The 221,824-nt window shown below is 40.3% G+C and overlaps 2 protein-coding genes across 5 annotated transcripts; both read left to right on the plus strand.

The window, feature by feature from the left end:
- Window positions 1–59,025: 59,025 nt before the first annotated feature.
- Window positions 59,026–155,101, plus strand: PIK3AP1 (phosphoinositide-3-kinase adaptor protein 1). Of its 3 annotated transcripts, XM_081074538.1 has the most exons (18): window positions 59,057–59,206; window positions 62,215–62,446; window positions 65,128–65,544; window positions 105,500–105,645; window positions 108,284–108,428; window positions 110,442–110,584; window positions 110,714–110,846; window positions 113,039–113,235; window positions 116,073–116,262; window positions 125,866–125,961; window positions 128,260–128,454; window positions 131,763–131,828; window positions 133,232–133,437; window positions 134,795–134,867; window positions 141,481–141,636; window positions 144,666–144,736; window positions 146,073–146,191; window positions 152,083–155,101. In XM_081074538.1, exons 3-18 carry the CDS (start codon window positions 65,406–65,408, stop codon window positions 152,138–152,140), a joined length of 2,133 nt encoding a protein of 710 aa, XP_080930664.1. In that variant the 5' UTR covers window positions 59,057–59,206; window positions 62,215–62,446; window positions 65,128–65,405; the 3' UTR covers window positions 152,141–155,101. The 3 variants fall into 3 exon arrangements, with proteins under 3 accessions (XP_080930662.1, XP_080930664.1, XP_080930663.1); XM_081074536.1 differs by lacking the exon at window positions 62,215–62,446 and having other exon boundaries at window positions 59,026–59,206; window positions 152,083–155,089; XM_081074537.1 differs by lacking the exons at window positions 62,215–62,446; window positions 141,481–141,636 and having other exon boundaries at window positions 59,062–59,206; window positions 152,083–155,086.
- Window positions 155,102–159,325: 4,224 nt separating this feature from the next.
- TM9SF3 (transmembrane 9 superfamily member 3) lies at window positions 159,326–214,726 on the plus strand. Of its 2 annotated transcripts, none has more exons than XM_081075063.1 (15): window positions 159,326–159,597; window positions 168,756–168,951; window positions 177,267–177,389; window positions 181,035–181,195; window positions 182,206–182,283; window positions 186,894–187,025; window positions 188,597–188,763; window positions 192,675–192,769; window positions 194,281–194,411; window positions 203,259–203,398; window positions 206,071–206,139; window positions 208,867–209,013; window positions 209,558–209,641; window positions 209,759–209,835; window positions 213,386–214,726. In XM_081075063.1, the coding sequence occupies exons 1-15, from the start codon at window positions 159,502–159,504 to the stop codon at window positions 213,451–213,453; spliced, it is 1,764 nt and encodes a 587-aa protein (XP_080931189.1). In that variant the 5' UTR covers window positions 159,326–159,501; the 3' UTR covers window positions 213,454–214,726. The 2 variants fall into 2 exon arrangements, with proteins under 2 accessions (XP_080931189.1, XP_080931190.1); XM_081075064.1 differs by lacking the exon at window positions 159,326–159,597 and adding an exon at window positions 160,072–160,435.
- The last annotated feature ends 7,098 nt before the right edge of the window (window positions 214,727–221,824 follow it).

Consider the following 221,824-nt stretch of genomic DNA (forward strand, 5'->3'; position numbering starts at 1 on the left):
AAAAACTCCAGGACACAAAGATAAAAATATTTTAAAAGCAACTTAAGAGAAAAAAGTTCTCTATAAATGAATGACAATTTGACTGATTACAGACTTCACAACAAAGGTTAAAAAATATACATATATTGATAATATCTTCAAAGTGCTGAAAGAACATAACTGTCAACCTGAAATTTAAAAAATAATTGTCCACCTCAAATTATGTACTTAGCCAATTGTCTTTCAAGAATGAGGGCAGAATAAAGCTAGCTATTTTGAAATCAGTATTTGAGAGAATCTGCCACAGCAGACCTTCACCAAAAGAACTTCTACAGATGACTTATTTTAGAAGAAAAATGATCTCAGAACAAAGACCTGAGATCCAACAAGTAACAGTGAGCAGAGAAATTGGTAAACCTGTAGATAACATTAAATAAGCATTAACTATAGGAAGTAAAAAGGGTTATAATGTCCAATTTGTGTGTTTATTAAAGGACTAAATGAAAATACTGGATAGCAATTTATGAGTAGTAGATTATTTAGAGGTATTCTAAAGACTTTGTATTATTCAGCAGAGGAGCAGATGTGAACTATAGAATTGTTGATATAAGTAGGCATATTAAACTTTTCAAGAATAACTTGTAAAAGAATGGAAATAGAATGTAGACCTTAAAAATTTGTAGAGAGGTAAAGTGAAATGAAACAAAAAAATAAACGAAAACTTTAATGTTTTTAAAGGAAAAATCAGGAAATTATGTAAAAGCAAAACATATATACAGTGAAATACTAGACAATAGAAACAAATTCAGATGTACCAATAAGCATAATAAATGTAATTAGACTAAAATTCCAGTGAAATTCAGAGATTGTCAGATTACTATAAAAGAAAAAAACAGAATGTCCAGGCTTTCCAGGTCTGTCCACAATGGAGTAATTTGTATTAGACTTACTCTCTCACCATATACAGCTATAAAATTGGCAAAATATAAGAAGCAACTGTTTTTAGGAATTGAGTGACAGTGCTTATCTGTGTTCTTTGACAAAATAGAAATACAGGAAGTGAGCTCCATATTCAACACAACTTTCTGCGCGGGCCCTCTTTCCAAACCATGGTGCAGAGAAGTGGAACCTAAGGAGAGCTTAGTTTGCTGAGCTGAGGAGGCAGAGATGAGAGTTCCAGACTACTGTAGTGGCTGTAATTTGTGAGACAGCGTAGAGGAGAGGAGAGATATGCCCAAAAAACTAGCTCAGAAAATATACAAAAGAGTCGCTTAATGGAAATTGAGTCTTTAGCGAAATGCTACCTTGCATGTGCACAGGAAAACATCCACAGGGCCTTGGAGAAGACAGCTACTTGTGGGTTGTAAGAACAGAGATCCATGGAGTCACAAAGTACTGGGAGGTATTAGAATTCTGACCAGAAAAAGTTGAGAGACCTTGATGTTTACTCTGAGGCTTGAGTTTGGATCCCAAAACTTGCATGCCTTAGGAACACGGCTATTTCAATTATCGAATAAGGGAACTCTGGACCAGCTCTGAAAAAATAAAAAAAACAAAGCTCTGACAAAATCAAGCTAATCCAAATTAAATTAATTGACTTCCAGGGAAAGAAAATAATAAGTCTAACATTTTTTAAAGGAAGACAACAAAATCCAGATGCTCTACAATGTAGTATCCACAATGTACAACATTCAATAAAAATTACTGGATGTGAGAAGAAGGAGAATGTGATAAATCACTAGCAGGGCAAGACAAAAATGAGAAACATATCCAGAGATAGCAGAGATCTTTAAAGAACCTCACAATAGGTTTATAAATATGCGAACTCCTTGAAGGTTAAAAACCATGCCTTTTCCCAAGGAAGCAGTATAAGGTAATGACTATGAGTATAGGCTCTGGTGTTAAGTATATACCTGGGTTCAAATCTCAGATCTGATATTTGTTAATTATATAAAATTTAGAAAGGTATTTGTTTGAACCCTGGTTTACTTAACCTTAAAATGGAAAAAAAGAATATCTTCCCCAAAGAATTGTCTTAGGATTAAGTGAGATAACGTACAAGGAGTAAGCATGTAACACATAAGAGCTCTGTGTTATTTCTTGTAACACAGCACAGACTGGCTTATTATAAGTGTCCAATATTTTGAATGAGGAAAGGAATGAATGACTCCAGGGGCCATTATCAAGCCCGGTGGTACTCATGTCTGATTTGAATGCTGTCAACCAGCTGGGGTGAGATTAGTGAGCATTATATTGTCAATCCACTCAAGGCATCCAGCAACTGGCCAAATGGAGAAGGGGAGAGCAACACCTGTGGTCTAGCTTCTTGGGATGAGAAGACAGCCAAGAGCACAAGCTGAATTGAGTCCTGACAATTCAGGTGCCACTTTAGGAAGGACTGTGCCCAGCCCAGCTGGAAGCACCTTGTTTATCTGTTGCTCTCCATTACTGATTAACAGTAGGCACCCATCTTGCCACACCCTCTTGCTCAAACAAAATTAAATTTAAAAATAACATGACTTCAGGAAGAACTGTACAAAGTGCAGGTAACCTGGTCTGTGGGTAGGAGTCGATGGGGTGTAGGCAGCAATGATAGTTGGGAATCAGAAAACACTTTGTACCTGTTTACTTTGACAAATAATCAGATCCACGTCCTCCCTGGAGTGGAAGAAGACAGGGAGCCTTTAGAGTTGAGTGTGGAAATCTGATGTGGGATCAAACCCTGCTCACATGGAATCTGAACTTTTTATGTTACAAACTCTGACCCTCATGGAACCTTCTTCAGCCATGCTCAGGAAATGTCTGAAACTCAGAGGCTTAGTAAGTTTGTGCGAAGAGCACTACGGGGAGGTAGGGGCCTTCAGTTTTAGTTTGGGCTTTACCGTTAGCGCCTTCTGTACGTTCCTGATCCTCTGGGCCTCACAGGTAGACCAGCTAGATCAGCATTTCCCAGTGTCTCCCCAGGATGTTGACAGGTGTTGTGGAAAAAAAGGGTTCTGGTAACCAGTATTTTCCAGACTGTCATATGTGTTAGATGAGATGACTTTAGGAAGTTATTGGGTGAACTTAACATTTTTTTCATTCTAATTGATTTTGGCAAATGATCCTAATTTTCCATTATAGTAGTGATATCAAATGCCATTTAGAATGTTTCTTTCAAAAGGTGAATGGATTTAAAGGAAAATATGAAGTCAATAATAGTACAGATTGTCTGCAAATATGGCAAAAGACATGAAGGTGGTACACAAATGAATGAAATTTGAGAGAAGTTCTATTAAACCAAATTATACTGGCTTATTTGTTCCAGAACTTCTCAGAGATGTTGTCATGTTGATGGACATTTTGCCTCTTCAGGAAGGGATTTGGCTTCTAGCTTTTCTTTAACTAGTTTGACTACAGGACCCCTCTTTAAAATAACGGGGTATCTTGTTAGATTCTTACTCTGGAGATTTCACTTCAGGAAATACTGATGAGAAATGGGGAGGTGGCTTTTAGAGCTGATCTTCTTAGGATCTTGGTTTCTTCTCCCCTATGTTTGATGTAGTCTTAGAAAAAAGTACAGGGATTGAGCTGGAAATGGCCTTTTACGGAGGTTTATATAATGGTTAAAAGCACATTAGTCCCTAAATGCAATGTGGTATACTGGATTGGATCATGGAACAGAAAAAGGACATTAATTGGAAAAAAAAAACTAATAAAATCTAATCTGGAGTTTAGTTAATACTAGTTAAAACTAATGACATATGTCTGGAGTTTAATTAGTAATAATGTGCCAAGGTTGCTTTCGTAGTTTTGGCAACGTCCCATGGTAATGTCAGATGTTAACAGCAGGGAAAACTAGGCGCTGGGGTCAGGAGTTGTATCTGCAGGCAGTAGACGAAGCTGAGAGGTCCTGCAGGCAAATCCACCAAGCCTGGCGACATTCTCTACTCACACCTTTGCCTGGTCTTGCAGTTCTCAGCATGAGAGGCCAAGGGCTAAGCTGAACTCGGGTATCCTTGCGTACGCCCTTCCACGTGCCTTTGTTGGTACCAAATTTGGCCCAGGAAGGAGGCCCTGAAAACAGTCTGGGTGGGGGGGTATTTTTTACCCTCCTCTCTCACATTCTGTTCTGGTTACTCAGCTCTCCCAATCACAGCTTAGCCCCTACAACATTCCACACCTTCAAATTAAATTTAGGGCCAAAGTCCCCTTGGGGCCAGAGAGTAAAATTCTCCAGACCAAGGACCTGACCGTGCTCACCCACCTGAATGCAGAGCTGCAGGCAGTCAGATTGTGGCCATAAAATCCTCAGCGGGTGTTGGTGGACAAGACAGATAGATTGGGGGTGGGGGGTTCTGGCTGGGAGAGGCTATGGTTCTGTAACTCTGCTAACCTTCCCCAGAGCCTGTGTCTGGGTAATAAATGGGTGGAGAAGAGAAAGAAGTAACTACTTACTCCTTCCATGTGCAGACTGGCATTTATTGCAGGCTTATCACAAAAGTCTACAAGTTATTATATTTCACAACAGTTATTGGAGAGACGGAAGATAAGTGAGACCTAAGAGAAACTGAAAGGGAGATAAGCATCAACAAAAACAACACAACAATCATTTTATGAAGGGCTTCTCTTAAATGCACTTCTCAGAGAATTCTGGTCCACCCAAAATGTTAACACAGAATTTTCGAGGTAAAATTTACTCTCAGCAATACTAATTACCATGAATATGTAATGCATGAGAGTGTCCTCAGGGTAGTATCAATTGGGCTGAAGGAGACAGTGGTGGAAAGGAAGGAGAAGGACAGTGGGGAGACCTGGTTTGGACAATGAACTTGACTGGGAGGTAAAGGCTAAATGTATTTAGAATCACATGTAGGCAAAGTTTCACTATCTTTTCCAACTAAGTAGAGAAATACTATTGCTTCTTTATATATTAATGTGTGTCCAGCAACTTTACCAAATCCATGCATTAATTTCAATACTTTTAACCAGTTCTTTTTGTTTTCTAGCGCTAAAACTACATTATCTACAGATAATGATTTTTGTTTCTTTTTTCGATGTTCATTCATTTCTATTTAATATCTCACTGCATTAGGAAGAATTTTCAAAACAGTAGATGAAATATTAATAGTGTACATCATTATTTTGAAAGGAATGCCTCTCATGTTTCTCCTTTAATTGTATTTAGATTAATTGCTTTTTATCATATCATACCATTTTCCCTCATACTGACTGATACCTTCTCTGCCAATTTAACTCCTACCCATTCTACAAAGATCATCTGAAGTCCCTTTACTCTCACTGTGTCTATACAAAAGCCTGTGTAAATAAGCACCCAGCTAACCTAAATGTAGGTTTTTACAGTTTACAAAGGACTTTCATATACAGATTCTCATTTGATGCTCTTGACCCACTATGGAGTAGGTATTGTTAGGATTTTCATTTTAGATATAAAAAAATTCAGTCTTTATGTGGCTGAGCAACTAGCCGTAAGACATATAGTTAAATTGACTACAGTTTTGTATTTTAGGGAAAACATTTTTATATTCCAAGGAATTGCAAGAGTTAAGACAGTCTAAAATGTCATATCCAACTCGTAAAATAAGATATTGAAAAGCATTTCAGGCTCAGTAAAAGTCATTAGCTCCACCCGAAATTCTGCCAAGTCACCAAATCAGGAACTTTTATGTAAAGTTAGCAGCAGGAAATACGCTTCTAGGTTATTGCTGCTCACAGTGCCATCCATTCATTCTTGTTCAGAAATGTAAAGATCTGAAAAAAGATCTCACTAGTCATTTGCAAGGTTGAACATTGGTGGCTAGTTATTAGTTATTGATTTTGGGCTAGACTCCTCATCTATCAGATGGGTGAACGATGGGGTGACGGAGGGGTGGTAATATTCCCACTCTTGCCAACCCCACAGGACTATAATTGAGCAGGAATAAAAATGTATCAGAGACCTTCCTTCCAAGCTATAGTGGGTTGAAAAGGATTATTTTAACATTCTAATATATGGATTATCTTCCACTTAGAGCAGTTAGATTATGAGCTTTTTGAACTTGTGTATCTGTCTTGTTTCCTTACCTACCTGCTTAGCCAAGCACCTACCACATTGTTGAGAACACTGTTTTGGTAAAGATTTGTACACTATTTTTATTGTGATAAAACATGCATAAAATTTACCATTTGAACCATTTTTAAGTGCACTGTTCAGTGGCATTAAGTATATTCACACTGTTGTGTATCTACCACTATTCATCTTCACAAATTTTTCATCATTCCAAACTGAAACTTTGCACACATTGAACAAAAACTCCCTATCCCCTGTCCTCCCATTCCCTAACAACACCATTCTACTTTCTGCCTCTACGAATTTGGCTATTCTAGGTACCACATAGAAGGGAAACAATTTTGTGTCTGGCTTATTTCACTTAGCATAATGCCTTCATGGTATATCTGTGTTGTATATTTTTCAAATAAATAAACTCTTTGCATTCCATACCTTCCAATTTTTACCAGAAATGCAGAATAGAATGAAAGTTCCAAGGAGGAAAACAAAGCTTCAGAGGTTTCAGGGAAGGAGAATAGAGAGATACATGAGATCTAGTTCTTTCCAGACCAGGAAAGAGTGGATCAAGGTTGTGGACAGGTGTTGGCAGTGAGTGGGTGATGGAGAGGAAGGGAAAAATCCAGAGGAAGAAAGCTGTGTCCCCCGGCTTTTCACCAGGAAGGCCCCCTGGATCTACTTCCAAAGCTTCAATTAGATCAGGGGTTCTTGCTCTGGGGTCTGTAAGCCCCTAGGATGTCCATAGGTGGACTTTCAAGGTATACATTCCAAGATTATATGTATTAGTTTGAGCATGTGGGCATTTGGGTGACAAGGTCCATAGCTTTAACCAAATACTTTCTTGGAGATCCATAATCCATTACAGATAGATAGATAGATAGATAGATAGATAGATAGATAGATAGATAGATAAAATCCACTGTATAGTATATATGATTTACTTTGGAGAAATGGATATGATTTGGAACTAGATAGGGATGGTGGTTGCATAACATTGTGAATGTATTAAATGCCAATTTTATGTTATGTGAATTACACCTCCATGATTTACAAAAAGAGTACGGGTTGACACCGATGACACCCATCTAAATCTCTATTCTGAGCTTCAGTCTCTCACATGGAATTACTTGTGGGCGGCTGCACTGAGATGGCCCTGACTGGCACCCCAAACTCCAGAATTCAGTTTTTCACTCTCCCTTTTCACACCTGTTCTTCCTCCCCCTTTCTCTGTTTCAGTAACCAGCACCACTACCATCAGTGACCCAAGCTGGAAACCTGGGAGTAATCCTTGACATCACCTGTTCCCTCTTCCCTCCTCTCCTTCCACATCCAATCTTTGTATCCTGTTGATACTACCTCCTAAATATGTCTCATGTCTTTGCACTGTCTCTATTCTCATTACCACTGTCCTAATTTGCTCTACCATCACCCCTCACCTCGGGGTGCAATAGCCTCTTAATCAGTCTGTTCAATTAGGAATTCTTGCAGCAGCAAGTAACAGAATCCCAACTTAAAATTGGGTTGATTTTCCCCCACATTACAAGAAATCGAGAGGTAGTCATGGCTTTGCTTCCACCATCTCTGTGAGAGCTCTCATCTCTGCATTAATCTTGGCTTTTTGCTCAGGCTTATCTCGTGGGATAAAGCATCACATCTGTGTTCAAGGCAGGAAGAAGGTGGGAAAGGGGGTTATCACTTTGTGAGGGATGAAACATCTATCGCATTGTTTTGAACACCTGAAACTAAGAAAAAAAAAATAAGTAGGAAGAAGGCATGAAGGTAGTGCCTGATCTTTTCATTAGGAAAGCAAAAGTTTTTCCAGCAGTTCTTTGGGAGACTTTCCCTTATTTTTCATTAGCCAGAACTGGGTCCCCATCGCTCCACCCAGCTGCAAGGGGTAGCTGAGAAATTGGGAAACAAGATAGCTACAGTTAGCTCAGAGCAGTGGCAAGCTTTCGCCCTTGAGCTAAGAATGGGTTTTACATTTTTAGAGGGTTGTTAAAAAACGAAAATGAATATTCAACAGAGACTATGTGACCCATGGAGCATAAAGGATTTATTATCTAATTCTTTACAGGAAAACTTTGCTTACCCCTGGATTAGATCAAATATAATTTCCTAAAATGCAGGCCTCATCTTACCAGTTTAAAATCCTTTAGGGCATCTCAAGGATAGAGTGGACTTTAGCCACCGCCGGAACAAGCCCTAGGAAGTTTTGCCTGGTTTTGCTGACCTTTCCAATCTCTTTTCTACCTTACACTGTGTGGTTCAGTCATACTGGACTACTTTCTTGTAGGCTCCTGTATTAGTTTCCTATTGGTTTGGTAACAAATGGCCACAAGCTTAGTGGCTTAAAACAACACAAATATATTATCTTACAGTCCTGGAGGTCAGAAGTTCGAAATGAGTTTTTTTGGACTAAAATCAAGGGGTAAGCAAGGCTAAGTTTCTTGTGGGGGTTCTAGGGAAGAATCCTGAGAAAGTTCCCTTGCCCATTTCAGCTTCTAGAGGCTGCCTGCATTCCTTGGTCCATCCCCTGTTCCTCCATTTACAAAGCCAGCATTGAAGTATTTGCAAATCTCTCTCTGGGTCTGTCCCACCACCACCTCCCTCTTTCACGTAAAAGCACCCTGTGATTACATTGGACCACCCGGATAACCCAGGATAAACTTTTTATCTCAAGATCCTTAATTTAATCACATCTGCAAAGCTTCTTTTGCTATGGAAGGTGACATATTCACAGATTCTGGGGATTAGGATGTGAACCTCTTTGGTGGGGGGTGTTATTCTGCCTACCACAGTGCTTCACTCTGTCCAGTTGGGTCTTTACTGTTACTGTTCTTTGTTCCTGAGAGAGATTTTTCCTTGACCTGGCTAAACCCAGTTTATCCTTTAGCTTTAGCCTAGGTGACGTTTCCTCTAGGAAGTTCTCCTGGATCTCATCAATGTGTTTCTTTAGCACTCAGTACTTCTCTGTCTTAGCAATGATCACACTGTATGAAATGACTTGATTATGTGTCAGTCGCCAACAACAACACATGAGGGCAAAACCATGTTTGTTGTCTCAGCTTGGTGTGTGGTACATAATAGGCACTCAACACATATTTGTTGAGTGAATGAATGCATGAATGAACGAAAAAACTAATGAACTGGAAGAAAACGGATTCTGGAACACAAATGCTGTAGCTTTGCTTTCAGAGCCAGTAAGACAGCATATGACCAAAGGAATGACCTGGTCCTCTGAATTTCTTCTTGGCCCCTAGTAACAAGGTCAGGTAGCAAGATTAACAGCAAAGCTGTAGAATTCTCCAACTGGTGTATACAATCAGACCTCAGCCACCAAATGACCTCAGAAGTTTGGGTCATCACTAGTTTACAACCCAGCCTCATTTACCGACATAGCTTTTCCACACTCTCCTTTCCACCAACACCACGACTCAACTTGAGTAGAGCTTGTTACCTTCCCCTAGATAACTAGATTAACCCTGGAAGCTACAATTGTCACCTGAAGGGCCATTAAGTGTCTCTGCTATTTCCCTATTTGCTCTTTCCTGAAGGAGTTAGAGAGGCAGACTTTAAATTTAGAACTTTGGCTCTGTACATTACTTGCCACGCCTCTGCTCTTCATATTTCAGAGTCTTTATCAAATGCCTGCTTGTGTATTGACCGGATTAAGAGACAGTCTTGGATGGCTACTTATGACAGACTGACCAATGAGTCTCAACCCTGTGTGTTCATAAGAATCAACTGGGATACTTTAAACAATGCCAATACTTAGGTTCCACGCGAAACATCTAAATCAGAATCTCCGGAGAAGGATCTAGGCCCAGTTGTTGTTGTTGTTTTTAAGCCTCCCAGGTAGGGCTGATCAACTGTTCCAGTTTTCCCAGCGCTAAAGAGTTTCCCTGGAAAAGAGACATCAGAGCTAAAACCAGGATGGCCCCAGGCAGTTCAAGTTGGTCACACTTTCAGGGGATTCTAATGTGCATTTGGGCTGAGAACCACTCATACTGTTTTTGTTGGTCAAGAAGGTGGATTTCCCTACATGGAAGGTATTATAGTTGCTCTATGGTTTTCCCCATGCCATATCGTGATGGTAAGGCTAATGAACAAAGAAGATTTGAGTCCTTGCTTTGTACTTTATTAAGAACACTCGAACAATAAATCTCTCTGAAATTGATTTCTTCAACTGCAAAATGGTAATGATAAGACCTAGTACCTCACCCAAACTAGTTGAGGGTCTGAATTGTAAACAGATACTACTTCTAGTTAACTTAATCAGAAAAGGAATGTATTGGAAGGAATTGGATAGTTCTGTGGGCAGAAAAGGGGATCTATGTAAAGTAACCTCACAGGATGATCTGATCATAAATTCCTAACTGGGCAGGTCATGGTGGGTACTCACGCCCCAGGCCTATAACTTCTTTAGTGAAAAGGTTTTAAGCCAGCCCTGTCCATTGTTCTTGTGCATCTAGGTTAACATACCTTTGAAATGCCAGAAGAAATTCCTCGCGAAGGCAGAACCACCCTTAAGAAAGCACCATAGTCTTTTAATCCAATTCCAGCCTTGTTTTCTCCCACCTTCCTGTCATCTTCTTTACATTCCCTCCTAAATTTCAAATGCAGAAAAGAAACTGCAAAACTGTTTTTCTCCAGAGCATTTGAGACCTTGCTCCTTGGCATTTGTTGCCATGTGGCTCAAATGAACTCTTAGGAAAATTCTCTCCAGGTTTGGATGTTCTTATGCAGATATTTCACAGACTCAGTGGGAAAGCTGGAAAAGCTCGCTCTGGTTGGTCAGGATCTAAGAGAGAAGACGTACAGCCAAGATACTTCTCTCTCCCCTAACACACACACACACACACACACACACACACACACACACACGAAAGTTCTGTTTAGGACACCATCAGGTGCTGCAGCCCTTAACCCTCGACTTTGCCGCAATTTCATGAATAATTTCTAATTGGCTCTGAGATGTTGCAGTCATTCTCTCAAGAGTCTGTTCCAGGATGAACATATAATTGGTTGCATGAAGTTATACTGCAAACTCTTAACTGCTTGAGGTTAGGAAGAAGGGCCATTCTACACACTTTTGAGAAAGCACTTTTAAAAGGGTAAAACCTATTCTGGCTGCACCATAGGATTGCCTGGGGAGCTTTTAAAAGATCAGAATCTCAGGGGTTGGGAAAGGGAAATCTTTTTGAATATACAAAATGATCCTTAAACTCATTGAAATTTGAGAACTATTGGACCAGAGGTCCTTCTCTACAGTGAAAAAGGTTGGGGGAGGTCAGAAAAACCCTTTCATTTTACTGTTCCTGAGACAAGGTGAGAGTGGTTTTTTGAAAAGCAGTTTTATTAAAAATATAGCAAACATACAATATTATATTACTTTTGGGTGTATAGCATACTTATTCCACATTTATATACCTAAAGAAGTAATCACCATAAGCCCAGCAACCACTGACACCACACCATGCTATCACAGTACTACTGACTACGTTCCCTGTGCTGTATGTTACATCCCCAAGACTTATTTACTACCAGAAAATTTGGAACTCTTATTCCCCTTCACCTTCCCTCCATTCTAAATTCTTCAATTATAGTTGACATTCAATGTTATTTTATATTAATTTTTGTGTACAGCATAGTTGTGAGACATTTATATAATTTAACAAGTGATCCCCCAACTAGTCTAGTATCCACCTGGCACGATACATAGTTATTGACTGCATTCTCTATGCTTTACTTTACATCCACATGATGTAACTATTTTGTAACTACCAATATGTACTTCTTATCTCTTTATTCTTTCCACCCTGCCCCAAACTCCCTTCCCATCTATCATCCCAACAAATCTAGTACCCATTTGACACCATACAGAGTTACCACAATATTATTGACTGTATTCCTTATGCTATAACCTATATCCACATGACTACTGTGTAACAAGCAATCTGTACTTCTTAATCTCTTTCTCTTTTTTCACCCACACCTTTAACCCCCCTCTTATCTGGCAACCATCATAATGTTGTCTGTATCTATGAGTTTGTTTCTGTTTTGTTTGTTTTATTCTTTAGATTCCACATATAAGCAAAAATCACATTGTAGCTGTCTTTCTCTGTCTGACACTCCACTCAGCACAATACCCTCCAGGTCCATCCCTGTCGCCACAGGTGGCGAGAACCCATTCCCATCCATGGCTGAGCAATATTCCATTGTATATATGTACCACCTCCTCTTTATCCATTCATCCATCAACAGACACCCAGGCTGCCTCCACATCTTGGCAAAAGTAAACAATGCTGCAATGAACAAATGGATGCATGCATCCCCCGAAAAGAGCATTTTGGGTTTCTTCAGATAAATACCCAGAAGTGGGATTGCTGTGCCCTTCTTTGTTTCTTGTTACATAGCCTTTGTTTTCAAGTCATTTTATCCGGTCTATCACTACTTCAGCTTTTGTTTGTATGTTTCCATTTTCATAAAATATCTTTTTCTATCCCTTTACTTTCAGTCTGTGTGTGTCTTTCAATCTGAAGTGAGTCTCTTGTAGGCAGCACATGTCAGGGTTTTGTTTTCTTATCCATTCAGCAACTCTAGGTCTTTTAATTGAGACATTTAATTAATTTACATTGAAAGTAATTGTTGATAGATATGTAGCTATTGCCATTCTATTATTCATATTTTTGACCTTTTTATTTTCATCTTAAAGAAGTCCCTCTAACCTTCCATATAATACTGATTTGGTGGTGATGAACTCCTTTAGCTTTTTCCTGTCTGGGACGCTCTATCTGTCCTTCGATTTTAAATGATGACCTTGTTGGGTAGAGTACTCTTGTTTGTGGGCCCTTGTTTTTCGTCATTTTGAATGTTTTCTGCCAATCTCTTTTAGCCTGCAAAGTTTCTGTTGAGAAATCAGCTGATAATCTTTTGGGAGCTCCCTTATAAGTTACTAGTTGCCTTTCTTTTGCTGCTTTTAGGATTCCCTTTTTGTCTTTCACCTTTGCTATTTTAACTGTTATGTGTCAGCCATTTAGGTTCATCTTGTTTGGGACTCTCTATGTTCCTGGGCTTGTATGTCTATTTCCTTCTCCAGGTTAGGAAAGTTTTCAGTTATTATTTCTTAGGTTCTCAATCCCTTGCTTTTTCTCTTCAATTTCTGATTCCCCTTGAGGTGACTCTTGTTATGCTTGATGTTGTCCCAGAGGTCTCTTAAACTATCCTCGTTTTTTAAAATTCTTTTTTCTTTTTGCTGTTCCAATTGGGTGTTTTCTACTATCCTGTTTCCCCGAAAATCAGACAATCAGCAATAATGCGTCTTTTGGAGCAAAAATTAATATAAGACCCAGTATTGTATTATATTGCATTGCATTGCATTGCATTACATTACATTACATTATACTAGGTCTTATGTTACACTAAAATAAGATTAGACCCGGTCTTATATTATACTAAAATAAGACCGGGTCTTATATTAATTTTTGCTCCAAAAAACACATTAGAGCTGATTATCTGACTAGGTCTTATTTTGGGGGAAACAGGGTAATACAAGAAAATATAAAAGCAGAAAATGACAATGCTTTTAATTATGACCACTGGTGCTTACTGAAGCTAGACAAATAGCCATTAGGATGGTTCCTGTGACAGAGGGGAGGCTGTCTTGAATTATGTATTGTGTAAAGCAATGTTTCAAAACTTTTGCATCAGAATCACCTGAAAGACTTATGGAAATACAGTTTGTGCCCCCCCCCCCCCAAATGATCTAATTCAGGAGATCTTAGGTAGGGCCTGATAATTTGCATTTCTAACAAGTTACTGTGGGATGCTAATGCTGAAGGCCTAAGGGCCACAACAGGAAAACCATTGCTTCAAGGTGTCAGGTTTATAGAACTTGATGCAGTTCTCTCACAGACCCCTCACCACCCTCTTCATCAGCGGCAGCCCATAGCTCCTGCATCTCCTCTGAAAGCTGTGCTCCAGCTCTCTGGTCAGATGTCTCTGGGTGCTGAACTGGTACGGAGGACGCTAGTCTTGGGAGAGTGATGCAGTCACGTAAGCTGCTTTTTCGTACTCACATAGTCATCATCAAAATTGTTCAGGATGGACATTCAGTCCAGGTCGATATCTATAATAGCTTCTAGAAACCCTTGGTGAGCACACCTGGCTGGAGGTCCAGGATGCCCTGAGGTAACACTGGGCCTCTGTTAGGGATAGAGGGTAGCAGAACCTTCCAGTTCTTTCACATTCTGGAATTTCTCAGGTTGGACAACAGGCTGCTGAAAGACGTGCCCGAGAATTCAGTGACTTCAGAGATGCCAACCTGTGGGATATGATGCTCTCTGTGGCATCACAGTCCAGCCCGCCCTTCTCCACTAGGTCCCCAAGCTACCTTTCCTGCTCCTGCCAAAAGTACCTCACTTCCAAGAGCTAATTCTCCTGGCGAAAAGAGCATTTCCTCGGGGTAATTTCCATGTCTTGGAACCCCGGGGTGCCTGGGGTTCTCTGTTTCTTATCCTGGTCTTCACTTCCCAGCTGGGAAGACCAGTTTGCAGGAAGCTACCGTTGCCAATGACACCACTGTCGATGCCTCCCCCAGGGAAGCTGGATGGGAGGTGATGGTGCTGACCTGCTGGACATGATGGGATTCCCAGCTGAGGGCTCCTCGGAGCCTGGGCGGTTCAGGATGAAGGGGTCAAAACCCACCTTCTGACGACTTAGTTGATGTTTACAGTCTCAAAGACGTACCTCTGGTGGGTTATGTCTGGAGATTTTACTTCTTCCAGCTGCAGCTCCTTGCTTTCTTGCCAAACTGTTCATGAGCAACAGGGTCAGCAAGGGCTGAGATGTTTGAGATGGTCTTTAGGGAGATATTTTTTTCTTGGGTCACATGAAGCATTTCCATGCACTCAACACACTACATACTTATCCTCTAGCTGCATGGTTCACAGCTTGCCTGCCACTGGACACCTTGAGAAGCCCGTAGAGGTGGACGAGCTTTATGGTAACAAATTAGGAAGGGACTAATTCCAGAAAATATTTAAGGTGGAAGGCCCTTTCAATCCACAAACCAAAATTCTTTCTGATAACAATGAGATGGCTCTGGGCAGCCGGTTGGCTCAGTGCTTAGAGCACAGTGCTCAGAACACCCAAGGTCCCCGATTCGATTCCCACGTGGGCCAGTGAGCTGCGCCCTTCTCAACTAGATTGGAAAAAACAACGACGACATGGAGCTGATGGGTCCTGGAAAAAACACACTGTTCCCCAATATTCCCCAATAAAAAACAAAGAGAGATGGCTTTGAACATTGTTGAATTTCTGGAGTATGGAGGAGAATTATGATTTAGCATGCCTGAAAAGGATCTGTCCGCAGAAACTGAAGCCCTTTCGCTGGGCGGGGGCTATTATACCAGGAGAACTAACCCAGCGGTGCACAGTGCCACCTAGTGGTTAGCCTGCACCCAAAGGTCTCCTTTCTGAAAAGCTGTGCGGACAGAGGCGGGTCTGGACTGCAAGCAGATAAAACCCCCTGCAGAATGATCTATAACAAAGGCCAGACAGAGACAACTGCTACACATTTACACCCTCCCTGTTTTTTGAGATCTTACCTCTCTTAGCTTACAGTTTCCTCTGCTGAACAATAAGGGCAACCAGGTGAACTGGAGGTTCCCTTTCTGGACTGCGTTTCTTTATATGGATCAAAATCCCCTCCTGAAGCTTCCGCTGATACTTCCTCTTTCTCCACCTGCAAGTAAAAAAGAAAATAAAACCAAAGGCTTTATTTTGAAATGAGAATTTTGTTCTTAGTTAATCCATGCTGTTGGAGAGTGGTTAGGCATCAGATTCATTTGGCAGAAGAGTCAGTTGCATATGGACTCCATAATGAGGTTCCAAAACAAGAAGTACACTTAGGAAACAATATGAGCACGTTAATTTTTTTCCCTGCTAATATTATCCCCCTCAATTGTAAAAAGCACGTTTCAGAATATTTGGAAAGTGGGGACAGGAGCATCACTTCTGTCACCCCGCATTGTGAGCAGACTTTCACAAGCTACAGCGTCTGATTTGTGTTGTTTCACACCTCATTCAGGTGTTATCTTCTGCAGCTGGTGATAAAATATCATTTGCTTGGAAATGCAATAAATCGGACAAAAGAAGTAAGGTATGAAAATACAATTGACTAATTGATTACTTAAAATGGTTCCTTTGCTAGAGTGAACAAGAATACCCATTACTCAACAGCATTAGATATTAGCAATATTTTCCATTATTGCCCATCTCATGGGCAATAATGATAACTAGTTGTTTGATTGTGCATTTCTTGTACTACCTCTGAGGATGACCATTTCATAAGTTAATTGGCTGCTTATACTTCTCTTTCTATGAATTTTTGTTCCTATCCTTTGCCCATTTTTATATTAGCTTATTTATATATTTCTTTCTTTTTAATTTGAAGGAGTTTTTACATATTAGTAATATTACACTGTCATATCTTGCAAATTTCTTTCCAAGTACTCATATATTCATTTATCTTTGGCATATAAACATTTTAAATGTTTATATGGTTGAATCTATCAATTTTCCCGTTATGGCTTCTAAGTTTCCAGTCTTTTTTAAAGGGCCAACCCCATCCTGAGGTTCAACATGTTATCTTTTATTTTCTCCTATTTTCATAGTTCCTTTTTTGTATTTGTGTTTTTAATCTCTGTGAAATGTATTGTTGTTTATAGTGTGAGGCAAGAGGTCGATAACTAGTATGAAGATCAAATCAGTAATTAAAATCCTCCCAACAAAGAAAAGTCCATTACCAGATGGCTTCATTGGTGAAATTTACCAAACATTTAAAGAAAAATTAATGCCAATACTTCTCAAACTCCTATAAAAAATAGAAGAGGAGGGAACACTTCTAAACTCATTTTACCCTGCTACCAAAACCAAACAAAGGCACCACAAGAAAAGAAAACTGTAGACCAATACTCCTGAGGAATATAGACGTAAAAATCCTCAACAAAATACTGGCAAACTGATTCCGACAACACATTAAAAGGACCATACACTATGACCAAGTGGGATTTATCCCTGAGATGCGAGGATAGTTCAACACACGAAAATCAATTAATAGAACACAAGATAAAAATTATACGTTCATCTCACTAGATGCAGAAAAAGCATTTGACAAAATTCAACACCCTTTCATGATAAAAACTCTCAACAAACTAGGAATGGAAGTAAAGTACTTCAATAATAAAGGCCATATATTAAAAGCCCTTTTCAATTATAGCAGCATTAATGTGCCATGTAAATTTTGAAATATTTGTAATAAGGTTTGAAATAATGTGGAATGTGTCCTCCCAATTTGTTCGTTTTTATTTCAAGATTGGGGAAAAAGGGGGGGAGTGGTCTCTTGAAATTTCATTTGGATTTTCACATTAGCTTATCAAGTTCTGTGAAGAAACCCACTATGTAGTCATGGATAGGTATTGGGTTGGATCTGCTGGCCAATTTGGAGGTTCTCGCCACCTTCACAATACTAATTGTTCTCATCCATGAACATGAGATGCCTTTTCATTTACTTAGGTCTTTAATTTCTTTTAGCAATTTTTTATATTCCTAAGTTTTTATTCTTTTTCTATAGTTTATTGTCCATTTAAGCTTTTACTTTAAATAGTCATGACTATTTTTATGGTTCTTCGGTTTCCTGCCATATTTAAGAAAAGGCCCTCCTTTACTCCAAGGTTACACAAGGTCTCCTGAATTTTGTTCTAATGGTTTTTTCCCCCCAACTTTTCTATTATTGGTAATTTGGAATTCATTTGTTTTACAGAGCAATAAGGAGTCTATTTTGTTTTCTTTCAGATGAAGAGCCAATTATGCCAACCATGTAAGTCACACTTTCTTTACTGAATTAAAATACCAACTTTGTCACTAAGTTTTGAATATACACTTAGGTTTGTTTCTCACGGCGCTGTATCATTTATTCATTGATTAGGGGGGATGTATTCAGAAGTTTGTATGGAAGAAACAAAGTCTGAGAAATCAGAGAATGGCCAAGAAATTCATGAAAAAAAGAACTGTGAGTAGAGATATACTAGATGCTAAAAATTTCTATAAAGATGTTCTGATCAAAAGAGTATAGGATTGTCCCAGGAATAGATGAATAACTTGATACAAATTGAATTTGAAAACTTTCTTCAGTCATTTTTCACTCATGTAACATAACAGTTATTTTCAGTTTTTTATTTCATCTTCCAGTCTTTATCTATATAGCACAAAAGTCAGTCTCCTGGAAATCCCAAGTTTGCTTGTTTTCTGGGCCCACTTTTTTTTTCTTTCCTGTCTCTCCCTAGCTCCCTCCTGCATTTCTGCCTCATGGTTTTTCCTATAATATTTTCATGGGTCATTTCTTTTCCTACAGTCTCCAGCCTCCTATCCTTTTGTCCACCTTTCTTTCTCTGATCTCACTGTTCATCTGCACTACCTTCTCCTCATTCCTCACCCACCCCCCTTCACTTGACCCAGGAAATTAAAAATTTGTCTTTCTTTATTTTGATGAGCAAAGCTGTATTACTTGTCTCACTAATCCAGGCTAGCCTTAAGCTCTAGATTGCTACAACCATGAGGACCTTAAAGTACAATAGTCCCTCCTTATTTGCGTTTTTTCTTTGTGATTTCAGTGACCACAGTCAACCTCGGTCTGAAAATATTAAATGAAAAATTCCAGAAATAAACAATTCATAAGTTTTAAATTGCATGCTGTTCTGAGTAGTGGGATGAAATCTCCTGCCTAGGACACGAATCACTTTGTCCAGCGCAACCAGCTGTATACACTACCTGCCTGTTAGTCACTTAGTAGCCCTCAGGGTTATCAGATTGGTTATGAGAGAGACAGACAGACAGACAGAGAGACAGAGAGAGAGAGACCACAGTCACATAACTCTTGTTACAGTATATTGTCATAATTGTTCTAGTTTATGATTGTTAATCTCTTACTGTGCCTAATTCATAAATCAAACTTGATTAGAGACATGTATGTATAGGAAAAAACATAGTATATACAGGGTTTGATACTATGGGTAATTTCAGGCATCCACTGGGGACCTTGGAATTTACCCCCCTCGTATAAGGGGTGGGACTACTGTATTTGGCAAAGTGAAGGTATCTAACTTTCTGAGGATTTCTGCCTCAAGCTTTTCAAAGAAATGACGTTTTCTCCCTGCTCCATATGCATAGTTTTCACAGAGTTGCAATCACAGTTTATGTGCATACAGATTTGTGTTCTACTTGCATTTGATGTTATTTCATCAAATGTACATACATATAAATTTGTGTTCCACTCTTTTTCATTTGATGTTGTTTTGTTAGTAGTTTCCTTATCATGAGTCTTATTTTTTAAAAGTGTATATAATTCCATCATGTAGAAATGATATAATTGACAATCATTTCTCTAGTGCTGAACATTTAAGGCATTTCCACTTTTCTGCTGTGTGAAATTTGCTATAAAATATTTTTAAACAATTAGAGCTCTCTGTCTATCAAATATTTTCTGGAAGTAAACTTCTGGGAATATGTGGCATGAGGGAAGAAGAGTTTAAATTTCTATTACTCTTGATATTAACCTTTTTTATTTGTTTGTTTTTTGCCTGGGAGAAAATTATTACACATTTTAAAATAAAGCTCTCTTTCTCTCAAATTATTTTTTGAAAATATATTTCCCAAGAGACTATAATAAAGGAAGAGGAGTTTACATTTTGTTGCCCTGACATATATTGTTAAATTTTACACAATGTGATTCTGGTAATATTAATCTGATTTGAAGACTTATTATAAAGTTACAGTAAATAAGACAATGTGGCATTGGCTTAAAGATAGACATACAAATGAATTAACAGGATAGAGAGTCTAGAAATAGACTTCCACATACACAGACAATTGATTTTTCATAAAGGTACAAAAACAATTCACTGGAGAAAGAATATATAGTCTTTTCAACAAAAATGTTAGAACAACTTGGCCATATACATGAAAAAAAACGAACTTCAAACATTTCACACCATATAAAAAATTATCTCAAAATATATCATAGATCAAATTGTAAAACCTATAGCTATTGGACTTTTAGAAAAAAAATAAAGAGAAATATTTGTGACCTTGGAGTTAGGCAAAGATTTCTTAGACTTGACACCAAAAGCACAAGCCATAAAAGAACAAATTGATAAATTGAACTATATCAAAATGTAAAATCTCTGCTTTTAGTAAGAGTCGGTTAAGAGAATGAAAACATAAGCCACAGATTAGGAGGAAATACTTTTAAATCAAATATCTGATGAAGGACTTGTGCCCGAACATTATCAAGAACTCTCAAGACTTAAGAAAATGAACAACTCATTTTCAAAAAAGAGTAAAAGATACTTCACCAAAGAAGATGTACAGATGACAAATAAAACATGAAAAGATGAGCATCATTTCTCATTAGGGACATGCAACTTATAATTACAATAAGATACTGCTATACCCCCATTAGAGTGGCCAAAATTAAAAAGACTGACCAGACCAAGTGCTGTTGAGGATACTGAGCAACTAGAACTCCATTATACCTGTTAGGAGTCACCAGATTTACCCAAGCAGATGAGAGCATATGTTTGTACAAAGGCTTGTGCCTCAGTGTTGATACAGCTTTATATGAAAGAGCCAAGATTTGGGAACAACTTGAATGTCTATCAATAGGTAAACAGATAAGGAACCTGCAGCACAGCCATTTAGTGAAATACTACTCAGCAATAAAAAACGAACAATTAATATATACTAAAACATGGATGAATCTTAAAATAATTATGCCAAGTGAAAGAATCCAGACAAAAAGCAGTACATACTGTATGATTCCATTTACATAAAATTGTAGGACATGCAAACTAATGCTTAGTGACAGAAAGCAGATCAGTGGTTGCCTGGGGATTGGGGTAGGATCATGCTTGGAGGGAAGGGAGGGAGGGAGTACAAAGAAACTCTTAGGGGTGATGAATATGTTCATTATCTGGATTATGGTGATGATGTCACAGGTGTATCTATGTCAAACTTCTCAAATTGTAGGGCAGCTGGTTGGCTCAGTTGGTTGGAGCACAGTGCTCATAACACCTAGGTGGCCGGTTCGATTCCCAATGGGCCAGTGAGCTGTGCCCTCCACAACTAGAGTGAAAAACAACGACTTGACTTGGAGCTGATGGGTCCCGGTGAAACGCGCTGTTCCCCAATAAAATTTGTTTAAAAAAAACTTATCAAACTGTATCCTTTAAATAAAGTTATTTTTAAACACTATCTTTCTACTTTTCTACTACCTCTTTGTAAAAATAAGTGTTACATGTATTTAAACATTACTAATTATTTCTAATGTGTTTGAGAAACAGCATCAACAAGGACAAAAAACTTCCCTCTTGGCTTCAATATCTCTGGAAATTTACATTCCTGGGCAGCTTAAACTTTTAGTACTTGCTCTTCAAAGCCTGGATTTGAGCACTGGTACTACTTAATAGCTATATTGTTTTTATTTATTTATTTATTTATTTATTTATTTATTAGTTTCAGGTGTACAAGACAAGGTAATACTTAGACGTTCATCATTTATATCCCTCACACTGTGAACCCCCCTCCCCCCATCCACTATCCCTCCGACCTCACACTGAACCATCACATTATATATATAAAATTATGGTTGGCATTCATTAATGTTTAGCTTCTGGTGTACAATGCCATGATCAGGTATCCACAGTATCCCTGAGGTGGTCTCCCAAATAGGACGCATGTCCATCGGATACCCAACAAAATCTTTACAACATTATTGAATACCTTCCCCAAATTAATTTTCAAAAAAACCCTGAGGCCATCTTGTGGTAATAGCTGTATTGTTGATACAGTTATGTACCTTTAGTGTGACTCAATTTCCTCATCTGTATTATGAGGATAACGGAGTCTGCCTCTTAGGATTAGTTTGAGCATAAAGACAATAATGTGAGGCCTGACAATTAAGTTCACGAACTCATCCTAGAAAAAGTGCTACGTACCTCAATGCTGAATGTCACTACAGTCACCTTCGAAGTCCTCCCCTTGGGAAGCTACGCATTGACCCCAGCACCTAGTCCACCCTTCAAAGCAATCTTGGAACTCTTTTTCTGGAATGGCCTTCAGAGCGGTCGTCGTGTTACCCTTATGTCCTGAATGTCATCCAAATGTCTTTCTTTCAGTATTTCCTTTATCTTCAGGTAAAGAAAGAAGTCATTGGGGGCCAGATCAGGTGAGTAGGGAGGGTGTTCCAATACAGTTATTTGTTTACTGGCTAAAAACTCCCTGACAGACAGTGCTGTGTGAGCTGGTACATTGTTGTGATGCAAAAGCCATGTTGGTGAAAAATTCAGGTCTTCTAACTTTTTCACGCAGCCTTTTCAGTACTTCCAAATAGTAAATGTGGTTAACTGTTTGTCCAGTTGGTACAAATTCATAATGAATAATCCCTTTGATATCAAAAAAGTTTAGCAACAGCGTTGCAACAGGTTCGTGAACTTAATTGTCAGACATTTTGTACTCAAAACTGTTTTACATCCTGTTGATGGGAAATAACATGTAAAGTTTTTATAAGCATCATCACCAGATGACCTAGTTCACACCTTGGGCCTTCAGAGATTAGATCAGAATGAAGATAATTCCTTTTTCACTTTTTAAGTTTGCAGGGAAGCCAGGGCACAGATGCTAGACTGAGGCGAGATTTCAATGCCTGTGATGCCCATCACACTCATAAACTGCTGGTTCCAGCAACCTAGTTTCACATATTTAAATATGACCTCAACATCCTCTTAACTTCTGTTGGAATCTACCTCCTCCCCTAGCACCCTTGATGACCACTAGCCCCAAAGAAAAACCCTATACATAACCTTGGTTTCTTTTCCAGGCCAGAGCTAAATTTTGAGCCCCTTTTGTTCTTGGATAAAGCCGAATTTTTGTCCATTTTGTAGTTAGCTGAATAGCCAGTATTTCCACATCTTTGTAATACCGTCAGTGTGTGGTTTCCCAGCAGTCTCAGCATCAACTGAGAACTTGTTAGACATTCAAATTCTCACATCCCATCCTAGACTTAGGAGAATCCAAAAATGAGGATAGGGCCCATCAGCTAATGGTTTAACGATCTTTCGAAGTGATTCTGATAGAACCACTGCTATAATATATACTGTTAAATTGTATCCATCGGCTGTCAATTAACTAGTTAGAGGTAAGTTAAATAGCCTTTCTTTAAAAAATTTTTTTGTTATTTTTTAAAAAATATTTTTCAGTTGCAGTTAACATCCAGTATTTATCAGTTTCAGGTCCACAACATAGTGATTAGACACATACATCTTATGAAGTGATCATCCCAATAAGTCATGTACCCATCTGACACTGTATATAGTTATTACAATATTATTGACTATATTCCCTATATTATACTTTACATCCCTGTGACTATTTTTATAAATAGCTTTTATCTGATGGCCTTTTCTGGACACATTTCCAGAAGTATTTTCTAGTTTGCAGGAAGATTGAATTACTTTTAAATTCTACGTATGGGGTAGGTTATGAGTTATTGGACACACCTGGCATAGAATTTTGTCATCAAAGTATGTCGGCATTTGGGGAGTTCCTTTGACTTTAGTATAGTGGGGTCATTTTGGGCAATCAAAGTGGTAATTTACAAAATAGTATCCTATTCTAGGGAACTTGAACCGTTCCAAAAATTTTCAGAGTCCTTATACTTAGGAAGCTGTGGTTTGCTTTTTGCAAATTGGCACCATAAACTTGTAGTACTTAACAGCCATTGTGTTAAGACAATTAAGATAGCCTCTATGTGAATTAAAGCTAAGGACAAATTATCAAGTTCAATGTGCCCTTTTCACCTGTTTTCTGTTACCTAGGGCATCATTTGTTCATTTACCAAACACAGTAAACCAGACTGAAGAACAGAATTCCATCTGGAATCTGTTTGGTTTAGATAGAAGGAACCAAGTTTTTAGCATCTGCCCCAGTGGCTCCTTTGTACCAAGGGCTCATCCAAAACGACAAACAGGGATGGACTTCCACAGCTTTAACTCTCAATTGTACACCAGGATTCTGTAAAACTATGTCTATGGAGTAAACACTGGGTTTATGAGTCTCTACTTTTCCCTCATCACATTCCAGGTGAGCTCAGAAGTGTGGAAATGAGGCCGTTACTGAGACCTGTACTTCCCACTGGGGCACTCTCTTCTTAGAGTCTAATATTTGTGTGTGTATTTGTGTGTGTGTGTGTGTGTGTGTGTGTGTGTGTACACATGAATGTGGGCCTGATTTTGTTTTCATGTTCTCTGCATTCTTTGTATCCCAAAATCTAGGTCACTGATTCTCAGACTTTGGGATTTCACAGACCAGTATATTAAAAAAAACACATTTTTAAAAATTGGAGAACTCTCATAAATGTAGTCATTTCAAGTTTGCTAAGGATTAATAAAAAACTAACCTTTAACACCATGATCATTTTACTTTTAAAAAGGACCTTTAACAACAATCAAAAAAAGTACAAAGGACATGTTAGAATAAAGGACTGTCCTTTTAAAGAAAGACCAATGGAGAGACAACCAAGATGGCGCAGAAGGTAAACGCTGTGTTTACCTTCTCTCATAACCACATCAAAATTACAACTAATCTACAAAACAACCATTATTGAGAATCGCCTAAAATCAAGCTGAACTGAAGCCTTTCAACTAAGGACGTGCAGAAGAAGCCACCTCCAGACTAGTAGGAGGGGCAGAGACACAGACCAGGCTGCTCCCACACCTGTGTGTGACCATTAAAGATTGGGAAGGCTACTTCAGCTGTGGGAGTCCCCTCATTCCCTAAAGGGGTGAGAGATACCAGCTCTACCTCAGCCCAGGGTTCCAGTGCCAGGGAGAGAAGTCCCCATAATTTTTGGTTGTGAAAACCAGCAGAGAGTGTGACTGGGTGAGACAGTGGGACTGCACTCACAGGTTCTCCTTTTAAAGGGACTGTGTGCAGACTTACCCACCAATGGAATCACTTGTTCTAAGCTCTAGCGCTGGGGCAGCAGCTGGAAAGGTGTCAGGGACAAATGGTGGAGAATTGCGTTTTCTGGCTTGGGACAGGGTCTGGAGAGGCTGTTTTCTCCTGGATGGAGGAACTGGCTGGAGGAAGCCATTGTTTCTTTGTTGAGCCCTCCCCCTTCCTGGTGCACGAACACAGGTGGCCACCATTTCTGAGTCTCCACTGTTCATTTGCCCCTTCCTGGTGATTTGGGACAAGACCCTGCCCAACCTTAGGAACACCCAGGCTGCTTTCAGTGGCTTTCTCATGCAGACCACTGCCTTGGCTCAAGTTGTACTTTCCTAGGGTCTCTCAAAGGTTTGCAGAACCCAGACAAACAGCATCTGGCCTGAGTGAGTTCTGTATCTCTGGCTAAGCAGCCCTAAGCTGGCACTAGTGGCAGCCAGCCTTGGTTGGCAGCTTGGCCTCTCAAAGATGCTTCCAAGCACAGCATGGGTGGCAGACATCTGCGGATTTCTGTCTCCTGCTAGGTGGCCCTGGATGGGGCCCGGGCTGTGGCTGAAGTAGACCTATAGAGGATCCCCTCCAAGGTGGTCCTGGGGTTGGAGCCCCCACTGGCCATCTTCAAAATGAGCTGGAGCATCACCTAGCCATCTCCAAGTACGACACACCCAAGGGGCAGACTGGGCAGACACCAGAGTCCTGCTGAGGCAGACCCTGCTCCGTAGGATCAGCCCCTGCACAACAACTCTTCCACTGTCGGCAAGGCCAGTCCTCACAACCAGTGAGCCCAAGGGTCAGCCCCTCCCATTGATGTGCAATTACCAACCAAGGCTCAACTACAAGAGGAGGGCACACACAACACACACAAGGGTCACACCTGGAGTGCATGGCTCAGGGGACCAGAAAGACTGTGCCACTGAGCCCCACAGCACACCTACCACATAAGGCCACTCTCCTAAGACCGGAAGACATAGCAGCCCTACCTAATCATAGAAACAAACACAGGGAGGCAGCCAAAATGGGGAGACAAAGAAACATTTCCCAAATGACAGAACAGAACAAAACTCCAGAAAAAGAAATAAGTGAAATGGAGATAAGCAATCTATCAGATAAAGAGTTCCAAACACTGGTAATAAATATGCTCGATGATCTCATAAAAATGGAGATGGAAACCGTGAAAAAAGAACCAGTCAGAAATAAAGGATACGATAATGGAAACAAAAAATATATTGCAGGGAATCAATAGTAGATTAGATGAAGCAGAGGACCCAACCAGCAATGTAGAATATAAGGCAGCAGAAAACACTCAACTAGAATAGCATAAAGAAAAACGAATCCAAAAAATTAAGGAGAGTTCAAGGGGCCTCCAGGATAATAGCAAGTGTACCAACATTCACATTATAGGGGTACCAGAAAGAGAAGAGAGAGAGCAAGGAATTGAAAACCTATTTGAAGAAAAAATGACAGAAAATTTCCCTAACCTGGTGAAGGAAATGGACATACAAACCCAGGAAGCACAGAGAGTCCCAAACAAGATAAACTCCAAGACACATTGTAATTAAAATGCCACAGGTTAAGTACAAAGAGAGAATCTTAAAAGCAGCAAGAGAAAAGCAGTTACGTAGTTACCTACAAGGGAGCCCCCATAAGACTGTCAGCTGATTTCTCAACAGAAACTTTGCAAGCAAGAAGGGAGTGGCAGGAAACATTCCAAGTAATGAAAGCAACATCATACAACCAAGATTGCTCTACCCAGGAAGTCTGTCATTTAGAATTGAAGGACAGATAAGGAGCTTCCCAGACAAGAAAAAGCTGAACAAATTCATCACCACCAAACCTGTATTACAGGGACTCTTAGAGGGACTTCTTTAAGATAGGAGGGGGTTTAAGGGTGGGTGGAAGGGGAAGGATTAAGAAGAACAAATTGGGTGTTATACAGTAGTCATAGGAATGTAGGTTATAGCATAAGGAATATAGTCAACAATATTGTAATAACTAGGTATGGTACCAGATAGATAGATCTGGTAAAAAGGTGAAGAAAAAGGTGAAGGCATTAAGAAATATAAACTGATAGTTAATGCAGTATGGGGAACAATCAACAATGTTGTAAAGATCATGTAAGGTACCAGATGAGCACTGGATTTATCAGTGGGATAAGGTGTAGATGCCTGACCAATGTGCTATACACATGAAGAGCTGAAGTAGAATAATATTGAATGTCAACTATAACTAAATACATATGTATGTGTAGTCACAGGATATAGAGTATAACATAGGGAAGATAGTCTGATGGTATTGTAACAGCTATATAAGATGTCAGAGGGGTAGTAGCTTGGGGGGGGGTTATCACTTTATGAGGGGTTTAAATGCCTAACTATTATGTTGCTTTGTACACCTGAAACTAATAAAAAATAAAAACAAAGAAATACCAATGGTAGCCTAACACCAACAATACCTTTTTAAGAGGCAGCTGAAACACAGCAGATAAACAAGAAAGCAGGTTCTGGGCTCTGTGCTACCTGGGTTGAAATCCTTGTCCTACTACCTGCCAGCCACCTGTGTGATGTTGGGAAAATTACTTGCTCTCCCTGAACCTTAGTTTCCTCAACTGTAAAATGGACTTAGCAGTAGTGCTCAGTTTAGTTTTTCATTTAGTTTTTTTGATTAATCCATTTATTGTTATTCTCAGTGTGACATTTGGTCTTGTTAAAAAAAGAAACAACAGGCCAAAATCCAGTCACTTTTGCTAAGTCACATCACCGAACCAAAACTTAATAACTAACCTAAAAGCAATTTCAGCCTCTCCCAGGAGTGGAATTTTAAAACCAATCAGTCTGGAATTTCCCGATCTCTACCAGTGAGGTAATCTGTATGAGAAAACCCCCGCCATTCCCTCCCCCATAAAAGTAGAGGACCTGGCCTAAAAAATAATCCTTCCTTTTCTTTTGCTAATAACTCCCTTGCCACACCCTTCTGTCTATGGAAACTTCCATTTTGCACAATCCTCTCGGAGCACCCTTCTAGTTGCTAGATGGGGTGCTGTAGCTTCAATATTCAATGGATCATCACACTCCAAAAGATCAGAAAATAGTTTAATCTCACCTTTCTTGGTGATGTTGGGGTGCCAGATCCTGGTCAAGCATTCACTTTGAGGGATACCATGTTGTACACAGTGGGAAATGCAGGTTTAAACTGAAAATTTCTAACCCTGGTAGTAACCCCCATCTGGGGTTACAGTTAGCTGAAAGCAATGAAACTTGTTTTGATCAAGAAAACATACTTTACAAGTACAAGCTTCAAGTTCTGCAACTTCTTTCACAAGCAGGTTGTCTTTCACAGAAACTCTCTGAGGGGAGTCAGACTGAAGTCTGGGACCCGTGGAGACTGGGATCCCACTTCAAGTTGCTTGCCAGTATTAGCATTACTGCTAATCCGGGGCGCCCAGACACAGGCAAGGTGGGCCTGGAAACCAACACCATACTGGGCCTGGCAAGAGATGTGGCCCCTCACAGTGGCATTGAAGTCCTGTAGCCTCTTTTTATTAGCCTTCCTCTCCTTTGGGCCAAGGAGACTTTCCATTCTCCTATTGTGGGCCTGTTTCAAGATTGAAGAGACAGAGGAGACAGAGAGAGAGAGAGAGAGGGAGAGAGAGAAACTTGATAATCCCAGAGGAAGGAGGAGGTAAAGCCCCTCTTTAAGGGGATTCCCAGACCCTGGTGTGTTAGGGGGTGATTCTGAATCTTGGGAGGGGGCTGTGGTAGAATGTTAAAAATGGTCCCCAATGCATCACACTCGATATTGTCACAACCTTTGGCAGTTGACTTTGCCACTCCTCCCTTCAAGAAACAGAGTCTATTTCCCTGACTTATGAATCTAGGCTGGACTTGCTTTAACCAATAGAATGCAGCGGAAGGAACTTCTGAGCATAGGTCTTAAGAAGTCTTAGAGTTTTGGCTTTTGCGTAGAGATCCCAGCCACCCTGTAAAGAGGTCTGGGCCATCCCGCTAGAGAGAGTGTCCATGTGGAGGGAATCAAGGTAAATTTGTCTCTCAGCTGACATGGGCAGGAGGCCTTCTTGGATCTCCAAGTTCAGCCCAGCCGCAAGCTGACTGTAGCCACAGGGGTGAGCCCAGCGTCTACCATGAGGAATAGAGATGTCTTCATCTCACTTAATTGTGTTCAAATTCCTGGCCCACAGGAACATGTTCTAAGCCATGACCTGTCGAGGTGGTTTGTTCTGTAGCAATAGATAACTTATATGGTAGCCATGTGGTTGCCTGGGCACCCCAGCTTAGGGAACCACAGTAAGTTTAGCTGGAAGAGAATGGCCATCACCAATGAAATTGTCTGGATTAGGAGCCATGATACGGTAGGGAAATGTCTTTGGTGGTGCCTGTAACCCCCCTGGGCTCTTGAGGGTAGAGAGGATTCCCGAAATGATGGAGGGTGAATTTCTATCAACCGTGGGAGAGATTGAGGGGTTGAGCTAGTTTAATTTGATCCAAAAAAAATAATAAAGAAATGTGGTATTTCTTACACCCAAGTGTTATGGAGCAAATTCAAACACCCTTATGTAAACCTGTGTATATATACAATGTTTACATTATTCTCTTTAATTCTTTTTGCCACAAAACTTGGGAAAATATACTTTTAAGTAGGACTAGCTGACAAACAAAAGAAACCTCCACTGTGGCAGAAATGTCACAGTTGGGTTTCTTCGTCTCTCTGTTACATGAAGGTTTGGTTTTGGTTTTGGTTTTGGTTCTCTCCATGTGCAGTGAGATGTATATTGAAATTGAAACTTCTTAACAGCAAACCAGGTCAGGGGAGAAGAAGAGGCACTGAATGGAATTGCATTGTTTTCCTTTCCCCTATTCATCGTGCTTCTGAATTTTGAATATGAAGCATGGAGAGTAGGCTGGTCATTAAGTAGGATCTCATGATAAATTCACCAGTCTTCTAGATTCACTCAATATTCTAACAATGTATCTGGTGCTTGTAATAACTACTTCCTTTAAAAATTTTCAAAGTAAATAAAATCAATAAAAGAATCAAGTAAATAAAATGTAGTACTTCTCTATAGAACCCTTCAAAAGCTTCCTACTTAGAGTAAAATCCGAAGTTCTTTCCATGACGTGGTAAGAAGAATAATAAGGTTCCCAAAGATGTCCACATCCTAATCCCCAGCAACTGTGAATATGTTACTTACATGGCCAAAGAGACTTTGCAGATGTGATTAAGAATCTTGAGATAAGATAATCCTAGATTGTCCAGAGGCCCAATGTAATCACAAGTGTCTTTAAGAGAATGAGGTGGGAGAATCAGAGAAAAAAAATGTCACAATAGAAGCAATGATACACACACACACACACACACACACACACACACACACACACTCCTAGGTAACATTTTGGAGTCCCAATCCCAAAACAAAGGGAGAAGGTGCTCCAATGTCTTGCTTGCCTTCCACTCCAATTTTCCATCACGCAACATCAAAAGACTGTCCAAAAGTACAGCTCCATTTCTCAAAACCTTAAGGCATCTCTCTCTTAAATTGACAGTGTCACCCAGGGGAAAAATGGCTCTGGGCTTTCTTCTCTGGAGTTTCATCTTCTCTCAGATCTTGGCCTCATAATTCTTTATTGCCTTGCTAGGTCTCTTATTACTTTTAATATTTTACCCAACCTTTTTTGGTCATTCTTAATGGATGTGGTCTCAAATTACCTAGTCCTCTACCCTTCCCTTTATAAATAGTACCCAGTTCATTAGGAGTGTGCCACACCAGCCACAGTTAAAAGGAACATAGGGACGTGATTAGCACTCACTGCCAGGGTGATATCTAAAATATTTACCACTGGTTTGACTGATGTACTGAGCACCGAGAACAGATGGTGTTGTAGCGCTGGAGTGGAGTGCTGGCAGCTCCCTGTTCTGCCAGACTTGACTTCTTTAGGTGGAGAATCACAGAGAAATCCAGGGGGTGCTGAGAAAGAGATGACAAAGGCCCTTGGATAGATTGGGCAGCGATTATTGACCAACAGTAAGTAAAGGTGTTTCGACTTTAAAGCAGCACATGCTGTCTTAGTTCCCCTAGAAAGAAAAGCCAGAAACAAGGTGTAGGTGGTTTACTGTGGAGGATGATCTAAGAAAGCAAGAGTGAGGCAGTAGGGAGGCTGGCCAGGGAAGGAAGGAGAACCAAACCAGTCACCCGGTCACTGCTGTGGGCAATGGGGCTTTGATGCCCACAGGAACTTCTGAGTAGCTGTAGAGAATGTCCCTCAAACTGACCAGCTGAGGGATGGAAGGGAGAAGTGTTTATAAATCTTCACTTATCCACTCCCATCTCGCATTGGCAGAGGGTTGCCCCAAAGGGTTGTAAAATCCTTGCACCTCGGGGTTGCCCATAAGCGAGTGCCAAGTGTGCTGATACAGGCAGCCCGCAGCACCACATCAGAGGAGCCCTGAGCGGCTCAGGGGCGAGGCATGGCCGTAGGAGGCCGCTGAAGCCTGTGTGGAATTATGTCCCCGAATAATGGCCAGATTCATAGCTATGACCTAGGGGACATGAGGCCGTGCACACTGGGGCTCAACACTTACACATTCCTGAAAAACTTTGTATTCTGCAAAATCAAGCGGTACAAATACTAGGGCTTATGGGGAAAAGAGGGTTAGAGGCAGATCACTCCAAATCTATGCAAATCTGTAACCAAAATGCTAATAAAAATAGTAGCTTGCACATAGGAGATAACTTGGACTGCTCAAAGAGGCATCTCAGTGTGGCTGGAGGCTGTCACAATTGATAGTTAAAATGTACAATATGGTAGTGTGAGAAAATGCTGGCAATGCTTTAATTAGAGCTGTCCTGGCAGGTGCTGACACAGTGCTAATGGCAGTAAGCTCTGAGTGCTGCTCAGGTGGGTCCAGGAGGCAGTGCAACTTGGCCTGGAGCTGAAAAAAAGGGCTGGGTATGCTTATTTGTTTTTAATTTGTCTAAAATATAGCTGAAAGGGCTCAGGCAATCAGGGTAGCTGTTGAGCTGAAGGCTTCTTGCTTTCCTGATGTTGGTTATAATTTTCCTCCTGTAATGAGCCGACTCCCTTGCAGAAACGCACTTTCTAGCACAATGATCGTGTTTTAGTATCTCACTGCATGGCCACTGTGGTGCATACTGGCTAAATATTGGCCCATTTCACTGCGCCTGTGATTTCAGCTTGCTCCATGTTGATGCTACATTTCCTCATTCTGTCCCTTAGACTCTGAGCTATTGTCCACTTAGGTTTACAAATGCATTACCTCTGTGGCTCCTCACCTGCCATTTTGATTCCTGTTTATTGGCAGGTGTTAATTTGGACAAGTTATTAACTAACCTCTCTGGCTTAATGTATAAGTCTTTCTTCTCTCATGAGAATGCTCTCTGTTCCCCTCATGACTGCCCCGGTGAGAAACCCTGTTAGATGTGGCCTGGGGCTTGGACTCTATCTCCCTCTCTGACTTCTCAATCACCCATTATACATACATCAAAATAAGTTATATGTATGGGTCATTGAGATTAAAAATAAAACTGACTAACGAGTTAGTCATTTATCACAGTTATGGTGAAACAATCATTTTTCTAATTATTGAAGGAATAAAAGAATGATAATAACATCAATGAACCATCTTTATCAATTGCTATGCACCAGGTACATTTTATACATTATCTCATTTAATTCTCCTAAGACCCTGTGACCTCAGTGACATTGCCAGTGATGCCAGGCCCTTATAGATGGGAAGAGGGTTTCGGGAACTACAAGTATGTAATCTGCTCAGTCACTGAGAGTGACAGAGCAAGAATAGGAATGGTGGAATTTTAATTCACACACTCTTAACTATCTTCTACTACCTTCTCACATAAATCAATAAATAATAAGGAAAAAGTTGTCGAACTTCTAGGACATAGTAAAAATAATGAATACCTACATACAAAATTTATAAAGGATGAAAAGAAGAGATTGGGGGAAATAGTTATAGCAGATATGATAAAGCATTAATATCTGCCCTCTATGAAGTGTGTAAGAGCATCAAGAAGTCAATTACAAATAGACAAGGACACAGACAATATACAGAAAAAAAAATACACATTTTAAATAAATATCCCCCAGGGTTTACTTTCAGAAAATATTTCATAGAAAGAAAGCTTTAATTGTTTAAAAATATTTTATAACAAATTTCACCCAGCAAAAGAGTAGAAATGTCTCAAATGTTCAACCCTAGAGAAAAGATTGTCAATTTTGTCATTTCTACATGATGGAACCACACCGTTCTTAAAGACAAGACTAATGATGCAAAAAAAACACATGAAACAACAGCAAATGAGAAAGTAGAACACAAATTTATATGTATGTACGTTTGATGAAATAACATCAAATGCAAGTAGAACACAAATCTGTATGCCCATACACAAATCTGTGATTGCAACTCTGTGAAAACTATGCATTTGGAGCAGGGAGAAAAACTCGTTTCTTTAACAAACTCTAGGCAGGAATCCTCAGAAAGTGAGCTACCTTTGCTTTGCCAAGGTAGACCCCCACTGTTGTAGCAACTTAGATCTTAGGGCTGGCCTGGGTTAAAGCAAGATAAATGTTTAATTTCCTGGAGCAAGCAAAGGTGGGCAGGCATGGGAGAAACTTGTGAAGATAAGAGTGAGATCAGAGAAAGAAAGGGAGGCAAAATGATGGGAGGCTGGAGACTTCAGGAGAAGAAACGACCCATGAAAACGTTGTAGGAACAACCATGAGACAGAAGTGTAAGAGGGAGCTAGGGAAAGGTAACAAAACAAAAACAAAAATGTCTCTAGAAAGTTGATGAATTTGGGATCATTAGAAGGCTGACCTTTGAGTTATACCGATAAAGGGGAAGATACAATAAAGAACTAAAAATAGCTATCATGTAGACTAGAAGAATATAACTGAAAGTTTTCCAATTTAATTTGTATACATTTATTTGTCTTTTCTTGGGACAAAACCATACTCTTTTGATTAGAGCAGTGTTATAGAAAATTTTTAGCATCTAGTATGTCTAGTCTCTGCTCAAAAATTTTTTCAAGAATTTCTTAGCAATTCTCTCTCACTTCTCAGACTTTGATCCATCTTTACAGATTTTTAAATGCTTTCATTTCATATTACCCAACATACCATCCACTTAAGCCAGTGCATGGGTGGGTGGTACAGCAAGCTCAGAAATAAGTATATTTTCCAAACTTATATGATAAAATTATTTTATTTCAGTGGACAAAGCATGGTTTATATGGTTGGCATAATTGACTCTTCATCTGGAAGAAAACAAAGCAAGACTCTTTACTGAATACTCTATAAAAAAATAAAATAGAAAGGGGTCAAAAGATGCAAAAATTTAAAAAGAACACTTTTGAAGATAGTATAGGAAAGTACTTGTCAAAACTTGAAGGTGAAGGTGAAGATTGTCTTCAGCAATACAGAATAATCCAAAACCATAAAAATGGTTTATATGGAAAAATAAACTTTACACCAGAGTCAATAGGCAGTGATGGACTGAGGAAGTCATTTACCCACATATTAGAGACAAAGGATTATTATCCTTAGTGTTTGATGAGTTCTCACCAATTGATAGGGGAAAAATCACACACCCAATAGAAAAAGAGGTAAAGGATACTGGGCTTGTTTTCCTGTTTGTTCCCTAGATCTATTCTCTACGCCCTGCCTGCATCTGGGCCCTGGGAGGTAGCCCTGTGGATTGCATCACCTGGGATTCTTGCCAATGGGCTTGCCCATTGGGTTTGGCCAATGGGAAGAACCAACAGGAGACTGGAGGGCTGAAGGAAAGGTTGGGATGTTTCCATCTCAACAGCTCCTACTGGACAGCTTTTCCTCCATGGTTCACTACTCACTGGGTAACACTAGTTCCCTATCTTGTCCCTTTAGCCCTAGGAGGCAGCAACAGGTTCTTGCTTTTTCATTATTGGGTATCCTCACCAGCTTCTCTTATTTACTCCCTTAGTCCTGCCCCCAGTTCTGTGAGTAATGCCTTTATTACCATCCCTTCAATTGAACCATCTGGGATGAATTTTGTTTCCTGCTGGAATCCTAATGGATACAGATACAGATCAGCAATAAACAAAGAGGAAAAGCATATCATCAATAAAGATGACAATATACTCAACCTTAGTTGTATCCAGAGAAATGAAAATTTGAGTAACAATGAGATAGAATTTCTTACCTATTCACAAGGGCAAAAAATAAGAACATTAATGATAATATGAGGAAAAATGGGGTCTCTCATTCATTGCTAGTGAAAGTATAACATCATTATAGCCTTTAGGAAAATAATTTGGCAATATATATATATAAACTAAAAATGTACATTTTAAAAACTCATTTTGGGCAATTTTTTCTACAGAAACAAGAGCTCTAGGAAGCAAGAATCTATGAACAAGTATGTTTATTGAAGAAACTTTATGGGTATACAAAGGACTTAACCTGAATGTCCACCAATATAGGACTAGTTGAATACATTATAACTATACAAGGAGATATTAGGCAGCTGTTAAACCACATTGGCTCTGTAGTTATTGGTTTGGAAGGATATTATGAAATAAGCAAATTACAGAGCCCTTTGTATCATCTGTGTGGCAGAGATTGCTACATGTCCCCCAAGATCCATTCTCCCACTTCTCCTTTCTTTTTTTCCCCAAGTACCTCCAAATTTTAACCAGGCACATGACTGGCTAGCTAAAGACTATTTCTAAGCTTTCTTTGCAATGAGTTGTGTGCGTGGTTCTAAATCATGGCCAAGGGGAAATGATTAGATGTAACCTGCTCTTAAAAAGGAAAGAATGCCCTCCCTGTCCCCACCCTTTCCCCTTCTGTTGATTGGAGTATAGACTTGGTATGAACCACTTTGGAAAATGTGGTTGAAGGAACCCAAGGATGGTGGGGTTGCAAGATAGAAGGAGCTTGGGTTCCAAGATGACCTCAGAGAACAGAACCACCTTGCCAGCTTTGAACCACTCACCTCAGGACTGTTTATGCAAGAGAGAAGTAAACTTCCAACTTATTTAAGCCTATTACAGGAACAGAATCTGAATCCTAACTCAGAACAATTTAATTTTTGTAAAAGAAATAGTAAAAACCCATGCATATGTATGTATGTAGAGCTTGGAGAAAGATAATGGGAAGAAACAGACCAATCTGTTAATCTTGGTGCCGAGCGGGGTGGCCTGTGGGGTTTCAGCTCCCGCCCCACACATAAGAACGCAGGACATGGTGAGGCCAAACAGGAACACCCACGGAGCCATAGATGGGGGAGTCATACCATTATACTCTTGCTGGAGGCATCCTCCTCTCTGCAATCCGCTCTTGCTAGGCCTCCATTCTTCTGCTAGCGTAGCCACGGCAGTTATATTAGTGCCCAATGGCTCACTGGTTATAGCTGACGGCCAACTAGCCACAGCTGATGGCCATCCAATCACAGATGATGGCCATTTGCTACCTGAGCCAGCACCTTTCCACGTGACGCCGAGAGCCTGGAAACTACACTCCTGGCTGTCCCCACACTTGGTTACCCAGAGGGTGGGTTGGAAAGGAGTTGAGGCTAACGAAGTTTATCTCCATTGGAGGACATAATATTCTTTCAATTATATTTTAGGAACTCTTCTTACATTGCAAGGAGACTAACTCAAGTTAAGTCAAATGAGGGACAATTTCCTATAAGGACACAGGAAGATCACATGGACCCTAAAACCAGGAACCCAAATACAGCTGGGCTCAGGGGAACTGGAAAGTAGTCAGGAACCACGGCTGGTTTCTGCTTCCTTCTGTGGTCTTCTCCTTCCTTCTCCTTTCTGCATATCCACTGTTTGCTCATGGTCTAGAAATAGTACCTTGGCAATGTCTTGATCAGTGGTTCTCAAAATGTGGTCCCTGGGCCAGGAGTATCAGGATTATCCGGGAGTTCGTTAGAAATGCAAATTATTGAGCCACAGCCCAGACCTACCAAATCAGAAACTCTGGTGGGGCCCAGCAATCTCTATTTTAACAAGCCCTTAGGTGATTTTCATGCACATTAGAGAACCACTGGTGTAGATGGTATTCCAGCTCTCATACCTACACTCAATTGACAATGGGTATTGTTTGTTTAAGAGAGAGCGACTCTAATAGGCTCAGTTTGTCTTTTTTTTGCTGGGCCACAAAAATGATAGGTCACTGGCCAGCTAATGGATTGGGTCAAGACTCCATCCTCATTCCAAAGGGGCAGGCTCACAATTTAACTTTTTCCCTGTTGCTGTGCATTTAGGAAGCCATTTATTTTTTGCCATTATAAATGTTAGTATAATGAATATCACACTCTCATTTATAGAATCAAAAAGAATGTACAATTTTATAGTCTTGTATCATTTTCCACTTCTATTAGTGTGTCATGCAGGGTCTCAGCTCTTGCTCCCCACACAAGAACACAGGATATGGTGAGGCCAAAAAGGAACACCCACGGAGCCATAGATAGGGGAGTCATACCACTATATTCTTGCTGGCAGCTGGGTTGGAGACACAGGAAGCAGGAGCCACATGATCCGCAACCTGCCGTCTGCTTCTCTGCCAACCAACCAACCCCTTATTAACTGCAATCTGCTCTTGCTAGCTCAGCCACGGCAGTTATATCAGTGGCCAATGGCTAACTGGTTACAGCTGACAGCCAACTAGCCACAGCTGACGGCCATCTACTACCCGAGCCAGCACCTTTCTACGTGAAGCTGAGAGCCTGGAAACTACTCTCTGGGACTCTGTCCCCACACTGTCATAAGATTGTATCCGAGCATAAGCTGGATATCAAATATTATAATGAAATCATTTTTGCTTTTTGGCTAATTTACAGCCTCACTTTAAAAACACTACAATGAATACCTTTTTTTCTTTTTTTTTTTAAATAAGAGGAATGGGAAATATGTGGCAAGAGTCAAATTAGAGGCTTGAAGACTCAGTTTCTGAGAGAGGCACTGCCCATGTTAGGAAAGGCAAATTTGTGGGCAACACAAAACTTGAAGAAGGAGAAGGGGAAATGAAGGGAACAATGTGGAGCAGGGACAGTGCAAAGGTCTTGGGAAGAACTCCAGGCAGGGGCTGGGAATCAGAGAAAGCTGTGTATTGGGAGATGTCTCTCCCATCAGAACCACTTAACAGGACTGCTAAATGATGCCTGAAGGAATCGTGAGACACCTGGCAGCTGATAGATTACAAAGCCCATTTATGTATGCTTTAGAGGTTTATAACTTGCTTATGTAAAAAAAGAACTGGAGGCAGTGTGTTTTTACCCATGTTGGGTAAAGTAAGCAGCTTGCTAACTTTTTTTTCCCCCCACAAAAGATCTGGAGCATGAAGGTGGGAAAAAATAATAAAATGGGAGATGATTTTAACCTTGTGTAACTCATGAGGTTATTGTATTTGAGTACTAATGCAGCTCTGTGCAAGTGAGAGAAGGGGAAGCTAGGCCTATTTGCAGGACCAACTAAGTAAGGGGCCAGAATCTAAGGCAACCATGTAGGTTAATAAGTAGTGCCTGCATTCAGAATGCAGTTGCTGTGATTTGCATTTCTTTGATTATTATCAATTATGAGCCTTTTTAATATATGTGTGTTTCCTATTAGCTCCCCAGTGAAAATTGTCTGGTAATTTCTTTATCTTTTTATCAACGGGGTTCTATTTTCTTTTCATAGCTAGAATGAGACTGTCATGCGGGGCAGCCTGCGGGGTCTCTGCTCCCGCTCTTCACATAAGAACGCAGGACATGGTGAGGCCAAAAAGGAACACCCACAGAGCCATAAGTAGGGGAGTCATATCACTATATTCTCACCGGCGGCATCCGCCTCTCTGCAATCCGCTCTTGCTAGGCCCCATTTTTTTCTGCTAGCGTAGGCACAGCAGTTATATTAGGGGCCAATGGCTTACGGGTTACAGCTGACGGCCAATTAGCCACAGCTGATGGCCATCTGATCACAGTTGATGGCCATTTACTACCCGAGCCAGCACCTTTCTATGTGAGGCCGAGAGCCTGGCAACTGCTTTTTGGGGCTTTGTCCCCACAGAGACCTTTCTATTAATCCTTTGTCTTTTGTTAATAAATATATTTTAATCTGATGGCATTTTATTTTAATTTTGTTTAATTGTCAAGGTGTAGAAATAAAAAATTTAATGGTTTTGAAGTTTAGCTTTAGTGATACGTTTCTGCTGCATTTAGAATTAAGAAAGCTAGCAATCTTCTGTAGCTCTAGTAAATATTTCATTCTCATTTCTTTTTTATTATATTTAATATGATTTTTACATTCAACACTTCAATCAATCAGGAGTATCTTTTTGCAATATGTTGTAAGATATGGATCAAATTTTTCTCCCCAAATTACCGTCTAATTATTCCAACACCATTCATCAAAGAAAGTGTTCTCACCACAGAGCTTTAAAAAGCTTACAATATCATACATAATGAGTTAATACTTAGCCGAGTCTATTTCCAGATTCTCCATTTTGTTCACTGCTGTGTGTTGTTTTTCTTTTTGCCAATACTACATTGTATTCCCTTCTGCTTTTGTTATATTGCCTACCCATTTATAAGAGTAATTATCCCAGGAGACTCAAAGCAGAATCCTATTATAATAGTTTGGGTATTTTGGGGGCAAATCTTTAATATATAGCAAATATATATGGTAATATGTACATGTAACAGATAAGATCACTAATTTTTTAATTACTATAAAACTAATACATGCAGAAGGGGTGAGAGGGAGAATCTAAACCATGTCCTCTTCTACTTACCAGACCCTCTCTGCACCTCTGTAGGAAATTGCCATGCAGAGTGCAATCATTATGTGTAGCAAAAGAAGGATTCATGGGCAAAGCTTAGTCCTCGTCGCCTCTCTCTCTCTACTCCATCCCTGCTAGTGGGTTAGGATGGGGAGTAGGGCTTGCAATGCAAAGTTGATATTTATCAAGAAAAATAAAACCATTGCATGTTGATATCACCATCAAACAGGACTTTTATAGTTATTTTATAACTTCTATCATAGTAATCTGTTACCAATTCTCATGGATTTTAGTTGAAGCTCTTGAGTTTTTTAAGAATACAATTACAATTACAATGTTCACTCCTGGTTTCTGATGGATAATCTCCATCAGGTGAAGGGAGTTTTCTATTACTAGTTTCTGTCTATATTTTTTGTTTGTTTCTGAAATGTGAGTCTTAACTTTTATTAAATACCTTCTTTGGACATATGATCTTGGAGTTATATTCCTTTATTAATAGAATGCTTTATATTAGCAGCTTTTCTAATATTTATCAAATAGTTTTAACATAAATTACTATAAACTAAGAGAGTTGGGAAATCAAAACTCCTGGTTTCATTTATTTTCTCATTTTTCTTTAATACTATTGCCTATGTATTTTATTTTTTATTCACCTTTTTATTTTTGAGGAATACTGTGCATATAATGAAACCCACTCATTTAAAGTATACATTTCAATAAATTTTGACAATTTTATATAACCATGTAATCATCACCATAGTTTAGACATGGAATATTTCCATCAGTCCCCTAATGACCTTTTATAGTCAATTCCCCTCTACCTTTAGCCCCAGGCAACTATGGATCTGCTTTTTGTCACTATAGTTTAAATTGATTTTCTTAGAATTTCATATAAGTGGGATCATACAGTATGTATTCTTGTGTCTGACTTCTTTCATTCAGCATATTTTTGTGTATATCAATAGTTTATTCCTTTTTACAGTGGAATACATTTTATACAATGGAATAGTATAGTCCATTGTAAGAATATATCACAAGATTTTTACCTAATGGACATTTGGGTTGTCTCCAGCTTGACCAATTATGAATAAAGCTGCTATAAGCATTCATGTACAATTAATTGTGTGAATATGGGTTTTAATTTACTAGAAGTGGAATGACTGGCTTCTGTGGTATTTGTTTCACTTTATAAGAAACCTCCAAACTGTTTTTCAGAATGGTTTGAAATGGTACATACCCACTGGTAATATTAATTAAAGCCTAATTTCTTGCTTTCCAGCAGGTGTCCACCACAGGATGGAGCCTGGTCTACCCCCTCCCAATATTTGCCTTTCTATTGATGAGTGGATGCCTAAGTTTGAGGGATGAGGGAGGAGAGGGGAGAAAAAGGCAGGGGACGAGTGGGGCCACTCCTTGAGTATGCTGAATTACACGGCAGCCCCCTTTGGGGGCGTTGCCTGGACAGGGCAGTGGTATCTGTCTTTTCAGACCACGGGGTGATGCCCCCAAATTCTCACCTTGGGATTTTATTCAGCAAGTGCTGAACAAAATACAAAATACTAAAAGACCATGGAAAGGGGAAGTGATAGGAAAGGCCCATTGTTAGGTTGTGAATGACCTTTTGTGCTTGTCTTTTATAGGATGGGAATCCTCATCCACTTTCTGTTTTCATTATTTGTCAGAGAAATGTATCTTGAGACTTAATCACATCCAGCCAAAGAGGAACCTGAAGTTCTGTTATCCAAAGGGGAAGATAAGGTGATGGTGACTGTCCCCAGATAATAAAAACCCACATAAAACTAACCTAAAGTTAACACAGTCCCATACAGCCAGGCAGACTCACTGGGTCTACAGGGTTTGGGTCTTCGAGCTGTTAGACAAGTAGGCCATGGCATTTGATTACCATCATTTCATCGCAGTGCTCATGTGGCGTTTGTGGGCAGCTCTGTGCTCTGTCTTACCGTCTGCCAATGTTACTGAGTGCACACCAGTCCTTCTGGAACCTGTGCAGAAGGACTTGCTCAGCAGCTGTCATCTCCTTCAGAGATGGCCTCCTCTGCAGAGAGCTGCCTTGTCCAAGGCTATGCCCTTCCCAGGCTGGCCCACTGAGGGCAGTGGGGATGCAAAGGCCCAGGCCTTTGGCTCTCACATGGCCCAGGACAAGTCTGACGGTTCATTCTACTCTGGAGCTCTGAGGGGTTGGCCAAGGCTGTCCAAGCATCTTGACTTTTCCCCTGCTCACTCCTGCTCCTACCCTCCCTTCCACAGATGTTACTCCCAATAGCCTCCATAGCAAGTATTCTGCACACTGAAGTCCATTTCAGAGTATGCTTCTGGGGGAACACAACTGGGACAATGATTGAGTGAAAAAACCAAGCTGGCAACTTGTATGAGCCTATTTGTGTGACGAATGAATAGATACTTCCAAATGCATAGAAAATCTGTGGGACTATATAGAAGATACAGTTAATAATAGCTACACCCAGGGACTAATTCTGGGATCTTTGGGGAGACAGGAGGTGTTACTTTATACTTTTTACCATAAGGATGATTATCTTTTCTTTTATAATTAAAAAAAAAACCTCTAGTTTTAAAGAGAGATTGGGTCGTAATATAAATAGTTGTCATAGCTACTATTTGTGGAACATTTTCTACATGCCATATACTTTAGCATGCATACTTTTATTCTCACACCAATACAGAGGTGGGTGTCATAATCATCCCATTTTACAGATGAGAAAGCTGAGCTTCAGAGGTGCCAAATGACGGTCCAGGAGCATCTGTTACCAATTAGGGGAGCTGGAAGAGACTCAGGCCAGCTCCGAAGTTCAGACTTTTTCTGAGCTCAGCCAGGGTGTGTGTCTTTCTGTCAGCTCAAATGACACCCTATGTCCTGAGTATAAAGTGTGGAAGTTCATTGAACTGGCAGTTGAGACTGAGCTTCTTGTCCTGTTTCTATTATTAGCGACCTGAGTCTTTTATTATCTCTGTGCTACACTTGTCTCATCTACAGAAATCTGCGAGGCAGTTTGGTGTAGAGGCAAGATTAAAATGTTGTGAGGTTTGACTGAGCTGGATCTGCTCATTACTGTGTGACTTTTAACAAGTTGCTTAACCTCTCGAAACCTTCATATTCTCTGAAGTAGAGAAAATGGACTGTAAGACTCAGGGTTGTTATAAGAGTTAAATGAGACAATATAACACCACTTAATATATTCTAGGCACTTCCGAAATAATTTCTTCTTCCTTGGGATGTAACCTTTGGTCCTTGGGGTAAAGAAAAACTGTTCATATTTTCAGCATAAGAACAATGCTTAATTTGTTGAAGAAAATATATTTAATGTATGTGAAAGGACTGGTTTGGGATTCTTTTATGGATCAGCAGAAGAAAGAAACCGTTTTTCTCATGACCGTTGTTTAACCTCCATGCACACACTGGGACTGAAAGATTTCTGAGGGTGTTGAGCTATCCTGGAATGAAGTGGGACAGCAAGCAATTCTACCTGGAAAGTGTGAAAGGAAAAAAAAAAGTCAATCCCTAGACTTGGGGGGAGTGGTGTAGTGGATTCAGTGGTGGCCCCCCAAAAGGTATGTCCATGTCTTAATTCCTGGAACCTATGAATGTGACCTAAATTAAGAAAAAGGTGTCTGTAGTTATAATGTCAGGATGAGATTATCCTGGATTATCTGAGTGCACCCTGAATCCAATGATAAGTGTCTTCATAAGAGACCTGGAGGAGAGACATGGAGAGAAGAGGAGAAGGCCATGTGAAGACAGAGACAGAGATTTGCTTATGCAGCCAACAAGGAAGGCCTGGAACCACCAGAAGCTGGAAGAGCCAGAGAGGATCTCCCTGAGGCCTTCAGGGAGCGTGGCTCTGCCATCACCTCCATTCAGACCCTGCCCACATCTTGATATTAGAGTTTTGGCCTCCTGAACTGTGAAAGAATAAATTTCTGTTGTTTTAAGTCACCAAGTTTATGGTAATTTGTCACAATAGCCACAGGAAACTAATACAAGTGCCACGAGACTACTTCAGTGGCAACTCTGGGAAAAGAATCAAGATTAAAAAACATCAATAAAGGACCCATTTGATGAAATATTTAGCGTCAGGCAATAAGAATACAGTCCTCACGTACACATAGATGACATGCTAACCTTCTGAAGAAAAATCACACAAAGAGGGCAGTAGGTCAGTAAAACCAACAGGAGTTAAGGGCAGGAAACAAAAGAGGCCGTGTTGCGTGAAGTGAGATACCTGCCATTTCAGATCCTGCCCACAAAATGGCAAAATGGATTTCTCAAAAGCTGGGAAATTGGACATATAAAAGATAAGCACATTTCTGTTAGAGTAACAAAAAATATAAAAACATATAAAAGGAGATGGTCCAGAGGCAGAAAGGGCTTCCTTTCAAGGAGCCAATGAATGCTGGGATGTGCTGTCTTCTTAGAGTCTTCTTAGAGGTTGAGAGGGACAACTGACAGGCCTCTCCTGAAGAATTTTGTGAGAAACGCATCAAAAGGAAAGGGTGTGAAAATTGAAGTGTCCAACACCAGAGAACTGGTTTATGTGATAACACAGTCACAAACTAGGACATAATGCAATCACTAAAGATAGGACTGTAGATTACTACTCACCGAAATGAAAGATGTTCAAGACATACCATGAAGTGCAGAACACAGGCAGTAAAACAGTGGGTACAATATAATCCCCTTCCTCATGGGTAAAATGGAAATGAAGATAATAGTACCTACCTTGTGGGGGCGTTACAAGGATTTAATTCATTAACATAAGCAAAGTGCTTAGCAATATCTGGAGCGTGCAGTTGCTATTACAGCATCATCATTTTTATTATCATCACTTTTTTTTAAGTATTCGGGTCCACAGATCTGACCCCTTGGTGTCAGATGTACTTTGACACTCAGAATTTTTCCGATCTTACAAAGGTGCAGAACTACAGAAAACCCTTAGTGTGTCTGAGACAGCAACTCCCAATCAAACCCATTAAAATTCCTGTAGCAAAACATGAATATTTACACTAAGTGAGAAACTAAAAACTGTATAAATAACGTCACATTAGTTTGGATCAGGTTGTGCTGCCAAATAAATTTTCTGCAAACTTAGAAAAGAAAAGCAAAAAACACAACAACCTTGTGTTTCCCGAGGTTTTTACTTTCTGGAATTGCAGACAAAGGCCTGTGGCCTGGGTTCCGTGTCACCATCGAGAAAGCCTGAAATCATGGCATTGTTGCAGTGCTAGTCCGTTCTGATGAGATTGCAACTCATTTTCATTTTTGCCTTTTGACTTTGTTATATTTTAATTTTTCTGCAATGAGTACTCATTAATATTTTTTGGCCTGTAGTTCCCTGAATTTCAGTCTATTTGGATAAATTGAACACGGGGAATATTGCCTTGTTCTATGGACCTCAAAAGGATCTTAGTCGGCACCAGGGTCACACTTCTCATTTTTGTCCTTAAGAAAATATTTTTCGTGGGAAGAGGGGAACAACTAAGGAGATGGAGTGTTTATTTCGAGTCCTTTTCTCGTGTCCTGTAGCCAAACCAAGCCAACAGTCAATATCCAGGAAGATCAAGCCTCCAGAACTTCAGCGGAGGCTTACGCTACCTACTCTGTCCTGATAATATGTATTAGTTTTATGTTAAAAAAGTAAAACAACAATAACAACAACTGGAAAAGAAATAGTGAGAGGGTGGGGAAAAGTGAGGGGAGCCTGTGTGGACAAGCCAATGGAATGAAAGAGGAAGAAACAGGTGAGGCAGAGTTTGCATCTGACCCCCAGGCCCTGTCAGGTGAGGAAGAGAGTGGGAGGAGGTTCCGGAGAGAAAAGAAGCAGGTTGAGGGACAGCAAGTGAGAAGCAGAAAAGATGACTTTTTCGAGAGTCAGGAAGGAGCTGTCCTTGAGCAAAGCTGTGGTCAAGTGAACCCGCAAGAGGCATCTGCTGGGGCCTCACTTTGCAGTTCAATGAGGCACAGGGCCCCAGAGGGGAAGTGTCCATGTCAAAACATCTGCAGACACTCCTCTGAGTTCTATAGGCAGTGAAACTAGGGGCCCTTCTCTGCTCAGCTCCTTGGGCGCTTGAACAATTCGAGGAGGGAAATTGTGAATTGAGGAGGAAATTTCAATATATGTCTGTATAATTTTCTAGTGGCTGAGGATTTCTGAGAATGAACAACTAGTCATGTTAAAAAGGATATATGTACCGTGTTTCCCGAAAATAAGACCTAACTGGAAAATTTCCCCTAGCATGATTTTTCAGGATGAACATAAGCCCTAATGCATCTTTTGGAGCAAACCTTAATATAAGACCGGGTCTTATTTTCGGGGAAACATGGTATATATGATTTTAAGCAATATATATCGTTTATGTATTTTATATAATATTATGTTATAATGTTGGATTGGCTGATTGTTGAGGGACTTCTGCCAGAAGGTTGGCTAAACTTGGAAAGGGAGGTGGTTCTGAGCCAATTGAAATCACAGAAGAAGAGAGGGGGGAAGGACTTAAGAAAACCTAAATAGAAAGGGAGCTTTTCATTAGGTGAGTCACGGTGTGGACTTCAAGGACATTGAAAGGTAGCAAGTGCCAGGTGTGGAGGTCATCATATACCTACAAAACTAACAACCCCAACCTAATTGCCCTGAGCCTTGCTCTCAGGACCCAAATCCAACCGCTAGTAGAGGGAGGCTAAGGAGCAAGTGTCAGAGGAAGAAAACCCTCTCCCAGAGAAAACACCAATAGGTAACAGCTCCCTCATAACTCACAGACGACCCCCAACTCCAATTCCCAGCGAAGTCTGCAGACTGCCCAGTGGAGGAAGCTCCGATTTCTTACCCAGTTACCAAGGTTAGCGTGGCTCACTGCCCAGGTGACACGCCACTTGGGGCCTAGGACAGCCTGAGGGACAAGCCTGAGTAAAGAAGGTCAGAACAGCCTAAAAGGGCTGCTGAGCATGTCTGCTAGGTGCAAGACAGGGCAGTGGTTTTCAAATTAGGCCTTGAGGAACTCTGGGCCTTGATGGTCTACAGCTAAAACAAGTCTTTTCTGCATCTATGGATAGAACGAGCTCTCTTTTTAAAAACATTATTTATTTCTCATGATAAAATTCATATATTTTTCATTAGAAAAATTAAGTCATCCATAATCTCATCTCCACATATTTATGTATATTTCCTTCCAGACTCCTTTTCAGTGGATAGATTGAGCAATAATATATTATAAAACATAATTAGATTGATTTATGAATAATAGTTAATTACTAATAATTTAACAATATATTAATAACAATAGTTAACTATTCTTATTGTTTAATTAATATTTCTTGACTGCTAACCGGGGCCAAACCACTGTTCTAAACTGTCTGTTTAGTGTCCTTTACAGACACTAAAGCATGCAATTTTTCATAATAATTCTATGAGGCAGAAACATTATTATCCTTATTCAAAAATAAAAGAAATTGAGGAACAGAGGAGGAAGGAAATTTATCCAATGCCACACAGTAGTAAGTAGGGAGCTGGAATTCAAATCTAGATCTGACCGTGGAGCCTACACTTTTAGCCAGTTTATACACTGTGTCACATATGGCTTTATGTTAAGGTTTTTCATTAAATATTATATTGCATGTATTTCCCAAATCATAAAATGAATTTACTTACCATTAAGTTTTTAATCTCATAACTTTTCATAGTTTTTTGGTCCCTGCCACCGTTTGTTTATCCAAAATTAAGTAGAAAAAATATTTAGTTTAAACTTAAATGTTTCTTTAATGCATCTGTATATAAACTATATGTTTATTTAATACATCAATATTTCAGAGTGTTAAAAAAGAAACCGTGCTGCCCTGGTTGATGATTCTCTCCATGACTAAAAGCAAACACTGTCATTTTTTCAAATTCTGCCTCTTTCCTCCCTCTGTTCATGACCTTCAGGCACCTATTCACTTATTTTCTGAGCACCTATGAGGTGCCAGGTAGTGGGGGTGCAATGGTGCACAAGACACAGTCAGGACCCCCTGAGAGGTCTGTTTCATAAGGGAGACAGACAGTAGAAGCCACCACAAAGTTCTACAAGCTGGAGCAGCAAGGAGTGGGGCAGGGGAAATTGAGGGAGAGAAGCTGGGAAAGTGACCCAGAGAGAAGCTCTCTGAGCTGAGTCCTGAGGAAGGGAGCGAGGGAGGCCAGTCCTAGCACAGGGAGCACATTGTTCAGAGTATGGACGTGTGAAAGTGAAACAACAAGACCCATTCAAGGGAACTGTAAATATGTTTCAATCAGAGGGTGGGTGTTCGTTGGGAGCAGGAAGTAGAGAGAGAAGATGGTGAGGAAAGGAAGGAAAATAACACAGATAGTTAGGGATTAAAACCTACTATAAAGATTCATTGAGGGGCTTTAAACAGGCAAAGGGCATGCTGACTAGTGCTGTGGAAAGATCATTCTGGTGGAGAATAAATAGATTGGAGGGATAAAAACTTCGGTCAGGAAGACCAATTAGGAGGCTGATCCAGGGATCCAGAGAAGAGATGATGGGGCTTGAATTAGGTCATGGGTCAGTGGGGATGGGGAGAAGAGAATGCAATCAAAGAAGCAAGAAAGCATATGTATTAAACATGGGAACTTGATCTGGGTGGTGAAGGAGAGAGAGGAAGAGAGGAGACCCAGGCTATTCGCTTAAGCCATTGGGTGGATGGTGGGTGCTTGGTGGTGGTGCCGTACACCGAGATGGAGACTATCAGAACTGTTTTACGGATTTCAGTTTTAGAAATACTGAATTTTAATTATCTAGCCAGCAGTTGGAGATATGTCTCAGGAACTTAGGAAAGAAAAACTGAATTCTATAGCATATGTAATTATGTACAGTATGTAATACTTGATAATGATGATACATGACTGTATTACCGGTTTCTGTATTTAAAACAATACATTTTATTGTTATTTTAGAGTGTGTTCTTTCTATTTATAAAAGAAAAGTTTGCTGGAAAACAGTATGCCATGTTATACCAGCAGCAGCCTCAGACATCTTTTGTTTACCATATCTCTTGCTTGATGGCATCATTTTCTCGTGTGCTTGGTTTAATTTCATGTTGTTTTGTACAGTAATGTGCTGTACAGGCTTGTAGTCTAGAAACAATAGGCTACACCACACAGCCTATATGTGTAATAAGCTATACCATCTAGGTTTGTGTAAGCGTACTCTATGATGTTTGCACAATGGCAAAAAGAAAAAGGAAAAAAATAGTGGCTAATATAGACTGGGCATTTCTGTGAAAAAAAGGAAATACATTCAAGGACATTTATTGCAGCATGGCTTTGTAGGAGCAAAAAATTCACTTAATCTGTAGAAAAACAAGAACTTAACATGAAATTCCAACAGTAAAGGAAAGTTGATATATTTTGGTATTATGGAGTATTAAGCAACTTTTAGAAAGAATGAGTTAGATATGTGTGAATTGACCTAGAATCATGTCTGGATCAATGGACATTTTCATAAGTGTCCACTTGAGGGGTGGCTGGTTAGCTCAGTTGGTTAGAGCGTAGTGCTAATAACACCAAGGTAACTGGTTCGATCCATATATGGGCCACTATGAGCTGCACCCTCCTTAAAGAAAAAAAAAATCCACTTGAGGGCTACATTTACTTAAGCAACTGAAGAAACAATTTGCATTTCATCTTTTACAAAGGAGTAACCTGTGGAAACTTGAGTTAATTGGCATCATATTTCTGATTTATTCGTGTTTATGTTTTAGCATTCTTTATGGAGTGGCACCTCAAGCAACCGTCCAGCTGATCTATCTCATATTTGGGCTTGACATGCTGGTGGGTTTTAGATTCAGACCATAGAAGAGTAGCTCCTATTGGACCAACCCTCCCGCAGGTAGCATCATAAATTCTGAACAAAACAAATGGAAACCGCCAGTACCTAAAAGCACTAGAGAGCGACAAAAAGCAGGCAGACACTGAAAAGGAGTCAACATTTAGCTAAAGGGAACAATACTGAGTTTCTCAGTTTTATAGCTTTTGGCCAGACAGCAGGCCCCAGTTTGTGCCTTGTGAGGCAGCTAATTTACAGTCCAACTGTCTTGAAGGATCAGAGCATATAGCAGCTGGAAAGTGAGGAGGGTTATCTCAGAAAAGAGAGAGCAAGAGAGGAGAGCTCCAAACTCTGCCCAAACCTCTGCTGACTTTTTTAAAATTTAATTTAGCCAATGCTCTTAATTACAATCAGAGGACACCTCTGATACTATGAAATACTTACTAAAATGATATTAGTTAGTTCAAGAGATGATTTTAGACAGTAGATGGACATGACACATGAAATGACAATTACATAATGAGACAATTATTACCTTCAATTCCTTCAATTCTTCCTGTTCCTGTGTTTAAACCAAACAGAAAGTTTCATTCTGGTGTTAGTGTGACTTGAATCCCCAACACCTACTAAACTCTCTTTTCACAGAGTTAGCAGCCTTCTAATATTTGTGTTATCTTGATTTTATGGCAAGGAATACTGGTTTTCCTTTTATGGTATTCATATAAGGCTTTCATTTAAAAATAAACTTATTTAAGTAAACAAATGGCTCAATTTAAATAAAGCGCTATAATAAATAATAACACATGTGAAACATAGCTATGACAACATTAGTCAAGATGTTTTCATGTGATTGAAATTTGAAAAACAGTGTCCTGATTCTTCTGTTTTGAAATTCATTTTACAGCAATGGTTTTGGCAAACATTGAGATTCCTTGAGCTTTCATCACAAACATTCACAAATTCCTTCCCTGGGTTGGGGACACAATCTGGGATGGAGTTTTCACCAGGTCATATAACAGGGAAGAAAAAAAATACTATAATGTGGTAGATATTTAATAACACCACACATATTCAGTTTAAAGTACATCTTTTTTTCTAAAAACATAAATGACTGTTTTCTCTTTTAATTACTTTAAAACAACATGTTCAAAAAAACGTTTGATGCAAAAATTATGACATTGTCTTGTGGATGTTCATATTACAAACATATAGATGTTATATATACAACTTTGACACAAAGTGAGGGTGTGGGGGAAGAATAAATGGTTCTAAATAGTGGCAAATTTCTTATATTTCATGAGAAGCAGTAAAATATTAACTCTAGATAGACTAAAAAATTAAGAATGTATATTTTAATCCCTAGAACAACCACCAAAAGTTAAAAGGTGTGGCTAAATAGTCAATATATAAGTTAAAATGGAGTTTTTAAGTATATGCAATTAATGCAAATAGTCAAGAAAGGAGCAATAGAAGAGCAAAATACAGACGGGACAAAAAACAAATAAATAGTAAAATGATAGACATAAATCTGTCCGTATTAAGAATCACATTAAATGTAAAGAGACTAAATACCCCAATTGAAAGGCAGAGATTGTTAGAACTGATTAAAAAAGAAGATCTATGTTCTGTCTACTTTGGAGATATAAGTGAAGTATTATATTAAGATGCAGATAGAGGGTGGCCAGTTAGCTCAGTTGGTTAGAGCATGGTGCTGATAACACCGAGGTTGCCAGTGCAATCCCCACATGGGCCGCTGTGAGCTGTGCCCTCCTTAAAAAAATAAAAATAAAAAAATAAGATGCAGGTAAGTTGAAGATAAATGGATGCAAAACTATGTCATGTAAACAGTAAAGATAAGAATGATACAATAGCTATATTAGCTTCAGATAAAGGAGATGTGAAGACAAAGAGAACTACCATAAATAAAGAGATAAAAGTATTGTAAAATATTTACCAAAGATAAAAGGCTCATTTCATCAGAAAGACATAACAATCTAAATATGTATATACCTAATAATGTCTAGTCACAGATTCATGAAAGAAAAATTGAAAGAAAAATTGAAAGATTCATGAAAGAAAAATTAACAGAATTAAAGGGAGAATTAGAAAATTCCACAATCACAGTTGGAGATTTGTACATACATATCTCAGCAATTAATAGAACTAGACAAAAATGAGTAAAGACACAGATTATCAGAATAACACTATCAGTCATCTTGAGCTAATTGACAGTAGACCCAACAACTGTAGAACATATATTCTTTTCAAATGTATATTGCGCATGCACCAAGATAGGTTAGAAATTGGACCATAAGCAAACCTCAATAAATTACAAAAGTTGAAATCATTCAGAGTCTGCTTTCTGACTGTATTGGAACTAAATTAGGAATAAATAACAAAATGATGTCTTAGAAAAAACCAGAATATTTGAAAATTAACTCACTTTTAAATAACCTATAGCTAAAAGAAAAAATCACAGAGTACATTAGAAAATATTTTGAACTAAATTATGAAAATGCAACATATCAAAATTTGGGACATGCAGCTAAAGTATTGAATTGGGGGAAATTTATACCTTTAAGTGTTAATATTAGAAAAAAAGAAAGGAATAAAATTAGTCACCAAAGTTTCAACCTTAGGGAGCTAGACAAGAGCAAACTGAACCCAAAGTAAACAGAAAGAAGGAAATAATGAAAAGCCTGAACCAACAATAGAAAAATTAACAAAACCTAAAGCAGTTTCTTTGGAGAGATCAATAAAATTGATAAACTTCTACCTAGACTGAGAGAAAGAGGAGAGAGAGTGAGAGAGACAAATTGCCAGTAACAAAAATAAAAGGGGCTTTCATTACAAATTGTATAGACATTAAAAGTATAATAAGGAAAGATTATAAATGATTTCATATCAATACACTTTTAAAACAAATGAACAAGCTCTATGAAAAATACATTTTACCAATACTGGCACAAGATGAAATATAAAATTGGAATGGCCCTATATCTATTGAGGAAATTGAAATTTCTAGCAAAACCTTCTCAAAGAAAAATTTAGGTCTGGGTAGTTTTAATGGTTAACTCTAACAAATATTTAAGGAAGAAATAACACTGGCAGTTCTCTATTAGAAAACAGAGGGGAAAGGAATACTTCTAAACTTGTTTCATGAGGCTAGATTAACCCTGATACCAAAAACTAACAAAATACATTAAAGATAGAAAATTATAGACCAATATCCCCCATGAACACAGATCCTTAACAAAATATGAGTAAATTGGCAACATGTAAAAAGAATAATACATCATGATCAGGTGGGGCTGACTTATCCTAGGCATTCAAGTTTGATTTAACCCTCTAGAAACTTCAGGTAGATTTATGGGAAAGAACTGCAAAGTTAAAGCATCAGATTGAGGAAAGAATTTTCTATAGTTGCTCTTTTTCACTGGTAGCAGGGAAAAATCGGTGGTCAGGTGTAGCTAAAAAACACACCAGACTAGGAATCAGGACCAGGTTTCTAATCATGGTTCTGCCTTCGACTCAATATATGATGTCAGAAAGGACAGTTTGCCTCTCTTGACCTTAGTTTCCATATGTGTTGTCACGCAGCGGACCCTGCTCGCTGCGCCATTTGTCGTGCAGGGTCTCAGCTCCCGCTCCCCACACAAGAACGCAGGACACGGTAAGGCCAAAAAGGAACACCCATGGAGCCATAAGTAGGGGAGTCAAACCAATATATTCTCGCTGGCGGCTGGGCTGGAGACACAGGAAGCAGGATCTACATAATCTGCCTAACAGCAGTCCGCTCTTGCCAGCCACCATCTTCTTGCTAGCCCCCATTCCTTTTTTTCTAGCGTAGCCACAGCAGTTATATTAGTGGCCAATGGCCTACGGGTTACAGCTGACGGCCAATTAGCCACAGCTGCTGGCATCTGATCACAGTTGATGGCCATTTACTACCCGAGCCAGCACCTTTCTATGTGAGGCCGAGAGCCTGGAAACTGTTTTTTGGGGTTTTGTCCCCACAGTGTCCACTAATGACCTCTTAGGGTTTGTTCTGACATTGACATTCTAAGAGTGTATAAGGCCAAGTCCTAAAATTTTTTATCACAGCTGCCTAGACTTTCTGCTTCAGCACCTCAGAAGGCAGAAGTAGAAAATCTGCAAGATATGCTTTCATGCACAGATGAAGGCACCATCTGCACACAACTTGAGATACTGAGGACTCAATTGTGATCTCCCACTTGAGAGCACCCACGTGTCCTCAGAAACTACTTTTAATTAACTCTCTGAAGTCACCCAATATGTCACTGTGCTATGGAAAGGCTATGAACTCTGGGCTCAGACTGAGCTGGGTTTGAATCCCAGCTCTGCTACCGGCTGAATGACCCTGGAAAAATTATCTAACATTTGTGAATCTCAGTTTCTTCACCTGTGAAGTGGAGATAATACCTATGAAGTGGAGATAATACCTAGTATTATTGTGAGGATTAACTGAGATAGCATAAGAAAGTTCATGGATTACAGTTGGTGCGCAATAAATGTTAGCTTTCATTCTCATATAAGTAAAGAATTAGGTTTGGTTACATATAGCAGAGCATATAAATAATCATGGCTCAAATAAGACAGAGATGTATTTATTTCTCTTTGATGTAAAAGAATTGAGAGGTGGGAAACCTGGAGCTTGACCTGGTATCCATGGTCAGTAGGGAAACAGACTGCCCACCTTCCTGGTCTACTGTTATATTTTAGTGTGTGTCTTCCATTCACCAGTCACCTTGTAATGTAGGAGGGCTGTTGGATCTCCAGCCATTTCATTCACATTCCAGGCAGGAACAGGAAGAGAGGGAAAGAGGGAGGGAGGAAGAGAGGGAGGGAGGTAAAGAGAGAGAGGGAGGGGAGAGAAAGAGAAAGAGAGAGAGAGAGAGAGAGAGAGAGAGAGAGAGAGAGAGAGAGAGGCAAAAAGGGTATCTGCCAGCAGTTAAGAATCCTATAAAGAACTTTTCTGGGTGCTCAAGCAATGACTTCAATTTACATTTTATCAGCGTCCTCTAAGTTGCAAGACAGGCTGGGAAATGGAGTCTTTTAGCTGGGCATATTGCTGCCCCCAAATAAAACTGAGATTTTGTTCTTCAGAAACATGGGGACAGTAGATATTGGGTGTGTAACCACTAATCTCTGTAACACCTCTCTTTCTTGTTACAAAAGTAACAAAAGTTACTTTTGGTTTGGGGATCATGGATCGAGCACAGAATAGCCGGTTTGGCTTCTGAGTAACAACACGCGACAAGAAGACAGCTCTCGTGTAACAAATAGATTTGAATTCAAAATCTAGCTTTGACTTCAAATCCAGGTGGCTATGGGTCAGATGGATTACCTTACTGGAGCCTCAGTTTACCTGTAAAATAGGATGATAATAATATGCCTACCTTACAGGTTTGAGGTAAAGATTCATGAAACCTGAATAAGTGACAGCACGTTGAGCAGTTGGCCACATAGTGGACGCCCAACAACATTTGTTTCTCTGAACTTGATCCAGAGAGCTATTGCTCTGCCCACCTGCAATGGGAGGTAATGCCAATACATGCCAGTGGTGACTTGCGTGGCCCTTCCGATTATAGCAGGCCCTGCTTCAAGTGTTTTCCACTTGCTCTAGTGGGCAGAAGCATGAATTCTGGAGCCAGACCATCTGGGTTGAAAACTCAGCTTTGTAATTTACTAGCTATGTGCCCTTGGGCAAGTTATTTACCTTTCTTATCTGTAAAATGGGTATACTATTAGTATCTCCCTCATAGGATAATTAAGAGAATTAAGATGAATTAAGAGCATCTACTGTGGCATGCTCCCCTACTTCCACCTTTTGCCCTAGCAAGTGTGATCTTGAGAACCAGGGAAAAGGCCTGGTCCCCAGGCTTGAGAAATTATGAAATAACACCTTGAATATGTAAAAAACAGGGATTTCTTCCCCCTTCCTCAACCCTCTGTTCCTTTGATGACACACGGTCACCTCTCTGGCCCTTCCTGTTTGCCAAGCCAACAAGACTGTAGGGTGGCAGCCACGTCCGGGTTCTCCATCCTGCTTAGTACCCATCCTGGGCTGTTTGGGGCTGCAGAGCCTGCCCCAAGAGTCAGTGCTCGGGGACAGAGCATGGCCCTTTGAAGGGGCAACTGCCCTCCCCTTCACGTTCTGCAAAAACCATCGAGTGGAGATGCAGAAACTAACAGATACCACTTCCCCAACCCCACCCCACCTGCTCTACAAAGAAACCGGTGGAATTGCCAGGGTCAGGAACTAGTCATCTCCCCAAGGGAATATGGCCTCTGAGTCCCCTTCTGGGCCAAATTCCACAGGTCAGGGCTGTGCAGCAGTGGGAATGTTCAGATTTTGAACAGCTGACCTTACCCAAAACCTTCCCAAGACTGGCAAATACCTTCTAACAGTTGTAACAAGTATGTTGCATAGAATGAATAGAAGTATCCTTTTGTTCAAAGCTGTCCAGATTCTCCTGGTTCAGAAGCAGAAAGCAGCCTTCTCTCCCTAACACAAGGAGCTGGAAGGAGGAGCATGCATTTGGATGGTGAGATGGAGGGAGTGGTCAGGGCACATGACCTCAAATGGATGAATACACCCTCAGAAGAAATGAGTCTGACAAGGAATATGGACCACCCAGGTCCACATGCTTGTGAAGAGTGAGGGAGGATGCAGGAGAGGGTAGAGTCTAGAAGACCAGCGTTCAAGCAGTGTTCTTCAAATAGGGTATTGCGCAGAACACAGAACCTTAGTGTTTTCTAAGCTGGAATGCCCTCCTTGTACACATGAGGAAACAGAGGACTTTTGGAGATTATAGCTTGCCCAAGGCCCATAGTGGGCTTGGAGAGAATTTAGAGGGCTGAAATAAGAATTTGGGGCCCCTGTCTGTAGTCCAGATCTCTGTCCCGTTCCAGCTGCCTTCCTCACCACCCACTCCCTCACCTCATCGTCCAGCAGTCCAGGTTCTGCTATTCAGGGTTCCACTTCTAGATGTGACTGTTATTTTTACAGCAGACTTCATTCTTCCAGAACTCTCATCGTGATTCACACTGTTGACAACCTTCTCCTCAAAACCCTCCTTCCTTGGCTTCCTGGTTTTTCTGGTCTGCCTCTTCTCCCACATTTCTGGTTAATCTGCTCTCCTTTGCAGACCCTCTTTCTGTGGTCTCTGAGCCTGGCCCTTCCCCATGGCTCTTCCCGTGAGGCCTAGTTCTTGCTCTCCATTTCCTCTCCCCTATCCACTCATGCAGCTGCAGTTCCAAGGGTGACATCTGGCCATGTCGTAAGCCCCATCTTTCTCTTCTGAAATGAATACACCCTCAGAAGAAATAAGTCTGATAAGTGCCCAGGACAACCCATGGGCACCTCAAACTGAACATTTCCAAACTTTTGCTCACCATTTTCCTTACTCTGATGGCTTTTATTATATACAACCTATTTTTCACATCTGATATTGCCCTCCTCCAAGCTTAGGGTTCCAAGATTTTCACTGCAAGATTTTCTATCTTTCTCAAATTTAAGGATTTCCTGATCACATTCATTCATTCACTCATTCAAATGCTTTCTGAGCATATTCTCTGTGCCACAGTTGGCTCCAAGTGCTGGAGGTTCTATGGTGAATAAGGTAGACTTGGATCCTGCCTCTAAGGGGCTTAGGTTGAATGGAGGAGACACAAGTTAAAATAAGTAATTGCACAAAAATATCTATGTAAGTTTTACTAAATTACACGGCTACAACAGGGCATGATGGGTGGTGTGTGTGTGTGTGTGTGTGTCTAACCTCGTCTGGAGGGCAGAGAAGTCATAAACATGGGGAATAGGTATACGGTATAGCAGGTAGCAACTTCATCTCCTTTTTGGAATTACAGGCTTGTGGTAGGCAGAGTAATGACATCCTACGATCCCCCCAACCCTCAAAGATGTCCACGTCCTAATCTCTAGAGCCTGTGAATATATTATGTTATATGGCAAAAGAAAATTAAAGTTGTAGATGGTAATTTGCTAGTCAGCTGACCTTAAAATAGGGAGATTTTCCTGGATTGTCTGGGTGGGATCAATGCAATCTCTAGAGTTCTTAAAAGTGGAAGAGGGAGGCAGATGGAAGTGTCAGAGAGAGATGTGATGTCCCAAAATCAGGGTCAGAGAGATGTTATGCTGTTGGCTTTGAAGATGAAGGGGATGGGCCACAAGCCAAGGAATGCCTGTATTCTCTAGATGTTGAAAAAGCAAAGAAATGGATTCTCCTCTAGAGCCCCCAGAAAGGAAGCCAACACTGCCAACCCTTGATTTTAGTCCAGTGCCACACATGTTGGATTTCTGAAATACAGAACAGTAAGATAATAAATCTGTGTTGTTTTAAGCCACTAAGTTTGTGATAATTTGTTACAGCAGCAGTAGAAAATGAATTCTTGGCCTCAACCCTGGCCTTTCCATTCTTCAATCCGTTTCATTGATTTCCACCTATGCCTAACCCTATCTTTTCCTCATCTCTGCTCTCTGGATCCATCCTCTGGACGCTGCATTGTTGAGGATCCAAGGGGATAGCGCTACTGAGGTCAGCTACAGAAGCAGGCAAAGGGAGGAGGACAAGAAGCAGGCGGGTGAGCGCAAGGGTTTAGCAAGAGGTCTAGCTCTGGACTCAGGCCCTTATGGAACCCTGGGAGCATTTATTTCCTGCGGGAGTCTGAGCAAGATACCGTATTTGGCTCGCTTCTTCAGCTCTACCATGAAGACAGTGATGGATGCTACTCCAAATGTGTAAAAGACAAAAGATAACTATAGCACACATTTATCATATGAGATGATCATTAATTTTCATGTGCCATCAGGAGACCTGGCCCAAGGAGTTACAGAAAGGTCACCGGAGAGTAATCAAGGGCAACGCCAAGCACGGAGGGCCAGGTGCCAAGGAGGGTGCCTCTTCCCCTTCCTGCCCCCTCCCTTTTCCTGCGGGGGCAGCGGCTCAGGGAGAAAGCCCCATGGGATGGGAAGATGGTTTGGCCAGCTGTGTTCATGAACCCCTACCCCAGCCCACTCCAGGTCACTGGATGGAGCAGACAGCTCAACCGTCCTCCCTTCCCTCTCAACACCCCTGCCACCTCGGGCTGTCCTTTGGTAGCAACGAGAACCGGCCGGAGCGAGGAGGGGAGCGGAGGCCGTGCGGGAGGCTGGCCGGCAGCCGGGACGCGGGCTCTCACTTCCCCTCCCCAACCGCCCGGGCGCAGGTGCCGCCGGCCGAGGCCCGCAGGCGCAGGCGGGGCGGGCACCGTGGACACGCCCTCGCGCCGAGTCTCCCTCGACCGCCGGGAGGAAGCGCCAGAGCGGCGGCTGGTGCAGCGCGGAGCTGGCGCGCCCTCCGGCCCCGCGCGCAGGGACGCCGCGGGTTCCCGGCTCCCGGCAGCAGGCCCCGCGCACGCAGGGAGCCGCGCCCGTGAGCTGCGTCCCGCGGCATGGCAGCCTCAGGTGCGTAGCAGGGCGCGGGTCCCGCCCGGAGCCTCCTCGCCGGCGCGCCCGTCTCTCTCTCCGCGCGCTCTCCCGGCGCCCGCAGCCCTCCGAGCGCCGTCCGGCTCCCAGCTCCGTGGCTTCTTTGGCGCGGGATCTGTGTTCTTTTTGTCCTTCCTCCCAGTCCCCCTATTGGAAACGTACCACCTGACTTTCTCCCCTTCCCCTTCCAAGCGTGTTGCGCGATTCTCTGCAGCCCCTGCCTGACCCTCCGCTGTCCCTCTCTTCTAAGTGTGCTCTTCTCCCTCCATCACTAGCCCACAGAGTTCCTGAGGGTCGTTTCCCCTGTTCTTCCAACTCGGTGAACCTCGAGTCCGAGTTGAAAGAAGGCGGTGAGCCGACTTGTTTGCGCCGGCGAAACCCTCCTGGGACCGACAGGGGGCGCTCAGGCAGTCAGGTGGCGCTGGGAGTCCGAGGCGGCCCTTGGGCCATCTTCCTGATCCCGCTTCCTCTACCCATCCTAGGCTTTGGTTTTCGTCTAGAACGTCCGTATCCCTATGGAGATTCTACTTAGGAACACCATTCCTTTAGCTCTACTTTTCCGATGTCCTTTACAGAACTTTGGGGAATGGGGGAGTCATGGAGGCCACTGGGTCTCTACCCATCAAAAGGTGCCAGGAGGCTTTTCTGATTAGTCTTTGAGTTCCCTTCTTGGTTCATGGGTGTGTACACTTGGCGGATTGCTCACTCATTGAGATCCAGGGTGAACCAGGTAATAATGAGAACCGAGACAACTAATGAGTACTTACTGTGCACGTTAACGAATCATATGCACCTAAATATGTTCTCAGTGGTAATGAGGACACGCCTAGTCTCTCCTCTTGAGGAGTTTATAGTCTTGTGAAGGAAAGCGGTAACCAAACAGGGAATTACTAGATGAGCAGATTAGAGTTACCATGTTAGCAAATGGGTTTACTTGTGTTTTCTAGGCCCATCTTATGATGCTTTAGTAGAGATAGCATGTGAAAACAGGATGTAAAAGCATCTTGAAAAATAAAACATAGTTGGCCAGAAGGTGCTGTTCTTGGATGATATGGGTAGATACTAGAGTGAAGAGCCAGCTTTCTCTAGATCCCCTGAGGTCTAGCCTTATAGTTGTGCTTTGGAAGTAGGGGTAGAAAAGGCCAGTGGTGACAGTTCTATTAGATTTGGTGATACAGGCTCACTATTTAAGGGGAGTGGGAAGGTAGCCTTGTGGCTCCCTAGCTGGGCTCTCTCTGAAGGTTAGGAGAAGCTGCATTGTGAATAAGGAACCGCTGGTAAGCTCATTGTCCACACATTATGTTTCAAAGCCGAAGAAGAGTTATCTAGACGGAATTCATTCATTCTACAAGTAATTATTGTATGCTTCCTGTTTGTAGGCACTGTCCTAGGTGTCAGGTGTATATTCTGTAAATGAAACAGACATAAGCCATGTCCCCATAGAGCTTATGGAGTAGTGGGGGAAGGAAGGCAATACACTTAAGTAAGATACATGGTATGAGAAATATGTGGAAAAACAATAGAGATGGGTAAAGAGGTTTGGGGTTATACTCTTTTTTTGGAAATTAGTTTCAGGTGTACAAAACAATGTACTTGTTAGACATTTCACCCCTCACAAAGTGATAACCCCCCTCCTCTGATCTGTTGCCCCTCTGACATCGTATATATCTATTACAATTCCACCAACTCTCTTCCCTATGCTGTTCTCCATATCCCGTGACTATATATATATATTACATTATAGTTGTCATACAATATTATTCAGCTTCAGGTGTACAGTGCAGTGGTCAGGCAGGGGTTATACTTTAAATGAGGCTGCTAGGTTAGGTTTCATGGAGAAAGGGATATTTAAGTAAAGATTGGGGGGGAGGCATTTGAGGGAAGAGTTCTCTAGGTAGAGGAACAGTAAATAGGTGTTGTGGTATGTTTAAGGAGCAGGTGGCCAGAGTAGGTGGGTGAGTGGGGAGAAGAAGGAGATAAAGTGAGTGAAGCTCCCACCTCTTCTATGCCTGGTAACAGGCCCTGAGCTGTTAGGTCTGGGGAGCAGAAAAATGGGGGGACGGGGAGGGCGTTGGGCAGAGGAGGCAAAGAAAACCCTCCTTTAGTGTCCTGTGTGCATTTCTTCAGTGGGTGTGGCCAAGGAGGCTAGAGGGTGTGCTCTCATTCAGAGGGGGCCTCAAGCCCAGTGGCCAAACCTGGGGCTATTTATGGGCTCTGCCGTGGCTTCTGCAGGTCTGTAATGGTTAGAGCTGGGGTTTCTGGGGTCCGTAGGTCTCCCCGAGGCCTGGAAGGACAGTGACCCATGCTGGCAGGTCACAGTGGTGAGAGTATCTCTTGCCAAGATGCTATAGATTCTGGAGTCATTAAGGCCACTCTTCCATGTGGTCTTCTCTTCTTCCTCCCTCTCCTCCTCCTTCTCGTCTTCTTCCTCTTTCTCCTCTTCATTCTTCTTCTTTTAAACAGCTTTATTGAGATATAATTCAGTCTATGGCCATACCGCCCTGAACGCGCCCGATCTGGTCAGATCGTGGAAGCTAAGCAGGGTCGGGCCTGGTTAGTACTTGGATGGGAGATATAATTCTTATACCATCCAATTCACCTATTTAAAATGTACAATTCAGTGGTTTTTAGTATTTTCACACGTATGCACAACCATCACCACAGTCAATTTTAGAACATTTTCATCACCTCAAAAAGAAACTTTGTATGCTTTAGCTCCCACCCTCTTAATCCCTCCTCCTCCCCAACCCTAAGTTCTACTTTCTGTCTTTATAGATGTCCCTTCTCTGGACTTTTCATATGAATGGGGTCATGTAGCATGTGGTCTTTTGTGACTGGCTCCTTTCATGTAGCATAATATTTTCAAGGTTCACCAAGGTTGTAACATGCATCAGGCAGTACTTCATTCCTTTTTATGATTGAATCATGTGGTCTCCTTAAATTTCCTTCCACTGAAGAGTAATCATTAGTCTTTTATTTTTTGAAAGGCATATTTGCTTGTTGAAACCAAATCTTGGCTCCCTGTCCTTGAAAGAACTTGAGAAGCAAGATAAAATAAAATGGAATCAGCCTATTCTGGAATATTCTCTAAGGCCCCTGATGGCATCTCTTGTATTTACACATGAGGAGAGGAGAGGAAGGCTGTAAGTGACTTTCCCAAGTGGCCAAATCTGATTGGGTGAAGACTGGAATACTTTCCTCCATGGTGTCAGCCTCCAGGTATTTGAAGAAAGCTCTCACACCTTTTCCTGCTCTCTCTTTCTAAGGCTTCTCTTATCACCAGATCCTTCTACGATCCCTGTACTTACAGGAAATTGGGGCTTGAAGGGACCTTTACTTTTTCGTGATATTAACTTCCATATGATCCTTGAAGTCCCTCAAGACTCCTTTCAAGTCTCTAAACTTGAAATCTTCAGAGTCTGGAAACTCCTCACATGAATTGTTTCCATATCTCTCCCTCTCCTGGTCACCTCTCTATCATATCCCTCTTCAGTATGCTGCTGGATTCAAACACGGGGCTCCAGGACAGACGAATGGTGTGCCAGCATCACCTACAGACTGAAGAAATGGTCTGGGTTAGGTACTTTGACCATCTCCCTGACACTTCCTCTTTGTTCTCTCCTTGGGTGGATTCTGAATCTTTCAGTCACTGTGTTTCTTACTACCACTGTCACCCCCTGGTGCCACCAGCCAGCCCATGCTCTGCTGTTATCCATTCCTTTCCCCTTCTATAGCCTGTTCTTTAAGCTCTCCAAGGACAAAGACCCTTCCTCATCTCTGTCTAGGATTTATGGACTCCTTGTTTGTTCACATATTTCATTTCTCTTCATAAACAACTGAAAATGAGAGAATTGACTTGGCACACATGAAGAAATGACTTATGGTTAAAGGAAGGGAGTTATTCTGGAAGAAAGATGTGTCCTCCACACGAGAGCGTTGCTGACAAAGTGTTTAGTCCTGTGTTGTTACCCAGCACGTTATGGAGGGGCTTTAACGTCCACTGTGGACTTGTTTACAAGTTCCCCAGCTTTCAGTTTCAGCAACGGAGTGAAATTCGGGAAGGTGAGAGATTTTTGTTGATCTCATTTACATTGAGGCAAAATTTGTTAGATTTTGTAGATTGGTCTGGAGTCACTCTGCAAGTTGGTGAACAAGTAGGTTGTGATATTAACTAGTTTGAGGCACTAACCACTTCCTTCTCAAGTACTTTTGCTTAAAGGGAGGTCAAACTTAAAGGTAAAACCACAGGAATGAGATGTTTTAAGTATGTTTTCCATATAGAAGAAACTAATCCCATAGGTGCTTTTTATTTAAGTTGTATATTTAAACTTTTAGTTTAGAAGTTTTAGATTTATAGAAAAACTATGAAGTTAACAGAGAGTTCTCATGTACTGCACACCCAGTTTCCCTGTTATTAACATTTAAACTTTCCTTGACTGGAGAGGTCTTTAATGACAGGTATTGCGATGTGCTGGTAACAGAGAAGCAGGAAAAAGTGAGGCAGGATCCAGGGGGAAATGAATACTTAATCCAGTGGCCCAGAACTTGTCAATCTTAAAACTGTTTTGCCTTTGGTTCACTGTCTCCATATAAAAGTCAGGGCAGTGTCAAGTCACTGCTTTCCTGCTAAGGCCCTCAGTGCTCCAAGACCCAAGCTGCTTTCATAAGGGCACTTCTGCTCTAGGAAATCCTCTTCCCTTTTCTTCATTTCTTTGCCATCACTTGTCAGTCCTGTTGAAAACACAACTGATAGCTTCTTCATCACTAATGTATGGGACCCCAGCCAGCCCTTTCTGAGATATTATTCTCCTAACCCATCTGTTCAATAGTTTCAGTCCTGGCTCTGCAACTAATTACTGAGTTTGAATTTAAGTAATTCCCTTCATCTTCATAGCTGAAGTGTTTCTTTTATCTGTAAATGAGGCATTTGGGCCAAGTGATTCCCCAAAAGCCCCTTTTACCTCAATGCTTTTCTCAGGGTTTTGACTCTGTTTTTGGCGTTTGTACTTTATTAGAGGAAGAAGAAAGGCTGTGTCGCGGACCAGGTGTGGTAAGGGACACCTTACACATGGTATTGTATAGGTTAAAGCATTCATTCAACCACGCTTACCATTTACATTAATGTGTTGTTTGTAATAATGTGAGGATAATGGCGTCAGCTACCAGTTATTGAGGGTGTACTACATGCCATGTGCTATACTTAGCACTTTACATGGAATATCGAACTTAACTCTTACAAAACACCGATAAATGTTGCTGTTATATTTCCATCTGCAGATAAGTAAACTGAGGTTTAGAATATTTAACTTGCCCAATGTTACACAGCTAATACTTTGCAGAGCCAAGATGCTAACTCTGGCTGCTGATTCTATACGTGTGCTTGTCATCACTGTATTTGGGAAAGAATCAGGTTCTGGGGCCAAACTGTCTGAGTTCAAATTCTGATTCTGCCACACCTCAGTTTTCTCATCTTTAAAATGGGGCTAATAGTAGTACCTACCTTAGAAGGTCGCTGTGATGATTAAATGAGTTTATTAGGCAATGTGCTTGGAAGAGTGTCGGGAACATAGTAAGCTCTATATAAGTGCTTGCTGTCGTCATTGTCATCATTGTCATCATCCTGTACTGCACTAGCTGTGGGGGGAAGAGTATGCCAGCAGAAGCAATAACTGATGTGAACATCTCGAAACGGCATTGTATGTTTGGGCAAAGACAGAGAGTCTGGTATGGTTGTAACACCAACTGTAAATGGGGAAAGAGGTCAGACAGGTATGCTGGAGGCAGACCCTGAATGACTGTGGGTGCCCAGCTCCTCACTTGGATGGCATATCTTGAAGGTGATGGGGCACCCTCGAAGGAGTAGTGCGTTAACATGCTTCCGTGCCTTGTTTCTTGCTCAGGGGTGCCCCGAGGATGTGACATCCTCCTCTTCTACAGCCCGGATGCTGAGGAATGGTGTCAGTACCTCCAGGACCTTTTCCTGTCCAGTCGGCAGGTCCGCAGCCAGAAGACGCTGACTTATAGGCTGGGCCCCCGGACCTCCTTCTCAGCTGAGGACCTGAGCTTCTTTCTCAGCACGCGCTGCATTGTGGTGCTGCTATCTGCAGAGCTGGTGCAGCACTTGTGCCAGCCGGCCCTGCTGCCCCTGCTGCAGAGAGCCTTCCACCCTCCACACCGCATGGTACGGCTGCTCTGTGGGGTACAGGATAGTGAGGAGTTCCTGGACTTCTTTCCAGATTGGGCGCACTGGCAGGAGCTCACCTGTGATGACGAGCCTGAGACTTACGTGGCAGCTGTGAAGAAGGCCATTTCTGAAGGTAAGGGCCTTTTCTGAAGTAAAGATAAGCAGGTCCTAGAAAAATGACTAACCCAGGCTCCAGGCATTTCAGGTGAGACACGTCGCATTAGCATTCGGCATTTATATTACAAAGGCACCTGGATCTCACTATGTTAAGAGCCCCAGTCATATTTATTGGTTTAGAGCAGCCTATTACTCGGATGGGATAGGGATAGGATAGGTCTCCTGGGCTGCAGGAGAGGAAAATGACACTTTCTCTTAGTTCTGTGCTAGGATAAAAGCCTTTCTAGAATTTTCCATACTTTGGAAGACGCGGGACACAGGTTCTAGCCTGGAGGGCTGTGGGGGTGGGAGGCTGAAACTTAGTTTGGTGGGGGTATGAGGAACACAATTGCCAATCTTCCTGCTTTCAAGCCACCCCCATTTATCATCACATGACCTTAAGATTTTTGTTGGAAACTTGTCACTTTTGGATAACATGGTTCTAGAGAAACCCCTCTATTTCCCGCCAGCCTAGTTTGTCTTTTTCCCTGCTTCTCCTTTTAAAGTGAGAAAATTCCAATCCTCTCTGCCAGGGCTAATGACTTCAGTGGCCCCAGGAAGTGTGACATAAACTCTGATTAACAGCAACGGAAGATGTGCTCTTGGATGGATGCGTGTCACAGCTTTTCTTCATCTTTTTGTTTTCTACTTTTGTTTCACTGTGGACTATAGCAGACTGTGTTTTTATTCTTCTGTTCTCTTGCCATTTAAGATCTTATACACCTGACACCAACAAAGAAGCCTGGAAAATTATGGGGCGATACTCTGTTATCCCTGGTGTGATTTGGGCATTAATTTGGTCCATCTCCCGTCTCATTTGGTGAATTGAATCAAGAATTCACAAGTTTTTAGTGACCTTGAAAAGCTAATATAGCTTCTTAGATGCTTTTATCTCAGGAATAGGCTTCTTTAAACCAGTAAATATGACCATGTCTCGTAACATGGTGGGATCCCAGCTCATTTTGTAATATAAATGACTAGTGTTAGCATAAAGGCTCTCACCTGAAATGCTTGCGACCTGGGTTACTGATTTTTCCCTGGTTTGTTTATTTTTATTTCCAAAGGACACAATGATAGAAAAAGCACATAATTCATACTTGCATGATTAAAGCACTTCATTGCTTTAAGGGAGTTGTGATCTGCCCAAATTTACAAAGAACCGAGACACAACTGATTGTTTCTGTGGATTAGCTTATGTCACTGCAACAGTCCATTATGACCTTGTGGGCAGGCCACTTTGACCCACCAACCAATTATTCGGAATTCCATGGATGAATTGTCACAGTATTGGAACCTCATGCTGTATGCTCTAACAGATGATTCTTTAGAATATCACAGTGGTGTTATTTTAAAAAATAGATGGTAAAAAGCAGTTTTTAAATATTGTTTTTGTTTGGATACTTTCAATGTTTAGACACCTGGATAAATTGGTCACCTATAATATTTTACTTTTGACTAACAACTGTGGCTCTGTATGTTATGAGCCTTTAGTTTCAAGTGTTTCAGAAAGAATGAAGTGTTTCACAGTGGTATTTCTGTTCTGAGAGCAAATAACCGCTCATCAGAAAGAGATTATTTTAATGGGAGATTAAAATAAGCCACTTAGTGGAAAAATCTCTGGAGTTCAGAATCAGTGGATATGTAGGAACAAAATGGAATTCTAAGAAAGAGGGGAGGAGGGAAGGATGGCTTATGGCTCCAGTAAAACTTTCTTATCTGGTATTAGACTTGTGCGTTTTGGGATTTGAGGTCTCTGTGTGCAGCAGATCGCTTGGGTTTGCTTTTGGAGTGTCTGTAGCCATTGCCCTTGGGCCCAGTCATGTGGTGCTATAGCTCTGATTTTTATGCTGGACAAGCTTTCTTAACAAACTTAAGATTCAGTCTGGCAGTGTAGCAAAAAGAACTTCAACAGCTGTAGGGACACTCCATGTCTTGACTTCGCTGCTAACTGCATGCCCGATATTGGGCAAGTCACTTAGCTTCTTTGGGTTTCAGTTTTCTTCTCTGTAAGGGGAAGAATTAGACTTAATCCAAGACGCTTTTCTGGGACTAATAATCTCTGACTCCCCTAGGCCAGAGGGTCTCACACATTTTTGAGGCACTCCCTTCTTGCCCATTTTCATACCACCTTTGACTCCCAGGAAGCTTCCGGTTAAGTGTTGAAGGACAGTACTATCCCTATACTAGGTGTCTGGTATGTTTTTGGTTACATTCTCTGTAAGTGGTGATAGTGTATTAATACTCCTCTTGCACACATGAGGTTTTCCTAAAGTACCTCAAAATAAAAGCAAATAAAAATGCCATACACCCCACTACTACAAGCTGCCCCAGGCCCATGAGAAACAAATACATGAAATTTATGAAACGTGTTTTTGACTTTCTGTGTTTAAAAAACAAAATCCCAGCGGGAAATGTCATAGAATATTGATAGCGGGGATGAATTAATGGAAGCGAATCATCAAGGGGTTACTGATTGTAGGGCTATTGAAAGTTCCAGGGAGACAAATTTCAGGAAGTGGCCTTTGGAGGAGGTGACTTCCACATCCATGGAAGTGTGTGAGCAGAGACTGGTGTTCAGCTTTGGAACTATGATGGGACCACGTGACCTTCACAGCCTTTTGGTTATAAAATTCCCTTACGTGAAGTTCATCCTTTTCACCAGGAACATATTTCTATTTGGAATTCAGTCTTCTTTCTTCACCAGGCCTCCCTGGGGTTTGTAATCAAAACTGAAGATACGTTGGTCGTGTCCCTGTTACGACCCCAGCAGAAATCAGCAGGGAAAAGCCCTCAATTCATAATCTATGTAACCCCTGAAAATGTGAGAACTCCCAGCATATTTAGTTATGTATTTTTTCTTTGAAATATTTTGTGAAAACTCATGACTACTTAATGAGATATTCACTGAGACCATGTAAAATTCAGGCTAACTTTTAGACCATTTAAAATTTACAGTAAGGCTTACAGATCCAAAGCTTTAGTGACTGGAGCTGGTAATGGCGGTAATTATTCCAGACACTTAACTGTGGTTACAGATCATCAGTTACACTTTCTCTTGCTCCCCGGTTATCTAAATAAGTACTTCTCAAGCTTGACTGTGTTCTTGAAGCCCTGGGGATCTTGTCAATATGCATATTCTCATTCTGTAGGTCTGAGTGGGGCCCAGGGTTTTGCATTTGTAACAAACAACCCAGGTGCTGCTGCTGCTGGGGCCCACTGAGTAGTGAGCAGGGGTCTAAGCCCCTCTTCCTTTGTCAGGTCAGTGGCCACATACCTCTGTTGTGCATGGACTTTTTTCTCAAATCTCCACTTTTCTGGAAATGGAGGCACCATCACATCAGGTGACTCCTGGACACCCAGGAGTTTATGTATAAAATTCGGCCAGTGTTTGGTGCTTAGGCCAACAGACTCAGGGTAGAGCTCCCCACTTCTCTTCCTACGTCCCTACTCACAGATTCCATTTGCTAGCTCTGGCAACTTTTAATCTCTTAGTTTTCCAGATGTGGTCCTGATATTAGACAGGGGGTATACTTTCATCACAATCCTTAAGGCTTCTTTATTTATTAGGTATGTTGATCATAATTGCTATTCCACTAAAAATGTTTTGGAGTTTTTATTTCCCGTCCACCCCGTCCAAATTTGTCAGCTACCTTAAAATTGAGCAGATATTTTAATTAGAGTCTTCAGTGTGTTGGAGCAGCTAGTTTATTTTCCAAGAGCTTCATCTGTGAAATGATGGGGTTGGACCAGATGATTTGGAAGGCTGCTTCCAGCCCCCAGCGCTGTAATATATCATTATAAGTTTTCTGAGAAGGCAAATTACCCAGAACCTTTTAACTGATTCAGCTGAGCTGCAAAATGTGTGCAGTGATATATACCCAGTACATAGAAAACTGTGCTATTGTTCAGAAATTTTTGGACTTGTTGGGTGATTGCTTTAAAAGAAGGAAGTGAGAAAAACCCAGTTACAGTACAGAAATTATTTCCTCTTTACTGGAGTTCTATTCTTTGCTGCAAATCTTGCAGCAATACAGAAATAGATTCTGTTAGTCTATGTGGGAAAGGACTTGGTGGGTAATACTGAGTTTTATTTCAGAAGTTCTCATGACGGTGTGCGTGTGTGTGGGTTTGTGTGTGTTGAGGGGGTAGGTAAGCACTAAACCTAATTCTCCTAATATTTAGCATCACACTAGAGACCTCATCTGCATCTTTATGTGAATTATTTTCTCTTTGCCTCCCCATCGTTCCTCATGTCCTTTGTGTTTCAGAAGTTCTGATAGTATCCCATAATGTATTTTGCCTTATGTTCCTATGGGGAAAATTTAGACGGATATGCCCTTATCTGGCCTTCCTTTGTTGCTATTAATGTTCTAATCTGAATGTTAAACTGGAGTTTAAAAGAAACACAATTGAGATATTTAAAAATGCTTTCAGCCAATCAAATAGATTCCAAAATTTCCTAAATCTAAAAAGGCACATTTTTTCCCCTTGAAATAAAGTAATATATGTACATGATGATGTTAAAAAAAAAAAAAGAAAAAATACCTTTAGGTAATTTCAAATTTTTGCTATATAAACAATGTCGCAATAAATCTCCATGACACGTTGTGCCTAAATCTTTGTAACTATCTATTGATTCCCTCCCAACCATATCTCTCTGTAGCCTCCCAGAGACAGGGTTGTATGCTTGCTCTGTGCGTCTCCCCACTCTCCCCATGTAATCTGAACTCATGGCCCCCCCCCCTTACTGCAGTTTTTGTTGTTGCAGTTTATTTTTTTCTTCCCCTTTATGCCTAATTAAGTCAATTATTTACATTTGCGGTGTCTCTTGCAAAGATCCTCATCACATGGAGAACTACCCTCACCCTTCCTTCTCCTCATGGAGAGAGCTAATCAGATGAATGCTTTTATCACAGTTGCTATGTGTAATGCATTTGGGTGCTTCCTGTGTATTTATCGTCCCCCCCAACCCTGAGTAGGTAGGTGGTTTTACCGCTATTCCACAGATGAGAAAACTGAGGTTCAGAGTGATTCAATGACTTGCTTAAGGACTGGGAGCAGCTCACTTTGGCACCTAGGGTCTTTAGACTCTAGAATGCTCTCTACTTTGCTTTGCTTTCCTCTAAGTCTCCTTTCCCCACTCTCCTCTTCCTCACCGAGACGAGAAGGATGAAGAGACCTTATGGAAGAGAAAGGTTCAGGGACAATAAAGCTTCCCTGAGTAGTCTAGACCACAGGTTCCAAAGTCAAGCTGGGCACTGGCATTGTCTCTGCACTTTGTCAAAACACAGGTGCCTGGGTCTCACTCCAGACCTACTGAACCAGAATTTCATGGGGTTGGTCCCGGGAATATGAAGTTCAAACCCCGCCCCCGGCAGTTGGTTCAGCTGCACAGCCCGTTCTGCTCCATGCCTGCTGCCCTGTCCCTTGGTGTTCTGGTTGGATGAGCCGGCTGCAGCCCGGGCCCTGGGAGCTGTTTCGATACAGGTCACGGGACACTGGTTGCAAAGGCTCAGAGCCTGGCCATGGCACAACGGGCTTCTACGTCACAGGCAGCAGCTCTTAGAGTGGGGGAGAGTCGGATCCTCACAGCAAAAGGGAAGTCACTGCACCCTCCTTGCTGTCCTTGATGTGGTGGCCTTGCTGATGGTAAGTCATTGACTTCTGGGGCTTCTGTGGTGCCTTGCAGAGAATGAGGGGAGAATCTGACCTTGGGCCTCTTCAAATGGACTATTTTTGTTCTGCTGTCCTCCAGCTTGTGGCTGTGGGTTGTTGGGTCTGCTCTTTTTCCGCTGTGGGTTAGTCTGCAGTCAGCTCCTCGAGGCTCCTCCTTAAAGGCCCCTGCGGAAGGATACTTTCTCCATACTCTTTTCCCTTTTGAAATGGTCTTTGATTTGGGGGCAGAAGATGCCCAGCTGAGATAGTGCGGTCCATCCCGGTGTCACTGAAAAGCTACAGCGTGTCCAAGGATCCTTGGGATTTCCCTTGCCAGGTACCCTGACCGCCTGGTGAAATAAGCTACATTCACTCTCCTAGCTGTGCCTGAAACAGTGAACAGGACTGATGCCCATGATAGATTTTTGTGCCCATGGAACTTCCCCCCCCACCAGGCCTCAGAGTCCCCCAGGATTAAGAATTTTTCACAAAGCTGTGAGCCCCAGGTGGCTAAGTGAAATTGGCCACCCTGCTGCTTTCATCAGGCACCCAGAGACATTCTCCTCCCAGTTGGTTAGACTTTCTGTGGAAAGTATCTGTGATTCCCTTTGTCAGCTGTGGTTGGTGAGACGCAGTGAAAAGGGAGTGATGAATGCTGGAAGTTTCCATTAGTGTGAGAATCTCAAGTTTGCACCTGTCTTGATTTAAATTTTCTTTTTTCTTTTTCCTTTTTAAAAAAAAAATTATTGGGGTGACAATGGTTAGAAAGTCACATAAGTTTCAAATGTACAATTCTGTAATACATCATCTATATATCACATTGTGTGTTCACCACCCAGAGTCAGTTCTCCTTCCATCACCATATATTTGATCCCCCTTACCCTCATCTCCCACCTCCACCCCCCTTACCCTCTGGTAACCACTAAACTATTGTCTGTGATTTAAATTTTCTAACGCGTGCTGAAAATATCAGATATAGGAATTTTTATCGGTTAGTTTCTTCTCTGTTTTTTCAGTATTTTTTGCATCGGGCTTCTCCTGGGGCTATTGCTAGAAGAGATTACTTTACTAGAACTTAGGAGGAAACTGACATAGGTCTTACCATTTCAGAGCCCTTTTATCAACATTATTTCCTTTGGTTCATGCAATTTTCCTACAAGGCAGATATCATCTCCATCTTAAAGAGGAGGTAAACAAGGCCTATGCAAGTTCACTGACTTGCCCAAGGTCTGCTTTTTCAGGAGAGCTAGAGTCAGGGCCAGGGCCTCCTGCCTTGTAGTCCGAGGCTTAGTTATTGCCTTACCTGGATACCACAGCTGGCCTTTCATCTGATACATAGTTATTGGCCATTTGCTATTCTCCAGACCCTGTGCTAGGTGCTGGGTTAGAGCAGGGAACAATGGTTATGGTCACTGCTGCAATGGTATCTACATTCCAGACCAGTGCTATCCAAAAGATGTGTGACGGGAGCCACCTGTGAAATTGAAAGTTTTCTAGTGGCCGCAGTAAAAAAGAAAATAGAAACAGATGAATTAATTTTTAATAAGATGGTATACGTAACCCAATATTTCTAAAATAGTTTCATTTCAATATATAATCAAAATAAAAATTATTAATGAGATATTTTACATCCTTTTAAAAAATACGAAGTCTTTGAAATCTGGTATATATTTTACACGTACAGAAGACATTTCAAATGTTCAGTAGCCATGGGTGGCCAGTGTCTGCGCTATTATGCAGTGTCGGTCACGAAGGATGCTTACTTTTCAGAGAATCGGGGCCCTATCAACCAATATTTTAATATATTAAATGTCATAATGTGTTAAAATAAAACACTCATTTATTTGCCCTGAATGAGCACCTACAAGCTGCTGATCTGTCTGTAACATCTCTTTATCTTTTTCTTTCCTTTCCTCACTAATCTCTTTCCTGCTTTCATCCCTAATTCTTCCACTTTCTTTGTCCCTTTCTATATTTTGTCAGCTATTTAGCTGTGCTCCTGGGGTCTAGAAATCCAGTATCATGTAAGACAAAATTAGCTTTGATTAACAACAGGGTTTCTGTCCTTGAAATGAGCAGTTTATCATCTGAGCGAGTGAGACTGACCTCCTGGCAGCCTGTGTGAAGGCAGACGCAAACCAGGGTGCCCATAGCACAGATACATATTTAAAGTTAGGAATATGCCGGTATGTATATGTGTGTGTACATGTATGTGTGTGTATGTGTGTATAACTTTTTTCTGGAAGGATATATAAGAAATTGTTGCTAGTAGTTGCTTTGTTTTAGACATTTCCCCACTGTTTTAATTTTTCTACTATATCCATGTTTTACTTTCAGTTAAGAATTTTAAAAGAGAAAAATGATTGCGTCGTGGGGATTTGATGGATTGAGAGGAAATAGCTGGGCTTGTATCCAGCTAATCTAAATAAGTTGAGCTTCAGGTTAAGTTCTTTTGTACAAACTTCTTAACCTTTTTCTCAGCTTCGTTAGCTTGCTCTTCTGGGTAAGGGGAAGCGACATAGGATTGGTGTGTGTTTACTGTGACGTCCACACCATCTCTCACTGGGTGTGGGCTAAAGAGGGAACAGCTACTTATCTTTGAGTCATATTTTTACTCTGGTTAAATCAAATTTGGATTGTTGCCTTTTTAGGTTACTACAATCTTTATGACGAGAAGTAGGAGAATATGAATGTATAGTACGGACTCTGACACTAATTGGCTTTGCCACCTTGCGCAAGTTACTTGGCCACTCTGGATCCCTTCTTGCCCTTTTTTAAATGCTAGGAAGAGCACAAGTTGACATCTCAAACCTTTACAGTCATGAAATTCCATGATTTTAACTCTGTGTGATTTTATATATCTTACATTGAATTACTGGGTCTCAATCTGATATTTTTCAAAATCCCATCAAGGTGTATGTAGTATATTATTTCAGCTAACAAGTTATCTTACACAACAGAATTTTAAATAGAACCTTAAATAACATAATAGTAGATTTCTGTTTATGGACATTAGCCCAAGTTCAGTCTTAGGAGACTATAACATGATGCTATTATCTGTGTGAGAATGAAAGAATGCATGTATTTAACATTTTACATATACTGTTTGTTATGGTCTACACATAGATTTATGAATGTGGGTTCACAGGAAGGTAATGGGGTCTGGGGAAATGGGGGCAAATATGCATGACAGAATGGGTCTGTTAATTTCCCTGTTATTACAGGATGTTTTGACAGCTTTTCAGTTTAGTTTCCAGCACTATTCACATGACTGAGAGTATGTCTGAGATGGAAAAGGAAATAGGATGATTTATGCTGTAAATGACTCTTTGTCTGCCCATTGGAGAAATTATTGAAACCACAGTAGGCTTGTCATATGGACTTCTGACCAGAAAACTTCCTCATTTAGCCAGTTTGGTAAAATTTAGACACAAACAGTGGTCAGTTGGTTTTCCAAGACACAGAAAAATGACCAAAATCAGTAATTGATAAAATTGTCCTTTCTGTGAGAAAAAAAAAACATTTGAAAATGATTTCATTTTCACTGTGTTTATATTTTTAAAGAAAATACGGGTGTCTAGTGACAATGTTTTACGTGTGGTAGGTGTCCAGTCAATGGTGGATGGATGGAAAACTGGATGGGTGGGCTCATCCATGGATTGCTGTCCCTTTCATTTACACCTGAGCCCATTTTGAATGGCCCATTTGGAGGAAAAGATGTTCTTCCCAAGAGCATCCTTCTTTGGGCCTGTGCTACTGGTGCCATTTGGAGTGTCAGTTGTTTCCATGGAGCAGGTTTGTCTTGTGGTCACATAGTCAGGATGTGACGCAACAGAAACTCCTCAAGTTGATTCAGAGCAAGACAGGGTCCATGAAGTGCATCTTTTTTTTTTTTTTTTTTTTACTATGTCAGTACTTAAAGATGTACCAGATATGACAACCTATCCCACAAAAGAATCAGTTATGCCATTACAGAAGCTAGTTAACAACTGGATTCGTTAGCTCCCTGGGTGTGTGTGAGTCTGTTAGGAACAGAGGTTATACTGGGCATGTCCTTTTTGAAGGAGAGCATTGAAGTGAAAAAATCTGTAGAGTTTAGAGGAGACCTCTTGAATTGGCTTAGTCTGTTCAGGAATTCCTTGGTACTTTTGTTTTTTCTTCTGGGTTTATGCCTTCTCCATATGTGTATCTTCCCTACCCCTCTTACAAGGTTCGACCCACACTAGGTTCTTATTTAAAAGAATGCTGGTTGAACATGTGTATTTTGTCTGTCAAATTGCCAGTTTCACAGAGTGCTGGCTCTCTCTCCGTCATCTGATAACACAGGAAATAGAGGGGAGGCTGATGATGAAATGAAAATGCTCTACTTTTAAATTGGACTAAAATAAGTTTCCTTTTGCATATACAGCTAATGTTTGAGGCTGCAGCTATAGTTAAAAGTTTGCAGTAAGACTGACGGCCATCAAAAGTAGCAGATAGAAGAATGTTAGCGTTAGCTGTTGACTCATGTTTTTTTGAACATGTAAAATGTGGGAAAACATTTCTGTGGCAGAATATGACATTTAGCATTCCAAACAGTGTCCACCTGTTACTTGTTCTGAAACAGAGTCCCCCTTTCGTTTTCTAAAACTTTTTGAACATCATTTCTCAATGACTTGGTTTGTTGCCAGAGAAGGTCTTTGTGATGCATTTTTGTGTTAAAAGTTTTTCAGGAAATATGTAATGTCGAAATACTCATACAGTAATTCAGCAGCCGAAATGTTTGTTTTTATTTTGTCACTGAATTCAGAGTCCCATAGGTTATAGAAATCCTTTAACATCCCTGCCACCGTCCAGGCTGTTCATGTGATAGAAGTTGTCCACACTGTGGAAACAATCTAGCTGTAGAGTTTCTCATGGGGAAACAGATACAGGAAGCCACTGAGTCCACAAGATGGAAATATAGAATATTAACATTAGGAAAGGAGTCTTCAGAGTCATCTGGCCCCAACCCCTTTAGATTAAAATGAACAAGGTAGGACCCAGATGGGTTAGAGGATTTGTCCTGTGTTACACAGTTAGTGGCAGAGATGAGACCATTAATGTTTGTTTACATGAAACAAATATTTACTGTGTTTATGGAGTGTTTGCCGGGCTGGCACTCTGCAAGGTCCTGGGAATACTTGATGAAAAGGCCTCACTCAATTGCTCTTGGAGTTTACTGTTCTAGAAGGAGAAGGCCATGAAACAGCCAGTTATCCCGTTAATTACTTAATGGGCAGGTGTGTCCAATGTTATGAAGCAGAAGTCCAGGAGTTCTCTTTCAATAATAAAGGGGACTTGAGATATCCCGAGGGCCCCTTGGATAGTTCCTTACTGCATCCATGAAGGAAAGAGTTCACTGAGCATACATCTGGAAAAAGAGAAGAAAAGGCATGGCTTGTAGTTGTAGCACATATTATGCACAGGATTATGTAATGGTAACATAGAGCGCATTTTCTCAGAGCAGTGATTTAGACTGTCTAAAAATTTACAGTAGCTTTATTCAAGCACTCAGTTTTACAATGAGTGTTTTGCCTCTTAAGTTTGTAGACAGTAGTGATGTGGAGATGTATACAATAATATGTTCTCACAATTTGGGAGTCTGACATTCTATTTAATCTAAATGTGTGATGGCTGGAAGGATGGGCTACAGAGAAGTTGAAAATTAATAAGGATCAATAAAAATCCTGCTCAGGATCCAAAAAAAAATCAAACAGCTGTACAAGAACAGGATGAAGGGATATATATTTTAAGAGTAGCATTTGTAAGAAGATTTGGTGGTTTTAGTTGAAGGCAAGTTAAACATGGTCAACAGAGCAATGTCACCTCGAAAACAATTAAATTTTGTTTTATGTTTTATGTTCATATGCCACATGGTTTATGAACAAAAGTATTAGAGTCAGAGAAGGGGCTCCTCCTCTATCCTGCACTGGTCAGCTTAGGGGGAGAACTGTTCACTACTTCAATGGGAGACACATACAGATACCCGTCTATCCATCCATCCCTCCATCCATCCACTCATCATCCATCTCTGCATCTGTCCATCCACTCATCTATTCCCTCACTCAGTTTTGTTTATTGTCCCTTCAATAGAATGTAAGCCTCAGGAGAGTGGGGATGTTTTTCACTGCTGTATCTCCAGTGCCTAGAACACAGCTTCATACATAGTTGGCCCTCAATAAATTGTTGAATGACTGAATGGAGTGACTGGGAATTTCAAATTCTGTCAGATGATAAATGTTTAAAGGAGATAAACTTGTTGTGGAGAAAAGACATTTCACTGGAACCGTGGAAACTGTCGTCAGAGTGTCGGAGTGTTGAAGACATGTCACGTGGCAAAGCAGAGGGACGGGCTTTTCTGTTTCTGTGTAGACAGGGCAAGGAGCAGTGGGTGAAAGTTGCAACAATGGCAATAACTCAAATTTAGGACACCCTCACAATCCAAAGACAACGAATCCTGGGAAAGATTTTATTGTGATTTTATTTTGAAAAGTAAAACTAAAAGTTAAGTAAACTTATTTGATCAGATTAACACAGTTTTGATTATAATTTCAGCTGTGTGCTAAATCTTAAACCACACAAAGACTGAATCAGCTGCTGCTAGATTTTATGCAAGAAGGGTTGAGTACATTTACTAACACAGTTTTATGCTAGTACAAGATAACATTCCTTAGTTCACATTTGACTTTTTAAAAATGGCTGTATTGAAATATAATTCACACCACATTTGATTTTTACAGTTTTCAAGACCTCCTCTCAATCATTACGCATTCCTATCATTTGCTTTTGATTATCAGGTAACGTCCTTGTGAACTTTCTCCTGTTCAGTTGATAGCTTCTCCAACAGACTGTGGCTTTACTTGTGATTCAGCTTTCCAACATCACTTTCGTCAACTTCATAAAATACTGCATCTTTTGCAAAACCTAGAATTACCCCATATAACCAAATCATATTGCATTTGTAGTGTATTGTGGAGAAATCCTAAATCTGGAGAGAACAAACAATAAAAATGTGACTTTATGGATGAGAATGTAGATTAAGATTAAGCAAGCAGAGGTGTTTAAGTGAGAACCAGTTAATGAGCCTTTTGTCAGTAAATACTTTCATGTTATAAAATATTTGGCTTCCCTGTGTTACCACAATTATAGAGATGTGAAATGGGTGTACTCAGAAAACGATGAGGCTGTCAGAATCAGAAGCCACTAATGTGGGTTCAGAGACCCAACCTTCATTCCACCAAGCAGAGAACTGAGGGAGTGAATATCTTGGCACCTCTGTAACCCATTGCATTTGACAGACCAGTTGCAAAGCTTTGCCACAGATGATGGAATCTTGATCAAAACAATCTCGACAGGCTGGAACACTGACCCCAATCTAACATTTAACAAGGTTAAGTGTTTATTTGCAGTTAAGTCCAAAACCTCTCCCCTCCCCCAACAAAACAAAACAAAACAAATGGAACTATGTAATTATGGCACAGCAAAGGAAAAGTCTTGGTTTCCACGGTTTACATGAAAAAGAGCTGAGATTTTGAGGTGACTGTGTGAATTTTGAGGTGACAGCCCTTCTTGTATTATACACAGAGTCTAGTTACCCATCTGGGGTAGCAGTTGGCGGGTTAGGGGAGTGGAGTTAGGTTGGGATGGATGAGGGGAACAGATAACCCAGAGCTATTTCCATTTGAGGCCCGCTTAGAAAGGTGAGTGTATTACTCTGGACTTGTTTGTTTGTGAGGAGAGAACCCCAACTTGGGCAAAAGAGGAATTAAAGACACTATGGGAAGGGCAGGGGTGTAGTTGGTCCTCAGAGATAACCTGGAGCTAAGGACTTGAACTCCACAGGGTTACGTCTCTACCTCTCCTTTCTGTGTCTCTCTGCATATGGGTGCCATGCTCTGGTGAGTCATCTCCAGGAAGGGGGATTACAGCCCCCAGGAGCTGCCACACCTCGTTCCTTCCAATGCCAACTCCAAAAGAGGAATTGATTGATGCTATTCTCTCCGATTCAAAATTTAAAATTCCCAGGGTAGGGTCTGTGTAGTTGAACTTGGGTCTAGTACCCAATCTAGGCCAATTCACTGTGGTCCTGGAATTGGAGCACTATGAATGGCCACTATTGATAGCCTGGGGTGTGAAGGGAGATTTCTAAGAACTTGGCAGCTTCCATTCAAACTACTTGGTGAGAGTGGAGGGATGAAGAATTCTCCCGAAGGGGGACTGCTGTTTTGTTCTTGTCAAGCAGTGCCAAGATAACTGCCATAATGAGGGGTCTGGAAACATGCCTGTGCCTGAGGAATAGAGGAAATCACCAGAGGGTGTTTAGTCTAGAATTATAGAATTTGGGGGTAGAGAGGAACTGAGGCTCAGCATTGTTGTGACTCCCAAGGATACCCAGCTGGTTGGAGATGAAAGCCCAGGTCTCGAACTGTGAACTCAGAGTTTCATCCACTATGTTTGATTGTCTTTCTAAAGAACTACTAAGGAAAGACATGATAATTGCCTTCAAACATTTGAAGGACTCTTATGGAAATAGGAATGGTGTTTGATGGCGCTCCTAAGGGCAGATTAGGATTCATGGAGAGTGGTAACTGACAAGCAGAAATCTCCCAGTTTAAGGAAGATGATAACACCTGGAATGGCTTAACAAGGATACTAGACTACATCAGGAGGTGCTGGCCAGAGGCGTGGACATTGGCAGCCTTCGGTTCAAGTTGGATAAACCTCTGCCAATGACACTGAAGAAGGATCCTTACAGTCTCTTCCAACCCGGAGACACTGTAAATTGAAGTCTTGGACCATGTTGCTGTTTACTGTTTCCTGCAACTTGTACCAGTTATAGAATGTTTACAGTGCTAAATACTATGCTAACCATTTTATAATGATTATCTCATTTAATCTTAACCTATAACATAAATACTATTATTATCTCCATTTTGCAGATAAGGCAAAGAAACATTACGTTACTTTCCCAGTGGCACACTTCAGGTTTGCTCCCAAGGCTCTAGTCTTTTTTTTTTTCCCCAATGTTTTCTTGTTTTTAATCTTGTTGGGAGTTTTGTTTCTTTTTTTTCAATTGGGGAATATTGGGGAACAGTGTGTTTCTCCAGGGCCCATCAGCTCCAAGTCTCTGTCCTTCAGTCTAGTTGTGGAGGGCGCAGCTCAGCTCCAAGTCCAGTCGCCATTTTCAGTCTTTAGTTGCAGGGGGCGCAGCCCACCATCCCAAGTGGGAATGGAACCGGCAGCCTTGTTGCTGAGAGCTCGCGCTCCAACCACCTGGGCCATCCGCCCCCCACCCCAGTCTTAACCACTGCATTCAGTGACTTCTCAAAAATTGTTTCCTGTCCCATTTTTACAGTGTCTCTAAGTGTGTTCTCAATGTGTGATCCTCACAATACCTGCATCAGAACCATATATTTGGTTTTGATGAAGAACTTAAATATTTTGAACCCATATTTTTGTAAATATGTTCTCTGTGAATATTTATTTGATCCCTACTTATTTTTTCCCCCTCCAATATTCGTGTTCCTGGGTTCTCCCAGTTACCTGATGAACCAGACTCTTGTGGACTGGGTATATGTATTTGTTAACAAATATCCTAGGTGATTCTGATGGGCACTAAAGTTTTAGAATCGCTGGTCTAGTGCTTTCATGGGAAGGCTAGAAGGGAGATCAGGTCCTAAAAAAACCTCATGTTTATCTAAGCAGCTTAGACTGCTCTGAAGGCCATAGGGAGACATTGAAGAGCTGAAAGTTAGGGTCTGACATGATCAGAATTGATTTTCAGTAACTTCAGTCTGGCGGCTCTGTGGCCAGGACTGGAGGCTGGAGATTGGGCAAGAGGCTATTGCATCTTTCAGGGGAGAGGTGCTGTGGGCCTGAGCTGAACAGAAGCAGTGGGAATAGAGAGGAAGGGACACTTTGAGGAGGTGAAAAGCAGACAGAATCAGCAGGATGTGGTGCTTGATTGTGGGGTGGAGAAAGAGGAAGCAGCCTAGTGGGTGACGACAGTACATAAGAATAATAGATGGATACCTCCTATGGGACCGGCATGTATGTAGAATTCAGAAAATAAGAAAGCACTCAACAGGGTGGTGAGCAGAAAACTTCATGGAGGAGACGGCACTGAAGTACCATAGAGGGCTGGGTTTTAGGAGACACTGGTGAGAACTGGAGGGAATGACATTCCAGGATGAGGGAACTACACAGGCAAGGCGGAGGGGTAGGAAAGCACAGAACGGGTGTGAATTTTGGCTATGAAGTGATTGCGGGAGGGACAGTGAGGGGGAAAAAGGATTATAAAAATCTGCTTGAGTCAGTGGGATAGGGGTTCTTCAACATCAGAATAAAGAGCTTTGCCCCAATGGGTATTAGACTTGTTGGAGTGATCACTTCCTAAGATATATAAATGGCTAATCACTATGTTGTACACCTAAAACTAATATAATATTGTATGCCAACTGTAATCGGAAAAAAAAATTTGCTTTGCTCCTCTTATCTCAGAGGGTTTTTTGTTGGTTGGGGCAGCAATACGAGTATGACCAAAACAACTTTTGGAGAGATTGTTTCAGCCCAGCAACAGGGCTGACCCTAGTTTTTGAGGCAGCCTTTTCCTCAATGTCAGTTGGACGTAGAAATAAATGCATGTAGATCCTACTTAAATAAGGAATGGAACTTATATTATACACATTTTCTGATGACATAGTTTAGTAAATTTCCATAGGCTAGTGTGAGTATTTTTTTGAGATAGCATCAGGTGCTAAGTTCCTCTGACATCTTATCCTTGCCCTTTGATTCTTATCCCCAACTCTCCTTTACTATCAGTGGTTATTTATGTGCTAGAGAGCTCAGGCAGTGTGTTTGCAGAAGGCCCCATCTCCGGTGGTGTGGGTGGGGAATGATGGTTGGCTGGAATGAGAAAAACCCTGACGTGCAGTGTAGCTTATTGACTAAACAGTAGAAATCCCAAGGGGTTTGAGGTGGGGTAGGGTTGTTTGTTCCGAAATCTGCAATAGCCTCTTGGCACATAAACATACAGAGGAGTTGTCCGGGCATTAAATCGTTCTGGCCCAGCAGAACGATGCTTGGGAGCGAGTAGCCTGAAAGCTATGGGTGCTTTTCTGGATACTGTGAAACGCCATTATGGTCCTAAGAAGCTGGGGAGAAGTTTGTCTTTTTTGTCTCTATCCTTGACCCCACTGTCCAAGTACCTTTTCTTTAGATTCTAGTATCTATGGTTTCTCCTTTCTCTGGAGTCCTATGGAACTCATTTGCTGGACATCCATAGGTAACAGGCATTTATCTAATCGTTTCCTGAATTTCAGGTTGGCTCTCAGCTGGAGTGTCAATTCCTTAGGAGGAAGTCTCATGTATTATTTTGTGGGGTTTTCCACTGTGACTAGGACAGTGGGCACACAGAGGTCTTAGTTTACTTGCTATTTGCCTGGTTGACCGTTAGGTTGAAGTCTTGGACACAGATAGTATCCTTACTTTTCTACCGAAGCAGCTTTGTAACAGAGTGATTAAATCTCTCTCAGTCACAATTGTGCGTTGACTGCTTATATCCTGAATTGTTGCGGAAAAAGAAATGCTTTCAGAGCATTCATGATCTCAATAAGGAATCAAATGCAGCTTCATACTTCCTTCAGGTGATCCTGCTGCCCTTCCGATAATATGTATTTATTAAACACCCACTCAGCGAATTTAGTGAGGATTTGGTGCTATATTGGATACTGCAGAAGCATTACAGATTCTGTAGAAAACATACTCCCGTCCTGCTCTCAGGAATCCTCACGAGCTAAGATGGCATGTGGCATTCGTCTGCTAATGCCTAGTTTCAGCTTGCCACCTGGGACTTGCCACCCAACAGGGACATGGGAGCACGTTTCAGCCTCGCTCATTTCCTGTGCCCACCTTGTGTCGTCAGAACTAGCTTCCTAGTACCCTACTGCTGCTGTATCAATCAACACCTGAGCGTGAAAAAGACAGTTAAGAGGACCCTGTTTGAAGGAAATCAGTTGGCCAAGGCAGTAAGTCTAAGATTTGGAGTCAAGTAGGCCAAGGTTCTAGTTCTGGCTTTGGTAACCCGCTCTGGGTTTGGGGGCAAAGCTCTCCGAGACTCCATGACATTATCTGTAGAATGAGGTGAACATGCCCAGCTCGTGGGGCTATCAGGAAATGTAACTGAGAAGATGAATGGAAATTCATCACAACCCCATTTCCCTCTCCCCCACCTCCTTCACCCAGGCTCACCTCTACTCTTTTGTTACATCTGTCTGCTGGGTTCGTTCTCCATTTCTATTTGTATGGCTACTGGTTTGGTTTTAAGCCCTGATCATTTCATGTCATAGAAACCATGTCTTTATGGTAATCTTTTATTTTTTAAGTTTTGGAAATCTCTTAAATAGTATAAAAATAATACATACTTTTTATAAAATTTCTTTCTAACCATCAGAAATTTTTAGAGGAAAGAATAAAAATATTCATCCACTTCCCCAAGTCCTCATTCTCATTTGTAGAGGTTATCTACCGTAAACAGTTTGGTATGTATCTCTCCAGACCATTTTTATGAATTCATAAAATGCACACACGGTCATTTTCCCACTGTACATAGACTCATTATGTACATATTATTCTGCAACTTGATTTTTAAAAATTAATTGATCATTTTCTGTGAATTTATAACATATACACATGTGGAAATTTTTTGTAGATTATCATGTACCTTTTATTATGTAGCTTGCTTTTTATCTTAGCTTATAGACAACTGTCATCGAATTGGCATTCTTATTTCCATTTCATACTGTCCCAGCCCTCCCTACACCAACTGCCAGAATGATTTTCCCAAAACCCAAATGAGAAACCATTGACCATAGGATTAAATGCAGATTCCTTAGTATGGCAGTTCTCTCCACCATATCTGCCCCCTGCTGACTTTTGCAATTTTATTGGAGTATTTCATATATATATGTATATATACACACACACACACACATATATATATACATATATACACACACACACACACACACACACACATATATGCTTTTTTTTTTTTTTTTCAGCAATAGAAACTTTTGGTCCTCTGAACAAAACCTATGTGCATCTCCAGTGTATTAAACAGGTAAATATGGAATTTCTGGGGTTAGAGGTTACATATGTGGTGGCCTCTACAACTCTAGGCACCTTTCCCTGACCCCCAAACCTCATTCTCTATCTTGTTCCATTTTCTGTCTTAGAACATGTTGGTCCTTCTTGAGATCAGCCTCAAAAAGTCAGAGATGTTACAAGCCTTCTCAGTTTCTCTTTATTCATTATGGGCCTGTAGCACAATACTTAAAAACAAACAAACAAAAAACCAACATTGGAAGCTTTCTGTTAACCTTCTTTCCTGGAGAAAAATGAGTTTCATACGTTTATTAACTTGTTGGCACATCCTGAATGATTCCTCTCAGACTCTACGATGTCCTCTCTTAGATGTAGAGATTTGGAGAGCCGGTTTTGGAGAGCTTACTCTTGGCGCTTTTCTATCCTTTTTCATGGGGAACATAGTAGACAATCTCCTATTGTTGACTTTTCCTCTTTGCTCTGGAGTTATTATGTTTAGATCTCCATGACCCAAGACTGTGAAAACTGAAGCAAAAAGACCATTGGAGGACAGCTGTCCATGAGCTAAGATAGAAAGCAAACTGCAAAATAGTATCTAGCTCACTGGCTGGCACATAGTAAATGCTCAATAAACTTTTCATCCTTGGAATGCACGTCAGGTGTGACAATTCCCTCTGCAACAGGAACAAGGAGATATGTACAGTGATTCCCATTGCGGGAGCTATGAGGCCCATCATTTGCTGTTAATGTAGCTTTGGAAGTGGTACCAGGGACCAAAGGCAAGTGAGGACGGTCAACATCTTTTCCTGCTGAACCACGCCCTGGCTGCCTCTACTCCCCTTAGCTGCGTGGACCTGCACAGATCAGGGGAGTCTGGGGGAGCTCTCTTTTTGCTTAGTTCACACCAGTGATAGGTTTGTGCATCTTTGAGCTCGACGACCACAGAAATGACCACCTGAAAACCATGCTGGGATCATTTTAGATTCTACATTGGCCGTCTAAGAAACTCTGAACAAAAAATCAAGACATAAGTAACTCACAAGCTGAACTTTGTGGCTTTTGTGGATATATTTACTTATATTTTCAAAAGCAGTAAGTCTACAGCCCTAAGATACTAAAAATGACATTCTCTGCTTTCTTTGACCACAAAAGCCACACATCTATCATTACCAGGAGGCTGTACTGGGGAGATTGCAATCTTCCTATTGATCTTTAAAACAAGCAAAAACAAGTGAAAAGCCAAGAATTCTGATGTTGGTTGCAATGCGTATATTGGTGAGACTCTTCATCTCTTCCAATAGGGTTTGAACGTTATCCTCAGCTTGTCTTGTTAATTGGCAACATGGAATACCTCTCTGATTTCTGTGACCATATTTAGGTTTTCTGGAATTTTTTTTTTAATGCTTCTTGGTACATTTTTTTCTAATATGGAATGTGTTTGGTTGGCTCTTTTCTTTTCCAGACTTTTGGAAGGTACTCATTCTGCCTTAACTTCTGCCGGTTGTGCCTCAAAAGTTTTTCTTAAGATTGCTGACACCGGTTTCTTGGTGTTTGAATGCATTAGGGTTTTCTTTTTGAGTATTGCTCCACACTCCCAGGTAACTCATTGGCATGTATTTCCCCACTCCCCCTCCAGCACGGCCCAGGCTCCCCTTCCCATGGTCTGGACTAGTGAGACATATTTCACAGTGCAGCCTGCCCGCTGCCAGATTAGATTTCATTGATGGATCAAGGTATCTGTTCTCACTGAGCCGGGATTTGGCCTCCACCATGGTCTCTCCCTCAGGCTTCTAGGCCTCCACCCCATTCCACCGGGAGCTGGCACTTGAGATAAAATTGGTATCCCCTTCCTGGGCTAGCATTTCCACCACATATGTTGTCTCACTTAATATGTCGGATTTCTCATTTCTAGGCATATAAGATACTTTGGCAACTATTTGGAGATACCCCTCCGCCTACTAGCTATGTCAATGGTCTTGAGTGAAAAAAAAAAAAGAGATTGAGAACCTTCAAGAGCTGTCTGTCCTTGCTTTTCATAACACCTGACTGTTAGGTGTTCATCATTTGGGGTGAAATTCAGCCATATCTCCTAAGTGGCTGAGCTGTCCTGGGAGCGAGACAGGACATTTTCAGAAATCTCCAAATGAATGTCCTCTGGTGAGGTCTACTAGGTTTGAGTAATAAAAGTGAACTGTTAACCATTAGTTTAGTTTTTGGTGTTCCACTGGGGTCATGGGCACAGCCATGGGATAGGAGTCATCTATATATAGACACAACCTTGCGTGTTCATTCAGAGAAAATGCATGAAGATTTTCCTGACGTTTTGGTAGAAAACATCTGCCCTACTATGGAATTAGAAAAGTAAAGGTCTTGAGGTCCGGACGAAGCGTCACTCACCTTTCGGAGCTGCAGCTCTGAGCCTATGGTAGCATCTAGTGCTCAATACATATTCGCCGAATGAATAAGTGAAGGATTAGAGTATTGCTACAGTATAGTTTGTCTTTCAATAAACAAGATTAAATTATTCGGCTTATGGAAAATGACTTAATTTCGTCGTCTAAAATTTCAGTTCAACTGAATTGCCTGCCCAATTTCTAGGACTGTAAGTAACAAGGGAATGAGATGCCTAGGGATAAGGCAATGGGTGCAAATATCCCTTCTGAAATTAGAATTTGCTGCCATAGCTCAGGGTCATTATCCTGGAGCATCTTTTAAGGGATGGTTGTCAAACTTAGCAGCGAATGCTTGTTTTGATTTTAACAATTCCAGCGCAGGGCCAAATCCTTGAGACTTCAGCAATGCATGGCTACTGGTGGGGGGAGAAAGTGTATGGCACTAAGTATCTAGAAAACACTTCAATGTCTGTTTTTAGAACCTTGTTACAATCTATTTAAATGTAGTTTTTCAAAATAGATTTTTTTAATGGTTATCTTCTGAATAGCTTGGATTTGCAACTGAAGAGAAAAGCAGCTCTTTAAAAAAAAGTACATTATATCAGAGCGGAAGAAGTTGTATCTAATTCTGTGTGATGGTTGCTATGGTGATGATTGAATATAAATGTCAGTTTATGTAAAAACCTGCTAAGGTTTTGATTAGAGACCAGAGGCGAAGCTCGGTGTCAGTTGAAGTGGCTAAAAAGCATCTATTAATGGGTCAAAAAAGAAAGAAAGAAAAAAAGGAAGGGAGGAAGTGAAGGAAGGAAGGAAGGAAGGAAAGAAGGAAGGAAGGAAGAAAGAAAGAGAAAAAAAGAAAGGAAGGAAGGAAGGAAGGAAAGAAGGAAGGAAAGAAGGAAGGAAGGAAGGAAGAAAGAGAAAAAAAGAAAGGAAGGAAGGAAGGAAGGAAGGAAGAAAGAAAAAGAAAGAAAAAAAAAAGGATGGGGTCACACAGCTCTCTCCAGCTAGGTATCATGTCATCACAGACTAATCTTATAATGATTACCAAGGCAATACAAATTAGAACGGGAAGCAAAAAATGGTGCTTCTCTTCTCCCTTGACAATATTTTCTTTGAGGAAATGGAAGATGAGAGAGCTTCCTTGAGAGGAGGCAGGTTTTGCAAAGGTGAACTTCCATGTGCCGGTATCATTGGCTTTAAGTAGGCATTTGGTGTGGGAAAGGAGATTTCAAGCATCTGATGTGAGAGCCGGGGCTGAGTGACCTTTACAGATCCTCCAACCATGATTTCCCATCTTTTGAGGACTTACTCAAAACAGTGAGAAGGAAAAACAAACAAACCCTGGCAGAGAGGTTAATAACATCATGTTACCCTCAAGCTTCAGGCACTAGAACTGTACATCCGCCTGGAGAACAGGCTTTTGCGTCTTAAATTAAGTGATTTAATCTAAGAAGGAACAGTTAAGGATCAGTGAGTAACTGAGCTAATTACGAACAGGTGTTTGTTTATCTAAATCCGACTCTTTAGTGCTCCCTCCTTAATTCTTTAGTATTTATGTGTAGTTGTTCATCTAGTACCCTCATATGTTTATTTATTATTTATATTTGTGTGTGTAGATTTTTAAAAGAAGATCAGATGGAGAAAGCATACCAATTGCTTGCCATTCATCGTGTCTATAGAAACATGGGTCTTCAAGTCCAGGCAAAATGCCAAGTCCCCAGTGCCCACCTGGCTAATTGCAGACCAAAGTAATGAAGACAGGAATAGTCAATCTATGCTATGAGCATTCAGGAGAATTTTCAGTGTCTCAATTTCAGTTACTGCTATCTGTGTGCTAAGTAAAATTGGAAAGTCACTGAATTTGCCTTGTGATAACCTTTTAATTCTTTTTCCTTCAATCTTCTCCATTATGACTCATTGCTCAGTAGCTCCCTGATTCAGCACCTTCATGTCCAAAGTTGCCCACTCTGACGGTGGAAACACCCTAATAGAGCCCTCCTTTTGCTCAACTAGAAATGCTGTAGTTTCTAGAATGATCTTTCTCTTCAACACGCTCCCAAACTTAATCAAAATCCCCTCTCTAAAGTGGCTGATCTCAGCATAACGCAAGAAGGTAATTGGATTAATGGTTATTCTTTAATGGTCGTCCTTAAGGGATTGTCTAGTGGAGTACCAGAGACTTGGGTTTTAGATCTCCTGTCCAATTTTTCTCTGACTTTGAAGCATATACAAAACTCAAATATCAAATTTATTTGAGTTATGTCCACCTCCCCTCAATTCGTATGTTGAGATCCTAACCCCTAGTACCTCAGAATATAACTGTATTTGGATATAGGGTCTTTTAAGAGGTAATTAAGGTTAAAGTGAGGTTATTAGGGTGAGCCCTAATCCAATATGACTGGTGTCCTTATAAGGAGAGATTAGGACCTAGACGTGTGTGTGCACAGAGGACAGACCATTTGAAGACACAGTAAGAAGGCAGCCAGCCATCTACAAGCCAAGGAGAGAGGCCTCAGAAGAAACCAAACCTGCTGACACCTTGATCTTGGACTTCCAGCCTCCAGAACTGTGAGAAGATAGATTTCTGTCATTTAAGCCACCCAACCTGTACTATTTTGTTACGGCAGCCCTAGCAAACTAATACAGATTTATAGATAGATAACATTTGTAGGTGGCTAGGTAGTTATTACGCCAACTGGCAGAAGCATTATTCAGAATTATCTTGATCTTGTTTAATTGGGATGATCCTAAGTTCTGTTCTTAGGTCTGTAACAGCAATTCAACTACTACAGAATGGCAGAAAGGCAGTGTGGCGTTAACTTGTGAAGGTTACAGTTGACTGCTTGACTGATAAGGAACCAGCAGTTATGATGTTGCCACTGAAAGCTATTACAATATTAAGCTACATTAATTAAAATATAGCTCCCCAGTCTTGGAATATTGTAATTTCATTGCATTCTACCAAGAGTGGTGTTTCATTCTGGATGCCACCTTTTTAGCAGGAAACTGACCAACTAGAACATGTCCATAGAAGGATGAGGGAGTTTAGGAACATGTTGTATGAGGCGTTGTGTGGAAAGCGTGGCTGTGTTCTGAGTGGTGGGGTAAGGGAGAACTCTTTTTTTAGGTGGAGGTTTCTGGGAGGCAGGAATGCTGGACATTAGGGTGGAAGTTCCAACGTTCTCTCTACCCTAGATGTTTAATGGAGTCAATGAGTGCATGACATCCCGCTGGTGATGGTTACTGTGCATGTGACATGTTGGAACAGTTGGAGTGAAGGGAAGAGTTTATATTCTGTGCTTGTTTGGGAGGGTATTTTGCTCTTTTTCCTCTGGATCTCGTGTGCGAACCTCCAGACTGAAAATGAAACTCATGCTGGAGATATAGAATAGAGAAATGGAAAGAACCTGGGGCCTTGATGATGTCACCTGAACCCTTACGTCAGCCAACCCCCAAATCTGCCCAGCTATTGGCCTTTCTGTTCCAAGAGATAAGCGTCCTTATTGTTTAAGGCATTTTAAATTGAGATTTCCTTTACTTGCAGAAGAACCATTTTAACAGACTCTACAGGGTTGGGCTGGAGATAAAGATGAGCTTCCCCAGAAAATTCCAAATGCCCATCAGTGGAATAGACCCTTGCAAGAAGGGAACTTTTGTCACTGTTAAGTGTTCAAATAGAGGTTGACTATGATTTTTAAAAAATCCTTCTTTCAGTGGAATTTTGCTCTAAATGATTCTTAAGTGTCTTTCAAACCCTGATGATCTAACAGTCAAAAATAATTCTTACTAAGGTGTGAGTGACCACGAAGCTGAACCTTTCCCCAGGGCATTTGCATTATCCCCAGTGTGATAACGCAGCTGGAGCTTTTATTAGTAGAATGTGGAGGTGGGGGAGGTTTCTGTGCATGAGAGCCCTCCAGGTGCTTGTTGCCCATTCACACGGGTGAGCCCCTCTCCTCTTCCCCCACAGGGGTCTGTGTCTGTCACCCCCACTTTTCGAAGGTTGCTGAACCGTGATCAAAGGGGAAATAAACCACATTGTGACTGCTGGGTTTGCAAAACTTAGTGTACAAAGGGACTGCAGGATCATGGAGAGGCAAAGTGAAAAACAGCCGAATCCTGTGGCTTATGGCTATTGGTGGGAGGGCCACCGAGGCTTAGGGGAGTGGCAGAGAGGTATATGAAAGGTTGGAAGGGTGACAGAGAAGCAGTTTCCAACCTGTTTTAACCTATGCTTCCTTCTGACAAACATCTCTCTTCCATGGTTCATATGATAAAAAAAATAATAGTTTCAAATTTTTAATATAAAATTATAATAGAATATTGACTAAGCTTTAAAAGCTACACAAGTTCTCCACTCTAATTCATCAGTCTGGCAAAGCATTTGCAAACACTCCCACCGCCTTCTGAGAAAATGCAAATCACTGGAATAGATTTTTCTTGATCCTCATCTCAATGTTGATTAGGTTGCTAGTGGTTCCCATAATTAATATAAAATCAGAGTGAAAACGCTATTTTGCCCTCATGCTTGTGACTCTGAACCAGAAGGTGTGCTCTCACGCTGTATATTGCACACTACACATAACAAACTGGGCTTGGGGAGAAATGTTCACAGACGATCAAAGGACTGCATTTTTGTGCGTAGTGAGAACACAGTTGGCAAGGCCAGTGGGGTTTCATTCACAGAGGGGCGGGGCTGGACAGAGCTTCGGAAATCCAATTGTATTGTCCACTCTGTGTTTACACAGAGGGGAATACCTGGGAACACAGAAGTGACTTACCTGGGTCCAAGTGATTAGTGGATTATTGACCTGAGGGTATGAATGTGAGAAAGCTCAGGTCTTATTTTGGGGTATCATTTTTTTAATTTAAATTATTGTGTGCCTACTATGTGCCATACTCCAGGGTGGGGTGTTAGGATCTGTGGTTAGCAAAGACACCCCATTTCTTTTTAAATTTTTTTATTGGGGAATATTGGGGGACAGTGTGTTTCTCCAGGGCCCATCAGCTCCAAGTTGTTGTCCTTCAATCTAGTTGTGGAGGGTGCAGCTCACTGGCCCATGTGGGACTCGAACCAGCAACCCTATTGTTCAGAGCTCGCTCTCTAACCAACTGAGCCATCCGGCTGCCCCAGGGGTATCATTTTTTTAGAATTAGGATTTGTAAGGAAACCAAATCTGATTGATTTTTTTAATTAGTGAGAAGGATAAATGCAAATAAGAGGCAAAGGTGGTATGAAGAGGCTGACTACTAAGCTTGTAACTATTTTTGTGTGCAATGGGGGCAGTGTTTGTCCCCGGTGATGGGAATTCTCTGTCCTGGACACTGGGTGTGTCTGGTGTCAAGTTGGCCTGGCACTTCCCTCGCTCTGGCTGGGAGGACAGGCCACGTTCAGAGATGGGTTCAGTAGACATGTTGGAGGCCGCCAAGCAAGTGGCCGGCCTGGTTCTGCTTTGGGCTTTGCTTCCACTTCAGTGAATGCACTCCTCTTCCCTTGGAAGGCAATGCCCAGTTCAGCTTGGTTGGGAGGGTTCCACCAGTTCCTGTATTTTCTGCCCTCTGCTTTCCAAACTCAGGCTGAAACAAGGTAACTCGAAGGTTGGATTCCAGCTCTAACACGGAAACTTAAAATGCCCTGGAAAAGTCCCTATAAAATAGAGAATATCATTTTAGAAAGCACAGTTTGATCAGCTTTCTTAAGTTGTTAATTATTAAACAAAATCAATATTTTTTAGTTTAATTTTCACTCTTCAGTTAGGAAAAAACTAAAGGTCATTTCTTCAAAGACAAAAAATAAAAATAGAAAAAAATTCCCAGTGTGTGTTTTTGGTGACCCTCTGGGAAGTGGAGGTTGGAGAAAAGGCCTCTCAGATGGTGGAGGAAGAGGTAATAGTGTGGCTTCCAGTTTGGGGGATCCTGTTCTTTCCTTGTGGGTTCTTAGTTGTTACTGCCACTGAGGCACGAGGGTCAGGGAGGCTGGGAGAGGCCATGAAAGCTGTAATTGCCTCGAGTCATAGCCAGTCCAACAAGGGGACAGTGTGGGACTCCATCAGATATGTGGGTCAGAAGCAAGGCAATGACCACTGATCACTGCCAGAAAGTTATCCAAGGTTTTTTTTAAAAAAAATTAAGGTCACAGAGACAAAAGCAAGCAGAATTCCAAAACAGGTGCATAGGGCATGTTCAGCCTAGCAGAGGGCCCAGATATGACCCTGTTCTTGGGGGGAACATTTTCTGATCACCTTTTCCCTTAAAGACAGACAGCTGGCAGGGGACAGGCTGAGCACACAGCAGACAAACCACAGCAAATGGAAGAAAGGAGAGGGGTTTGTGTCTGTAGATGGATTCCGGAACAATACAACCCATCTTGGTCTCCCCTCCAGGAAGCAGCCAACCCAGAAAAGCCCCTGTGACCTTTTATAGGTAGACAAACTGGTTTGGTTGTTTGAATTGTGGTATTGCCAAACCATGGTTCTAGGCTTATGTCCCCTGTCCCTGGGATAGACTCATAAAACTCAAATACAGGTGTGCAACAGGAGGGGCTGCTGCCATGTCCTAATTGCTAATAGAAGTACTTCATTATTAATAACAATAATGGTCAGGGATATGGCAGCTGCCTTTTATGGAGCACTTACTATGTGCTAGAGTGTTTGATAATGAGAATTCTGAGAGGCTGCAATTGTAATTTCCATTTGACAAATACAGAAAATGAGGTTTTGAGAGGTTGAGTGACTTGCCTAAAGTGACCAGCTGGTAAGAGCCAGGATCCAGCCTAGGTTGTCTGCACCCCATTTCCCGTACTCTTAAGGACTACCAGTGGTGGTGATGGCAGTGCAGCTAGCAGACCTGGCTGCCTGGAGTGGAACTGATCAAATACCCCAGGGCTGTGCTCTGAATCCTTCATGGCATTGGACCAAGGCCCTGCTTCCCACGGGCTGCTTTCAGCTGATGACAGAGCATGACAGGGATAGTATAGCAGGACAGCTCCTGGAAGATACAGGGCTCCCAAGGGCCAGCTTTAGCTTGAGGATTCCTGACAGACTTGCAGAAGTTTCCTGAGCTCAGTGGTCTAGGACCCTTCTACCCATCCTTCCTTCCCCATCTTCTTGATTTGGGCTCAGACCATCTGATTGGTCTCCCAGCCTTCCTCCCCATTTTCTGTCTTGGGCATTTTCCCTAATAAAATCCTTGCATGTTTAACCCCATTTTAGCTTTTGCTTCTCAGAAGACCTGCACTAACACAGTGTATATACCTATACCGGGCCAAATTTTCCGGGCAGCTGGGTTCCGCTGACTAGCGTAAATTGGGAGTGAGACAGTTTTCTCATTCTCTCCAGGTTCCACACTCTAAGCCTCAAGGCATGAAGCTTTGTGGTGGTCCTCCCTGTGTTGTAATCCCCCCGCCCCCACTCACTTAAGTAGTTGGTCTTATCTCATCCATCGATTCATGCAAGAAGCATTTATTGACTTCTCACTATGTTCTATGCTCTGGGGATCCAAAGATGAATGTCAGGGAATCTGCCCTCAGGGAAATCACAGTCTAGTGGAAGAATAATTTGGTCAACAGATAAACAATTCTAATCGCTGATGACTCTCCAATGCTTATTCTCTATTTGGTACTCTTTAAAGTGTTTTATGTGCATCAGCTCATTTTACACTTACAACTATTGTGTGAAGCAGCTGGTATTATCTTTATTTGCACCTGGGGAAACTGAGGCACAGAGCAGTAAGTGGAAGAGTTGGGGTTTGAACGAAGGTAGAGCCCGTAAGCTTACTGCTCTGCTACACTGCCCCTTGCCATGCTGCCTGTTCGAAGAGAGTATGACGCTGCCCGGGAGTGCAGGCTTCCTTTCCCTGCAGCAGAAACTCTGAACCCAAAGCAGCTGAGCTACCACTTTAAAGATCCCCATCGGCTGCCACAATGAGAACAGGCTCACTGGGCAACGTGGTGGGTACAGAATGCCAGTTGTGTTGTGGAGCATTGTTCCTCACTGCTCCTGCCTGGAGGTTGCTGGATTTCTGCTGTTTCCTGTCTCCTGGGCCACCTGACACTCACGTCCTGGGTCACATTTGATTGTCCAGCTCTGGACTCCCGGAAGCAGAGGTATACTCTTGCCCATTCCTACAAGGAGAATCATTTCTTACGTAAGAACACTCCATTTGGTAAATGAATGCTAACAGAAATAACAAATACTTAACTTCTTCTAGTACTTTTCAGTTTTCAAAGAGCATATGTGTGGTTAATCCCAACAAGCCTTTGCAGTGTGCCAGGCAGGTATAAATATTCTCATTTTAAAGGAGAGAATATTGAAGCTTAGCAAAGTCACAGCCAGGAAATGATAGAGGTGGGACTGGGGTCCAGGCTTTCCGTGGCTTAGTTGACTGCACTATTCCAGAACACTTCAATAGCTGCATTTATGTTGCTAGGAAATATTAGACAGTATCTTTAGAGCCTTGCCTTTAGTAGCACAGGTTTTAATTACTGGGGCCCCTGGGTTAAAGAAGTTTTTATTTTGGCCCATAGTTATTTAAGGAAAATTTGGAGTGCTAAGCCAATCACCCAGGAAAATTATACCCCCACTCCAACTTGGCCATATGGTGAAGCCAGATACAGTGTTTCAGGAAGAGGAGTGAGAAAGTTACCCTTCCTAGAAATGGAAAGTAAAACTGGCCAGTCCAATTTCGTAGTTTCAGCTGGTTAGAATGCTAATGGTCAGCAAAAGTGGGGACAAGAAAACACCCTCTTAGCCTTTCCTGGAAGTTTGACAATTGTGTGGTAGAGACAAATGGAAGGGAGTTTTCTTCACTTTCCTAAGCTTGGTTCCATTATCAAGAGTTGCCGTTGGCCTCTCAGTTCTTGGTTGGGTGAGAATAAACCACATTTTTGTGGCCTGTCCCAAACAAAGCCCATTTATCTGTCCTTATGGCAGTAAATCTAGACGTCAGAGTCTGTTTAGATTAGAATTGATTCCTAAACCAGGAAACCGAGAAGAGGCTGTCTAAAGACTAGTTATTAATGGCCTCATTACAAGCCTGTGTCGTGCCATTTGAACGACATTTACATAGAGAGAGGAAGCACATTTATAAGTGTCAGAAAGAGATGAAGAAAGAGGAAGCCTTCACGGGGCCTGTGGTCTCTACAGCTTTATTAGCAACACTGGGATTTCCTGAACAATGACACAGGGGCCTGCGGGCCTCCAGACCTGAGAGTCCTAGAGGGGAACTTCCTCCTCAGTGGTGTGGCCTTTGGAATCCAGGTATGGACAGTACTTCTTAAGGATCTTGATAAACTTGGCCAAGGAAGTTATACTTGGCTGCTGGGTCCAGGAGAGAGGTGGGGTTCTGTGGAACCCATTTGCCATAGTGGGGCAGCAGATTTTTCCGCATCCCTTACCAGATTTATCCCAGAGATTTGTTGAGGGAACTTCTGTCTGTGGCCAGGAAGCAACTCACCCAGGGGAATTATTTCTCCTCTGGAGTCATGTTTCCTGAGATCAGCTCTTCTTGCAGTCTGGGAACTGGATAGAAGATGGGAACCTTGAGTTCTAAATGTGGTTCTACCATTAAACCAGCAGCTAATGCCCTCAGGCGAGTCAGTTCACATTCCCATGCCTCTAGCTCTCTCTCTGCAAAATGGAGATGTGTAGTTCCATCTGTCACATGTGCCTGAGGACGCTGGAAGGAACAAATGAGAACAAATTTACAAGTTCTGAGATACTGGGTGGTGTGAGAACTCCCGGGAATCCTTGGTTTCTTGGATGAGGATGGAGCAACTTAGCTCTACTACTTAGGGAAGTTTATTGAAGGTTGAACTTGGGTGAGGGTTGGAAGGCCCCAGCCCTAGCTGGGAGGGTGGGAGGGCTGTAGGCAGATTTTATCATCCGTGGTGGACAAGGGTGAACCCACACTTTGGTTGTCATGGCAGCCTCAGCTGTGGGGCTATTTTTATTCAAGCTAAGGGCAGGTACGGTGAGTTGGGGAGGGGAAGGGAAGAACACCATCCTTTGCTTTAAAACAAAACTAACACTTTGAATAGTCGTTTACAGCAACTAGGTGGGGGCTGCATGAAGGTCTTAGAGGCCTGAAATCTGCTGTCCTCCTTCTCTGCTCCCTTATCCAGAACTTTCAGTGCCTTGAGGAAGGCGATGAGAATTACCTGGTGAATGAAGGAAAAACAATTCCTTGTGCATGTGAGCTGGAAAAGACTGGGGTTGATGTACAGGATGTAGATTCCTGATCTAGCACCCTCTACCCAGGCCTGCAAATTCCCCGGATATGTAGTGCAATCAGACAGCCCCAGGAATCTGCAGCTGGCACAGAACGTCTGGATGGCAAAGCAGGTTGGATGTGACAGGTGAGCCAGCCGGTGCTGGGAAAGCCAGCAGCACCGACTGCCCCAGGAAGTCGGCACGGCCTTGTGAGCAGAGTGGATTCATTTTTTCCCCTCCTCCTTTCTATTCCTTTCTTGGTGGCAGAGTGGCCACCACGAGTTTGTCTAAAGTCTCAGTTGGGGATGTGTCTACAGGACTCGGCCTTACCTTTTTGGTGTCATGAGGAGGAGGAGGAGGAGGATGAAGGTGACAAGGATATGATTGATGTCACTTTAATGAACTCGTGTTAATGCCACTAAATAATCATCACCTCCTCCTTCCCCTGACTTAAATTCTAGGAAGACATATGGTGGGTAAGAGTCTGGCATTCTACTGAACCTCTTACCATCATTCTGATTGATGACTGTATGTGACTTTGGGGGTAGCTGTGACTTGCGGGTTGGGTACACTTGTAACTGTGTTGGGAGCTTTTTAAATGAAAGGTATCAGTTGGATGGGAAATTCAATACCCACTAACCAAGGTGGGTGAACAACGGGGAAGAAAGACCCATGGGTGATGACTAAAATGAAAAAGCAGTCTTGATGTTTGCCAGGAAGCTGGGGAGGTGGGGGTGATTAAAACTCAAGTTCTGCGTCCCACCATTGCAAGCCTCTCACCTCCCACCTCAAAACCCATATGCTTTTGTAGTGGAGCAAAAGCTCCTTTATTTAGATCCATGCATTTAGAATTTGGTGCCACGGCCAAGTCTGAGGTCTCCCTTTGTGCTTTCTAAGGACACAACAATAGCCATGATACTGATTTTCTAAGCAAATAGCTAGTGTAAACAAGATACACATCAGGTGAAATGCTTAATCTACTTAAGAATCATTTTTCTAAGCATTTTGTGAACCATATTTGTGGTATACTTTCAGATGTCAGGTTAATTATAGCATCTTATTTGCTCATGAAAGAGAATAGAGCAGGATGTTGGCTTGGTAACACTTTGTTAGCCAGTGGCTTGTTATTTTATATATTTGAAGGTGCTGCTTGCTCAGGGTGTGATGAGTGGTCAGCTCCTCCCCTTCTCAATTCTGACCCAGATTTTACAATAGAGCTGACACATTCTGCTTGTATGTCTGGAATTACTTTCAACACAAGCAAAGAAATTTCTTCAACCTTTAGAAAAATAAAAACTACATTTCGATCTATATTTTATAGCATTTCCTTTTCTGACGAATACTGTTGGCTGACAGATCTTCAATATACCGTCCAAACTCTTTGAATGGTATTCAGGTCTCTGACACCGAGAATGCCTCCCTCCCCCGCCCCCATAGAAAAGGTGTCCCTGCATTCCTTCCCATAGCTCAAACACATCATTTGCTCTGCTGCCTTTGCGCCTTAATCATGCCTTTGCCTCCGCCTGCAAAGACCTTCCGACCCGCATGTCAGCATTCTCTGTGCCTTTCAAGGCCATGCTTGTCACTTCTTTGGGGATGTCTTAACTTTTTTGATTTTCTGGTGGCCATACACTGTGTTTCATAAGTCCCCGCTTATCTCTCGTAGTGTTTTGTTTTGAAGTTATTCCTGTTCTTGTTTGTCTTTGGAAGTTGGAGAGAAGCTGTTTCTCTCTTCTGTATCCCCCTGGTATCAGCGAGGACAGAAATTTTTCTTACCCTTACATTTCTTGGGGAGGCCTAGGATAGGCTTGAATATTTGTTATTCATTGATAGGCAATAAGTATTTATTAAAGGGATAAAGGAATGAATTATGAATTATTAATTTAAATAGAAAATATACACAGAAGAAAATATACGCAAAATATACCTTTTTCACAGAAGGGTAACGTGAGTATCCAAGTACTACTTGACTTACTTAAAGTAAGTTAACTTCTTTATCCTTCAGGAAGCCCTTCTCAATGTCTTGAAACTTCTGTTGTGTTTTTCATGTGACAGCACTTTTCCAAAGACTCAGAAACATAACTCACTTCGTAAATAGTGGTATTTATGGGCTCATCACACAGGTTAGTGCTTGCTGGGAAGCTGTCACATAGTTCTCAGTTTTTCCACGTGGAACCTCCTCTTCCTAGTTCAGCTGTAACCTCCTTAAGGCCAAGACTCTAGAGGACACGCTCATGGGCTCTCCCATGGCATCTGTGTCGTGCGTGATCAGTAGATACTTCTAGGCGATGAGAAGCTCGGGTTTCAGCACATTTTATGTTGGGCTTTGAGAAGTAGTTGTTTTATGATTTCATCCTTGTGGCTTAGGTAGGGTGGATGAAAATCACAATAGCTGCAAAATTGCATCCTGAGCGGAAAAGCCTCCTGAAGTTTCTCCAGACCTCAGGCAATTCTCTGTATTCCTGCCCCATCTGTGTGATGGATAAATTTAGGTCTTGGACCTGGGATGCAAATGCAGAGGGAACATGGCCCGTTTCTTTTGTGAACCCCACTACCTAGATTGCTTGTCAATTCATTTCTGCATTTTTCCAAGAAATCTGAATCTTCTTCACTCTTTCTTTTATCAGCCACGCTGAAAATTGTGGATACGAATTGATGTTCTCTTCCTACTTCATTCTAGCCCAGAGACACACATGGTCCCCCTCACTGGCCCCAGTGACCATTTCGGTTTCATTCCATTTGGGGCTAGATTGGTGGAAAGCTCTTAATTCTCTGTTGAAATTTATCTCCTTAATTTCCTTCTCTGTTCACTTTCTTTTTCCTTGTCATCCAAAACTCAGAGAAAATAATTCAATATGTTTATGCTACAGACGTTTTTCTTCCCTTCCAACTTTCACTGTACCTTATTTTCAAAACACTAATAAATTCAGCGCACCAAAATGGAAGCAGTATATCATAATCCAGTTTTTCCCCAACTTCAGTCATATGAGAATCATCAACATGCTTTATGGTTTATTTTTTTAAACAGCTTCATTGAAATATAATTCCTTTAAAGTGTACAATTCAAGGGATTTGGGGAGTATATTACATTTTCCAATTTTAAAAATTGTGGCAAAATATGTATAATATCTTATTTGCCATTTTAACCAATTTTAAGCATACAACTCAGTGGCATTAATTACATTCACAGTGTTGTACAATCACCACCACTATCTATTTCCAGAACTTTTTCAATGTACTATTAACAATATTTTCTTTAAATCAATTCATGGTTTTTTTTAAATTAAGTAAAATTATTTTTAAAGGAACCTATGCCTCTGTAGATGAAAAGCCAGTATTTCCTGATATAAAAAGTAGGTAACTATAGAAATAAAACAATAAAAACCAAACAGTGTATTAAATTCTTCTAAACACTTATGCCTCCAAAAGCCTGTGGGGGCCTTGTCGTCTCTGTGGTGCAAAGGGAGGTACGCATGTTAAAGAGGTATAAAAGGCATCCTCTTACCCCGCTGAGCCTTTCTTTTTGATGTAAGTGGGATTGAAAAAAATTGAAAAGGGACTGCTTTTTGACGATGTGTCTCCGTGTCACTGAATCTTGGCCGTTCACTTTAGAATCATTTCCTGTACCACCAGGGTGCGTGGCTCACAGTACGGGAAATGCTGTCAGGGTGCATGAGAGCATGAATTTGGGGGTTAAATTTCCATATGGCATGCACTGTATGACTTGGATAGCTTACTTAAATTTCTGTGCCATAGTGTTCTCATCTGTGAAATGGGCAGAATTATGCCAGTCTCTTAGTTATGATCAAATGGAATCATATCTGTTAAGGTTTTTGCATGGTTCCTGGGATATAATAAATGCTCAACAAATGGCAATTGTCATTTTTAAGAACGATCCTTGTTTATACTTTCCCCAAAGCTTAGCATTACCTGAGAAGAGAAGTTAGCTTGTGTACTTCAGAAAAACTCTCCAGATCAGTATATACCATTCTCTTTTCCACCTTACCCTGTCCCTCCCGTAGGCTGTCAAAAAACTGTAATCCTGACTGAGTGCCAGACGATGTGCAGGAAAGAGACAGTAAACAATGTAATATGAAAAGATAATTGGAAAGTAAGAGGTGCAGCCTTGGGTCAGAGGCCCGTCAACCCGTGGAACCTTGACTAGGCCAGTTGGCATTCAATGTCTCTTGACTTAGACCCCATCATTGGAATGTGCCTGTTGGCTCTGGTGGCAGGTCCCAGGCTCCCTAAGTGAAGTGGCATTGCTCAGAGCAAGGCAGCACCACCAGGCATTGGTGAGTGAAAGCCCACATCGTGTCTCATGAGCTACAGTCACAACCCCAGGCCAGGGGATAGCAGGGGATGCTGCTTCCTGCCCTGGACACCTCCACGAGGGAGGCAGGGCACAGACAACTGGGGTGAATGCCGCTCTGCCCCTTACTTATTGCTGCGTGACCTTGGCCATCTTACTTCAATTCTTCAGTCACACTGTTCCATTTATAAACTAGGAATAAGATATCGATTTCTATCTCCCAGGGTTGTTGTGAGGATTAAATGAGATTCAAACTATCAAACAGTCACACGATATTCAATAAATGGTAACTTTTATTGTTATTATTAGTAATAATAAGGAGCCTGTCACCCAGTCCTTTTACCTATTATGAGCTGCTTCTTGTGACTCGGTGTGAATCTAAGGACATACATATACTCATTTCATTTAAAATGACAGACATTTATTTAGATCCAAATAACGTGTAGACTCCCTTTGAAAGGACAAAAAAAAAAATGAAGCGTTAGTGTTGACAGGTTATTCTGACGTGTTTAACTTTGTGTGATCGTATTCACCTTCTTCTGCTTATTGTTCTTTCCTATCTGAAAGCAAAACAAATGAATATATAAATATAGGTATAAAATGAATAAAAGGGAAACTGGGCTTGTGGAAGCAGCGTCATGAACATGGCACGAGGCTGGTGCTCACCGATTCTTGCTGCAGTTCCCTGTGTTGTTTTGTTCTTAGATTCCCCCACCACATTTCTCTGTCTGAAGTAGTGTACGAGGAAACCTTCTTGTGTTCACTTGGCACCAATGCCTCATCTGCATATCATCCTGCCCCCTGTTCTTACCTCCTGGGTCCCTAACATTCAGGGTAGCATGACCTAGCTGCAAAACGATTGTAGACATGTGCGCGTGCACACACACACACACACACACACACACACACACACACGCTACAATCTTACGGTGCGATCCAGTTATTGCATGGTCATCCAGATAATCTGGGATGTCTTTGCGTTTGGATCCCATTTTAAAGACATTATTATCTAAATGAAAAGCCCAAGCACAGCTCTCATAAGGACTATAGCTGAGGACTCTTGGCAGGCACCAATTTGAGAAACATTAATTCACATTCTGCCTAAACCCCCAAAATATTTGAAGCAGCCTCCAAAATTAAGCATAATATCAAAAAGAGAAACAGGCAAGACCAAGGACCTGGATGAGAGTATAACAGCAATTAAGAACCAGAATTGTCATTGAGGTACCTAGCAGCAAGGGCAAAAGGTGAAACACACCATGTTAGCTTGTTTTTATTGTCGAATAAGAGAAAATAGGCAAGTTCTCTGAAGAGACAAACTTTGCCTGCCACTGATGTCAAGGAGTATTTGCCATGAGACTTTGGGGAGCCAGAGGTACAAAGAAAGTCTTTCTCTATCACTTCTCCAGAGTTTCTCTAGACTTCATAAAAGCCAAGAGGATATTGTTACATTTTAAAGCAGTGAGGATACTATTGATGTCTTAATAATACTTGACCCTAGGGAGGATCCTCAGGCTTTTCAGAGTGCCTTTGCTCAAACATTTATTATTTGAGTCTCGGGACAACCAAGATAGAATTATCTTTAAGGTGCGGAGGGGTCAAGAGTGATCTACACATTTAAGTGGGAAAGTTTGGGGTCATCTCACTCTGTCAGGTGGGTTTCAGTGGTGCTTATGTCTGGGTTGGCATTTCCTTCATGGAAACTTGGGATCTGCCAAAGTAGATAGACCTTGGCCCAGTCTATAGCGTACTGTGGAAAAGGCCAATGTTGCTGGAAGAAACTTAGGTGGTACTGTTGGTCGTCAGTCAGTGCCACCAGAATCACCCTGCAGAAGGAGTGGCATCCTGCCTGGCTTCCCGAAATGAATTAGCTGCTGGTGGCTGTGTAAAGTGACTTAAGGAATGGATCTACTGGAAGGGGTTGTCTATACGGCCCATCTGAACGCCAAGTGCCGCACTGTTAGGCTCAGTCTCACTTATGCCAAGCCGGTGAACAATTAATCAAAATCCAGTTGCTACCTTTCTCCTCCAGGAAGAACCTCTGAAATGGGAAGAAAAAAAAAAAAAGGACATCCAGGCATCTAATAATAAAAAAAATTGAAGCTTGATGTGATAGTATGTAATTATTAAGAAGAAGAATATTAATTATCCCTGATCTTTTTTGGCTATTTCCTTCACAGGATCTGTGGTGGGTGGGAGTTGCTAGTCATTTTAGAAGTGAACGATGAAGGAGAGGAGTGTGTGGGGAAAGGCAGATCCAGCAAAAAAATGGCAACTTTTAATTAAATTGGCTTGAATAGCAGGGAGGTGGGGAGACTACTGCAGTTAGCCTTTGAAGGTGGATATTAGCACTGAGTGAGAGTGGAGTTCGTAGGATGGGATGCGATAGGGTGGACCCTTGGAACTCCCAGGGTCCTTTGCCCCATCTCTTAGCACTGAATTCCACCTGGATTCCTGTTGCAAAAACAAGATCAAAGACTTGGACGCACTGAGCCAGGCTTTCTGGAATACCACGTCTTGAGAGAAATCATGGAGATGGGAGGAGCTGCAAGAGCGTGTGCCTCACTGTCCATCACACTCTGGGGTCATGCATAGGCTCTACTAGCACAGGTGTCAGGCTCTAGGACAGGCCCCCTGTCCAAGGCTGTGGAGCTTTTCAGCTGTGTGTCTGGAAGCCTCAGTCCTTCACTTGGCCTGAGCAGGTCCTGGAGGTCCTTGCCTAGGACCTTGTCCCCTGGCTGTGCTCCCCCATGTCAGCCTTCGTGGTTGTGGGAGCACAGCCTCTCCCCTGGCACGAAGTAAGGTCTAGGGTGCCAGCCTGTGGTTACAGCTTTCTTTGGGGGACATATCAGTGGCCTGACCCACCAGCCACCCCAGCATTGTATCAGGACTGATTGCCACGAGCTGTGTAGGAGGCCAACTCCTTCCCCAGGAGGCTAGCCTGCAAGAATCAGCCAAGGTAACCCTTACTCTCACCCAGCCACTGTTTTAAATTGTGGGCTCTCTGAAGGTGGGATTGGTGTCTGATTCATTCTCACGTCCTCTCAGTGCCTAACATACAAGTATTCGGCTGGTTCCATAAGTGGTTTACGAATGAGAAAAGCCCAAGAAAGGGACGATGACCCTTCCCTCTCCTCTTAACGATTCTTGACCATTTTTCTTTCTTTGAGGATCTGATGAAAGCTTTGTACTATCTCCAGGAAAAAATACAGACACACACACACACACACACACACACACACACACACACACAGAATCTTGCATACAAGTAGCCTATCAGTGGACGGACCCTGGCTAAGAGCGCTTGCCTTAGAGTTCTGGTATGTTCCACTTACACCATCTCAGCGTCATCTCATTCTGTGTCATGCCCACACATTTGTGTACCCCTCCTCACCTGCTCTGAATCGTTTATGTTTTAATCTTTCGTAGAAGTGTTACCGTGTTTCCCCGAAAATGAGACCTAGCCAGACAATCAGCTCTATTGTGTCTTTTGGAGCAAAAATTAATATAAGACCTGGTCTTATTTCTTATTTTACTATAAGACCAGGTCTTACATAACATGACATGACATGACATAACATAACAACATAACACAACAACATAACACACCGGGTCTTATATTAATTTTTGCTCCAAAAGAAGCTTTAGAGCTGATTGTCCAGCTAGGTCTTACTTTCAGGGAAACGGTAGCTGTGGTACTGATCTGGAACCCAGTTCCACTGATCTAAGATTCGTTGAAAATTATTGATTTTCACTGTTGCTCTGGCAGGGGCACATTGGTTAGCCATGACCCTGAGGAATCATGGATTTCTGGACACCACAGGTTTGGCTTGATGTTCAAAAGATGACCTACAAATGGACAGCCCCCATTCTTGACCTCACTTGAGGAGACCCTTCCTTTCCCCTCAAACCCCAAAGCCAGCCCTGCAAGCAGTCTGGATCTAAAGCTTCTGGAAGCCTATTGATTGAGAGTAAGTTTGTCAGCCTCAGAAAGCAGCCTACCTCAGGCTTGTGGGCTTTTCTCGCCACCCTGGGCTCTACCCTGTGGCCCACATGGCGGTTTACTTTTCCCCATTAGATCCTCTTTCATGATTTCCTGAGTTACTCCCTTCAGCCTGTATTTGTTTAACGTTCAGAGCTGTTTCCTATTTGGTAATGTTTGGGGCTTTCACCGTGTCGGACATGCACATCAATTCCCCTTCCTTCTGTTCCCATTCAGTGGTGTTCTCTGTTCCATAGATTCTGGCTGCGACTCAGTCACTGACACCGAGACTGAGGACGAAAAGGTCCTTCCCTACTTGAAGAAGCAGAGCCTGCCACTGTTGCCACTCGAGACTTCACCTGAGAACCTCATGGTGGTGCAGCCGGAACGCATTCGCTGTGGGGTAGGCACTTCTGGGGCTGGTGGATCCATGTCAGCACACAGGCTTTCGGGCTTTTCAGTGGATGGATTTGTTGGAGTAAAGGGAACGGGTTCTCTTTTTGCACCTCAGTGTAATCCCAGACTTCCTGTGGGGTTTCCCCTGAACATAAGCTGCCCTGGAAACCCCCGTACCTGGGTCTTAGACAAAGAGAGACGAGCCTAGGAATGGATGTGTCATCAATCTAAGACTTTTTAGTTCATGGATCTAAAACTTAGGACATGTGGGAAACCAGCAGATATGAGCATTACAAGACACTTATGCCACCTCTGAAGTTCGAGGCCTGGCTTTGTTCCTGCCAGCCTGGTGCTGGGAGCAAGGAGATGTAGGGCATTTTGAGAGCTTGCTTCCTTCTCCATCAACAACTGGCCACTGGCGTGGCCCAAATGAGTGCTTCGGAGCTTGATAGCTGAAACTTGCTGGCCAGTATTGCTTGCTAAAGGGATAAGATTAATACCTAAGCATAATGTGACTAACATTTTCAGGCTGATTTGAATGTGATGGCCAACTAATGGGCCACTGTCATTTGAATCCTGCCACAGTATTGATAGTTTTTCATGATCTCTCCCTTCCTGACAAACAGTATGTGCTATTAGTTCAGAGCAGCAAAATGCTTCCCCATAGCTACAAGCCCTTTGTTAAGTTTGCTACCATGGGCTCCTGAGACAAGAGGGCAACAGAGCTGTGGCAATGGGAAGCACTGGCTTCCTTGCCTTTGTGAATGATTTCCCGTGCAATCTGGGTCCATGAGGCATCTGGCAAGGACTTCTTACGTGAGGGTTGCAAACTGCTGCTTTGGGCTGGGTTGAACTCATACACATGTTTGTTTTGGACTGCACAGTATTTTAAAAGTTAGGCAGGAAAATTTGTATTTCCAGCTTTCTTTAAGTCAGAACATAGTGATACCAGGCCTTAGCAGCCCTTTATATGGGGCATGCATTTTCCAGTTCGATTCATAATCCTTCCTGCCTTCCCCATGCCCCTGTCACCCTGAGATCAGGCTGGTGGATGCCTGTGGGTGGGAACTAAAGAACAATGCCTTTAACATGCCTCTCTGATTCTCCAGCTTTTGTTCCTTCTCCCATCCTGACTCCCACTAATTCAGGATTCTCCTTGTTGCCTACTCTAGGTCTCTGGGTTCTGAGGTAGCTGGGCTGGGGTTAGTCCTAACTGACAATAGGGGAGACACACTTGTTCTGTCTGGCTCCCCACGCTCCCTGGGAGAAGAGCTGGGCTTGCAGCAGGAATCAGGTCAACCACAAACACATTCACAGTCAGGCCCAGCAGCCCCTAGGAGCCAGTACCACGCCGTTCCCTCACCTGTTGTGAAATCACAGCCATTGTAATGTAGGGCACTCTGAGGCCTTTACAGCAGAATCTTAGAATGAACATTTGGGGAGTTAGGATGAACTTAGAATGAACATTATAGCCAGAAATATTTCTTTTCCCCATTTTGTTATTTTTTGTTTTTTTGGTGGGGAGGGGCTATCCCTACCAGTTCAGTGTCTTCAGAGGACAAGATAATTCCATTTGGCAGGGTTGGCAAGAGATCTTAAACCAAGGCAAAATAGCCATTCAGGTTGCTCAGTACCTTGGGAAAATTAATCCTCCAGTACGTTATTTTTGTCCATCCATGAACAGCACTAAGTTGTAGAACAAGAGGGCTTCTCTAGGCTGATGCCTCTTACATTATAAGCTGCATATGAGTCACCTGGGAATCTTGGTAAAAGTGCAGATGCTGGTTCAGTGGGCCCAGGAAGGGCCTGAGCTTCTGCATTTCTAACAAGCTTCCAGGGAAGCCACTGCTGCTGGGCCCTTGGCCTCATTTTGGGTAACAAAGCTAGTCTAGAATAGTGCTTCTCCAACTATCTATGGTGAAAAACTACTCTGTATTTTGTTTTTTAAATTTCCAATTCTGCCATGGGACAATGCTTTTATAAAATACAAAAAAAAAAAAAAAAAAAAAAAGAAGAAGAAGGAGAAGAAGGAGAAGAAAAGACATGCTATAAAAATGAAATAATAAGGCACAAAATACAAGCCCCAGATTTTAAAATTGTTACCATTAGGTTCAACATATATAAGATTACTCCATCAAATTACTATAAAGATTTATAAATGTTCACTCTTGGGTTTTGTAACTTGTTTCATTGGGACCTATGACAAATAGTGGCTGCCCAGCCCTGGACTGCAGACCCCACCCTGTTCTGGAACAGTCTCCCTAGATATCGTGTTTCCCTGAAAATAAGACCTCGCCGGACCATCAGTTCTAATGCGTCTTTTGGAGCAAAAATTAATGTAAGACCCAGTCTTATTTTAATATAAGACCCAGTCTTATATAATGTATAAGACCAGGTATAATATAATATAATACCCAGTATAATATGATATAATATAATGCCCAGTATAATAGAACATAATATAATACTGGGTCTTATATTAATTTTTGCTCCAAAAGACGCATTAGAACTGATGGTCCGCCGAGGTCTTATTGTCGGGGAAACAGGGTAGAATTGGGGCTAAGGGAGCTGGGAGACCATCTCGCTCAGCACCCTAATAGGGGACCCAGGAGGGAGACGGGATGATGACTAGACTCCTGTTCCAGGCAGAAACCACTGTCTACGTCATTCTGAGATGTAAACTGGATCAGAGAGTGACGACGGAAGCAGAATTTTCTCCTGAGGACTCTCCCTCAATAAGGGTGGAAGCCAAGCTGGAGAATGAGTACACCGTTTCCATGAAGGCTCCTAGTAAGTAGCCCCATTTACCTCCAGAAATTAGGCATCATGTTATGGAAGAGGCCCCTCTTGCTTTCTTTTACTTATCCTATTGTTATTTAACAACTGAGCAAAGTGACAGCCAAAATTTGGGTTTGGTTGTCATGTTCCATTTAAAGAAAAGGAAGTGTCAGAAACATACATGTGGCATGGGGTGGGGGCGGGGAGGAATGGATATATTAACATTTTTATCATTATAAAGTTAATGTATTAAAATTCTTTTGAAATTAGAGAAAAATAAGAACAAAGCCATCAGACTACCATTCAGTCTTTTTGGTTCACAATTTTTAGAAATATCGTTGTTTCTATAGTATCTATTACCTGACATTCTGGTTGTCTTTATGTAATCTTATATGTATTCTTTCCCCATCCCTTTCCCCCATGCTACCGTGTTTCACCGCAAATAAGACCTAGTCAGACAATCAACTTTAATGCGTCTTTTGGAGCAAAAATTAATATAAGATCTGGTATTATATTATATTATATCATATCATATTATACCCGGTTTTATATTATGTAAGACTCAGTCTTATTTAACTATAATATTATATTCATTTTTGCTCCAAAAGACGCATTAGAGCTGATTGTCTGGCTAGGTTTTATTTTCGGGGAAACATGGTATTTCTTGGACTTTACAAACTTGCCATTTTATAATACATTTTTTTCTATTATAAAGGTAATGTGATGCTGTACACCTGAAATTAATATAAAATCACATCTAATGGCAAAAAATTTAATGTGTGCTCAATACAGAAAACTTTAGAATACAGTAACGATAATGGAAAGTAAATAGTAAATTACCCATATACCCACCCCACAGGAAATCCCTTGTTTCTGTATTTTTCCACATCTGTATACATGCTTTGTACTGTCTCCTAGTCCACTTTTGTTACCTAGAAAATACCTGTGAGTATTTTTCCATATTAGTAAATGGTTGTGACATAATCCATTGTATAGACAGATGTACCATAATTTATAAAGCCAGTTCCTTGTGTTGGACTTGGATCTTACCACCATAATTTTTAAAGCTGCATAATATTCAACTGAAAAGAAATGTCATCTTTCAATTTTTCATTTCCTCATTGTTGCATATTTATGTAATTTCTGATTGCTTATTGTCTTCTTCTTATTTTAAATTATAATATATTGAGCATCATTATGCCTTGCAGGTTTTTTTTTTTCCTTTTGTATTTAGGATTATTCCTTAAGTTGGAAACCTTGAAACAATGGGCATTGTTAAGGATCCTGGGAAATAGTGCTTAATTGCTTTCTGAAACATTACTGTTATCAAGTTTATTTGCTATGCCATTACCAGCACGAGGTGTTGTTGTTTTAAATACTTTTTGCTAATTGGATATGTTTTTAAAATAATAGTGTGTTTTAATTTGTGGGTTTTTTTAATTACTAGTGAGGGTGAATATTTTTTTCATGTTCTTTACTTGTCGCATTATCTCTTTTGTGAATCAAATCATTGTGGTTGGAGTATTTTTAATTTTTTACTTCCCCCCTCAAAACCCCTTCCTGTGGTGCAGAAGAGAGAGAGCATGCAGGGAGGGTTCATTGTAATGATGGCAGAGCAGAGAATCAATTCTACTGGCCCAGTGGGTGAAAGTACGGAGTTCCACCGGCCCAGATCCCTCCCACCTTCTGGCAACCACTGGCCTTTGTGTAAAGTGCTTTAATTTCAACTCTTCTTCCTGCTTATTGTGGTACTAGGCCTATAGTAGTGAAACAAATAGATGAAAATCATTCGAAAATTAAATTTCAGATCCAGTGAAGATCTGGACTCAGAGTCCTGTCATGTGTGAGTCTGCTCGTCTTTTTAGAACTTCTGCCCTTTCCCTCACTTCCTTATCCCCAGCTCACCTCCAAGATCTTTCTTCCAGCCCCCAATTAATTTCTTCGCCATGAAGATGAATCCATCAACACTTTCCCTGGACCCTTATTCTTTCTGGGCACTTTTATAGTATCTTTTCTTCTGTTCAGACCTTTCATCAGGGAATGTTTCTCTGAAGATATATTCCGGGGATTTAGTGGTGTGCGAAACCATTATCAGCTATTACACTGACATGGAAGAAATTGGGAGTTTATTGTCCAGTGCTGCCAATCCTGTGGAGTTCATGTGTCAGGTAAGGATGTTAGAAAGGAAACCTGCGTTTTCTGGACATGGATTATCTGCTCATGGTTCATCAGCCTTGAATCTGCTGCTTGGGAGATAGCTGGATTTAAAATCTGACTGTCTTCACTTTTGTATTTAGGCCTTTAAAATTGTGCCCTACAACACAGAGACCCTTGATAAACTGCTAACAGAGTCCCTGAAGAACAACATCCCTGCAAGTGGGCTGCACCTCTTTGGAATCAACCAGCTGGAAGAAGAAGATATGATGACAAGTAAGTCAGTAGTCAAACCTGAGGAAATCAACACTGGGTTGATTCCAGTTTGCTGGTTCCTGTTCTACAGCCCTCCCTTTGAGAAGGAGTCCTTCTTCACTGGCTAACGATAGATTCTTCTTAATTGTAAATCTGAATTCATCACCCCCTTACTGAAAACCCTTTGTGGTTCCCACTTGCCTTCCAGATAAAGTCCAAACTCCTTAACCTGTTTGCAGGTTCTTCCCAAGGGCTCCTGCTGCATTTCTGACCTCGACTCTCTCTACTCTCTCCCTTGGCTTTTGTGCTCTGCTCCACAGAAGGTATGGACTTCTTTCATCTAATGAAAATGCCACCGTGCCTCTTATCATCTCGACTCATGAGAATACACTTCTTCCTGCCCTTCTTGGTTGCCATTCACCTGGCTAATTTCTCTTTACCTCCCTGCAACAGCTTAGATTGTACTTCCTCGGGAACGCCTTCTTGAACCTTCAGAAGGTTCCATCTACGTCCTGCGGGCTCCCCCAGCATGTTGGCTGTCCACTGTCCTTGTGCTGCTCAGCAGTATCTGTCTCCTTTGCTGGGCTGTCAGCTCAGTGAGGGCTGGAACTGTGCCTGGGTGGCTCATTGTAGGCTCTTGAAACAAATACTTGTTTGATGAGGGAGGAGGAGTCTTGTGTGCAGGTGTGACCTGTCAGGACCTGGAAGAACCACTTGCACGGGGATGGGGCCTGGAGCTCTGGACAGGATGCCTGTTATTCTGTGGACGCCACTCTTCCTTCACGCTGTGGGTGTACTTCACAAGGGGACCCACGTCTTCTTACCCTCTGCCTGCGTCCTATTCTTCCATAGCCTAACAGAACCATAGGAGGAGGTTATGCTACCTTCACATCCTTCTCCTGGGGGCATTCTCTTGTTGCCTCTCCCCATTTCCCTACTGTGGAATGTTCTTGAATTAATTCCAGCAGGTGTTAATATTCTCTATTCTTAAACTTGGGGCTTAGGAGGGAGTGTGTGGGATTCTGGGGACATTTTCAGATCTCTCATTCCAAGGATCATATCCTGGTGAATAGGAAGCTGGGTTTGTCTTATTAAAAAAAAAAAAAATATATATATATATATATATATATATATATATATATGTATATGGTATCACAGTTGTGTTTAGAAATCAACTTTTATGAAAACAAAAAAAGATTTGCCCTTCCCCGCCACCTCCACAACAAACACGTCTGTTTTCTTGGTTGAGTTTAACTTGTTGTACCGTGTTTCCCCGAAAATAAGACCTAGCCAGACAGTCGGCTCTAATGCGTCTTTTGGAGCAAAAATTAAAATAAAACCTGGTCTTATTTTACTATAACACCTGGTTTTTATAATATAATATAATTACTATAATATGATATAATACCAGGTCTTATATTAGTTTTTGCTGTAAAAGACGCATTAGAGCTGATTGTCCGGCTAGGTCTTATTTTCGGGGAAACATGGTATTCAGATATTAGTAGGTGGAGGGGGTCATGGGGATTCAGTGACTCTCAGGAGTACTTTGTTTCCCACGAAATCAGAGGTTAGTGGACATCCTGGGGTTCACTTGCATTAATACAAACATTTAAAACCTGTTCTAAACAAGGAACTTACTGAACACCATCATATTAATCCTCCCAGGTCCCTTTGAGCTAGTCTGGAAATATTTTCTATTTCAAAACTAAGGTTTGGGGAAAGACTAAGTATCATAATCAGAATTACTTGACATGCTTTATGAAATTGGGAATAAGAACTAAGAAAATGGACTTCTTCCTTTCAGTCAGCACAAAACAATTGCTTTAAAGTACCCTGAAATTTGCAGAGAAGGTCAAAACATGATTCCTGTTGCACTTTGTGGCTGCTATTTAAGCCTTTAAAAAAATCTGCATATTATGAATCTATTCTTTCTCAGGATTCCTTGGTTTTTTTAGAGAAAGAAGGTAGGATGTTAATTATTAGATCTGCTAATAATTAACATACGAGTATTATTTCTTCTGTCATCTGAGGGTATAATCTTCAGTGGTTCCTTGAAGGAAGCTGTCAGATGTTAGGTCCATCAACCAAGAAGTAATGATCAAATGCCTATTAGGATGCAATGTTAGGCTTGTCAGCTTTGTCTCCCAGAACTGGGGTGCCCACTCTGCCTCCCCTTTTATCTGTCTATGAAGTTTTCATTGACAATTTTTCAGATCAGAGGGATGAAGAGCTGCCCACCTTGTTACATTTTGCTGCGAAGTATGGACTGAAGAATCTCACTGCCTTGTTGCTCACCTGCCCGGGAGCCCTACAAGCATACAGTGTAGCCAACAAGCACGGACACTACCCCAACACCATCGCCGAGAAACATGGCTTCAGGGACCTGCGGCAGTTCATCGATGAGTATGTGGTAAGGTCAAGGCGGGAGAGGCCCCAGGACTGGAAATGCACTATGTCGTCCTAGGGCTTCCTTTTCACCAAAGACGTGGTTGGGTTTCATCTCTAGCATGTCCTCCTGTGCCTCTTCCAGCAGGGGCAATACATGTGGGCTTAAGAAACCAGCTCTGGAGTCCATGGACCTGGGTCCAAGTTCCTGTAGCAACATTTGTCAGCCACGTGGCTTTGGACAAATCATGTGTCCTCTCTCTCTGTTTCCTAATATGTAGAAGGAAGATAACAGTATATACCCATAGGGTTCTTCTGAGGATAAAAGGAAATAATGTAGGTAAAAAACTGAGGTCCACCTTCAAAGAATTGACAGAAACATTTATGGAATGAATCTGCTGAAGATTCGATGCTGATCCCTCTTCCTCAGCCACCTCCCCATCCACCTTCCAAGTCATCTTGGCGGGATGCTCCCAGTTACCTCACCCACCGTCAAGCCCAGGTGAACTGTGTTAGGAGTGTTTCTTTCCTTAGCAGAGACACTATAAAACTTTGCACCTGAGGTTTCAGGGAGCCCAACTGTGAGGCCTGACCTTCTGCTGACAGCTTCTTTCTGAGTCTGCCTGTCTTAGGGTAGATATTCCCAGTTTAGCTGCTCACTTGGTTTTGAACTAGATTCTCCTTGATCATTGACTTCTGGGTCCTTTGAGTGTAATCTCATGTTATGCCTAGGCTTTGGAGTCACCCCAGTATTGCTTCCATTTGCTTGGTGGCAGCTGCCCTTCCTGATTCTACCCTTTTCGGGTTTTCCTCCATTTTCACGATTTACAGCAAGGATGTGAGAATAGCTTGGCCCCTCGTATGGGGCTGTGACCTCAAAAGAAACAGTAAACACAATTGAGTCTTGCTCTCTACCTCCAGACAGGAGTGATCCTGACACTACCCCAGAAATCGAACTGTCTGCTCTGTATTTGACAATCTACATGGCAATGACTCACGAGGCATGTAGAGGGGGCTTCCCAAAGTTTTGGGGTGATTAAGTGTGTTGAATGAATAGAATAGCCCAAGTGCCAATGATTTGGGCATCATTGACATAAATGAAGTTATAAAGTGCTCATAGTCTGGGAGTATTTACTCAGCTTTACTTTGAAGTCACAAATGTATAAAAGGCACTGTTTCATTTCCATGCCAATAGTTTTTATAAAGGACAACACAGTGTTCATGTTAATAACTGCTATCTATTGAATTTATTTAATTGGCAAATGCATGATCTTATTTCATCCTCACCACAATCTTTCCTTTGAAGTTGACAGTATTATTATCTCCCTTTAACAAATGAGGAAAGGAGCCTTGAAAGGCAGAATAACTGTGCCTAGGGTCACACACTAGTAAGGGCAGAGATAGGATTTGAACCTGGTTTGATGTGAAAACTGGGCTTGTTATCCTACTTACTCTACACAGCAGGGAGGTTTAAAGATACACTTTCAACTTGTACTGAAGTTAATCTGATTCACATTTCTCATATCATCTTTGTTCTCCAACTGTAGTCACCTTCAACCAATGCATTGTTAGCATTGCTACCAAAAGGTTGTCCCTACGTGTTGTTTATGACCTCTAAGAAATGTCCCATTTCCTCTTTCCATGACATCAAAACCAAATGCCAGTCGTTGAATCTCCAGCATTTCACAGCTGCCACCTGGTTCACTCCTTGGGTCGTCTTATCAGGAAACCAACATAGACTGTCAATGGCAGATTAGCTCTCTCAGGGTAGTGATGATGAAAATGAGTATTTTTGTGGGTTGGTGCTGAAATCAGGATTGTGAAACACCAAAATTTCTCACCAGGAAAAGTTGTGCAGAGGTTTTAGAGAAACCAGCTCTCTGGTTTCCCAACCACCTGGAGGCAGAATGACAGAGGGCAGCTGGCCTGACTTCGGGGCATTTCATCCAAGACATCTCTGCTTGATTACACAGGACATAAAAATGAGGGACGTACTTTGGCGAAGTGCACTGTCAGGCACTTTGGAGCCGCCTGCTGGAAGGACGAGGCCTAGTGAATCAGTTTCCTGAGGGACCTCTGACTACACATAATGCAAAAACACCTTAGCTACAGCCCTGTTTATCCCATTTGAATTTCCATGTGGCTAGTCAGTAAGGCTTATACCCTCGTGCATTTCCTCCCTTTTGAGGAACCATTAGGGTATAATGGAAAGGTCAGAAGCCAGGATTGCAGTCCTTTGAGTAAGGTGCTAGGTTTTCCTGAGCTTTGGTTTTCTCATCTGTGAACTAGAGAATATTTTACCTTTCTTAAGCCCTGGTGGAAACAATGACATATAATGTATAGGCAAATACCTAGCATCGTACCTGACACATAATAAGTGCTCGTGAGAAAGGTGAAAATTTGGCTGGCCTGGTGGTTCAGGTGGTTGGAGCGCCGTACTTCTAATGCTGAGGTTGTCAGCGGGGTGGAGCGCAAGGCTCATAATACCAGCATGGGCCAGGGAGCTGTGTCCTACACAACTAGACTGAGAAACAATGGCTTGAACCGGAGTGAGGGATGGAGGGTGACGGGATGGAGAGGCGGAAGAAGTGGGGGGAAAAAAAGAAAGGTGAAAATTTGTATCTTCTGGTCATTGGACGTTTATCGAGTGTATGACTCTGCTTAGTGTTCGGGTAAGAAACAAAACATAAAACAAACACAAAGAGACTTGGAGCCTGGCCTCAAGAAGCTTTCAGTCTGGTGGGAAATAAATATAGATGTACATACACAGAGAATCCTTTACTTTGCCTGCCACAGGCCCATTCAGGGGCCTAACTCTGCCCAGAAAGCCAGGGTGTCTCAGTGTGCCTATGTCTCTTTCAGGAAACTGTGGACATGCTGAAGAGTCACATTAAAGAGGAACTGATGCAAGGGGAGGAGGCTGATGCTGTGTATGAGTCCATGGCCCACGTTTCCACAGACCTGCTCATGAAATGCTCCCTCAACCCTGGTTGTGACGAGGAGCTGTACGAGTCCATGGCTGCCTTCTCCCCAGCTGCCACTGAAGACCTATGTAAGTAGCACAGCCCAGTTCTGCTTCATCTTTTTGCTGACAGCTTTCCTTATTCTGGTATATGGCAGGGGGTGGGGAAGGAGGAGGGGAAGTCCCTACTTAACCCCACATTACCCCTGAGAAGTGAAGATCCTGTTTTACACAAAGTTAGATCTGTCACCATGTGCTGTGACAAGCAGAATCCTTCTCCAAACTTCCTCTGCTATGACTACTATGTGACTGGAGAGTTTAAGCAACGGCCTGGAAGTCAGAGCTGATGAAGACATTGCCTTGTTATCCGAGAAACTAAATCAGTCGTTTTCAACCTTGTCAGTCCCAATAGGCCTTTTTTTTTTTTGTAGCAAACCATTGGCCATGCTCCCCTTACTATGCCGATCATGAGATTTATATGTAATCTCACTTACCTACATCTGAAATTTTTAGAAATCAAATATACACCCTAACTAAAGTATAAAAGAGAACTATAAATGTAAAAGAGAACTAACATAAAAAAGAGGAGAGGAAATTTTCAGCCATGCCTGCACATGAGGACACAATGAAATAGTTAGATGCAGACAGCTGCACTCAGAATCACTGCCAATGTCATGGCCTCAAATGCTGACCGAGACATATCTGTTGTACTGGGGACTTGGGTCCCACCAATAACGTTGGCATCAGTGCCTGGATTTTCCTAAATGGTGAACAAAAATGGTGAACAATTCTTTACACTCTCCTCTCTATTTTCATAGTAATTGAACTCCTGGAAAATTCAGTGTATATTAAAACAATGCAAAAATACAAATTGTGTTTATATATGAATTCATTTAGTTTCCAGGCTCAGAAAATTATAAGCAGGTTTTGTTTTTAAATGGTAACCTGATTTTATTGGATTAATATAGAATAAACTTATTTCTAAAATATCATATTTCCAGGACATGATTTTTCTTGTAAATTGCATAACAAATTTTACTCATTTTTGGTTATATATATTTTTCCAATTGCAAAAGCAATACATTCTTACAAAAACTTGAAACAAAATGGAAATACATACTTGAGTAATTAAAAGTCCACATGACTCTAACCACCCAACCAATATATTACACCAAATATTGTAATAGTTTGGTGATTTGTTCATATTTTTCTTTGTACCTTCTGCTATTAAATGAAAAAATATATACACATACCTATACATATACCCAGAGATGTACAAACACACATTTGTGTAAATTTGTATCATAAGCGTTTTTTTATCTATATGTATGCCTAAGGAAATATTTAAAAGCCATGAGAGACATGGCTACCCTCTTCATTGTGCAGGGCTGTCGGACACATTGCAGTTGTCTAGCATCTTTCTCCCTTGTCCTGCTACATGCCAGTAGTGTCCGTCCATCAGGGTGACAACCCAAAACACTCTCATAGATTTTCCAACCTCCCCCTAGAGGGCAGTGCTGCTCCCCTTGAGAACCACTGGCCTAAGTTCTATTATATTTCAAGTGCACGTATCAAGGTTGAAGCAGGAGGACCACACAGTCGGCCCTCTAAGAGCCTTCTTGGTATGTTACCAGCATTTACTATCAGATGCTAAGCACTCTGAAACTGCCTAGGACTTAGCTCTCCTTCCCTCTGATCTAATTAATAGATTCAAGAAAGACGAGGCAGAGTACATATCAACATTATCAGCTTTATTGATGGAGGGCTTTCTGGAATGGACTAGATTGAGTATTGCCAACTTGCAGCCCGAGAAGAAGACAGCAGGGCCCTGGACCCCAGGGAGGTGGGCCTGATTTTCCTATCGATGAATGGAAAAGCAGACACTGAGGAGGTGCCTTGGAACAGGAAGTGTGGGCACATCAGGGTGCCAGAGGTGCCCTGACACCAGCAGCACCTTTGACGCTGCAACCCCAGCACCTGAAAGGTGCGGTCCAGTGGTTGTTTGGTGCCTGCCAGTCAGATCAGCTGCTCCTTTGAGGGAGCGCGGAAAAAGAGGGAAAGCGGTAGAAGCTGTCTTCCAGCACCTAACTGGGAGGACTGGAAGTGCTGGCAGAAGCTCTTCCTGAAAGAGCTGTGACCCCGCAGGGAGGTGAGGAGAGAAGGTGTCATCCCCACTGTCCAAATCCTCTATCTCACTAAATCCTTAAAGCAACTGTACAAGCATGCTTTTATTAACCTGGACTTCACAAATGAGAAAACTGAGGCACAAAGAGGTTACACAAATTTCCCGAAGTCTCACAGCTAGTAAGTAATAGAGCTCAGATTTGAACCCAGGTCTCTCTGTCTCTAGGACTATATTCTTTATTCTGTGCCAGAACTTGCCATCTAGCACCACAAATTTTAGTCCTGGTTTCTTTCAGAAAAACTGTTTTAGCGGCGGCAGCCCTACTTCCTTTTTCTGCAGCCCAGATATTAGCTCACATAACAGCCTCTGGCGCCCCCTACCCTTGCACATCCTTATACCCAACAAGCATTTCTGGAGCATCTACCATGTTTCAGCTACTTGCCTCTCCTGGGTACTGGGGGAGACAAAAGGGGGCCAAGACAGTCCTTTCCAATCTGGAACAGAGATCCCTTCACAAAAGAACATTTGGAGAATAACTGGTAGCCACTTGAGAAGCCAGAGACCAGTCATTATTCTGCCCTTGTGACCTTACTGTGAGACAATTGAACAATTGAGGAATCCCCCACTTTGCCGGCAGAGAGTTGACAGCGAACCTTAACACCTGCTGTCCCCTTGAGTGCTCCACCATATGAAATCCCCCACCACATCAGTAGAAAGCTTCGGGGAATGTGAAAGACAGCCATCCTGTTACTCCTCACAGCAGGAACAGTGAGCCTCTCCAACACTTCCCAAGGAGGTGGAATACCATGGAGCTGGCCTGGTTTGTGGCCAGTTGGTAACTTGTAAAGTTACTTGGGGTCAGGGGAATTCTGGTTACTATGGAACTAGAAAAAGGCCACTGAAGGAGAGGCTGTAGAATTTGGCTGCTTTATTAGGGTTGGGGACCGAAAACCTAGGGCATTTTTCATTTGTTGTTTCCATATAAACTTTGAGTTTTCCGATTCTAGGCATGACTTGGTGTGTGTTTCCATCTCTGTGGTTTACTCTTGAGAATGACCACTCACCCACTGGCCCAGAAGAAGCAGCAACTTGTACCTGGGGAAGAACTATTCGTTTTACTGCCAACGACTCTCTAGCGGAGAAGGCAGCTTAGTTCATAAATAAGGAGGAGAAACTGACAAATCTAGGATCCATATTTTCAACATGACCCGACACATTAGTAACTCGGGACATCTGCCAGTTCTTTCACGTCAACAGATACTTTTGACATATATTATCTCCTCTGATCGTCCTTGGGCTTGGTAGATAGAATCGTCTCTATTTTACAGGGGAGAGAACCAAGGCTCCAAGATTCAGTAACTTATTTAAGTCCCATCGAGGGAGAACTGGGTCAGGAATCTGGGCCTGCAGATTCTCAGGGGACAAGTCTGTCTGCTCCCCCACTGTGACAAAAGACTCTCCTAGCCTGCCCTTCTTCTGGGGTCTGCGTTTGCCAGTCCTAGGATGGACACTTAGACAGGAAGTACTTCTAAATGTCTAAGTAGCTGAATTTATCAGTGCCACCTTTGTCAGCATTCAACCCCAGGGGCTGAAAGTAAACATATTAAGGTCTATCGTGTTCACTCACCCACTCACTCATTTCATTCACTTGCTCTCAGGACAAACATGGAGTGCACGCTTTAGGTCAGCTTCTTACCACTGCTTTGGAGGTCACCTAATCGTGTTGGGACAAATCTGCCTCTGTCTGACTTGAGTTTGAATAAGGGAATGTAACGAGGCTCCCTTCTCCAAAGGGAATCTGAGACAACCACAAAGTAGGAAAGTTGTCACGGAAATTCCCAGTGTTGAATGATGGGAGGCTTGCAAGCAACATTGGGTTCTGACCTTGAGATTTTATAATTCCATTCCAAGTTTTTCTTCTTCTGAACTGGTGTGAATGCACGTCCAAAAGCACAGACACACACATGCACACGCAAACGCACCCACAGCCCTCACACACTTGGTCTTCAGTTTAGATAATACTGCCATCAGGTGGTAACTACAGGCCTTTGTTATCAGACTTGCAACTTTGCTTCCAATTTTCTTGAGAATTTTTTGTTCAAGATCCCACACATTGAAACCATCGCCATCCTCACCTTACTATATAAGAAATAAATGTCTTTATTAAGGCTTATGCAAACATTAAATAAAACTCAAGGTACACCTCTCTTTGGGTGTTTTCACAATCTTCTGATCTTTTTCTCATTTAGTTCTTGTCCCCCTGACCTTGCGTTCAGAGAATGATACGGCGGACCTAGTGGTTCTCTGACTTAGGTGATATATTTCGTGTGGAAAGCCTCACCCAAGGACTGGTCACTTCCCTGAGGCTCTGGGTGCTGAGGCCTCAGGAGCCATTTCTGGGAGGCCCTTGTCTGGCTGTTTCCAACGTAATCTGCTTGTGAATTTAGCTTTGCTTAAATATCTCGGAGGTTTGTCTTCCATAGGAGAAAGAAGCACAAGGAGAAAGGTGTAATATCTCCTACTAGAAACTGTAAACTCACGTGAGTCACTAATCCATGCCAGACCAAAGGCTGCTCTGCTTCAGATCACTCCTGCCTTGAATTTCTCTCTTGCATCCCTGCTCCCTCCACCTGGTTCCGTGGCTCAAGTTTGTATATGGCAGAGAACTGACTTAGCTCTTAGCAACCTCCTTGGTAACTGATATTTTTGTAACACATCATCTCCAGCAGTGTTTTCTTCACCTGAACTCTCTGATTCAGCCCCTTTCTACGAGCTGGATTCCTTCAGAGCTGGGGGCACAATTGGGTACAGTAAAGGGCCTTGCAGCCCAGCCGTGTCAGGTCTGAGCGTAGCTGAAGGAGCATTTGCAAGCAAAATTGTCAAGTTACTGATTTGCTTCTGGAACATGCTGCCTTCCCTGTCTGCATCCTTTTTTGTCAAGAGTGTCCCTCCCTGTGGCCACTGAGTCTCAGGCATCCTTCTGCTTCCCATCTTGGGAAGACTCTAGCTAATAGATCCAAGAAATGCTTTAGGGGCAGTGGGGCAGGGTGCAAGGCATGAGGTCTTACCAGCAAGGCACTCGTTCTTAGTTAGGCAGGGCTGTTCCTGTCGTGTCCAGGGCTGAAACTGACCCAGCGGGGTGAAGGAAGGCTCAGGGCGCTTTCTGACCTCTATTGCTTTTTGCCCCACCAGATGGACCAGAACTGTGTTGGGGACATAGGCACTTAGTGAAAGCATGTTGGGTGGAATGTTTTAAAGTTAACAAGATAAAATCCCCACCACGAACAGCAGTCTTGCTCCCCTCTGGACCTGCACAGCTGTGGGTCACACTTTTCTTGGGGCACTGCATGCAAATCACTGTGCACTCTGCTCATGTACACGTTTCTCAGGTAACCTCCTCCTGCCTCAGGATGCGTGGACCATCCACAGTGCTGTATACAAGAGGTGTTCAACTGGTTTTTGAATTTCAGAGTGCCATAAAATAAGGAGCGGTCCTAGATTTTGTGATGTGGAGCAGTTTGTTGATGTTCCCGTGAAAAGACTTCACTTTCCCCGAGCGGTGGTAGTGAGACATCTATTAGATGTCCCTGACGGGGTGTGGGACATCTCAGGGTGGTGCTAGCTCCTTGCTGCTCCAAGCTGCCTTTTCTTTCATGTCTCCATACATTTGCTTGTGTTGCTTCTGCTGCCTGAGTTGCCCTTCTTTTCTCTCAGCTTGAGAAATGCCCAGATTCTTTCACAAAACCCAAACACCGCCATACCATGTATTGACTTGTTTATTCCGCATTAATTTGTTTATTCACATATTCATTCAACAATATTTATCGAATTCCTCGAGTGTGTAAGTCATGTGCCAGGTGACCAAGAGTCAGTAAACAAGCCAGAATGATCCCTGCCTTTCAGAGCTTCTCTTCTAGAAGTAGAGCTGGATATTACACAAAAATACTAGCTGAATATATAACTACAAACCGTGACAGTGCCATGGAGGAAAGGCTATTGTGGCAGCTACAAATGGGGAGAATAGGGTGTGTGTGTTTGACTTTGCAAGTCATGGTACCCTGCACCTCCCCATGAACTCATCCTGTAGACTGATTTCTACAGGGCAGAGGTACTTGCCCTGTGCTTGCCAGGGGTACTGTATTGAGGTATTTGTTGTCTGCATAAGAAATCCACAAAACTTGTTGCTTCTCCTAACCCTTTCATTTGTAGCCCCTTCTTTTTCATTGCCAATGAGTCCTTAGCCCCTCTCATTTGAGACTGCCATTCTTTCTGTCTGTCTCTGCTTCTTTTTGTCTGTTTTGTTCTCTTTCTGTGTATCTCTCGGTCTCTCCCTTACCCCAGCTCCCCACGCCTCCTCCCTCTTTCTGTCTCTCTCTTTCTGCATCTGTGTGACTCTCACTCCTTTTCTCTTCATCTCTCTCTCTCTCCTTCCCATCACTTCTCCATTAGGGTATGGAAGGCTGGATGTTCTCATTGACATGGTCAATCAAAGCATCCATCCCACCGGAGTGCAAGTAGAACCAATCAGGTTTCAGGTTACCTTCAAAGGTCTGATCATGCTGCTTCTGGCTCGGAGGCTCTCTTTTGGCCACAAATATACTTGCTGAAACAAAATTCTTTTGGCCTGCTTTCAGGGTTTGAAAGCCTTTGCAGAAGAATAGTCTCCCAGTATCTGACATTTTACTGTATTATGTACTCAGATTAGGTTTTATATTAAATTAACAACACATAGTCTGGATGGAGTTTCCACTGCAGTAAGTGATCTAGATTTATGTCCCATGGGGCGTATCGTATGGGCTTCTTCACAAATTCATGACTGCTCTTGACTCACTCCCTAATTAAGTGCCTGCTTGGGCTTTCTCTCATCTGTTCAAGCTTCTTTCTTCCCAGAAATGGGTGCTTTCTGACTGACTCCTTAAATAAGGTGTAGCGTAACTCTGCAGCTGCCTCTTCCCAGAGAAGACTGGCCTCAGAGTCTCCTTGTTTTTTTTTTCTTTTCCTTCCCTTTGAAAGAACTTTGCACTTTCTCCTTAGACCAGCAGGTTTCAGTGCATTTCAGTTTGTTTTTAACTGACAAGTGGTGAAGGAATCTGAAGTACAAACCCTGAGCATCCAAGGTTATTGTTCCGCTTTCCTTCACAGAGTGTCCCTTGTCCCTTTACCTCCAGAATTTTCTGTGCATTTCAGTCACTTGTGTGTTACTCACTCTATGCCTGGGTTGTACATACACACGAGGTTGTCAAATTTAGAGGGTCTTATCACTCACTAACTCCAAGCAATTGGGAATTTTTCTTTTCCTTATTATTACAAAAGTAGTATCTGCCACTCCTAGAACTTACTGCTGATATAAGTATGGCAATAATATTTAAAAAAATATTTCATGTGCCAGTGTCACTTAGCTGGTGTCAAGTGCTTGGGGTGCTGTGTTGAGAAGGACTCCGAAGCCAGAATGCTATGATGGCTTGATGATATTTGCCTTGATTTGGAATAGGGACACGGAGACCAATGTGCTTGCTGTTCCTGGTCTAATTCAGAGATGATTATGTTCAATTCAGGACAACAACAGTGATTTTATTTAAAATATAAATGGAAAGAAAATCATTCTTAGGTAACTTTATTTCAGGTAGTACATCCAGAGACTCAGGGGAGGCTGGAGCCCCACATCAGGCCAGGACTGCTGAGTCCCTGTGTGGACACGACGGCTTGTTGAGTGTGCCCTAATCCCTGCGCCCTACTCCCCTCACCAGCCCAGGATAGGAAAGAAATTCACGGCAGACTGACTATACTGATATTTTGTCCCACTCGTGGTAGGCAGAATAATGTCCCTGATCTGTGAATATGCTCGATTCCATGGCAAAGGGGAATTAAAGTTGCAGATGGAATTAAGGTTGCTAATGAGCTGGCCTTACGGGGAATATCCTGGATTATTGGGGTGGGCCCGGTATAATCACAGAGTCCTTAAAAATGGAAGAAGAAATCAGAGGACAGACCAGAGATGGCACCATGAGTAGAAATCAGTTCAGCCAAGCTTTCAGCCCAACATTGCTGGCTGTGAAGATGGAGGAAGAGGGCCCCAGTACCAAGGAATGAAGGTGTCCTCTAGAAGCTGGAAAGGGCAAGAAGACAGATCCTCCCTCAGCACCCTCAGAAAGGAACGTAGTCCTGCCAAAACCTTGATTTTGGCCCAGTAAGACCCATTTCAGACCTCTGAACTATAGAACTGTAAGATAATAAATTTATGTTGTTTTAAGCCACCAAGTTTGCGGTTATTTGTTACATCAGCAATAGAAAACCAATATACTATGTAGGTTACCCCGATATAATGATAATGATAATCATTAATATTTAGTGCCTGGCACTGTTGATAAGCATTTTATAATAATCATTGTCACAGTTGGCTCATTCAGTCTTCCTGTAAGGTAGGTACTGTTGTTTATCCCCACTTTACAGATGGAGATCTAGGTGCTCCGTAATATTAGATAGCTTGCCCAAGGATGCAGAGCTAGCAAGAGCCAGAGCCAGGACTTGAACCCAGGTCACTGAGATACCAAAGTTCACATCTCATTCACAAGCCTCAGGCTCATTCCTGGACCACCATATCAAAAGGTCTAGATATGTTCATGTAAATTGGAAAGAATGGGCTTAATTTTTAAAATATATAACCATGACATTGTTTATATATAGCAGCAAAAAATAATAATTGGAAGCAGGATCAAAAAACAATAGATAAATTGTGGTTAATGTAAACAATGGAACATGATGCAACAACAGTTTAGAAGAATGTATTGCAGCCACTTCTATCAACATAGGACCATCTCAGAATCATAATCAGTACCATCTCTAAAACATAACAAGAAGTCTATTTTTAGGTCACCTATGTAATTGGTGGTATATAAGGAGGAAGCACATTGACCTTTGGCTTTCACTGTTAAGCACAAATCCATGGAGTCCAAAACTGTGGGTGAAAACCATTCAATTACCACAGCAGATTCTACTCAATCGCGAGTAACCAACAGTGCCCCATTACTTGATAACTCTGAAATACGTGTTTTGGGAACAAAATATCAGCCTTGTGTGAAGAGTAGAGCTCTGATATTATCAAGAGGTTGTATTCACTAAGTCATATCACACAATCACTGGGGACTCATTTGCTTAGGCAGAATATGTAGTTTGAAGTTGAGTAGTATACTTTGAGGGGAAAAAAGATTTGAATCTAATCATTATACACAAATATACTGTTTCCTTACTACTTTGATCATTGGGGACCAGTTAAATATCGCATTTCTCAAGAGTTTGCCAGATTGTATGCTCTTCAACTTCAAACTACATTTATACTTTTTGAGTCCTATGGCCCAGGAAAGGACCTGAGGGTTGTGAGTGTCGCTCTCCTTTGTACTCCACACTTACTGGGTATCCTTACTGAGTGGATGGGTGCATGGATGCATTGATGGGTGGATGAATGGATTAATGAATTCTTGAATCTTTTGGTTGTCAAAACTTGTCTATCTCTAAAATCTTGCCTGTTTGGAAGAACAACTTATAACCTCTTAGTCTCCTTTTCTTTCTAGATGTTGAAATGCTACAGGCCAGTACATCTAACCCCATCCCTGGAGATAGTTTCTCTAGGACCACTAAGGACTCTATGATCCGCAAGTTTTTAGAAGGTAAGTTGCAGCTGTGAGCAGGGAAGCAAGAAGAGGGAAAGAAAAACAAATGTAAGACATTGCCTTGTTCCATATGAGGGTTTCTCCACTCAAGGAGCGGGCTGCCATGTACATGGGATATGGTGTGATTGAAGGTACTGTATAGCCCCCATAAGCTCCCCCATCAGCTTGTTACAGGGAATCCAGAAGTTTCCACCACTGCAGCTACTTATTTGCATAAACAAGTTACCTTAGGCAAGACCTCTTTTTAAATGCACGTGTTTATTTTTATTTAACTAAAATTTATTATTGAGTACTGACTATGAGCAAAGCACTATTCTGGATATTGGGTTGCAGGGACACAAAGAAAAATAAGATACAGTCAATGTCCTCAAGAGACTTTACTTTCTGGTAAAAGAGGAGAATATAGGGGAATATTACACAACTATTATTACTTGAGGCTATATTTCATAGTGGCTAAGAACATGGACCCTTATCTGTACTCAGTTCCACTCCCCCACCCCCCACCGCCCCAGTTAGCTGGAAAACCTTGGGCAAGTTTCTCAACTCTGGGTCTCAGTTTCCTCAGTTGTAAAATGAGATGTACGCATATGTTGTGAGAATTAAATGAGTTACTGTACATTAGACCTCAGAGCAGGGCCAGGCATTAAACAGCAATAAAGATTTATTATTGTTGTTTTTCTTATTGTTATTGAAGATTTCAAAGGTGGAAGTTGTTAAAATGTATGGGTAATTCCTTAACTCTGTCCAGTCATTTGTAATTTATGGTAGTGTCTGTTGATCAAATAGGTATAGAAAGGAGGGTGCTAAGAGAATAGGACTCAGGATGGGAAAAGTAGTTTTGACAGTGAAGAGCAAAAAAAAGTTGTAAGCAATGGTAGACAAATTACAGCCTGGCCAGCTGCCTGTTTTTGTTAGTAAAGTTTTATTGGAACACGCCACACCCATTCATTTAGTATTGTCTATGACCGCTTTCACACTATAAGGGCAGAATTGAGTACTTAGGTGCATGAGGGACAGGAACTATGGGAATCAGTCACTCTGTAGATAGCAGGCTGCTCTCCCAGGACTCTTCATTCTGTTAGCATCAGACAAGCCTCACCAGAACTTTGTCATGCTTTTGTACAAGATGTTCAAAGGTAAATAGATGAGGGCTTTTCCATTAGTTGGAAATTTCCCGAGGGCGGAGCCTTGGGACTGAGAATGTTCTGATGTGTTGGGACCAGCCTGGTGAGTCCTCTGGACACAGGACACAGGGAAGCCAAGAGCAGTCTTCCCACAGCTTAGAAGATGCAACGAAAAAAATTCCTGATAAATACTGGATTGGAAATCCCGTAGGAGGAAGGCCCAAGTTTTAGTTATTCCTGTATCTCAAACAGGTATATAATAAAGCTGTGTTGACTGAATGGTGCTAAGGAGAAGGAAGGGAAAGGAAAGCACCTACTATGTGCAGACATTGAGCCGGGTGCCTTCCCTTTATTATCTCATTTTGTCCTCACAGTACTCCTGTGAGTAGCTCTCCGTGGGAAATCAGGCTCAGAGAGGTTATATAACATGCCCGAGGTCACATAGCTCGCATCTGTGAGGGGCGGATGTCATACAAAACCAAGCCAAGAGGACACTGCTTGGGTCGCAGCACAGAGCATTTCAGCCTGTCACCAGCAAGGAGGCAGAGAAAACCTGAAGGCTGTGGGACTCCAGGGGCAGAGGGTGGGAGGGAAGCATCAGGTCTAAATCTTTCTGGTCGGTGGGGAACAGAGTGGGAACAAAGGTTGCAAAAGAAGACGTAAAACGTGCTGGTTAAAAAGCGCAACCTCTGGAGCCAGCTTTCTTGGGTGCCAGTCTGGTTCTAAGTGACTCTGGGCAAGTTATTTATATTTCCAAGTCCCCAGTTTCTTTATTTGCAAAATGAGAATAAGGGTTGTAGTTACTCCACAGCGTTGTTATACAAGCAAAGGAGATAATGTGGGTAATACACTTGACACAGCGCCGGCACAAAGGAAGTTCTCAGCAAGGGTTTGGGTTTGCTGTAGTCATTTTGATGCTGAGGACAAGGGTCTGTTGGTGGGGAGGACTCTGGGCCACCCTCACACTGCTGCCCAGGCCCCGGGGGGTGGTCCCACGTCTAATGGGGTGAATACCTGAATCCCAGCAGTAAAACAGATGATGGAGCCTCGTGCTCACTTCCTTTTGCTGCACTGATGGGGGCACAGGAAGGTGACGTCAGTGTGTTGTCAGTTGCTTTGCATAGGGTTCCCAGCCACCGCTTTCAATCAATTCCCTTGGCTGTGTTTCTAGGCAACAACGTGGGAATGGCCAGTTTGGAGAAGGAACTTCACTCCCTTGATCCGGACGATGTTTATCACACAGTGGATGATGACGAGGCCTTTTCCATAGACTTGGCCAACAGGCCCCCTGTCCCAGTGCCCAGGCCAGAGGCCAGTGCTCCTGGTACTCACCAGTTGCCTGACAATGAACCATACATTTCTAAAGGCAAGTATGGCAGGGAGTGATGCCCAGCGGGGTCCTCAGAGTTTCTCAGAAGGAATTCCCTGGGTCCTCCAGCTTCTGAACCATCACTCAGAGACTGTCGCTTTCTGAATGGTCTCCAGCCAACCCTAGGAAACAGAGTCAGAGCTTGGGGCAGATTTTGAAGCTAGATGAGGAACAGTGATCAGATTCAGTTCTGGCCTGCCTGGAGGCATTCCTATGCAGCATGAAGACAGAGATAAACAAGATTTCCCTCTCCTCCAGAATGCCAAAAGTCCTGCTAAATTTTTATCTCCTGAAACTCTTCTTCTTATTATTATTAATTTTTAATAGTGAACATTTATTGAAATACACCAGTAGTGCCCTATCTGGAACATATCATTTAATTTTTACAATAATCTATTAGGTAAGGACCATTATCATCCCCATTTTACAGATGAGGAAAATGGAGGCTTAAAGAGATCACTTGGTTACCATATAGCAGAGCTAGGATTAGAACTCAGGGAGTCTGACTTCACAATCCTGGCTTTTAGCCACTATGCTAGGCTGTCTACGTACCTACATTAATAAAAATTGGTGAGAATTGGGTTTTGACTTCTTCATAATGGTCCCCAGGACATCAATTAGAGACTGATAGCATTGTCAGTTTCACCATCTTTTTTTTTTTTTTTTAATTTTTTTTTAAATTAAATTTATTGGGGTGACAATTGTTAGTAAATTTACATAGATTTCAGGTGTACAATTCTGTATTACATCGTCTATAAATCCCATTGTGTGTTCACCACTCAGAGTCAGTTCTCCTTCCATCACCATATATTTGATTCCCTTTACCCTCATCACCCATCCCCCACCCCCTTACCCTCTGGTAACCACTAAATTATTGTCTGTGTTTCACCATCTTTTAGGACTTTATTGTATTAATGTGATTACAAGTACTGTAAGAGTACAAGAATGGCTAGATCTGTGTGCCTGACCTTCATTCCATTTTTAATAGTATAAGCAGGTTGTGGAAGGTGTGGCAAAAAGAGATCATAAATTGGGGGAGAGATAGCCCCAGCTAATTGGGCTGGGGTCTTCAGATGAAGTGAAGGATACTCAAGTTAAGTATGAATTTTAGACAAACAGCAAATAATTTTTTATTGTATGTCCCAAGTATTACACTCTCTTTCTGGCCTTGGTTTTGGTTAAACCTGGCAACCCTAAATTGGGCAGAAATACAGTTGAGGGATATTTTGCATTGCTACGTGCTGTCAGGCTCCTGGCTTGCCATCTCTTTGGGTGGCACTCCTTTGGCATGTGCAGCGGACACTGTTGGTGCCCTGCCCACATCCTCCTACCTCTTTACGTTTCTTTGCCCACTGGCTGGACCCTGCCTGTCAGGACCTGTGTCTCTTAGCCTGATAGCTTTTTTTGGCAGCTATAGCCACCTCTCCCCTCCTTCATGACAGGCTGGAAGAGCTGGGGGGTTAACACTCCTGGACGCAGCCCTCAACCAATGACTGATGAGCGTTGGTGGATGAGTGTCCCAGCTTACTTGCCCCTCCCCTGGGAAAATTCTGGGGTACATCTTCTATATTGCTTTCCAGAACTCCCCAGCCTGCCCACTGTGGTAGCCTATTGGATAAACCACCATTTACTGCTTTATCCACTTCCCTGTATCACCTCCATCACTTCCCACATAGACTATATGTACTTGGGTCCTGATCCCCAGGTCTGCTTCTAAGGGAATCCCAATGGAGAAGCATGCAAATATATATTAGTAATGCAGAGGGGTGAAGGAGAAGGTGTTGATGGCACAGCTCATTGTGTGGAGGCAGTTGGGAAAGGGACACAGGTGATTCCTAAGAAGTCCTGATGGACTTGCTAAGAAACTGTGGGGAGGCAAAGGGAAGGAAAGAGGCAGAAGATGACAAAAAGGGCAGTGATTGGAGGCCTGAACACCTCGGTTCATGTCCTAGCTCTTACATTTTTCAGCTGTACAGCATGGGACATTGGGTAAGTCACTTCACCCTCTTTAGCTTTAGTTTCCTCATCTATACAATGGGTATCATAATAACACACACACACACACACACATACATATATACATACATATGTATGCATATGTATGTACATATACTGTGTTTCCCTGAAAATAAGACCGGACCATCAGCTCTAATGTGTCTTTTGGAGCAAAAATTACTATAAGACTCATTCTTATTTTGCTATAATATAAGACCAGGTCTTATGTAATATAATATAAGACCGGGTCTTATATTAAAACTTTTTGCTCCAAAAGATGCATTAGAGCTGATGGTCCAGCTAGGTCTTATTTTCGGGGAAACAAGGTAATTTATATATGCACACATTGATGCATGTATCATATAGTAATACTCTGCCAGAGCCTTATTGTGAGAGTCAGGTGGGGAGCTACTTTATAAACTGTAAAGCACTGTACCCGCATCACTTGTGTTACTAGTATGCCAAGGTATTGCTGTCCTAGTGACATCAATCTCAGGGTTTAGATGTGACTAATGATAGTAAAAGCTAACATGTACTAGGCAGTATTCTAAGTGCTTTCTATGTATTAACTCATGTAATTCCCACAATAACCCAATGAGGAAGACACTATTATCATCCTCGTTCTACAGATCGGAAAAGTGAGTCAAGGAGAGTTCAAGCCTCATGTTCAGGGTCCTATGGTTCACAAGTGGCAGAGCCAGGATTTGAATCCAGGGCATCTTGTGCAGAACCCAGGGAGCCTTAACCACGATGCAGTCCTACCACTAAGTGGACATTAGTCACTTCCCAGTTTTCCTTATTAGCCTTTATGGGTCTGTCACTTAGGAGTGACTTCGTCTAATTCCCTTTGGAGCTATGCACACGTTGCACCTATTCCACCACTCCGAGTTCTGTCTTATGGCGCTTGTTGACACATTAAGTGGCACTTCCTTTGATTCTCAAGCTTCAAGATGTTCCATAGCTACCTTTAGATATTCAGAAATCCAGCCCATGTCCTTGTTCACACCACCCTTCTCTTTAATGATCTCGTAAATGCCCACCACGTCCTCTGGCTGGTTTTGTCTTTCTGGGACTGAGACCTTGTCTGTTTGGGGTCTTCATCGCATAATCCTGTAGCTTCTGCCCATTAGTTGCTCCTACTAGAGTTTTGATTTACAGAAGTGCATACAGTGGTCCAAGGTGGGAGATCATTATGATTGTTATTTTTGTGCAAGATTTTGGTAATTTTTTGGTAAATGCATAAGATATTATGAAGCCCTTTAGAAAGAAATCTGATTTGTCTTTTACCTAGAATATTCTTTATTTCACAGTTTTTGCAGAAAAGAGTCAAGAGCGGCCTGGGAATTTCTATGTTTCCTCAGAAAACATCAGGAAAGGTAAGCCGGATGTCCTCAGCTTGTATTTGTATGACCTGAACTTTCAGGTGGTAGAAGTGTTCATGTTTCAGTGATTACAGATATAACAGCAACTCCTTAGCACTGAAAAAGCTGGAGCTGTGTGAGAGTCCTGTACTGGTGAGAAAGGAAGAGAAGAGGAGATTGAATATTGTATAAATTGATCATGCCAAGGGCATTAATACACTAGAAAGTGTCTGCAACAGCAGACAAAAGCACAATCTAAACATGCAAGTCAATCTCAACAGGATGAAAGTGGCCAACTCAGCATCCAGTCTTTACCTAATGATACAGTCCCACCATGCTATTTACTTACCTTATCTGTCCTAAAGTATATATTAACTTAAATCTTATTCAAGAGATGTTTTGTCTGCCACTGGGTAACTTCTTATTTTTCCAAAAGACTTCTTAAGGAAGTTTGAGGAGACAAGTGCTCTTTTCTGATTAATTTCCTTGTGCCAAACTGAGGCATTCAGTATTAGCCCACTGAAGAGTCTTTTGCAAAGGAGCTAGGCCACCATCGAAGCATTAGAAGGCACCCCTAAGGACTTTGGTAGCAGGCGATTGGAATTAGTTTGCTTGTACATCTTGTTTTGTCCCCATACTCCGTATCTCAATACAATTAAAAGCGAACTTGAAGAGGGTAAACCTGGGAGAAAGGTGAGTGAGTGTGTGTAGACAGATGAATTGGGAAGAATAATAGATCAACTTATTTGAGGCTTTTTCGGTACCCACTGGCGAAGCCATCTCTCTTTTTTCCTTTTTGCCATCTCCCTGAATCGCAATGCCCAAATTGGGTCCTGCTGGAGAAATGTAAAATCGAGGATAACCCTGCATGAATTGAACAGTAAAATGTTAAGTTGTCCTCACATGTCCCAGTGGCCCCATCACTTCTGCAAGTAGCTTGTTCTCCACAGAACTTAGTGGCACAGCCGAGGGAGAGAGAGAGGACATTTGGCAATGTCTGGGACATTTTTGCTTGTCACAACTGAGGAAGGGGGTGCTATTGGCATCTAGTGGGTAGATGCCAGGGATGAGGCTAACCATCCCACAGTGCCCCAGACAACAGTCCCCAAACAACAAAGATGTACCCAGTCCCAAATGTCAGTAGTGCCTAGGTTGAGAAGCTGGTCTACAGGCTTCTCAGACATTCAGGCTTGGGGGATTTTGTTGACTCATCCGCAGATTTCATATCGCCCTAAAATGTTGTGACCTTGTCTGCTCTCTGATTCCATGTCGTCTCTCCTCCTTCTTGGTTCCACGTGTAATTGCTCTTTTGAGACACGTCCTCTTGAGCACATGACCAGCCTTGTTAACCCACTCATCCAGTGGGCTCTTCCCTTGGAGGTGAGAGCTGTCAAGCTGAGTTTTGTCATCCTTTCCAGAGCCTCCCGTCAGACCATGGAGGGACAGACCCCAGTCGAGTATTTATGACCCTTTTGCTGGGATGAAAACGCCAGGCCAGCGGCAGCTTATTACTCTCCAGGAGCAGGTGAAGCTGGGCATTGTCAACGTAGACGAGGCCGTGCTCCACTTCAAAGAGTGGCAGCTCAACCAGAAAAGGCGGTCTGAATCTTTTCGCTTCCAGCAGGTAACTGACTCTGGATGGAATTTGTTTCATGTTGTTTCTCTACTAGACAGCAGTGGAGGGCTGGGTCCACAGCTGCCTTGTGTATGACTGTCACTGAATGCCTGTGGCTGGGCCTGTGAACGTTTCTATGAATGTCACAGAGGTGTACCTGTCACCTCTAGTCTGTAACCACACGGCTCCCTGGCTGAGGGCTGGATGGCTTTCCTGGTTGTCGTGCGGCTAGATTTCAGGAACAAAGACTCAACTGTAAACCCTAATTCTGTGGCTGCTACTTCCCTCTGCGTGTCGCCCTATGCTTTTGCTTTTCAGCTTTTTTCTTTTCAGTGTTGTTCTCTCCACTCGTAGTGGCAAGACTCCCACAGAACTATCATGCTTTAGAACTCAAAGAGAACTTGGACAGCTCCCAAGAAATATGACTAAATGAACAAAACAAGTCATAGATATAAAAACACCCAAGTTAAAACATAAACACACACACACAACTTCCTGTGTTTCCCTGCTGCTTCCTGGACCAAGCTCAGGCTCTCGGCTACAGTCACAACCCAAACAACCTTTCCAGTCTGGCCTGGCCTCCTGTGGCTCCCTCATGTGAACCTTCTGGATGTCGGGATGTTAGTCCCTGGGATATATTCCCTAGAATGCTCAGACATTTCACTTTGAGGTAGTTGTTCATTGACCAAAATAGCAACAAATTTTAACTCTCACATGTCTATTCAATATTTATCAAATAACTGTAATAGATCAGACTGCAGGATTACAGAAAGGTACAAGACCTGGTCTTTTGCCCCTCAAGAGTTCACAGTACCTCTGAAGAGACCACACACACACACACACACACACACACACACACACACACGGCAAGGCAGCATACGTAGCCCAGTGCCAGATGGCATGGACAGTCACTGAGGATTGGAGCAGGCTTTAGGGAGAAGGCCTGGAACAGACTCACGGAGAGCAATGGATGTCCCTCAAGGTCAACGTCACAATGGTGTAAAAACACAGTCTCAGAGGCAGGAATGTGTAGGGTGTGTTTGTGAGCAGCTAACAGACTGGCTTGGCTAAGCAGTGTGCAAGGAGGAGGGCCGTGGGTTATGAGGCTGGGAAGGAGTGGGAACCAGCGGAGAGGGAAGACACAGTGTTGTGGACAGAGTGTCTTCCCTTCAGGCACAACTTCTGAGAGTACTTGGATTTCTCTGGGGGCCAATTGCAAATGCACTCAGCCTCATTTGCATGTTGGAGATGTTATTGCAACGTGATGTATCTTGCAAGCAGCATAAAATCAGAAAGAAACGCCTAATGCCTGGGGGGGGGTTTAATTTTGTTGTATACTTTCAAAACAAACTACATTTTTTTCCAGGAAAATCTTAAACGCCTAAGAGATAGCATCACCCGGAGACAGAGAGAGAAGCAAAAATCAGGAAAACAGACAGGTATGTGGCTCTCTGGGGATGATGCCTGTTGGGGACTTTGCTGTGATCTGTTGTCCTTGACTCGCCTTCTGCTGTGGGCATGTGTCACCCCGTTTACATAGCTGGGTCCCTGACTAGACTGTGAGGTCCTTTTGGGCAATGGCTTTGTCTCGTTCGTTCTGCATGTCTCGTACCTGGCACATAAGACATGTCAGCAAATGAATGAATGGATGGCTTGAACTCTGCATCTCTCTACCCTCCCACTCAAAGAGGATGCGAATGCTTGCTCTCCAGGCACCTGACTCTCCCCTTGGCCTTCCGGAAGACATGTTTTAGAAAACCCCACTTACATAGTGCCGGTTTCTGAATCAAGCAGGGAACTATCCATCCCAATTGGTATCCATTCCACGCACTGTTTCCAAAGTCCAGGACCCAGGTGTAGCAGGGCTCCTGCCATGTGTAGTGTGGATGCAATAGCAGGGCCATGAATTCGTTGTGCACACTGAGGGCCAGGCCTCTCTGCTCCCCTGACCATCTTTCCCCAGGTGCCACCACGTGGCACCATCACCCCTGAGCAAGGACTGGGCATTTTCCCACATTGCATATTCTCCCTGAGAGCCTCTGGCATGGTAGGTCTCTATGGTTTACACTTGCCAGCCTTATACCAAGAGGAGCTGGCAAGAAAAGGCTTTTAAAGGCTCTTAGACCTTGAATAGAGCCCCATTACGTAAAGAATTGAGTTTGTGTATAACTTTTATAGTGTGTCTCCAGCTGCCACGAATAGCCCGACTTCCCTGGAACCTGGTCAGGCTGGTAACACCTCAGTCTTCACACAGGACATCTTCCTGCTGCAGGCCTCTTCCTTCTCGCCTATATGAAAATTAGTAGGCTGTGAGGTCCAGCCTGGCAGCCCCTTCTCAGTGAAGCCTTCCTGGACCACTCTAGGCCATTTTGTTCCTTCCTCGTTTGAACATCTATAGAATCACTATCCCTTCCATTCCATGGCACTTTTGCTGCCTCTGATTACTTCATTCTTTCATTCAAACCACCAGCAATTCCCAGAGGGTCTGCCTCTAAAATGCATCTTAAATCTGATGACATCTGACCATCTCCCCTGCTGTAGCTACAGCCAAGCCATCATCAGCTTTTCCTGGATTAATGCAGGAGCCTCTTCAATTGTCTCCTCATGTCCATTCTTACTCCTCTACAATTAATTCTACAAACTGCCGCCTAAGACCTTTCAAAAATAAACAATCAGATCACGCCAGTTCTTTGCTCAAAACCCTCCAGGGGCTCTTATCCCATCCAGAGGAAAATCATCCTTCTCGCTGTGGCCTACAAAGCGCTACATGATCTGACCCCTGAGCTCATCCCTCACTTTGCCCCCCACTCTGTACTCTAGTCACGATGGACTCCTTTTTGTTGCTCTGTCTAGTCAAGAGCGTTCTCCCCAGGGCCTTTGCACTTGCTGTGCCCCCTCTACTTCTTTTCCCACATCTTTACTGGCTGGCTGCTTGTTATCCTTCAGAGGTTAGCTGTAAGTTCTCCTCCTCAGAGAGGCCTTCTCTGCCATTCTTTCCAGAATAGCCTTCCACCACTCACTCCCTGTTCCACTCCTTACCCTCTCTTTTCACACATACATCACTGACTGGAATTAGCTTATGTTTCTGTTCTCATGGTTATTTTCTATCCCCAGCCTCCCATCAATTGCAAGCTCTGTGAGGGCAAGAACTTGTCTGCTTTGGGCTCTACTGAATTCTCTGTATAGCACAGTACATTGACAGGGCTCAAGAAATCTTTGTTGGAATCATTGATTTCATTCATTGCACAAATGAATTTCACTTCATTCATTTCACTTAGTGAGCACCAGCCACCTTACCAAATACAGAGACCCATAAGATAGGATCTTCACCATCTGCTTCCTTATAAGTTAGTCTTTTACTTGTGTGGGGCTGGTTTTCTCAGCTATAGCCTGTCCCACAATGCCTAGCACAGTGTTTGGCATATAATACTAGCCTAGTGAATAGTAATAAGTTTGACTGTTTGGGAGAAGAGTTGTAAAGAGATTATACCCATGGCAGAAGTCAGAGAGGTCATCCTAAGATGTCTGCTTGAGTGACTGGATCTTAAATGTATGCTGCCACTAGCCAAGCTCGCACTTGTCTGCCCTCCAGGTTGAGAGGAACAAGGAGAGGAGGCAGAGAACCTGGTTCAAGATCTGCTCAGTCATCCTTGGATCAGACAATAGGACTTTAGGTGGTAAAAGGCCTGAGGAGCTTTTTAAAATTAAAGCACATAAATCCAAAGCTAGAAGCCTTGATTAAATGAAACATTTCAGGCTTTTAAATACAGGCAGCATAAGAAAGCTATGATTTGGTGATGCATGTGGTATTTGAAGACTGGGAAATCGTAGTGTAGAGTCACGTGTGCTCAGTAGCCTGGGCTTCAGAACCAGGCCTACCTGTGTCATCACACCTGTACCACCCACCCAGCCTCTGCCTGGTGCCACTGGAGATATTGGAGCAAGACATACATGCATGCTGAGGAGTAGAGAGGTACAGGCATGGTCCCTGGGGCCAGCAGGGTTGGGGTCAAGTTCCTGCCCACTGCTCACCCCTTACCAGCTGGGAACAATGGGCAAAATACTTCACCAGACAGAGCCTCAGTCATCGTCTGCAAAACGGCACAAATAAAAGTACCGACCCCATTAGGGTAGCTGTGAGGATGGAACAAGTTAGGGTATAACCGGGGTTTAGCACAGTGCCTGGCACATGGCAACACTCGACAAAATGCCCGCACAGCAGCTGGCATTCTCTCAGGCAGGGCCTCCCAGGGAGAGTGCTCTGGGCTGCTACTTACAGTTTTACTGACATGGAATCACGGTTTTGAAACATAGTACAAAATTCACCCAAGGCGAATTAGTCACCAAATAAATGATACTCACGAGTGCCTGTAGTCTAAATTAGAATGGTCAACGTCTAAATTTTCCCAAAGGAACATGGTTTAATGCCCTTCCTTCCCTCCCCGCCACTCCCCCTACTCCTCAAGAACCAGACCCTCTGACTAGGAATTTTTTGGGGGGGCGGAGGGCCTAGGTAGTTTTACTTTTTTATATCAGCGGCTTTAATTCATGTCATAACTATTAAAATATTAAACTTGACATAATTTGACACTGAGTAAGAACAGCTGGTGACTGTGAGCAGTCCACGTGGGGAGAACGTTCTTACCTGTCAATCTCGAGAGTCCCTCATTTTTTTTTTTTATTGTGGTAGAATATACATAACGTAAAATTTACCATTGGACCTAAATGTACAATTCAGTGGCCTTAAGTACTCACAGTATCATGCAGCCGTTACCACTATTCATTTCTAGAATTTTTTCTTCCCTGACAAGGATTTCAGAGCGAGTAACAGATGGGGGAGATGACCCCTGTAGTAGGGATGGGGAAGTGAGAGGGAAGAGTAGGTGGGTTGCAAAGTGCAGTTACCATTGTAGAGACCGGAGCTCCCTGGAGACTCTGAGAACCAATGGAGAACACTCTGGAAGAGATATTCCCTTTCAGGGGAAAGAGACCTGGCTCATTTAGACACTGACTCCCATGTTTTTGCTTGAGGCCTGCTAGGGGAGAGGCGCTTGTAATCTGGCTACCAGAGAAAGCCTAAGGCAGTTGGAAGTTGGACCCTGTACTGTCTGGTGAGGCCCAAGGGCTTCAGAGCATCTGCCAAAGAGAAAGCATCGTTTATGGCTGAGTAAATATAATCTATTAGTTAACTCCATAAAACTCGATTGTGTATTTAGTGAAATACCAACTGATAATTGCCTGTTTGGGGTATTTTTCCCACTGAGGTGCCTCAGTGTTGCTGCATGCATGCTTGTGGGGGTAAAGAGTTGGAATGGAGGTTGGGGGAGCAGATTAGGATTGGGACAGGGTTTGGGGCCACTTACTCTGTTTCAACCGTGGCAGCGCCTTTTAAAAAAAATCTGTTTTCTACATTGAGCTTCTGTTTTCAGTAGAAGAAAGAATTCTGCTTCGCAAAAAAACATTTGAAAACCATTGGCACAGGATAACATCGATCTGTAGGAAAATTAGAGTTGATGGATGGCATTTCTGTTTAAAGGACCTTTTCCAGGGATGGAATCCACTCTAAACACAAGGACAGCCTCTATTCATGTAGAAACCTCATTTGCCTTAGAAAAGAAAAACAATGTTCATTTTTCTTTAATTTGGGTTAGCACACCAAGGATAATTAAAAAGTAAGAATCTGTTCATAATAACATGCCAGTCTTTTTTCAGTCCTAGGGAGCTGTTTGGCTCTTCCTGGATGGTACAGAGCGTTGGTGGTGTAGGAAATCAGAGCAGGGCTGACGTGACTTGTTGAATGCCCAGCCCCACAGAGAAGACAATCAATATTTATGTTCTGGGTGTGTCTGTGGCCAGTGTGGGGCAGGACCAAGAGCAGCAGGGTCTGTCCCAGAAAAACTGGCTTCTGATCCCCACTTTGTCTCTGAATCACCTTATAATCCAGGAGAATTCCTTGAACCACTCTGTGCCTCAGTTTCCTCATCCATGGTTACACCTGACTTATTTACGTAGTGGAGAAGTAGTGAAGTTCAAAGGAGGTATAACAACATTTGTGAACACTTTGGGAAAAGTCCCACGCAATCTAATGATGTAATTATTATTCCTGGCATTGTTCCTTTATTCAAAAACTATCAGGATTTTGTAGACATTTAAACTGCATCTACTTGATTTTTTGAACTTGTGACTCCCATTTTTTTCCCCCTGGGTATTTTACTTTTCTCCCTCCTAGAACTGGTTGAGAGTAGAAAATTGCCTCATTGAAGTGAAATAAGCAAACAGGAACCTCCCTTCAAAAGATTATTTTTAAAAAGCTAGGTCAAAGTAGAGGGGATACAAAGTATGACAGCTGCCTGGGCTTGAAGAGCCTGTGGGCTCACACCCATGTGCGGGTTTGCACGGCTAGTCTCTGCCCAAGCAATTCGAAGCTGGGGTGGATGCTTCCACTGCTCTCTCTTCCAAGAGAACCCAAGGATGTGAGAAATATCTGTGTCACACAGAGACCAGGAAAGCTGGTTTAGTACCAGGACCCTACACTACACTTGGAAGTGGAGTCTTTAGAATGAGGAGAGCTTGTGCCTGCACAAACCAACAATCCACCTTTTTAATATTCTCTGTGCAGAATGTTTGCCGTACACTTGCCACACGCTGTCCTAGCACCTGCTGGCTCTTTCAGACTGTTCCAGTTTACCCATGTACACTTATCAGCAGACTTCTGGCTTTGGGAAGCAGAGCTATCTCTGCCCCTCGACTCCCTGAACTTCCTGCCATGCCCATCCCATAGAAGAGGAGAGGGGAGGAGGAAGTGGTACCATGAAGATAAGGGCAAGTCCCCAGGAGTACCCTGAGCTTATACCTCTTTCCAGAGGCCCTGCCCCAGGACAGCTAGGGGAACCCCATGACAAGAGCTCACCTGGCTTTTACACTTCCCTGGGGAAGAAGCTGGTGTGGGCACCCACACATATTTTATTCTACTCATCAGTGGGAGTTGTCTTCTGTGCATAGAACACAGGGGTGGAAATCTAGGGAGGAATAACCACTGGACAAGGTCAAGCCAGTAAAAAGATCAGGTTAAGGCTTTGCAGGGCAGAGGAATAATTTACCTTTCTAAACCTGTGGGGTCTCAAACCACCCATCAGCCTTGCAAGTCACAAAATCTTGGGGGACCAGTTAGCTCAGTTGGCATGGTGCTAATAACACCAAGGTTGCCGGTTTGATCCCAGCATGGGACGCTGTGAGCTGCACCCTCCTTAAAAAAAAAAACAACACAAAATCTCTCACAGGCCCGACAGACCTCCTTTCATGAACTCTGGGTATTGCTGTCAGTTGTGGACCACTCACCCATCATCCATCATTTATTAAGGGATTGAGAGACAGTGTGAGTAGTGGTGAAGAGCCTGGACTTTGGAGCCTGGATTCAAATCTCAACTGCCCCACTTAGCTGTGTGACAGGGGCATGTGACTTCACTTCTCTGTACTTTAGTTTCTGTTGAGAATGATGATAATAGCATTTATTTCATGGGTGATGATAATAGTATTTATTTCATGGGTGTTGGGAGGTTTCAAGGAGCTAAAAATATAGCTTCCTTACAGTTCTACCTTATGCACAGGATAATCTGTTATTACAATCAATAATGTTCATAACCCCTTCCTCAGAAAGGGAAGTAATTCAGAGAAGTTGACTGAATGACTCAAGTTCCGCAGCTGGGGAGTGGCAGAGCTGGGGCTCCAAACCTTTCCCTAATCAAATGTTCTTTCCAACACCCGATAAGGAAGCATTTCCCTGCTCTCACATTCCTCCACCCCTCTCCTTTGTCACCCAGCAATTGTCACACAGGAGTCTGTGGAGTTTCAGTACTGAATTGGGCAGGGCCCTCATTCTCTTTTCCTTCCCCTTCGCCTCCTCTTTTCTCTTTCCTCTCCCCTCCCCTGCCCACCCCTCCTCTCCAGACACTCTCCAGGTTCAGGTGAGGGAGGCAGGTGGAGAGGGAGCAAACAGTTTGGTAAATGGCAGTCTGGTGGCTTGAAGCTTATCCCTTTCTCCTCTAACTCCAGCCTTGGAGATCACTGTCCCAATTCGGCACTCACAGCACCTGCCTGGGAAAGTGGAATTTGGAGTTTATGAGAGTGGCCCCAGGAAAAGCGTCTTACCCCCAAGGACGGAGCTGAGAAGAGGAGATTGGAAGACGGACAGTACCTCCAGCACAGCAAGTGAGCAGGCTGACCCCGTGGGTGCCTTTACAGCTGGCCTGCAGCTGGCACCTTTGGGCCTTCGGCACACGCTCTGTTATGGGCCCAGCAGATCTCAAATGGATCCTGACTTGGGTTTGGGAGGTATAAGAAACGGGGGACATTTAACCTGTGAGTTTTGCCTTTTTTCAGGGACCAAAGATCCATTACACAAATATCCCCCGAGGCCAGATTGCGTGTTAATGATTACTGTATCCCTTTTATAAGTAGAAAAACTTAGTAATAATACTAGTTAGCATTTATTGAGCATTTACTACTTGCTAGGCCTCTTCCATAGATTCTCTGATTTAATTCTCACAATGACTTTATGGGAGAGTTACTGTCGACTTTGTTTACTGAGGAGGAGACTGGAGGCTAAGTGCCTTGCCCTTGGTTAACGAGCTAATAACTGGTAGGGCTGGGATTTGAACTCAGGCAGACTGGATCCAGGGCCACGACTCTTAACCACTATTCTTTTTGCTTCCTTAATTGTGGTAAGGAGAGGGAAAGGGCACAAAGTCAGTAACGTTAGGAAACAATGGACTCACATTTGAGAATTCCAACTTTATAAGTTGAGGATTTAATTAGGAAATGTCTTCCTTTTGGCTTGAGAACTTGAATAGGAGTCTGATTGCAACAGACAGTATGCGCTGATGTGCAGACAGGAGGTGGGGCTTTGTTTCTGTATCCAGGGTTGTATTAGCTGACTTCATCACGTGAGTAGATTGAGTTTCCTTTCTTTCAGACATTTTAGTGTTATCAAAACAGCTAGGAGTGCCATAAAAGAGCAAGAGACAAGCTGAATTTCAGGACTCATGTCTCCTTTAATTTGTTAGGCAGAGAACCCCAAAATGGATGTTGGAACAGGAAGGCCATCAAACCTAAGGATTCTTAATCTTTTTTGTGTCACAAACCCCTTTGAGAATCTGATAGATACTCTGGATGCACTTCCCAGAAAAATGCACGTGCACGTGTGTGTACACATACACACATATACATGATGTTGCCCATCCATGGACAGAACATTAATGTTATGTTTAACAGAACAAAAGTTTCATTACAAAAGGACTGTTGGCTTTTTCCTAAATTGTCTGATCTGAGTTTCTTAAGGATCATATATTTGGTCAATTTTTGCTCTCATGCTTTCTTCCACCAACTATCGAGGCCTATTCTGTGCATACTGAGCTAGACTGCCTAGTGGAGACACGAAGATGAAAAACAAATGGAGCCTGTGTTCAGGTGATTGGGAAGGAGGAGGGAAAGCACAAAAGTAGCACAAGTTAGATGCTTGTCTGATCCTTCTTCCCCAGTGAGGGGTGGCCATGGCCCTTCCCTCCACTGGCAAGGGTGCAGATGGTGGGGGCTGGGGCCTCTACTAACTGCGCTGTCCAGAGGGGATGTGAACAAGCAAGTCATCAGCCTGGAGGGGGGGGGCCAGGGCAGCTGAACCAGGGAACCATCAAAGCCAACTGCTGGAGGGTAAAGATTGAACAACACCAAGGGAAGGGACAATGGGAGCTGATGGATATGAATTTCCAGGGTCCAGGAGCCGGTGCCTGGATAGCTTTTTGCTCCCTCCTAGTAGATAACCTTCAGCACAGGGCTGGTTAATAGTGCGGACTGGGATGAACAATGATGAATGATGTGGGAGGCTTGGCCCTGCCGGGCTGGGCGCCCACGGGCAGGAGGAGTTATTTCCGTCTGGGGGAATTCGGAAAGGTTTCGATAGTATTTGTCTTGAGCAATGGAGACAGAAGGTTTGAAACTTGTGGATAGGGGTGGGCTGGGGGGAGTGGGGAGAACAGGACATTCTAGCAGAGTGAACGGTGTTATGTGTGGGTAACTGAATAGAAACGGACAGGGTCACATGCTCCTTCATAAACAAACTCTGAATCCCTTGGTTTCTAGAAATATTTTGACACATTATTTTAAATTTCAAATCTGCCCCTGAGACATAATCCAAAATTATAATCTTAACCTGGTCTGTTTAAGCGAACATCTAAATTAATTAGGTCAAAGTTGATGTCAGAATGAAGTCAAAACTAAGACTATGTACCGATAAACTAATATGATGAAGAGCTATTTTAAGTGGAAATTCAGCAAATCTAAGACCTGGCAATACTGTTAGTGGCAATATTAGTAAGTTAAAATCAAAATTTTCTTGTTATAGTTGATTAACTGTTATTCTTTCTTCTTCATTGCTAGATCATCATGTGCTTGAGCTTGTTCTAATGCTGAGCTGTCCAATATGGTAGACACTAGCGACATGTGGCTATTTGAATTTAAATTAATTAAAACTAAGTAAAATATGCAAGTTAGTTCCTCAGTTGCACTAGCCATGTTTCAGTCTAGCTCCCATATTAGACAGTATACAATAGAACATTTCCAGAAAGTTCTGTTGTGTAGTGCTAGTCTGACGACACAGGTCAACTCAAAAGCCTTGAGCACCTAAACACACAGTCATAATTCCTGAGGGTAAATCCTGCTTTTGAATTTGTGCTTTGTATTTGGTTTTGTGTCAAACTGTCCGGTCTCTACTTAGAAGGTGCACATATGTGTGTGACACGTGCACATGCCTGCTGTAAGTCCTAAATAAGTAATACTTTCAACAACAAAATTTGTTGGCAGCTTTTAGAACTGGCCCTGACCAAGTGAGAAATACAGCATCTTTGCTTCCTTGTCAAGTCAGAGGACTAATATTACATAGGATCTTCTTGGGGATGAAATGCCATCATATTTTTAAAGCACATCACTAGTGGGAAGCCCTCAGTAAATGGTAGCTATAAAGCAAAATACGGTAATAAAAAGGTGAACCATTTCACCTTTCCAGTATTTCATTTTATGCTGCAAGAAATACTGACCTCTAACAAAATGGTGTAAGATGGCAGCGTTTTGAAGGATTCTGTATTCACAATGTGGGTATTGTTTCTATTGGTAAAAATAAGTAGTGCTCGAGTTCTGCACTTGTTTTAGCCCGAGAGAATCCAGCTGACCCTGTTTGTGTCCCACAGGCAGCGCAAGCAACAGATCCAGCACCCGGAGCCTTCTGAGTGTGAGCAGCGGAATGGAGGGAGACAACGAGGTGAGAGCCGGGACCCCCGCCCCCATCTGTCTTGTCCTAGGGGTCGTTTCACTGCAGGAAATAGCAATCCAGGGAAAGAAGCCAGACTCAAAAGGTCACATAGTATAGGATTCCGTTTATATGAAATGTCCACAATAGGTAGTTTCATAGAGACGGAATGCAAATTGGTGATTGCCAGGGGCTGGGAAAAGGGGGGAATGAGGTAAAACTGCTCAACGGGTACAGTGTAGCCTTTTGGGGTGACAACAGTGATTTTGAATGACATAGAAGTAGTAGTTGCAGAACATGGTGAATGTACTAAATACCACTGAACTGTTGGCTTTGTAATGATTAAATTTATGTTATGTGAATTTCCCCTCAAAGGAAGGAAGGAAGGAAGGAGGGAGGGAGGGAGGGAGGGAGGGAGGGAGGGAAGGAAGGAAGGGAAATAGAAATCCGCTTAGGCTGATTAAGCCAAAAGAGGCATCTATGAGCAGGAGCTGGATGAGTCCCAGGGAATCCAGGGTCAGTGATCACGTCTTGGGACCTGGATTTGGAGTGGCGGGCATGCGAGAGCTGAGACCACTGCTGTGTTTCTCAGGGCCACATTTCGTCTCTGTACATATCTGCTTTCTTCTCTCAAAGCTCCATGGCCTTTTCTGTCTCTGAAAAGGCTCTGTCTCTGAAAGTGGCGGATAGTCTCCTAAGTGCCACAGGCCTCTGAGCCGAGAGTAGCTGCCTGCCTTAGGCCGAGGTCCAATTTGGGTTTATGGTTCTCCTGATCCAGGGACCAGTGACTTTGATGAGTGGGAGGGGTAACAGGGACCACCCAGGAGACTCCCTGTGAAAGGGTCCTAGGCGTGGGCTGCCCCTCCAGTGCACAGCTTGTAATTACCCTATGATTGAGGACCACTCACGGTTCTGTTGTCCCCAAAGGGGACTTTTGTTTAAAAATTCTCCAGCTCCATCTTATTGTATAGAGCAATGTTTCTCAAACTTGAATGTGCGTATGAATTACCTCGGGTCTTATTAAAATGCAGGTTCCAATGGAGCAGGTCTTAGGAGGAGCATGAGATCCTGTATTTCTCACAAGCCCTTAGGTGATGCTGACCTTTATGGCCCACAGACCTTGCTTTCAGTAGCAAGGACCATTCATGATAATTTGGGCCTGATTGTCTCCTGATGGCTCCTGGAGTCAATGGAAAGCTGCCCAGGTGTTGCTGGGTTGCTTCTCAGTTTGCGAATAACCTTCAGCCAGAGTCTGAGGAGGGTTGAGGGGCTTTTGGGATAGCGGTGTCCAGCTGTGCTGGTTGCTTGATGTAATTTTCACCTTTTCTTCTCATCTTTTTTGCTGTAGGATAATGAAGTCCCTGAGGTTACCAGAAGTCGGAGTCCAGGCCCCCCACAAGTGGATGGAATACCTACCCTGCCCCTTGAGAGGCCCCCCAGGGTGCCTCCACGAGCTGCCTCACAGAGGTAACATTGAAACTGATAGGAAAGGTATTCCTCACTCTCTGAATTCCAGGGGCAGAGTAGGATTTGAGGACATCTAACATGACCTGAGAATGAGTGCAGAGCTAACTGAAATGCCTGCTTTTGACATACTGCAGTGTGGACTCTTCATAAATTTAATTCAGTTGCATTACTCAGCTGTGTTTTCAACAGCAAAAGCAGTCTTTTGTTAATGGAATACATTGGTAAACGTCAACTTTTTGAATAATTTTTATCAGGTTAGAATTTGGCTCCCTAATAACTAATGCCCTGGACTGTATTGTGGGGACAGTGCCTTTTGGGCACCAGGAGACAAGAAGGAATTGGGAATGAAAATCAAGGTGAGAGGCAGCATGATATGGTGGTGGGCAGTATGTCTCTAGTGCCACAGTACTTGGGGACCAGTCTTCGGCAGTCACTTGTGAACTTGGAAGAATTATTTAACGTGCATGTCCCTCAGTTGAGTTTAATTCCATTCCTGCCTCCCTTGCAGCTCTCACATCCAGCGTGTCTCTAGGTTCTGTCCATTCTACTGTCCTGTCAGCTCTCAGATCGTTCCTTTCCTCTCCGTCTGCCAGTACCTGAGTTCATCCACTGAGGTCCATATTTACCGCATCCACCATACTTACCTCTCGACCTCCAGTCGGTCCCTCCTCCACACTGCAACCATAGTGTACTTTCTAGAACAGAAATAGCTGATGATGTCGCTTCCTGGCATAAAAGGCTTCAGATTCTTTCTGTATTTTCCAGCAAGTTCTGGCCCCATCCTTCCTCAACTCCCACCCCTTTCCTGTATTCATCAGTGTTCTGCCCCTTAAGAATTCCCAGTGAGTTGTACCGTTTCGTACTGTGTCTTTGCCCAGTGTCCTTTTGCCTCCCTTCCAATCTCTGCTTAGAAAATTCTTGCATATCTTTTAGGACTTAGTCCCCACATCACCTCCTCTGTTGAAGCCTTCCCTCATGTTCCCTATGCAGGGTGAGTCTTCTTGTGATTCCCCAAACGCCTCTATTTATAATTCATTCCACATTGTACCGTGTTTTACATATTTGTCTCCTCAAGTGGATAGTGAACCTCACGAGACTAGAAACTGTTTTCAATTAAAAAAATTTTTTTTTCTCCTCTCCCCGGTACTTAGCACAGTAACTGGAATGTGCTAGAAATTTACTAAATATTTATATTTACCACGCAAATGAGTGAATGGATGGGTGGATGCGTGCTGCTTGAGTTGGCCTACCTGTCTCCTAAACTGTTAGCCATCAAGTCATCACCGCAGTGCAGGTGGGTTGTGGGTTAGTGGAATGAGGCTTCACAGTCCCATCTGTTGTAAGTTCCCAGTATATTTCACGTCAGGGAAGGCAGATGGTAACAAGAACAGAAGCAGATGCATTATATCTTTGCATGACATTTCCCTTGTTCCTTAGTGTCTGTAGGGTATTTACTCTTTAGTTAATGAAGCTGACTAGGGATTCGTGTTATCCTCTTCATAGGCAAGGTCCTGCCAGTTGACCAAAAAAATAAAAAGCCAAATTCTTGCTGAACCATTGCCCCTTTGTTTTTAAATTTATTTTGCCATTTACTAGTGATTTGCCAATCACTTAACAATTTATGCACTTCCCTTGAAGGCATAGCCTAGGTACTGCCTAATCAGAACACACTTCTGGAGGCCTCCTGCAGTGCCAGGGTTAATCCTTCAGCTGCTGACTTGTAAAGAGGTCTGCGGAGTTTCTAGGAGGAGCTGGAGTGGTCAGGGAGTGAGGCAGTTGGGACAAAGTCTATTTACTAACTAACGTTTTAAACAATGTTATGACCATGCAAAAGCATTCCAGCTAAACAACAGTCCTACTTTAAAAGAACATTAATCAACATCAGGTTTGCTGGGTCCTTGAACCAAACTCTTCACTAGCAAAATCTCCCTCTCAACAGGGTAAGAAAGCAGCCAGTACCCAGGTATCACTAGACAGTTGTGTCTTCAACCCCAGCTTCCCAGCGTCCTGGAGAGGCTGTTTCCCCACAGGCTACCCCTTGATTCTGATTTAATACCCTTTACTTCCATGGTCCTGAGATGTCTGTAATTACAAGTCTACTTCCCTGAGATGGGACTTCCAATCCTTAGCTGGGGTTATTGATCAGAATGAAATTTAGAGATGGTTTGTTTGTAGACTCACCCCCAATGCCGAGTGGGGCAGCAGAGAGAGGAAAAGGGGCCGGGAGGGAATCATGATGATCTTTGTGGTGGAAAATAAACTGTAAGGCTCATGGGCATACATAGGAAAAAGATCTAAGAATAGATCTTTAATTAATACAATTGTTAGCTTTACTTCTTGAATGCCTACTCTAAGACAGAAACTGCTACCTACTTTCCAATCTCCAAGCCTCACACAATACTCCAGTGTAGGTATCATTACCTCTGGTAGGTTCAGCGACGTTGAACTTGTCCTTCAGACATGTGCATACATGTCTCTGCTATATGTTCCCATAGGTTATGACTTCCCCGGTCAAAACACACAGTTTACTCATTTCCCCCATTTTCTGTCTCATCCTCTACATTCTGGGCACCTTCAGAGTGCGATCCATGCTCATTTTACTGTTATATCATCCCACACCCAGGAGTAGACACAAAATAGGTAAATGTTTGTTTTATCTATTATAGGATGGTAAGGAGGGGAGGGAGGAAGGAAGGCAGGCAGGCAAGAAGGAAGGAAGGCAAGAAAAAATAAGTGGTATCACCTGACTGCTGCTAGCTTCCTCCTGTAAGCCCACAGTTCATAGAATAGACTGGGGAAATGGAAGGAGACTGTCCATTTGTTTTCTCCAGATACAGAAACAACCACATTAAACCATCTACACCTGGGGACCACAGCAGGCCTTCCTGAGGATGTCTGTGGTTATGTTTCCCTACTTCTGCCTCCTTCTTTTATTCCTGAAACAGCCCCTTTTCCCAGTTCCTTTGTCATTTCCTTGACCTACACAATACTTGCATTCAAGAGACAGTAATATTTACTTACTGATTCATTTAATCCTCAAGTACGCAACTCCAGGGTAGCACAGTTCAATGGCAGCGCCTGACAAAGCTCTCTTTCCTGACCTATTGACTTGCTTCCAAGAGAATTAATATTGGTTTTACAGCACACATGTGGAAATATCACCTGCAATTGTTGAACCTATCTGTAAACAGACTCACCCAAGTCTACGTGGAGTGTCATTTAGGACTATTCAAAATCCATCCAGAATAACATGGAGGGGGCTTTCTAGGAAAGCAATGTGGAGTTGGGATAACACACTTGGTGTCCCATAAGTAAGTAGTTCGGAGAAGCAGACCAGAAATTTCAATTCCTCTCTCAAGGGACCTCTCTACTGCAGCGTGTCTCCTGCCTGGCTGCATATTTGAATTGCTGGTATTTTAAAATACAGGTTGTACTATAAAAAACTTAACTCCAAAAAAACAAACAACCCAATTAAAAAATGGGCAGAGGACTTGAGGAGACATTTTTCTAAAAAGGACATACAGAAGGCAAGAAGACATATGAAGAAATGCTCAATCTCATTAACCATCAGAGAAATGCAAATAAAAACCACAATGAGATACCACCTCACTCCAGTCAAAATGGCTATCATCAATAAATCAACAAACAACAAATGCTGGCGCGGATGTGGAGAAAAGGGAACGCTAGTGCACTGTTGGTGGGATTGCAGATTGGTGCAGCCACTATGGAAAACAGTATGGAGGTATCTGAATCTCAGGAATCTGAAAATGGAACTACCCTATGATCCACTAATTCCACTCCTAGGCATCTACCCGGAGAAATCCAAAACTCCAATTCAAAAATCAATATGCACTCCTATGTTTATTGCAGCACTTTACACAATAGCCAAGATATGGAAACAACCGAAATGCCCATCAGTAGATGACTGGATTAAGAAGCTGTGGTACATTTATACAATGGAGTATTATGCAGCCATAAAGAAGAAATCTTATCATTTGCAACAACATGGACGAATCTAGAGAACATTATGTTAAGTGAAATAAGTCAGAAAGAGAAAGACAAGTACCATATGATCTCACTTATATGCGGAATCTAAGAATATGTGAATGAACTAATCAGAAACAGTTTTGGGGACACAAAGAAAAAACCGAGAGTTGTTAGATGGGCGGGGGGGGGGGCGGGTTGGGGATAAGGGGAAAGGTGAAGGGATTAGGAAGCAGCTGGTAACCACAAGATGGCCTCAGGGTTTTTTGAAAATTAATTTGGGGAACGTATTCAATAATGTTGTAAAGATTTTGTTGGGTATCCGATGGACATGCGTCCTATTTGGGAGACCACCTCAGGGATACTGTGGATGCCTGATCATGGCATTGTACACCAGAAGCTAAACATTAATGAATGCCAACTATAATTTTATATATATAATGTGATGGCTCGGTGCGAGGTCGGAGGGATAGTGGATGGGGGGAGGGGGGTTCACAGTGTGAGGGATATAAATGATGAACGTCTAAGTATTACCTTGTCTTGTACACCTGAAACTAATAAATTTAAAAAAAAAGTTCCTGTAATTCAAATACCGATCTGCTCCACCCTTAATCCTGCCACCTTCCTCCCAGAGACGGAGGAAGAATTAACTGCTAATAAGTTTTAATGAAAATCTATGCTGCCAGAACATATTTACAAGAAACACCCCTAGACAACCCAGATTGGACTCTCCTCACCGATGAGAGTTCTTTTATAGTAAATAACATACAAAAGACTAGATAGTCAAATAGTTTACTCAATGACAAAAACCCTAACCGCCACCTCACAGGCTATCCATTCCTTGAGACAAGAGTTAGGACAGGTTGGAGAAACAGTTCTCAAACAGAGCTGCCATAGATTGTCTACTTCTCAAACACAATCAAGGATGTAAAAAGTTTAAAGGGTTATGCTGTTTCGATCTCTCTGATAATTCAGTTAATTCAACAAATTCAATAAAGTTCAACAAATTCAAAAATAAAATAAAATACAGGTTGTATCATTATTCAGGTATGACAGGGTCAACAGATCAGGAGATGACTGCCATTGAAAAGATAGTTATACTCATAGATCTCAGGAGAAGAGGACACATTATGCCATAGTGTGGGGGGTACATGGAAACGTAGCAAGTTTAGTCAGGAGAAAATGTGGGCAGGAACCTTTATTGTGGTTTCCACAGGAAGGAACAAGTGAGGAAGGGTTAGCAGATTTATGTTTGGATAGTTTGAATAATTTCAGCAGGCCTGGAGCAAAGGGGCTGTCTCTAGTTGTCTGTCACCTGGCCCTGGGGTAATTAAAGCAGGTAGATAGTGCACCACCACCACCATTGCCTTCTCCCACCCCCCTTCCTCAGCTCCCCAGGTGTGTGAGAGAGACCCATAAAGGAGATGGTTGGAGTTTGGGCTCAGGATTGGTTGGTTTGCATATGAAAGGTGTGCTCACCTGCAAGTAGTTTGTTAGCTCTAGGAATTATCTTGCCCTGAGAGGGGCAGTTCCTCCAGGATCCACAAGACCCCAGATGTCAAAATATCAAAAAATAAAAGACATCGTTAATACAACTGGTTGGAGGAGGGACACGATTAAAAAGCTGTGACGCTTGAGTCCCATCCTCTAGAGATTATGATGGAAAGTGTCGGGATAGACTCTAGGTGTTGGTATCTTTTAAAGCCCCACTGGTAATTCTTACGTGTAGTGAGGATTGTGAGCCACAGCTCGCATGGGTGCCACTCAGACGTCTGTATGTGTGGCCAGTTTCATTCATTGAGGAACATGCCCTTTGCATAGTAGACCAGGTTTCCAACAAACCATGGATGTCTAAGGACTAGTTCATCGAATTCATTTTAAAATAGTTGCTTTATCTTTCATTTCAGGCCTCCGACCAGGGAGATCTTCCATCCTCCTCCACCTGTTCCACGCAGAGGTCGTTGATTCCATCTCCGAAAACCTTCCCACTTCAGGACTTTGAGACTTGCAGTTTTCAGCCTGTTAATGATGTCTTCATGTTGCATTTTACGGCATGACTGCTGATCTTAGGACCGTTCTCTCATTGCTGATGTTACTGTGGCCCTGCTGGTTTGGGCTTTCCATGAAGAAGATATTATTAAGGTGTGAAGAAGTGAAAAACTAAGGACTTTATTCACCGTCGCCAAGCACATTGATCTATATCCTTGTTTGCCAAAAGGGTGAAGACTTAATTGGAATATTTACCTCTAATTTGGCATGTCAGAAGCCTGAAAAGATTGATTAGAGATGTACTTTACAAGTGATTTTACTAACATGCACTTATAGTAGACCTTACGTATTTGCTAGTCCAGAGTAATTTCTAGTAGGCAAATGGTTATGATTTAACACTTACAGTATTCAAGTAAGAAGACATGTCCTCCTTTTTAAATGATTCTTCAACTTCTCTGTTAACAGGCCAGCACTGTTCCTTCATCTTATACCAAAACCTGCGAGCAGATAACTCAACTAGATAAGTAACAAAGTATGGAGACTGAGAAACCGTTAACAGGAGATTGGTGTTGCAAGTGCAGGAGGGTGTGTAAATGTCAGGGCTGGTCACATACAACCTGAAAAAGACTTGAGAGAGGGATTAGTCCTAATTCCCTTGAATAGAAGTCAAATCCGAGGTTTCAGAGAAGTCTGGAACTAAGAGTCTTCTTTCGGTTAGAGGAAGAGGTGGGTCTAGAATCTGGGCCTGCTGATTCCAGGTCACCACACTTTCCATCTCCAAATAGCCAAACCCAGTCCCTCAAGAAATGCGCAGATGTAGAAATTCAGTCAGTGACTGACAATTGTCCTTCCAGAAGTTTCCTTCCATATCTCCCAAGTATGGAACTACCATGTATTCCCCCCCCCCACCCAATTTAGGCATTTATACTTCAGTATATTTTCAAAACAGTGATGCTGCCAAAGAACATCTCTAAGTGGTTGGAACCAAAGGTTCGGGGTGCCAAGGACCCCATTTATTGCTCTGCAGTCTTTATAGGTCTTAGTTCTGGCCATAAAGAGAGAGGAGGATCCTTGATTTTTTTCTCGGCTAGGGGATCAAAAAAGGAAGGAAGAACCTAAAATAGAAATAGTTAATCTGTTTCCTTATATACCTATAATTACCACCAGGCTAGGGAAATCTGTTTGTGCAGGGACTATGGAGCCTAAAGTATGTCATTAATTTTGAGTCCCTGGCACATAAATCTACCTTCAAAGCACATGTCCTTAATTTGATGTTTAATCATACAGTAAAATTAGTATTGGGCCTATTTCTTTAAAAAATATCAGAAATCTTGTGGTTTTCCAGGAAAGTATTCTCCATCCTGCACAGGTATATAAAAGCCACACTATTGGGCCTGGCCGTCAAGAGAGAGTGCAAATTCTCTACCACAGTGCCTCGCATATAGTATCCATCCTGCAATGCTCCCTTTACTCTCCTGGTCACTTACGTGGGAGAAATAGGGTGATGTGAGATAAAAGGAGAACAAGACATTACAATGTTGGTGTGGTTGTCCTTCCTGCTATTTATGGACAGTCTCCACATTAAGCACATTATATTTTTGATAATATAATTTTGATAAAAACTACACTTTTTAAATATTCAATACCTCTAATCCCCGTTTTAGATGCCAAATTCATATTTTTGTACATCCTCTGATTGACAGGCATTCAGACCAATAACATGATTAAACCTATGTCCAGTCAATAGTGTTATCATCTTTGTGGGCATATATTGGAATATCATATGCATTTAATTCTTATGTGAAAAACGTAAAATTGAAAGTACTGAGAAACCTGTGTATTATAAATGTGATACACGTGAGACACGGATGGAAATGATCATGAGTGTCACATCCAAAGTGGCAAGTCTTAAACCCTTACTAGGTGCTCACTGAACATCCAGAATAATTGGTTGTGTGTAAAAATCAAAGAAAGAAAATGAAAATATTTGGATGAAACACTGGTACCGTTATCAAAGAATGTCTAATGATGAGGTAAAATTTTTCATTCTTTAGATATAGAACCACCCATTATAACATAAATTTAACTTCCACATACCCAACATTTGTACATGTTTTTTAGGAATATGTTATGTAACAGAACCCGGAATTTCACTACAATGAGGATCAGAAACTAAATTGTAACAAGATGTCCAGAGACTATTAAAAAGCTTTCTATATGATGCTTTGGCAGACAGCTCTGCTGTCACTGTCCCCTTCCCTAAGATTTTACAAGCTGGCTCAATAGAAAGTGCCATTATTAGTCATATTCACTGCCACTGCCTTTGCTTCTAACTGTACAAGGTACATTGTCCTCTAGTTCCTAGGCCAGAACTGTTTGTTTATCTTATAGTAAAACCTGTGAGCACATAACTCAACTATATAAGCAACAAATATAAAGACTGAGAGACTATGAACAGGAGGTTGGTGTTGCAATCAAATAATTTAATTTGACATATTTAATGTGAGTAATCCCCAATGCTTTGCCATAATTAGGCAAAGTGATTGTATGTAAATGATCTCAATGAACATTTTCCCAAGTCAAGCTAAATTATCTACCCTTGCCCCCATCCCTCTATCTTGCTTTATTACTAAAAAGGAGAAGTCTCTGTCCGTCCTGTATCACCCTAATAGCTGGGTTTTTGGATCTCTCCCATATGTCCCAGGAAGTAAGTTGGTTTTCTGTTCTTCTCTTTCAAAGAATAATGTCTGGTTTTGCAGCTGGTTGGCTGAGGAAGTATTAGTAACAGATTTATTTCTAAGAAAGACAAGTGGCTAATTTGAACTCTAAAAGATTCATCCTAAATATCAATCCTCAATTTTGAGGACTCTGCCTGTCTAAATATTTGCTTCGGTTTTATAAATAAATTACATTTTGTTCATTTCCAAGTGAGTTATTAAGAATATAAAATGGCCTTCCTCATTCATTCCTGATGGCCAGATACTGTGTTCACCAGGGTGGTGAAAGGGAGGGTAAGAAGTTGAAAGATGTGTTCTGAATTCTGAGGCACAACTCAGAATTCTTTTTCTTATAGAAACTGTAATAAATAGTTAAGTTCTCAGGCTAGCCCACCAAAGCCCATTTAACCCACAATGTAAGAAAAAATGTCTTAGCTAGCTATGCAGTAAGAATTAGCATAGTGTCGGGAGAGAATATTGGTTTGGAAGTCAGAAAACCTGGATTTTATTTTGGTCTGCTACTGACATGCTGAGTTTACGTATCTTGAGTAGCCTAGTCCATTTCATCATTTACGAAGTGAAGAATTTTGTGTTTAGTAATACTTCAGGTCCCCTCAACTCTGTAAGTCCAAGTCTAAAGCAAGGGGTGGGGAATTCCTCATCCTGAAGGAGCAGAAAGGCAGCCTTACTGGAGTTACCACCTAACTGGCAAGGGACCTTATTATGTGGCAGCTGCTGTTCCTTGCCCTATGTCATTGTTACGACAGATCAGTTTTAAAAATATGTGAGAAACAGTGAAATTGGAACTATCCAAAGAAATTATTAGCCTTAGTTGCTCTTCAGTCTAAGAACCAAATGTTTTAAATGATTGCTTCCTAAAGAAAGAACTCAGACTAATTATAAAGTTCTTTGGTACCTGGAATATTTCAGCTAGAACAGAAAAGGTAGAGATGGAAGGTAGTAATAGCAATAGAAGACCTGCTCACCCCAGAAGTAAATAACCAGCAAGACAAACATAAAGTAGAAAAACAAAACAGATTTTCCAAGAAAAGGTAGCCGAGGGTGGAAATCACAGGATATGTTGTCATCTATGGACCAAGACTTTCGATAATCATGTTAATTGAGAACAAGGATAAAAGATTTAAATTGTGTTTTTTCCGGATAATTTTACTGGTCACAAACAATTGAGTCTTATTAAAACTACCATAAAAAAAGAGGCTTCTTTCACCGGCATTTCCCCCCTATACTTGTTGGTATCAGGGAATGAGGTCATTAATCTAGATGAAAAAACTGGTGAAATAAGCTTTCTATTTCACACTCTAGTTTGGCAAAACAGCCTTGATTTTGATGGTACCTCTGAGTCCTAACTGTTTTTGAGCCTTGAGTTCATCAGATTCCAAGGATCTTTGAAGCCACACTCTTTTTCCTCTGATCGGTTACTTTATCTCCTATTCCTTTTTTCCATACATACTGTTATCAGACTTTTATCACCTAAAGCCATTTATCATAATCATTTCCTAGCATATGCCAGATTTCCTGGCACATGCCATGTTTCCCCGAAAATAAGACCTAGCCAGATAATCAGTTCTAATGTGTCTTTTGGAGCAAAAACTAACATAAGACCTGGTCTTATTTTACTATAAGACTGGGAATATAATATAATATAATATAATATAATATAATAAATATAATATAAATATAATAATATAATATATAATACCAGATCTTATATTAATTTTTGCTCCAAAAGACGCATTAGAGCTGATTTGTCTGGCCAGGTCTTATTTTCGGGGAAACACGGTAGTAGACACTCAATAAATAGTCGTTGAATTCATAGCTCAACATGCACTTCCCTCCATGAAACTTTCCCAAATACTCCACCAAAATAGGGTTTCCTCTTCTCTCCTTGCCCATTGCTCTTATTGCCTATCAAACATTTGCACAGTTGGTCACATTTTATGCAGTTCTTTTTTGTACACTGTTATACCTGTTCTCTGGTGTATATGTAATGTTTCCTGGTTTTAAGCCTGCACTCCCCAAATGAACACTTGATCCTTTTTCTTGTGTTCTCTCCACCCCCAAGCAATTGCCAACCCAGTGCTCCCCACACCACCTAGCAAATGCTTTCTGCCTCAAGTCTGTGGGGCTGGTGATGGATGTTTAAGCAAGAAACTACTCATCCATTTTAATTCAGCACTTACACTGTTTGTTTAATTGCCCATCACCACTTGATTCAAATACAGTGATTAGTCATTCACTGAGCGTTTACTGAACCTCCACTAAGAGCAAGTCACTGCAATAGGTGCTCTGGGGGAATATACAAAGATATATAAGACGTCTCCTTTGATTTCTATAGCAATTACTGGTGTGGGATTCACTCAGCAATTAATCATGTACTGCCTTATGTCTCTTAAGCTAGCTGGAAAGCGTTCTTTAAATCCTATGCTATTTTACTTTTCACTTACTAATGTCTTCATTCATTCTTGAAATAGTTATTGAATGTCTATGGTGTGACAAGCACTATCCCTAAAGCTGGGACAGATAAGAAGATAAACAAATGATAGTTTCTGCCCTCAAAAAAACAAAAGTTAGGCTGTAGTACAAAAGAGGAAATGGGACTAGATGGTAATTATGACATAACATGCCAAGTGCTACTGGAATATTGGAGATGCTCAATTACCTGAGGGCATCATGCAAGGTTTCCTTGAAGAGGTGACAATTCAGTTAGAGCTGGCGGGATACCATATAACAGTTCTGTATTTATTTGCATTTTAGGCAAGGGGAACATCGAGAGCAAAGGCACAAAGGTATAAAAGGATATGGTATATGTGTGAAATATAGAGATGAAGCCAGAGCATAGAGATCAATGGGATGTAAAGTTGGGAGATAAACTGGGATCTGATTGTGCAGGTGCATGGTAACATGACTGTCCTTTAGCAAGGAACTGCTTTTCTGATAACATGTAGCACATGCTCATTGTAAAAAACCATCCAAATATTTAGAGATATGTACAAATTAGAAAGTTAACCGTTAATGGTTTAAATCATAATCTTTCAGATTGTTTTCAATGGGTAAACTAATATATTACCCTTTAAATGGAATTATACTCTCTTTTTCAACTGTTTAATTTAATTTAAATGCATTCCGTGCCAGTACAGACAGGGCTATTTCATTTTTTAAAATGGCTGTATGGATGGTAGTCCATTAGTAGTAAGAAAAACGGATTCTGGAGCCAGAGTGCTTGGTTTTGGTCTTTGAGGAAGCCACTTACTTCACCTCCCTGTGTTTCAGTGACGTCTGTAAAATGAATATGCTAATAGTGCCTGTTGCACAAGGTTTGTGTGAGGATTAGAGTCCATACATGTTAAAGACTCAAGATAGTGCCTGACAGGTGAAAATCTCCGCTATGATTCCATGATTTATTTAAATATTCACGGAGTGTTTTGCGCAAGAGAGTGCTATCACCAGGTTTCTTTTTAGAGAAGATCATTCTGGCACCTGTTGGGGAGAATAAACAGGGAGGGAAGATTGGTGGCAGAGATCCCGTGAGTAGACTGTGGCGCTATATAAAGCGAGATGCAGATTGATGAGCTCTTTCTGGCAGAGTTGAGAGGGGAAAAAAAACTCTGGAGCCATTTCTAAGAGACTCTACACTGGCACGGTTGGCGGCTGACGGCTGAGAGATGCGAACGATCGACGACAAGTTCCAGATGTTGGGTTAGGGGCGGTGTAGATGGTGGTGCTGTATTGACCTATTTAGTTGACAGATATTTTCTGAGTTCCTACTATGAGCCTGGCACTGTTCTAGGCACAGAAAATATGGCAGTGAACAGCATCTCTCCTTAGGAGAGTAGCTGCGATTCCAGAAGCTGTTTATGTCTGTGGCTAGAAGACCAACACATAATAAACAAACAAATAAATGAACAAGAATTTCAGTAAGATTGAATACTAGAGGTCCAATAGTCGGGGACACTTATCCAACTCGGTACAAGTGTCCATCTCCCATAATGATTATTATGTGATCTCGTGATTCACTCACAACCGTGGACGAGCGCCTGGGAAGGGTTATCTTATCTGATCCCTTAAGCTCGAACGGTGGCGGGTCAGACCCCATTTCACAGCCTGGGAAATTGAGGCCAGAGAAAGTTAAGCGTTTTGGCCACGGTCACACAGCTCCTAGAGCCTGGACGTGGCCCGGAGGCGGCTTCCACGCTGGGCTAAGTCACCCACGTTGTGGCGGAGGCCGCGTCTGCGGGGGCCCAGGGGCGATCAGTCCGCGCGCCCGCGGCCCAGGCGGGCGCTTCGCGGCGGCGGGCTCGCGCGTCCCGCGCCCGGCTCCCCGGAGCAGTTGCGGCCCCGCGTCGCCAGGCACTTCCGGCGTGTGCCGGGGTGGCCGGATGACGTGGCTGAGTCAGAGGAAGAGGCAGAGGAGGCGCCGGGGGGCGGGGTAGGCCCGGGAGCGGGCGGTGACGGCGGCGGCGCAGAGGAGCCAGCGGCTGGGCCCGGGCCCCGTGCGTCTGTCCGCGCCCGGTGGATGCGAATCGGCTGCGGCGGCGGCGGCGGCGGCGGAGGAGGAGGAGGAGTCGGTGGGCGGGCGCCGGGCCGGTGGGAGCGCGGAGGATGAGGCCGCTGCCGGGCGCTCCCGGCGTGGCGGCGGCCGCCGCGCTGTTGCTGCTACTGCTGCCCCGGGCCCGGGCGGACGAGCACGAGCACACGGTGAGAGGAGCCCCCGGCCGGCGCCGCCTTCCCGGGCCCGCTCCCCCGCTCGCCGCCCCGGCAGGCCTGGTGCGGCCTGGAAAGCACGGCGGCCGGGTTGAGCCCCGAGGCCGTCCGAGGGCGCCTTCCGGTTGGGCCTGGCGGAGCAGGCACCCCAGGAGCGGGGAGGAGGCGTTTCCGTGCGCTCCCGGGACGGGACTCCGTGCCCTGACCGCCTGGGCCTCCGTCCCTCACCCCGACCCAAGTGGCGCGCCACCCCGACGTCTTGGGGCCTCGGGGGTCGGGGAAAGAGCGTGGTGAGGGTTGGGGCTCCGCTTCCGCGGGGGTGGGGACCGCGGGCGGCCCAGGCTCGGGGCTCGCGCCCCCCGGGAAGGGAGCTGCGCTCTGGCGACTGGGGGGACGACACAGCGGAAGATGGATGCCTCACGCTTACCCGTCATACATCAACCAGGAAACGTCCGCCCCTTTCTGGTCCTCCCCGGCCTTTATTTTCCGCTCCTGCCCGAGCCGGATTAAAACCCTGGCGTGGGGACAGCTTTCTAAACTTAGGGTGCGGAGCAGTTTACACGTGTGCGTGCGCCCCAGCGACACGCGCTCAGTTCCCAGGCCTTGCCTGTAACTTTGTCCTCGCCCTGGGCAGCCCGTAGGGGAGGCGCCCGGCCCCGTCGTCTCGCCGGGGCAGCTAATGATTATAAGGGGTCCGGAGCTTCCCACTCGAACGTCTAGGCCGCTGGGAACAGTACCCTTTGCGTTTATCCTCAAGCTCATGGGCTGATGTCGGCCTGGATGGTAGGGACTCTCGCCGTGGCGTGGCTGTGACGCGAACGTGTGCAGAATGGTAGGTGTGAGCAAGGCAGGAAAGGCGTGTAAATTGGGAGGTTGCTTGACGAGTAATGGTTTTTAGTACCATCACCCGTTGGTATGATTTTTGCCCGAGAGGTTTGTGTGTGTGCTAACTCTGAAAGTTGGGAAGGAATCTTCTGTCGTTCCTGATCAGAGAAGGAAATGAAGCGCTCGTCCTTATTTATTCGGTGCACTCTGCTGAGGTTTTACTTGTAATGGACCAGACGGCTGTACTCCCTGGGTTAGCTGAGCTCTTCATTTTAGCTAAGAAAAGCTCTAAGCTTCTGGCTAGTTTACATTCCATCACAGCCAGAAACTTCTTACCTGTGTATTTTTTTTTTTTTTTTTAGAGACAAATCCCACATCAGAGACGTTTTTGTTTTTTTTTTTGACCTCTATTTGTGACTTTTCACCTTAAGATAATTTTGATCACAGGTTAAACAGTTAAAAACAATTTCCTGTTGTTCTGTCAGGTAACTTGTCTCAGAGGGTAAGAACTGTCCTTACTCAGTGGTATGGTTACTCATTTTTTTCCAATTTTTTTTGAACACTTAGGAAAGTGAAGTGTAAAACACAACTCTCTCTTAACTATAGTTGTACCATAGAAGCATATAAGCTTAAGAGTAGTATACTTTTTTATCTTGTGTTTTATATAAACTGCTATAAACAGGGAAAACTGTTAATCAAAATTTCACCAATTGGAGGTATATAAAAAGGCCTTACTTTAATTTACATATTGAAAATGTAAATACCAGTTTCATTGAAATTTCATTGCCAGGAACACTTTCATTTTTATATCAGTAATTGCACATAAAATATTTGATTAAAGGTTTTGAGAGACTATAATATGTATAAGATAATTGCTGGGCGCAAAATTTAGAATCCATTTCATTCATGTCTACATTGAACGGCTCTCACTTGGTTACCCATTATTAATACCTGGTTACCTATTATTAGAAAAGCAAAATTGTTATAGGAAGGATAGTGTTAAGCTATAAGTGTAAAATTTAAATAAGTGTCATTCATATGTATTTTTGGCTATTAGCCAAAATATTTTACTTCTTCCAAGTTTCTTGAACATATTTTCTGATTATTTCACCCTAGCCATTCACCCTAGCCAGGTAACAGTACTGAAAAGGCTATGGTCAAGTAAATTTTTTTTCATACCAAGAAATCAGAAGTAGCCAGTGGAGAGAGAATGATAGTAAAGGAAGAGAAAAATTGCCAAGGGAAGGTTGCTGGGTATATGTTTAATAATACTTGTGGAATTGAATTATTGATTAAAAAACAATTTTCAAAAGTTTAAGTTTACCCATTAGATTAATTTTCTGTGAAGACAGTTTCCAGGTAGAAATAATAACTAAAAGGGTTTTTGTAGCAACATGTGTGAGGTACTAAGTACTTTACATATACTGATTCATATTTTGAACATACTAATAACATTGTGAGGTGGGTGATATTATGCCCTTTTATAGATGAGGAAACTGATGCCAGAGAGATTAAGTTGCTTGCCAAGGCCATACAGCCAGTGAGGGTAGAGGTAGAATTTGAACTCAGGCAATCTGAATTAATAATCTACACTCTGGTAAGATGTGCTTCTACAGCCCTTTATGCTGAAAATAGGACAGTAAAACACTTGGTATTACATAGAGTAATTCTCTGTACTGATACTATTTTGAAGTGCTTAAAGAAATGTTTGGGTAAGTCTAGCTCCATAGTGGGTTGTTGCTGAGAAAATGTTTGGGTTAGCATTAAGGAGGGATAGGGCCCACTTAATGGGCATGTGACTTGTGCAGGCACAGGATATGTGCAAGGACAGAAGGACTGCTTCATGTGATGCTCTGCCGTCACCATCTTGAAATTCTTAATAATTTTGAACAAGAAATTCTGCATTTTTATTTTGTGCTGGACGCCACAAATGATGTAGCTGGTTCTCAGAAGAAACAAGTCTATTATGTGGTTCCACAAAGCCCCTTATTTCTCTTTACCTACTGCTTTAGGATTCAGCTGATCATTTGACTCATAAGATATTTTTATGTACTTATTTATCCAAAGCTCTTTAATATTCTCGGAAGAATAATGAGAAGAAAATGTGCTGTTGATTTTGTGTGTGTGTGTGTGTGTGTGTGTATCTAGAATATACAAAGGTGTGTTCCTTTCAATTTTTTTAAAGGTCCATCATATGTGAATTACGGCACATTGTTTGAAATGAAAAATAAGACCGCTTTCAGAAAAGACAGGCTCTTACTATGTGATTGAAGGGTCATGAAAAAGACTTTTTAGAGTGAGTGGAAGACATACTGGGTGTGGTTTATGCTTATATGGTTTTCTGAAACTCGCAGCACTTGGGAGCATATGGAATTAGATTACTGTGTCTCCTAAGGTTCCAAAGGACTCCATTAAAAAGATTTCAAATTGAGAATCATAGGAAAGACTTGGGACCATTGAATCCTTATTTTCCTGAAGGCCTGAAGAGGCCCAGAGACTGGCCCAAGGCCACAGAAAGAATCTGAGCTTTCTAATCTCTAGTCCTTGCTTTTTCTACCTGTCTTGTACATGTAATTTCCACAGTAATGCTATGTTAAGATGTCAGCACCAAAAAAACCCCCCAAACACAAACACAATAATCAAGGGCACAGGAATCTTAAAGCATTTTATCATTTTATGGTTTGCACTGTAGCCTTGAATTTTTATGGGTTCTATTTCCTCACGATCACAAGGTTGGTTTTTTTGTTTTGTTTGTTTTTGTCTGTTACATATCCACGCTCTGTGCTAGGCACAAAAAGTGGCATTTAATTAGTGCTTGTTGAATGACTTGAGTGATTAGGGAACTACTAGGGACGAGAATATGCAATGTTGGAAGCATGAAACTCTATTGCTTAAAGCACAGTGAACAAACCCAGACCATTGTTCACTTAAGATGCATAAAATTGGGGATGGCTGTTGTGACTTAGGGGCCCTACCTGGCTAAAATCCCATTTCTTTGTGGCCCATTGTACCTCTGGTAGATAATGTGGGAAGGACCTGATGTGTGGCTAGGATCGCCTGTTCGCAGCCTCTGCCATAGACAGCTTACTACACCGCCGAGTCATTTCAGAAATGTTTTGTTTGCTTGACTTTGGCAAATGGCAGCCTTTTCTCTTCGTCTCTGTTGGGAGTATAGGAACTTTTAAGAGATGTGAAGAGAATTTAAGACATTTATAAAGAGAATAAACTGTTTATTACAAGTGTATTTGTGAGTACTCTAATATAGATCTAATTTTAGGAAATGCCATAATTCGTTGTCCTATTTTCAGCTGTACTCTATGGTAGACTAAAAGTTTATTTAGGTACAACGTTATTGGAGAGAGGGAGACAGCAGTCATCTCAAGAGACTATCTAAAAATATACCTCTGATTCATTTGTATTAGAATTCTGATGTATGTGTTTTAAATAAATAATTAAAAGGCATTGGAATTATGATTCCTGAAACATTTTCAGAACTGGATTTTTGCTTTCTCAGATATACATTTTAAAGCAAACACTCATCCCATGAAAATGATGTCATTTAGGTGCTTATTCTGAGCCCACAGTCCTTTGTCCATCTGTATAAATTCTGATTTCTTTATTCAGATTTTATATCAGTAACATCTCCTAAAGTGTTCTTTCTGAGAAAAATTGATTCATGATCTCTGTCAAGTAGGGAAACTTCTGTGTCTCCTTTCCAGCACATAAACAGTATTTAAATGAGAGGCCCAACATTGGTGACTTCTTGAGTATAAAGGTCATTCCTTTAGAGATTAGAGCACAAGTAGCTTCCTAGCAAGCTTCTTTTTTTCTTTAGGGCAGATTAAAGGCTCAAATAGAAAAGTTGTTCAATATTCAGTACTGTCTTTAGTTGCTTTGTACAGCTACTGTTTTCATGTTTCCTTCATGTAGTTTTTGCTCTTCAGTTAATGAAGCTGACTAGGGATTAGCAAAAGTGTAGCCTTAAAATTGTAAACTTGGTACTAGTAATTAGTTATATGAACTTGGACAAATTGCTTAACATATCTGTTCTTTGTTTTCATCTGTAAAATGGGGAAAATAATAGGACCTATCTTACAAGGTTTGGAGAGGATTAAATGTTCATGTAAAGACCTTAGAACTATGTCTAGCACGTGGTATGTGCTTATTAAATGTTAGCTAATGATACTATACGAAAAAATGGTGAGATCATGCAAGTTAGGGATTGCCCTATAAAGGTTTTACCTGAGAATTAGAGGATTTGAGAAAGGAGGATTTAAGTAGTTGTGAACAATAAGGAGAAATTGGCTAGGTGGAGAGGAGGGCATTACAGATTTGGGGGAGTGGCATAAAAACCAAGGTGAAGCAGGAAAGGAAAGTAAGACAGTATTATAAGACCGTTCTGGCTGGAGTGGACTGCTCAGCAGTTGAGTGTAACAGTGAAACTTTTCCGAGAGAGCGAGAAAATGAATGGAATGGTGAGATGGAGCAGGTAGTCTGAACTGGCCTTTTATGGCTACTTCCCACGGAGGCCTCATGGAAGGAATTACCATCATGCTCAGGGATCCTCTAATCCGTTGCTGTGCTTCCTTGACTTTTTTCCTCACTGTTTGGTTACACTCCACGGTAAGTTATAAAACTCCTTCTTTCTTAGTGTCATTGGCCAACTCAGTTTTTCCAAGGAAAGTATTTAAAAAGCTTATAGGACCTCATGGAAGGTTTGGAAATTAATTGGACTAGTCTTTCGGCCAAGGGTGGAGGGAAGAGCCTTACCTGTGGCTTTCTTCCCGTGAAGAGGGGGCGGCTCAGGGACTTTCGCAGCAGCTTTAGAGAAAGGAAAGGTGGTTTTCTCTTTCAAAAGTTATATATGAAGTCTTCGTTTTGGTATTTTCTAATTTCAGGATACATTAAGACACATTTTCTCTCTTGAAAAAGATCTCTTGTTTTGACCATGTTTTGGGAGTGTTTATTCTCAGGGACAATCAAGAACTTCAATGAAAAGTAAACATTTTAAGTTCATAATATCTGACCATGGTCTGCATAAGGAATAATGTAAAAGATAAGAAACATTTTTGCCTAAATATTCACCCTAACAGCTATGTGTGTGTGTGTGTGTGTGTGTGTGTGTATGTGTATGTATATATATATGTATGAATGTGTGTATATAATATATACACACACACAATGTATATTTTATAAATTACCACTCAGTCCTCTTCCTGGAAGGAATTCTAGACTACAGAATGGTATACATTTTCTTGTAGTTTGCATCATGTCATAACAACTCTACTACCCTTACAAATGGGTTTCATAAATGTTTAAAATGAGTGACTTTAGAATGTGTAGTTTAATACACAGCGTGACCCTGAAATTATTTTAATCCTATGTTTCAGTTTGTATGAAATTAAATGAATGCCTATTTTAGCAAATACGAGTGTATGTGTTCAATTTTTTGGTCTTTTTAAAGGAATATGAGTGTTAGGATTTTAGAGAGTGTTTTGTGCTTATTTTCATGAGTTATATTTAAACATTTCTGTAGTCTCTCTCTCTGCAGGATTAATGGCAAGGCCATCATTAATAGGTCCTGTCACTCAGCATTCTAATCTGAAATAGATGTATTTTGTTACCTCCCCTTTCTTATTTCTCTAAAAGGATAGATACTATTGCAGTCACTGCATGTGTCAGTGCACATACTTCAAACTTATTTTGCTAAGTTGCTAGTAATGAACTTTATATTTCAGCATTTATTCAGTGTTTTTCTATCATTTATTAAATACTTTTGAATACATTATATTATGCAGAGAGCTTTTTGCTTGTTGAACAGATTTCAGTTCTAACACCAACTTGGTCAGTTGTTCAGTTGTTGTTTTAGAGCACTGTTTTGAGAATTCTTAACTTTTTTTTCCCTCCTCTCCCCCCCACTCCGGTTCAAGCCTTTGTTTCTCAGTCTAGTTGTATAGGACACAGCTCCCTGGCCCATGTTGGTATTTTGAGCCTTGCGCTCCCCTGGATGAGGCAGTCGGTCGCCGGCCACCAGCCGGCAGCTCATGGCAGCTCACGGCAGCTCACGGCATCTCACAGCAGCTTACGCCGGCCGCTCAAAACAGCCCAGCTCCAGGGAGAGCTGTTGTTCTCAATCTAGTGTAGAGGGTGCGGCTCACTGGCCCGTGTGGGAGTCCACCTGCAATCTCGGTGTTAGGAGCACAGTGCTCCAACCACCTGAGCCACCTGGCCACCCCATTGAGAATTCTTACATTATAGCCATATTATATTTATATCTATGTTTAGCAGATAAGATTACCTTGATTGATTAGTGCTTTGTGACCATGAGCATTGGATGGAAAAGTGCTGTCATACATATACTGGGGGTGCCAAAAAAATGTGTACAAGTGGACACTGGTCAACATTGCTCAAGCAGTAGTTGGCCGTAATCAGAAGTGTCTGGATGCTGATGGTAACCACTTTGAGCACCTCTTGTAATTGCAGAAGTCTAAAGTAATGTGCTCATCTTTTGTTATTGGTATATATTGAGTATTACAATTTTAATAGTTTTTTCCTCTCTTAAAATGTGTATACATGTTTTTGGCACCCTCTGTATTTGTCATCTGAATGGGGATGTATGGATACATCAGACCTTTGATTCATTCCTTCACACATGAAGATTATCTACAATTGTTTTCATGAATTCACTTGAAACAGCGTATGATTTTCTATATTGTTATTCATCCTGACCCTTCTCTGCCAAAGCAGAATTAATCATTCCTTTAAGTTGCTACGATAGCCATTTATTTCCTTAATTATAACACTTATTTCTTCAGTGTTAATCATCTACTTGTCTGGCTTCTCTGTATGGATCGTGAACTTAAAGGAAAGGACAGTATTTAATTTATCTGTATATGCTTGACACCTAACACTGTGCTTGCTACATGTCTCGTGGTAAAAAAGTGCGATAACTTATTGCCTTGATGACCTTGATGATGTCTTATGTGAACAGTGAGACATTATGTTTGAAGATGAGGTGATTACGTCTAAGTCCTAGGATGGTGGTGGTGTGACTCCACAGGCAGAGGCAGATGCTCTGGATAAAGTAGACAAGGCAATGTTTTGTGGAATGCAGAGGGACTTGGGGTTTGAACTCCATTCTGAGAGAATGGTGTCGCCATTAGAAAAACAAAGTCTGAGGGGGAGGATTTGGGGGGGATGAGTTTGGTTTTGGAGATGTTGGATTTTGATTGAAAATGTTTGTTTATAGCTTTAGGTGGAGGACTGGAGCTAAGGATTTGGTAGTTGGGCTAGCTGGATAGCTTCCTCTGTTATGTGATCCATAGCACCCTACTTCATTATAATTGTTTATCCAATGTCCATTTTCCCTTTAGGCACTGGGCAAGGAACATACCTTGTTCGAAGCTGTATCCTCTGTTACACAGTTATTGTTTGGCACATTGTAGACACTCAGTACATAATTGCTTAGTGATTTGACTTTTGCACCATTAGTTGACTTAAATTGTATCCTGTGTTGTCTTTATATTGCTAATTAAGGTTACTAGTTTTTAAATTACTTGGGTAAGTCTTGAGGAGATCTTAAAAATCTTTGGCAGATCCCCCAACTGGACCCTGGAAAGGTGAAGTCACCTACCAAAATTTGTTGGACCACACTCCAGATTTAGCTACATAGAGTATTCACTGATGGGTAGAGCCATAGCTTTTTATTCAAAGAAATATACATAGTATATTACATGTCTTTCAGTTTGAGGAAGGGGAGTATAGAATGATGGCCTGAATGAACTATGGAGATTTCACAGTATGGCTTTCTCTTCCTCTTGTTTAGTCATTTCTCTCCTCTCTAGTTCTGTGACCAATGAAAGGAGATGCAATTTTATTTGTGCTTGCTGGCAACATTAGATTTTTTGAATTTCTAATGATTAACATGAGGTTTGGATAAGCTGTTGATTTTGTTTCCTCCTTCCGGGTCAAGTTAGCATGGTGAATCATGTTGGTTCTGGGTTTACCATTATTTGCTAATATAAGTGATCATTATAAGCATGCTTTTGTGAGCTATTGAACTTTGTTTAAACAATAACTTCTGTAAAACAAAGTTTGGAAAAGGTGGATCTGCCTGAGAACACAATCAAAGAATATAATTTTAAAATTTACCAAGTTTCATTTTTAAGGTGTGGACATTGATCATCAGATTAAAATAAACTTTCAGTATTTTATTTTATAGCTTCCCAAACAGGGTTAGCACACTTTTGTTTAGAAAAAAATAATAACTATTCCCTTAATTTGCATTAGATTTAAAAAAACCCTCTTATTTGCCTTTTTTGTTTCAGTATCAAGATAAGGAGGAAGTTGTCTTATGGATGAATACTGTTGGGCCCTACCATAATCGCCAAGAAACATATAAGTACTTTTCACTTCCGTTCTGTGTGGGGTCAAAAAAAAGTATTAGTCATTACCATGAAACTCTGGGAGAAGCACTGCAAGGAGTTGAATTGGAATTTAGTGGTCTGGATATTAAATTCAAAGGTAAGTAAACCTTAATAGTCCTTATAATACAAATTAGATTTTGAACAGTGTTTCTCAACTTTGGCACTATTAACACTGGGGCCGGATAGTTCCTTTTTCTGTGGGGCTGTACTGTACATTATAGAAGGGTCAGCAGAGCCCCTGCCTTCTACACAACGGATGCAAGTAGCACTCCAGTTGTGACTACTAGAAAAATCTTCAGATGTTGCTAATTGCCCTTGGTTGAGAACCACTGCTCTAGACTCTAAGAAATGTTTTAATCTATAACTTAAGTGTATTGCATTTAGAAAAGTATGTTAGTAACTAACAAATATTATGTGGGATATTTATAAAATAATAAATAATTGTTAATAAAATTATATTTCTCTAGCATACTTCTTTCTATACTTTTTCTTTTTTTTTAAATTTATTTATTGGGTTGACAATTGTTAATGAAATTACATAATTTCAGGTGTACAATTCTGTATTACATCATCTATAAATCCCATTGTGTGTTCACCACCCAGAGTCAATTCTCCTTCCATCACCATATATTTGATCCCCCTTACCCTCATCTCCCTCCCACATACTTCTTTCTGAAAGGTGTTTTCTAGTAAACCCTCTAGTGAGTGGACATATGTGATTGGGGAGGGCTTTCACAGATTCATAATGGAGTAATTGCTGAAGTACAAGGGATATAGTGGGTTATGTGGATACCTACAATTTTTGTGTAAATCCTCAATTTCAGACTTGTACCATTGGCTTCGAATGTATTTATCAGTGTTGTATTAGTTTACTCTCTCAATATTTGTAGGACAGTGTGGTTTTAAATTTTAAGTCAAAGACTTGTTAAAATTGGAAAAAATCTTCCCTATCTCTTTATTATTCAGGTATTTGTTTTATCAGGTCCTCTGAGTGTGTTCATATTTTGTATTTTCCTCTGTTAAGTTTGTTAGATAATGTATTTCTTGCATAGACATTTTAAATCTGGTAAGCAGAAGCTTAAATAATTGAATTTTTGCAGGATCTTTGATTAGGTGTCTTGATTTTTGAACAGAGCTTGGATCTTGTAATCAGGAGCTTTGAATTTTAATCCTATATCTTTTACTGTATTGGTTTTAGTAAAGTTGTTTACTCCAATTTTGACTTCATTGTCTACATGTGTAAAATGAATAGTAACTGACTTTTTTAGTACTTTTAGGTGGTGTATATGAAATGACATTTTAAAGATAATATTTAACTTCAATTTAAGTGTTGTTCTTGTTTTCAGAATATTTTTTGTTGTTGAAAATAGACATACTTGCATTCCTTTTTTCCCCATTATATTCCTTGGGGCTTAATTATAAAATTAACTTGTAAATTTAAACCACAGTGGCCTGGCCTGTAACTTCATATATGAATTATTGTAAACATGTGCTGAGGCTTGTGTTTCAATTTAATCAAATAACTTAAATATTTGATTACAAATAAGGAGAAAACTTAGACTAGAATGTGTGATCTTTGAGAAACTCAGTACTACATCTGTTCACATACTTTCTCCCTTTCCATATTTGGTGCACATTTTTAGCTTATTAAAAAGAATCAGAGAAAGAAAATAGGCAGAAACCCTGAGTCTTACTTTGCTACTATTGACAAATTTCATCACTTTTTGAAATCCTCACCTGTATTTACTAAAGAAGAGCACTCATTCAGTTGTTTTAACCTTTCTTAGTTCCTTGAGGCTGAGATGGAAAGATTGTTTAGATAGAGGGTGACAGTTTTCATGGGTTATCAAAATGAGATTTCTTTCCCTTTTAGACTAAGCTCCTTCAGATTAAAAGAACAAGAACTGGCCAGGTATTATTCCCCAAGAGCTGGCAGTTCCTTGGAGTCTTGTCAACTCTGTACTTCCTGTCAACTCTGTACTTCCTGTCAACTCTGTACTTCCAGCGTGGATATGCTACTAAGGGAGCTGATAAAATTAAGTGGTCCAGATGAAATAGAAAATGCTGATTAGATTCCTCTTTCCACTGTAGGCCCTTGCTTACCCTGTTCAGAGATAAAGTTGCTTATTCTTTGAAAAGTGTTTTACGAGGTTTCCTGGTTGTTATTTATAGTGTAGAATTTTAAAGGCTGGATGCACCTGAGAGATTGTCTCCTCTGATTTCCTCTCACGGAGGAGGCGCAGAGGAGATACATCTCAGCATACCAATAATGTGTTGGAAATTGGAACATTCTGGCCCTGTGTGAACTGTAGAAATACTTACATTGTTTATCTTTTTTCCCTCAAGTATTGGATTTTTAAATGTTCTTCTGTAAGCATATTCCAATAAAAACTTTTGGAAATACTGTGAAGCTAGAAACCACACACACACACACACACACACACACACACACACATATGTGTACACATACTTTTTTTTTTAACCAATTAGAGTCTGTCGAGCTAAGTGAATTGGTGGTATTTCATAAAATTATGGTCACTCAATAGACCATTTTAGGGAACTGATAGTTCTGAACACTTGGGCAGTTTGTGCCTACATGCTTTGTATGATAATTGGTTCATTATGAACATTAGGTGATCTGGAATAGTAATTCCTACTGGGGAAGATTGCTGTCCACTCCCCTTTCCCCTCATTTGAGAATTATTGCAGTGTAATGAATTGATGACTTCTAAAGGATTCCTTTCTCCCATTTAATTTGCTGATCTTCCCTTGAATTTTCTGTGAATATCCCAGCTTAACAGAGGGATGAAATTATTTTACAAGTACTACTTCTGCTTCTCTAGAGTGGAATGGTAAGTTGAGAGTACTGCATGCAGATACAGAGAAATGCCAAGGGTTGCTTAGAGCCTTATATATTTTTAGTTCAGGGATTCTCAATCTTGGCTTCTTTCATTCTCAAAATAAGTTCATGAAGTATTTTATCCCTATTTTGCAGATGAGGAAATTGGGGCCCAGAAGTTAAGTAACTTGTCCAAGGATTCTCAGATGGAAAGTGGTAGAGTGAGGATTTGAACGCAGGCAGCTCAGCACTAGAGTTTGAGCTTTTAACCGCTATGCAATATTTCAGGCCTGATTACCGAAGGGTGAAGAAAGGGGTTGGGTGTGGCAGGTCCGTTCATTCAGCCTGAAGATTTTTACTTAAGGTAATCCCCCCACCCTGTTTTCTGTCCCTGGATTCTACTCTCCCTGATTCTGGAGCCTCTCTGGTGAAGCTCACCAGGGGAAAGTGTCTCTGGTCTATTGCAGGGGGAAGTGAGGCAGTTCATCCAGCTGTGTGATGGGTGGAAGAAGGGACCTGGGAATGAAGCCCACCGTGAACATGTTTTTGTACAATCTCCCTATGTGTTCAGCTGTATGTCTGTCCCTTACCTTTCAACATCTGTGTTGCCTGCAAGTGCTGAGTGTCTTTTGTGTTCTATGGCGCCAGTTTCCTCCCTTCTGTTATGGTGTCCTCTGCTTTATTAGTCATTTGCCATCTTCCATTTTTTCCATTTTCCAAAAACTTGCTGAAATATTTTCTCACTGTCTTCTTTTTGTCCGTGTGTACTTACATCCTTTTTATTTCTTTACTGACATTTTGATAAGAGTTTCAGGAAGGAAAAGACACATACTTGTGGTTAATCTGCCTTGGTTAATTGGAAGGCTGAGAACTTGATGCAGTGTTTTGTCCTCTCGGTTTCAATCAGTGTTTTAGCTAGACCAAATACTTTCAGTCTTCTATTGAATCTCGAATCTAGGTATTTTGAATTCTTGGTATTAGCAATTCCTTAAACCTTGTGCTAACTGCAAGTTTGAACAGCATATGGGCTTTTTATAAGTTCGTATTCAAACCATTGATAACATTGTTCTCTTCTAGATTGCTTCAGTTTTGTTTTCAAAGGAATGTATGTGTATGTGTTTTTTCTTCTCTTAATGATACAAGATCAGTGTATAAATTTAGAATCTACAGAAAAATACAAAGAAGAAAATAAAAATCACCTGGATATAATTACTATTAACATTTCTTCCATCCTTCTGTCTCTCTACATTCATCCACATTATTTAAATTTGTAAAAATTGGTTCATGTTATACATATATGATTTCAAAAACTTGTGTTTAATGCTTTTATAGTGTTTATTATGTGCCAGATACTGTTCTAAGCACTTACTCATTTAATAAGTTACGGATAAATTAGTTTATACCCTTTTTTTTCTTTTTTAACATCATAATGAGCTTGTCCTCATATTGTTAATTACTCGTTTAAAAATGTGTTTATATAATATTCTATAACTTGGATATTATAATTTGCCCCATTTCCCAATTACAAGATATTCTGATTTCCTTCCTTCCTTTTTTTTTTTTTGCTATTGGAAATAATGCTTTTGGCTATCTTAGCATATAAGTATTTTCATGCGTTTCTGAATCTTTTGTTAAGATAAATTCTTAGAAGTGGAATTACTGAATCAAAGGGTATAAACATTTTTAAGGTACTTCTTGATACATATTGACAAATAACCACCTAAAAAAAACTGTACAGTATATACTGCCAGTCAGGTAGGTCATTAATACTCTTTATATGTGATTGAATAACTGAGAATATACTAGTTTTTCCAGTCCCCCCTTTTTTAATTCAGCAATTTTTGAATGCTTACTGCATTTCAGCAGTACGTTAGGCTCTGTATACCAAAACCTAACCAGAAACTCTGGCCTCAGGCATCCATGGGCCCTCTGAAATTGTTCACATACTTTTGTGTGAATGTGCATTTTTGGAGGGCAAGGGAGATATTACTTTCATTGGCTTCTCAAAGGGATGTGTGCCCCAAGGAAACTTAACACTGCCTGTGAATATATTGGCACTTTTAATCCTTTGTACAACTCTGGGAAAGAAATAGCATAGATGTTATCTCTGTTTTACAGTTGAGGCACCTGAGGTTCACAGAAGTTAAATGACTTGCTTTTATTCACATGGCTCGTAGGTAGTGGAACCTAGACTAAAACTCTAGTTTCTGCCCTTTTCTCTGTAAGTTTTTCTGTAGTGACTTCATGAGAAACTTTGCCAAGTGCTGCTGAATTTTAGGTAGAACATTTCTGATTTTTCAATCTAATAATGCTATCAAAAGAGAAAGTAAAGTAAGGCATGATACAGTCTTAGAGAATGCATAAGTAATTATCCCATTCTTTGCTCAGTGCTTTCACTGTCCATTCAAGTATTAAATCTAGAATGTTGGGAATTGGTGACAGACTTACTGATAGATAGCTTTCTACTCTTGCTTTCTGTTTGAAAAATCAGTATTAACATTTCCTACTTAGTAACTTTTATTTCCCCCATAAAAAGTGTTTACATTGGTAAAATCTTAGTTGTAGCCTCTTCAGAATCCAGAGGTGTGTATTTCCTCTGAGAGGGGTATACCGTATTATAATTTTAAAGCAGTGATTTATGGTGATAGATGATTCAGATGGTTTTCTGGTTATATGGAATGCTGAATAATGATTTGGCATCTTGTTATCTTCCAAGTGACCCCCTCCCGAGAGAAGTGCTGTTTTCGTTGAGCCGTCAGTCTCTGCAGTTATTTGGGATGTTTGTATTTGTCTACATGTCTGCAGGAGGAATTTCATTCAAACATGGCCAGCCAGGGCCCATTTTATAGCCTGGCATAATGGTAGTTTTTTCTTTTCATTATTCCACCGCATTTGTTTTTTAGAGTTTGCATCAGTGAAAGATACTCTTCAAGACCTCTTGGCAATCCTTCTGAGATACTCTGCTCATTTCACCTCACACACCACATACACACACACACACACTCACATCCATGTATATGTGCATACTCTGATCTACTTAGTGATTTCCTTTACCAAATAAATGGAAAATCATGCTCTTAAAATTTGTTAAAATTTTTTGTTTGCTTAGTACTATATGCAGGGTACTGAGATAGGCATAGCTGGGGGTGAAAAGGATATAATCAGTTATAGACACAGCTCTCAAGATCTGATGTTCTTTTTGAAGAGCGAAGGTAGGTCTAGGTCCATAGGGAGGTATGGAGAGAAAGCCATGGGACTTCAGAGAAAGGGGCAGGCTGTGGGGTTTGAGAGGTGCGAGGCCTGGGGAGTCAGGAATTACTCTGTGGAGAAGAGGGTGTAGGGAGTGGGAGAGATTTTAGGATGGAAATTTGAGGTGGAGTTTACAGCCTAAGCAAAATTGTTCAGAGGCCAAGAGAACACGTTTGAACGTTTGTGGGAACTGCAGGTAGTTGAGTATGGCTACAGTATAGGGAGAGAGGCTCCTGGAGAGTTGGAAAGAGAGTTGAACTAAAGTTCAGACAGAGAGGAATCTTTTAAAGGCTTTATTTAGATAAATGTCATATTGTGTATCTCAGAACTTCATACCTAAAACTACCACACTGTTAATGAAGATTATCAGTGAATGTCTGATTGTAACTGCAAGGAATTTGGTGGCTTTGTAGAAGTACCTGGGATGACTCCCAGAGCCAGCGCAGCCATTTGTTGCGGCTCAAACCTGGCCCTTCCTGTGGTTCTCCCTCTCGTTCTGTGGCTGTGGTTGCCTGCTACCCTTTGTGCAGCATCACAGTCCATGGAAATCCCATTTGGAGACCTCTTGCTGCCAGTTCTCCTAGTTCCTGCTGTAGGAGCTCTGTAGCAATCTCTGTCCTAACCCTCCTTTCCTTCTTTGCTCAGCTTCAGTTTTTTGCCCTTATGAAAATCCTAAATTCCGTGCTGTCTAAAAGGGCCTGAGTAGAAAGGAAATCTGTGTTGGAGCCATTGTTGTTGGAGACAAAGCAGTTTTTTTCTACCACTTTGAGAATGAAAGTATTTCCCTGTTCCTTTTTTGTGAGACTGCAATGTTTCCTGCCATCTTTGGTGTTGTAGTTTTGGAGTACCCCTCTGTGCTGAGCTATAATAAGGGGGAGCTGTTCTCTCTGATGAGGATTGGAGGGATATGTGGCTGGTGTCTAGAGTTACAATGCAGATTGCTGTTTTTCGTAGAAATAATATTACAGATGTTGCTGGTGTCTAGAGTTACAATGCAGATTGCTGTTTTTCGTAGAAATAATATTACAGATGGCTATTAGTAATGGTACAGCTGCAGTTCATGTTTAAGAAGTTTTAATCAACATTTAAGACATTTAAAAATAAACAAAAAACAAAACAGAAACAGACTCAGATACAGAGTACAAATTGATGGTTGACAGATGGGAGGGGGGCTGGGGTTTGGATGAAAAAGGTGAAGGGATTAAGCAGTACAAATCGGTAGTTACAAAACAGTCATGGGGATGTAAAGTATAGCATAGGGAAAATAGTCAATAATATTGTGATAACTATGTTTTGTACCAGTTGGGCACTAGACTAATGGGGGGTAATCATTTCATAAATTATATAAATATCTAACCCCTATGTTGTATACTTGAAACTAATATAAAATAACATTCATGTCATAATTGAAAATTTAAAAAAAGAAACTTAACATTATTTCTTATGGGAAATTTCAAGTTCTAAACAACCGGTATTATAGTATAGGAAAACTTAAAAACGAACAACTGTGCTTTATTTTTTTGTTGTTTAAGATTGATTTCTTTTTTCCCCCTTAATTGCTTAAGTAACAATTTAATCTTTTGGATGGACATCTAGCTGTTTGGTTTCTTTTTGGGAGGGTTGTTTTGTTTAGAAATTAATAATCATAAGCACATTTTTGCGAGGTTTATGTTAGAGACCATCTGAACAGTATTATGGTTGCAGTATTTTTGAAAGCAGTCAGGAGTTGAAATGACTCCTCTCTAGGGAACTTTCTGGTAATTTATAAACAGTGCTGCCTGCTAGATAGAGGTTTGCATTTTAATCTTGCTAATTATGAAGAGTCACTGGGATTCCTCGTAGAATCTGTGGCCTCTAGTGACTTGCATTTCCAAGAATGTTCAAATGAATATTTATCTCAGAGACCTTTTTTTAATCTTAGAGATCTTACAGCTAGAAATTGTTAGCTCTATTTAAGGTCATATTCTTGAGTTTTTGTATATATATATTAAATGAAAACTTCCCTGTGTATTTTAAGCTTTTTTATATTTGTTTTTTTAAATCAATTCATTTTAGAGTTACTTTGTAAATGCTCTTATACAATTTTTTTATGTAAGGAATGATTTCTTCACTTAGTAAGATAATTTTTAAAATAAAGATGATTAAAATAAATAATTTTAATTATTGAAAAGTCTTAAACATACACAAAAAAGAAAGAATTGTGTACTGAAACCTCAGTATTTTTCACCCAGATTAAACTGTTACGAATGGCTTTTTCTTTTGTTATTTTTCCTATAACTATTTTGCACACCAGTGTGCTAATTTGCAATTTTTATTTTATGCAGATGATGTGATGCCAGCCACTTACTGTGAGATTGACTTAGATAAAGAAAAGAGAGATGCATTTGTGTATGCCATCAAAAATCACTACTGGTACCAAATGTACATAGATGATTTACCAATATGGGGTAAGTATTGTATGTTATCTTTTAAAGTTTGGGAATATTTGCATAATAAGCAAGGTTTATGTAATGACTTTGTTAAGGTGATTGTATACTGAATCAGGAAATGTGTTTTCACTATTTTCCATAGAATGATTTTAATACCAATTTTATAGTCCCTTGTTACCTGAAAGGTTTTTGACATTGCCAAACCTTATATGAAACTCCTTCAAAATACAACTGTTATGCAATATATCTTTTCAGATTCAAAGGATTAAAAGGTGCTTTGAACAATCCAAAATATCCCTTTTCCCCATTTTCCTGATACCTTATTTTTACTTATACTATCAAATACAATCAGAGGAACTAAATGGGATTTTGAAGTTTTATTCTGGCTTTCACTCATGTGGAACTGTGGTAGTATGTCTTAGATGTATTTTACTGAATGATTTATTTTGCTCGTTCCTACATTATTTTCCAAAACTGTTTATGTTTAAGATTGTTTTTAAGTTTTCACTGTTTAGATTTTACGTGTAATTTTTTTATGTTTAGTTTGTTTATCTGTATTAATAGAGAAGAGCTATGGCATAGTTAATAAATACAACCATCTGCATAAATACAAACCTTGTTTGTTTTGGACTTGATTAAATTATTTAAATTGTAAAACACAGCCAGCTATCATAGCCAGCATGTTTGATCACATTTTTCTGTTAGTGGTTTTTCTGTTAGGCTTTTTTTTTTTTTTTTTGGGGGGGGTGGATCTTTCAACACCTGTTCTTATATATAATTAATATTCTGATTATTAAAATTGTTAGCAGACTACTATATTCATGAGCAGCAAACAAAGAGTGAACATATCAGATCAGAGTTTAGGATGGTACTAAGATAAAATTTATAAGAAAGTTAATCTCAAGATATAATTGTATGTATCATCATTACTCTGTTGCATGTTAATTAGGTATAAATAGTAAGCATTTCATATAAACGACTGTAATTAGTATTACATTAACAGACATTTCTGTGATCAGCTCAGAGGGTAGCAGGAAAATGTGCTAAAAATTCACTGATGATTTCTGAGCCTGTATGGTTCAGGAGAAGAACCCTTTAGTCTGGGTTTCCTTTTTGTGTGTGTGAGAGCAGGTTTCATTCTCCTGGTCTTTGCACTGCTTATGGGTTTCTTCTCTGGGACCTTAGGATTTTTTGAGTCATTTCTGTGGGCCTCCTTAGCAAGATGCAACTGTGCTTTCCTGTTTTAAGATAAATCTTTTTTAGCCCTGGGATTCCAGGGTCTGCCATGTTTAGGGGAGATGCTTTTGGGTGTCTTAGAATGTCTAAATCATGAGAATCCTTGTCAGAAAAAAAAAATTCTTAGCTGGCTTTTGTTGGGGTAAAGATTTCAGTCTTTGTAAAGCCCCTTGGAGAATAGCTTCTTACTTGGTGTAAATGTGTCTCCATCCCCAGAGTTTTTGGAGTAGATAGGTAATAAACCTTGATAAAATTAACTATTAGAAGGATTACAATATCCCTCTACAACACCAAACAAACCAAAACTGTGTTCCTTGAATTTGTACCAATTAGAGAGAACAACTTTAGTTAGTAAGCAAATAAATAACCTTTAATAAAAAAACAATCTTTTTATTCCCCCTAATACTGTAATGCGATGCATCGACCGTAGAGGGAAGGCCCTAAGGAGTAACTTAGAGCATAAGCCTCTTGGGAAGTATATAGGCTTGGATAGGGAACATTGGGTAAATAAATAGCTGACAGTATGACAGCGTCGGCGAGCGATAGAGATCCTCAGCTCTTACCTGCTACCCTCACACTGTTTGGGTCTTCCCATTCCGGTATCCCAAATCATGACCATAATGATCACTTTATTGCCTCATTACCATTAATCTTCAACACTTTCATTTTTTTTATTGAAGTATAGTTGACTTACAATATTATGTTAGTTTCAGGTGTACAATATAGTGATTCAGTGTTTATATACATTGCGCAGTGATCACTACGATGAGGCTAGTTACCTTCTGTCACTAGCATTACAGTGTAATTGACTGTATTCTCTGTGCTGCCTGTTTCTTCCTGTGACTTATTTATTTTATAACTGGAAGTTTGTACCCCTTAACACCCTTCACCTGTTTTGCTCATCGCTCCATCCCTCTGGCAACCACCGGTTTGTTCTCTGTATCTATGTATGAGTGTGTTTCTGTTTTGTTTGTTTGTCTTGTTTTTTAGATTACACATATAGATGAAATCATATAGTATTTGTCTTTCTCTGTCTGACTTATTTCACTTAGCATAATACCATCCAGGTCCGTTTATGTTGTTGCAAATGGCAACATAATTCTTTTATATTGCTGACTAATATTCCACTGTCCACGTACATACATACCACATCTCCTTTATCCATTCATCTATCAGTGGACACTTAGGTTGCTTCCATCTCTTAACTATTGTGAACAATGCTGCAGTGAACATAGGGGTGCATTTGTCTTTTTGAATTCGTTTTTTCATTTTCTTTGAATAAATACCCAATTGCTGGGTCGTATGATAGTTCTATTTTTAATTTTTTGAGGAACCTTTATGGTGTTTTCCGTAGTGGCTGCATCAGTTTACATTCCTACCGACAGTGTAGGAGGGTTCTTTTTTCTCTACATCCTCACCAACACTTATAATTTTTTGGTTTTTTTATAATAGTCATTTTGACAGGTGTGAGGTGGTATCTTCATTGTGGTTCTGATTGTGTTTCCTGGTGATTTGTAATGTCGAGCATCTTTGCATCTGCCTGTTGGCCATCTGTATGTTTTCTTTGGAAAAATGTCTGTATAAGTCGTCTGCCCATTTTTTAATCAGATGGTTTGTTTTTTTATGTTTAATTGTATGAGTTCGTATATTTTGGATATTAACCTCCTATCAGGTTATAGGATATATGCAAATATATAACCTCCTATATGCAAATATCTTCTGGACAGTAGGATGCCTTTTAGTTTTGTTGATGGTTTTCTTTGCTGTGCAAAAAGCTTTTGAGTTTGATATAGTCCCATTATTTTATTTTTGCATGTATTGCCCATGCCTGAGGAGACATAATCCAAAAAAATATTGCTATGACTGATGTCAAAAAGCTTACTGCCTATGTTTTCCGCAAGGATTTTTATGGTTTCTGGTCTCCTTTCATTTTAGTGACTTCCCAGTGATATGTCCAGAACATGAGGTGTAAAGAGGAGGAATTTTTATTTTAAGTTTTGGTACCATATCTACATATTGCAGCTTACTGGACTGGAGCTCTTGGTTTTAATTTTAGTTTGACCACTACTAACTGGATAACCTTGCCAGAATGTGATACAGCACTTCTTTGAAATTTTGGAATATTAGGGAATCTACACATACGTATATGGTGATAATTATTATAATGATACTAAGGACAAAGCATGAACTTCGAGGATCAGATTAGTGATAGGTTATGCTGAGCTGTTTGTCACTTTTTTTTTTATCGTGGTTTGTGTTTGCCTGGTAGTTAACAAAGAGTAGAAGTCTTGCCTGCATTTTTACCTTGTTGTATGAGGAATAATGGTAATATTGGTTTTTTATGAAAACATTGCCTGACGTTTTGGTTCTAATGTATTTTAAATATTAAGTGACATTACCTTGTATAAAGTGTTACTTCTTTTGTAGGTATTGTTGGTGAAGCTGATGAAAATGGAGAAGATTACTATCTTTGGACCTACAAAAAACTTGAAATAGGTTTTAATGGAAATCGAATTGTTGATGTTAATCTAACTAGTGAAGGAAAGGTGAAATTGGTTCCCAATACTAAAATCCAGATGTCATATTCAGTAAGTATTAAAATAATTGTATACAGGGAGAAGTGTTTATGATCTAATATCAATAATTAGGTTTGTTTTACAACTTTAGTAAATGAAAATGTAGCTTCAAATGGGATGACACAGAATATTATTAAACTGTATTTCCTCAGTGTATGTAAGTAAGCCTCCTAAGAGCAGGGAGAAGATTTGCTTCAGGTCTGTAGTATTAGGTAACAGTTATGCATTTGCAGGACCTCCCATTTGCTCCAGCAAAGATTACCATTATTACTGGGCAGCTGGCTAAGCCAACTATGTATTCTCACGGTTACGTTTTTAGATGGCAGTGTTCGTTGTGGTCTCTCTGCAGATAGAGATGATGTTGTATTGAAAATTGCTGGATAGTTTACCATATTGTGCTTTATCAGTTAGAATAAGATACTCCTGCAGAGTAAGAGCTTGTTAGAGTCCTTTGCAACTGTCAAGTTAATTCTGTTTCCTTAGGAATAAAAATAGTGGAAAGAAGAGAAATCCAGTGTAGGTAGCCACCTGTTTTTTCCTTGAACTGGAATGTGTCAATTGGCTAGTAGCCAGTTTTGAAAGTTTTTCAAGCTTTGTGCATATGTACCTAATGCAAATACTAGTTGTATAAGTGAACTAATGCAGAAATTTGATAATTGTAATAAAACTATTATAATCTAAAGATAAAAACATGTAGATTCTTACTTTATTGGTCTAATTAATTGAATTCTTATCACATTTATCAGGTCAGAGTATATAAGTCAGCAATAGTTAATAGTCCTTGAAAAACGAAATGATCCCTCTAAGTAAAGTTGTAAGTTTTGTTATTATACAAAGAGAGGAGAGTTAGTATTTTATATTTTATACATGCTTCACTTTCTGAAGTTGGTAGTACCTTTCCACCATTTCTCTAGTTTCTTATTGTGTAAGTGTGTAAATCTTTAAATTTTGCTCAAGAGTTTGGCGATAAGATTATTAATTTATTTACTGGCCTTGATTTTCAAATGAAAATTTTTTTTCAGGTAAAATGGAAAAAGTCAGATGTAAAATTTGAAGATCGATTTGACAAATATCTTGATCCATCTTTTTTTCAACACAGGGTAGGTAAACTGTGTGTTTTAAGACATTTGATATGTGCTCCAATCAATAACAGACATTAATGAGCATCGCCAGATGTAGGGGTGTGGGTTTCAAAGACCAAGGTATAGCAGTGTAGGTGGTGAGAAGATGTCAGGTTATGAGTATATTTTGAAGGTAGGGCCAGCAGAATTTCCTGATGGATAGCAAGATAAAGAAAGGTTGAGAAGAACTCTTGAGTTTTCTACCTGAGCAGCTGTTAGCATGGAGCTGCTATCACTGAGGCAGAAAGGATATTGGAGGGGAAGATCAGAGTATAGTTTAGGACCTGTTAATTTGAAATGTCTGTAAGACATCCTAATGGAGATACTGACCAGCTAGTTGGGTATATCAACCTGGAGTTCAAAAAAAAGTTCTGGGTTACAGATACAAATTTTGTAGCCTTTGGCATATAGATGGTATTTGCAGCTATGAGACTGGATGCAATTACCAGGGAATAGTGAAGAATACCAAGGACTGAGTGTTGGGGGCAATAATAAAAGTTTAGGAACAACAGGAGAAAACAGTTAAGGGCTCTGAGGTAATACCAGTAAAGAAGGGGTGGTGGTGGTAGGGGAGAGATTGTATGATATTCTGGAAGCCAAGAGAAGAAAGTGTATCATGGAGGATAGAAAGATAGTTCTGGATTGTTGCTGATGGGTCGAGTAAGATGAGCACTGAAAGTGACTGTTGGATTCATCTGGAGTCAACGGCTTGACAAAGCAGTTTTGGTGTAGTGGTGGGGCAGACTCTGAACAGAACTGGTAGAAGAGGATGGAGGAGAGGAAATGAGGACAGCAAGCTTGGCTGCCAAAGGGAGCAAAGAAATCTTGTAGGGACCAGTAGAAAAGATGGAGTCAGGAGATGTTTTGTTTTTTTTTTTGAGATGTAAGGAAAACATGTTTATGTCTTGACGAGCTTCTTTCATATGTGGATGAGGTTCAGTAGCAAGTGCATAACTGACGGTACAGGAGCAAAGGGGTAGGAGGATTCCTGTGGCATTTTCCTTACTTAGGCGGTAGGCGATGGGATCTATTGTCTAAGTGTAGAGATTGTTTCTTATACAGTGACTACACGTACATACTTTGGAGCTCAAGCTGAATACAAAGTCTGTCTCTGCCACTTACTTAACCGTGATCAAATTACTCAGTTCTTTAGCTTCTGTCTCCTTAGTAGTAAAGCAAGGATTATAATATCTGCAGAGCTGTTGTGAAATTCCATTTGATAGTGTATATAAAGCACCTAGTTCAGTGTTTGACAACATAGCAGGTGCTCAGTAAGCGGCAGCACTAGTGGGATAGCTATTTATTTCATGTTCTAAAATTGATGACAAACCTGGGGTGCTGCTTTAGGATTAGCAACAAACACTAGGGGGTGCTGGAGTCAGGAGTTTGTAGGGTTAGTAATCCCTTTGTGACAGCTGATCTCTTTATTATTTTTTAAAAATGCTGCCCTTGGTATAATAATTTCAAAATCACATAGTACTTCATAATTTTTGGAATAAAGGAATATAAAAGGTCAGGTTATTTGCACATTATAGTAGGTATTGGTTTAAAGTTCATATCTTTGATTCAAAAATGGAGAGTTTTGTTAGAAATTTTAGCATTATAGTGAAATCTTTCTTATTATTAAATAACTGTGTAAAACCTTTTCTCTTCAAAAATTTGAAATTGACTGAAATAAAATGTGAGTCAGACATGCAATTTTTTTCTCTCTTGTCCTTTTTTGGGTCATTCGTTTCCCAGGGTGGAAATAAAATCAAATCTTTGGAAAAGCCTATAGTTATGGACTGCTTTTATAAATTTTGAATGATACTTTTTAAATAATAAACTTAAATTTATATACTTTTTTGTACACCTGAAACTAATTTTTTAAAAAAGAAGCAATATGTCCAAGCCCTAAAGAAAACAAAATTATATACTTACTTTGCAAATATTTCAAAATATAGTGTATTCATTTTATTTATAATTTCAGTAGATATTCAATAAATAAATTATTGAATGAAGAAAGAAATGATCTTATGAAGAGGCAGAGGCAGTTGGCTGTCTCCTCTTTTTCAGGGAGAACCATAATTTGTCACTTGCCTAAAGTCTCAGGGTGGGTGACAAGAGCTAGGACTGCCCTTCATACTAGGACACAGCTCAGCATGTGAGCCCATGTTAAAATCTGTCCCAACTGCCTGAGACAGTACATCCTATGTGTTAAAAATTCTATGTATGTACATGGAGAAATTTAGAGTAGAAGTATATATTAATAACTGAAATATGTCAATGAGAGGTTTTATGGAAGAGAGGATTTTTGAGTTGGGCTTTAAACAGTAGATAGAATTAACAAAGGTGGGTAGAAGTGGATCCCATGTGAGAAGACATTATGAGGAAGATACAGAGGTAGAAATGAGTACGCTGTACTTGTGAGTCACTGCGGAAAAATAGGCCTGATTGGGATATAGGGTACAATGGAAAGAAAGGTTGGCAAGATAAGATGAGGTGGCCATATTACAAAGGGTACAGAATATTCGGGAAAATAGTTTAGAATTGATATGTGAGAAAATAGGGAATGTCACTGTAAGTTTGAGAATAGAAGAGTGATAACCTGAACATGCTGTTTCAGAAAGATTTGCTGGGTAACTTTATACAGGACAGATTGAGAGGAACGGAAGAGAGCAAAACGAGGTGGCAGAGGGTGTCATCACATCCCTGGAATGCTAGTTAAAAGTTCTAAGAGCCTGAGGAAGTCTCTGCTGAGGACCAAGAGCTGTTGGGAAAGTTCATGGAGGCTGGGAGGAGCAGCAGTCGGTGAAGTAGGATGGCAGTGTCAGCGAAGGTCACACGGGGCAGGGAGAGCAAGGAGAGTGGGGGCAGCTCATTGACCACTGAATCGGTTTAGTTCATTGCAGGAGGTAGAGAGAACTTTTGTGGGGCAAAGTGAGATTGGATTGTGTTTAGAAGTAAGTGACGGAAGAAGCGCCTGCAGTCAACTTGTTTGAAAAGTATTGGCATTGAAAGGAGGGAGGTAAGAAGATTGAAAGAGTGAGGGGACGACAGATCAAGCAAAGCAAACACTTTAAAAGATAATACTAATAACAACTTTTAATTTTTTTCAGTGTTTTATTACCGTGTTTCCCCGAAAATAAAACCTAGCCGGACAATCAGCTCTAATGTGTCTTTTGGAGCAAAAAATAATGTAAGATCAGGTCTTATTTTACTATAAGACCTGCTCTTATACTATAATATGATATGATATGATATGATATAAATGCTGGGTCTTATTTAATTTTTGCTCCAAAAGACACATTAGAGCTGATTGTCCGGCTAGGTCTTACTTTCGGGGAAACAGGGTATGTGCCAGGCATTATGCTGTATGCTTTATATTTATTACCTTGTTTAAACCATGTAACAACCCCAGGGAGTAGATACTATTACAGGTAGGGACCTTTAGAGGTTGCCGATGCTGGAGAAAGGTATAGTTTAGGGGTACAAAATGAGAGGGGGGTAAAACACCTCAAGGAGTTAAAGAAATCTAGAGCATAGTGGGAAGATTGATTTAAGAGGAGAAACACCTAGAAGATTGAAAGGAGACATGAAAGACTAGGAGGATAAGTGGCAGAAAAATAAATGAAATTGGGGATTTGAAGGGAGAAGAGAAATTTTGGAACTATTCCTAAGGAGCTCTTAGGAATTAAAATGTAAAGGAATTACTGGAGAGTGGGCCTGTTCCAGCAGGCCCAGTTGAAGTCAGATGCATTGAGTTCTGAGACACAGTCAGAGATACAGTAGTACCTTGTGATTATATGAACCAGAATTTGGACATAATTATATCCTGGACATAATTTTCTGACAAATGTATCGGTGAAATCAAAGTCAAGAGTGTTGGGAACATTGAGAAACTATAGAATACCTCAGTGTTCTCTGTAGCATGGACAGCTAACTTGGAAAGGAGTGACTAAGGACAGTGACAGGGTGGAGAGGAGGAACTGGGAGCAAGTCATTCAGGAAGGTGGCCTGAGTCCACGTCAGCCAGCTGTGATGGGTTAGTTTTGGTGTTTTAAGATTTTCAGGTGGTTCAGTTTGCAGGGAAGGGAACTAACATTTATTGAGTATTTACTGCTCTGTGCCAGACACAGTGCCATACTTTTTATATATGTTATTAAACCATACAAATCACAAGATAGTATTATTTCTTCATTTTTTTGATATAGGAAAACTGGGGTCACATAGCTAGAAAGCGACAGAGCCCCGACAAAAACCCAGGCCTGTGTGACTTTAAAGCTCATGTTCTTTCTCTGTAATGCTGATTAGTATATGCCATGTGGCCAAATTGTACTTTATTTGTATAATAAATTTGATTGTGAAAATCTGTGTAAATAATGTGGTTTTAGGGCAGCTGAAGCTTACTGTGAAAAAAGCCAATCTTTTTGTATAGAGAATACTCATCCTCAGTGTCTTAAGTTTGGATTTTTATGTAAAAATTTTAAGAGATTGGTTTTTTGTTTGCATTAACATCCCATTGTCATCATGGAACATGAATTTTGACTTATATTTGTGACTGATATTTTATGTAGTCAAAATAAAACTGATCTTTTCTGTTATTTTAGATTCATTGGTTTTCAATTTTCAACTCATTTATGATGGTTATCTTCTTGGTGGGCTTAGTTTCTATGATTTTAATGAGAACTTTAAGAAAAGATTATGCCCGGTACAGTAAAGAAGAAGAAATGGATGACATGGTGAGTAAACATTTTATATTGTATTGATAAAAATAATTTAATTCAGTATTATTTTGTATGTTGGAATAGAGAGCCATAATCTTGAGGTCAGATGAGTTTCAGAATTCAGAATTTTCAGGTTTTAGAAAGGTGTAAAACTCTCGGAGGGGTCTCTAATCGAATTTATTAATGTTTTTTTCCCAGCAAAATGTGAACATTCACCCTAAGTGGGATAAATAAACAGTATAAATAACCTCGTGTTAGTTCAGTCCAAATTTTTGCCACAAAATAAGGATATGTTAAACTTACGAAAGAAACTTTCAGTTTTCAAAGCTTGTGATTTCGAAATTGCAGCTATGAATTTGTAGACCTGTGTTGGATTTTTCTAATACTGTTAAATATGCATAAAATTCAGGGAGTGGGTAGAAAGATTAATTTACATTTAGTTTAATAGGTTCAGGGCAAGGGGGCTTGTTTTATAAATTCTTTTACTAAATTGTAGAACGATGTTGTAAAAAACATGTTCTGTAGAATGTTTATGGCTGTTTTATGCATCGTGTTTCCCTGAAAATAAGACCTAGCCGGACAGTCAGCTCTAATGCGTCTTTTGGAGCAAAAATTAATATAAGAAAAATTAATATAATATAAATAAATATATATATATATATATATTTAATTATAGTAAAATAAGACCGGGTCTTATAAGATCTGGTCTTGTGTAAGACCGGGTCTTATATTAATTTTTGCTCCAAAAGACTCATTAGAGCTGATTGTCCGGCAAGGTCTTATTTTCAGGGAAACACGGTAGATACGTTTCATCATTAAATAAGTTTGGAGAACAGTTAAATAGATTTAAATTTTAATATGCTAATGTATGTTGTGAAGTATTAGAGAGCAGATAAAATATTTGGTGCTTCTCAAACATATCTGACTAGAATCTTCCCCCCAAAAATGAGGTTATCTTGAGGGACTGATATTTATTAAGAAACACTGTTTTAGATACTCGCTTACTTAGGTTGAAAAGGAAAAATTGAATCCCTTTAGAAAAATACTATTTATTAAAAAATACTGTTATTTAATGGTCTGATATTTTTCCCATGTGATTTCTTCGATTCCAGGCTATAAAGGACATGTCTGCATTGTTAAGGCATCTAGTACTGGTTTTCATACTCTTCTCCTCCTGGCCCTGGTCATATATGATCACAGTCATGACATAAATGGCAAGAGTAGAGTGAAAGCAATGTTTAGACAGTCTGTGTGCTGTTCCCCCAATTTGACCATTTCTTTTTACTCCTAGACCATTTTCTTTTTCCATTCTTTGAGATTTTCTGAGCACAACTAGGAGCTACCTTCCTGGGCCTCAATAAAAGTTATTTAGTATAGTGATTATTTTAAATTGAAACTGTCTTTTCTCGATATTTTGAACCCTTTTAAATAGCTATAAGTTTGGAGGGAGGAAACTTAAACTGTGATTATAATTTTTCACCTATCTTCTGTATTTTAATTTCATTCTGAATTATTTTCTCTTCTCTCTACATATATATATATATATATATATATATATATATATATATATATATCTCCATATATAGGACAGAGACCTAGGAGATGAGTATGGATGGAAGCAGGTGCATGGAGATGTGTTTAGACCATCAAGTCACCCACTCATATTTTCCTCTCTCATTGGTTCTGGATGTCAGATATTTGCTGTGTCTTTCATTGTTATTATTGTTGCAATGATAGAAGATTTATATACAGAGTAAGTGCTTATATTTTATTACTTTTTTCTTGTTTTTGAATAGTTTTAATCATTGGCACCTTTGAAGTTAATCTTAATTAAGTAGATGCTTATTTCAATTACCTTAGAATTCAAATAGCGTAAATATCATTATCGCAGACAAATTAAATAATGAACAGTAATCTTCAGGTATAAATATATTTTTCTGTTACCTGCTGAAACTTAACTAGCCTTACTGAACATTTTGGTTGATTATAAAGGTTATGTTCCATTAGAAGTATGAGCAGAGTTACTTACAGTTCAGAGCTATTTGACAAAGTGAATAGGCAATTTTTGGAAAGCCGAAGATCTAATTAGATCTTCGTAAGAAGCACGTGGCTTTCACAGTTGCTAAATTAGTACTTCATATTTACTTCCCAAACTGGAAGACTCTAGAAGCAGGGTAAATAATAGTAAAAAGAGTGGTGAAGAAGGTACATGAAGTTAGAAAAATAATTGGATGACTATCCTGCTTTACATGCTTTCGGGTACATTTTATTCTTTGTGGACAAAACTAGTTGCAAGAAATTCTTGATTTGACGTTTTTGTATCATAAGAAATAGTACATTTACAAAGATCTCAAGTCCCTGTTGAAGGGTCCTATAACATTCTGCGTGGAGAACCACAACCTCAATGAAGCAAACACACTCTGAGCCTGAGTGGCAGAGATTATAATTCAGGCACTTCAGATGCTGTCCCATGAAGTTCGCAGTCAGAATGACACTAGTCTCCAGTTATATTTCATACCTCTATTTCAGTTCATAATGTATTCTTTCTTATATATATCTGTCATTTGGTGGACAAATTGTATATTAACTTTAACTATACTGCATTGCTGTTTATTCCACCAGACAGTAAGCTCTTAGAGAGGACTAGGTGTTAATTTATATTTGAATTCTCGAAGTACCTGTTTAAAGAACTTTGTGGGTGGAAAGTATTCAGTCAATGTTTGTTGGCTTAAGTGAATGTGTATTAATCAACAAAGATATTTCTCTTTAGTTTCTGTTGTATTCCCTAATATAACCTTTGCAGTTTATTTTCCATATAAGCTTTAAAATAATTGACCCAAACCTAAACTTCAATGTTATGGTGGGCAGTTCATATTTTAGATGAGCTAAATCCCAAATATAAGAAAAGCATTTCAGATCTACCAAGAAATCATGCTTTACATTAAATACTGGATTAACTCCGTCACGAATAAATGGACACTGACTATACTGTTATAGTCTTAGGAGCAACTGGTGAGTAACCTCTCCTAGAAACCAAGTTTTTGCTTGTTCCTTATCAAATGTTAGTGGTACAGTTTGGGAAATTCATATTTTAATGCAGAAATTCTTCTGCTTATGTAGAAATAAGAAACCCTGTCTAATAGATGGTGTTAGCAGGCAAGACATGCATCGTTATTTTAGTCTCTTATTACTATCAGTGGTTCTATGTTGTGATTATTTGAAGGGAACATACTTAATTACTTATGTGATAATTGCTAAAGCTATATTATTATGTCAAAGTGACTAACATTGAGGTTCCATGTTAGGTGCTTTATGCACATTAGCTCCTTTAATTCTTACATCAGCCCTGTGAAGACACTATTATTATTTTCATTCTACGTAAGAGAAAAGTAAATCTCAGAAAGGTTGAATAATTTGAGATCACACAGCTACTAGTACGGGGTATGAGTAAGCCTATATTTGACCCTGGGTACTCTTACTTCAGAACTTCTCTCTTAATTTGCTGTGCTATGGAAATGAAAATAGAAACACTAAAATTACAAAGTGAGAACATGAAAAACTTGCACATAAAATTTGTAATAGTTCTGCAGAGCAGGAATGATTCTAAAGGATCAAAAGCAGGTAATGTAACGTGAGAATTACTTTGCCTCGATGATGATCATAGCAATCACAGAAGAAAAAAAGATTTGGTAGGTAGAGTATCAGCACCTGTGTGGTGCCTGTGAATGTGACGGAAACTCCTGAGGAGGCATAGTGTTGGAGAAGGTATGGGTAAGGCTGGTGAAATTTCGCCGCTGCCACTGCCCTGAAAGTTTCGGTGGAGTGGTGAGGTGATAAGTGTAGGTAAAGCAGCTCTTTAGATGTTCCCCCTTCAGTCTTGGGCAGATGAACAAAGAGGACAGTTCCCTACTTCAGCAGATTTTCAGTGTAGATAAGAATAGTCTATTTTGGGTGGAAAATGCCCATAGAGTATTTATGAACAAAGAGGTAAAGCGTATGTCTGACGTTTAAAACTGTATCTGATACTCACTTCCATTTAGTGGATGTGTCTCTCGGGACTGTGAGCTTAAATTCCTGGTAATCATTTTGAGCTTTTAGTCACATGAGCATTTTTGAACCCTCTGCTAACACTAAGACGGCTGGCTGGTATTAGACTAGTCTTCACTAAAGCAGCCTTTCAGTTTTTAGCATTTTTAGGACTACGTCAGCCTCATACACCCAGTTGTAAACAGAAAATAGGTTGAATTTGTTAATGATAGCCTGGAAGGAATAAGTTAGTACTTAACATTGTTTAACTGGGTTCTTGAAAAAACGAATTTGATTAATTCGTTTAATTTTGAGACCTATGATTAATTTTGAGACCTATGATCTTTTAAACATGGGAATGACATTCTTACATACTACCACGTTTATATTTAGCAATATATTGATAGGAATTAAATATTGCAATGTTTTAACTATTACACATCCATTTTATAAAAATGGGCTTAAGTGTTTGGGAGAGGAGTGCTACAATGCAAATCTATACGATGTTTTTGTATTTTATAATATATAGGTGGACAGTGGAATATAATAATTATTACCCAGAAGGTAGTTAATTTGTGAAAATTGTATATCCTCCTAGTGTACACATTAGTGTGATGTTCTTGTAAATTCTCTTTAAAAGAATATTCTTTATCTCAAAGTAACATGGTTATACGTTCTATCAATAGATAGAACCTCTTTTCTATACATAGAACTTATTTTACCTTTGTAGTTGTGAGTTTTAGAAACTGTCTTTATTGTTAGTGGGTTAAGTACATTTCTATATTATGGTAAATTATACTGTCATTTATCATTTTAATACTTCTCTTTTCAGTTAGGCATTTAAAATTTTTAATCTAAGTTTTTGTTTTTTGTTTTTAATCTAAGTTTTATTCAACAGGAGGATTGGTTGAATTCCCTAGATATTGCAAGAAGAGGTTAGATATTGTTGATATGAGTTAATTTTGATTTGTGGACCTGTGGGTTTTTTTCTTTTTTTTAAAGGAGGGCGCAGCTCACAGTGGCCCATGTGGGGATGGAACTGGCAACCTTGGTGCTATCAGCACCATGCTCTAAGCAACTGAGCTAACCAACCACCCCTGGACCTGTGGATTTTTAAAAAATCATTTTAAAAGTAAAAGGGAAACTAAATAGGAAAAGTCTCAGTGTTATATCATTTAAAGTAATAGCACTAATATGTTTATACTACTTACGTTATATTTCTATCAGCAGGCAATAATCTTAAGCAGTTAAAATTATAAAGAGGGATATTCTAATTATTTTTCTTTAAAGAGGAGTATCTTTTCCATATGATGTGATTGGTTCATAGGGTTGCAAAACAGTTTTATTGCCAGCTTCTAATATTTTTGCCAAAGAAATGTGAAATATTTGTTTAGAATACATTATGAAATTGAACTGCAGATTTAAAAAAATTAGGATCAGCCTGTATTATTTAAGTGCAATTTTAACTGGAAATTCATTTACTAGGCAACCTTTTGAGGTCCTTTGTAGTCCAGTGATATTTTTGTGTTCCTATGAAGTTTCTCTTTGAAAGTAAAGTGATGTTAATGTAATAAACTATATCATGTGTTCTTTAAATTGTTGGTTTTGCTTTATCTTATACGTGTTTTCACCTTTTAGGAGGGGGTCAATGCTCAGTACAGCCATATTTGTCTATGCTGCTACATCTCCAGTGAATGGTTATTTTGGAGGAAGTCTGTATGCTAGACAAGGAGGTGACGTATGAGTTACTATTTTGTATTTTAATTATAGATGCTAATATTTTACTGTGAGGTATTTGGGTTTTAAAATGGGCAGTACAGCCATTATAAAATTCATTGTTACCCAGTTTCACATAATCTCCACTAAACCGGTTATGTGTTCTATCTTGCTTTTATGGAGTCCCTTGTATTTTATTTTGTGAATAATTAATAGATTATCTCTATTGTCCACAGTGATTTAGCCCTGAGGAACATGTAGGAGAGAGTATATTTAAGTTATTGATACTGTTTGGCTTTGAGGTGCCTAGCTTCCTGGATGTGCTCCATGGGAGGCCTCCACATAGAGTGTTTAGCTGTATAGTTGGATATAAAGCCATATAATGTTTTATGGCTTATGGATAAAGTGTCTAGACCAGGGATATCCAAACTGCGGCCCGCGATCTGCTTTTAATTGGCTCGCAGCAAATTCCAAAAATATGTTTAGTTTACTTAAATAAACCAGGTGAGGCAATACGTACTTCACCTCGAGTGAGTGGCCCGGCTGTTTGTGTATTTTACCGCATATGGCCCTTGGTGAAAACCGTTGAAAAAAGTTTGGACACCCCTGGTCTAGACAGTGGAAGGAGAATAGGAAGGGGAGCTGTTTATTTCTGTTGACTCTTAAATATTTATTGAAGGACCCTGCACAAAAATGACTGTTATTCTGTGTCACAGTCTTTTATTAATAGCACTTCATTTTAAATACCCCCTTACTTTTTTACTCTGGTGACTGGAAATGATGGGGGATGCGTGGATGAGGCAAGGATACTTCTTGGTGTTGCTTTCTGTGATGGCTTTCAAGGGTCTTGGTGGCCTTTGTTTTCCCTGTAATTGTCTAGGGTCAGAAAAGTGCTGATAATAGATTTACATATTTCAGGTTATGAATGAAGGGTTGTGGAAAGACCTTAAAATTATATTCCTAAGGATAAAGACTTCTTAATGTGATTTTCTCAGCCCATAAAAAGCAGTGTCAGCATTAGGAGATCCTGTCTTCTTTTACTAGATTAGGCTTACGGGTTATAGGAGCTTAGCGCGTAGGGTCATTTAAAATTGGACTGGTTATGGTTGAGACAGTGCTAAGGGACCTGAGCTCTTCCTTCACCAGTGACTTTATGGGCACCTCCAAGAAGCTCCAGAACTCCAAGCAATAGTTTGAAAACACCTGGCTAGGCCAACTTGTAGCTCAGAAAGATTGAGTTACTTACCAAAGTCCCCAGCAGTTTAGTGGCAGAATCAGAACAGAACATCTGTAGTTCATTGCTCTTTTCCAGTACACCCACTTCAAAAGCTATGTTTCCATTAGACATACTTGAATAGCTGGCTGGTCTTTAGCTATCATTTTGAAATAGTTATTAGGTTATCAGATTTCAAGTTATTTATGTTAAAATTTTAAATAGTTTGGTACTAAATAATCAACTTTGAAACATTAATATATACCTGTCTGTCTGTCTGTCTCTCTGATTTTCATAGTTTCCCTTCTCTTCCAGGAAGGAGATGGATAAAGCAGATGTTTATTGGGGCATTCCTTATCCCAGCTATGGTGTGTGGCACTGCCTTCTTCATCAATTTTATAGCCATTTATTACCATGCATCAAGAGCCATTCCTTTTGGGACAATGGTAAGTTGCTTGAATCTTACTTTTAAACTGAAAAAGTATAAGCATTCTAATATGAGGCCTGCTATTTCTCCAAAGTACTTTTTATTAAGAGTTTTGATAATTGCAGCCAGTCCTGGAAAGTAAGATGAAGAAGAAAGTTCTTGTTAGTCTTCATATAATTTTGGTTAAGTTTAAACCTACAGTTGCCCTTTTTTTCTTGATTCTGTGAGCCAGTAAAGTGCAAGTCCAGCTTTTAAGTATGACAGAAGAAAACACTCTCCTTTTTATCAGAGATGGGCGAAACTGGTGAAATATTTTAGAGAAAGAATAATGACACACCAAGAAACATGGATATTTTAAAGTGATACAAGAGCGCAGTGGTAGGAAGTGAAGCTTCTTTGTAACACACTTGGTTTTTTTTTCAGGAACCATATACTATTTTTAGAACCTCTTTAAGCGTTTATTAATATTACTAATAAATGTTGCTGTAGATATTGAAGTCCTTTCACATATTTTACCTGTAGTTACAGACTTTGAAATGTTTTGGGTTATTTAAATATATTAAAACTAAAACACAGATATATTGGTCCTTTACAGAGTTAATCCATAGTTTCCAAATTCTTCCTGTTGTTACCTTTTTACTAGAACCAGAATTTTAGACCTAGAGTAGACTTTAGCCTTAATGTACACTTGTGCACACACACATACTAGTATACAAGTTGCAGGGTGGTTACTGGTTTTCAGAAAGGCTAAATAAATAACTTTGCCAAGGTCATGCAGATAGTTAATGGCAGAAATGCAGCTGGAACCCATATCTCTTTATGAATTTTGATCTTATTTTTTTTGTTTCTATTATATGGAGTCATAGAAATTCCAGGTGATTTTGGTTGTTTTATAGTCTAGGCCAGGTTTTTCAGACACATTTGTATATATATTTTTACTAAGTCTTTAATACTTTTTAGTTTGGAAAGTTTTTGAAAATTGCTTCAAAATTGAAAAAGATGTTTTTCCTTTTTTGGAAGCCAAAGTAAGTGATAATGGGTAGGAAAGATTAAAATAATTAATTATATTCAGAACTGGAAAAGAATTTGCTTCATAGTAGTTCCAGGCCCATAGTAGTTCCAGGCCGTCAGAAAGTATATATGGGGAGTTAGGATACTTCTTAAAGATGACCTGCTGAATTACTTTCTTAGTGCTTTAAACATTAAAATTCTGATTAAGTTATAATTTTCCTCAAATTTTTGAATTTGATGAAGTGAAAATTATATTTCAGAGTTGCTTTGTTTCATTAAAATTGTAAATTTTAACACTTTGTAAATGGGGTTTTAAATATTAATATGCAATGTAATTTGCCTTTAGATAATTTTAAAACTACTAATTATCAGAATACAGTATCAAACTATGCTGGGCAGAGGAGGTTTATAAAATTGATCTTTGATGTATGAAAGACCGGCTGTTGGTGCTTAGCAGGCTCCTACAATATGTTCTAAATTTGTATTCTAATTTGAAGTGAAGGAATGCTGAGCGAAGGCATTCTATTGGCCTCAAGTTTTAATCAAGTGTGTGGTCTAACTTTTTATTTCTCCTTTTAAGAGTATCAAAACTTATTTAGAACATGAAATTTAAGAACTTGAGGTAAATGTTGGACGTACCTTTTCCTTGTTTTCATGACTTAAGTAGGTATTTTCAGTTGTTTGTCTTTTTGACATTATGAAGGAAATGGTTATGTATTTTCATAAATATCATGGTTCTCAACCCTGTGTACACATTAGAACCACTTGGGAATTTAAAAAATTTCAGTGCCCTGGGCTTCATCCCAAGCCAGTTTATCTGTCCTGCTCTAACCTCAGTCACTAGTGTTTGTTTGATTCTAATTCCCAGTATCTGGAGATGAATCTGGCAACTGAAAAGCTCCAAAATCATATATATCTGAGAAGCTGGGTGCCCGTACTTAACTGAAGCCTAATTTGAAAATCATTGTCTTCACACCATTCCATGTGCTCTTCCCCAGACCATATCTCTTTCCATTTTTTGATCTCTTGGATGTTGAGCCCTTTTCTTTGGGAGATTGTGGCTCTAGTTCTTTGTTTTCTTAGAGATTCCACAGCTGAGGAATTACTCCAACCTTAGAAAAATGACTTCAGGCTTCTGCCTTGTACTATGGAGACACCAGAACAGTAGGGGTTTTGCCTACTTGGGATCTGGAGTTTTGTCAGAATACTGCTATTATCACCAGGATTAGCGCAAGATAAGATTGAAAGTGGGTGAAGTTTGTCTTAAGACCCCAACTTCTCTGCTTAAAAGTACCTAATTTTACATGAAGGCCATTAAATTCATGTCACGTTAAACTTGTTGAACAATAGTCAATTTTAGCAAGTTAATAAAGATAACAGAAACATAGATAGAGGGTGGTGGTGATAATCTGAGAGAGTATCTAGTTGCCCCAGTTTTAAGGTGTGGTTCCTAGAGTCGAGAGGGAATTACAAGAAGATGTAAGAGAGCCTTTAAATGAAATTTGGGGTCAAAGATGAACCTGTTGTTCCTGAAGTTGGGTTATTCTAGCAGAGGTACTGTAGAGAATGGGGGAGAGCGTACTTGAAATTAGATTAATCCTGGGAAGGTAAAACTGTTTTTGTGGGGGAAATTTGTCCAAGAATTATTTAGGTATTATACCCAAAAAGTTTCTGATCCTTTTGGGATATAATACCTAAATAAGAGAGTTTCTTGGGAATGAGGAAGAGTTTGCCAAGATGTTCTGAAAAAAATTTCTCATGAACTCGTTAGTCAGCTGTAAATCTCAGATTCTGAATGTGATGTTATATAGCTTTCAAGGGACAAAGAACCAAGTTGCAGAGTTTTAAAACTCACAGAGGCAAGTTAGTGTAAAACATATAGCCTTTCTACTCTAAATAGCATTCAGTTCAGATGCACTGATAGATGCTTAACTTGTGGTTTTTGTCTCTCCGGGGTTGATGAAGAAGTAACAGGTCGTGATCATGGGTGACCATGTTGTATTTGTCATCGCAATGGCTGTGTCAGCTTGGGAGGGGAATCTTGAACGTCATCAGAAATATGCCCTAGGTTTTAGGAAATCAGACTTCACAAGTATTTAAGGAAATACTCTCTCATAACCCACATTTTGAGTCATAACTGGGAAAATGAGAATTGGAACACCTCAAAAATGAAACTCATGATATGTGATCAGAAATTACCACAGTAAGGAAAAAATGGAGACCAAGATTGATGGATAGGCACTATTTTGTGATTTCTTAAAGGTGGTGAGAAGAATAACAAAGATCTCGTGTAAAAGAATAACAGAGATCTATAAAAATAGTGTTAGCAAAGCTCCATTACCTAACCTGAACTGTTAACAAATGCTCAGGCACACAAAAAGATTTTACAAAGATATTTTCATAGCAAGTCATCAGTGATGTAACAGAGTAAGAGGAGAATGGCTCTATGCCATTCTTCCTTTTTTATTTTTCATCAAATAAAATACCCCTCAGTCAAGGAGAGATATGAGGGAAATAATCCTTGGTGAGAGGGAAGTGAAGCCTAAGGTAGGTGAGGGTATTGATTGTCAGGGACTAACCCAGCTACCTTAGCTGAAGTTTTGTTGCTCTCGTAAATGGTCTTTTATCAAATACTGAGATTTCATGCTGATAAGTAATGTCTAAATAACTGTAAGAGAGCAGAAGTGTTGTAAAAGTGGACATGGACAAATTTACTTTCCAGAAGGTAGGGAAGAAAGTGGATTCTACATTACAAAATGTGAACTGAATGTTAAGGCACAAGATTTTAGAATGTTTTACTAAAATTTATTTTTTAAATCACAGGAATTAACAAACATTAGGGGCCATTATGGATTTGTTAAAGCAAAAATGGTAGAACAACTTCATTTCCCCTTTTTGGTAGGTTTTCGTAGGCTGGAAGAACAAAGAAGTATAGGTAAAGGATTATATCTTGTTGGGCAGTATGGAGAAACGTGAGTGGAATGGTACAGTGAGGTGGATGTGTAACTAAATCATTATAGAATTAAAGTATTGGAGTGATATTACTCAAAATATGTCACTATCTTTTACTAGAATGGGACAGACATCTTGACTTTGACCTGTTCAAATAGTTGTTAATGACTTTGTATAAAGGCATAGTGATCTGATGATTAAATTAAAAAAGGACTTGAGACCAGGGAGGAAACTAGTAATATGGAATGATGAAGACAGCATCTAAAGCAATCTCAGCGACTGAAATGATGTGACAAATATAACAAGATGAATTATAATGACAGATACATTTGCACAGCACTTTGTAGTTTACAAAGCACTTTCTTTTGGAAACCCCTATGTGGTTTTTAGAGAACCCAAAGAGAAAGGCAGACAGAGCTAGAGGTGTGTGTCATCCCTGTTTTACAGAGCAAAAAACCAGGACTCTTACGTAGCAATTGACTTAAAAATCACATTTTCTTTGTTGTGGTGCTGGTGGTGGTGTTGATGAGTTTTTTGTCTTTTTTTCTTTTCTTTCCTTCTGCCAAAAGGGATTCTGGCTTTATTCTGAGAGTTAGAGAGTGTTGGACAGCCTTTGGAGAATGTATGCCTTTTCTTGTCTGTATGTATTGAGGTATAATTTAATATATGGTAAACTGTATATATTTAAAGTGTACAATTTGATGAGATTTGATATCTGTATATACGAAACCATCACCACAATCGTAAAAGAAACGTATTTATCAAGTCCAGAAGTTTCATCGTATACCTTTGTAATGAATACATCCCTTTTCTCCTCCTCCTTCCTTCCTTCCCCCATTCTTGTAATCACCAATCTGCTCTCTGTCATTATAAATTAGTTTGCATTACCTAGAATTTCCTATTAGTAGAATCAAACAGTATGTTCTTTTTTATCTCTTTTCACTTGGAAAATTATTTTAAAATTTATTGATGTAGTTGCATGTATTAATAGTTTGTTTCTTTGTGTTGTTCAGCAGTATTCTATTGCATGGATGTACCACAATTTGTTCATCCATTTACCCAGTAATGCACATTCACATTGTTTCCCGTTTTTGGCTATTATAAATCAACCTACTACAAGTATTCATGTACAGTTCTTTGTGTGGATATATACACGTTTCAGTTCTCTTGGATAAAAATCTATAGTGGAATGACTGTCAACTAATACTTTAACTTTTCAAGAAACTGCCAAATTTTTCTAAAGTGGTTTTGCCGTTTTACAGTCCTACTAACACTGTACATGAGTTTTAGTTACTCCACATCATCTCTAGCACTTGATATGGTCAGTCTTTTTAATTTTAGTCATTCTAGTGGATATGTAGTGGTGTCTCATTGTAGGTTTAACCTGCATTTCCCTAATGACTGACTAACCAAATGAAGATATTTTTGTGTGCTTATTTGCTGTCCATATATATTCTTTGATGAATATTAAAATCTTTTGCCAGTATTTTAATAGGTTGTCTTGTTGAGTGGTAAGAATTCTTTATATATTGTAGATGCAAGTCCTTTGTCTTATACATATTTTACAAGTATATTCTCCCATTTTGTGTCTTTGGAAGTGTCTTTTGAAGAACAAGTTATGAACTTTGAGGTCTGATTTATTGATTCTTATATAGTTTATACTTTTTTGTCCTATTTAAGAAATCTTTTGCCAAACCAAAGATCAGTAATCTTTCTTCATGTTTTCTTCTAAGAATTTTAGTTTTAGCTCTCAAATATAAGTCTGTGATTCATTTTTGGTTAATTTTGTATATCATGTGAGTTAAGGGTCACAGGGTTTTGTTTTGTTTTGTTTTGCTGATGGCTATTCACCATTTTCTCTACCTCATTGCCTTGTACTTTTGTTGACAATCAATTGATCATGTATGTGTGGATTTATTTCTGGAATTTTCTGTTCTGATTCATTGATTGATTTGTTTTGTTTTTATGCTAGTATCACAGTTTTGATTAATGTATCTTTACAATTGTTAAGTCTTAAAATCAGTTCTTCTTTTTCAAAGTTGTTTTGGCTTTTTTTAGGTTCTTAGCATTTCCACATAAAGTTTAGAATCAGCTTGTCAGTGTCTACATAAAACCTGTTGGGATTGCATTGAATTTGTAGATCAATTTGGGAAGAATTGATATCTTAACAATATTGAGTCTTTTGATTAATGAACACAACTTCTCTGCAACATTTTATAGATTTTAGTGTTTAGGTTTTGTCCATCTTTTGTTGACTTTACTCGTAAGTATTTCATATTTTTATGCTTTTTATAAATGGCATTTTTTAAATTTCAAGTTCTGATTGTTTTTGCTAGTGTGTAGAAAAACAATTGATTTTTGTATATTGGTTTTGCATCCTGCAACTATGCTAAACTCACTGGTTACCGTATTTTGCCATGTATAATGCACACTTTTGTGCCCAAATTTGTGAGGGAAAAATAAGGATATGCATTATACATGGGTAGTACTAATTCTGTATCTGTATAAATTTTTAAATTCTTTTATTTATGCTTATGAGTTAGAGTAACTCTAGAAATCAATATGTAGAATAATACCCTGGAATTCAATAATCGGTTTTGTTGAACTTACTACGAACTTGCAGTGATGAAAAGTTCTTGGTTTTCTATGATGTGTAAATATCGTAAACCAGTACATAAAATTTCTTGTACCTTGTATCTGTTCTTGTGTTTTGTAATTATTTGTTACACAACATTTATTGTAAATAAATGCTAAAATTTCTTTATAATACAAAAATTAAGTACCTAAATATAAACAAATAAAAACTTGAATTAAAAAATTAAAAGATTTTTTCCCTGCAAATTTGGGCCAAAAATGTGGGTGCGCATTGTACACAGGAGTGCATTATACCTGGTAAAATACGGTAATTCTAATTTCTTTTTTGTAAATCCCTAAAGATTTTTACATAAATTATCATGTTGTCTATGAATGAAAACACTTTTACTTCTGTCTTCCTAATCTGTATGCCTTTTGTTTCTTTTTCTTGCCTTATTGTACTGGCTAGAACCTCCATATAGTGTTGAATAGAAGTGGTGAGAGCATATATCCTTGACTTATTCCGGATCTTAGGAGTAAAGCATTCAGTTTTGTGTCCTCAAGTAAATGTTTGTTAGCTGTAGTTTGTTCGTAGATGGCCTTCATCAAATTGATGAAGTTTCCTTTTAATCCCAGTTTGCTGAGTTTTATGTATTGTGAATGGAGGTCAGATCTTGCAAAGGCTTTTTCTGCATCTTTTGAGATGATCTATGATTTTTCTTTTTTTTGTTTGATAATCTGGTGAATTGCATTGATTGATTGATTTTTGAATCTTAACCAATCTTGCATTACTTTGATAAACCCCAACTTATTATGATGTATTATCTATTGTATATATTGCTGAATTTCATTTGCTAAAATTTGTTGTTTTTGCATCTGTATTTATAAGAAACAATGATCTGCAGTTTTCTTATGTCTTTTTTTCTGGTTTTGGTATCAGGAAAATAATAGCGTCAGCCACTATGGAAAACAATATGGAGGTCCCTCAATAAATTAAGTTAGAACTTAAAAATAGAACTACCATGTGATCCAGCAATTCCACTTCTGGGTATTTATCCAAAGAAAATGAAGAAGACAGAACAAGTTTTTAACTTCAAATCCAGTATTTCTTCCATTATAGTACTGAAGTGGCCCAAGAGACAGAATGAGAGTTATTTTTAAACACCAATAATTTGAGTTCCTAAGTTTGATCTTTAAAATGTAATTCCAGAACTCTCTTATCTCATACATTTATATAAGTTTTATCTGAAAGCAAGATGATGATACCTTTTGGCTTGTTTAAACACATGCACACACAGATATAATGAAGATGTAGAGTTTTCAGTAATGTTACTTCAAAGTAAATTCTTCTCATGTAATCACTGTGGATTTCTACCCCACACCTCTTCATTCTTCTCAGTTTCTTCCCAATTTTCATTCAACTTTTCTCTCACTTTTCCTTTCTATTTATTATAACCCCAAAATGTATAATTGAAAGAGATCTTAGAAATGAGTCAGTCCTGCCTCATTTTACAGAAGTTCAGAATGAAGCAATCTTACCCAGATACTGGCAGGAAAAGAGCTTGAGTGTGTGTCCTTGTGTACCCAGATTTATATAAAGAAGAAAATCACAAAAATAAATACTTTCCTAACTGACTACTTTGGTTCCAGAATCTCAACATGGTCTTCCCCTATAACTTCAGACTTTCACTTACCGATAAGCAAAAGAATATTCATATTATTTTAGTAATGACACATATATCATAAATAGAGCTGTGTTTCTATTGTTACAATCCTAAGGCAGTGTAGCATAGAAACGAGCATGGTCTTTGAGACAGGCAGATTGAATTGAAATTTTAGTCTTGTTACCTGCTAGCTGTGTGATCACAGGAAGTTATTTAGCCTTTCTAAGTCTCATTTTCTGTCATCTGTAAAATAGTGAAATAATTTATGTAAAGCTCTTTGTGCATATGAGGAGCTCAATAAAGTATAGCCACATAAGTAAGTTGATGATTATGAGGGAAGATAAAGGATATGTCAAAAACATGGCAGCAAAAAGTGAAAGAAGAGAAAAAAGGACTACAGCAGAGACAGTAAGGAAGATTAAGAAAAATGGGGAACTAAAGTAGATAGGAAAAACTTTATCTTGTATTTAGTTCAATTCTAATACTTTAAAGCACGTTCTTTTCCTATTTTCATTAGTGTATATCTGGCACAATTTTAACCCATGTTGAACTTAAAACATTTTCTTTTGTGATCAAATTGTGTTTAAATTTTAAGTGTCCCTTTTATTTATTTTTATTAATGTTCTTGTTCTAAGTAATTATACACATTTTAATTTAATTTACAGGTGGCCGTTTGTTGCATCTGTTTTTTTGTTATTCTTCCTCTAAATCTTGTTGGTACAATACTTGGCCGAAATCTGTCAGGTCAGCCCAACTTTCCTTGTCGTGTCAATGCTGTGCCTCGTCCCATACCGGAGAAAAAATGGTAAAGAGAATGCTAAATCTTACGTGATTGTTTCTTATAATATATAAATAAGTTCTTAAGGCTATTATGTATTTGTAAGTTTTAGAATTGGCATGTATTTATAAGAATGACCGTCTTGAGTTTGAACTTAAGAATTTGTCCTTTCACTTTTTCATTCAACTTATATTGTTAGAAATAGTAATGTTATATCTTTATTTCACTTTCTGAATATTGGTGCCATTTGCAGATAAGTCAAATGATTTGATAAGTATGCTATCAAATGTAGAGGTGGGTGAGAGCTAAAGCTGCAACAATTTCATACCTGCAGCCTACAGGCCAAATTTGACCTGCTGCTGTTTTTCTAAGAAAAAAGTTTTGTTGGAACATAGCCATACCTATTCGTTCACATGCTGTCTATGACTACCTTGACAATGCAGCACCAGAGTTCAGTAGTTATATTAGAGACGCTATCACTTGCAAAACCTGAAGTATTTACTATCTAAACCTTTATAGAAAAAGTTTGCCAATCCCCCACTTATAATTTTATTTTTCTTTCCAGATATTTTATTATTCCAAACAATACTGACACATTTATAACCATATATATCATACCATTTGAGAGATGGATTAGGATTGAGATCAATTGTAGTTTACTGTTTTCCGTTCTTCATCTTTTGTCAGATTTCATGCACAGCTATGTCCTTGAGGACCTCCTATAAGTCAAGTTTAATCCTGACCAAGTATTTCTGTTTAACAGATGAAGACGTTCTTTTATTGCAATAGTGTAAACATAGTTTTACAGTTCATTTGATCAATTATCTTTGAAATTGTAATTCTTGATGGATTTTTAATTTGAGGTGATTTGTAGTTTTTCAAATTTTGGACATAAAATGAGATGTCATTAATATGTTTATATTTCTAATTCTTGTAATTCAAAATGTGAACTCAGTGTATATATATATATATTTGTATATATAGTTAGCCTTCTAAAATTAGTGAATTGAATATATTTATATAATATTACATTTAATATTTATTAAATTGATTTATGCTATTCTACATTTTTTGTTTTCCTGATTCTTACTAGCAGACAAAAATAGAACAATCTTACTGTATATTTATTACATTTTCCACCTTATAAGAATAGCTGTACAGTAGATTGCATATTCATAATAAGGGATATATTGAAAGGTCTGTGTTCCTAGATGTTTCACCACATTATAAATATAACTTGTGTTCAGGTACTTATTATAACAAACAGTCTTTTATAGACTTGGAGGCATGTAGACATTTATAGAAGTGGCGGCTCAATAAAATAGCCCCTATAGTTTAAAAGAGAAAGACCTATTCTAGTCTTAGAAGTTGTCCATGTTCTATTTTTCTTAGTTTTTTAAACTCAATTATCTTTTTCAAATTAGATTGTTAAGACCCATTGATATCCTGATATTCATTCATTACGGGGATGGGAGGGTGGATGGAAAGTTTAAAGGCAAAGAATGTAGTCAGAAATCACCAAAGTTCCTCTAAATCACTAGGGTTAATGGCAGAGAGGAAAGGACAACCCAGGATCTCCAACCACGGGTCACATTTAGGTGCAGAAAGGCTTGTGTATATCTTCATTTTCTTTCTAGAGTCACATGGGAACCAAAATCTGGATATTAGATCTAGCTCTCACTGACTGTGTCACCTTGGGCAGATCATTTTTAACCTCTGTGGGTCTTTTAACTTTCTATAACATGAGGAAAGAAGACTAAATTAAGTGATTTTTAAGTTTTTTCCCCCCAGCTCTCAAATTCTTTCATTTTCCTCTCGGATTTTTAATTTGTTAATTCAAGAGATACTAGTATTTAGTACCTTTTGTGTGCCAGACGCTGTGCTGGGCACTGGGCACCTAGATGAATAGCTTCTGCCTGTCAAGGATTATATCCAGTGAGGTATGATATGCATGTAATTAGCCAGTTGCAGTATAGTGTGTAAATACTGTGATGGAGTTATATTCAAAGGGCAGTGGAGAATGGGGCTAGGACTCACCTCTTCCTGAGAGATTTAGAGAAAGATTTATAGAGAGAACACTTGAGCTGATGGTTGCGGAAGTATGAGACAAGAGAAGCCTTGCCATGTAGAGAATTACCATTTTCAGGCAAGAAATGTTTGTTGAGTGAATGAGTGTGCTTTGAATTTTTTTTTCTCATTCTTTGGCTCCATTGTAACTCAGAATTCATAATTGCTTACTTGTATAATTCATAGGAAAAGGAATTAACCAAAGAAAGAATGAGCAAAGAAATGGCAAGGCCAAAGTTTGGGAAACATTATTTCATATAGGGGTCTTAAGACTTATTTTCATTCCTTGTGGCTTTCTGTAAGTAAATGACTGTAAAGTTCTTAGAAATTATTGAGGTGTAGAAAGGAACACACACTTAGAGTCTTCCTTCAGTTCTGCCCTTGACAAGAAATTTGTGTTCCCCAAGTTCTAATCTCGGCCTTTAATGGTGGCAAGAATTTTGACTATATTCTAGGACTAATTTGAAGTCCCACCTCTGTGTTGTATCTCTTTGGATTTTAGTTTTTCTTTTTACTGATTTGTTTCTGTTCTTTAAATTGTTTTTAAATACCAAGGAGCTGCATTCTATTATCAGGATTTATCTAACATAAAACCATGCTAGAAGTTTACTGTTAATTTTCATATTTTCCAGGTTCATGGAGCCCGCAGTTATTGTTTGCCTGGGAGGAATTTTACCTTTTGGCTCAATCTTTATTGAAATGTAAGTTTTGGCAATGTTATGTATGCTTTGAGGAATTTAAGTGTAATTAGAGAATGTAGGAGTTAGGGTAAGATGGGAAAGCATCTAACAGAGTTAATCTGTTAATTCCATGGCTTCCAGAAAGGGACCTGTGTATCTATCTAAAAGTAGTTTTCTGCTCTGTTCTCAAATATTCAGGTGAAGTTTATACTTTTCTATATTATATTCTAGACCTCTCTCACCTAACAGGAATCTTAGAAATCAAAGCATGCATGCTAGACAAACCTTTGATCACATGCATAACATAAGGAATTATTGGTTTTTATTGTATTTTTAAAATATTTTTGAGGGTCCAAGGAACTAGGTAAACCATTTCCTACCAGTCATATTATCCTGGATACATAATCATTCCTAATCTCCTTCCGTAGAGTTTTGCAAGAGTTCTGGGAAATGTATACGATGTGTTTGGGGCGCGGGAGGTATGCCACTGTATGTCCAATTACCATGTTTTACATCTGCTCCTTGGTTGCCACTGCAAAATGTAAGCCTTTCTTTTCTCAACATATTTCAGTGTTCTTTGACAGGAATGCTGTAGCATTTTAGGCAAGGCAGTTCTTTGTATGGCTCTTTCTCAAGAACTACAGTCATACACCTCTGGCTTCTGCCCACGAAATACCAGTAGTCATAGCTGCTCAGGATTCCCTTACATGTTTCCTTCTAGCAGCCCCACTGCTGATTCTCTCTTGTACAGTGGACGCCTCCTTAACAGACATGATTGGATCTGATAGTTGGTTAATTGAAAAAGTTGTATCATGTAAGGGAATTATAAAAAGAGATACGTACATAACATTTTATTTTAACTTAAAACAACTAAAGGTACATTCTTCACTGATTTTTCTTTTTTTCAATATAAAGCCAGGGTCTTTTCTTTGATTTATATGATTTACATCCAGATGTTTCTGCCATTTTCCCTTTGACACTCAGAATACATCTTCTGTGTTTTGCAGCCTTTTTAAAGTGGAGCAAGAGCATAAATACCTGTGTGAAGCATTCTAACTGCCGAATAATTCTAGATTTGTACATTTGTCCCCCAGTCTTTTACAGCCATCTCACTCACACCTAATTTTAAAGGTTATTTTAAAGCAACTCACCTTAGACTGAATTTTTCCAAAGCATTCAAAATCATATTCATAGAAACCACACATCCTTTTTGTTCTTATGTTTATTGGTTTATGTGACGTTTAATTTTACACTAACAAGTACGACTGACATAGATTTGGGCCAACTCCTGGTGTTCACCCTGCCAGCTGCTAGTGCGCTGTGGGCTTAGTAAGTACCTTGGAGAGGGATTGGAGCGCTTGTCACTCTAGCGCTCGGACTAATAAAGCTAGTTCAGGAACTTGTGTACTTCCAGTCTGATACTGCTTTGTGTCCTCACCCTGACTTGACCTCCAACTAGTTTTTCCCTCCTACTCCCATCCCAGTACCTTCTGGATCACATCTCTTCCTGCTTTCTCAAGTATTCTGTTCCATGAGATAGCCTTTCTGCTGTATCTTTAACTTCTCCTGTTTTCACCTCCCTCGTGCTTATTTTCCCCTTGGTAGCTTAAGTGATCCTTTTAAGGTATCAGTCTGATTATGTCACTTCTTTGATAAAGACTTCTTGTTTTCATTGAGGTAAGGTCCAAATTCCATAACATGGCCAATAAGGGCCTTACTAATACAGGATCTGGCCCTGTTCACTTCTCCAATCTTATCTCTTAGCTCTCACCCCGTCGTTTGAAGTTCTAGACATACTGACCTTTGAGTGTTTCAAAATCAGTGAATTCCCTTATTTGTGAGCCTTTGCCTTTGCTGTTTCTATGCTTGGAACATTGTTCTAGCTACCCCCACCCACCAAAAGCCACCCAGCTAAGTCGGTAAGATGCTACTTTTAAGTGCGTTGGTAACACGTTACATGCAGTGCATCATGATTGCTCCTTTACTGCTGTTTCCCTGCTAAACAGTAATCTTGAGGGTGGAGACTTTGTCGTCTTCACAGTTCTATTCTCACTACTTACGTGAGAGGGGCTCTGCAAGTATCTTGAAAGAACGAATGACAAATAAGTGAACTAACTAACAGAACAGAACAAGAAAAAGAAAATAGGCTAGAAGACTCTTTCTGGTTGAATCATGGACTTGGGTAATGGAGTTAGAGTGAAGGGTCTTTTTCTTAGTGTAAAATCTTAATGCCCTTTTTTTTACTGTCCTCTGAAGATAGCATGAAGCTTCTTTAGGTTTTCTTTTCCTAGTTTCCCCCCCCCCCTAATTTTATACATTATTATTCTATGAAACGTGTTTTTTAACTTAATAGGATATTTTATAAAATACACAATACATTGCTTGAATAGTGTTGTATCTAGAAAAAGATGAAAGATTAAGGGAATTGACTTTATTTTACAAATATGAATTTTTAGCTATTTTAATTTTTTCCCCCACATGTTGCTCCTTTAAGTTTCTAATTTATTCCATTTGCTTCGATATAAATGCCCTACTAAAGAATCTGTTCTTGAAACATTATCCAAGAAAATATTTTTGAGAAAATTTTAGAGTGTTTAATAGATGAAAAAAGGTAAGGGAAACGACTGGAAGTTACCTGAAAGAAAAATATTGAAATTTAAGTGAGTACTAAGATGTAAGTGAGACTTAACAAGAACAGGGTCAGCTTCAAGTTAAAGACTAGAGAACTATGTCTTGCCTTTTCCTTAGGTATTTCATCTTCACATCTTTCTGGGCATATAAGATCTATTATGTCTATGGCTTCATGATGCTGGTGCTGGTCATCCTGTGCATTGTAACCGTCTGTGTGACCATCGTGTGCACGTACTTCCTACTAAATGCAGAGGATTATAGGTGGTAAGTATTATTTCTGGGGAGAACCTCTGGGGACCATAATATTTTAAAATGAGATTCCATTGAAGTGATGAGTGGAGTAAAAGATTTGCATAAAAGTTTTGCTATTATATTTAAGATAGTGTAGGGATTTTTTTTTAGTTATAAAAATGACAAAGATAAATATGAAGATTTTCAGTGATAAAAATGGAGAAACGTATTATCAATTTTGTTGTTGTATTGGTGAGGGTCACCATATTAGAAATATTTTTACAAAGTACTTGATGTGGAAAGAGCTTTATGAGGAAGCATCGTTCCATTTTAAACACAATGAGACAGGTCTGAAAAGGGAAATGGTTTATTTGGAGTCACTTGTAATAGGGAATTTGACAAAATTCAAACTTTTTTTTCCAGTTCTTAGGCTCTTGTTGATATATTTAAATTCCATGTACATGCTTCTGTTTTTAAATATGCAGAATTTTAAAGGACTTTTAAAATAAAATTCTTTGCTTTTTAAAATCCTTGTCTCAGTGCCATTCATTCAAAAGAGTTATCTTTTTTTCTCCAGGCAATGGACAAGTTTTCTCTCTGCTGCATCAACTGCAATCTATGTTTACATGTATTCCTTTTACTACTATTTTTTCAAAACAAAGTAAGTGTTTCTCATTTTGTACTTAGGAAACTAAATTTGTCATTTAAATACAGAATTTAAGGCCTTATGTTGAAAATAAAAATGGATGTACTACATAGTTATTTTGTTTTATTTCAGGATGTATGGCTTATTTCAGACATCATTTTACTTTGGATATATGGCGGTATTTAGCACAGCCTTGGGGATTATGTGTGGTAAGTTCTGAAATTCTTAGAATATCATGAGTAAATATTTCAGTTGTTTCAGAATCAGAAAAATACAGTAATGAGAAATTTAGAAATTACGTTTTGTTGTTTGATCAGGAACACCAAAGTAAACTCAGTAGTCTGATTGACATTTTTTTTCTTTGATCCACCTTTAGTTATAAAGTGGGCAGTAGAATAAAGGAGATATAATAATCTTGTTAAAAGCTGGGCCCTGGTTGTGACATTTGTAGACCCCTTTGGAGTACCAGGATTGCTTTTTTCCTCCATCAGAAGAATCTCTTCCACAGATCGGTAGTTGTCCAAGGCAGGAGTTGGGGCTCTGGGTGAAATGGGTGAAAGTGGTCAAAAAATACAAATTTCCAGTTATAAGATGAGTAAGTTTTGGGGATGTAATGTACAGCATGGTGACTATAGTTAGTAATACTGTATTGTATATGTGAAAGTTAAGAGATTAGATCTTACAAATTTTAAATGCTCTCATTATAAGAAAAATTAATTTATAACTGTATGGTGGTGGATGTATTGTGATAATCATTTCAATATATATCAAATCAGTATGTTGCACATCTAAAATTAATGTTACATGTCAATTAAAAGAATATTTCAAAAAACGTACACTTCATATATACCATGTATGTGACCATGTGTGCACACACACAAATGTCATTGACTATAAAGTAGTAAAACTCATTCCACAAGCCATAAGCGAAGACAGTTCTCTATATTATAGTCACGTTTTAAATATGGCTGTTGTGATAACCTTTCTTTGTGATGATTAATTAGTTGACCCAACTTTGAGGGAAAGGTGAATAGGAACTGAAGGTTAAAATTAGATTTGTTTCATGTGGGAATATCCTCGTACATCTCTAGGCAGTCGGAAGATTCCTTTAGTATTATTGGCCATCTTTTCTTCAGAATATTGCTCACTGAACTCCTCTATTTAATCTGAGATCTTCCTTGATTATCATTACCATTCTAGTGAGGTATATAGAATCTTGGGATTATGCAGAGGCTTAGTTTTTTTCCCTTGACTTAGTATGTGATCTTAGGAAGACATAGACATTTACCTTGACATTTATAAATAAAGTGGAATGAATTTAGCTAAAATTTTCATTGCTTTTCCTGTTGTAATTTCATCATGCTACCTGAAAATCTTGGCACATTTATAGTTCTCTGCTGTTCTGGCAGTATCCCAGTATTTATTCTTTAATAGGTCTATATGCCTTCAGTGCGAATCAGTTTTTTGGGCAGAGGGGAAACAGTTCAGACTGTAACTGATTAAAATGTGGTCTTAATGCAAAATTATTCATACTCATCAGGTTATGTATCAGTATTGAAAGAAAAATATTTGATTTTTTTTAACATAGGAAAAAGAAACGACTATGTTAAGGTGGAATAAATAGATTGTTATATAGTCTTTATATTTTGAGCATAACATTTTAGTTTCAAGGAAGTTAAAAGTGTATCTATTATTCCCATGACATTTACTTTTCTGGAGAGCATATTGTGTCCTCTTTTTATAAAGTCACATTTGTATAAGCTTATTCTTGACGTACTCATAAAATTAGGAAAAATGATTCTCTAGGTTGGTACTGTTTTGCTTCATACATACATATATATATGTATATATATATATGTATGTGTGTATATATATATATATATATATATATATATATATATGAAGAGGGACAATAATATATATACAGAGTCCTCATGTACCTGACATCAATAATTTTCATCTTATAGCCAATCTTCTCTTATTTATATTCCCCTTACCACCCTTTTATTATGACATGAATCTTGAACTTCATGTCATTTCAACTGTAAATATGTCTCTCTATAAAAAAAATATATATTTCTATATTATCTATAGTGATATATTGTAATATATATTTATATAATACATAATTAAAATATTTTAAAATATATTTATATATTATATATAATTAAGTATATACGTACATAAGTATAATTTTTTAATTTGCTCAAATACTCAAGTTAGTATACAACTTTACCCTACCTGTCCCCATTTCTCTCTCAATACAGTTTGTTCTTAAAAGGATCTAATTAAGGTCCACGTATTGCTTGGTTAAAATGTCTCTTAAGGCTCTTTTAATCTATTGATGTTCTCTCTTCCCTTGCAATTTATTTAAGAAACTTGTTTGTTTGTTTGAATTCCTGTAGAGTTTTCCACACTCTGGATTTTACTGACTATATCCCTGAGGTGTCATTTAATGTTTCTCTATGTGCTTCCCCCGTATTTCCTATAAGGTTGTAGATCTGTAGGCTCGATCAAACTCAAGAGTACTTGTTCAAGAATATTTCCCAGGTGGTTTGTAAACTTTTATCAGGAGGCACTTAATGTCTGATTGTCTCTCTGTGAGGTTAGCAGTCATTGATATAACTATTGCCTAGCTCAAATAACTCACTACTGATTATAATAACCTAATTTTGTTGGTTCCTTTATATTTATTAGCTAGGATACTTCTATAAGGAGAAACTTCCTTTCATCAACGATTTGGTTACCTTGAAATATAGTTCATATGTAGGAAAGACAAAATAGACTTTTCTTTCCTTGCATATACCATCTGGATGAATAAAAGTTTAAAGGTGACCAATTAGGCACATGGGTATGTGTGTGTCATAATTAACTCATGGGAGATTTACTTTTAAACTTTCAATAATGTTGGACTAGATGGTAAATTCCTAATCCAACAGAGAATCTTTTGTATGATTTGAATGGCCAGCTATTTTGTACTAAAGATCCCTTAGTATTTATGGTAAAGAACTATCCATTTCAATCATTCATTCAAGAAATATTTATTGAGTACCTCATCATGGGCCAAGCACTCTGGTACAGGAGGTAGATACTTAATTTAACAAAACAGACAAATTACCCCTGCTTTCTGGTGTTTTGAGCCCCATTTTAACTATTCAAAAACAACATTTCAAAACTCCCGACCTATTTACCTATTTCTCTCGTTCATTCCTTCAAATATGTCTTCCATTCTACCAACCATACAGCTTCTACAATTTAAACATAAAAAAGAAACCCTCAGGAAAATGCTTCTTCTCTAGAGCTTCAAATGCCATTGGGCCATCGTCTTTAGTCCTTCCTTGAGAGAATTCCCAGTCACTTTCTTACTTATCCTTAAGATTTCGTATGATTTTCGGAACATGTTAATGTTGGTTTAATGATATAGAATAATGTATGCTCAAGTTTTTTCATTCAACAAACTTTTGTCATTATCAAATTATTCTTGCTTTGTAAGAGATATATTTTGATTCATATTGTTATTGATTATATATGTAATAATTGATACTTAATCCTAAAAATATTACATCAGGTCAAACTTGGCATATGACAGCAACAGGTGATTTGTGAAACAAATGATACAATTTTAGTAAGTTCAGAAAGAAGACTAACAAAGACAGTATCTTGAAAACAGAATAACTTTCCAGAGCAGGGGGCATTTAGTAAATGATGGGTACTGCTCTGTATGTATTTATTTCAAAACATCTTATTTTATCTTTACAGGAGCAATTGGTTACATGGGAACAAGTGCCTTTGTCCGAAAAATCTATACTAATGTGAAAATTGACTAGAGACCCAAGAAAACCTGGAACTTTGGATCAATTTCTCTTTCATAGGGGTGGAACTTGCACGACAGAAAAAGCGCAAGAAGAGATTTGGGCTTTAACACTGGGTACTTTGTGGGTCTGTCTTTCGTGGATGGCTTTTAAAGTAACATCTGTTTCCATTGGTCCTAAGTTCTTAGTGACTGCTTTCTCCAACTGTTCACAGCAAATGCTTGGATTTTATGCAGTAGGCATTACTACAGTACATGGCTAATCTTCCCAAAAACTAGCTCATTAAAGATGAAATAGACCAGCTCTCTTCAGTGAAGAGGACAAATAGTTTATTTAAAGCATTTGTTCCAATAAAATAAATAGAGGGAAACTTGGATGCTAAAATTACATGAATAGAAATCTTCCTGGCACTTAGTGTTTCTATGTTATTGAAAAATGATGTTCCAGAAAGATTACTTTTTCTCTTATTTTTACTGCTATCATCAGCCTATTGTGGGACATTTTTATATATTGAATCTGGGTTCTTTTTTGACCTTTTTTGTCCCCCCCAATTCAGCTGCATCATTTTTTTTTAGAGAGAATTAAAAATATTAAATCCTGCATGTAATATATCTGCTCTCATCTTAGTTGGACCAACTTCCCATTTATTTATCTTAAGACTATCCAGTTATATCTTAATTCCATCCAAAGAAGATACAGTCTGAAGATAGAGGTGTACTCTCTACAATGCAATTTACTGTACAGTTAGAAAGCAAAGTGTTAAATGGAGAGAATATTTGTTTTTATTAAACATTTTGAGATTTAGATAAACTACATTTTAACTGAATGTTTAAAATGATTATCTTTTCTTCCCCCCAAGTTAGTCTTACATCTTTTTTGGGTTTGAATGAAGGTTTTACATAAAAAATTATTAAAAACAGGGGGTGGGTAATAAATGTACATAACATTAAATAATGTAACGTAGGTATAGATTCCAAAATGCATTTGGATGTACAGATTGACTACGGAGTACTTTTTTCTGCTGATGATTGGTGTAGAAATGTGTGAATTTGGATGGCTTTTTACATCTTGCCTACCACTGCATGAAACATTGGGGTTTCTTCAAAATGTGTGTGTCTTACTTCTTTTGGGAGGGGGGATTGTTTTCTTCTGTTTCTTTTCTGAGACTCCTACAGGAGCTAAATTTGTAATTTAGAAACATTTAATTTTGTTAATCCTGTCTGGGGCACTTAAGTAACATCTAAAGCATTACTGCTTTAGAATGTTAAAATAAAATTTCCTGACCAAATTGTTTTGTGAAAATAGATGTGTTTGCAATTTGAAGATATCTTTTCAAAAGTCTATATTACTGAATGCAGTTTTTTAATATACTATAAACTATGCTTTTCTGATACAGGGGACCCACACTTTAAAAATCCCCAAACTTGCTTACATCTAGATTATCCAGTGCAGTCATCAAGTGCAAGACCTTTGAATGAAATTATGGCACAAAACCTGTTCAGGTTGGTGTACTGTGTGAAGTAGGCATGGGGTGAAAGTGGTTAGCTTACTATTGGGTGAGCAAATTAAAGATTACAGTTTTCTAAGAGAAGTGATTTTAATTTTGAATACATCTTTCTGGAACTATCCATAATGTGAAGTTTTCCTAGAACCATTGAGTTTCTAGTTTAATAGTTTGCTATGCAAATGACCACCTAAAACAATACTGTATATTGGTATTTTTAGAAAGAGTCAAAACAGCTGTATTTAAACCTTTTTGTGAAAATCATGCCATTAATAGTTACATAAGATGTTTCCATTATAAAATCTTTCCATAAATTAATAGACTCTGCATCCTATCATGTGGCATGTAAGGACTATAAAGAGTGAAAAGTTTTATTTCTTACCTCTTAAGTATGGCTGACATTAGCAAACAGAAATTTGATCAGAAGTAAATTCTCTTCTTCAAGCCAAAGTATATTAAATGTAATACACTGGTTCTCCGATTTTCTCTTCCTTCTTACTTGCCTTTAAGATCTTATTAGAAAGGAAACTAAAAGTCAGTATTTAATGGCTTATATTATATAACTTTCTAACCACATGTACTTATAACAGTATATTCTGTCTCATGGAGTGTAAATTGAACAGCAAGCTTTTGTCATAATAAAATGAAATTTCTCATGAATCTTCAGGTAAGATGTAAGGTTTTTAAAGAATGAGTGGTTTAGCTGCTTTCAGGTACATCAGTTCCTTCTTCTAAATTGAGCTCTATTTGAAGTCCTTTGAATTCTTCAGTAAAAAATCATTTTCTAATTTCCAAGTAACATTAAAAGCTCCATTAAAATGAATATAAATCATCTTGAAAAGTCCTTTAGAAAATGTGTATTGGTTTATGGCTTTGTAGAGGGGCTGGCTGTGGTGTATCTTGAAAAAGATATAGTTCACAAATGGTTTGGCTCCCTAACTTTCAGTTGTAGAATAGTAAAATAAAATACTGTTTAAGTTAATTAAAAGATGGGGTTTTTCCACTCCATTAATGCTGTTTATCTGTCTTTCATTTGTTAACATTATTTGCTCAACTTCCCAGTTGATGCTTTGAACACTATCAACAACTAAGGATAAACTTTCCTCTTGTATCTATAAGCATGTTTCTCTTGCAATTTAGCTACATTAGTAATTATCATTTTAGATAGATAGATAGATGTAGATATATATCTATATGTACTCGTATATCTATCCTAGTACAAGAATAGGATAAGGTGGAAATGTAATGGCTGGAGGGATGGTAAAGTATTCCTTAGTAAATTGTGTTGGGCTCTTAGGTTGTAGTGGGTTTGCCCATAAATCAAGCCCCATGCTCTTAGAATTCATTATTCTGTGGTGATATCTGAATAGTGGATGGTATGGTGACTGATATATTCATTCACCTAGTGAATGGTATGCTTGGGTGTTTTCCATTGGGAGTGGATGGACTTCTTTATAAAAGCAGTTGCTGCAAATTCTAGTTCTTCCAAAAGCCACTTTATTTAGGGTTTATCCACAAATTGTATTCATTTTGATAAAGCTTTTGTTTTTTAAATGTTTACTAACCACCTTATGCCAAATGTCTTGCAAATATATGTTACTTAAAATTTTCCTGAATTTTCACAAATGTAAAAAAGAAATGTATTAATGTAATTTTTTCAGGAAAAGCTATATACCGAAGGGCTTCTACATATGAAAGGCTTCTGTATATGAAGTCTGAGAAAGAAAACCTGTTTTCTTTCTGTAGTTCCATAAACTGTAGTTCCATCTGAGTTTTAAGTTTAGATTTCAGCATGTCTTAGTGCTTCATCCTATTGATTTATTGGAACACATAATAAATAGGAATAGAGACATATGAAAACCCAAGAATTCGTTAATGTTTTATATCTTCATAAAAATTCCATGGTTGTGAAGCTATATTTTAGCAATCAAGATGTTAAAGAGGTAAGAGAAGTGACAATTTTTGAAGATTATTTGGAAGTGTATGCAGAAATTGACTAGACTAAATTTAGAGGTAGAAGAACAGAAAGTTAACGTATAGCTGCTGAAATTTATAAGATTTAAATTCAGTCTGAGGAATAACTCCAGTTCTCTCCTGTGATCATTTTCTAAAAGCCATCTGATTTGACATTCTTACTGGAGCTGTAGGCAGAAGTATGAAAAGAGAAATGTGAAAGTTAAGTTCTTAATTCACTGTATTGCGAAATGGAAATAAAGAACTGTTGTGAAAGCTGCTTACATTGAAGTACCTATTGGTGAATTAGGCTTGCTAATTGACTGATAAAGCAGCATTCTGTCTGTTTCCCCCAATTCATCAGTTTAGGTCATTTGCAAGTTTTAAACATAAGTAAGAGCTTATGGCAAGGAGAAATGTGGAATTCTATTTGAAAGACAATAGAACATGCGTGGAAAAGCAGTCCTACTTGGGCTTTGCACTGTGTCAAACCTGAATCTATAAATTCCCACAGAGCACAATTGGTGACTGCTTGCTGATTACTTCCATTTTGTATACACCCTTGGTTTGTGTAGCCCATATTCCAACTGGCTTTTTAGTGACAGAAATCCAACATAAAATGTATCAAATACATTTGAGGTTCTAATCTAGTCTGTTAATCTAACAAGTTGGATTTTTAAAAAGTAATAAAAAGTTAAATGTACTTCCCTTGGATACTTTTTATTTCTTATCCTTTTTGAAACAGGTGAACCAAGCATAGAGATAACGCATTATTGTTGGCATGCATATGAAGAGATTACTAGTAGCTTTCCACAATTAAATAAAGCAGGGGTCAGCATACTTTTTCTGTAAAGAGACAAATAGGAAATATTTGAGGCTTTGAGAACCATACGGTCTCTGTTGTGAATACTTGACTATATTAATACATAACAGACAGTAATACATAAACTAAGGAATATGGCTGTGTTCCAATATACCCTGTTTCCCTGAAAATAAGACCTAGCCAGACAATCAGCTCTAATGCATCCTGTGGAGTAAAAATTAATATAAGACCCGGTCTTATTTTACTATAAAATAATTTACTTATAGTAAAATGAGACCAAGTCTTATATCAATTTTTGCTCCACACGACGCATTAGAGTTGATTGTCTGGCTAGGTTTTATTTTTCGGGGAAACACAGTAACAACAGAAACAACCAGTGGGCCATAGTTTGCTGACCCCTGAAACAAAGGATTTTGAATTTAAGATTTGATTTCCCTCTCAACTTTGTATTTTGGGGGAAAGAAAATGTACTTGAAAGAATGGTACAATGAATAAGCATTGTCTTTTTAAAATGATTTTTCTCTTTTATCATCATTCTTTTGACTTTTTTTATATACAAGCACCGATTTCCTACACTCAAACCCTGCTACCCTCATGCCTGTCTTTCTTCTGATTGATAATAGGTTGCATTTGTGTAGCACTTACTGCTTTTTCAGAGGTGTTTCAGATGTGTTCCCTTATAGCCATCCTGTGAAGCCGACAGAGTAGACACCTACATTTTGTAGATGAGAAACTGGTGTAGCTAAAGGGTCTCTTATTTTCGTGCAGACATCATCAGGATTAGGGTCCTGTTGTCTGCTGTTAAATATAAAATGGGAATGTCACCTCTCCAGCCTGTGGAGCAGATAATACAGGTAGAGATCACGTTGAAAACGAATGTTCTGTCCCCATGGAAGGGATTATATTTATTGTGTTACATCAGAATCAGTGGTTGGTTTCTTCTGGTCTGTTTGTACTTTTTGTTTTTCATCTTCAGTTTTAACTAGTTATTTAAATCCTTGTCAACCTCCCTGATTCTTTTCTCCCCCTAATTTAATTAGCGGTCGCAGTCGACACCTAATACTTGACAATTCCTGTTAGGCATATACTTTAAGTCGGCACCTGATTTGGATTACTTTTGATCTCTAATGAACAGCTTTCATCTGGTTGGAACTAGGGGATCCTAGTATAAGTGGATCTGATAATACAGCCAGTTTCTAGATTTCAAAGTGAGAACTTTTATTAAACTGTTAATCTATGGTTTAACATTAGAAAAGGGGGAAGTAAGCCGCCTACATTGGGACATGTGTAGTCAATGGCAATGTAGTCTACATATGTATTTTAAATTATTTTCAAAGTTTTATGTGCTTAAGGTGATAAGAGTTTCAATTTTTTTTAAAAATGGAGATGCTTATAGGGAGAAGTTGATTGTAAGTCATTTTAACTGGCTTATGTTACGGTTATTCTTAATGGTTCAATCTAAGCCACTAAAATTGAGACTTAACCTTGAAGGGAAAGTTGGGGGTGGCAGGGGCGCGTCTAGACAGTGATACACAGAAGGTGGTTCCAAATTGGAGATGGTCAGATAGGTCTGCTGCAAGTTACAGGCCAGTAGGGTAGGACAGACAGAAATAGGTGTCATAAGTATGGTAGCTGCTGTAATGCATGTTGGCACAAAGGTGCAGGCTGTGTGGTTACCAAGTTGCCCCCCTCAAAGACATGGAGGTGTGAAGCAGCAAGGCCCTATTAGGATGACTGCATGGTGTTCAATGTGATAAGAGTGGAGAGACAGAGGTCGCAGGAGCCAAGGCTGGAATCGTGAAACGAAGGCCTGATGGTAGCTGGAGGGCCCGGTATACTACCCTGAGGAGCTCGTATAAAGGCTTTGGAGAGCCACAAAGGGATTTAAACAAACAGCTGCGTAAAACTAATTATTAAATATGTCAAATTACCGTCTCTAAAGGACTCCAAATGCCTTCACAGTGGTCAGTAAGGTAAACTACGGGATGAGCCAGCAGAAGAGTGCTCACTTTACCCTGGAGATTCTGCTCCCTGCCTTGGAGGAGATGCTGCTGCTATGTAGCAGCCTGGAAAGGCAAAAGGACCAAGTGGCCTGTGTGTCATAGTGCAGAAGGCTAAAACTTGGTAGATGTGGGAAGATTTGAGAGCTACTGCAAGAGAAATGGGTCACTGCGTGTAGGGGTATAGATGGAATGAGTGGGGTGGAGGACAGACACCTGACTAAAAAGGGGGAAAAGCTTTATCCACTAGCAGACTTTCCACATGATCATGAGCAATGGGGGAGTAAGGTCACAAATAATATGAATTTAATAATGGAACAAGGTTGAGCATCTTTGTATCATAAGGCCTTTTATTTTAAATCTCTAGTTTTTTCATAGGATTTAAATAAAAAATACATATTTAAAAAATTATTGAACCCAAATTGAAGTTTAATATATAAAAGTGGTGAGTGAAATCAGGAACCATAGAAATGAGAAAAAAATATTAATCACTTTTCAATTGTTCCTATCTAAATTTTCTAGTCTATGATCCAGATACTTTGATTATTGGTTGATAGCAAAAGTAGCATCTAATCAGGGCTTCTAACATAAAACTGCAGCTTGCTCATCCAGGAGCACCACTGTCTTGAAAATATTTGGACAAAGTGTTGGTGAGAAGAGCTGGCAACTACTCACCAGGTGGGGGTTAGAGGCCATGGAAGCTCATAACCTCAGTGCTTGCACAAGCGGTTGCCCTATAATATCTATTTTCCGAAGGAATTCCCTGCTAATGAGGAAGCCAGTTGGCTATTTGCCTAGTGCCATCTGGAGACCTGGAAGTGTCACAGAGTTTGTTAGGCTTTTTAGATGTCGACTGTGGACTTGTCTACTGACAGGTGGTGACCTTCACTGGGTTGGATGCAGAGAACTATGGCGTTGGGTTTGACTCCTTCCAATATTCAGACAGAAATGCCATTCAACCGCCTCCCACACCTATTGGCTGTTTAATGGCCACTTGGTCTTCCCTGCCATTTGTTGGCATCCATTCCCCCCAAATTCCTTTTGCCTGTCAGTTCCTAACCAGATCCTTTTGCCCAATCTGGCTCCATCCTGTATGTGGCCATTTGATGAAAACTGATAGCATGAAGCAGGGTCAACTTGAATCTCTTTCCAGGGACCAGGAGAAAATACCCAATAGCACCCTTCCAGTGGTTAACTTGAAAACCGTTACTGATTTGAAGGACTCACAGTTATTAGATGAGAAGACATAATCATAATGTGTAAAGACTACTCTGGGCTCCCTGTCCACTATTTTGTTATCAGAGGCTGTGAAACCATGTGGAAACCCAAAAGGGAAGGGTAGTCTATTATTCTGCTTGCAGTTTAGATGAAAAAAAAAAAATTCTGGGCATGTTGCTGAAACTGTATACACATTGGTGTGTTTTACTTCTTGATTAGGGCAATTTTGCTTGTATGAACGGTCTTTATAAAACCTCATGGTAATAATACCTTTTATGTCTATAAATCAAAGGGGCTCAGTTCTGACAATTTTTACATGTAAGGGACAACATAAGAGTGAGTTTCAAATATCTCTTGATTATTCTCCTAAATTATTTGGGCATTTTTTAATTGGCAAAAAAATAACCAGACGTCAGAAATTGGTCATTTTTATTCCATCATGTTAATGATAAATGGCTTATTTAATAAAACATGTCTGTAATTTAACAAATAGCACATATGGCTGTTCATTTGTCAGCCTTTTTGCCTGTATGAAGCATCTTAGACTGTTTTACCAAAGGATAGGGTCACTTAGAGGGGAAATCCGTCAGTTAAATCATAGCTGGACGAAGGGATGCTGAGAAAGCTGGGATCGTAATCTATTTTTTTCTGCGTTGAAAACGACCAGAGAAGATTCATTCATCCCTGCAGAGAAATGATTGTCCAAAAGCACAAAGCAAGTTGGTAGCAAAAAGGACCTCCCAGATCACATAGGACTCCTGGTTCTGCGCTCCAGCGCTAACCAGTGCTGCCTGCCTTCACCCACGTGTGCATTGGGGAGTTGTAAAGTGAGTTATGAGAATAAAACAAGGAAGGACGTCCAGCCTTGATCTTAAGAAACAGCCTTCT

The sequence above is a fragment of the Rhinolophus hipposideros genome, assembly GCF_964194185.1.
Source record: "Rhinolophus hipposideros genome assembly, chromosome: 15".
NCBI classification, from domain to species: Eukaryota; Metazoa; Chordata; class Mammalia; order Chiroptera; family Rhinolophidae; genus Rhinolophus; species Rhinolophus hipposideros.

Bases quoted from the DNA above. Each gene is read 5' to 3' on its own strand.
- TM9SF3 (XM_081075063.1), top strand. From the start codon at position 159,502: ATGAGGCCGCTGCCGGGCGCTCCCGGCGTGGCGGCGGCCGCCGCGCTG. The intron at 159,598-168,755 runs GTGAGAGGAGCC...TTTTTGTTTCAG, and splicing joins CGGACGAGCACGAGCACACG to TATCAAGATAAGGAGGAAGT. The intron at 168,952-177,266 runs GTAAGTAAACCT...TATTTTATGCAG, and splicing joins TCTGGATATTAAATTCAAAG to ATGATGTGATGCCAGCCACT.
- PIK3AP1 (XM_081074536.1), top strand. The intron at 110,585-110,713 runs GTAAGGATGTTA...TTTTGTATTTAG, and splicing joins CTGTGGAGTTCATGTGTCAG to GCCTTTAAAATTGTGCCCTA. The intron at 146,192-152,082 runs GTAACATTGAAA...CTTTCATTTCAG, and splicing joins CCACGAGCTGCCTCACAGAG to GCCTCCGACCAGGGAGATCT.